The following is a 288,358-nucleotide window of genomic DNA, read 5'->3' as shown; positions in this document are numbered from 1 at the left end:
GGTTGCAAAGATCCATTTATTGCATTTCGGGATCGACGCAAGAGATTCTCAAATACAATGGGATCGAACACATGAATTGTCCTAACCATACAAAAGTTTTTTCCATTGCGCTCTACAAAAAGCAGTTCGGTATCGTTATTATTTAAAGACACAGAGAAGAAATTCGCAAGGTCGATCCTGCACAATTCAATCTTGACAGAACTCATTAAAAAAATACATATATCACGTTACTTCTTCAACAGCATAGATGGTTCTGAAGTGAAACTTGGAATTTTGAAATAATAGATCAGAGAGAAATCATTCTTAAAAACAAATGGTAAAGTCTCGAATCGGGTGGGAGAAAAAAAATTTCTCAGAGGTGAGATAAAAATTCTCTAATGGAAAAAAAAAAAAAAAATAAAAAAAATTTTGGTTAATTTTTATCATGTCTTAGACATGATAAAAATTAATGACCCTCCCTTTTTGTCTGGGAAGGATGTCTCACCCTTTCTAAAAATAGACCATGACTCATCCTTTCTCTAATGGCAATCATTCCATGAATGAATCACGATTTGTTTTTCAAAAGAGTGAGACAACATTCCCAGAAGAAAAGGGAAGAGGGTCGTTAATTTTTATCATGTCTAAGACATGATAAAAATTAACCAAAAGTTTTTTTTTTTTTTTTTTTTTTTTTTTTTTTTTTTTTTGAGTTGTAGAATTTTTCTCAGCTGTGAAAATTTTTTTCCAGCCGACTCAAGACTTTACCATTTATATTTACGAATAGTCTGGATTATTTATTTATTTTCTTTTAAAAAGAAAAATTCTGAGCTAGACCTATCTATTGGCTTAACATTCTGGTCATAGAAACAGTCTAGAATCTCATTTTATTTTTCGAGGCTAATGCACGGGTTCTCCAATCAAAAGGGTTACTATAAAGGGATTGGTTTGAATGCATTTATCTGCAAATGTTGTAGGATTCTGTTGTTGAGAAGGGGGTATATTATTATTATTATGATGATTATGATTGTGGCAGATTCGTTTTCTACATGGAAGTCTAATCTCCTCCGAAGACCTTTTCTGGGGATCGTCGATAGATGGTTTTTCAATAGGAATCGTTTCCCTCGGATCCTCAAGAGATAGAGGGGGGTCCTGTCTTGAGACATGGAGCGGTCTCTCCTCCTCCTCCTCGAGAAGTCTTGAGAAAGGGAGAGGATTTTCGGTTCCCTTATTCTTGAGGGGTCTTGACAAATTGAGAGGTCCCTCCTCTTCGAAAGAGAGAGAAGTTTTGGTTCCCTTATCCTCGAGGGGTTTTGACAAATCGAGAGGTCCCTCATTTTCGAGGGGTCTTGATAAATGGAGAGGTTTTTCATCTTCGAGGGGGTTTGATAAAGGAAGAGGTCCCTCCTTCTCGAGGGGTCTTGATAAATGGAGAGGTTTTTCATCTTCGAGGAGGTTTGACAATGGGAGAGATTTCTCCTTCTCGAGGGGTCTCTCTTCCTCAAGGGGTTTTGAGGAAGGGAGAGGTTTTTCATCCTCGACGGGTTTTGACAAACTGAGAGGAATCTGAACAGGTTTCTCCTCATCCCCATCATTATCGAGGAGGATGAGGATAGGCTTTTGGAAAGGTTTTTTCTTTTTCTTCTGAACAGGCTCCTCTTGATGCTCGGGGAGAGGGATGGGGTAGTTGTTCCACCATTCTATTTTTTCTTGCTCGAGGATTTTTTCAAAAGTCGTGGCCTCTCTATGATGAGACGAAGGAGGAGAGTCCTCGAGAAGAATATAATAGGTATTCTTCCCAGTCTTCTCGATGGAGAGAGGTTCGTGCAAACATTTATGCAACCATTCACTAAAATGAACGAGAATCCCTTTTGTCTTCTCAAGACGATCCATAATCCTATTCATTTGCGAGACGGTTAGAAAGTGGGACGTGTAAAAATATTTGGCTCGTTTCATTAACAAAATTTGTGCATCCAAAGGTGGAATGTCACGAGCCATCAACACGTTTTCGTCGGATAAAAATTCGTCCCGCATCTTTTGATGACTCCCCACGGTATAATAACCCGCACATTTTGAAAAATCGGAGGCTTTCAGGTAAACGACTCCTTGGATGATATAAAAGGAAAGATCAACATATTTATATTTGAAAGGAATACACGAAGTGAGCTGGGGATGCCTCCTCATGATCCGCTTGGACAAAAATACGACTTTGGGGCTCTCCCCTTTTATTTATAGAGAGAAAGAGAGTGTGACCTTCCCTTCCCTCCTCCTCCTCTCTCCCTGCTTCCTCTATCTCTGGACGTCCTTGGATTGGAAAGGTTGACTTTGAAAAAAAAAAGAAGGTCATGGTTGGATAATTTTTTGTTTATTAAATTATTACTTTCACTTCCTCATTCCCACACACATTCATCTTTTTAAGAAAAGAAAAAGAGGTCATGGAGATAAGATTTCTTGGAAAGAAGAGAGAGAGAAACAAAAAAAAACAAATAAAACGGACGTCATAGAGCCTCTATGTGTGTCTGTGTGTGTCTATATAGATATATAAAAAGACGAGAGTACTGGGCGAGATCATTTCTTTTCCATTGGGAGCCATGTCGCTATTAGACGTTTTTCCAACTCAACGGATTTCGAACGGGGAGGATTTGAAGACGCTAAAGCAAATCTCCAACTTGAAAATTTTTTTGGCGTGTCATTGTGCGACATTTATTCCGCATTTACCACCTCATCAAGCGATCGTTTCTTTCAACCAAGATGTCGAATCCTCCAACCTGCTCGTTCAGAATATATACAGAAATTTATTCGAATCGCAACAAACGAAAGAGGAATCTCCCTTCTCTTGGAATCGGATGGATCGAGCTTTAAGACGGCCCATTCAAACAGACCGGCGATATACAGATCCGCGCACGAGTTTTCGGTGGAAGAATATTTTTCTCACGAAACGATATTTTACGTTTGGAGTGAGAACGACGGCTGAGGACGAAGTTCATATTGTTCAAACCACAGCCGCTCCTCTCGCCTATTACGAATCATCGTCCCCCAATCTGAAGGAAAGAAGTTTTAAAGTCAGCGACAGGAGGAAATATAAGAAATATATTCTAAGACCTTTTCTAAACTATGTCGTTCCCCCGAAAACGCAATATCTCATCGTCACAACCCAGAAGAGTCTCTTTCTCGTCGATCGGTGCTCGTACTCGCTTTGGAAACAATTGAAAGAGGAGATTTCTTTCCAATCGCCGATGATGTTTCAAGAAAAAGAAGAAGAAAACCCTCCGCCACCTTTACCCGTCCCTTCCTTAGATGATGAGAGGAGCTGGACCAAACCGTCGTCATGGCCCGAAACAAAATCGACCCGGCAACGGAATGAAATTGAAGTCATCACAATTGAAGATGAGGAGGAAGAAAAAAAATTACCTATTAAAAAACGGTCGACTTACCGGAACCTACCTGGCGTGCAAGATCCGCTTCAGAATCCAGAAGCTTCTTCTTCTACTTCTTCTTCCCCGACTTGTTCAAACAGGCAACCTCTTTCGGACTCCTCACAGACAGAACCTCTTCTAGTATCCTCTTCTTCTTCTTCTTCTCCTCCAACCTGTCCCGACATCGTAGAGGTAGAATGTCAGACGGGTCCACAAGTTCCAACAGGTCTAGAAATCATGGAGGCAGAATCACAGCCGGGTAAACAAGTTCCAACGGGTCCAGAAATCATGGAGGTAGAATCGCAGCCGGGTCCAGACATCCTAGATCCCTCCACTCATCCCAAAGAGACTCCAAGTGTTTCAAGACAGCCTTGTGAGGATCCAGCCCTTCCCGTATGGAATGATTATATGGACATACAAAATTTGGTGCAACAGGAAGGAGAAGAAAATAATCATACGGATGGGTGGGTCAAAGACTGTTTAGATCATTTAACCTCGAATGAAATTGAACTGTTATGGAATTGCATTTCTGAAATCACATCAGAAATGGGATAAAAACCAAAACAAAAAAAACAATTTTTTTTAATAACAAATGGGAGGAGGGTCATGATGTCAATTAAAAAAAAATATTATATAGAGTCCAATCTTGGTGGTTCACTTCAGTTTTCCAGCATGAGGTGATCCACGTTTCCCGAAATATGGATGCCATTCCAAGAGAGATTGTGTAGAGCCTTCACTTCAGCTCTTCTTTTTATATACCAAGAGGAGAGGGTCCCCAAAGGGTTACCCATGTCCAAAGAGAGAAAGTGTAGAGCATTCATTTCAGTTTTTTTTCCAGTTTAGGGGAGGGAGGTCTCAAAATGACACCCCCCCATTTTCAAAGAGAGATGGTGTAGAGCGTTCATTTCTGTTTTTTTCCAAAGTTAGGGAGTTTTCAAATGGTTACCCATTTCAGAGAAAGAGAGAGAGAGAAGGTGTAGAGCGTTCATTTCAGTTTTCCAACATTAGAAGGTCCCAAAATACCTTCTGAATTCAAAGAGAGATCGTGTAGAGCGTTCATTTCCAGTTTTCCAAGATCAGAAGAAGAGGGTCCACTTTTCCCAAAATGGCTTTCCGCATTCAGAGACAGCGAAGTGCAGACTTCAGTTTTCTCCCTTCCCAAGAATAGAGGGTCCCAAAATGGCTTTCCATTTCAAAGAGAGAGGGAGAGGCGTTCATTTCCATTCTCCAAGATAGGGTCGTCTGCTTTTTTCCCAAAATGGCTTCCCAGTTCAAAGAGAGAGAGTGAAAGGGTGTGTAGAGCGGTCATGTTCATTCTCCAAGATAGGGTCGTCAGCTTTTTCTCAAAATGGCATCTCCCCATTCAAAAAGAGATCGTAACCAATTTTTTCCAGTTTTTTCTAAGATGGGGGGGAGAAGAAAACCTAGGATGGAATAACACGACACACAGAGAGAAAGAGAAAAAAAAACGCCATCTTGTCATTATCTGATAGGGTACCGGTGTTCGAATACTTTTGTGACCGACTGTCTGATTATACTGGGAGAACCATAAAATCGGAAAAGCGATGGGTTTCACAGTTAACGAGGCAATTGAAGACAGACTGGGAAAGAGAGATCCTTTTTTTTTAGCTGAGAAGCAGATTACCCTGGAAATCCGTGACTCTGACCATATAATTTCTCCATAGACTCTTTGAACGGTATTCAGGAGACATCCTCCATGAGGAAAAAAAAATCTCCCCTTCCCCTTCTAAATCGACTGGAAAGAGAATGAGGTGGAAGAGATCCATCCACGAGAGATCATACTCTTGAACGTCAGACAAATATGAAGTCGAATAGCTTAAACAAAAAATGCTTGAAATGTCATCGAGTCTCGAAAATCTAGGCCTCTCTCTCTCTCTCTCTGAAGGAAATGAGAAAATGGGAATCTGTGTTTTTCTTCCTCAACGGCTGACATTCATCTGAAGTGACACTCGAAATGCTTAAATGGATAAACGAGAGTCCATTCTTAAAAAAAATGGCGCTGTGTCGTCAATTGGAGAATCGAGTCGGCTGGGAAAATATTTTGAGAGCCAGGAAAAAAAATTTTCTAACTCTGAAAAAAAAAAAACTTTTTGTTAATTTTTATCATGTCTTTAGACATGATAAAAATTAACCACCTTCCCCTTTTGTCTGGGAATGTTGTCTCACCGTTTCTAAAAATAGACCATCACTCATCCTTTCTAAAAAGAATAAAATTCCAAGAATGGGTTCTGGTCTATTTTTAGAAACGGAGAGACAACATTCCCATACAAAAGGAGGGTAGAGTTAATTTTTATCATGTCTTCTAGACATGATAAAAATTAACCAAAAGTTTTTTTTTTTTTTTTTTTTTTTAAGAGTTAGAAATTTTTTTTCCCGGCTCTCAAAATTTTTTCCCAGCCGACTCGATTCTCCATTGACAAGACAGCGCCATTTTTTTTAAGAATAAACTCTCGCTTATCTATTTAAGCATTCCCAGTTTGGCTTTAGATGAGTGTCAGCCGTTGAAGACGAAGCATCCTGTCACTTGGGAGAGACATATTTTGAGGAGTCAACATGTTGTGTGGACCGTTGAGATCGATTTTTCTCTTCCCATTATGTGGACATTGTTGAGCGTTTTGTGAAGCTTTGAAAGAATGGAGGGGTTTTGATGGAGAATATTTCTTTTTATTGAATTTTTAAAAAAAAGATTTAAGATTGACATTTTATAACAGGTTTTACATGGAAAGAAGGTTTTTCTTCTAGTTTGACGATTTCTTTTTCTTGGGAGATGTTTCTATTGGAAAGATGGAAGGAAAGACGATTCCCACATTGAAGAAGGTTCATGAGAAACTCGTACGGATCTTGGTTCTCTTCTCGAGCCGATATATCATACGGAATCCGGGACATGTTTTGCAATCGCTCCAGTTCCTCCTCGTATTTTTGCTTGCTCGCCAATTTCATGCGGGGACGAAACTGGTCCAGAATATACAATCCCTGGGGTTGAGTCACTCGAGAAAAAGCGACATATTGTTGAAATCGATTAAAAGGTCCGTGCATGTAAATTGCGATCGACGGAAAGGTGGCTCCTTGGGCTTTATGAGCCGTGATCGCTTCGGCTAACATCAAAGGAAACTGTTCGCGATAAAATGCGAGTGTTTTTGTTGAACAGGTGTCAATACGAATGGAGACGCGATCGATAGGAGCTAGACTATTCGAAAATTGCAGCCAGACTCGCGTCACAACTCCGTCTTCGTCCTGGTCTATTTGGTGTAGTGTTCCAATTGCTCCATTCATCCATCCTTTGGATCTGTCGAGCGTTTTAGTCAATTGATATCGCGCTCCTCTTTGTAAATGGAGGACGGATTCGAGATTCGCCATCTGAGATCGATGTAAATGTTGACTCCGTTTCATCATCCTCTTCCGCAATTTTTCGCTCTCGGAATAAATCACGTCTCGAGCCAGACACGAACAGTAGGTTCCTCGGGATTGGAGACGTTTCATATTATATTTCTCTGCATCCTTGCTCGAGAAACAGAGAATAATAGCTTCGCGAGGAATTTCGTCGAAACTGCGAACGCGGGACTGGAAAAATGCCACATCGTCCGGTTCTAAAAAGTGATTTCTCGTTAAACGATCGAGTCTCTCCTCGTAATCCAGAGAGAATCGCATACATTCGACTAGTTCATAGTAGAGCGTGGATTGAGGCGTCCACCACCCTTCAGAATAAAAAATGGGCATGTCGCGAATCGGTTGGAGCTGCTGCAAATCTCCGAATTTAATCATATGCACATTCCCAAACGGTTTATCCGGCACATGACACAATTGTCGAAGTTGCTGGTCGAGGCGCGAAAATAAATTGGATCCGATCGTGGAAACGTCATCCAAAATCACCATCCGTAAAGGAGCATACAGGGGTCTGTAATAGTCTAAAGTCTTTTGGGTCAGAGGTCGAACAAAAGTCCCGTTCATTTGAAGACGCAGGGCATGATGCAAAGTATCTCCCGTAATGTAGACCGCTCCTTGAGCACTAAGTGCGAGTTTGAGAACCGAGCACGCTTCGCTAAAAAGAGGCGTTCGAATCAGAGTTTGGTATAAAGCTTGGATCAGGAAAGATTTACTCGTTCCGGCAGATCCTTGCACAATAATATCCAGAGGAGGGGGAGGTTTCGATTCAGGTAACGCGTAATAAGTGTACAAACGGACGAGAACGTAGATCAGGAAATTGTATTGCTCTTTATTACATTGTAGAATACATTTTTGATAGGCTTCTTCGGACCACATATCCTTATACTGCAAATTCGTATAGCTTTCCCACTGCTTGGGAGGAAGATGTTTCTTTCGCGGTTGGGAGTTCTTTTTAAGAACAGCATAACGTTCCCTTTGAAGTATTCGTTCTCGCTCTCGATTAGCTGAATTGCTTGGCCAGCGTCGTTTCTGTTCACGCATTCTTTCCCTAAGACGTTCTCTACTGGATAGGCTCATCGTGACACCACTCAAAAAGGTGAAGTGTGTGTATGAAAATCACTTCCTTTAATTTTTATATATATACTTTTTGAGGAGGAGGGGTGTGTGTGTGAAATGACCTCGTCTCGAAACGAACCAATAGCACTTTGAGAAGACTTGGAACGAGATAGGTTTCTTAGAGAGAGAGGGACACAAAAAATATATAAAAAATCAGAATGATTTATCCGTCAACCTCTAGGCTAAAAGTAAACAAACAAAATTTGAAAAGGTCAAGGTGAACTCACTGAATTCATCTTAGAAATCAGATAGGAAAAAAAAATGAGGGTACCCATGTTTCCTCTTCAACAACATAGACTCATCTAAAACGAAACTCGGAATGCTTACACAAATAAACAAGAATCCATTCTTAAATAAAAATGGGGACGTCTTGTCGATCGAGTCGGGTGGAAAAAATTTCTGTAACTCTGAAAAAAAAAAAAAAAAAAAAAAAAAAAAACTTTTGGTTAATTTTTATCATGTCTTCTAGACATGATAAAAATTAATGAACCCCCTTTTTGTCTGGGAAGGATGTCTCACTCTTTCTAAAAATAGACCATCACTCATCCTTTCTAATAGCAACAATTCCAAGAATGAGTCATGGTTTGTTTTTTCGAATTTTCGAATGGGTGAGACATCCTTCCCAGACAAAAAGAGGGGACAGTTAATTTTTATCATGTCTATAAGACATGATAAAAATTAACCAAAAGTGGTTTTTTTTTTTTTAACTCTGAGAATTTTTTTCAGAGCTCTGAGAATTTTTTTTCTAGTCGACTTGGCTGGACAAGACATCTCCGGATTCTTTCTGGAATGGACTCTATGATCTATTTAAACATTTCGAGTTCCGAGTTTCGCTTCAGTTGAGTGTGAGCCGTTCAAGAAGAAGAAACCATCCTGTGAGTGGAGAGAGAGAACTATTCCTTTTTCCATTCACCCATTGTGTTAAACCGTTCAGATATTTGCTTTTATTAATATTTTTTTTTCCTGACCCACCCGTCTTTAAACAATAGAATAGTTTGAAAGGGTCAACCCATTTTATAGATATCACATCATACCCTCATCTCAACGGGTCTCGAGTGGGAGGAAGGAAGGAGCAGGCGACGAGAACTAAGCATGTCTGTTTATCGAGTAGACGCATCGGGGAAAGAACGATACCCGACCGACCCCCAACATCCTCATTACGAATTATACGTTACGGATCCTGAAGGAAATCCTATCTTGGCTCGAGACGAAAACGGTCATGAGTATTACGCAGTAGATTTAAACGGAAACCAATACATTTTAGCTCCTCGACGGTATGCCCGAACGTCTTTTGGACGAGAATACTACCCGAAATTTCAAAATGGGGACGAGTATTCGCTTTATACGTCTGTTTTATTCCCTTATGCCAAAGACGAATCGGGGCATGAAATGTATCCTAAAAAGGCGGATGGAGTCGAATATTGTTTAACGGCCGGCGATCGAATTCGTTATGCTCGCGATGCTTGGGGAAACGAGTTTTATCCTCGAAGAGCGGATCAGCAAACGGAATACCTCTGTGAAGAAGTGGGGTATGCGAAAAGAGCCGACGGATCCGAAACGTATCCTAAATTTTATATCTACACTTCTGGTTAAGATCTCTCTTTCTCTCTCTCTCTCAAAAGAGAAGAAAATAATAAAGAGTGTGTTACTGCAATGGAGCATTCTGACGCGGAACCTGTTTCGTATTCCATTTGGTGTGTGAAATGCCGAGCCAAGACCGATACGGTCGACGTCCACTATCGCATGTCGAAAAATCGACGGCCGATGGTCACGGGAAAATGTCAGGCGTGTGGAACCAAGAAACAACAGTTTATTACAAATGCTTCCGTTCCACCTGGAATTCAGTTCCTGGATGAGGAGGAAGAAAAAGGAAAATGTTCCGAGTAAGAAGAAACAAGTATATTCAAATCAAAAATTGGAAAAAGATGGATCTTACTATTATCTGCTCTCCTAAAGCGGGTGGTTCAACTTTACAGTTTGGCATACAGACGGATTCGCATAATCCGATTCCAAGACTCGTGAATTTTCCTCAACCGGCAACTCCACCCTTAGATACTTCTTCTTTGAATGAGTTTTCTAGCATTCTGAAAGAATATCTAAACGTCGTGAGAGAATTGATTCTTCCCCTGCAACGAAATGTTGAAGAAAAGAGCTCTGAATGTGGAAGCAAGGACACGGATCCAAAGCCAAATTCGGAGGGAACTCTCTCTTCTTTTTGTCTGGGAAGGATGTCTCACCCTTACTAAAAATAGACCATCACTCACCCTTTTTCAAGGCAATTATTGAGAGAATTATTAAAAGAATGAGTCATGATCTATTTTTAGAAACGGTGAGATAACCTTCCTAGACAAAAAGGAGGGACAGTTAATTTTTATCATGTCCATAAGACATGATAAAAATTAACCAAAAGTTTTTTTTTTTTTTATCACTCAGAAAATATTTTCCAGAGCTCTGAGAATTTTTTTTCCCAGTCGACTCGATGATCCAAACAACAAGACATCCAAAATTGTTTCTAGAAGAAACTCTCGCTTCTCTATTTAAACCCCTCGCGTTTCCAACTTCAGATCCGTGTGTGCTGTGCACTCAACCTAGAATTGCGCTTCTCCTCCCTCCTGGAAAGAGCCTTTTTTTTCCTGAGCTCTTAGCATTTTTTCTCAGCTTCATTTCCATTCTCCAGGTTTCTGTCTCCTCCTTTCCGTTAACACTGCAAAATTTCTAAATTTCTCATCACTCGGAGCTTGGAAATCTGTCATAAAAAAAAACATGACATAGCTCTGCTTTCAAGGAGTCGGTTTAGATTCGTCAGGATCATGGCTGATTTTCCATGACGGCTCTCCAACCGCAATATTAGAGTTTGAAAGGAATAAGGTAAAAAAGTTCGTCCTAGATATCCAACGAAACGTAAAAAGAGCGACGAGGATCTAAAAAAGCTACGACTCTTTCCAGAAGGGGGAGGGAGCAATGGATATTCAGGTGAGTCCACAGCATGGACTGCACGAAAATGAAACGGCTTCCGCAGATAACAGAATGTTCGAGATGTCTCTCGTCGATCAAGTCAGCTGGTAAAATTTTCTAAGAGCTGAGAAAAATGTTCGCATACCTTCACAGAAATTCTTTCCAGGAGGGAGAAGTGTGTATCCAGGTCGAATTCACAGCACAGACTGAACTAAAGTTGGAAACACGAGTGGTTTAAATAGAGAAGGGAGAGTTCCTTCTAGAAACAATTTGGATCTGTCTTGTTTGGATCATTGAGTCGGCTGGGAAAAAATTCTCAGAGCTTTGGAAAAAATTTCTGAGTGATAGATAAAAAAAAAAAAAAAAAAAAAAAAACTTTTTGTTAATTTTTATCATGTCTTCTAGACATGATAAAAATTAACTCTCTCTTCTTTTTGTCTGGGAAGGATGTCTCACCGTTTCGAAAAACAAACCGTGACTCATTCTTGGAATAATTGCCATGAGAAGGATGAGTTTTGGTTTCGTTTTCGAAACGGTGAGACATCCTTCCTTGACAAAAAGAGGGGACAGTTAATTTTTATCATGTCTATAAGACATGATAAAAATTAACAAAAAGTTTTTTTTTTATTATTATTATTCAGAAATTTTTTCTCCCCCTCCAACCAACTCAATGGACTAGACGATGAGTTTTTAAGAATGGACGTTTTGTTATTTATGCAGATATTCCGAGTTTCGCGTCAGGTAAATGCGCGCTCACCTTAGATTGAATTCCCTTCAGACAGGTCCAGAGATTGGATAACCCATCAAGAATTCTTCGACAGGGTTTTGGAAAAAAGAAATCGTCAAGAAGTGAGTATTGATTTTGATATTTTCTTTTGAACCTTGGGTCAGTTTCTAGTACATTCCTATACTAATTCCATTGTATTTAAAAAAAAATAATGTCAGCACGGACTGATCTGACCCGAAACGCTTGCCCATCCAGTTGGCTGCTGGAGGGAAGGGAAAAAAAAAGAAATTTGTTGTGAAGGATATGTCAATTCTTTTCTAAAAATAGATTTCTAAGAAAAGAATGAACCTTTGTTGGAAATCTATTTTTAGAAACATGTCTAGACAACATGTTGACAAGAAAAAAATTCTTTTTTTTTCCTGAGAGTGAAATGATTTTTTTCTTTCCACCCACTTTTCTTATTCTTTGGGAGGAAGGAAGAACTTCCCTTCCCCCCCCCGCCTTTTTTCCTCTAGTATTTATATAGATCCGAGTTTTTCTGCCTACAGGGTTCATTCTCGTTCTTCCTTCTCAACCGAGCAAAACTAAAATGTCGACCGATGCCGTTGCAGTTCTACCTAATCTGGTGGAAATCACGCCCGTCTGTCATCTCGATGTAGCTGATCAATGGGAACCTCTCTCCCGTTTCGAAGAATGGTTTCGGGACCCGGAGCGTATGGAACAAATCGTCCAAGAAACCATGTGCTATTTATCCTGTTACGATGGAAAAATCCTGCATTATTTTTCGTCCATCGAAGTTTTCAAGCACTTTGCTTTCCAATCGATGATGGAGGCAGGAACCTTTCGCTTACACGCTTATCTGCGATGGGAAAATGTGATCGCCGTCGATGCTGGAACCTTTTTAAAACTGTTTTACGTTTCACCCGAGTGGGTTCATATTCTTCAAACCGCAGAAGCTTCTATCCGTCTTTATGGATGGGAAATGGAATCAGAAGCCGACGGGTATCGTATGATTCCCTATCGACCGCGAGCTCGCTCCGTGTATATTATTCACGGACCTCTTTACTACCAACTCCAATTTCATGACAAGACGGTATTTGCCGTAGACGCCCTCTCCAGGAAGAAAATGGAGTCTTTACGAGCGTTGCATCCTGAACAGCATTTTCAATTCCCTGCTCGCGAGGAAGAGAGGAGAAGGAAAAGATCCAGAAGGAGGAGACACCTAAAGAGGTACTAAAAAAGAACTCGGAAGGTAGAAGCATATTTTTTTTTTCATTAACGGAAAAAAAACTCTGGATCATTCTTTGTATATTTCTTGGAAAAAAAGACTAATAGTCATAATAGAGGGAGTTAGGAGGGACCCTATCTATATATAACTCTCTATATAAATCGGAAGCGTCAACAGGACGGTCCACCCAAAACAATCTACCTTATCTTTCTCAGAGCAGAGTGGAAAAAAGGCCAAGATGCGTGGACTCATTGGAAGCAAAAAAATTCGAGTGGTTTAAATAGATAAGTGAGAAAAGATTTTGAGAGGTGTTGTTTTATGGATGGAGCTGGCTGGGAAAAAAAATTGGCAAAGCTCAGAGAAAAATTTCCTAAATTGAAAAAAAAAAAAAAAAAAAAAAAACTTTTTGTTAATTTTTATCATGTCTTATAGACATGATAAAAATTAACTCTCTCTTCTTTTTGTCTGGGAATGATGTCTCACCGTTTCGAAAAATAGACCATCACTCATCATCCTTTCTAAAATAATAGAATTTCAAGAATGGGATATGTTCTATTTTTCGAAACGGTGAGACATCATTCCCAGACAAAAAGAAGAGAGAGTTAATTTTTATCATGTCTATAAGACATGATAAAAATTAACCAAAAGTTTTTTTTTTTTTTTTAAACTCAAAATTTTTTTCCAGAGCGCTGAGAAATTTTTCCCAGTCGACTCACTCATCCAAACAAGACATCTAAAATTGTTTCTAGAAGGAGCTCTCATTTTTTTCTATTTAAGGAACTCGAGTTTCGGCTTCCCATCAGTCTGTACTGTGCATTCAACCTGGATACCCATTCTTTGGAGATAGGGGGGGGGAAACTTTCGCAGTTTTTTTTTTCCTGAAACGCTCTATGGATCAGAGAATCTCACACATATCCTCCTCCGTGGATCGAAATGGACTGACCGCCATATCTGTTTTAGATAACAATTTTGAATTTTCCACCTCCTTCACAAGATTGGACTATCTCAATATTTTTTTTAAAGAAAAACAAAAATTATTTTTTATGATTATTCTACAATTTTTAGTTTTTCCCCCACTCTTTAAGAAGAATAAAAACATAAAGCACATTGAAACAGTTCCGATAAATTTTGAAACTGAAAATCCATCACCTTGTTCTCCACGGGACTAAAATAAGTTTCCCCGGTCTGAAAATCTTCTTGGATTTGAAGAGGTTCTCTCATCACACTCTGAAGCCAGGTCGAAAAGAGGAGAGCGTCTGGACCCAAATCGTTGAGCAGTCTTTCCAGGGAATTGAAGGTGATAAAAGGGGTATAGCGGAGAATCCGGCTGGGGCGGTCCGACGTATCGATCCAGAGATCCGTCGTTAAGGATCGGTAAGGGCGAAAAGGGGCTCGAGAGATCCATTGCTGAATAGTCCGTTGACTTTTCGGACTCATCCAAGTCCCTTGCTGGGAAAGGCAAGTCACGAGTTCCGATCCTCGAAAATAGAGCGTGCCCGACCCCAAGTAAAACGTGAGGGGAATTGTCTTGGCGAAACGGAAACGAATCGCGAGGGAAAAAGACTCTTGCCGTAACCAATCCATGGCATTTGGTTTTCTCTCTCTCTCTCTCTCCTGAGGACGAGATGGAAAAAAAAGAAAAGACAACTTTTCTCTCGGTTTCTTTTATATATAGGAAGAGAGAGGGGGGAGGGTTCTCGAAAAGACTCATGGGAAATTTCTTCTTCTTCTTCTTTTTGGGGTAGGTGGGAGGAACTCGTTTTTTTTTTGGCGGAGAGAATGCGTCGGATGACATCCCGAGACATTTAAAAAAAGAATAGATAGGATGGATTCTTCAAGTGGGAAATGCGGGGTGGTTAAGGGATCTTATTTTAAAGAATATTATTTACTTTTCTTCGAGGGTGAGACGTCTTACCATTAAGTCAGGTAATCCGAGATGATGAGCATTCCTTTTGACATGCCTCATATGTTTTCTAATAGTTATGTAACATAAATTTTCCAGGCTAAGAATACGTGGTTCAACAGCATAATTGAGTAACCGCATATTTTCCTCTTCCAATTTTCCATTTTTTCGCCAGCGTTCTAAAACTGTTTTGGGATCGCAACACCGGACATTGGCACCAGCAAGCAACAACATATCCACAATGAGTTTGCATCGTAATTGACAGGCATAGTGTAAAGGGGTAAAACCAAAAATATCATGTTTGTTCATGTCGCATCCAAGAAGAATCAGTTGCCGAACGATATCATCCATTGAGAACAAAATAGCGAAATGTAAAGCATTTCTTTTCGTTAATCTGTGTTCATAAAAAACGGGTGGTTCCGCGTTTATTATTAATTTTGTGAATATCCATTGATGAAAAATGTTAGAAAAACTCATATTGAATTCAACTCTATTAAATTTACGCGTAGCTTCTTTGATAGATAGGTAGGAGATATCCTTAAATTCTTCACTGGACGGGGTTCTTGAGAAGAGAGGGTAGAACCATGTTGGAGAGCACACACTCATTCTAAAAGGAAACACGGATTGAACTAAAGCGAAACTCGGAATGCTTAAATAGATGAGCGATAGTCCGTTCTTAAAAAATTGGATAGTTTTGTCCATCGAGTTCGCTGGGAAAAATTTCTGAAAGCCAAGAAAAAAATTTTTAAGCCTTGGAAAAAAAAAAAACTTATGGTTAATTTTTATCATGTCTTAAGACATGATAAAAATTAACTCTCTCTTCTTTTTGTCTGAGAATGATGTCTCATCCTTTCGAATATGTTTCTAAAAATAAATTTCCAAGAAAGAAATGAGTCATGTTCTATTTTTAGAAGCATATCGAGACAACAGGTTATCAACATCATTTGAAAAAGAGGGTATAGTTAATTTTTATCATGTCTAAAGACATGATAAAAATAAACAAAAAGTTTTTTTTTTTTTTTTTTTTTTTTTAAGGTTGAAAAATTTTCTGAGAGAAATATTTTTCCCAACGACTTATCTTTTTTACTCCTACCTACTTTCATTCCCCCCTCTCACTCTTTCTCTATATAAACGATTGTAGAAGGAATCGCGGCTCATTTTTTTGAGCAGATAGGTCGAGAACAGATGGCTACGGGAGACTTAATCATGACGTGTGAAGACGATAATGAACCCTGTTTGGACTTGCAACCTTCTTCGCCTTTACATGAATGTGTTTCTTCGGAGAATGAGTATATCACGTCGTGGTCTGATATATCGCCAACTCCTTCTCCTCCACCTGTCCGCCGTAGGATCAAAAAGAAGAAACCTAATCCAATTCGTGATACTCCTTCTCTGAATTTCAATCCGCCGTTATCGCCCATTTCGTCTTCTTCCTCTCATTATTCAGAAATAATGGACCAATCCTCTCCACCACACATGCGTTCTACAATCGAAGAAGATCTTCCCTCCTCATCTCATTCTACTTCTTCTACTAAAAAAAAGAAATATCGAACTGAAATTCATCCGAGTGTCATAGGTGTGCTGGCCATCACGTCTGATGGATACACTCTGACAAACAGTGTCCGGTTTGCCTCTAGATACATGAAAACGTATCGACCGCATACCAAATGGATTCAGCAATTGAATGAGGATCTGCGAAAACTTCATATTCAAAGACTGTATGTCGCGAATGAACATTGTCGAAAAAAAATTTATCAATTGCTCCGTGTTGAATCTGTATGGACAGTAAGCTATAAACCTTCTTGTCGTCCACAGAAATGTGAGTATTGTGGAACGAAATATTGTCATCGATTTATGGCTATGATCGCCCTGCAACAAATAGTGAAATATGGTGTCAATAAATATATTCATTGAAGAACCAAATGAAGTGTCTTTTTTTTATAGATGATGATTAGTATTTTGTCCAACCTCCTCTGTGTTCTATGACAGATGCAATTATTCGTCGAGGCATGGACGCGATTAATGTTTCAAAATAAGTTTCTTCCAAACTATAAAAAGCATCGCGGACCAAGTCCCATAATTCCAATCGGTTTCGAGCTACCCGATTCGCTAATCGACGTTCTAATTCCGCCCAAAAATTTTCGACGGGATTCAAATCAGCTCCTTTAGGAGGCCAGTCTTCGACCATAGGAATTTCATGTTCTCGAATCCATTGTGTGACGCGTAAACTCGTATGGATCGGAGAGAGATCGTGCATGAACAAGAGACGGTGTTCGGTGATCAAAGGGTTTAAAGAAACATCGGGAGGTTGACTATGATCGAGAAGCACCGGCTCTAAAATATTAGAGAGGTAATAGTCGGCATTTAAATGTTGGATCCCGATTCGACGGATTTGGTTGGGAAATTTTCCGCTCATGAACATCCAGACACTGAGATTAAAACGACCGGAACGTTGACGGCCTTCTAACGCAGAAGAAAAATAACGTTCGTCTTGATAACGCAGGACCTGTCGAGGCCGCCATACGCGAATAGGACCGTACCCGATCGAACTGAATACTTTCTCGTCGGAAAATATTGTTGCGTGCGTACGGGTTCGTTATGAAATGAATGCACAAGTCCGATGAAAAATGAACAAAAAAAATTTATTATTATCACAAAATGCTTAAATTTTCTCAAATTATCATGCAGTATTACAATATCTCACAGTAGTTATCTTTTAACTACTCAAATGTCCAATAGAACGCAATTAAAAACAGCTAAAGAACGCTAATCCGCGAATTCGCTACAATCAACAAGAGCAGTTTTCTAAACAACAACAAACTAAGCAACTACTCCAAACTGAGATGTTTTCCTCCTTTTATAAGATTTTAAAATCACGCGCTAGAATTTTCCAGTACTTTCTCGAAATCAAAAAGAGATATTTATTTATTTAATGCACGCGCTCTTGTAATTTCAATTTTACGGCTTAGCTTTCTTTTAATATTCGTCACGCGCTGCACTGCGCGAGAAATAAAATAATTTAATTTCTAATTGAACTAACATTAGCTTTTTAAATACCAAATTCGTAACACTATAATCCGGGACCAATCATCGACCGTACATTCCGCACTTTGAGAAGCAAAGTCGTAGCGTCGTTGACGATGAATCTCCCGCAAATAATCTTTTCGGACGGGGATGCGCGACACTAATCCTTTTTCTTTTAATCGTCGACGAACCGTTTGAGCGGTGCAAGGCACTTGTAATCGACGACCAATATCCGTCGCGGGTAAAAAGGGATCACCCGTCGACATTTCAAAAATACGTTGATCCATTTCTTGGGTCGTGGCTCGAGGTCGGCCGGATTTGTGTTTGGTTTGATAGTTCTCCTCATTTTCCGAGGAGCGGGAGATCCAATATTGAACTGTGGAAGGAGCGACATTCAAGTGTCGAGCAATTTGACGAACCGTTTGCCCTCGTTCATAATACGAACGACGAATTTCCCGTCTTATTTCAATAGGTGTATACGGCATGATAAGAATAATACAAGTAGGATCTTGGTTACCATGTTCCTTGATTTCATTTCAACGTGTCACGGTCCCGATAAAATCGTAGCAGGTGTCAATGGTCAATTGCAGTGCACGGAATGTGATCAAATTCAAGATGCGTATGCTTTTATTTTACAAGCATCCTTTCCTGATGACAGTGATCCGTTCTTATCAGCTCGTCTAGCTCGAGAATATGCGAATTGGACGGGAGATTTGAACGTACCCTGCACATTTCCTCTCATAGGGATTCCTGGTATTTTACCGATCCGTAATGTTTCCGTCACGTTACGTATTTTATTAAACGGGATTCGATTATTACAATGCGTGAATGCCCCTTTTCGATCCCAGGCCGAACCTTTTGAATCGTATGAATCGCTCGAACGGTTCATGATCGAATACATGGACGAATACGCCCAGCATATTGAAAAAATCGCCAATGAAGAGAATCACTCTCAAGTCGATAAAGCGGCTCTGCACGCTCTTTTCACCAACATGAAATCGCTCATGGAAAATGTCCATCAAGACGAGGACCAACCTTTCAATTTCTTAAGTTATTATCACAAAGTCCTAGCTCCCTACGTAAAAATATGTGACGGCGACGATGCTTTGTTCCTTCTACATCCTACTTCCAAGGATGTTGAAAAGGATCCCGCTTATCAATTATGTTTGGAAATGAAAGCCTCGAATCAAATTCGGGCTCGTTATTCTGCTTACACGACCCTATTTGATCTTGTGCACGTCATGATTTATTGCAATTTATGCCGGAACGAACTCAACGTGGTGGCGAATTTCGTGTTTGAGTTTGGAGTTCGCATTTGTCGTCGCCCCTTCTTCTTCAAAGAATCGTTCTTGACCCAGCAATTGCGAAAACTGGTCACTTCTCAAATTACGTACCATCGGAATACAGAATTCTACTACCTCCTTCGAGAGATTCAACAAGGCGGCACGTGCGATGCCTTATCACTAGAATTTATTGAAAAAACGAGTCGAATCGAAACCTTTTTAGCGAAAGTGTTCCTAGGAAAAGCGGATGATCGAATAAAGCAGTTTGCGTTCAAACAAAATTTCCCCTACGTCCTGTTTGTTCCGAAAGAAGACGAAGAGATGACGAAAAAAGCCACCCAAATTGATGAGTACCTCGGATATCTTTTCGGGACCGGGTTTATTATTTCCAAGCTCAAAGGTAAAGGATTAGTGAAAGGTTCGATCGCGACGGGTAAGAAATTTTACCGTCTTGTACAGAAAGTGGCCTTGAAAATACGCGAATTTGAAAAATCCGACGAAGAAATTTTCTGGACGATGGAAATGGTGAAACTGTTCTTATGTTCCGACGGGTATATGGAAAAAGAATTGAGAATGTTACTCAATGTAGCGACGAAGGAATCTCAAGTTCCCTCTCGTCAAGAAATATGTCAAGGAGGAGGAGGAAGAAGAAACGAAGATGGCGAAGAGATGGATATGTCATAATCAAGTAAATCATTGGAAAAAATGGCAGACGCAGAGGAAGAAATCTGTGGAATTTGCCTGAAGGCCTTCAAAGAAACGAAACGCCATAAAGTCTACAATCTCGATTGTGAGCATTCCTTTCATATTAAATGTATAAAGAAATGGATTCGAGAGTATGGTAAAAAGAAATGCCCGACCTGTCGGACTCGTATCAGCCAGGATGATATGCTGTATTTTACCAGCGGAACATTGCAAATGGAACATTTAAGAATAGATTCGGATGAAGAGGAGGAGGAGGAAGAACCAGAGGTGGAAGAACCGCCAAGGCAACGACGAAGACGAAGACCCGAAGAAGAATTAGTCGATCTGGGAGGCCATGGTCTCATTTTTTCAGGGCCTAGTACCAGTCAAACGAGACCCAGAAGACAGAGAAGAGAAGATTTAGTGGGAGATTATGCTTATATGGATACACCTAGACAAAGTTCACCTACCTCAGATGATGAAGAACGGGAAGTCAACCCTTATTTTGGTCGACCGAATGCATTTTGGAGAGAAATGAGACGACAAAGACGAAGTAGAAGGAATTAGATGATTCTTAAAATAAAAATAAATACAGTACCAAAAATGGAAAAGTAAGACTCACGACTGGTGATTTTGTTATCAACAGATCCATCTCCTATACATTGTTATATCAACAGATCTATTTCCAAATGGAAAAGTAAAACCGACCGACTGTTGAAAAATATTTCTCAAAAAAATTTGATAGTAAAAAAAAAAAAAAAAAAAAAAAAAAAAAAAAAACTTTTTGTTAATTTTTATCATGTCTTTTAGACATGATAAAAATTAACTGTACCTTCTTTTTTATTTTGAATGATGTCACCTTTTCTAAAAATAGATTTCTAAGAATGAATCATGCTTTTCTTGGAAATTTATACTTAGAAACATGTCTAGACAACATGTTGACATCATTCCAAACAAAAAGGAGGGTAGAGTTAATTTTTATCATGTCTAAGACATGATAAAAATTAACAAAAAGTTTTTTTTTTTTTTTTTAATACCACATTAGATTTTTTTGAGAAATATTTTCCACCAGTCGGTCGGTTTTACTTTCTTGTTTTGGAGATGTTGATAACGATATATAAGTCGATATATAAGTTTCACTCACTGGGTTCTGATTCATTCGTTTTCGCCTTTGCTTTCACGAGATATCGAGACCGCTTCAGCATTTCGAAGGAAGCCCCTTTGATGTTATACTGTTTCTTCAATCGTCGCTTTAGATTAAATAAATACTGGTAATGAGTTTTTCCAAATAGTTTGGATGGAGGAGCATTAAAAAGAAACTGGAATAACTTTATCTGATTTGGATCCTTATAGACTTCTAAAGATTTAGACGCAAACGCTTTTCGTTTCTCTGGATCATCGTTTAGATATCCCAAGATGTGAATCATCCTCAATTCCGTTTCTAAAAGTAATAAGACTATCAGCGACAGTTCATCTGTTTCATAATTGGAGAGACAGTGATTACGGATTTGATTCATCTGCTCTACTGTAAAAAGTTGGTGTTTTCGACGACGAGGTTTCTTGACCACCACCTCATCTGCAGAAGGTAAGAACCATTTTCGTCGAATAGCATTTAAAGCATTTGAAATATATTTCGCGGAACGTTGTTTCTGATCGATAAGATATTGGTGATATTCTTGAAGTGTTTCGGTATGATTTAGATCTTTATGCATTTGTAAACACCAAGTTTCATATTGATTTTCATAAATAGAGTAGACTAATTTACTAGTTTTTGAGGGAGACATGATGCTTCTTTTATTTTTGGTATAATGAAGAACTCTTACTTATTTATAATTTTTTAATAGGTTTTTGAATCAAAAAAAAATATTTATAATAAGAAGAAGAAACAGTAGAAACAAAATGGCCGAATGTTGTCCAATTTGCTTAGACGAACTCATCGCCGAAGATGTAGAAACCATTTCTACTTTAACGTGCCAACATCAGTTCCACACGAAATGTATTGACATTTGGAGAGAAAAAGCATTGACGTGTCCTGTCTGCCGAGAACCGTTTGAAGATGCCCTGCAGAAATTAACGTCTATGTTTCTCCCTTTGCGACGTTCTTTTTTATATGATGTAATTTACGATTATGAAAACCGCATCAGGTTTTCAGACGATGAGGCTGATTTAGATGATTTACTCATGTATGAATTATTGGGACCTTGGGAAACTTCTGAGGAGGAAGAGGAGGAGGAAACAGAATCAATCGAACCTGAGGAAGAAAAGAGTGAGGAAACTAATTGAGACTGGAAAAAAGAATCGAGACCATAGATGGGTTTGAGTAAATTAGCCGATGACGGATGTAAGGATCGGACTCGAACCGATGGAATGGATTGGGACTGATATTCATCCCATTTCTTTAATCCCATCCGAAGATTTAAAGCCAATGACTTTTTCATATATTCGGAAAGAAGGAATCGCCAGGTTTTGGGACGATACTTTCCAACAATCTCGAGAGCGTTTAACATGCTGAGATAGCATTCTTGAGCTGTCCGACACAGTTTCAAATGAAAGACAACATCCATTTCATTCTCGACTTGCTTCCACCATCTCCCAGTTTGATATTTCCTTGGGTACAGCACTTCATTGTGTGGATATATTTCAGCCTCATCTTCGATTCACGGTTTCATGGTACTGGAAGGAAGGTCGTAGGGATCGCCTAAATGATAATTCAGTAACTGACAATTAGATAAATTGAGATGAAGATGGCTCGTGAAAACAATGAGACGATCGGCATAGGCTTGTTTGACCACCGAGTCTCCAAAATTCGGTTCGATCCAGATGAGAAGATCGCAATGCGTGCCGTCGCATTCGTAAGACGGATCTAACCCGCTGACGAACCAATCGTTGGAATCGTCGAGAAGAATATGGACCGTTTTATGATGTCGAACAAAAAGGGTTTCCAAATGATAGGATAAGAGGGAAGGATGCCTTCCTAAATTACCTAATACAACGGTCACGGGTGCGTCTTGACATTTCTTGAAAAGATCTTGAATGGAACCCATGCTGGTTGTTCCGCATACTTGATTCCCGAGACGAGTCAGAAAAGATCCCATGCTTCTTTATTTTTTTAACGCAGCTCGCATATATTCTTGATCTTTCTGGAATTCCGATTCAGGATAAGGTGGCTTTTGAAGACTGGCATTCACTTCATTATGAAATTGAAACCAGACGTGGGCAAAGTGTTCGCCTAAAAACCGTTCTTTATACGTTTTGAGTTTGGATAAGTAATGATACACACAAATCCCGCATCGGAGAGTTCGATATAAAGATTCTGTCACAAAGTCTCTCCAAAGAGTTTTCGCGAGACGAATATCCTCGTCCTGCTCGTCCTGAATTGAAAACGCTTCGGCCATCCAATGTAAAAGCCGCCAGTAATAAGGACCAAAGACCAACGTGTTGTGGTAATTGATGTGATGAAAATAATCTTCGGCTGAAAAAGGTTGTGGGGATACGGAAATGCCGATCCGGGTCATCAAGTCTCGAATCGCCTGACTTTTCCCCTGGAGTAATTCAATCACCGCTTCGTCTAAAAAGAAAAAGTATTCGCTTTTCCATCGAATACGGTACAGGAGCGTTAAGACGCAGTACGTAGTCAATTTAAAGAGTTGAATCCAACTGTATTCGCCTACCCAAGCTCCAGGTCGTAGAAACGTCCGTCCCCATTTATCTTGGTTCATTAAATTGACCATGAATAATAAATAGGTGACGACGACTTCATCTAATCGTTGTTGGGGCTCTTCTTCTCGGAAAGCGGTCGTAAAGTGGGTGACGTCAATACCCGGAGGAGGAGGTGGAGAAGAAGGGGTTTTGAAGTGTAAAAGTTCATGAATTTTATGAGCCACGAACGGTGAAACACGAGCCTGGCTTTCTTGGAGTTCGTTCGAAACGATCGGTTCATCTTCTAAATAAGTTCGTTTTAAACGTTTAAAGGTTTGAGCATCCATTCTCTTTACTTTAACCACCATTGACGAAAACGGCAATACCAATCTCCCACGTCTTTATTTTGCACCAAACTGCCGAGCAATTCCCCGAAAGTTGTAAAAATCGTCAGCTTGCGAATGTATCCAAAAGCCAGAAAGAGAAAAATGAGTCCGTTGATGAGGAGGAAAAGGAGAAAGAACCAGCTTTGTGTTAAAATGAGACAAAACAGGATCACGAAGGACGTATACGCTCCAGCGACTAAAAGCGTTCCTAATGTTAAGGAATCCATTTGTTTTTTTTCTTCTTCTTCTCTATTCTTGACCTAATGTCTCGTAATAAAGGGTCCGATACGTAATATTCTGGTAAGCATTATAAACGGGATGGTGGATAAAGAGAAATAATAAAATCCATAAGAGGATCGATACCATATTTTTGTTTTCTTTGTTCTGAGTCAGAAGAGAAGAGATAATAATAAAGTAACTCATATTAATTAAAAAAATGGTTCGAAAGGATAAATCCAAATCTGATAAAGCGGAACGAAAATTGCTTCGAATGGAAGCAGCTCCTCCTAATCATGTAGGAGACCCAGTCGTTGACAACCCCCTTAACAATCACCCTCCAAGCAATCCATCTAACCATCCTCCTCCAATCCATGACAATCCTCCTAATAATGATAATGTAGGCAATATTCCCATGGACGTGGATGAGGAAATAATTCGTCGGCATAGGCGAGATCTCCTCAATTACGAAGAATACTACCCCGATCGAATGAAATCAGATAAGCGCTATGCCAAATTGGCTGACGGAAATGAGATTTATGCTAAGAATCGACAAGGAGATGAATTTTATATGCTGGATCCCGATGGAAATATTGTGTTTGCAAAACAAATCTCTCCCATCACCGGTAAAATAACCCCTGTCTATGCCGTCGATCATCTGAACCGTTCTATTTTACCCGTCGACGCCCAAAACCGTCCCGTGTATGGATTTGATAGTGATGGGGAACCCATGTTTCTCATGGAAAACGGAAAAATGGTGTATCTGTTCTACGGAGGAAAAGAATGGTATCCGGAAAATTCTCAGACCGAAGAACAAATCTATGCTTTAGACGAGCACCATCGACCCTATTTTGCCAAAGACGAGCATCAAAAGCCTTACTATGCTCGAAAACTCGATGTCAATCAATTCCCTATCGAATATGCCCCTCTCGATTCCAACGGTCAACGGATCTATATTCCCTTAGAGAACAATAAATTCCAATACCCGTTTAATCTCGTCACAAAACGACCGCTGTTTGAACTCTCTCCGGATCAGGACGAAATGTATTTCCGAAACAATACGCTAGGTGAATATTATCCCGTCAACGAATTCAACGATGAAATTTACGCTCGAGATCGTTTGCACAATGAAATGCCGGCTAGGAACATCGATGGAACCCCTTATTACGCTAAGAGAGCGAGTGGGGACGAATACTATCCCAAGCAACTCAACGGTCTCGAAACGTATATTCGAATTGGAAATAGGGACGAACCGGCCTTAGATGCTTTAGGAGGAGGCATTTATGCGAAAGATGAAAACTTGGACGAATATTATCCGAGAATTTACCACAACGACAATGACAAATAAAGCAAAACGATTACCAAAGGATCTTCGATGGCAAAAGATGAGTATTATGCAGTCGACAATCTTGGAAATCAACGATATAGAAAGGATCGAAGGGAATTTGAAACATATATTACCACTGACGATCCCAGTCTACTGTATGCCCTAGACAAATATAAAGTTCCCCATTATGCTAAAAAACCCGTGTATATCGGTGGAGAAAAAAAATTTGAGAAGTATTATGGAAAAATCAATAACTTGCCCGTCTTTCTAAAGTACCAGGGTCGAGAAATTTATGCCAAAGAGCATTCCGGGGCCGAGATGTATCCCAAAGATTTGTTTGGGAACGACATGATTGCTCGAGATGCCGACGGGCGGTATTATTATGCTAAAGATGAGACAGGAAATGAAAAATATCCCTTGTTGGCCGACGATACGGAACACAAGCCCGAATACATGTCTTACGCCCTCGATAAAAACGGTATTCCGTTCTATCCTATCAATTCTCAGGGTAAACCCATCTATCCTAAAAATGCTACAGGCGATGAATTTTATCAAATCCTTCACCCTTTCACTCAGCAAGTCATCTTTGGAAGAGATACCGATCAGAACCAAGTGTATGCGCGGAAAGCGGATGGAGGCGAAATTTACCCGGATAGCGGTCAATTCGCCATGACGAGGCTGAAAGAATTCTTTTATGCTCATGATAAGAACGGGGTCATTATTTACCCGGTTGATCAACACGGCAACGAACGATATTTAGTGACGGACAAAGGATCGTACGATCAATTGATGAAAGATCCGGCCGTGAAACGATACGCCAAAGATGCAGACAATAATGAAATCTATCCGGAAATTATTCATGCCGATAAGCGCATTACCCAAAAACCTTTAGGAAACCGGTACGCTCAAAATAAATTGGGTGAATATTACTACCCGGTCGATCGATATAATAACGAGTACATTGTCCAGTTCAAGAAAGTGAATGAGGAACAAATCTTTGCGAGTGGATACCCCATCACGTGTGATCAAATCATCATTGTTCCCAATTTAAATGACAAGCCCTGGACGCCTGCGTTTATACGAGACCCTAGAATTGAACCCGAAAATTTGATAGGCTACTTGTACCGATCGCATTCGAAACCGATGGATTATTTGACCAATTTGAGATCTAAACGCGCTTCTCGACACGGGTTCCAACCCTATAAAGTTATATATAATAACTCGGAGGGTAAAGTGGTCGAGAAAGTGGAAAGCGGTCTTCCAGGACAAGAAGATCCAGTGGAAGAGGAAGAGAAAAAGAAGAAAAGAAAGAAGAAAATATATGCCAACCCGATACAGTCTGACGAAAATAATCATCAATCCACCACCAACTGGACAAAAATCATTCTTTCTATGATAGGTATCTTGGTCATACTTGCGTTCCTAATCTGCATTAATATACTGTTTAAAAACTAAAGTCGTGAGAGAAAGAAAAATATCTGAAACAATCCATTCTTATAAAGATTGGGATGTCTTTTCAATCCAGTCGGTTGGAAAAAAATTTTCAAAGCTGAAAAAAAAAAAAAAAAAAAAAAAACTTTTTGTTAATTTTTATCATGTCTTCTAGACATGATAAAAATTAACTATCTACTCTTTTTGTCTAGGAATGATGTCTCACCCTTTCGAAAATTAGACCATGACTCACCCTTTCTAAAAATAAAATTCCAAGAAATAAATGAGTCATGGTGTATTTTTAGAAACATGGTGAGACATCATTGAAAACAAAAGGGGATAGTTAATTTTTATCATGTCTAGAAGACATGATAAAAATTAACAAAAAGTTTTTTTTTTTTTTTTTTTTTCATTACAGAATTTTTTCTTAGCTCTGAGAAATTTTTTCCAGCCGACTGGATTCACAAGTCATCACTATTTTTTTTAGGAATGAACTCTTCCTTATCTATTTAAGCATTTCGAGTTTCGCTTCAAATGTGTACGTGCTGTTGAAGAGGGACCCACCTAGATCCTAGTTGACTCATTCATGGGGAAGGAAAAAAAAAGTATTCTATAACGTGTTGGATAATGTTGGAGGTAAGTCTCTTTCTTTTTCATTTTTTTCTAAAGATTTATGAATGACAAACGGAAAGGTTTCTTTCTTGTACTCTTGAAGGCGATGAAAATAAAACAAAGCTTCTTGGAAAGCACAATATTTGGTCCGACCTATATGTTTCGGACAAAACGATGAATATTCATAGTTCATTGGTATGGGCGCGGTATGAAACGCCTCCTTGTTCTTGGAGACGAAATTGAAATAAATAGGACGGGCCAGTATCTGGTACAAAACATTAATTTTCCAATAATGAGGGCAGTAAATGTTTTTATATCCTGCCGTTAGAGCTACGAGAAACGGTTTTAATTGATCGTACGGCAAATGACCCTCATTCCATGAAAAGCCATGCGTTATATCCGCTAACGGTAAATGAACACTCGATACACTTTGTTTGGCGGAATAGGATAATTCAGACCACGGTATGGGTGGTTCCAGGTAGATAATGCCTTGGGAACGATCATGGGTGATATAAGCCACTTCTTTAATAATATAGTCGGAAAAGTTATCATTATAAGAAAGATTAAGTTCTTTGGCGAGAGGATCACCATTCAATTCGAAACCTTCGAAATTGAGAACGATATAGGATTCCATGTTTTATTTTTATCGGTCATCTTGTTTCAGGAGAACATTGAATCTAAAATCCTCTACGGTTATCACATGAAAATCTCTCAATTTGCCTTTTAGATAGGTGGCTCCAACTAAGTGGATGGATTGAGTTCCATATTTTTTCTTTAATTGTTGGAAACAAATCCGCTCTGATACTTGTACTGCAATAGGTCCTAGACGTATCTTATCCTTGCGAGTGAACAGAGTTATATATTCTATACCCACTCGATGCTGACGAAACTTTTGTAGAAATTGTATTAAGGACCAAGATTGAAGACCCAAGGTCGATTTTAAATCTCTTTCCAAATTAAACGTGGCAGTATGGGAAATAAGAACAATATATCGAAAGGAGGGACCTATTTGTCGATTGAACCGTTCGGTGATTCGCCATGGAAGAAAGGTTGAATGATTCATTTTTTTTTTCAATTTAATTTAATTTTTTTTTCTTCTTCTTCGGTTCGAAGGATTAAACAAGCATGGCAGAGTATTACGATATTTCTGTTTTGAAAACTATTCAATTACCGATTGATCGACTCATCCGATTCGTGATTGGGCAAAATCCTCAACTTGAAAACTATCAAGCGACGTACCGGTTTCTGAATTTATTTTTTGAGATTACGCCTCGACTCGTTCGAGATTTTCAATCACAGGCCGTTGCTCATATCCGTCACGTGTTAGATAATATGTCGCAATATGGACACCTATATCTTTTAATCGATCAGCAGCCCCTGTTTAATGCCCTGGAATGGAATGATGAAGAATTTATTTTATCGAATGAAGAAATCTTAGACCCTATTCGCAAAATGGCCAGTCAGTTTTTTCCTAAAGATTCTGCTCATTACCATGTCACTTGCATCTATCTCTTATATTTTTACGCACTACTCGCGAATCCGAAATATACTTGGATCACAATGGATTATTTAATGCACGGCAATAAATATCATCAATATTTATTAGCTAAACATGCTCATGAAGAAAAGTAAAAATAAAATCATTAGACGAGAAATTTATTTTTGAAAAGATAAAGCAATATAATGGAATTTTATCCGAATCGATATGGTAGCGAATATTACAAATATCGAAAAAAAGATCCAGTCTTTGTGAAAAGTGAATATGGTCATGAAAGGTATGCCATTCACTCCCAAAAGGGGGAAATCTATCCCAACAAAGGTGATCCTTTCGCTAAAACCCGAGACGGCCTTCCATATTATGCCAAAGATCGGAAAGGAAATGAAAAATATCCTCTACAACGTAAAAAATCCCTCGTTATTCAAATTCAAAACGAATTCGTTCTGGCCAAATACGCGGACGGAAAAGAACGATACCCGGTGGATTTCCGAGGGAACGAATATTATTTAGTGAAAAATGAAGAACCTTACGTCCTGAAAGATGCCCAAGGTGAAATCTACTTTGCTAAAACATGTAGTGGAAAAGTCCTCATTCCCTGGAATTATTTTGAACAGTACAAGTATCTTCTCTCAGAACATTATAAACGCACATGCGATGCTGCAGGAAACTGCGTTTATCAATCCACGGTACCCGTTGAAGAAATTCTTAAAAAGTTGTTTCCATGCCTCTGTTTGTGCTTAGCTGAAATACCTACAATGGCTTTTATTCTAGCAGCTACGTTAATGTCAATACCAGGACTGTAAGAACAACGTTCTTATATATAGTCAGTGAGAAGAGAAAGAATGACTCGAAGCTGGCTGAGAAAAAAAAAAAAAAAAAAAAAAAACTTTTTGTTAATTTTTATCATGTCTTTAGACATAATAAAAATTAACTCAACCCCCCTTTTTTCTTTTTGTTGTGAATTATGTCTCACCCTTTCTAAAACTAGATTTCTAAACAAAAGAATGAGTCATATCGTTCTTGGAAATTTATTTTAGAAACATGTTGACACCTGATTCAAACCAAAATAGGGGTGAGGGGTGGTAAAGTTAATTTTTATCATGTCTAAAGACATGATAAAAATTAACAAAAAGTTTTTTTTTTTTTTTTTTTTTTTTTTTTTTTTTTTTTTAAATCTAGAATTTTTTCTCAGCTGTTAAGAAATTTTTCCAACCCGACTCGATCGACCGGACATCACCATGTTTTAAGAATGGACTCTCACTTATATATTTCAGCATTGCGAGTTTCACTTCACATGATTCTGTGTTTTTGAAGAAGAAACATCTTGAAATCTGGCTTTCTTCAGTCAACTTTTGTTTTTTCCAAGTCATTACACAATGAAATGTTGGGAACCTACCTCATGCATATGTAAAAAGGTTAGTAATTCTTGTCTTTTTTCAGATTTTTGATGATAACATTATCGTAATAAATAACTTGTCTTTTATGCTGAGGCAGATCAATGGGTTCATCGTCCACTTTTAAATGTTTCGTGGTTAAGTGTTCTCCCTCTTCTTCGTCATGCTTTCGTTTGAGAGACGAATTCAATTCGGCATTTTCAAACTGAAGGGGTTCTACTATATCCAAAGACGAGAAAATATTATTTTCGGCTGAAAAGGAACTGAAATCCATTTCGGTCCGTTTCAAATGTCCAAATTCATCATTGAAACGCATAATGAGTTCCGTTTCGTGGATGGAGGTGTCGCGCATCGTTTTCAAAAATTGTCGAATGGCCGATTTCAGTTCGTTAAAGGTCGTAACAGAACCGGGAATGATTTGTACATCGGCATACTGTTTGAATTGTGTAAAAATATCGGTCGAAGATAGAAATTCTTTTTTGAATTCTACTAATATTTCAGGTTCGGAACGGTAACGGATCATGCCGTCCTCCATGTTAACATTGTGGGCCAGATGCAGATAAATCATTAAAAAGAAACCTTTATAGGAATCTTCGACGATAGAATCTTTGGTTTCGAGTAAATATTGATCCTGCATCACTTGTTCTGAGGTGAGGGATGGAGCATTTTTCGTAAACACGGCGTCAAAAGGAATTGCTACCACGCGATCATTAAATGCCTCTGTGGCCGTACACACTGGGAACGTATTGGTAGAAGCCATGAGTTTGGCACTGGGAATCGCTCCTACATTTTGCTCGTATAAATTCCGAAAACTGGTGGTCGAATTACCCGTGATTTCTTTCACGAGGTTTTCGTTTAATTTTCCCGACATTTCTTCAACAGTCACTACCCGACAACAAAATAACGAAGAGGCCAGTTCGGGTTGGGCTGATAGTCCTTGACCACTCGTCGTTTGTAAATTGACGGCTCGAATACCATGACTATAGCCTCCAAAGACCTTCGAAATCATTTGAAAGAATTTACTTTTTCCATTGCGCGTGTTGCCTTTCAAAATAAAAAATTTGCGACCGTAATTGGTCGCAATGAGAAGACTGGCCAGGACATCTAAAAGGTACATGAACAGATCGTATTCGAAACACGTATATTTACACATGTGCACATAAAAATGAAGCATGCTGTGAATGAGCGGGTTGGTTTCTAGTTTGTCATGAAACTCGCGCACTTTTTCCCGCAGCGTATCCAGTAAATCGTCCGTGAGGTCGAGAAAACAGCTTTTCAGGTATTGTAGAAAAAATTTCCGGTCGGTTAATAAACGATAAATGGCTATCAAATCCGGATCGTGACGAAATTGCATCAACTCGTGTCGACTAAAATTGATGCCCAGACGTCGATCCGATAGGTAAAATTCCGGAACCGTCCCTCCTACATGACCCGTCAAGAGATTCAGAACCCCATCGTGGGTTCGAATATGCCATTTATGTCGATCCATTTGAATGATTTTACGATCAATGTTGGTTCGACTCAGAATGGACGAGACCACATAATTAATGTTGACCTGTTTCATAATGTCTGTGAAAGGACACATGTTTTTAGTTTTATCGGCAAACTGATTCCGAGCATAGGCCTGAATGGAGGACCAGATGGCATTCATCAGGTTTAGAATTTCTATCTGGTGGGGCACTTCTTGCCAGTACTCGTGGATATTATTCCACATATAGCGTTGAGGTTTCTTGCAGGAATTGTGCATGGTAATGACGAGAATCGGAAAATATCGCTCTTGAATTCGATGAATTTGTTCCACGAGCTGATCTCCAGACACCGAATATAAAATAACGCCTTTCATGGTTTTGATAATAGCTTCCAGTTTATCTTTAAATTTGTAAATTTTAGGATTGAGATTTGAACCACAAAAGAGGATCGTGTCGAGAGTAAAATCTTGGGAAATGATATCTATAATTTTACTGTTGATTTTTTCTACAGAATATATGAGTTCGTGAGATTCTAATATCGTACGCAAATGGGATGCGAGTGTATGGGAGGACATTCGTAAATGTTGACACAAGGCACAAAAGACAGGTAAAAAATAGTAACCTTGATTGTACTGCATAATCGTACGAAGGGGATTGGGATCGGAGTGCAAACTAGGATTGTCTAACTTGAGAGCTTGATTCACCGTCTGGAATACATCGTTTTCGATGACGATAGAATTTTGACTTTCCCGGTACCATCGTTTTAGAGCCCGGTTAATCGATTCAAAGTCTGAAATCACAAACCCGTTAAACTTGATAAAGTAAAACGTTTTTAACCAATGATGACCTTCGGTTCCAAAATCCTTCCCTTTGTAAATATACATCGGGGTTTTTAGTTTATACACAAACGTAGCCACTTTTTCATCGTCGGGTCCAGCTTCCTCATCTTTGCTAATAAGCGTGGGATACGATACTCGATACAAAGGATCGTACAGTGTCACCACAGGCATCATATATTCATAAAGTTGTTTTTGAATATCCATTGGCTGGAGGTGGAGCAGTTTACGAAAAAAGGAATTGGTATTATCCTTGCGACGTTTAAATTTTGATTGAATGCCTAACAATCGCATGCTGAAAGCATTGGGACTGGTCAAATCTAAACGCCAGGTGGTTTGTTCGTCTACATAAATAATCAGCATGGGTTCGTATTTATTCGTATAGGGCTTGGAGGAATTCACAAGCGTCGCATTCGCTAAAACGTCCAACTGGAAAATAAATTCAGATTTTTCGTGATAGAACCGGGGTTGAAGTTGGCTGCAGAATTGAATATAATCATCATGAGCGATCGAGATTTCCGGCAAATGGACATGAATACCACCTCCTGGACGAACAGCCACAATAAAAGTAAAATGCTTAAGGGATAAAAAGTAAAATTTTAAGGTTGAGAGAATAACAGAATCTACATAATCGTAGAGCATAGATGAAGGAAGGGATGCATCGCATTCGGTTTTAATATCAATATCTAGGATAAGGGAATGATGGGTCGTCGAGCAAAGATCCATCGTTAAAAAAAGATTTTCGGCAGACGTTCGAGTATAAAATCGAGAAAATTGTGCGTAGTCTTTTCGGTTACAGTAAAAGATTCCTCCCGACATCTGGTAGAAAATGTAAGCATCGTTGGGCGCATCTTCAACCGAATTAATCCTTGTTAAATAATGGAGGCTCTGCGACATGATTATATATCTTTAACTTGATTAATATTTCTTAAAAAAATACAAGCAATGCTTTGTAAGTAAATATCCTATAAAATCTCCACGTGCTCCTCTAAAGAATAAATAAACTGAGCACTTTTACCTTCATAAAGTCTGTTCCTATATACTGTTGAATTCACGGCACAGAATGATTTAGAGTGAAATTCGTTTCGCACATCTTAAATAGATAAACCAGAGTTCTTTCTAGCCAGAACTCAGAAAAAAATTCTAAAGTAGATAAAAAAAAAAAAAAAAAAACTTTTTGTTAATTTTTATCATGTCTTTAGACATGATAAAAATGAACTACCTTCCCCTTTTGTCTGGGAATGTTGTCTCACACTTTCGGAAAATAGAACATGACTCATCCTTTCTAAAAATAGAACTCCAATAAAAGAATGGGTCAAGGTATATTTTTTAGAGAGTGAGACATCCTTCCCTGACAAAAAGAGGGGACAGTTAATTTTTATCATAATTAACAAAAAGTTTTTTTTTTTTTTTTTTTTTTTTTTTTAATATACATTTTAGATTATCTGGGAAATTTTTCCCAGCCAGCTTTTATTTTTCTAGACATAAACGTCCTTGTTTATGTCCTTGAATGACGTCATTTCTCATGTATATATAAAGCGTGTAAGTTGGCTCTGTTGACTTATTCCTTTCGAGGAAGAAGGCGAGATAAAGTAAGCTCTGTCATGGATAATGAAAAGTACTACAATGTTTCGGATTATGTGGAAGCGTATGGAAATGTTTATAGACAATATTATTTTATAGCTGTTCGTTTCAAACTACCCATCTTCCATGTCGATACTTTGAAACATTTTAGCCCGGGTCTCGTTCGAGCACCTTGCATTCTCGTGGTCAGTGAAAATCGACTCATTTTCCAAGGAGAAAATTTAGACAAAGACTATCCGTTTCCTCATGGGTCTTTAGTCTTTTGCGTGCATGGAACAAAAGAGGATCCTCGTTGGATTAACGTCTCTAGAGATACGACCGATCAGTTTTTACAAAGTTTATTTCCCTCTCGAGATTTTATCAAGGTCTCCTATGAAAATAATACCTTATTTGTTTGCTCGACCATCAATCCGTTTTCCTTGTTCTGGAAAGTACTTCCTCGCAATATGGCTTTTCGCGCCTTAAGCGATCTGAGGATGACCTACATAAAAAGAGAACCTTTCCAGTTAGAGCATTGCATGCGCCTCCGATTTTTCAAACGAAATACGCACGTCTGGGAATCGTGGTCCAACTGGTATCACTATTTACATCCCATGCTCATCCTCCACTTCATACATTTAACGGGACAAGCTGCGAGTGCTCAATTGGCTGCCAAACTTCATAAATTGTTTAAACGCTCCCTTCCACCTTACCTGCATACGGATTCTATTCCATCGGACTTTTATACTTGTGAAATTACTTTTGACGACACGAAATTAACCGGTGTTTGGTTTGTCGTTTTGAATATGTCTTTAGTGATGTATGTTTCGCCCATGATTGCGTCATTCCATCATGAAACGTTCCTCGACGTGAATCGTGAACAATGTAATTATTGGCTACCGTTTTACCGAAATAATGAATTATGGACCCGAGAAGGATTTAAAATATACGTTTCCCACTTTAGAAAGAATCGTCGCTACTTGAAAGAAGTCATGATTTGGTTATCGTCCCGCTCCGAAGAAAAATATCAATATATGTTGCTCGATTTGAACAAAGTAGCCTACCTTTTAATGATTTAAAAAAAGCAAAAAGAAAAGAATGTTACGAGAACTGGTCCGATGTCTTATTCAATACCAGTCCGACCCCACTTTTATATCTTTAAATGTCGTTGATGGTCTCAAACAAAATCTTCGAGACGACGTGATCGATGCTTTTCTCCTGAGTCGACCTTTACTCCATCTCTATCCTCAACTGTATAAAAAGAGTTCGAGCATGATCGATTTCTTGTTTCGCATTTCGGGCTTGCATTTGGAAGAGATTGTTCCGATGGAATCGCAGGACCTGGAAAACAAAATCGCTTCTTTGGAAACTCAATTGGAGGCAGATCGAAAAGCTTTTGAGAAACAAATCGAGACGCTCCAAGAGCACAGGAACGAAATGCGTTATTTTCTAGCGGAAAAAGAACAATATGTGAATACCGCTCGATTCGGAAAAGAGCATTCAGTCGTGGATTTGCAACGACAATTGGAACGCCTTACATGGGAGAAAGAAACCCTGCAGACTGAGTTGGAGCAGCTGAAACGGAATCACGACACCTTACAAACTCAGTAGGAGCAATTGAAACGAGATCACGAAACCTTACAGACACAAATTCGAACGCACGAGTCTGAAAAAATACAATGGCAGAGGCAAATAGTAGAACAACAACAACAACAATTGAATAATAATAATAATAATAATAATAATAATAATAATAATAATAATAATAATATCGAGTTTCCAAACCGTTTGATGAACGAATGGCAAATGCTCCACCAACGCTACGAAACGGGACTTGAAGAATGGATGCAACGAACGGAAAGTTTAATCCGCCCTTTGCAAATGGCTTTACAAGAAACGATCGAGCAACTGAAACTTCCTCCTTCTTCTACGACTACGGTCATTGAAACTTTACCGCTCGAATCGCCTCCTTCTCAGCAGCTCATGATCGAGTCGTCGCGATCTAAATTAGAGCAATTACAAGAAACCCTCGACCAGTTTTTAACATCATATCAATCGGAACAAAAACAGCACGTCCAGCAATTGAACGAGGAACTGAAAGGACAATTGACCCTTTGTCAAAACGAAAAACGGATATTGGAAAAGCAGTTGGAGCAGGGTCAGAAAGAACGAACCGACCTCCTGCAAAAATGGAAAATCGAGTCCGAAACACATTTCCAGGAAGGTATTCAACGCGTTCTTGACACGCTGCAAAAGAAAAATCCTCATATCGAGACGATTCTTCGAGACGAAATGGCTAAACAAATGAAGGAGTTCCACGAAACGCAGTTTATGACGTTTTTACAGACGATCCTTCCCCCCTCATTTTGGAAACCTTTAGGTGCGAACCAAGATTGGAAAACGTTTTTCTTCCAGCAAATTCAAACGTATATCCAGTATTTACAAAATTGGCAAACCCAGCTTTTGAACCAATTAACACTTCTCGGGAATGCTTTAAATCAATCGCTAACGCCCGACAATTTAGCTCATACCATTCTTCACAGTCTCCCTTCTTCCTCTAAAAGTATGATGGAAGACACGACCCTCTTGCAACGACTGCACGATCTTCAACAATCGATTGAGAACCAGAACGAAGCGAAGGAGGTCCTACAACAAATCCAAGCTCAACTCCATCGGGATCGTAGCCAAGAACATAAAAAATTACAGCAGAGTCTAGAACATGAAAAACGGCAACGCGTCGCTTTGGAAAAGAAACTGGAGGTCCTGAAAACGAATTTGGTAACTCTGATACGGACTAAATGGAATGCGTATTTTGGGGCCACGGATTACGATCAGATTCTCTCGGAACTCGAAAAAGTATTCCATTTCAAAGAAAATCTAGAGAGGACCCTCGAAACGCAATTGGCGCAACTGAAAGGTCATTTTCCCGAAATACCGGTCGTTCAATTCGATAATTTGGCGTCGAGCATGATCGAATGGGCTCGACAGGTCGAGAATCACAACGATTGTGAAGTCGAGCTCCGTAAAACCAAAGAACAACTTTTCGAATTGAAACAGAAACTCGATCAAGTCGAAAGTAATTATACGAAATGTAATGAGTACCTCCTCTACGCCAAAACGAAATTAACCACGTTCCTAAAAACGATCCTTCAGAATGACCCTAGTGATCAAAGAGAAGATTGGCCGCAAGCCGTTGTCCATCAACTCCAAAACGTGATTCACGAGCATCGACAATTTCAAGATCTCGTTTATAAACAAATTGTCACGCTTCGAGCCCAGTTTCCGAACATACCGGATCCCATTGAAGAATTGGCGAATTCGGTGATTTTATATTTCGAGCAGGAACGAGACCTATACCGACGGCAGTTGGAGGAACGTCCTCACATTACCGAAGTGAAAGAAACCACTACTGTACCGGCCATTACGTATCCTACGGATCAAGTGGAGGAATTACAGCGGGAAGTGAAAGATTTACAAAACCAACTGGAAGTGTCTCGGTCTCGAAACCAAACTTTAGAAAACCAACTGGCTAAAGCTCTCGTAGCTCCGCAGGATGTAGAAATGTCCTATACTTCGAAATATAAACGAAAGCACGTATCGACGGTCGACGAAGACTATGTAAGAGGTCTGTCATTGGATTTACAAGAGGCCAAACACGCTTTAGATCGATGTCTGGACGAAAAAGCCCACTTGCAAAAGGAATTGGAACACATTAAAACCGAACCAACCCCTTCTCCCTCCGTATCGTCCGATTTCAAAATGCTCAGCGACCTGTTTTATCAATTATACGTGTCCTATTTTCGATTACGATTTGATGTCGTGTACGGAAAAACCGTTTTTTCGTCGGAGGAATATATTAGATCCGTGCTGAATAAATTAGATTTCGTGGATCGAAGCATTCGATCCAATATGACTGTGAAAGAATGGACCGATGTTTTATTGCAATACATCAAGTGGGACGTACAAACTCTGACAGGAGGGTTAGATTGGCAGGGGTCGCATACAGCCTACATTAAAGATGAATTCTTAACCTATTGCATGAATCAAACGATTGAAATCATTGACCGGTACGCGAAAGAATTGAGGAAACAGACCGAGATGTTTAGAAGTCCATAAAATAATAATAAAGGGGAACTATGGAATGTTCAGAGTTAATCGATCGTATTCTTGCGCACCCGATTTTAAAAGCGGGGATTGACAAAATCGTTGAAAATAACCCGAGAACGTTAAACCTCGTGAGCCGAGAATGGAAAAATATATTAGCCAACAATCCTCAGTTTCAAGATTTTCAAGCTAAAGCGATCCCGTTCCAGCATCCCGTAGAAAAAGGTTATATTCAGATTGAAAATATTAAAGATTTCAATCATCATTATAATATTCTCGTAGCGGGGTATTGGGTTCTCTGCGCTACTAATTATAAGAGGAATCTGAATGCCCATTCTTTCATATGTAAACTCTGTCCTCCTCTGGTGGACATTACCAAAGCCGTGGCTGCCGATCATTCCCAAATGCTGATTTCAGAACAATGTCGGTTCTTCATTGAAAAATGTAGACCTTCTCTCTGTAAAGCGTGTCGGCAAATGAGTCAACGAAATGATCTGAATTCTCAGATGTCTCAAAATCAATGGTGTTTACGCAAAACCAAAGTGTTTGATGGAACGACCCTTTTAAACGTGTTTCAAGAAACCCTGGACCAAGAATTTGTGAATAACGATATGTTTATTGGTATTTTAAATATTAAAATTAATTCGCGGTACTTTTACGAAACGGACGCTTTGTATTGTAGAGTAGGAGGCATTTGTAGAGATATGATTCTCTTTCAAGAAGATGCTCTGAATATGATCGAAAAACCCGTGTTTCAGTTAAATATTTTAGAACCTTCTTCGAGAAATATTATTAACGAAACCATTTCCACTACCTTCGATAAAGAGAAAATCAAAACTGAAAAGGTGGATCCAGACCAGGTTCCCATCAAAAGCAAGATCAATCCAGATCTGTGCAAACCATTCAAGAAAGAGAAGTCTAAGAAGGAGGCTGAGGATGTAAAAGGCAATGAGGATCCAGTCTATTTAGGTGAGGTTTCTGCCAGTTCTATGAAGAACAAGTTTAGTGAATTTGCGTATAAACCGTACGCTCTCAGGTCTCGTCGTGATCTGGATTAGAAGTTAAAAAAAAAAAAAAAAAAACTTTTTGTTAATTTTTATTATGTCTTTAGACATGATAAAAATTAACTACCCTCCCCTTTTTGTCTGGGAATGTTGTCTCACTCTTTCGAAAAATAAACCGTGACTCATTCTTGGAATGATTGCCATTAGAAAGGATGAGTTATGGTCTATTTTTAGAAAGTGTGAGACAACATTCCCAGACAAAAAGGGAAGGGGATTGTTAATTTTTATCATGTCTAAAGACATGATAAAAATTAACAAAAAGTTTTTTTTTTTTTTTTTTTTTTTTTTTTTTTTTTCTGATTTTAAAAATTTTTTCCAGCCGACTCGATCAACAAGACCATCATTTTTTTTTCAAGAATGTGTTCTCACTTATCTATTTAAGCCATTCGAGTTTCATTTCAGATCGTTTGATGCTGTAGCCTGTGTACAAGCTTCTACATGATGAAAACAGATTCTGTGTCAAGGTATATTACCATTTTGTTTTTTTTTTTCCTTTTTACATAATAGAAAATTTTCTGTACTGACTTTTTAACCCCCAACCAAATAAATTTTTTTCTCCAAACCTTTTCGCATTTAGCAAGTTAGGAACCGCGTATCAGAAAACTGCATGGCATTTTTCATAATGAGATTATCGGGCAAATCCTTTCTCGTCAATTGTTTATTTAAAGCCGTTTCTTTGGGATACGTGATGCATTTGGATTGATAGAGATACGAAGATCCTGTTTCTTCTCCCATCACAACAATCGGTTCAGGGTGACAAATATCTTCTAACGTATAAAACCCAACCCCTTTCTTGTACGCGACATTCGAAATGACGGTTTCGGGAACGAGGTCTAAATTGGGTAGTTTATGAAAATCGAATAAACAATGCGCCAGCAGGAAATTGTAAAAAGGAGAGAATTCCGTTTTAGGGTCGACAAAGAGACCCCCATTCGCCATGTCGCATACCTTTATCTTGTCAAAAAGCGTCGCTACATTTGAATTATTAATATAGTGGTATAAACCGCAAAGACGTTGCTGAAGCGTGCTTTTGAAATGAACCATCATTTCTTCTTGCATCTTCGTGGTATTGTTCACGCCTAAACCAATTTCGTTCGTGTTGCCAACACTTAAATTCCGTAGCAGTTCGTAATGGAAACGCCGATCAAACACATCCATGGCGTTATTGCGTTTCAAGTCGGTCGGGTCTTGAGAATACAGGTGGTTGATATAGTGCTCGATGCACGGGTTGAGTTTAAATGTGAGATCGTCCAACTGGACGTCGTGTAAATCGGGTCGGAAATGTTTATCCAGGAACTCGCGCGTCGGTAAAATGACAATATTTTTCGGAAACGAGAAATTTTCCTTCACAATCAGGAAAGGTCCAACGACCTTGGTATGCGATTCCGATTCCATTCGATGATAATAAATTTGCAATCCATAAGGATTTCGAAGATGGTTCAGGCAGAGAATATTCCGAAACGCCGAAATATTGTCCGACCCACAAGGAATTTTTCGATTACTAAAAATACAATTGGATTCGTTCATTGTCTTGGTTTCTGAAAATCCGGCAAGGGTCAAGAGACATGCGATTTTTTAACAAGTCTGGAGGCAAAGTCTCTAAACAATTTAAACAATTCGACATTCCTGTCAAACGAGCAGGGGAGGTCGCTAAAGTCGTCGCGAAGAATAAACCCCTTCAAAAAGCTTTTGATAAAGTGTTTAGTAAGAAAGCTCTTCTGACCGCAGGAGGGGTGACGGCCTTCGCGCTCGGTTCTCAATATGTCAACCAATACATTCGGGACAATTCGGGCTGTTTTCTCTACAACGGAGGGGACATGGTTTGTAAACTTAAAGAATTGAGTTGTTGTCAACCCGAATCTGTTCACGGGATCGAATCGTGCACGGGATTTCCTATTCAGCAATGGAATGCGTGTGAAGGGTATGACAACGAGAAAGAGGATACGTGTTGTCGATTATGTGATTGTCAATATCACGATTGTACACCGACGCAAGAATTGAAATGCCGTCGACCCACGGTCGGAGAAGCTTTAACGCATTTCAGTCAAGACGTGACAGGTTCCATCACGAGTGGTATTTTAGATGTTTTGGGTAATATACCGTACCTAAAACCAATCTTGTTGGGAATCGTTCTTGTCATCATCGGCCTTATTATTTGGAAATTCGTATAAGAAAAGATGGATATCGTTACACTTCAATCCTTAAAGACTCCTATCGATCACCTTCTTCATCATAAATATCGTCCTCGACTGAATACCGTGGTACCTCAATATATCAAATTTCATAAATTTCCGCCCTTCACGAGCCTCGTCACGCTCGAACTGGTGCGCGATCCAGAAGTACGGGAAGCGGTGCGAGACTATATTCAAACGCTGTTTCGAGAAAAAGAGAAATACGGCTATTTGTATTTTTTGAGTGAACAAAACCTCGTACTTCCATTTACAATTCAATGGAATACAGAATTGGTCGTGGATCCACTGAACTTTTTTACTATCATTACGGAAATAGATCAGATAGCCGACCAGTTCGCTCAACGGGGAGATATGACGTACGAAATCACTCGCGTTGAAATACTCTATTTTTTAGTGTTGATTGTGAATATTCAACTCAATTGGATCACGGTCGATTATTTGCTACGATGTAATCAGATGTATGATTACTTGATTGCTGCTCCTAATCGAATCTTGACCAATTCCGAAATGGAAAAGAATACAATATGATCTCGAAGTTACGAAATGCTTCTTCTTCAACCCTCCTGAGCGATCTGAAGTAAAACTTGAAATGTTTAAATAGATAAGCGAGAGCCCATTCTAGAAAGAATTTTGAGATGTCTTGCCAATCGAGTCGGCTAGGAAAAATTTCTGAGAGCCCAGAAAAATTTCTGTAGATGAAAAAAAAAAAAAAAAAAACTTTTTGTTAATTTTTATCATGTCTTAAGACATGATAAAAATTAACTCTCTCTTCTTTTTGTCTGGGAAGGATGTCTCACCGTTTGAAAAAACAAACCATAACTCATCCTTTCTCATGGCAATCATTGCAAGAATGAGTCACGGTTTGTTTTTCGAAACGGTGAGACATCCTTCCCAGCCAAAAAGAAGAGAGAGTTAATTTTTATCGTGTCTTAAAGACATGATAAAAATTAACAAAAAGTTTTTTTTTTTTTTTTTTTTTTTTTTTTTAAGCTCTCAGAAATTTTTTCCAGCCGACTCGATTCACAAGACATTTCAAGATGACATCATCGTTTCAAGAATTGTGTATATCAGTGGATAACTTTCGCACTTCTTGTGAGTTGAGTTCCTAGCTGAGCTAAGGAAATCACCATTTCTCAATCTACAGATATTTGTTTCGTTTTTTTTCTCTTTACAACAGAACACATGGAGAGGAAACTGGTCGTTCCATAAATTCAATTCTTAACCGGACAATATCGAGAAATTTTCGAGCTTCCCGACTTAGGCGAATGACGATCGGGGACGATGAATTTCTTGGTACAATGATACCTTCTTCTTCTTCGGTTTCGACCGTTTCGGCCGAAAAGCATATTTTATGTCGAGCCAAAGTTAGAGCCAATTGAAAGAGTTTCAGATTGCCGTACCTGATTTCTGGATCCGTGGAACGATTCTGATGATAAAACTCCAGCCATGATTGAACCAGGTAAGGTAGATGAGCATAGGGTTTAGCAAGTGGAACTGGTTTTTCTTCTTCGATTTTGGTCAGACACCATAAATCATGAGGAATGGAAGCATATCGAACTCGGTGAAGCGCATGCTGACAATCGTATTCGTAACTCTCGAGAAACGTCAATTCGCTCACATCTGTGACGGGATGGAACAGACACGCCGTGTTTCTATTAGCAGGTTGTTTCGGATGAGATTCGAGCATGACATAACTTAAACATAAGAAAGCCTTTTTGTATTCAAACCCGATGATCGTCGAACAGAGTACGACCGGTTGAAGTGGATACGTGGTTTCTGGTTCGTAAAGAATAGGAATACAGTGCACGGTCGTGGGGATGGCTTGATATTCCATGTACCGCTGATACGGTGATCGAACATATAAAATCGTTTCCGGTTCAGAACCGTTGACGACGAGTCCAATGCATTTCCCGTTAGGATTCGATCGAGTAGCATTTTCGAACCCGATTTGAAACGGGTATTCGATCAAGAGTCCGACCTTCTCAAGCGAATTTCTCTGATCGTACGTATTCAAAATATCTTGGACAATATATTGAGGATGGTGCTGATACGTCCATTGTTTTTGAATGAGCGCCGTACTCTTATTGTACTCAATGGGAAACGGGATGGGTTTCTCAGGATTCACGGACGGTAAAAATTCAATAAAGGAAGACGGAAAAGCCGTTCGCGTTTTCAGAGGATCGTAATAAACGTCCGGTCGATCTTTCCATTCGTTGATGAAATTATGGACGAGGTCATTCTCGTGATGGACCTGGTTGGACAAAAAACAAAGACTATACCTTTTCCCTCCGTCATCTTCTGGTAAATGTAATCTGGGCCCGTTATCATCATCAAAGTAATGTCCTCCTGGATACGGTATATCCCATTCGTCTAAATATAGAATTGCATGATTATTTTGGGAGCGGTACACGTTTTCGAACACGGGATTTTGTAAATACCGTTCGATCGTTTTAGGATCTTTCACAAAAAATGGTGTGGCGAAAAGTTTGAAAAGATTGTGGGAGGATTCCGATGAATTCGGGATCGTGGGGAAAATGACCCGTTCGTTTTCTAAAAGAAGGATCCATAATGCATTGCGTTGAAGAAAAACGGTACACGACAAGTCCGACATTTTACAATAGGCGGCTAGGGCGAGAACGAGTGGTTTCTGACTCGGGACGACTTTATCGAAATGAGCGAGTTTTCGAATCACAGAAGGTTGAAGCCGCATATGGGCTAAGGGAAAAAAAATCGTATCTTGAATCACATTGAATCCTCCTAAATGCAAGCCATGAAATTGGCTGTAAAGTGTAGCGTATTTATGAATATTCATTATCCTTTGTTTTTGAGAGGATCGGATTAAAAAAAGAAGAAAATAGACATCTGAGAAAGTATCCGCAAGTGGAAAAGCTTACGATGAGCCGATTTTATAGTTGGCGTAGTATCCGAACTGACATTCGCTAAGGGGTCTAATAAAATCTAAAATCCATGGCTAGAGAATAGATGGGAAAGTCTTTTATGCTTCTGATAAAAACCGCTCGTTGTAAATCCAGAATCCATTGGTTAGAACAGATGCGGGAAATGTATTTGGAATTCTAATAAACAGACCAAACTGCCTTGAGTATCTGCAAGTAAAAAATCTTACGATGAGTCAATTTTATAGTTGAAGTAGAATCTTGGATCCATTAAGGATATTGATAGAACTTGTATGTAAATAGAGAGAAAGGAATGAACAAGATAAAATGAGTTATGAATCATTTCTCCGATCCGTTTTTGGATCTAATTATAAGACATTTATGTCTTTTATTCATACTATTCAGCTTTACTGTTTATTTGTCATTACATTAGTAATTTGTCTGACCATCTACATGATTTATGAAACACAGCAAGATAAACATTAGGAAAACTATGTTCCCCCTTCATGGTATTTGTTTTTCAGACATATATATTATGGATTAAGTTATTTCTTTATCAATAGCGTCAGATCCTGGCACCCATTCAAAAAATCATTAATAATAATTTAATATCATTAATAAAATTTTGAAACCTTCTAGTATAAACCTTTTTATCAAATTTTTAGTAAAATAACAAAGATCCTAAAATCCTTACTTTTTAAATCTAGTGTGTCCCATAGGACAAACCGGTTTGTCCTATGGGACACACTACATTTAAAAGGTAAGGATTTTAGGATCTTTGTTATTTTACGGTCAAGGAAAATTTAAAAGTTTTATGGAATCCTTATATTTTTTTAATCAATTTACTTTTTAGGTACCAAAAAAGGATTAGATTAAAAAATATAAGACGAAGTGAAAAATAATAGATAATAATTAATAATGAAGGGTAGGAGTCAAGATGGATACTGAGGAACCTACAATTTTATCTGAAAGGAAAAGAAAAAGAAAAGCATATTTGAAACATTATTGGTCACTGGAACGAGTAAAAGAAGCAAATCGATGGAGAAAACGAGAAAGGCGAAAAGATCCAAACGTTCGATTCAAAGAAAAAGAATACCAACGAATGAGACGATGGAAATGTTGGGATAACGCTCTTCCTAAACATAGACACAAGCCTGACAATACAGTATTCAAACAATGTCCGTCGATGGAGGAATGTCAAAATATTATTAAACGTATGAATATTTCGGAAGGAACACGAGCTAAGTATGAATTTTATTTTAATGAATTCTATGATTGGTATCAAAAACATGGTGACGGTATAAAATATCATTATAAAAGAGCACTAGAGATATATGAAAAGTATCTGACTGAGGAAAAGAGGAAATCGTATAATAAAATAAAAAATAAAATCGTGTTTTTATACCGTTTGCTCGGTGAAAAAAGGGAGCGCTCGAAACAAATTCATATTAAAAGATGTCAAGGTCCTCTTCTTACATTAAATGATCTCAAAAAACTTAGAAAAATAGTTATAGATCGCTATGAATATGAAGAGATGGCTTTATTTATTCTTGTCATTCTTGAAACTGACTTAAAAGCAAACGAAATTTTAAAACTTCTGAACGAAACAGATCTTCGACGACATTATGCAGAAAAGAAATTGGCATCGTCCAATATATGGGATCAACGTAATCGGTTTTTGTATGAATTTTTGGCTTGGGTTATTGCCGGCCCACTTTTCCCTCGATCATTAGATGGTTGCTTAAGAAAATTAAAACGATTCTTTCGAAAGTATTTTCCGTATCGACCCTTTAATCCTTCCTACACTATCATTAAACGTTCCATGAAAATTGCAAAATATCGTAAATATATACGAGAAGAAGCTAAAAAAGAGATGGAATCAGTAACACAAGAGTCTATTCTTTAAAAAACTTTCAAAAAATATAGGGATCATTGCTTTTATGGATTGAAAAAGATAACCAGATTGGATCTTCAAAAGCACTTCGTAATCTGAAGTAGAATTCAAAACACTTAGATAGGTTCAAAAAAAATAGGATAATCATTTCTTTCTAGTAAAACGAAAAATAATTAAGAAGGAAAAATCTCTTACCTTTATTGGAGCATTTGTCGTAACGTAGAAGCTGCGTTGAAAGATGTTACCTCTTCAGCAGTACAGACTGATCTGTAGGGAATGTCGGATTGTTTAAATAGATAAGTGAGAGTCTGGATAATTAAAAAACCATAAGGATCAAATCGATTGAATTGGTAGAAAAAAAAAATTCTCTCTTTTCGTCCGAAATTAATGTCTTCAATTTTTCGAAATTGTGAGACATCATTTTCAGACGAAAAGAGGGGTAATTTCTAATTGCACCCAATGTAAGATAGAGTCACGGTTTGTTTTTTCAAAAAATTTGAGACATTTTCAGACGTACATTTTTTAATGATCCAGTTCATTACGGATCCCGATAAAACCGAGCTACGTATATTCCTATGCACACACTGAGGTTTTCCTTGAATCATAGCCTTTACTTGTGGAAATTGACACATGCATTCATGTTGATTGAACCCCCTATAGATAAATGTACCATTTTGACAAACGTCTTTCGCCAATTCTCCACAATCCGGTCCATTGTAAAAAGCTGGATCCGTACAGTAACACGACCACTGATAGAATCCATTTTTTTCGGTAAGAATAATCATACCCCCTTTTTCAGTTTGACACGGGTAAGGATTCAGTTTGGGCATACAGAGTCCTCGAACACATTGCATTTCTTCCCCGTTTGTGCAAAGAAAATCACATGTATCCACACACCAGACTTTTTCTCGTCGACAATCTTTAAGCGGTATAGATTCGTTCATGGGGATGGAATCCGATTCTATGACAGAAGTAGGAAAGAAAAATAGAAAGAGACCAAACATCATCAAGAATATATACATTTCAGCCATCTTTTTTTTTTTTTTTTTTTTTTTTTTTTTTTTTTTTTTTTGACAAAAAACAAAGGATAAGGATATGGAAAGACGAGTTGATCAACACGAAGAACGTCGATCTTGTCGTCAAACGGCTCTTCAGTCTAAAATTAATACTTGGCGAGATGCTTGTACGGCATGCTTTAAAATCATGGATGATTGGGCCACGATCGATTTTAAAAAATTCCATTTCATATTTGAACGATGGGTCTCGATTCTCAATCGTATCTTGGAAAATCCAATTCGTCGATTGGACCGTTACGAAATGTCCATGTATTATTGTGAAGAGCCAGGAGGACCCAAAGAGGTTATTCAGTTATATATTAATGAAACCGAAACCGAGGAAGGAAAAATTCCCGTCTACGTTATTTTTAATCTTTTCGAGTTTATTAAAATTCATCGCAATTACTGCTTAAACTATTTTACTTCGAACAAGATGCTGGTAGATCAAAACAGGGGCACGATCAATATGAACACCTATTATGCTAATCAGGTCAATGTAGATCAAACTCGATTTTATCGTAATGAAACGACATGGCAATTATTATTCATTTTTACTTTACATGCCTTGGCTCATTTAGATGTGTTTGATTTATACGATCACGCTTACTATGATACACACCAGCACGTTCGAGATTCAGTTTTCTTCCGATTATATTTCTATGGACAAGTCATTTGGGGAATATAAAGCAAAAAAAAATGTCTTATCCTTCCAAAGTTCCTATTGAGTATGTTCAAAAAGTGTTAGAAGAGAAATTAAATCGAAACGTGTGTCGTTCTGAATTGACAGGGACATGTTCGTTGGGGCACGTTTTATTCGACTTGTCTCATTTACAAAAATTTTTTCCCCGCTATTGTCCAGAAGAGTTTATAAAGTTTCGAGACGATAAATTTATAATCATTCCGGGAAATTACTGGTATGACGCTATGAGTGAAGAACCTCGTGTCCAAGACTATGTAAAACGTTTCTTAAACCGTAATAAAGTAGAAATAAATCCAAATATGCGGCGTCGATCTCAACGTCAACGTTCTAGAAGTCGATCGAGAAGTCGATCTCAAAGTCCAACGAGAGTCCGAACACGATCTCAAAGTCCAACAAGAGTCCGAAGTCGATCTCAAAGTCCAACAAGAGTCCGAAATCGATCCCGAAGTCGCTCTTCGAGTATAGATATACCCATTCGGCATTACTTGGCTCCTCTACCCAAAAAAAGAGGGAGAAAGAGAAAGTCTAAACTCAAAGCTCGTGTTGGCTACGATCAAAAGTTTATAAAAGCCCTCGAGACAAACGAATCAGGTCTGATTCTAAAACCGACTCGAGGAATGGATCGAGATTTAAATTTGCCGGGATCTATTTGTCGGGGTATTCGCCAAGTCTGTCGCTACAAGGATCCTCAAACGAAACGTTACATCAATTTTGTACGTGACGGGAGTGAAGACGATGAGTACGTGCTGCAACTGGAATATTAACAAATGATGGGATTTTCTAACGGATTAAAAGCTAGCGGGACAAGAGCCTTCCAGTGATCCGAATAATATAAATTATAAGGATCGTAATCATATACATAAGACGGTAAAATGGCTTTATCGGTATGATTCTTCCAAGCATAATCATCTCGAAGGGACAATAATACTGATTTAGAAGTGCACGGTGACAATAAACCTTGAATCATGCGCGTTTCCAGTAAAAGAGATGAACGGGGTCCAAAATATTCGGGATCCATAATTTGATGAGTGATCTTGGCCGTTTTATAGTTATACACCCATAGTCGTATGGACTGGGGTAAATATCGAGTACTTTCGTCGTGAGTTAAGTTCAAAAATTCTCGAATGGCAGGAATGTTACTATTCAGATACATTATGAAATTATAAATTTGTTCTTCGAACATCTTGTATTTAAACATATCAAATTCAGCAAGATGGTGACTGGACAGTTTAACACGAAAACATTTTTCCGGATATTGATTTATATTAAAATCTTTAGGATCGATTTGTCGTCGAATAACCAATTTACTACTCTCGTCCGAAGTGATAAATTCCAGTTTATATGGATTGGGTTCTTCTAAATATCTTTGATTCAACTCGAAACATGGGGAGTCAAATCGTTTTACTTTCCCGTCTGATTTATAAACCTCTTTGTAATAAATATCCATGACCACATAACCCAATAAAATGGGATATTTTTTCTGTTTCAATAAATCGAGGACGAGTTGTTTATAATCCATCTTCTTGTTTATCTCGCAGAAAGCCACGTTCGAATGAGTTGACGAATAGGCTCATGGGGCATGAGTTCTTGAAAAGTATCTAAAACATCGGCCAGACTGCGTTGTCGACTTTTACAAATCAGTTGATGCGTTACATCGTTGAAGACGACTTTCTCGGAGAGAATGCATTGACCACGACATTTCTTCTTAAAATAATCCGGATGCATGAGTTTCACGTACCGAATAATGTCTCGAGTCGTTCGTCGTTTCAAGAACCGATGCCATTTCTTCTCGTTTAAAAATTCTCGATGACCGATGTGTTCTCTCTTTTCCACATTCAGAGCTCCAATATCCACGAGCACGGGATGATGGTCCGTGTACACAAAAGAACATAATTTTAAAACGGGAGCCGTTCCTCCGAGTCGATAACAAATACTACACAAGAAAACAATGAACGTGTAAAACGTTTCTGCTAAATATTCCGGTTGAAGAATGCGAGCACTATAAAGTCCAGGATTCATTTCAAAGAGACCTATTGTATATCCCGAACGTTCTCGGAAATGCGTTGCAAAAGGCAACACATACTCCGAACTCAATTGTCGATGAAGAAGGATCAAATCGAAAAAATGTTCGGGCAAGTCACAAGAGCTGCTGGCACTGTAAGATCTCCATTGCATCGAGTGGGAAGTAAACAGGCAGTGGAATCGTCTTTGATTGAAATTATTTAAAATGAGGAAACAGGCATAATCAAAATGCCAAGGACATTTGGAAGGAGCATAATAAACAATTTCTTTCACGTGTTCAATAATAGTATGAGTGGTGGATCGACTCATCTTCTTCTTTCTTTAAAAAAGAAAGATGGTGGTGGTCTGTGTCTTAGATATGGATGAGACGCTTGGATACTTTGAAGGAGAAACATTTCAAATTCGACCCAAAACCAATTTCCTGATCCAGTTTTTACGTCTTTGCAATATCGATATCATTTTGTGGAGTAAAGGTTCGGATGATTATGTCGAGCGAGTGATCAATAGTTCATTGCACGATATTGCACGATATGCGTATCGGATATTTGGCCGCACACAATGTGAAAAGTCGTGCCGAAAGTACAATATTTCAAAATGTTCGGAACATATCAGAGTCTTGTACGATTACGACATTCTTTTAATTGGGGTCGATGATAACGTCAATGAAAATATGGACGAGCGCTATGATTTAAGAATTCACGTGAAGCCGTACAAGCAGATAGATCCCCGTAATCAAGAACTGTATAAAGTCGTGGAAAAAATTACCCAATTTTGTATAGATCATCAACGAGAGTTGTAGATGAAGCGAGATAGGGTTTTTGCTATGTCAGCTGGGAACCCCATTCCGTATAGAGAAGTGAGTACGAGAAAGTTATGTGTATATAGTTCTTGAAGCAATGACGTCATTTTTAAACAAACCAATAGTGAGCCAGTTTTAAAAAATGATGATTGGGAAAAGGTCGGTTGAAAATCTGGCTGGAAAAAATATGTCAGAAAAATTTACAACCATTAAAAAAAAAAAAAAAAAAACTTTTTGTTAATTTTTATCATGTCTTCTAGACATGATAAAAATTAATGACCCCCTTTTTTGTTTTCAATGATGTCTCAGCACCATATTTCTAAAATACACCATGACTCACCATTTCTAAAAATAAAATTCCAAGAAAAGAATGAGTCATAGTTTATTTTTAGAAATGGTAAGACATCATTCAGAGACAAAAGGGTGGTAGTGTTAATTTTTATCATGTCTAAAGACATGATAAAAATTAACAAAAAGTTTTTTTTTTTTTTTTTTTTTTTTTTTTTTACTCTTCAGATATTTTTCTTCCAGCTCTCAGCTCTCACAAAATTTTTTTTTCCACTCGACTTCATCAACCAAACAAGACATTGCAAAATTCTTTCTAGAATGAATTCTCGCTTATCTATTTAAGTCATCCCATTTTTGCTTCAAATCAGTTTGTGCTGCTGAAGAGGTAACATCTAAGGCCAGTAGTCTAATAACCAAGATACTACATTCTACTTTGTTCGAAAAGAAGAAATCTATTGAGTAAGAATGGATTATTCGTTGATTATCAAGAATATTCTTTCTTCTCCCATCCTTGAGAAAGCTATCGACGAATTAAAAGAACGTCAAGGTGCTCTCAACTTAATATGTCCCAACTGGGAAGATGTTTTAAATCACGATCCGCTGTACGAGACACATTGTCAACAAAAAGTTCAATTTTCCAAAGGAACTCGAAAAGATACTGTTCACATCCGAAACATTATTGGTTTACAAAATTGCTATAATGTTCTCGTGGCTGGTTATTGGTATTTGAAACCGGGGGAGAACAATAAAACAGGAACTTCGTTCATGACTCGACTGTGTGCTCCTTTAACTAAAATTGGCGAAAGCATGAAAGAGAATCCGCAACACAAATTTGCGGAGAATTGTCGTTTTTTCATGGACCGGTGCGATCCCGCATTTTGCTCTGCTTGTAAAGGAGCCCAAGATAAATTTCAAATTCATAGAAATATGTGGTGTATACGAAAGAGTCGGATCTTTAATGGAGAGGGTTTAAAAAATACTTTTCAGTGTTCGATTGAAAATATGTTTGGTACGACGACTTCTTTTCTAGGTATTCTAAACCTTCAAATTTCTAACCGGTACACTTTCGGAGAAAATTCGTACAAGGTAGGAGGTTTAGTTCGCGAATTTATCTTATTTAAAGAATCTGTTCTGTTCTCGACCGATCTGGATATTGAAACTCCTCTTTCCCTCCCTGTAGTCGAAGAGATGGAAGAAGGGGAAGAGAAGTGTCCCGAAATTATCGGCATTCCCAATTACTTCAAACCCGTTACTCATTTTTAAATAAGAAGAAAGCATTTAGAAATGGATTTATGGAAAATCCATCGTCGACATTTATTATCCAAACGACGTTACCGATTTTTTGCCAAGATGGCTCAAAAAGAAATGGATCAACTTCCCTATCTCACCCCTCATAATATGTTTATTCATCGAGGTTTATCGGAATCGCTGTTGAGTAACAGTTTTGTAATTACCGATCATATGCTTTCCAGCATTATACACCGAAAAGATAATATTGATCCTCAGTACAGTCAATATTTAAACAAAATCGTTCCTTGCCGCAATTTTAATCAACCTCTCCTCCTTCAGTTAATAGCCACCTCGATCGCGGAAAAGGTGAAAACGGAACAGAAAGAATTACCGATGGACACAAGAGCACTTCCTAAAGACCCAATAGAGGATCCAAACGCTAGGAAAGTAAGTGTTATTAAGGGGGGTCCAGGAACCTCCACGGAGGATGCACTGAATCAAATGTTTGGCGTAAACAAGTAATTTAAAAAATAATGGACGACCCTGTCAAAATGGTGAAGGTTCAACGAAACGATATGGTCTACAGTGTTCGAAAGTATTTATTATCGATCCAGAATCTACAAACCAAATACAAACTTTTGCGATATTTTGAACAAATAGGGGCTCAACGAGATAATGCCGGTCTGGTGCATGAAGATCGAGGCGATAAAATAAAAGTTGTGAACCTCTATTGAAAAAAAGAAGATGACGCTTTGGATATTTCTTCTCGTCTTTTATCTTTACCTGATCATGATCTACCTGTTTCGAAACGAGTCCCAAACGACTACAACCCCTCCTTGGCAACAACTCTATAATCATCTCTCTATGACCTTCACAAACACTCATTTCGTTATCATTTTTTTTATTTTAGAATTCATCAACCTTGTTCCTCCTCCTCCCCTCTCCCTCTCTCTCTCTCTGAGGAGTCTATATAAACGGATCGCCAGCGAGCTCTTGTTCATATCAGACGAGTGTTTTGCCTTGAGAACGGAAAAAAAATACAAAAGCCATGCTGCTCAAACTGGAATATAACGATGACTATTACGTGCACGCGTATGTGGATCTAGGATTCCTGTACTGGAATGCCAAAGATATCTTGACTCTCTTGCCTACGAACGTCTCGCATACGACGAGTGTTCTCCAAGTCTTTTTTCCTAATCGACACCATTTTCTTCGACTAGGCGATTTGGACAACTACTCCAAAGAATGGGGTCAACCGAACCAGATTGTCCTCACTTCGAATGAAGCGGCCTTCGTCGCTTCGAAATCCCTGCATAACAAGTCGCTCTTCCCTTGGATGTGTAAAATATTCATGAGACCTCTGACGAAAATTGAGGAGGACGGGGAAACGTATATCACCCTCCGAGAGACTGTGCAAGACGAACAAGAAAGGAAAAAGAGTCCTCTCTTTTTCATCACTCAATTCGGGATCCATCATCTCCCCAAAATCATCCAGAGACATCAAGCCTTCGTTGAAAAGTATCAGAAAGAGGACGATGGTGATGGTGATGGTGATGATGATGATGATGCGATATGGTCTCCAGTCCCTTAAAGAAGGGGAAACGTTCTCCGCTTTCCCTATTCCATAGACTGGAGAGTTGAATCAGGAGACCAAAAAAATGGGTCTTGGAAGGAATGAGTGCATTTCAAAATGCATTCGATTCCTTCCGAAACCCATTTTTTTGGGCCACTCTCTCCTCCAATATTGGGAGAGAGAGAGAGAGAGAGAGAGAAAAGAAATTTATCATCTCCTGTCCAACCAAAAAGAAACGATGTATTTTTGTTTTTCTGGATGCGGCCGAATTTGTAGATGAATCGTCCAGAAACCGGCCGTCAAGCCCATTTTCAGACTATTTCTATACATATTCGGTCATCAAGATGGTCCGGGGACGACTTTGTTTGGACATCATCTCTATATAGATGGTGAAATTTGTATAGCCATTTCTAAAGAATCTCAGAGAAAACTAAAATCGAGATTGCAAAAAAAGAAATAGCCTCCAGTGAACACAATTCCAACGACAGTGGATAGGAAAAGTGAAGAGTTGAAAGTGAAAGTCGAAAAACGAAATGGGATCGGCTAGGAAAAATTTTTCAAAGCTCAGAAAAAAATTCTGAGATGAAAAAAAAAAAAAAAAAAAAAAAAAAAAAAAACTTTTTGTTACTTTTTATCATGTCTTCTAGACATGATAAAAATTAACTCACCCCCCTTTTGTCTGGGAATGTTGTCTCCCACTTTCTAAAAATAGACCATGACTCATCCTTTTAAATTCCAAGAAAAGACTGGGTTCTGGTCTATTTTTAGAAACGGTGAGACAACATACCCAGACAAAAGGGGGATGAGTTAATTTTTATCATGTCTAGAAGACATGATAAAAATTAACAAAAAGTACTTATAATATATATTATATAATATATATTATATAATATATATATTATATAATATATATATTATATATTTTTTCTTTTTTTTTCTGACTCAGAATTTTTTCTCGGCTCTCAGAAATTTTTCCCAGCCGATCCCATTTTGCTTTTTGACTTTCACTTTCAATTCTTCTCTTTTCTATAAAAGTATTCCACGTTTTTGTTCAGAATAATACGGGCTGTTGAAAAGGCAATATGTCTGGTCATCAAGATGGTCCGGGGATGACTTTGTTTGGACTCCGCCCCCCCCTCCAAGCCCATTTTAAGTATATTTCTATACAAATTCGGTATAAAATTGTCCGGGGACGACTTTGTCCGGAGACGACTCTATCCGAGGACGACTCTGTTTGGACTCAACCATGACGTCATTTTAATATAGTGGAATGTGTATAGAAATAGTCGGAAAAAGGACTCGAATGCCCGTTTTCAGTATATTCCAATACAAAATTGATTGTCCACAACATAAAAAAAGTCTTTTTTTCTTGGATGGAGCTCCATTTGTATTAGAATATACTGAAAACCGACTCGAACGCCCGTTTTCAGTATATTCCAATACAAAATTGGCTGTCCACAACATAAAAAAAAGACATCATTTTTTTCTTGGATGGAGCTCCATTTGTATTGGAATATACTGAAAACCAACGTGAACGCCCGTTTTCAGTATATTCCAATACAAAATTGGCTGTCCACAAAATAAAAAAAAAGACATCATTTTTTTCTTGGATGGAGCTCCATTTGTCTTGAAATATACTGAAAACCAACGTGAACGCCCGTTTTCAGTATATTCCAATACAAAATTGGCTGTCCACAAAATAAAAAAAAAGACATCATTTTTTTCTTGGATCCAGCTCCACTTGTATTGAAATATATTGAAAACCAACGTGAACGCCCGTTTTCAGTATATTCCAATACAAAATTGGCTGTCCACAAAAAATAAAAAAAAAGACATCATTTTTTTCTTGGATCGAGCTCCACTTGTATTGAAATATACTGAAAACCGACTCAAACACCCGTTTTCAGTATATTCCAATACAAATTGGCAGTCCACAAAATAAAAAAAAGACATCATTTCTTTGTTGGATCGAGCTCTATTTGTATTGAAATATACTGAAAACCGACTCAAACACCCGTTTTCAGTATATTCCAATACAAATTGGCAGTCCACAAAATAAAAAAAAGACATCATTTCTTTCTTGGATCGAGCTCTATTTGTATTGAAATATACTGAAAACCGACTCAAACACCCGTTTTCAGTATATTCCAATACAAATTGGCAGTCCACAAAATAAAAAAAAAGACATCATTTCTTTCTTGGATCGAGCTCCATTTGTATAGAAATAGCCTAGAAATCAGTTCGAACGCCCGTTTTCAGTATATTGTAATACAAATGAAATGACATGAAAAATGCAAAAAGAGGAAAAGTAGCCTACCTTGACGGAAATTCTATTCCAAAAGGGGAAAACTTGTATCCAGGTTTGCCCACAGCACGGCCGGAACTCAAGCGAAACTCGATAGGTTGAAATCATCCATTAAATAACATTCTTAAAAAACAGTAAAGTTTTATTCTATTCCAAAAGGGGAAAACTTGTATCCAGGTGAGCCCACAGCACGGCCGGAACTCAAGCGAAACTCGATAGGTTGAAATCGATCCATTAAATAACATTCTTAAAAAAAAGTAAAGTTTTATTCACATCGAGTCGGCTGGGAAAAGTTTCTGAAAAATAAATTACCCCCCTTTTTAGTCTGAAAATTTGAAAATTGATGTCTTCAATTTTTGAAAAATTGAAGACATCAATTTTCAGACTAAAAGGGGGGGTATTTTTTTTTTTTTTTTTTTTTTTTTTTTCAGCCAGAGAAATTTTTCTCCGGCTCTCAGAAATTTTTCCGCACTCGACTGGATGAATAAAACATCCCCGTTTCTTTAAGAATGGGCTCACTGTTAACTATTTCAGCATTCGACGTTTCGCGTCCAGTAATAACTGCCGGGTGTTCAAAAATGCAGGTGCGCCTACTAGGTTTTCTACAGAGAAGCTTGACTGGATGGAGAGAGTGGATGACTTTTTCCAAGATTCTCGACTTTGGACCGTCAAGAGGTAAAGGATCTTTTTGTTTTTTTTTCTTTTAAGAAAATTTATGGATAGATTCATTTCTTTTTGAATGGACCTAGAAAAATAGGACAAAGTTCTTTTCCAAGATTGGATGAGAGAGGGACCCAAAAAAATGGGTCTTGGAAGGCATCGAATGCATTTGCACTCATTCCTTCCAAGACCCATTTTTTTTTGGTCTCCTGATTCGTCTCTCTCTCTCTCTTCTCAGTCCATTTCCATAAATATAGGGAAAGCGGAGAACCTTTCCCTACTTATTTCTAAAAATCTTTTCTTTATTTTTTTTTCTCCTGAGTTTATGTATATATCAATTCAAATACTTTTGAGAACGGTCATCCCAATTCTCTGTCGTCTTTTCGGTTTCATCGTCCCAACACTCAGTGGACATAGTCTCAGTCGATTTTGGAGCATGGGTCGTCCGTTCATTGTCCCAACATTCAGTGGACATAGTCTCAATAGATTTTGGAGCATGAGTCGTCTGTTCATTGTCCCAACACTCAGTGGACATAGTCTTAGTGGATTTTAGAGCATGAGTCGTCCGTTCATTGTCCCAACACTCAGTGGATTTTGTCTTTGGATCCTCTGAAGATATTTTGGGGGTCTCATGAGATTCTTTGGAAGGTTCGTCCCAACAGGCTGCTGGATCGTAATGGGGAATATTTTCAGGTATGTCTCCCCAACCCTCCGTCTTCCTCGAGTTATTGGAGGAAGTTGACGACAAAGAAGAAGAGCCCATCAAGTTTAAAGGCGTATGCTCATCCGGATGTTCCATCACTTGGAAACAGGACAGATTATCCCATTTCTGGATGAGGTTATCGTACGCTTTTGGGGACGGATCCTTCTCTAACTGATCGTAGGCCTTATCAAAAGCTTGCAGAGGATTGTCTGCTTCCTCCTGAATCCTCTCCTCTTTCTCCGTTCCGTCTGGATAGACGTGATTGATATGAAAATCTCCTTCTGTAATATGCCATCGATAGTTGCGCACTTTGTTTTCGGCACAATGGAAATATTTCATCCTTTGATGATGTCGGGCACATTTTTCCCGATACTTCCAAATGATTCCATCTGGAACATAAATTTCCGTCACGGGTTTTTGATAATCCAAGGCTTTAGCAAAGAATTTAGCTTTCTGACATCCCACCACATAAATCGTGGAGAAGCTGTGAGTGAGCGATTGGAGAATGCGTCCTAAATGGTTGTAGGGAATATGACCCTCGTTCCAACGAAGTCCGTGCCGGTTTCTCGTCAGCCAGGCATTCGTCTTTTGGTTTTTTTCATTCAGTTGGTGGAAGGGGTGAGGAGGAGCAAACGTCAACGATCCCACGGTCAAAAAATCTTTTGTCGCATAGCCCAATTCTTTTAAAACGTAGGTAAATTCACCCTTCTTGTGGTTGTAGGACTGGAAACCCTCTAATCGAGCACGATAAAGTTTTCTGAACACGCCATGGCGATGAATACGGTGATGTCTTCCACAAACAGGAGCAAAAAAAAGAATCGAAAAGGTATATATGTATAACAGGGAAGATCTAGAAAGGGAAAAAAAACAATAAAACGTTTTAGAGTCGTCGTCTTGAAAGAGACATTTTTCTTTTCAAAGGGTTAAGAAGTTTCAAAGTTTCAAAGGTCTTTTTAAATGAAGTTATGATTAAACCATATTCATAGGACCAAAGGGACTTACCAGCTCAGTTCACGTCTTCTTCTGTTCTCTGAAGAAATCTCGCGGAGGATACACACTTTTATACTCGCGCGACATCTGTCGGGATCGCGACCCCATCTAAATGTCAGGGTCATTCCAACCTCTTAAAAGGATCGGAATGAAAGAAACACTTTGATAAAAAATATATTTATGAAAAGATATCTGAGGGTCGTGAGAATATTTTCTCTCCCCACCCCCCGCCTATTTCAAAAAAAAAAATAATAAAAAGTCTTTCTTGGATCGCGTCAAGATTACAAAACAACTCACAGGACTTGTTTATCTCGATCTTGTCAGGGTCACCGTTTCACATAAGAAGATGGATGGACCCTGAACTTTAGACATGATAAAAATTAACTCTACCCGCCTTTTGTCTGGAAATAGGGTCTCACCGTTTCTAAAAATAGACCAGATCCCATTCTTGGAATTCAATTCTTTAGGAAAGGAGGAGTGATGGTCTATTTTTAGAAAGTGTGAGACAACATTCCCAGACAAAAGGGGGGGGTAGAGTTAATTTTTATCATGTCTAAGACATGATAAAAATTAACAAAAAGTTTTTTTTTTTTTTTTAAAGCTTAAAAATTTTTCTGAGAGAGCTGAGAAAGATTTTTCCTCCCAATCTTTTTCGACGATGAAAAGGCAAAAACTACTGATCCGATCTCCCTACGCTTTAGGGAAAAAAAACAAAAAAAAATACTTACGAAATATTCATGTGTTGAAATTGGCTCTTCAAATAAGTGACATTTTGTTTCTCATTGGAACTGTTCAACGGCGAGTCCACTCGTCTCATTCTTTGGGGTAGGGGATGAAAGTACAGCGGTTTTTTGAAATCGATGAATTTCCTCTTTAGTCGGCGGAACTGTAAATCTATCCCGTCTTAACTCTTCTAATCTCTTTGAAAGTCTTTCCACTTGCTCTGCTAAGGTTTCCTCGGTACTCATGATCTCTCTTAGTTTAGGGAAGTCTTGACGTATTGGCTAGAGAACAGAGGGTCTTTTTCTCTCTATACATATATCATGTGGGAGCGTGTGATTTATAAATCCTTGTGAAATCTTTCTACGTCTTATGTAACTTGGAAAATTCGTCTTCTTCTCGTCGATTGGGCTGGAGTTATAGAAAAGAAATGGGATTGGAAAGAAATCAACATATTACAAAAAAAAAGGAACTTTTTTTTTCTATTTTTTTTTCTCTAGGGATTTACATACCATTTCATTCATGAACATTCAAGGGTTCTCTCCAAGACCAAATTTTAGAAGAGGACCACAAAGAGTACACTTGAGGATCCTCTTTCAGGTCTAGGTGAGATAAGGTTTGAGACCAATATTCTTGGGTCTCTAAAGCATCCCAACTTAGACATTTATTATTATTATTAGAAAGTTCATCCTCCTCCTCCTCCTCATCGTCGCACGAGTTCTCCTGGGGAGATTCTTCCGCCTCCTCTTCGTCTTCGACAGCTTTGCTTTCGGAGGGGTAACAATGTAATTTCCGGAAAACGTAACTACCCTCCATCAAATGGTATCGAAAATTTCTCACCTTGTTCTCGGCACAATGAATCATCTTTTGGAAATATTGGTGTCGCGTGCATTTCGACTTGTTCCGCCACTCGGTTTTCCCTGGGATGTAAAACTCGTAAACGGATCGCTGGCAGAGCTTGCTGAAAAATTCGGCTTTATCGTATCCATTGACGTAGATCACCTCCACATTTTCGGTCAGCATTTTCAGGATTGTAGGAAGATGCTCGTAGGAAAGACGACCCTCGGTCCATTGCAGGCCGTGTCGATTATTTGTAGTCTGGTTGACCACAGATAAGTCATCGTAATGGACAGGAGGGAGAAAAATCATGGATCCGCATAAGGTTAAATCGCAAGTGATGTAGCCCAGTTGTTTCAAGATGAAACATATATCTCCCGTCTTTGGATCATAACAGTGAAAGTATTCCATGTCCAGAACAATGTAGGAATCTTTGAGAGGTTTGGTACTCAAAATGTCCATCTTCTTCAATTGAGGAAAAAAAGAAAACAAAATTCTCTCTCTCTCTCTCTCGCTGTGTGTCCTGAAGGAAAAAATGGATAGCGTTCTCTCGCCGTCTCCTCTTTTATATATAGAGAGAGAAGGTTGCACGTGACAGGTCGTATGAATTCTGGGAAAGGTCACATTCATATATATATTTGTTTTTTGAATAATATCGTGCGTATCTCAATACACATCCATCATCATAATAATAAAGGTCACCTTGGAAAGAAAAAGAAATAAAAAACATGGAACTCGTGCTCGACTTTGAAGGTTTCTACGATTCTCAAGGAGCCTTTATTGTGAAAGAATTGGCTTACGTCACATTGGACGGTACTTCTCGAGGGGTATTTGTTTTTAAACCCCCGTTTCCATGGCAAATGCTCACCGAGAAAGAAAAACGAACCGCTGTGTGGGCAAGTGATTATTATCACTGCTTGTCGTGGTACGAAGGAGAAATTCCGTACTGTTATTTTCCATGGGTGTTAACGATGTTGACGGAACCTTTTTCCATGATTTGGGTGCGAGGAGAAATGAAACAGCGGTTTTTAGAGAAATGGTTGCAAAGATCCATTTCCATTTATTGCATTTCGGGATCGACGCAAGAGATTCTCAAATACAATGGGATCGAACACATGAATTGTCCTAACCATACAAAAGGTTTTTTCCATTGCGCTCTACAAAAAGCAGTTCGGTATCATTATTATTTAAAGACACAGAGAAGAAATTCGCAAGGTCGATCCTGCACAGTTCAATCTTGACAGAACTCATTAAAAAAAATACATATATCACGTTACTTCTTCAACAGCATAGATGGTTCTGAAGTGAAACTTGGAATTTTGAAATAATAGATCAGAGAGAAATCATTCTTAAAAACAAATGGTAAAGTCTCGAATCGGCTGGGAGAAAAAAAATTTCTCAGAGGTGAGATAAAAATTCTCTAATGAAAAAAAAAAAAAAAAAAAAAAAACTTTTGGTTAATTTTTATCATGTCTTAGACATGATAAAAATTAATGACCCTCCCTTTTTGTCTGGGAAGGATGTCTCACCCTTTCTAAAAATAGACCATGACTCATCCTTTCTCTAATGGCAATCATTCCATGAATGAATCACGATTTGTTTTTCAAAAGAGTGAGACAACATTCCCAGAAGAAAAGGGAAGAGGATCGTTAATTTTTATCATGTCTAAGACATGATAAAAATTAACCAAAAGTTTTTTTTTTTTTTTTTGAGTTGTAGAATTTTTCTCAGCTCTGAAAATTTTTTTCCAGCCGACTCAAGACTTTACCATTTATATTTACGAATAGTCTGGATTATTTATTTATTTTCTTTTAAAAAGAAAAATTCTGAGCTAGACCTATCTATTGGCTTAACATTCTGGTCATAGAAACAGTCTAGAATCTCATTTTATTTTTCGAGGCTAATGCACGGGTTCTCCAATCAAAAGGGTTACTATAAAGGGATTGGTTTGAATGCATTTATCTGCAAATGTTGTAGGATTCTGTTGTTGAGAAGGGGGTATATTATTATTATTATTATTATGATGATTGTGGCAGATTCGTTTTCTACATGGAAGTCTAATCTCCTCCGAAGACCTTTTCTGGGGATCGTCGATAGATGGTTTTTCAATAGGAATCGTTTCCCTCGGATCCTCAAGATATAGAGGGGGGTCCTGTCTTGAGACATGGAGCGGTCTCTCCTCCTCCTCCTCCTCCTCGAGAAGTCTTGAGAAAGGGAGAGGATTTTCGGTTCCCTTATTCTTGAGGGGTCTTGACAAATTGAGAGGTCCCTCCTCTTCGAAAGAGAGAGAAGTTTTGGTTCCCTTATCCTCGAGGGGTTTTGACAAATCGAGAGGTCCCTCATTTTCGAGGGGTCTTGATAAATGGAGAGGTTTTTCATCTTCGAGGGGGTTTGATAAAGGAAGAGGTCCCTCCTTCTCGAGGGGTCTTGATAAATGGAGAGGTTTTTCATCTTCGAGGAGGTTTGACAATGGGAGAGATTTCTCCTTCTCGAGGGGTCTCTCTTCCTCAAGGGGTTTTGAGGAAGGGAGAGGTTTTTCATCCTCGACGGGTTTTGACAAACTGAGAGGAATCTGAACAGGTTTCTCCTCATCCCCATCATTATCGAGGAGGATGAGGATAGGCTTTTGGAAAGGTTTTTTCTTTTTCTTCTGAACAGGCTCCTCTTGATGTTCGGGGAGAGGGATAGGGTAGTTGTTCCCCCATTCTATTTTTTCTTGCTCGAGGATTTTTTCAAAAGTCGTGGCCTCTCTATGATGAGACGAAGGAGGAGAGTCCTCGAGAAGAATATAATAGGTATTCTTCCCAGTCTTCTCGATGGAGAGAGGTTCGTGCAAACATTTATGCAACCATTCACTAAAATGAACGAGAATCCCTTTTGTCTTCTCAAGACGATCCATAATCCTATTCATTTGCGAGACGGTTAGAAAGTGGGACGTGTAAAAATATTTGGCTCGTTTCATTAACAAAATTTGTGCATCCAAAGGTGGAATGTCACGAGCCATCAACACGTTTTCGTCGGATAAAAATTCGTCCCGCATCTTTTGATAACTCCCCACGGTATAATAACCCGCACATTTTGAAAAATCGGAGGCTTTCAGGTAAACGACTCCTTGGATGATATAAAAGGAAAGATCAACATATTTATATTTGAAAGGAATACACGTAGTGAGCTGGGGATGCCTCCTCATGATCCACTTGGACAAAAATACGACTTTGGGGCTCTCCCCTTTTATTTATAGAGAGAAAGAGAGTGTGACCTTCCCTTCCCTCCTCCTCCTCTCTCCCTGCTTCCTCTATCTCTGGACGTCCTTGGATTGGAAAGGTTGACTTTGAAAAAAAAAGAAGGTCATGGTTGGATAATTTTTTGTTTATTAAATTATTACTTTCACTTCCTCATTCCCACACACATTCATCTTTTTAAGAAAAGAAAAAGAGGTCATGGAGATAAGATTTCTTGGAAAGAAGAGAGAGAGAAACAAAAAAAAACAAATAAAACGGACGTCATAGAGCCTCTATGTGTGTCTGTGTGTGTCTATATAGATATATAAAAAGACGAGAGTACTGGGCGAGATCATTTCTTTTCCATTGGGAGCCATGTCGCTATTAGACGTTTTTCCAACTCAACGGATTTCGAACGGGGAGGATTTGAAGACGCTAAAGCAAATCTCCAACTTGAAAATTTTTTTGGCGTGTCATTGTGCGACATTTATTCCGCATTTACCACCTCATCAAGCGATCGTTTCTTTCAACCAAGATGTCGAATCCTCCAACCTGCTCGTTCAGAATATATACAGAAATTTATTCGAATCGCAACAAACGAAAGAGGAATCTCCCTTCTCCTGGAATCGGATGGATCGAGCTTTGAGACGGCCCATTCAAACAGACCGGCGATATACAGATCCGCGCACGAGTTTTCGGTGGAAGAATATTTTTCTCACGAAACGATATTTTACGTTTGGAGTGAGAACGACGGCTGAGGACGAAGTTCATATTGTTCAAACCACAGCCGCTCCTCTCGCCTATTACGAATCATCGTCCCCCAATCTGAAGGAAAGAAGTTTTAAAGTCAGCGACAGGATGAAATATAAGAAATATATTCTAAGACCTTTTCTAAACTATGTCGTTCCCCCGAAAACGCAATATCTCATCGTCACAACCCAGAAGAGTGCTTTCTCGTCGATCGGTGCTCCTACTCGCTTTTGAAACAATTGAAAGAGGAGATTTCTTTCCAATCGCCGATGATGTTTCAAGAAAAAGAAGAAGAAAACCCTCCGCCACCTTTACCCATCCCTTCCTTAGATGATAAGAGGAGCTGGACCAAACCGTCGTCATGGCCCGAAACAAAATCGACCCGGCAACGGAATGAAATTGAAGTCATCACAATTGAAGATGAGGAGGAAGAAAAAAAATTACCTCTTAAAAAACGGTCGACTTACCGGAACCTACCTGGCGTGCAAGATCCCCTTCAGAATCCAGAAGCTTCTTCTTCTTCTTCTTCCCCGACTTGTTCAAACAGGCAACCTCTTTCGGACTCCTCACAGACAGAACCTCTTCTAGTATCCTCTTCTTCTTCTTCTTCTTCTTCTCCTCCTCCAACCTGTCCCGACATCGTAGAGGTAGAATGTCAGACGGGTCCACAAGCTTCAAAAAGTCCCGACATCGTAGAGGTAGAATGTCAGCCGGGTCCACAAGTTCCAACAGGTCCAGAAATCATGGAGGCAGAATCACAGCCGGGTTCACAAGTTCCAACGGGTCCAGAAATCATGGAGGTAGAATTTCAGCCGGGTAAACAAGTTCCAACGGGTCCAGAAATCATGGAGGTAGAATCGCAGCCGGGTCCAGACATCCTAGATCCCTCCACTCATCCCAAAGAGACTCCAAGTGTTTCAAGACAGCCTTGTGAGGATCCAGCCCTTCCCGTATGGAATGATTATATGGACATACAAAATTTGGTGCAACAGGAAGGAGAAGAAAATAATCATACGGATGGGTGGGTCAAAGACTGTTTAGATCATTTAACCTCGAATGAAATTGAACTGTTATGGAATTGCATTTCTGAAATCACATCGGAAATGGGATAAAAACCAAAACAAAAAAAAACAATTTTTTTAATAACAAATGGGAGGAGGGTCATGATGTCAATTAAAAGAAATATTATATAGAGTCCAATCTTGGTGGTTCACTTCAGTTTTCCAGCATGAGGTGATCCACGTTCCCGAAATATGGATCCCATTCCAAGAGAGATTGTGTAGAGCCTTCACTTCAGTTCTTTTTTTTATATACCAAGAGGAGAGGGTCCCCAAAGGGTTACCCATGTCCAAAGAGAGAAAGTGTAGAGCATTCATTTCAGTTTTTATTTCCAGTTTAGGGGAGGGAGGTCTCAAAATGACACCCCCCCATTTTCAAAGAGAGATGGTGTAGAGCGTTCATTTCTGTTTTTTTCCAAAGTTAGGGAGTTTTCAAATGGCTACCCATTTCAGAGAAAGAGAGAGAGAGAAGGTGTAGAGCGTTCATTTCAGTTTTCCAACATTAGAAGGTCCCAAAATACCTTCTGAATTCAAAGAGAGATCGTGTAGAGCGTTCATTTCCAGTTTTCCAAGATCAGAAGAAGAGGGTCCACTTTTCCCAAAATGGCTTTCCGCATTCAGAGACAGCGAAGTGCAGACTTCAGTTTTCTCCCTTCCCAAGAATAGAGGGTCCCAAAATGGCTTTCCATTTCAAAGAGAGAGGGAGAGGCGTTCATTTCCATTCTCCAAGATAGGGTCGTCTGCTTTTTTCCCAAAATGGCTTCCCAATTCAAAGAGAGAGAGTGAAAGGGTGTGTAGATCGGTCATGTTCATTCTCCAAGATAGGGTCGTCAGCTTTTTCTCAAAATGGCATCTCCCCATTCAAAAAGAGATCGTAACCAATTTTTTCCAGTTTTTTCCAAGATGGGGGGGGGAGAAGAAAACCTAGGATGGAATAACACGACACACAGAGAGAAAGAGAAAAAAAAACGCCATCTTGTCATTTTCTGATAGGGTACCGGTGTTCGAATACTTTTGTGACCGACTGTACAAGCAGCCATTTTTAAATTGATGTTAAAATAAATTTATTCTATGGTCTATTAGAAAATAACTATACTGAATCATTTATTGACGACTTCTAAGAGGTCGCTTTCTGAAAGAGACCTGTATTTTTGAGAATATAAACATACGTTGATATTGAACATTACTTTTTTAAGATGCCAGAGCAAATGAACAGAGCTCCAAAAATCCTCTAAAAGCATAGAAGGTCACGTTTTAAAAGGCTGACTACTTTTAATAAAGCCTGTATATTAATGTTCATTATACATTTCTCACATTTTTACTTTCTTTTAAAACAGCGATGCTGTGGTTCAATTGCTTTAGAACTATGTGAAACTAATAAAATGTGTCCTATGTTATAAAAACCTAATTATATTCAGATACACAACTTTTGAACATGTTTGAAATCTGTTATTCTAATCAGAATACTTTGTCTACAGAAAACATTGAATCAATATTAGAAATCAAAAGCTAAGTGAGATTAAAGTAGGAAGAGTCATATCGTCTAACCCATTTTAATTGAAGTAAACAGGTGCTTACTTTATCGTAAAGTGAACACCCGTTTTTCAAACAGCGAATGAAAAGAAAAAAAGAGCCCACCAGAGCTCGAGCGGTAAAATCGCTGAGCACTAATAGTTCGGTCCGGGGTTCAATTCCCGGCTAACGGCCGCACTTCCCGGCTAACGGTTCAATTCCCGGCTAACGGTTGTTATAAAAACTTAATTATATTCAGATACACAATACAATACAATACGCCCTGCACGGGCGTTTTCATTATTATTCCCGTGTGTAACTTGCATATGAGTCAGTTCCCTTTAAAAAATCCTACACGAAGGCCTCCCTCCCCGTAGGCAATAGCCTAGTGTGCTTTGCTGTAACCGAATAAACCGAAACTGGGAAAAAAAAAAGGAATTGGTGGTGGAAGGCAGCTACGGAACGTCGTTTTAGAAGAATGGGCTACATAACCAAATTTCTATCTATACTCTGGTAAACAGTACATTATTTGCTCATCAAAAGCCTAAATTTATCTAATGCTCGGCTTAGTTCTTAAATTGTAATTTTAGCCACATGCCCCAAACAAGACGATGTCTGGTATTTTATTTCATTACTTAGTTATTCATCATTAATTTAAGAATTAATTAAATTTTTATTTGTCTTTAAATTTTTATTGAATTATAATAATAATCATTTAATATTCTAGTTGCTAATTATTTTATTATTGTAATAGTTATTTTATTTATTTTTATTTATTTATTTATTTATTTATTCATCTTTCCTGATGGCCTTCCATAGAGCTCCAGCACTTCTAATTTTAAAAATTAAGTCCTGACTACAACCAATGATTGCGAAAATAAAAGTAACTTATTTAGTGATAATTAAATAAAATAAAAGCCAAGGCTTTTATTTTCGCCTTACTTGGCTTTTATTTTATATTTATATATATGTGTGTGTACTTTACATTTAATTATAAGGACATATATATATGTACTTTACATTTAATTATAATTTATTTGATATATATATACATATTTACGTTTGGTAGTATAACCGATTGCAATAAAAAGGGAGGTGCACATCTAGATGTTATAACGGACCCATATACAAAATTTCAACGTTCTATAACTAACCGTTTTTGAGTTATGCAAAATGCATACATACGTACTTACACATGACGAAAAAAATCCCTTTCAAGTATCAACTTAGAGTCATAATCATTAGTCATAAGTATCAGCTTAGAGTAAATGGGATTACATTTAACAATAAGTTTTTTTGAAAAAAAAAGAGAGAGAGAGAGAGAGAGAGTCCTTCATTGTGTTCGTACGTACAGGCGTCAGCCCAAAAAATAATTCACATGGATTCCGTAATCATCGAAAACGGATATTTCCGTTAAAATACGATACCCAAAAGTTTTCTCGATTACAATAATTACTACCATTTTATTTGATACAAGGAAGTAAAGAACCTATATTAACCTACATATTCTTATATAAACAATACCTAAGTGCAGTATATAAATATTTTAAATCAATAAAATCTGACTATTTCAGCTCAAAAGAAAAAAAAAAAAAGAAAAAAGAAAAAAAAGATAAATCATCTAAATTTTCAAATTACAAACATAAATAGCAATAGTAAAAAGCAAATACAAAATAACGCTTCACGCTATCAAAATTGCTCATATTCTTAAATATCAACAACTAAATAGTATTTCAACTAAAACACATAATGTAAACAAGAGTTTGCCCGATGCCCAAAAAAATTCAAAATTATCTATGAAAAATATGAGCGCATTGTGACGCAACCGTATCATTCGTATTCGCATAGAAACCGCATCATTCGTACTCGAACAAACCGCATCGTACAACAGATGCGAGTAACGAAATGAATTTGTGAGTACCGAATCGGTACTTCGAGTGAACCGATGTACCCGTTACTCAGTAACGAATACATGCGGTTTGCTCCATCTCTAGTAATTATGCTCCAGTGGAAATGTGAACATATAAGCAATTTTTTTTTTTATTATTCATGGACAGTTTGGGGCGACATAAGCGTAATAAATATGGCCGGAAATTTTTGGCAGAGTTCTCATTTGTAAGTTTTATTCCCTAGGTGTGCACAGAAGCATTTAAATTACCTAAGTAATATGCATGTAGTATATTTTTTTAATTTTTACATGATTGGACTAGATGTTTTAAGTACTTTTATCCAAGCAATTCAATTTTTGTGTGAGTTAAGAAATGTATTGCTTATAATTGCTGTTAACGTTATAAGTACTGTAATTTGTTAGTAGTATTACTAAAGTAGATATTTTGAGTATATATAAGAATATTTCATGTTTAATCGAAACTGTTAAAAATATGTATTATTTTTATTGTTATGATTGGTTACTCTTTCCAACACTAATGTAAAATTTGTGTGTATTTTCACTAATTGGACCTTGGATGTACTTGATGTTGTGCATTCTTGCAAGTAGATTAGGTGAGACTTGCAAGAAATCGGTTTAAAAAAGTGTATTCTTTTTATTTTTGTTATACTTTTTTAAAAAATAAAGATAGATTTATCCAAAGCTGTAAATGAAATTGGGAGATATTGGTTAAGAGTCCCTATTGTGAATGAACATGTCTTATTTTATAAGAAAATAAACATTTAAAAAAATGTTTAATGCAAAAGATCCTATTAAATTTTACATTCATAATCTAATATATGCTTAAGATTTATTAAAACTTCCTTTATTTTGGGCATCTATTGACTAATATTTCTCAGAACTTTATCTTTATAAATCATGAATCTATAGTCAAAAAGAAAAATTGGTTAATCTTTGGATTATTGTAACTTGGCGATTTTTGGCGAAAATGTGGCGACCAACTCTGCTACAGCAACCTGCTAGTTTTGTTTCGGACGCCATTTTGTTTTCACGAAGTAAAGGCATTTTTTTTTTCCTCAACATTTTTTCCAACAATCTGCTAGCCGAATTACGCTTATGCTAGAACTTTTATGGAACAAAAGTGCTTAATCATGATGAAGATCAGATGCGAAATTGGGAGAAAGTGCAGAATCGCCCAATGCTTGCTGCGTTTTTAAGAATTGCACGTACATGGTAGCCATGTACACGTCGACCTATTGTCACTTAAAAAAACATCCCAGAATTGCACAAAAATGGCACTGCGCACATTCTTGACTTTATCCATGTACAATGCTAAAGTCCTAGTTAGTAACCTTTATCGCCTTACCAAATGTCGCCAAACTACCTGTTACCATATTCCAAAGATTAGCCGAAAAGTTTGTTATGTGGGCATTTGAATTTCAGTTGTAAAATAATTCAATAAACTCTAACATCATCATTATCAGTCACAAATGTTCTGGAGAATTTTTTTTTCCATTTTTTATTAAAATAACATTTCATCAAACTATAAAAAATCATGACGGTTCACATCATTTACTTTGAGCATATAACTGAATTACTTAATTAAGTGAATTTTATTCGAAAAAAAATATATTTGGTTGATCTTCGGATTATGGTAACTTGGCAATTTTTTGGCGACCAACCCTGCTATAGCAACCTGCTAGTTTTTTTTTTTTTGGACGCCATTTTGTTTTCACGAAGTAAAGGCATTTTTTTTTTTTTTTTACTCAACATTTTTTTCCAACAATCTGCTAGCCGAATTACGCTTATGCTAGAACTTTTATGGATTAAAAGTGCTTAATCAGGACAAAGATTAGGTGCGAAATTATGAGAAAGTGCAGAATCGCCCACTGCTTGCCGCGTTTTTAAGAATTGCACATACACGGTATCCATGTACACATTGACCTATTGTCACTTAAAAAAACATCCCAGAATTGCACAAAAATGGCATTGTGCACACTTTTGACTTTATCCATGTACACTGCTAAAGTCCCAGCTAGTAACCTTTATCACCTTACCAAAATGTCGCCAAACTACCTGTTACCATATTCCAAAGATTAGCCAAATATTTTTGTCAAATTTGCTGATTAAGATTCTGCAAAATCAACTTTGTTTTAATGTCCTTTAAAATTCATAAAGTTTTAATTAGTTTATTTTAAATTGTTTCAATTATGAATTATCATGGTTTCTAGCATTCAGTATAAGGGTTTAATCCTAGTTTCCGGTGCACAAGGGATTTGGTGACTTTATGATGAGCAGTAAACGGGACATATACGATGAGTGGTTAAACGGGTCATTTTGGTGTTGGCGATAATTTTCAAAATCGTGCCAAGGCTGCACTGTATACTAGGATTTTACCCAGTATAAGATTAAAATATTCCCCCCCCCCTGTGCATGGTGTTTTGGTAAAAATTTACAATTGGGTGCTGTTTGGTTTTTTGGCGATTCATTTTAGACAGGAAGGCACAATTTTAAGATGGATGCTACACAAAACTAAAATAAGAAGTCAAAAGAATTGCACAAACTCGGTGTCCATGTAGATATTGATCTATTTTCCCCTAAAAAAAGTCAGAGAATTGCACATACATTGTGCTCTGCCTTAACTTTGTCCGTGTACATACTGATCTATTTTGACTTTAAAAAAATCAGGAAGGAGGGCGCTGTGATCACGTACAATGGAGGCAGGATCTTAGAAGAGCTCCTAAATTTTCAAAGGTGTTTTTAAGAAAATACTTATTTATTTAAGAAAAATTTCGTGAATATCCTCTACATTGTCTCGTTCTCAAAACTGAAAGTTGCTCCTGTGCCTAAAGGTCTTATCTTCCTTGCAATATTTTACAACACCAAGACGGAACATTCAGATAAGTAGAACTTCTTTTCTCTAAGCTAAATCAAATATCTGTCACTAAAGTACCTTTAAATTCATTTATTTATTATGATCATTATTATTATGCTCATTTTATTATGTTCTGGCATTAAATACTTAATAATTGCTTTAAATCATGTGGTTCTTTTTTTTTTTTTTTTGTTTTTGTTTTTTTGGTTACCATCTCTTAAGGATGATCCTTATCCTTATCGTAGCCCTTATGTAGTCTTAGTGTAGTCTGTTAACGCTACCCATTGGGGCCCCTTTGAGGAATTTAGGAATTTCTCGAGAGGGAAAAAACACGATCTTGGGCCTCAATGAATGTATAGATTTGTAGTTTTTGCTCCTTTAATCTATATTTCCTATCTATTTAAATTAAAAGCATATATTAATACAGTGTACCTCAAATTGATAAAATAGTACACATATAATAAATTATGACCATTAACTTAATAAATAAATGAAATGCATATTTTTTTTAAATTTAATTAATATTAAAATAAAAAAACTCTGTAATTTATTTACTTATTTATTTTTGCTGATGTGTTCTCGCCTTGTTTTAGATTTATGATTTTATCTGATGGTGTTTTCTGAGTATATGAATATGTTGGAAACCGCAATAGATGATGTTGCTTAAGTTAATGTATAATTTTGCATGATATTATATGTATCTTGATCTTATGTGTCTTCTGTTACTGTGTCTCAAGGTAGAGGCTAACATATTGTTTCCCATGTTAAAAAATAAAAGTTTAATTAAAAAATTTTTTAAATTTTAGTTTTCCTGTTATAGCACAAGTTAGCTTCTAAACTAGACTTATACTGTTATGTGACTGGACCCCCAATATTTATATTTTATTATTAATTTCCCCCCATCTTCACATCTATTCAGCTTTACAAAACACACTCATTACACACACCTGGAAGACTATTTAATGTAAATGATAACAACTTCCTTTGACTACACTAAAGGACACAAATCGTGTTTTTTTTTTTTTTTTTAAACCTTTTTATAGACCCCTTTTTTTCAAAAAAATTATAAATATAATTTTTTTTTTCCCTCTCCATTACTTTTGGGCCATTTATTTTTTACTTTATTTTGTCCATCTTTTCTTCCTGGCCTTTCGAACTCGTATAAAATATACGAAGTTCCTTTTCACTCTCCTCTGAAATACGAAATGGCCCCCCTTTCTATATACCTTTCCTTCACACCTATGCTTGATTTTTCGCCCATCGGTGCAGAAAGACTTAGCGGGTACAACAAAAGACATCTGTCTACTTTGTCTGTCTGTCTAAAAATCAGGACGCTAAAGCAAAGTTAAAACTATCATGGTGACTAGAAATGTGGTTTCAACGCCAAAACTGAACAAAATTTGTCGCAAATCGAAGGGGCCTCCAATTCTACACTAGAGACTGTGTTTTTTCTCACGACTTTGAAACCTGTTATCATAAATGTTGAGAAATATTATCATAAAAATGTCCATATATGTTAAGGAATATTATACAAATTTTAACGAAATATATTTCCACTTTGAAATGACTTTACACTGCAGACATATTTTTTTAAAATTTATAATGAAAACCAGAGCAACAACAGATTAAAATTCATATGTTTTTAAAGGTCTGTTTCAAATTGATGTATTTTTTCTTGGGCATCTTTTTCATTGTTAATATTCCTTATTAATTTAATTATTGTTTTCATTCTAGTCAGCAGTGGCTGTTAGACAGGCAAGATTTGCTTCGAGAACGTCATCATGATCTACAAATTTTTTCTGAGGAGGAGTATCAGAAAGTTATGATTTTTTTTGCAAACTGTAAGCATATTTTCATTCATGAATTACTGTAAATTGAATTTTTTGAAATTAAGTTTTAGTTCATAGGTATTATTAAGGATTGGGAGCTAGACTAGCTATTACCGGCATATCTCCATGAAATGGCACTTATATTGAAAAAACTGAAAGAAAAAACTGAAGAATTGAAAAAACTGAAAGGCAAGAAATTAAATTATGCCGTCTTTAAAATATTTAAAATTATGTTTATCTCTTTTTGGTTTCAGGGTCATAAATTTTTTAATGCACGCTAATAGATACGTGCCTTAAAATTAACCCTTTGCACTCGAGGCCTTTTTGGCGCAATGCACCAGCAACTCAAGATGTTTTGAAACCTTTTTGGCACATTTCTTACCAGTAATTTAAAATTATTACGCATACAAATTAAGGTATAAAATTTTTATATTTTAACATTTTGTATATCTTTACACCTTTATAAACAAAATTTCAAAAAATTTTTAAAGAAAAATTTATTTTTATTTTTTTCTTCTCTGTAATTTTTCTGTGTATGATATTTCATTTAACAATTCCCAAGACGCATGCTCGGCTTGTTGGGATAAGTATTACAATAATATGTGGTTTGTTGCCCTTTTCATGGGCTCATTTCTCTGAGAACAGACTTAATGATGGATAAGAAAAGGTAAGATTTCAGATAAGAAAACCTTATCTCCATTTAAAGGGGTATCATTTTACACTTCATAAGATTATATCGAAGAAACTAAACTTACAGTTATTGCCACACATCGAGTTTCTGTATCACACCAAGTGGTGAGTGAGAGTCACCTCTCAAGTTGCAGCATCAAATCGCATGGTGAGTGAGAGTTACCTCTCATGTGCAAAGGGCTAATAGAAAAGTATTAATTAAAAAATCTTTCTACCCAAATGAACCAAATCAAATCAAATTATGCAAATTAGACAAAACCACTATATGAGTAATTACAAAATACAAGTTTTTAATAAAATATACATATGTATACTAAAAATTATATTGTTGGTGAAATGACACAGTTAAAAAATAAATTATCAGTACATATTTATATTTATTTAGGTAAAAATATACACTGGTGTGCAAAAATTAAGGACGAGACAGTTTTTTCAATATAACTTTGTACAAAAGCTTTCCAAATCAACACATTTAATACTGTAAGATCCCCAATACGTAAGAACATGAGTAATGTAAGCAGCACTTACTAAAAGAGAAATCAGAGGGGTAAAAAGAAGCTTTATTGAAAAAGTAGCATGGAGCGCAATACGACTGAAGGTTGAAACATCCCTGTGATGGGTGTCCAGCAAGAAACATCCGGTCTTTAATAGGGGATATGATCTCCCCTGACTGCTAGGCAGGTTTCACAGTGTCTCCCCATGCTGAGAATGAGGGTGTCAATGAGTTGTTGAGGCATTGCTGTCCATTCGTCTTGCAGCGCCAATCGAAGCTCCGGAATCGTTACTGGTGGTAAGGTACGAGCTGCCAAGCGTCTGCCTAGAAAATCCCATACATGCTCGATGGGATTGAGATCCGGAGATCGTGCCGGCCAATCCATACGTTCAATATCCTCACTCTCTAAGAGCTGTTCGGCAGCTACTTTGCGATGACATGGTGCATTGTTGTCCATGAAAAGGAACTGCGGACCCATAGCGCCTCTAAAAAGACGCACGTATGGAAGAAGAATCTCGTTACAATAACGGGTCCCGTTGACTGAACCTGCGTTGAAGATGTGAAGGTCTGTATGACTACCAAGCATGATGCCTCCCCAAACGAGAACACCGCCACCTCCATACCTGTCCCTTTCAATGATGTTCGAGGGATGATTGCGGCTTCCCCGCTCTCTCCAGATGACTATGCGATGAGAATCGCTACTCAGACTCAATCTGCTCTCATCTGTAAAGAGTACTTGTCCCCATTCATTGTCTCTCCAATTCCAGTGTTTCTTTCTACCCAAATGAACCAAATCACCACAGAGAACGCCTTCTCCGATGGGCAGGCGTTAGAGGTACACACCATACAGGGCATCGTGCAAACAGACCACCACCGTGCAGTCTTCTGGCCACGGTAAAACGCGATATCGGTCGTCCAGTCGCCTGTGTCGTGTGTCTAGCGATTTTTCCCGCTGTCTGCCACCTGTTTCTTCTGGCCTGTAAGGCAATATACCGATCATCTGTGGGTGTGGTTCCTCGTGGATGACCACTACTAAACCCCCGGATAGCTGTTCCTGTAGTTTGAAATTGTCTCCAAAGTCGTGAAATGATGCTGTGAGCAATTCCGAACTCTGCAGCCTCACTTGTCACACTGCGGCCTTCCTCCAACTTCCCAATGATTCGACCTCGGGTAAAAGCATCCAGATGTCGTCTAACAGATTGATTATTTGCCATTTCTCGCTGAGGCAGCAACTCGGTGTGATATTAACTGCTATATGGCGTGCAATCTCTTTGCCAGAAATACTGATCTTACACCGACAACATGCTTTATACTACTCAGACACTCCCCCATTACGTCTACCTGCATATCTGCGCGTGTGCTACCGTACATCACCTTACTTAATCTCCTGATTGATCTTTCTGTCCACTCGGCCTCTTCGTTCAGCTGATATGCTAATTTTTTGACTTCCTCCTTAATTTTTGCACACCAGTGTATTTCAGGGGTGCTCCTTGATGAAAATTGGTGATTGGCCAAGGCATAATTTCAAGATGACCACTACACAAAACCAAAATAACAAGTCAAAGAATTGCACAAACTTGGTGACCATCTACACATCGATCTATTTTCACTTGAAAAAAAATCAGAGACTCACAAATCTGGCATTGCATACTCCCTTGACTTTGTCTATGTACACAATCAATCTCTTAAAAAATTTTAATCTTAATTAGATCTTAATTTTAATTAATTAGAGTGCACCTTGTTGCCAATTTTGAAAAATCGAGCCTAGAAGTGGGTGACTCTTCACTTTCCCCAAATATTTATAACTACACTAACAGTATTTTCAGATGATTATTAGAGCTGTACCTTCCTCGTTTTCATTGATGTAAATTTATCAAAGAGTAAAAATTAATTCTTTCAGTTCCTTGTGTTTCAACACTCAGTAGATTAGGATTGCACAATTGATCTTTAACTCTGGAGGCTCACAAGTAATTCAAGATTAATTTCAGTTTGCTGAAAGATCTCTCATAGTTGGCACTGAAAATTGCAATAGTCAGTTTCATTTGGGTTACAATACAAAGATTAGGAAAGACGCTATGATCTCCAAACTGCACAATAAAAGGAAGAATTTGTTCTGGTCTTGATATTTTAGTTAGTCCATCTTCTAAGTAACATTCTGAAATTTAAAAATTTCTTTATATAGTGGATCACCATCAACATCGCAGGTCTAAAAATTGCTGAAATTGGGGCATTTTGTTTCTAGAACGTCACTATCAACACTGTAGCACAGTATTTCAGCATCAAGTAAAAAGCCAATCTTTTCATCAGTGTCATGAAAATGCATTAACCTTTCATCCATTTCCATGTAAAGACTATCGGTTTTCCCCTTCATTACTCTTTTAATTTCCTGTTTAATTGTTAATCCGATATCTGTTGACATTTCACCTTCACCGGCAGTTTTTTTTTTTTTTTTTTTGTATTCACGTATTAATGTAACTAACTACCTTGACGAATTTTATGAAAGACAAAAGACCAATTACTTTAATTGAAAAATTATATATTACATACATAGTCTACAATTCAACTATATATTTATTCCAAAACACAGTCAGTAAATCTAGTTGCAATTGGGTGTTTTTTTAATGGTGGAAATTTTGTGGTGATCACTTTAAGAAAGAATTCGAAATTCTATTCCTGTAATGATTTTGCAGCAAAATAATGTATTTCTGCTGAAATTTCACCTTTTCTTCTGTGATAGAAAAATCCTATAAGCACAAATTTTAAAATCGAATTTAAGCAAAAAATAATTTTAATTTTTTCTGTAAAAGTCATTGGAACTTGGAATTCAATGAAAAGAATGCAATCAAAAATGGCAACTAGGTGGTTGCGATTATAGGTAACTATCCTTTTTTTTTTGGGGGGGGGGTCTTGGTTGCTTTTCATTTTCAACCTCTCATTCTTGCTGAAGTCAGACTTCTTGATATTCAGTTACTAAAGCTGCTGTTTCATTGTTAAAATGCTTTCTGAGAGCTTTCAGATCTAAAGCAGTATTGTGGAAATTCATACTTGGATCCTGCAGTCTCTTTTGAACCAGATCAATAGAATTAAGTACTATATTCCAAAATCTTAGTAAAATCAGAACATAATAACATATGTATATCACAACATATGATTATACAGTTGCCCGTTATCTCTTGTATTACTTGTATGGCTCAAAAGAATATAACACTGATAAAATTATCAAAACAAGAGTTTCCTATTATGTGTATAAACCCGCGAGCATGCTCGCCGGGTATCTCATACTCGAGGGGGCATATTCTTTGTCCCTTATCTCAAAATCCCTTTCCTGGACAGAACCTTTTATAGCTGAACTCAAGGTCACATTCATGAAGCTGGGAAATCCGTGGAATGATTCTTCGAATACTTTTTTAGGCATTGTACCATTTGGGTATGTGACACTCGCGCCCTTTTTCGCATCTCTCAGATTTTCACCCTCACTTTCTTAGTTAGTCAGCATGGCGGGGCACCTGAGTTATGATAAAGAAATGGAAAAGGTTGAGAAATATGCTAGAAACCATTTCAACAGATGATGAAACGTTTAGAGAAGAGGAGGAAGAAATAATAGATGAAGAACACAACAGCAATTATAATTCATCAACAGACACTGAATTAGATAGTGAATTAGAAAATCAGTGAAATGATGAAAATTATGTTGGTAAAAGTGGCTTGGTATGGAAGAGAAAGAAATTCCAAAAGAATGTTAGGTCTAGTTCTAAAAGTATTATCTTTAAAATTCTAGGAAATACTGGTTATTCGAAAGTGGAAAATTGCTCAAATCAATGGCGGCAGCAAATCATGCTCCCTTTGGAACTAAAAGAAAAAGTAATTTCAGGAGATTGCAACATTGAACCGCCGTCTAAAAAGATGAAAAACTTTTGCAGAAGATGCGCTGAGTGCCCTAAAAACAAGGACAGAAAGACACGGTTTCTGTGCGAGAAATATAATATCAGTATTTGTATAGAGCATATGTGTTCAGTCTGCTAGAGATGTGAAAAATAATTGTATGTTAAGTACTTCAATTGTTATATTCTTTAAAATATTCTAAAGTTCATTGTTCTTCATGTTAATCCACATTTATACTCATATTTATATTATTAATGTAATTTAAAACATGTTAATTGCTTTCGGGTATGACATACCCAGCGCGCCATCTTGTGTTCGTAATTTTGGTGCGCGTGTCCGCGGGTTAAGTATAACTATTAGTCTAACAACACAGATGCTGCTTCTGTCAGTCTCATAACTGCACGAATTAAAACTTTACAGAAAAACACTGGAAAAAATTTCTTGTAAAATTATATAACATTCCCATATAAAGTTAAACAAGAATCATTGTAAAACTTTATTGTTCAAAGCTAAATTAAAATGTATTAATTTGAATAAGTTACCTTTTTTTATTAACTTGGTTTGGTATTGATGCAAGTGTTCCAAAGATCACCCCCTGCTAGTAGTACTCACTGGCAGGCCCCTGGCGCTGGTCTTATATGCATCATTCATCATGGTTTTGAGATTTTCTAGTATTTTCTGGGGGTATGACTGATTTTCTACGTTTGCACTTCATCTTGTTTTGAGTGACTGAATAACTACAGGCATAATAGTTTTGAGGTTTCCGCAGCATTCTGTCAAGGAGAGAAAAAGTATGTTAAATAGCTTGGATGATTCCAAAAAATGTTACCATTATTGCATCCTGTTTGGCTGTTTTTTTACCAACTAAGTTAAGTGAATGGTTATTGAAGTTTAAAGACACTGCCGAGTTCCCCCCCCCCCACGTATACTTTGCTAAATACCACTTTTGTATCTGGCCGGGACAGCTTTACCATAGCACGGTAATCATCAATCTTGTAGCTCCATTTCGTCCTTCTCTAATTTATTTAAGATGGCTTCAACTAAGCTCTCGGCATATTTTAAGTTTATTTGGATAAAACCAAGAATGGATTCTGCAATACAAACTGTTTTCTTCTCAAAATTGACTTCCACCTACCATACTACTTCTTAAACTTGCTCATGATATGCCTGATCAGAGCTGAATCAAACAGGAGACCAAAGTATTTGTTTTTATGAATATATTTGAACTTATTTTAATGAACAGTGGATGTTATCAGATGGATGATTTTATTCTCTGTGCTAAAGATATAAGTGAAAGGTATGAAGTAGAGACTGGAGAATTTTGCTCATCAGTGACATGTGCTTGCATGACAGGATCAAAGATTGCCAATAGTTTCAGTAAACCAAGAAAATTCCATACATTGGATGCATCATCTAATTAAAGCAATTTGCTGTATTCTAACAAAGCCAGGTTCTATGTCGCAAGAAACTGGACACAAAGAATGATTTGTTTTAAAATATTGCACCATTTCTGCTTTTCCTTCTCAGTCACTATTTGCATTCCCACATTTTATAACTTCTTTGTTCTCACCAAAATTCCTTTTCATTAATTTCACTATGTGAATGCTCACAGTTATGCTTGGAAAGTTCATGTGTTGTCATTCTTTCAGATGCTTTCCACTGGTTAAATCCACTTTCCTGTTTTAAACTTAATTGATGATTTGACCAGAAAAAAAAAAATGAGACAGCATATACAAAATACAAGTTTCTTTGGCGAATAAACTAGCCATGAATAAGTCACTTCCCCACTATTCGCCAGTATCCTTTTAAACCAAGATTTGTTCATTGAGCGGCTGTTTCTTGGCAAAAAAGGCCCTTCACTGTTCTGGAAATACCTGGCACTCAGTTTTATTATTTCTAGTTTCAATGATTCAGAAACAGTTGCTTTTCCAATATCATTGTTCAATTTCAGACCTCCACTATCATGCTGGTTAATTACATTTGGAACTAATGTTCAAGACTTTTCAGAACTAATCAATTCCTTAACTTCATCGAGTGCAATTTTGCTAGATACATTATTGTTCATGAGCTCAGTATTTCATTCAGTGCTACTCCAATGGAATCTACGGATTCACAGATTTGTATCTGCATCTATTGCACCTGTGTTAGGTTGAGTCAACTATTGTGTCTGCGACACGTGTATTGCATATTCTGACTTGTCCAGAAACCTCTTGACACTAATACATTCTTAATTGCCCGTTCAAGCTGAATAGGATTCAGTGATATTACAAACGTAAGAACATTATATATATTATATTACAACATTATTTCTAAATAATTAAATCGATTATAGTGAACCCCACTATGTCAAAAAAAAAAAAAAAAAAAGACAATGGAACGATAAGTGTGCCGGTTATGGATTTACCTGCACAACTGAAAAAGATAGCACACAATGACTGCAATGCATCTTGTGTTCAACATATTTTCAAACAGCAATCTCATACCATCAAAGTTATTAGAGAATTTCAATAATCTGCATGGTGGCGAAAAAGCGCATAGCATGAACAGCATGAAGTCAAAGAAGACTTGGTTTGATACTAGTGGAACTATCCTAAAATTGTGCGGACCAGCAATTCAAAAACCTTTATTAGAAGCGTTATATCAAATGGCATATTTATGTGCCAAAAAAAAAAAAAAAAAAAGCCTCACATGATCGCTGAAGAGTTGATTAAGCCTTCTGCTTTAATTATTGCTAAAACAGTTTTAGATTGATATTATATAATCGCGAATACAAGATCTCAGTAAAGATATTTTAATGCAAGTAATTGAAGACATAAAAATCAGTCCACTAAAAATAAGCATGCAACTGGATGAGTCAACTGATGTTGATAATTGTAGCCAACTTTTGGTATTTCTCAAAAAGGTAATAGAAGAATTTCTATTTTGTGAGACACTGGAGGTGAATACGAGAGAAATTGACGTTTTCAATCACATCAAAGATTTTTTTAACTAAATATCAATTACCAATGAATGTGATTGGTTCGATATGCACTGATAGAGCCCCAGCAATGTTAGGAAAAAATTCAGGATTTTTTTCTCACATGAATTACTGAGACATTTACATATGAATCACAGAGAATTACCGGAAGTTATAATAACGCATTTCATGTTGCATCGTCATGCACTTGCGTCGAAAGCATTGCCAGAAAGTTTAAAACAACATCTAACAACAGCAGTAAATGTAGTAAAATACATCCGAGGGCGAGCGCTTAATCATCGCATTTTTCGTGCATTTTGTGAAGAAATCGGTGCTGATCATACCGAAATATGATGGTTATCTAAGGGTCGCATGCTTAACAGTTTTTTGAATTGTGTGAGGAAATTATTCAATTACTGACTAGTCAAAACTTATTTAGTAAAAGATTTTGAGAGTAATGATACAATGCTGAGGTTGTCCTACTTAGCAGACATATTTAGCCATTTAAATGAATTGAATTTATCAATGCAAGGATTTTGTATAAATATAATAATATCTAGTGAAAAATTATCTTCATTTATCGCAAACTTAGAAAGTTGGATATGTCGAGTAGAAAAGGGGAATTTTGCAAACTTTCCCTTGCTTGATTCTGTTATTGCGAAAAATAAAAAGAATACAATTATACCCGACATTGTAATACATTTGAGATGATTGAGCAAATCATTCAATGGATATTTTCTACCAGATATATTACCAAAACTCAGAGATGGATACTGGATCCATTTCTATTTGACTTGAATTTGATGGATGATAGTGGTCTGAAAAAAGATCAGCTTATTGAATTGCGAGCAAGTGGACATGTTCAAATAGAATTCGAACAATTAGAATTGCAACAATTCTGGTGTTCACAGTTACAACGTTATCCAGAGTTGGCGAACGGAGCATTGCAGTTACTCTTACCCTTTGCTACCACCTATTGTGCAAAATGGGATTTTCATCGCATAAAAACTAAAGCGAGAAATTGCTTAAATGCAAGGGATGACTTACGCGTATGTCTTTCAAGAAAGGAACTCGCTTCGCTAGTATAATAATGAACAAGCAACAACAGACTAGTCATTAATAAAAATATTGTTTTATATTTATATAAAATGTACGTTTTTCAATAAACAATAAATTTCACAAAAAATGTCAGAAAATCAGAAAGAGATTTTGCCAAGAACGTCTTGGAACTTGGAGCTTGTGATCTGAAAGAGGAAGACATAGTTTTAGTAGGCAGTGATGTCAGAAAAAGGTTATTTTGTCTTCTTGGTATAATATTGAAACTGTTTCCTAAGTACAGGTGGTATAAGTCAATGTGGCAGAATCCGAACTCTGAGTGAGGAACTATTTCAAGCAGTTCAAAATCTCTTATTTGTTGGAGATTCATTGGAGTATTCTCCAGTTGTCAGGACTACTGTTCCTTCTAATTGCCTTTGGAAACATCTGCTAATCCTGAATGGGAGCAGGGAGCTTACTGAAACTATGCTCGTGTGTGTATCTCTACATATAATAAAAGAGTCTGTCTGTGTGTGTGTGTCTTTCATTTGCGCTGCGCGTAAGCTGATAGACCCACGGCTATCAAATTTGGTACATAGGTGCATCTAGACAAGAGCCAGTGCACCTCAAAGCGATTTTTTTGAAATACGAATTTGAATTTTTTTAATTTTATATTTTGTGACGAAATCGCATCATTTTGAGACATAATGGGCTATAGGAAAACAAGATTTTACTCTACATACTCCATTTTCATATCGTCATGAAATGTAGGCGCTTAGCTATTTTACGAACTTAAAATAAACTTCGTGTTTCAAAAATCGATTAAATATGAATTTATTTAACAAAATAAGCTTAACACCTTTTCAACGGGAATTTTTCTAAAAAAGTTTATTTTTTAAAATGTACAGTTTATTTTTCTTTGATTTTTGGACACATTAAACTTGCATCCTTGCGACTGCTTTTACAAAAAGAATTTTGGGAAAATGATAATATTTTGTATTTTTAAAAAAATTTTTAATGAAGCTTCCGAGTACACTTCTCACATCTCACATCTTTAAAAATGTGATTTTGGCAACAATTTTCCTTTCTTATTATTGTTGATAGTTTTTTGATGAAAATGCATCATTTTGAATAGTTTCATTCTTTTTAGAAATATGGGTTTGGCAACAATTTTTCATCATATTTCTTATGTCACTGTTTTTAAGAGGTTGGCATATTTTATTGTCATTTTTTTACTTCCTTGTATGAAGTAAAAGGGAAGTATTGTAATTGCGAAAGGTTTCAGGCAGCATATTTCAATGAAAATGTCCATTTTGACCGCTATCGAATGCAATTTAACGATGTTTTTGCGTGATATCTGTACGTAAGGACAGAGTAAAAGACTCGTTTTCTCAAAAAAAATTATAAAACTGCTTTAAAATTAATTCTGAAGAGAATTTTTCGTGGCGTCTGTACGAACATATGTATGTACGTACGCACGTATCTCGCATAACTCAAAAACGAGTAGCCTCAGAACGTTGAAATTTTGTATATAGGACTGCTATAACATGTAGATGTGCACCTCGTATTTTGGTTGCAATCTGCTGCACCAAACGTATATAAATACTATATTTATATACATATATCCACTCTGTTACTCGGCACAGTGATCTCAGTTTCTTTACTCTTATATGTTTATAAATTGTACGTTTTTTGCTTTAAAAATGATTGAATTATGTTGTTCTTATCTTCCAGTTAAGGTTTTTATGCCTTTCGTAATTCTGGAAGCAATATTTGTACAATTATCAACAATTTGAAAGCTGTTTAAGTGAGGTTAAGTTTTAAATATGTTAGCATTTAATTAGTTTATTAAAAACACATTCCGTCAAACATTAATTGTTAAATACTTGCTTTATTCAGAAACATGTAATGTCCTTTCCTTCCACATTATCAATCTCTAAGTTAACAGTTACTTTTCCCAATGTTCTAGCGGCTGGTTTATTCTGGTTCCCAAAGCCAAACAATTCTTCCACATCAGTTTTACAATAAGATTCAGTCTCTTAGCCGCAGACTGTTTCAATAAACACGAACTAGAACCCATATCTATGATTGCAGTAATTTCTTCTCCATTATTGATGCGAGCATACTTTAAATATACAGCTGGTGAAACACCTGAATTCTGGTCCACGGATAAATTATTTTTAACATTTGTCAAGTCTGGATTCTTAGACGTACACCTTTTAAAAAGTATGACCCTTTTCATTACATTTCCTGCAAATAATTTCTTTTTTAGGCTGAGGACAATCCGTCGCTATAGGTCCATAATCATTACAATTGAAGCATTTCGGCTCACCCTTTTCATTGCGGATGTCAGAATTATATTCCCTTTTTCTTTTGTCTGTTTTATAAAATTTATCTCTCAGATTGTATTTATTATCAAAACTGTTTTTAAAACCCACTTTGAAATTACCATCTGTCTGCATGGAATCGTTAACATTTCTTTGTCTTGAATACTGATTATAGGATCCTTCATAAAATTTAGAACCAGATTTGGGCTTAGAATTATGCCTAAAAGTTTTATTTCCTAATTGAAGTACTTTTATCCCTGCCCGAATATTTTCATATTCATTTAGTTTTTCAGCCAACTCTTCAGGATTAATGAATTTAGACCAATCATCAATGAAATGGTCTTGGATAGCAGCGGGGACCCTTTTCTTTAATTGATCAGTAATAATAAGTTGTTTTAAAGAGTCAAAATCTGTTACATTTAATCCAGCAAGCCACTCTTCAAAATAATTTTTTAATTCAACCCGAAGTCCTTCCACGTATTACGCAATGTTTTAATATGATCAACGAACTTTTGTCGAAACTGTTCAGGGCTTAACTTAAATTTTCTCAGTAGCAGTTGTTTAACGTGCTTATAGTCGTTAGCTTTTTCTTCTGATTCACGGACAATTAATTGAGTTATTTCATAAGGCAATAGACCCAACAGCTGAGAAACCCAGTTTTGTTCTTCTAACCCAATACGTCATGCCTGTCTCTCAAATAAAACTAGATAAAAACTTATGTCACCTTCATTCAAATCATACTTATGCATTAATTTACTCATATCACAAATATTACTTCTACTAACATTAGAAGGAACAGAATCATTTACATTACTACTTCTGATTTCCGCTTCTATTTTCAATTTTTCAAGTTCAAATGTTCTTTGCTTATCTTTTTCTTCCATTTCAAATGCATTTTTCATTTATTATTGCTTATCTTTTTCTATAATTTCCATTTCAAATGCTCTTTGCTTTTTCTTTTTCTAAAATTTCTAACTATTCCCTGTCTAAACGATCATTTATAATTCTATCCAGCATTTGTTTAGTAAAGTCTTCGTTATAATTCTTACTATTCAAAATCATATCTCTTAAGCCTACAATTTTAATATCAGAAGGGACATCTACATCAAGTTCCAAAGCAAGTTCTTTTAAATCACATTTTTTGCCTCTTGCCAAATAAGCCATCTTAAATTTTCAAATAATAATACAATAATTATACTTAAGTTCTTTCCGTTTAATACTTACACATAACATAAACAGTTTATAAATTCACGTACCTTTCTACTTTCAGTTTTGGCAAGCTTCCGCATTCAGTTTAGGCTTAGTGTACGTTAAGGCAATACGTTGTTATATCTAGATAATAATTCTAGTTTATCCCACTTCTGAAATGTTAGCATTTAATTAGTTTATTAAAAACACATTCCGTGAAACATTAATTGTTAAATACTTGCTTTATTCAGAAACATTACCGTCAACATTACTGCTCAAAAAACATTACCGTTCAAATTATTATCGTTCTGAAAAAAACTGTTGTTGCCAATCGGGAAAATGCATTTTAAATAAAATTAATACGTTGCGTTTACAAATAACATGGTGGACATATTTGTTTACATTTGAAACAGCAGAATTGTAGATTTGTTGCCAATCTAGAGAGACTAAGCTTTGCAACAACAAAAATAATGACTTCATTTATTATTGCGAATTAAATCATGCTTAATCCTTTCTGGAATTTTTTCGAGGAAATAAGTGTTTAAGATTTACTTAATTTTTTATAATTTGTAATTTAATTTTTAATAATTAGTAATTTTTAATACAGATATTTTGAGCTATTATGTATTTTTGTCTTGTCGCGAAATGAAAACTGAATTAATTGAATGAGAAATACTCAATCATCTGTGAAAAACTGTTTCTTTTTTGTTTTGTTTGCTTAATTTCTTTTTTACATCGTTCTAGCTTTATTATAGTATTTGAAAAGAACATGTGGCAAATTCTTTAAATGATATACATTTTGTGCATTCTGAGTTATAATATGAATGAAATATAATACTGTTAAGTGAACCTAGTGCCAGATTGTCGCTATGTTAAACAAATAAAGTGAATTTTAAAGAATGCCTTTATTCTGTTGTGGTTTATGCGCTGTTGGCGAAGCAGATTTAATTAAATCCAATAAGTTTAAAAGAAATGCAAGAAACAATTGCGTATAATTTAATATTCTGTACAAGGAAGTCGTGGTGTACACATCAGATTTTTTATATATATAATACATTTTTATTGATTTTTTTTTTTTTTTAAAGTTGTTCTGCAGAGGGAGAGAGAGAGGCTACGTGGAATTTTTTGTTTTTTGAGTTTCTTTCATGTTATTTGTTGCTTATTTCACTGTTTGTAAGATATTGAAAAGTTTTGCATGATTTTTTTTTCTTCAACAGAAAGTTGGTTAATTTTTTTATCTGTATTAAATTTAAAAAAAATTTTTTTTTTTTTTTTTTCCGGAAGTTTTTTGCAGAGTAAACTTTTGCTCAGTTTTTAAATTTAACGTTTGGTGTTCCCTTCAGGCATTTTTACGGAACATTTAAAAGCCCGACGAAGGCTGGCAGCATAGCTGCTAGTAGAAGATACAACAAAGATGAGAAGGGTTAAAATTAGCCTTTATTTGTCACAGCGTACAACTATTCCTGCACTTCGGGATACAAAGACCAGCACTTATGGTCTAAAACGTAGAAAATAAGAAGTAAAACTAACTTACATAAATAAAAACTGAGATACTTTACAAAGACTAGTAACGCGAAGATTGGTCATTTAACTCCACGTATGAGCAGAATGCAGGAAACTACAATACGACTTCAAGTATCAGCGAGAATGAATTTTCTGGCCTAATGGCAGACAAGAACTGACTGAAAAGCATGCACGTGGTAAGGTAGCGAGAAGTCTCTAACTTTTCAAACTAACTTTTCTCTAACTCTTTAACAAATCTAATCGCGCTTATTCTGGCCGGAAATGGAAAATAAGAGAGGATAGCAAAATTTTAAAATAAAATAAATGTTAGTAAAACTTTAAAATCCTTACACAGTTATCAGTGAGATTTCCAATTTTCATGACAACTGTAAGAAGTTATTTAAAAGCACAGAGCCTGAGAAAATTTTCTTATCTGGGAAAATAAAGAGTTATTAAAAGTTACTAGATTCAGGATGACAGTTTGAATTACAGATTGCCTGGACTTATAAACTTTTTGTCATTAATTTTTCTATACTATTGTATTTTTATAAACAATTTTATCATTAATTTTAATATACTAATATAGAGTGTTTTACAATTTTACATTTTATTGCTTTGTATTCCATTATTTTACTGGTATTCCTCACCTTTTTTATTTTACAGTTTTGCAAAGTTCAATTGTATTTTCACATAGTACAGTCAAAAGTCGTTAATCCGGACTCGTTGGGACTTCGGTGATTCCGGATTATCGATTTTTCCGGATTATAGATCATCAGTTTAAATCTCGTAAGATGGCATGCAGAAATTCTAAAATTAAAAATATGAAACCGTAATTTATGAAATAAAGAACAATTATGATCTAAAGGGTATCAAAATTTACAAAAAAAAAAAAAAAAAGCTTAATATTTATTTGTTTACTTTATTAAACATTTATTTCAATGTAAGTTGTTTAAGTTGCTTCGTTTTATGTGATAATACTTTCTCTTTAATTCTATAAACAGGCATAATTTCTTGTTCAGTTACAAAGTTCCGCTGTTCAATCCCGTAATTGCTGTGCCGAGAATACCGATTAACTTGTCAATCGAAATTTTTTCGTTTTCACTAACCTCTCGTCACCTTCTTCATGTCTTTATCCATTTTTTGCAGCCACTTTTTGTTTGATGGATATCGAAACATACTTTCGTTTTGTAGATCCTTTGGAAGTTCCAGCATCGGAAATTCTATTTGACATAATCAAAAAATTGCTCTTACAGTCTGCAAAATGTAATAAGCCGGATCCAATTCGAAGATTAAGGAACAACGCAATCATCATCATTAACTGAAATAGATAATTAGAGAATTTGAGCTTATACTGTCCGTTATACATAAAGCGCGCATGCAAAAACGTATTCTGCGCTTGCGCACACGCATATGCGCAGTTGTAAAGGTCTTACGCGCACGCGTAAACGCCTATGCGCATGTGTGAACGTGGCGCATGCGCAGAAAGTTTTTAGCTTTGAGGTCCAGATTATAGATCATTCCGGATTATGGGTGTCCGAATTAATGACTTTTGACTATACTAATATAAATACTAATGTACTATGCTAGCACTTGTGTTTTCATTGTGCAATAATTCTTTTTCATGTTAAGGATGTTTTATGGTAATAGTGATGTATCACTAAAAAAAGAGTTGTTGATTATGTTTAGAATTTGAAAGAAATGAAATAACAAATGTCATCTTTATTAATGATATGCATTATAGTTTTTCTTCAGAGTTTTAATATTTTTAAACTCTTATTATAGTTTATTTTGATTTTTGAATTGTTTTAGATGAAAGAGTCCCTTTTGGAATGCCCAATGTATAGCTGTACTCCACTGTTATGCTAATATAGTAAAAGTGATTTCGTAATCCGTGATTGCCATGTACACCAGATATCTTTTGTTCTGTTCTGTTGTGTATAGGTGCTCAAGTCTCCTCATGTTGATGCATGAAGCCTTCCCCTGCCCAGTTTCTTTAAGTACACAACTATTAGTATCCAGAACTGCATGTGCTTCAGTTGCATGGTGTGAAAAATTACCTCTTCTCTATTTTGTGATTCTTCATCTTTTGAAATCTTTCAGTTTTTCGTGATGTTGTCTTACTGTGTATCAAGTCGTGTTTATATATTGTTAGCACGATCATAATTTATTTTATTGATATATTGATTGAGATTTGCTTTCTAAATACCTCTTTACACATCCTATGAGCCAGATTTCAGTTTTTACTTATCCTATTGACTGTGTAATTAATTAACTCATGCTCCAAATTTCACGTGTGTCTGGTAACTTTTTCTTGCTGTTGCAGTTTCTCTTAACAGAGTTGTAAATATCTGTGTCTTATTTCAATAATTTATTTTTTATATGTATACCATTTATTTTTCTAGAATAAAATCATTATATTTTCATTAGTAACATGTGAATAGAAATAATCTAATTAATAAGCAACCTGTGTCATTATTATTTTAACAAATATTATTTGGCCATACTTTATGTTCTAAGTTATTTAGTACTGATCAGAATGGGGAAGATCAATAGTTTTCAAAATAATGCATGTAGATATCAGCCAGGATGGGACTGAGGGGGCTTCTCCCTCATGATTATGAATCAAAATTGTTTGAAACTTTAAACTTCCCGGCATGGTTCCGCTATGTAGACGATACTTTTACCCTGTTTGAAGGTAATAAAGATGATTTTAATAAAGTTCTTTCAACAATGAATTCTATTGATCCTGCTATTCAGTTCACTTTTGAACTTGAGACTTGCAATTCTCTTCCGTTTTTCGACATTCTGGTCACACGTAACACATCCAACTTCAATACTACAGTTTACCGTAAACCTTCATCGGTTTGCCTTCCACCACACTTTAAATCATGTCATCCGACTAAACAAAAGTTAGCTTCATTTTATTCCTATGTTTTCTGTGCTCTTCAAGTTTGCTCCTCCAAACTAGCCCTTGATGAAGAACTAAATTATTTAAAAGCAATAGCTATTGACAGGGGCTTTTCACCCAACATTATTAATCAAGCAGTTAAAAAATTCTCATCTCAACTCACTAAAAGGCACACTCTTGTTTTAGGAGATTATAAAAATTCTGTTGTCATTCCCTTCTTTCCATCAATTAGCTATAAAGTTGCACATATTTTGCAGAAATTTAACTTTCGGGTTGTTTATTCTCCCATCAATAAAATTCCGAGTTCCATACTTAAGGACCCCATTCCGGATATGAATTCCTGGGGTATTTATAGGATTCCTTGCCAGTGTGGTTTAATTTACATTGGCCAAACTAAGAGAGCCTTAAAATTTCGCGTCAAGGAACATGAGGCATATGTTAGAAAAAAGGAAACACAGAAGTCTTCTGTTGCGCAACATTGTTGGTCCGTAAATCACACTTTCAATTTTTCTGCTGCCAAAATTATTCAAAAAACATCTTCCATTGGAGAACTGGATTTTCTAGAGGCATTTCACATTCATAAAAATCTTTCTGTTCTAGTTAACGATCCTAATTCCAATCCAAATTTGCCTTCGGCCTTTAAAGAAATTATGTTTTAGTTCTGGTTTCACCGACAGATGGCGCCACTTGCTTATTCTTGTCCAGGCTTTCTTATCTTATCTAATCATTTTTTCCTATCTTGTTCATTTGCGGTTTTGCAGCTGAAGATGGTGGTTCGGTAAAACCATCGAAACTAGTCCTGTGGAAATTTTGTAAATATAACGCTGATTTTTGTTGTTTGTCTTCTGAATTAGGTATTTATATGTCAAAGAAAGCAGAAAACTGCTGAATCTTTCATTTGTGGGAATTAGGAAAAGTAAGGGGGGAACAAACAAAATAAAAAAGAAACAACATACAAACATTTATGAATTGGTACATGCCTTCCTAGAGATGCAAATCCTAGAGAAAATGATGCATGAAAACTATGAAGGAGACTAAGTTGCTGAGAAATGGCATGCATTTTAGAAATTTCCAAAAAATGAAGAAAAGAGCAGCAATTTTTAGTAGCATATTATGATAAAAAAACAGTGACCACGTCCCAATACGGAAAAGTTTAAAGCTTAAAATGAGTAAAAAATTCAAATTAACTTTACTGAAAGTTTTATTTTTTATTATGTTTTATCACAGACTTTCTTGTTTGACTGATGTATTGCTTGTTTAAGTATAAAAATAACATCTAATAAATGAAACAGATACTCATTTTTCATTTGAAAAATTGGATTTAAAGCTAATTGAAGAGGTTGGGAAAGGAAGATTTAGATTTGTTGAAAGTATTAAAACTAGCGTGCTTAGCAATACACAAAATGGAATCAGCAATACCTTGGACTTAAAAAATGCATTATATATTAATTTTCCATGGGCAAAACTGGGCATAGATTTATGAGAAATGAATTGGCTAAGATAGCTTTTGTATCTAAAAATTAATTTAGTTAAACTGAAAAATGAAAAATAACACAGAACTGATGTGCAGATTTCTTTTCTAGATTTGTTATAATTTGCAGACATCTCAATGGCAGCATTTTTACACAAGTCTATTGAAAAAACTGAAAAAAGGCATGTTGTCATATGTGGAATTTAGACTCCAACATCCTAGCCACTGAGCTTGAGTCATTAAAACCCTTGTGTCCTAAGTGCTTTTGGATTGTTACTTTACTAATGCCTTGCATCAGAATTGAATAAATGTAGCATTCAATAAACCTGGACATCATAATAATTCTGAAGCCTGCAGAAAGTATTAAAACATGAGTGGTACATAATAGCGCTTACAACATAGATTATGAGTTTCCTGTTCAAAATGTAAGCTTCACACTAAGTAAAATTGTAAACTTTTGCATGAATTAGCCAGTATTACTACTGCAAGGCTGTAAATTCCAGTATAAGTACTGAGTTGCAATGTAGTCTACATATCTACAGTTGAACTTTTGGAATGGTATAAATAATTTATGTTGATTCTCTTCCCCTCCCCAATATTATTTTAAGCTTTTAATGTCATTTCTCTTGTGTTTAATTTTCTGAAATTTGGGTGAATTTCCTTTCTGGGCTAATACACTTCACTTTGAGAGCTTAGCACTTATATAGCTAATCTCAAACCCAGAAAAGCACCTGGATTGGATTCTTATTTCAAATCGTATGATTGAAAACCTCCCCATCAAATCTGTATTTTCAATAGTAGTGTTAATTAAATTTATGTTATTACACTGCTATTTTCGGGAAAGCTGGAAAATGTGCACTAGTAGTGCCTATTCCAAAAACTCACCACTGCTATTCTAACCCTCAGAATTACAGACCTATCAACCTCTTATTCTTGTAACTTAAGATATCTGAGTTTATATTGCCTCGAACGCCTGATTGTTGTTCTCCAGAACCAACATATTCTTATTGATGAATAGTTTGGGTTCCATGAAAAACACTGTACTATGCACCACCTGTTCCGGACTGTGGAGTACATTTACAAAAGCTTCGCAATAAAATGCTTACAGGCGTTTTTTTTTTTTTTTTTTGAAGACATAGCTGAAGGCATTTGAAGGGACTTGGCATATAGGAATTATAATCAAGCTCATATGACTTGATTTTCCAGCTCATTTAATTCATGTCATTAACTCATATCTCAGTAATAGATCTTTTTCAGTACGAGTTGGTTCTGTCATTTCAAAATCCTGTCCAATCCCCAGTGGTGTTCCACAGGGTTCATTATTAAGTCCTTATATTTTTAGTATCTTTATTAATGACATAACAAAATCATCTGGTGTCACTCTCGCATTTTATGCGAATGACACTGCTATCCTCGTTCAACACTCACGACTGGATTTCCTGGTCCCGAAAATTCAGAGTTATCTCTCTAGTCTTGAGCTCTGACGTATTACCTGGAAAATCAAAGTTAATGTCTCTAAATGTGCTGCTCTAAGTTTTTCAAGATCTCCACTCCTGTGCCTTACCATTAATTTCTTCAACGATTAAGTTCCGTGGTGTAATTCTTATAAATACCTTGGTGTAACCCTGGATTCCAAATTAATCTGGCATCTTCGCATTGAGAATGGTAAAAAAAAAAAAAAAGCGAAGACAGTCAGATCCCAACTCAAGAAAGCTCTCGTGAATTAAACAGAAAGCTCTTCTCTTTACTGTAATTATCAAACCTGTGTTTTTGTACGCTTGTACCCTCTGGGGACAGCAGCCAAGACACATATTATGAAACTCTGAACCTTTCAAAGTAAAACCCTGCATTTTACTCTGTCCTTAACGCATCATGGTTTATTGATAATGATTGATTCATTTGGACCTAAACATTAAACCTATTGATGTCTTAATTAAAAAACTTTGTCAGAATTTATTTACCTAAACTGAAGAGATTGATAATCATGCACTGCAGACTCTACGTGCTTACAATTAGGTCATTCCAAGCTCAGTCGTGTGACTACGTTCTGTGATTGAATGGGAGTTCAGCATCTTTCCACTGTCTAAAAAGAGAGGTTCTACCCTCCATTATCAATCCAGCTACGACACCGCACAGGACGGATGCTCTTTTTAAAAGCTGTTGATTCTTCTCACTAAGAAATGCTATCACATCAACCTCAACTGCCACATATGATCCTCAAGCATTATTATCAATCTGTTATATTTATTCATCACATTTTTTCCCGCAGATTAAAATCTGTCTACAGTTTCTTCCCCACAATATAGTATTGCATTGCTAGATTATGATTTTACATCTATGTGACCAAGGAGCCTATTACTCTTAGTCGCTTTTCTATTCATTTTTACCTATATGTTGTGTTTATGTTATGTTTCAAAAATTTAAATTAAATTAAAAAAAAAAAAAAAAAAAACCCTCTTTTCTCCCTCTCAGTGGTTAGCATGTTAGACTTGAGTCCGAAAGATCCCGAGATCAAATCCCGCTAATCGCTGTTAATTTTCTAAAACTTTTAATATTCTTAAAAGTTTTTCTGTCTTCTCCTTAAACTTCCTTAAGTCAAGTTGACTTTCTTAATGACACTTAGGTATCCTTTCCCAAATCTGCTCACTGTTTAAATTTTATGATGTGGAGCTACAGGGTCTTATACCCTAGACACATATACTTAAACTTGGATCCCTTTTCTGGGCTTATTTCTTTGGAATCTGTCTTATTCAAAAAAGAAAATTTTAGTTACTTAAAATATGGGTTATTTGTTTATAAATTGTGCAAGTATTTTAGTGAATGCATTTTATTGCAATATCTTTTCCTTTCTTCTTAGTTATTCAAGCTTTAGGAGAACAGCTAAAAGTAAAACAACAAGTAATTGCAACAGCTACCGTGTATTTTAAAAGATTCTTTGTTAGGTAAGTGTTCTTTTTTCTTTAATCAGACTATTTGGAAATAAATTGTGAATTAATTCTGTGATTTAATGCTAATTTAAAAACCAAATGAGCAAGATAATTTTGACCTGATCCAATTCACTGTAACTTCCATATCAAGCAATATGGCATGACGCTGAGTATATCTGTCCTTAAATTTAAATGTCAAAGAATTGTTGATCACGAGATATTAACAGCTCGCAAATTATCCTCATTTGTTGTGCACTTGACTGAACTTTCAAATATTAAGCAAAGAGAGAAGAGAGAATAGAAAACATTGATAACTAAGACTGTCGCTATATTACTTTCAGAATTTATGTTGATGTTAGTTGCGTTATTTTAAAAAAAGTGTTTGGTATGCTCGAAAGGTACTGTAACACAAAGTCTTTACACTCTATCACTGTATCTGTGTGCCATCTTTGTAAGCAAACCATATAATAAAACGGAAGACCTTTTAAATGTGAACTTGAAACTAGTTTGACAGGAAAAAATAGAGAAAAATCTGCATATTCATAAAGAGAAATATCAGCTAAAATTAACTACAAAATCTAAATAAAAAAATAAGTAACTGTGCAATTTAAATATGAAGGGTTTTGATTCAGAAAGATGGACTTTCTGATAAAATATAGCAACATTTTAAAATTCAGGAAATTACAAAACAGCAATTTGGAGCTGGAATATATAGTTCAATCAAGTTCTCCCTCATTTATTATTTTCTGTGGCATTGCTATAATTCTTAGAATTGATGTCCAGGTGTCTAGTAGGTGAAAGGAGCATTAAGCCTGATACAGATCACAGTACACCAAAACACTTCATAGTTTCAAAACCAATTAAGATTATGCAGACAGACATACAGCAAGCAATAGTCAAGCAAATTTTAGCAGAAGCTTGCCAAACCATGCTTTACTTTAGTAAAGAGCAACAAATAGTAAGTGTGCATTCTGCAAGTGAATTTCATGTGTAAATTTGCAAAGTAATTAGCCCTGATATTATCCTGTTTACCACTGCTGCTAAATTTTTGTTTCTGTTCATCCCTTTTTTTAAGTCCAGGGTGATTTGGTGAAACTTTTGAGTAAGAAACTAAGAATTAATCCACATGTATTACCAATATGTATGAAGCCTTCCATTCATCCAAAATTTTTAACTGTTCTGAGCCAACAGGTAATCCTAAACAGCCAAAGATCATTTGTGTCCCGCATTTTGGCTGAAATTTATATGCCACTTGTAAAAAAAAATTGATTTTACTATGAGTCTCCAAAAATCTATCACCCCTGGAAGGCCAGTTCTATATTCTGGCATTCTACTCGTCCAATTTACAAAATTCAAGTTGCATTTTTCAAGTCTCGAGAGCACAACTTAGACTATATATATTAGATTTATATATATTGTTGTTCTAATACAGTACAAAGTCTTTAATCCAGAATGATCCATAATCTGGACCTCAAAGCTACAAACTTTCTGCGCATGCGTATAATACGTTTATGCATGCGCATAATACGTTTATGCATGCGCCTTTAATGTATTACGGGCAGTATAAGCTAGGCTAAAATTATCTAATTATCTATTTCAGTTAATGTTGCAGATTGCATTTTTCCTTAATCTTCTAATTGGATACGGCTTATTATTTTTTGCAGACTGTTAGAGCAGTTTTATAAAAGTAAGCTTGAACTTTCGATTATGTCAAATAGAATTTCCGATGCTGGAGCTGCCAAAGGATCTACAAAGCGAAAGCATGTTTTGATGTACCGCTTCCGATAGCGAAGAAAGTGACAAAGAGGTTATTGAAAATGAAAAAATTTCAATTCACAAGTTAGTCGGTATTCTCAACACAGCAATTACAGGACTTGAACAGTGAAACTTTGCAACTGAACAAGAAATTATGTCTGTTTATAGAATTAAAGAGAAAGTATTAGCAGAAAAAAAGAAGCAACTTAAACAACTTACATTGAAAGAAATGTTTAATAAAGTAAACAAATAAATATTAGGCCTTTTTTTTGGTAAATTTTGATACCCTTTAGATCATAACTGCTCTTTATTTCATAAATTAAGGTTTCATATTTTTAATTTTATAATTTCTGCATGCCATCTTACCAGATTTAAATTGATGATTGATAATCCGGATTCGCGAAAGTCCGGATTAAAGACTTTGTACTGTATGCATATTTTTACACGAAAACAGACTTTTTCTGAATGGTATGAAATTATGGATTGACCCTCTGGCTGCTCATCCTGCTATTTGTGATTTTTCTGATGTGCACACTTTATTTTTTACTGTTTTATCGCGTTCAGTCGCAGCATTAGTTCCTGGTAAGGACAGCACATATTCCAAAATTTTTAGTGCATTATTCTATGGAACATGGTTTGTTTTAAAATGATGAAATATTTCTAACCATTTGTTCTCTACTATGATTTTTTTTCTGATGCCCAAAATTTAACCTTTCCTTATCAATATATTTTTAATAATGATATTTCATTAAAAGGATCATTTTTGGAAATATTACTATATAGGAAATTTTGATTAATATGATCGAATGATTTTGGTACATCATTCCAATTAAGTTCTTGTTTTAATGTAACCCAATGAAAATTTTCAATATCATTGTAATGTACCGTCCATTCTTCTAAATAATCTATGCTGTTACTATAGAACATTTTATGTGATTCAAGATATCTGCACGATTTATTGCACCTTGTTCTTAGTTAACAGAAGAAAATTATTTTCTAACCGCTATTGACAATTAAATTTTAAATTATTAACTTCATTTTCTACTTCGATACCCGCAATTTTGTCACCTTCAATAAGTTTTATAGCGTTTTGAAAAAGAGCTGCTTGACTGTGTACAAACTCTAGCCATATTTTTTAAGATTCTCTTTCAAAAAATTCTTCTAAAATTCTAGGACATTTATCCTGTGGTAGAAAGTAGGATTTCAAAGCGTCGTATATTTTCAAAATTCTTTCAACAGCTGGCAAGAGAGCTAACCAGCTCGTTTTACTGTATCCACGTATTTTCCGATATTCGACTTCTGCAGTTTCACAAAATTCTTTAAGCATTTCTGCATGCATGGTATATACATAGAAATAAGAATATATTTTAATAACAATATTTTCCACATCTGCAGGCAACAAATCAGCAGCTGTTTGAATGGCGTTATGTATATTATATGCTCAACCAACACCAATAATGTTTTGATCAAGGTTTTTGTTTAATTTATAAAAGATATTATTTGTACCTCTTCTCGCTTTTCCTCCAAAATTTGTGTTCGTTATCTGCACAATATGCAGTCATTTTATGTTTCAAATAGCTTTTTCCAAAATATCAATAATGGAACTGAAAATCATTTCAGAAGCTTCGCTGGGCAAAGAAACGAAATCTAAAACTATAAATTTTTATGTCAGTTTCCAAATCAAAAAATGTAATAATGATTGCAAATAAAAATATATTCTTATAATTAGATGCGTCATAATATATGGATATAAAATTAATTTTTTCTAGATTTTTCTTTAATTCTGAAAATACATATGGGGATATCACATTACACACAATTGCCTCAGATTTTGTTCTGGCATAGGCAAATTTTGTGTTGAATATCTTCTGGGCAATTTGTGATGTACAGTCCATAGGTCTGAAGGAATGATTGTGATTAATGGCATGAAAAGGCATAAGACCTACTGCTAATGGTAATTTCTTTTCTTTGTCTCCATAAGTTCTTTCTCGAAAAAATTTCTGTATTTTGGAGGAAGCTGCAGCAGTATTTAAATATCTTTTGTGTTTCTGTGTTTCCAAGTGCTTTGAAATATCATTCTTTCCGCCGTGCGAAATAGAAAATTCACCATTACATTTCTCACATTTACCATGTAATCGCTTTTGGTTTTTTTAATAAAAGGAAATTAACATCTTAGAGCATCGTTGAATTTGCATCCTCTTTTCTATGTTAAAAATCTAAAAAAAATTTTTAAGTTATATTATGAATTGTTAAATACATATTGCTTAAAAAACAGTTAAGTAGGTACATAATTACATGAACATATTTTATGGTTAGTTTTTATAAATTAAATTAGGTCGATTGTTATAAGGTAACTATAGTTTAAAAATTATTTTAATTTTAATATTTCTTTCTAAATAATAACAATGCTAACTTGTATTATTTTTCCTCTGAATTTACCGTAACATAAGTCGTGTAAGTGTCAGTTTTAAGGCTGGCGCTAGACTTTGCCGCCTCTATAAAATATAAATAATACAAGCAATGTCTGTTAAATTCAAGAAAATATTTGTATTTATGAAATAAATTACTTACCTAAATTATCTGAATTTACTCATTTGTTGACAACACTTGTTAACTAGCACTAGTACGATATGAATCATCTGAGAGACAGTTACAAAATGTTTTCATCATTGCCAATGCCATGCCATTGTTCATTAAGTCCAAGCAATGATGGTCGAATTCTAACTGATCAACAATGTGAACTTGGATGAGCAGTTCTCGACAATCCGCTCTCAACAATTATTTGTTATTATTAAAGTTTAACATAATTAACAAAAATAATACATTACTCATATCCTGGCTACCAAAAACCGTATATTAGGGAGAACCTTCCCATTCTCCCTCCCGTTTTCTAGCTTGTCATGCTTCCAGAAATCAGGACTTTTTTTAAATGTCATGGGTCGCTGGACAAATTTTTAAAAATCGGGATTGTCCCGCCAAAAGCAGGACGTCTGGTCACCTTAGTTAACAGTGTATGGGAGAAAAGGAAAGGTGCTTTATTGAAGAAGAGTTCTCTTGTGCTAGATGAGTTGAGTAGTCATTTGAAAAATTCTGTGAAAGAGAAATGTGATAGGGAAATACAGAGCTTGCTGTTATTCTGGGAGGACTTACTTCACAATTACAACCTCTTGATGTGTCAATAAGTAAACCATTTAAAGTCTGTATGAGAGAGGAATAGTACAAATGGATAAATGGATGAAACCCAATATTAATTTATGCCAAAGGGAGCTTTAAAACGACCTACAATCAAACAAGTATGTCAGTGGATAAAACAGTCGGGCGTCTAAAATGGCAGAAGGTATTATTGCTTAATTTTTCAAGAAGTGTGGCATAACGCTCTCAGTGACAGTGAAGACCATCTTATATATGAAGAGGACAATGAAGACAATAAGAAGAAAGTTCAGATGAAGATTTTCAAGGATTTTTAAAGGTCAGCCCGGTTTTATAAACTAAGAATTTTTTTTGTTTCGCTTTGCAATCTAATAATAAAAATGGTAAAATATTATTTTTTAAAAAAATTGCATAAAAATTAAGATGCATCTTGTAGTCCGTAAAATACGGTACATCTAAATTAGGATTTTAAGCACGTGATAAAAATATGCTATATAGAAAAATGATTTTAGATTTTTTCTTTAAAGAGTGTTCTTAGATTTATTAAATAAAAATTATGCCCTCACTTCACTGACTATCGAATCCAGAATGCATAACATTTGAATTTCCATAATTTGACTGATTAATTTGATCTCTACCGGATTGGATGTTTGTATCACAATTTGACTTTTAAATAAGTGATTATTCCAAATCTTATGTTTACATAAAAATATATTGTGCATTGGGAAAGTATCCATTAGTGGCCCTTTCAAATATAAGCAACAGTTTATTTAAAAATATATTATGCAGTTAATGCCACAAAATATTTTTGGACATGAAACATCTTCAGAATAATTTTTATTAATTGCATTTGTTAAATACAGGAAGAGAGAAAATTGTTACATTCTAGTTAATTTGGCGGCTGTTAAACAAGATATCATGTTTAGAAATTGTTTTCCATATTATTTGAAGTAATGAAAAGTATTAAATATATATGTTATCCTTGTCCTATGAAAACAAGCAATATTTTAATTTCTTTCAGAAAATGTTCCCAAACTTCACTTAGGAATTAATAGATAATTTAATAATAGTATATTATTTCTTGATCTTTTGATGGTAAGAATTGCTGATGTCCTCTAGACTACAATTTACTAAAAATGAGTTGGCAACCCTGAAAGAATCCTGTATTATTATTATTATTATTATTATTATTATTTTTGTTTGTTTGTTTCATCCTCATAAACTGGCTTTTTATTTCTATTTAAGGCAATCTAAAAAATTCTCTTTTATACCCAAACATAATGAAAATGAGTGTAAATGCAGCCTACAAACTGCAATGAACACTATGCACCTTCCTGGTTTTGTTGAACAATTTATCAAGAAATTGTATAGGCAAACTGCATTTATTTATGTAAAATTATTGCTTATACGAGTATGAAATAGTAGCAGATATACTGAAACATTTTCTTTCTATCCCATCAGTTTTCAAAATATTTGTTATGAACTTGGCATAACCCTGTCCATCTGTAAATAGATAAGGATGGACAAATCAAATGTCACCACAGTAGATACATCAGGTATGTATACTGTCCTGATGTGCAGTGAATATACAAAGACAAAATCAACATATTAGTTTGACATCTAAAATTTTGTCAATAAAAATTGCCGAGCATTTAAAAAAAATTACAGATTCTGTGCGAACTAGTACACCAACAAAAGTAGCATAGTATTTTCAGTTAAATACTCCTCAGAGTATCTTAACTTAATAACTGAATGAGCAAAGACAAAATCATCATAAAGTGCAGGCATAAAAGCAGTCTTAAAATTAAGAGAGTGCTAGAAATTGCCACTAAACTATGCTGGTCGAAATTGCCATTAGACCACGTTGCAACTGGGACCTCTCTTTCATATATCTCGAAGTCCATATATCTATACCATATATCTCGAAGTCAATTATGAAAACTATTGCAACCCTGCTTAAAAAAATAAAAGACGGGAACTTGATCTAGGCATTCATTCCAACTCCTGATGATGCAATTGGGTTCATCTGTGTAAACTCTTATTATACTAATGTTTCTGTGTTGTTTTAGCATGTTGACATAAAACATTTTATTTCATTTTTAACTTCATCCTAACCACATGTATCTTTTAATTCTTCAAAATATGTTGGTAACTGTATCTAAGATAGTTAATATAAAAGAATGAAATTCATAAATGAATAGATATATATTCATTTATGAATTTTATTCAATGCAGAAAGATATAGATTCCAGATATAGCTATGTATTATTTTTTATTTCTGTTTGGAGAATCAGTTATCTTAGCATTTGAGAGACAGCGGTTTGAAATTTTGAAAAATTGCAAAATAACACTGCGTTAGTGAACATAATTAAATACATCTCTATCTGCCAGTCTGTGTTATTTTATTATCTTAATTATTTTAGCTGTATGTATTTTTAACATGAGTAGGTTTGTATATATTGCAGAGTTGCAACTCTCCGGATTTTCAACCACTCTCCCGCCAACCCGATTAACAATATATTTCTCCCGACTTTTTCTTATTCTTAAAATTTTTATAGACTTTGTTAATATGAACCAAAAAAAAAAAAAAAAGTGATTTTGGACGTCTGAAATTTTCTCTAGATTATATCTAAAACAATTATTAATTGCGAATTAGATAACTTCTGCTTCGTGAGTGAGAGCATATACGTATACAGAAACATCGTTCTCCAGTTCTCTAATGGGCATCGTGCTCCACTGCATGTCATCTGGCATATATTAGCCAATAATGACAAAGCAAGCTGTTATTTGATATTCTTTAGTTATTTCGGTCATTTTGTCCTGAGTTGTGTGAGTACAAGTGCCTTCGGGAAATAGTTTTAGAAAGTATCATCTTTTGTTATGTCTGCGAGAAAGGTGAAATACTCGTGTACGTTTCAAAAATCGTACACAGTTGACTTTCCTTCCATTATTTCCTTCCATAATTTTTTCAGACTGAAGAAAATGTAATCAATTTGCGATGTGTACCGCCTGTCATTGTGATTTTTCGATTTTGGATGGTGGAAGGGCAGATGTTCTCAAACATGTCCATACACAAAAATGCAATTACAACATGAGTTGTTTTGAAAAAAACGAAAAATTAAATTTTTCTTTGGAAACAAAGGACCAAAAAGATATTAATGCAAAATGTCTGTTCTGCCTTTTTACTGGAGCACAACCTGACACTGAATACATCAGATCACGCTGCAGCTTGATTTAGAAAAATGTTTCCCGATAGTGAAATCGCTAAGAAATACTCAAGTTCAAGAACCAAAACAGGTGAAATTGTTATTCCAATTATGGATTTGAAAAAGAAATCTTCAGTTATTAATTGCATTAAAACAGCTCCGTTCTGCCTCTCTACGGATGGAGGCAATAATACCGTTTCAAAATTGTATCCAATTGTTGTTTCTTTTTTTAATCCAGAGTTTTCAGAAATTGAGTGCAGTTTACTTTCTGTCCCCACTTTAGAAGGACATCTGACAGGCTTTATTATAGCACAGCTAATTATTAAAACTGTAAAAGAAAATGCAGTCCCTCTTAGCACTTGGTGTTGATAATGCATCAGTATTGGTAGGCTTGGGAAGACTGGTGTTGCAAACATCTTAAGAAAGGAAAATTCAGATTTGCAGATTATGAGGTGCACCTGTCACCTCTTAAATTTAGCAGTTGAAAAAGGGGCAGCTTCTTTACCAATATGTTATCAATATGTTTGGATGAACACATTGTTGATATTTATTATTATCTTGAAAGGAGTTCTAAAAGGAAGGAAAAATTGAAACAGTTCCAACAGCTGCATAACAGCAATTTACAATTAGAAAACTTGGATGAAGTTATAAAATCAGCTAGGATTGACACCCAGTGGAATTTAATTGGAAAACTGAAAAATGCTGATGGAATTTTAAAATATAGTGAACTGCCTAGAATTATGTAGGCTATTTTGACAGCTCCTCATAGTAATGCAGAGTGTGAGAGGATTTTCAGACAGACAGATTTTTTTTTCATTGTTGAGAAAACGAGGACTAAATTTAGATCTAATATTAGTGATGTCACATTAGAAAACTTTTATTAGCAAAAGCAGGACTACGTGGCATTTGCTATGAACAAAATTATAAAGTTTCTTTCTTAAAGAAAGCAAAATCTGCCACTGTTTATAACATTTGTACAAAAACTGATTAAAGTAATTTCCTCCCCCCTCCTTCTCTTAAACGATACAAGTAAACAAATGTTTTTTATGTGTAAGGTATTTTTGTGTTGCTTGCAATTATGAATTAGTTACCATTTAAAGTTAATTCATTATTAAAAACTATATTTTCATCATTTAAAAAGTCTGTTTAACATTGTAAAAAATCTCCTGATTTTTGAGTGTCATAGGTTGGCAAGTATGATATTGTCATCAGGAATAACCAGGATTAAAAGTTAAAAGATCTTCCTTGTAAACTTTGTGATACAGTATAAAGTCTGTAATCCAGACGTCCATAATCCGGAATGATCTATAATCCAAACCTCAAAGCTACAAACATTATACGCATGCATAAGTGCATTAATTTGTTTATGCATGCGCATTTAATGTATAATGGACGGTATAAGCTAGGCTAAAATTATCTAAGGTATTTCAGTTAATGTTGCAGATTGCGCTGTTCCTTAATCTTCTAATTGGATCCGGCTTATTAATTTTTTCAGACTGTTAGAACAATTTTATAAAAATTAAGCTTGAACTTTCGATTATGTCAAAAAGAATTTCCAATTCTGGAGCTGTCAAAGGATCTACAAAGCGAAAGCATGTTTCGATGTCCGTTAAACAAAAAGTGGAATTGCTGCAAAAAATGGATAAAGGCCTATACGTCTAATAAAGTAAACAAAGAAATATTAAGCTTTTTTTTTGTAAATTTTGATACCCTATAGATCATAATTGTTCTTTATTTCATAAAATGCGATTTAATATTTTTAATTGATTAATTTCTGTATGCCATCTTACCAGATTTAAATTGATGATCTATAATCTGGAAAAACCCCTAATCCAAGTGCCGACAACTCCAGATTACGGACTTTGTACTGTATAAATAATCAACAACAGAATCAGGCACGTAATCACATCATCTTTCGATTCTTATCTGCTGATCATTGGCTAAATATGGTTTCTCAAAACGCGTTTTTCTCAAAACTATGTTTTTAAAGTCGGTTGTCAAGATTTCTCAAGACTGCTCCACCGATCTCGATGAAATTTTAAACAGTTCTTCGAGATATAATTTACAAGGACTTGGATGAAGGATTTTTTTTTCAATTACAACTATTTTTTCTTTTTTTCCGAAAATGCCACGAAATTTTTATCGAATTTTGCATTTTTATGTAAAAACCGCTGTCAAACATTTAATTTAATTTTTTTTTACCCCTTCATCCAATTTCTAGTTTGAAGCCTTGACTAAAACACAGATTTTTTTTTTTTTTTTCACTTCAGATGATCCTGCTAGGAGTAATGCTGTCAACGCGAATGCACCTTTTTTCCAAGGGCTCGCCGGGAATGACGTCACAATGGCGGAGTTTTTAATATTTTTTTCAAACATTTCAGAAATTGTTTATTAAATATGTTCCTTTAAGATAATAAAAAAATGAATTAAATATTTCATTTATTATGTGAAAAAATCTTGAAAATACGCCGTTTTTACTCAGATGAAACCCATGTAACCCCTTAAGAATAACTCATTTGTTATTCACGTAAACCCAGACCCAGTGCCAGGGCTCATATGGCCACATTCAATCACAGAATTTAGGACCCACAGAGACTACATCAGGCGGTAAGACATCTAGCACCTGCCCTCAATAAGTCTTAAATATATGGTGGGAATTTATTTAATCAGAATGCTGATAAGCCTTAAGCATGTGCAAGAAATAGATATAAAATAAATAACTAATGCAATTCAGGCTTAATTGTCTCAGTGCACGATAGAAGCAAAATAAAATTTAACGGAACATGATAGCCATAAATTTTAAAGGTTTTCATGTATCGCAAAACAACGGTGAAATTTTCCATTTAACAAATTTTGTAAAGAAAGGTGGAGAAGAGGTAATAAATCAGGATAATGGAAAAGATGTTTTTATATCATGAATGGCGAAATCTGTAGTATGGTTCTAGATCCAGAAAATACCGCTACCGGTAGTGAAGAAAGTGACAGAGAAGTTGCTGAAAATCAGAAAATTTCTATTGACAAGTTATTCGGAATTCTCGAAACAGCAGTTACAGGACTTCAACAATATAACTGGACAAGAGATTACATTTATTGAAATTTATTGAAAGAATTTAAGAGAAAGTATTAGCACAAAAAACAAAGTAGCTTAAAACAAGTTATATTGAAAGAAATGTTTAGTAAGGTAAACAAATAAATATTAAGCTTTTTTTTTAATAAATTTTGAACTCCTTTAGATCATAAATACTTTATTATTTCATAAATCATGATTTCATATTTTTAATTTTATAATTTTACATGCCATCTTACTAGATTTAAACTGATGATGAGTCTGAATTTCGGACTTTGTACTGTACAATGAAGGAGTTTTGGATATCATTTCTAAATTTAATGTAAGACAGCCAGTGAAGTTCTTGCAAGTAACATATATTGATAGAGTTTCTGTCTTTAAGTAACTGAGCTGAAAACAATATTGCAGATAGTAAATTCTTACAAGTATTATTAATACAAATGTCATTTGTTTTGCTGATTTTATTGTATATTTTTTACATATTAGGCAGCTTCCCAAAACTTTCTTCACCAGTTGGCAACCTTTAGGAATCCAAAGCTTCTATTGTGGTTGTGCTAAGGTCACAGTGACTTCTGTATGTAGAATGTTATGTTCTGGCTTAGCAATTAATTTAGTAAATTTCAAGTCTTTAGTATGAAGACTATGTATTTTTTGTCAGTTGTATATTCAGTTTCTTCTTATATTCCTTTAATTTGAAGAAACTGGTTTTCATCCCAAAATGGTGCCAAGCTGAATGTGCTGGAGTTCAGTGAAGTAAACTTGCCAGATTGAAGTGTCCTAATTTTAAATGTAAAGAAATTCATCTGAACTTTGTGAGTACAAAATATTTCACGATCTTAAATTTCAGAAGCACTTAATTGGCCACTGTTAGCAAATTCATTTCTTGCTCTTGCAGTGGAGCATTGGATCCATGCTACATTTCTGAAAATTTTCAACATATTGAATTTCTTAATACCTAATACTAGTTGTTCATCTCTTTTCACTGTAATATTCTAAACAAGATATCTTAAAGTATGGTGCTGTAATTGTTTATCATTCATTTTGACAAAATTATGTTTAACTGGCCAATTTATGCATTGTTTATGCACTATTTAATTTGTAATCATTCTGGGCTAAACTACCAAATTGAGTTACTTTATGTCAGAGAATTTACTTTTAAACCACTGGATAATAAGTCTGTGAGATTTTTCTTTCTACTACAATATTTCCAATTACTGGGAGTCATCATGGCTTGAATTTCAGCTACTTAAGGGAGACAAGAAGTTACTAGTTCTTAGAAGATCCTTTGTTCTTAGAAGATCCTAGTTTAATACAGTTTGTGAATCTATCCTGAGTATCTCTGTTGATAGATATGATTAAATAATTTACCTAGATACTTTGCAGTTCTGACTGCTATAACTGCTTTCATATTTTCTAAGTGAGGTAATGTACAATTTTAAGAGGAGCTGCTCTTTAATAAAATGAAACTTATTTATATATATCTAAAATATACTACACTTCCATATGCATTATTATTTGCTTCACAGAATGTATGTCAAGAAATATTACTATTTAGTTTATCACCATTTTGAAAGGATTTTCTATCAAGCAGTAATCCTTGTAAATAAGTTTTTTTTCATTAGCCATTTCTTAAATTCAATCTTAGCATAATTTGGGAAGTGTTTGCCCATCAAGACTTTTTACCCATACTTGTGATTGCAAGATTTTAATTCTAATTCCTGATGGGGGTATAAATCCAATTGGACCATAGATCTGTAACTTACACAGCTGTTTTAATATACAAGGTGAGTCTAAAGTATTTTTAAAAAGTAAAAGGGGTGATAGTGCCTAATAAGATGAGCAATAATTACAGTGGAACATAAGGTTGCATTCCATTCTGAGAGGCAGAAAGGAGTAAAGTCAAAACATATCGAGTATGAACAAGTCATCAGCTCTGATGTCTTTTTGTATGGGCCCACATAATGTATCTCTTAACCAAGATGGCATGGTCACTAGCACACTGGCATCCAATTCAGAGGTTGCAGGTTGAAATCACGATGTAAGTATGGATGTTCGAAGTGGTTTGGAATCAACTTTAAGTGGTGGGTTCCAGTCTACATAGACCTTGTGTGCTGACATCATTGTAGTGCAGTAGACCAAACAAACCGTAGGCAAATTTTGATAACATCATCTGAAAATTTCATGAAGGCAGCGGCAGAACATGCGTACAAGAAATTGGCAGATGTGCACCTCACATACAGTGAAACAAAAGGGAATGGATGTGGAGCACGAAAGTTACATAAGTAGCAGTTTTCAATGCCTTATATTCCGAGTCATCTACCTCCGGCAGTGTTGATCATTGACTACAAGAAACTGGTTCACTTGACATCTCAAACAGCAATGCAGGATATTCGCAAAATGTATGAAAACCAGAAATGGAAGAACGATTCTTGATGAGAATTGCAGCAGCTTCTTCCGTGCATATAGAAATGGTGGCATACAAAATGGTGTTTCTCAGAAACTGGTCTGGTATATTTTATGCAAGGAATGCATTTGTGTACCTCACTAAAAAGTGTGCTGTTTATGCAAGATTATTATCCTGATGAAGCAGACTCTGTGCAATGGATGCTCAGGAAAAAAAAAGAACAATTCACAATTTCCAACATTAGTATTATTTAGTGATGAGGCAACATTCAACAGAGAAGGCATTTTCAATGTGCACAATCAAATACTTGGTCTGACAGCAATCCCCACTGCACTACCCCACCCCTTGTAAACACCAACAGAAATTTTTCATGAGCATCTAGGCAGGTATCCTTGATGATTATGCAGTGCAACATACTTATAGTCTTGGAACAAGTGCTTCTGCTAGTGGTAAAGAATTCAACTCACATGAAGGAAACTCAGGATCAAAATTCAAGGTCATTATCAACTTCAAGGGCAAGCAAAACTTGTGTAGTCTTGCACTTCTCATTGGTGCTAATAGATGGTGACATGAGTGGGCATCCCCCCAGCTGATTGCTACACTTCTGTATTTGTTCCCTGACATAAATCATCAACATATAAAAATGAATTCAATGTTTCAAAACTTTCAGGTTTTTTTTACTGGTATATTTTTAATATGGTAGTTTATTGTAGCTGCTAGGATAAATGGACTAGAAATAACCCAAATATTAAATTTGTCATGTTCATAAATTTGAATGATGCACAACAGTCATTTTGAAATCAAAGTAATTTCAAATATCTACATCTTCTTTTGGTGGTACTTGTTGTGATATTCGAAATTTAAGAATGACATCTGATATGTTAGGATTAAAATTAGGTCCAACCTCTAACAAATCATTTAAGAATTTGAAATTTTGTCCTTTACCTGATGCATCGGAAACATTTCTAACATGAGAAGTTTGTTTATGAGGCCTTTTCACTATAATATACAGGGTGCATCAAAAAATTTATACACCATTTGAACTGTCATAAAAAATTTAGTTTCCAACTGACAAGGTTAACTTTTTGGTAAAAGTAGGGCAACAGTCCAATACGAAAAATAAGTATACTGTGATTAAGTAAATATTCAAAATGGTGGTCTTAAGCATCGATACATTTCTGAGTACAAGTCACGACTGATTACATACTTTGCACCAAAGTGTTCAATGGGATTTCTGGGCACATTATTTGAATCTCATCCCAAAGTGTGTCAAGGCTACGTGATCTAAGATGATACACTTTTTCTGTGACTGCACCACATAAAATAATCGAACAGCGTAAGGTCTGGAGAGCACGCAGGAAACTCGATTGGTTCCCTGCATCCTTTCCACTGGCCAGGTATTCTTGCATATTCCTGTGATAGTGCAAAGGGGCGCCACCTTGTTGGTAATAAAACATGGCATTACTGTATATTACAGAATATCAGGAAAATGGAATTAGCAAGATTTGTTAGGTACTTTTGCTCCAATTACATAACCTTCGAAACGGAAAGGTCCAATTATTACCCTCGGAGGCAAACCACATGACACATTTTCACCAGGCAGATTCATAGCCTTTTTAACAGTAATGTGAAGATTATCTTCAATCCAGTACACATAATTATGTCTTTTGACAATTCCATTAATTTTAAATTGAGCTTCATCTGGCGAAACAATGTTACCCATAAATCCTGGTTTACATGTAACCATCTTCTGAACCCATTCACAAAATTGGACCTGAACACCATCAATATGTGTCGTAAACCATGTCATCTTGACACATTTTGGGATGAGATTCAAGCAATGTGCACAGAAATCCCATTGGACATTTTGGTGCAAAGTGCGGAATCAGTCCTGACTTGTACTCAGAAATATATTGATGCTGAGGATTACCATTTGAACATTTACTTTAAAACACCACCTGAAAGTACACTTATTTTTCAAATTGGAGTATAGCCTTACTATTCTGAGAAATTTAACTTTGAAATTTGTACGTTTGAAAATAAATTTTCTATGAGAGTTCAAAGTGTGTATACATTTTTCTGATGCACCATGTATAATAACCTGATTCAAGTTTTTTGTTTTGATAAACTTCAACATTTCCATCTTTAAGCTGTTCCTCAATAATTTTTGTATATGCCTGATGTGCTTCTATATCCTTACTTAATCTATCTCTTTAAATGTCAAAATGTTTCTTTGCAATTTGAATATTATGATTTAATTCAGCAGGATTAGGTTTACAGAGTAATTTAGTATGATATCTACTGGTTTAAGGGATAAAGTTTTCTCAGATTTATCAATTGTTTATCTTTCACAGGCAACCTTATGCTTTCTTCAGAAATACCAGTTCCCAAAACACTCTTAGATCATTCATTATTGCTTACTTCATAGTGGCAATATTATTTAAACAAACTTTCTTATTTTTAAATTCTAAACCTGTAATTATCCATCCAAAGAAAATTTTTATTGCGCTCAAATGTTTATTGATAATGAATTTTTCATCTAAGATAAAGTTCTAGAACATATTAGCCCCTATTAAAATTTCAGTTTTCAAATAATCTCCATAGCATGAATCAGTGAGCAGTAAATCATATATGGGCATATACTTTGAAACTTGATTATCTGGAGAGGAAATTATGGCACCAGATATGCATGGAATAATGAGGGTTTGGATTTTTGTTGAGCATTGCACACTTGATTTGATTTCAAATTCAAAGACTGGATATTTTTTCTGTAATGCTTGTTACATTCCAAAAAAGTAAACCAAAATATCTCATAACAAGCAGCTTTCAGTTTAATATTTGCCATGTGCTGAGTATATAAAAATGTTGCCTTTTTTTTTTTTTTTATAGTGCCTTGCTACTCTAGAATTAAATTCTAAATTTTCAACAATTGTGCATGTTTGTAAATAAACATTTTTTGAAATGTCATACCTGCATACCACTGAGAAATTGAACTTGACCTTTGCCACCATTGAGTACTTTGACACAAAGAGATGCTTTAGTTGTCAGGAATTGGGCAATCACAGGACGTCTGTAGGATGAGGACATACTGCAGATTCTGCTCAGGTTCTCATAATACAAGAAACTGCCAGGCTTTCTGTCCCTGCTGCATCAACTATTCTGACTTCAACTACAGGACAGGCAGCAACGTTCTCACAAATCACCTTACCTATTCAACCATCTGCCACAGCTATAGAGGACATGTTGAACGTACCAGAAGAAATACCCAGTATGACTAATGATGCATTCAATTCCAATGCCATAGAAGAATCTCACACAGTAAGGAAGGATGCTATTAATGAATTTCATAAAATTAACCATGGACCAATCCGATGTCTACAAATAAACTACAGTGAGCACAAGCAACTGCCACTCAAGCAATCCAATCTGCAGTAGAAAATCATATTGATATCATCTTGGCTCAGGAACCATACTGCAAAGAAGGCTCCACCACACGCTTCCATCTATCCTGGCCAAAATACCATTGAAGATATCCTACCCAAGGTACCTCACCCAGAGCAGGTATTATTTTCTGCCACACAAAGTGGACTTTGATAGTACTTTCCGCTAATAGGGACTACTGTATCATTCTCTTAGAATTTGCCAACAAGTACCTTATTCTCTCCTCAGTCTACTCACCACCTACAGAAGACGTTTTTTCAACAGCTCCTCCTACATAGCTACCCTACTGCAGCATAACCAGGCCTCAAAATTAAGTGGAGATTTCAATGCCCACGATGTATATTGGGAATACCTCTGTAATGACTCCAAAGGCATCGATTTAGAAGATTTTATCACCAGCAAAAACTTCTCTCTCTTGAATCAAGCCAACTTGCCTCCCACTTTCAACAGTTGCCATCGGATTTGTTGGGCCAGATTTAACCCTTTTCATCGCGGTGGTCACCAGTCATACACAACTGGACGGTACAAGATGCTATCAGTGCGTCTGACCACAAGTATATTACCTTTGCTATTGACACCCTATGTAAATTTCCATCATCAGACATTATAAATTGTGAAAAAGTAAAATAGCTCCACTAAAAAGTAAGCTTCGTTTACTCCTAGCCTCTAAACTTCATGATTGTACCAACAATCATGCTTTGGACACATACGCAGATCATCATCTGCTACAAGACATCCAAACTACATGCAAGAAAGCTCTCCTGACTAGGAACACAAAATGTATTACTTCGTTTAATTGGTGGATAAAAGTGTTACGGTCAATGTGACAATGCTGCTGCACACTTCACTGGAAAACCCGTCAGAGGCTCAGTTTTGTGAGTATAAGTGTGATAATCCTGAGGTACCCCTAGCTATTCAGGGGATTATCTTCTTGGTGAGATGGGTGTCATGATTATGGAGCCCCAGTGATCTATCCTCTCTCTCCTGTCTCCTCTTGGCTGGAACTGTTCCCCTTCTCTTCTCTCTTGTGGTTTTCCTCTTTGGAGGTTGGGGCTCGTCATGAGAAACTGCAACAGCCCTTGTCTTTAAGTTTCAAATGGCGAGAAAAACGGCCATGCGTTTTCCATGCATTCACACCTGTCCTGCTGGAAAGGAGGATCTTGGTAGTTGAGGGGCAAGGTACTGTCTCCACCACGCTGCTTTGGCCTTTGCTTCAGCTGAGCGGGAGGCACCTTGTTGTCATGATGGGTGTCAATCTGCTGGTCACTAGTCCTTGTGTCAGTGGCTTGAGAGTAAGTTCTCGGGAAAGCCAACTGTGGGGCTTCAGTTTGCATATAGACCTTGTTAACCCTGGCGCAGGATTCTGCATCCATCCCCTTGTTGGGGTCGCTGGGTTCGAATCAAATTTTCTTTCAATATGGCTACAATAAAACAACCTAGTTCCTCAGAAAATGTAATAAATTCAAATAAAAAGATAAAAACTAGTGAAAATAGCAATTTAAATGCAAATATACCTTCTCCTTGTTTTCTAGTACAGTGCAAAGTCTTTAATCCAGACGTCCATAATCCAGAATGATCTATAATCCGGACCTCAGCACATTATGCGTTTACGTATGCGCGTTTAATGCATGTGTCCGCTACGCATGCGTGTAAAGAGGAGATACTGTTTATAGAGAGAGACTGTTTATAGAAGAGAGATGTCTTAAAGGAATATACATAAATTTATTACATATTAAGTGTTTTTATCGTTAAATTAAAAACTTTTAATGAACTTTACTGATTTTGATCAACCAGGACCCTTCTCAAGATCACATGACTTCTCCTCTGACTGCCTCCACGCCAGCGTAGCACAAGACGAAGAACATCTTTCGCTCTTATTTTACATACTCATGAACTCGCATTTTGAACTTTCGCCTCATGCGACGATGTACTAGAAGTACATCTTTGATTTCTTTTAAAGCCAAGTAAATGTTTAAATGGTTATAATTTTCAGGATACTGGTTAGAACTCTTCGTAGTTAATGCCAGCTGTAATGATAAGATCCAAGATCCATAGAAGAGAGAATTAAAGAGAAAGTATGAGCACAAAAAACGAAGCAACATAAACAACTTGCATTGAAAGAAATGTTTAATAAAGTAAAAAAATAAATATTAAGCTTTTTTTTTTTGTAAATTTTGATACCCTTTAGATCATAATTGCTCCTTATTTCATAAATTACGGTTTCATATTTTTAATTTTATAATTTCTGCATGCCATCTTACCAGATTTAAATTGATATCCGGAAAAACCCCTAATCCGGAATCGCCGAAGTCCCAACGAGTCCAGATTAAAGACGTTTTACTGTAGTAAACAATGCACCAGGCGAACTACAAAAACTCTCACCTTTTTATTATTAATAATAATAAATATTAAATGTCTCTGGTCAGCTGACTTATTAATCGAAACCACTACTCCTACCCAGCCTGTAACTCTTATCGGATTGAAGTAACTGTTTCAGCAAACAAAACTCTAAACTTCTACCGGGGAGTAATCTCAGAGATCGGTCTTCTTTCAGTTTCAGAAGAGGAGGATGTAACTGAGCTCTCGGATCTGTGCTGCTAGGCACACCAAGTTGTGTAAAGAGGGTAATTTGATTGATACAAAACACGTAATCCTTACTCACAGTTAGTCAGATCTGCCGAAACGTGTTAAGGCTGGTTTTCTTCACTGCCCAGTTAACACCCTGTATTCCCAACCCCATGTGATGTTTCCAGTGCCAGGGTTTTGACCACTCAAAGATATCATACTATGGAAAACTATCATGTGTGTGCTGCTCTCTCGAAGGTCACAACAGTGATACTTGCACTGCTTTGCCACTGTGTGTTAACTGCAAAGGGGAACATACAGCTTTCTCATGATCTTGTCCCAAGTGAAAAATAGAGAAGAAAGTGCAGGCTGTCTGAGTTAAAAAAACATCTCATATGCTGAAGCTAGAATACTGGTTTCCGATACCCAGCTCCATCGAAATGTCACTTCTGCTAATGCAATGAAATCTGGCCAGTCAGTGGTTACTCCTCATTCCAGAAAAAAAAAAAAAAAAAGCCATCGACAATCATTCCAAAAATAATTACAATATCTAGTACTAGCTGGGAACAAACAAATCATAAAAAAAAAACAAGGAATTTAAAAAAAAAAATCTGAAATGTTTCAGATTTTAAATTACGTCTAGAGGGGCGTTTTTTTAACGTTTTGAGTGTTACCTTATTTATTAAATATCATGTTCTTTGCACTTAAACCATAAAATTCAGTTCAAGAGCAATATCACAAAATAATGTTAAATTAAGCATATCTTTAGAATTTCCGATATACACAGTCTCGCGAGCTGGAGATAAAAGTATTTTTTTTCTGTATAACGTTGCCATTTCTCGCTTTTAAAGCATTCAGTTTGTAAATCAAAAATTCGTTAAAGTTTTACAAAATATAAAATCTATAATAAAACAAATTCCAAATTTGGGGTTTCAGATGCCCATATTCGCAGTAGGATTTCGTCATTCAAAATTCGATGGCTCTATGTACCATTGTTTTATCACAATGCGAGAAATAGACAATCATTTAAGCAGATTTTTCATTATTTAATTTCTTCAAATATAATGCAGGACTCTAACATTTTGTGGCAACAGTTTGAAAAGTGAACCGACGTTTATGAGTCCGACGCAAAATCGCAAAACGAAAACAATAGTCCTTCAGGGACAAAGCCCCTTTGGACTAAAAAAAAAAAAAAAGAAAAAAAAAAAAGAATATGAAATAGGAAAACAGCTAAAATCTCATTCAAGGAGCACAGGCTCATTAAAACAGCACGTGTTCTGAGGATTTCATTTCTGATATGCAAATAAATAGAAGTGGAAATGGATATTCCAAAACACCTTCTGTCCCACAAAACAAAAAAGCAGCATACACATAGTAAAAGTTCATAATGGCTACTCTGTTGTTGTGGAACTGTTGAGGATTGAAAAAAAAGTCTTGTAAGTCTTGAAGATCTAATCAAAATTCATCATCCAGTCTGCTTTGCAACACAAGAGAACTTTGATTATAATTCTGTATAGAAACTGATCGTCTGACCATTTTGTCAGCCTAAGTAAATTATAACCTATTTCACTATAACTGTGTAAAATACAATGGTACTTACGTATTAATGCAACCAGGCCAAAATTCGTATAAATCGCCAAATTTGGCGACCCTATTTACGACAACCCTACGTATTATAAGTAGTTTTTCGTAAAGAAATTATTTTTCTTACTGGTTAGATTGAATGCCCTGAAATACTTTAACTATGGGTACTTGGGATCTGCCTGTGAGTGAAAAAGATGCTGTTCAATTGTTGCAGGGATATGGAATTATACCGAACGAACGTACTTGTAAAAATTCTCATAAAATGAAACTTTATTTTGGAAAGCAAATCTTCTGGAAATGTAACGTCGAAGAGTGCAATCAACATTCGAGTGTGAGAACCGGAAATTGGTTTGAAGGTAGCCGAATTTCATTTGTGACAGCGGCGCGCTTTATTTATTGTTGGTGTAAAGAGTTAACCTCAATTAAATTTTGTGCAGAAGAGATGGGAATTGCTGACAAAACTGTTATAGATTGGAATAATTACATGCGGGAGATATGTGCCCTTGAAATGGATGAAAAAGAAAGAAAGCCAATAGGCGGCGAAGGACTTATTCAAATTCGAAACCGGAAGGGTTTAATTGCTATTTTAAATTTTAAAACAAAATAATATAAAAACTGTATTAAAAATTATCTGTAATTAATAAATGTACATTTTCTTTCTATTCATACTTTTTTACTCAAACTTACAAATCGCGCCAACCTAGTTGCGATAATACGTAAGTACCAATACAATTTTAAGTATTAATGCTCCTAAAACAATCTCTCGAGAAAATGTTTAAAAAATATAAAAAGAAAGAGTTGTTCTCTATTTGAATAAAAGGTATTGGCTCTAATTTTGTTAAAAGAAAAGAAATGATGTTAACAAGTTTTTGTATTTGTTCTGTGTTTAGTATCATGCTTTGTTATTAATTTACTTAATTTTCTTTTATACATTTTAATTTAGAATTTCATAGCTTATAATTTTAAGTAATGATGGATCGCTTATTAGTTATTTATTTCTTAGCACCACTAAAATGATTAAGACTATGTAAATGGAAATAATCTCTTTAATTAAGTTAATGACCTATTAAATGTTTAATTCCATTAAATATAAATTCCTTTCAGTTTTACAAAGCAAAAACAAGAGTGGTCCTTAAAAGGATTGTTTTTATAAGTCATTCAGCCATAGGAATATCAGACAGCACAGAAAAAAAAAAAAAAAAAAACTACATTTCTTAATATATCTCCACCATGCTTTTGCAATGAATTTCAATAGCTTCATATAAAATATTTATTAGTTTTATAACTAATTAGATTCAATAACATATGTCTGAAGTATTTATTCTCCATTTTTGTTTCTAATGTTCTTTTTTATGGACAGGAATAGCTTGAAATGTATTGATCCACTCTTGATGGCCCCAACTTGCATATTCTTAGCATCTAAAGTAGAAGTAAGTTTATTGTAATTAACTGCACATTAAACAAATTTTTATGTAATATACTTATTTTGCATTGCAAATGTTCATACTGGTGTTGTGTAAATTGCTAAAGATATGGGCAAGCTATAAAGCATAGTAAATGAGATATATTTTTATTCCTTTAAAAAATACTCAGAAAAATTGCCTGTCTTTGTAAGTCGAAATAAAGCTGTATTTAGAATAAACAAACCGTATGAACAAAAATTCATTATAAAGATTTTAATGAATTATTTGAATCATAAGAATTGAATGAACTGAATTATCTACATTAGTGATAGCCAGTAAAAATGGATTGAAGTTCCTTAAATCATTAAGGCTACTATCAGAAATTTAAATTAATAAAATTTGTATTAACTAGTATTGGTAAATGTTCACAAGACAATGTGCTACATCTTCAAAATGGACAACCCGGAATTATATGAACTGAATTACCTACATTAGTGAAAGCCCGTAAAAATGGAATGAAGGTCCTTAAATCATAAAGGCTAATATCAGAAATTAAGATTAATAAAATTTATACTAACTAGTGTTGGTAAATATTAACAAGGCAGTGTGCTTTGTCTTGAAACTAGGCAACCCATAACATCATCAAAATGTATTTACTGGGCCTGCTGCTTCTTATAACTCACTGGTTAATCAATTTAGCTGCTTATTACATTTATATTTTCAGGAACCAAAACAAATGTGTACTAATTAATAGAAAAACTGCCATTAATTAAACTCATCTCCATTGCTTTATAAAACTTAGATGGACAGAAGATTGATTCTTCCATGCCAAAATATTCAACTTGTATTTACGAAAACATTTCTTAGTTCATCCATTTAATGTATTGCAGCTTTACCATTTATTATAAAATGGGTTGACCAGAATTTTTAAATTTGGCAAATTTTGGTACAGTAAAAGCTCGACTATCCGGAAAACTTGGGAATTGCTAAATTCTGGGTGCATGAAAATTCCGAATAATTGAGCGTATGAGAAATGGAATTCACGTTAGAAAATCCAAATCAATGAGAAAAATTTCAGTTCTAAAATTATAAAAACAGTCATCTTATTTGTTGTTAACTTGAATATTAAAAGCCTGCATTAAAATTGTACAGGTTTCTGAAAAAATAAATGCATTTCATTTTCTGGCCAACATATTTCGATTATTATGAGATGGCAACATACAGTCAAAAGTCTTTAATCCGGACTCGTCGGGATTCCGGATTATAGATCATCAATTTAAATCTGGTAAGATGGCATGCAGCAATTATAAAATTAAAAATATGAAACTGTAATTTATGAAACAAAGAGCAATTATGATCTAAAAGGTATCAAAATTTACAAAAAAAAAGCTTAATATTTATTTGTTTACTTTATTAAACATTTCTTTCAACGCGTGCATGTGTAAAGGATACATTACGCATAATCAAAATTAGAAAATTGCAACCAGAAAACTATTTGATGGGTATTCGTGATGTTTATAATGATGAGGAATTTGATTTAAATCATATCGAAGATGGAGTACATCGAGATGAAATACTACATTTAATAAAGAATTATAAGCCGAATAAAATAAAAACATCTGCCCTGAAGATAAGGATAGTGCTGACAGATCAACTTCCAGTTCATTACACTTTGCGACCCCCCCCCCCCCCCCGCAGAGCAGCGTGAAATTGATAAACAGATTTCGGAATGGTTAGAGAAACAGAGGATATGCCTTTATCCATTTTTTGCAGCAATTCCACTTTTTGATGGACATTGAAACATGCTTCATAGATCCTTTGGCAGCTCCAGAATCGGAAATTCTTTTTGACATAATCGAAAGTTCAAGCTTACTTTTATAAAATTGCTCTAACAGCCTGCAAAAAATAATAAGTTGGATCCAATTTGAAGATTAAGAAACAACACAATCTGAAACATTAACCGAAATAGATAACTTGATAATTTTAGCCTACCTTATACCGTCCGTTATACATTAAACGTGCATGCGTAAATGCATATGCGCATGCAGAAAGGTATTATGCACATGCGTTAATGCTATCTATGCATGCGCAGAAAGTTTGTAGCTTTGAGGGCCGGATTATGGACATCCGAATTAAAGACTTTTGACTGTATCATGCACAGAAAGTTTGTAGCTTTGAGGTCCGGATTATGGGTGTCCGAATTAACGACTTTTGACTGTATATATACAGTCAAAATTATTTTTACCTTTACTCAACTTGGGTTTATTCTTACACTTAGGAGATGTTTTATTACTACTAGATACAGCTGAGGAAACAGAAGAAGCAGGCGAGGGTGATCTGGAAAAATTACCTTTCATTCTACAGTATTTTTGAATATGACCTGGATGGCCACATTTATAACACTTGAGCCCTTTAATCTGCTTAAATTTGTGTTCACAGTGAGTACTTTGGACTTCTATAGTCTTATTGGAATTTTCCCTATCTATCTCTCTTAAGTTAAGACGCGTTTCCTCTGCTAGTATTTCAAGTTGAACATTTTTAAATATGAACTTTTCATCTGGCCACCTCAAAACATTCTGAACTACTTGATCAAATTTATCTGGAAGGAACCTAAGAAACTGGAAACATATATATACGTTTCTTACAGCCTGATTAATATCAGCTAATTGTTCAGTTATGCATTTTAATCTAGAAGAAAAGAAACTAATACTTTCATTTGGCTTAATTTTACAATTTAAGAACTCTGAAAACAGGGACATATGTCTTGATTGATAATCTGGCTGAAAGTATTTGGCAAGCGTATTCCATGCCACTACCGGGTCATCAATTTCACTTATCAAGCTTCTATATTCAGGGCTTACATTCATATAAATTAAAGATAATGCCAATCGACTTATATTTTGATAGTCAGCAATAATTTCTTTTGTAATACCCTTAACATCATTTAAATCAGGACGTTTTTCAGTACCTTTAACCAAAAGCCATGCATTTTTCTCATTTAAGACAAACTTCATATCTTTAGACCATGTAAAATAATTACATGCATCAAGTTTAGCAATGTTGTGCATGTAACTAACAGTAGCCATATTTGAATTTTAACAAAAACTGCCCCCCCAATCTCTTAAGTCCTAAATTAACTTTAAACTTCAAAAGTCTGCACTAAAAATAACTCAGGGGCTGTGGCCCATAATCAAAATGATCCTAAAGCAAAGTTTTAAAAAAAAATTAAACATTTAGCAATAGTAGCAATAAAAGCTCCCTGAGATAATATGTTGTGCAGACATTGAAGACAATAAAAGGTTTCGAACTTAACCAATTTATTAACAATATAATAAAGAATAAAAACACAGAAAATAAATTTAAACAATATCAGAGTCTTAGGAAAAATATAATATAACCATCATTCATCAAATATTTTTACCTGGTCTCCAAAAACACTGGCGGCTAAATCGCAGAATAGGTTGCATCAGTCGGTGCTGTGTTTACTTCTCTTATGCTTGGACACGCCTTTTTATGACGTAATATTGGTTACGCCTCTTCTTCAAAACAAGTTATAAGTATGCTATAGCTTCGTATTTAAAGAAAACTTAAATTATATTTTAACTGAGTTGAAATGGTAGGTTTAAAATGTTCTGTGCGAGATTTTTTAAATTATAAATCTACTTTTGTGTGTTTTGTGGTATTGTTAGCATTTAACGCATCGAATTATCTCTCACAAATGTATTATTAAGATACCAAACGATTGAAAATGATCATTAGCAAACGATTGAGAATATTGAATGCATGAATTAAAAATTATAACCGTAACTTCTGAAAATACAGAAAAGAATTCTTTTGCTTAAAGAATGTTTTGATTATTCATGAGTGTGTCTAATTTGGTGCTTACTGCAGAATGGATGAGTATCTGAATCTGGATTTCTTTTATCAGTTGGAGCGAAGAGATAAAAAATGCGTTATTGAGTGGTGTATGGAGAAAGGTTTGATTGCAATATCGTATAAGTGCCTGATTTGTGGAACAAATATGAAACTAGTAGAGCGAAAAAACCGTATAGATGGTTTTGAGTGGATGTGCAGAGTTACTGGAGACGAATGTTGGCATCAAATTTCAAGGTCAGTTCGAAAGAAATCCTGGTTTGCGAAGAGTAAATTGAGCATGTGTGATGTTTTGTGAGTTACCTATATGTGGTTGAGTAAGTGCGGGAATGATTTTATATGAACGGAATTACATATTGCGAAAAATATGGTGACAGATTGGAAAAGTTTTTGTAGAGAAGTATGCATGGAGTTATGTTTGAAGGAGAATGTTGTTGGGTGGGGAAGGTGTCATTGTCGAAATCGATGAAAGCAAGTTTGGCAAGCAAAAGTATCATAGAGGGAAAAGAGTCGAAGGAAAATGGGTTTTTGGTTTGGTTGACAGAGGAACAGATAAATGCGTCTTTAGAGTTGTTGAAAACAGAGGTGCCGAAACATTGCTAGAAATCATTAAAGAGAATGTTCTACCAGGATCGATTATTATATTCGATTGTTGGAAAGCGTACGACTGTTTCGAGTTCGAAGGGTATGCACACCTGAAAGTCAATCATAGCTTGAGTTTTAAAGATCCAGAAACAGGTGCGCATACCAATAGTATTGAAGGAACTTGGGCGGCAATCAAAAGAAGTTTCTGTGGCTCTAGTAAGGCAAAAGGACAGTTTGATTCCTATCTTACGGAATATATTTGGAGAAGGAAACACAAGAAATCTGACGCCAGCCAACTGATGCGTATATTTCTCAGTGAGATCACAGCCATATATTCTACAAAAGGAGAGGACTGAAGGTAAGTTTCATTTATTATTATTGACTTAAGTAAAATATTGGGTGCTTTTCTAATATGGCAGTTTGGATGTTTGATAGTTGCATTATTCTGGCAGCTTTATTTTTGTTTTGTATAATTTTTCTGGACACATTTTTTGCAACTCGAATCAATGGAGTTGGTTCCGCACGAGTTTCTGCAATTCTCTGATTTCTTTAAGTGAAAGTTAATTTCTGAGTATATGAGCAATGGAGAATTTATTTAATGTCTGATTTTTTTTTAAGTAAAATAGATCGATGTTCACATGGGCAAAGCCAATGTGGTGCGCAATGCCGAGTTTGTGCAATTCTGGGATTTTTTTTAAGTGAAAATAGATCGATGTGCACATGGGCAAAGCCAATGTGGTGCGCAATGCCGAGTTTGTGCAATTCTGGGATGTTTTTTTAAGTGAAAATAGATCGATGTGCACATGGGCAAATCCAATGTGGTGCGCAATGCCGAGTTTGTGCAATTCTGGGATGTTTTTTTAAGTGAAAATAGATCGATGTGCACATGGGCAAAGCCAATGTGGTGCGCAGTGCCGAGTTTGAGCAATTCTCTGATTTTTCTTTAAGTGAAAATAGATAAATGAGCACATGGACACCGAGTTTGTGGAATTCTTTGATGTTTTTCGAGCGAATACTGATCGTTGTGTAAAAGGGAAAACGAGGTTGTGTGTGATGTCGAGGAGTAATGTAACTTTATTTATGTGCAATGTTTAACATATCATTTGTGTATTTTAAATTTGTATTGTTGTTTTAATTGTGAATTATATTTAAGACATAATTTTTTATGTAAATTGTATTTTTAATTTTTTGTTTTTTGATATGTTTATAACGCTTTCCGACTTACGATATATATGGATAGTTCGACGATCGACTCAACAGTGGCAAAACTGTAAACTTTAACCCTTGAAGTAACGTTTACCTCATATTTTAATACATAGTGTTTGGTATCGTAATTGCATTTGATAACATGAGTTCATTGATAATATGTGTGTGTGTGCATATGTGAAGCATTGCTTAGTGTTCCAAGTTTGTAGTATTTATTTTATTATATTATTTTCTTTGAGAGATCTTCTGAGAAATTGCAATAAAAAATATTCTTTTTTTATTAATGTAAAGTTTAAAATTTTTAGAAATAATGAAAATTGTCTAATTATTGGTATGTAAGGAATTATGTCGTTACGTAGCAAGAAGGTAATTTGTAAAAATGATAAAATTGAAATGTTCCACAATATGAATTTAAATTAAAAAAAATAGTTTATTTGTATAAATAAAAAAAAATTAATAAAAAAAAATAATAATTTAATAAAAATCTTTGAAAATATTGAAGCTATGCAACTATTAGAGACTGCGACGTTGTTTATCGTTTTAATAATTGGTAGAATTCGCTCACTGTATCATGGTAATTTTAAATATAAACAATTTATTATACTTATTATCAGTAACGCCTAAGCTTAAATGTTATAAATGTAAATTAAAAGTAAAGAATTTGATATTAATTTACAATAATAAACAATTTATTATTGTTATTTTTAAGAGAAAATAGAAAGTGCACATAGTGTAAATGCGAGACTACATTGTGACGTCATAAGCTGAGTCCCACCCATTTAATGACGTCACGAAGCTCTTCCTACTGAACTTTGTTGATGCAGCCTATTCTGCGCTTTTACCAACACTGGCATTCAATACAAACAAAAAGGTCCTAAGCAGTAATTATGCAGCCTAAAAATGAAGTTGGCTACACATTCAAAAAGTCCATGATCAATGGTCGAGAAAACACCTGAAATTTAAATCAAGTTCTTGAAAGCACTCAAAACCGGCCTAACTCCGTTTGCATTAGAGTCAAAAGTCGTTAATTCGGACACCCATAATCCGGAATGATCTATAATCCGGACCTCAAAGCTAAAAACTTTCTGCGCATGCACCGCGTTGGCACATGCACACAGGCGTTTTACGCGTGCGCGTAAGACCTTGACTACTGCGCATATGCGTGTGCACAAGTGCAGAATACGTTTAATGTATAACGGACGGCGTAAGCTAAAATGATCTAATTATCTATTTCAGTTAATGTTAATGATTGCGTTGTTCCTTAATCTTCGAATTGGATCCCGCTTATTATTTTTTGCAGACTGTAAGAGCAATTTTATAAAAGTAAACTTGAACTTTCGATTATGTCAAATAGAATTTCCGATGGTGGAACTTCCAAAGGATCTACAAAATGAAAGTATGTTTCGATGTCCAACAAACAAAAAGTGGAATTACTGCAAAAAATGGATAAAGACATGAAGAATGTGACAGAGAGGTTAGTGAAAACGAAAAAATTTCGATTGATAAGTTAGTCGGTATTCTCGGCACAGCAATTAACGAGACTTGAACAGCGGAACTTTGTAACTGAACAAGAAATTATGTCTTTTTATAGAATTAAAGAGAAAGTATTATCACATAAAATGAAGCAACTTAAACAACTTACACTGAGAGAAATGTTTAGTAAAGTAAACAAATAAATATTAAGCTTTTTTTTTTCTGTAAATTTTGATACCCTTTAGATCATAATTGTTCTTTATTTCATAAATTACGGTTTCATATTTTTAATTTTAGAATTTCTGCATGCCATCTTACGAGATTTAAACTGATGATCTATAATCCGGAAAAATCGATAATCCGGAATCGCTGAAGTCCCGACGAGTCCGGATTAACGACTTTTGACTGTAGTTGAACATGAGGAATCGCCGGTCACGTATTTTAAATGCTGCCTTCATTGAAGAACATGGATGCAGCCCACGGCAGTCTCTCACATGGTAGCCTCTGGAACCAAGGAACTTTATTCAGGAACAGTCATCTTGTGAACAGGAACCAAGGAACTTTATTCACCGGACTGCATGCATCCTTCTGAAGGGGCTGGAAACCGCTCACTCAAGTGCCAGGAAAGCAGGAACTAGAAGGAGGGCTGAGCTTGGATCTTGGATCATATCTTTACTGCTGGCTTTAGCTACTAGGAGCTCTTAGCAGTATATTATCATTTTACCATAGGCCATAAAGTTAAAAATTTAAGAGGTGTATTTAAAATACACCATGCCCGAAGGCGAGATCAATAAATGAGAGAACTCATAAAATAAGTTTTGCTAAATTGCAAATCATGGCATAGCATGGGTGATTATATAATAAATGGTGGCGAGAAGCGAAATGAAAGTCTAAGCTTCTGCGTGAGTCAAGAAGAGCAGAAACACGTGATCAGTGTCCAGCATTTAGATTGGTCGAGGAGTCAGAGTTCGAAAAATGAAGTTTTTGTAGTTTTTGGCAATAAATAAAGTTCGAACATAGTAAAAGCAACATCCATTTGTGAATTTAAGAGTCTTTTGTCTTTTGAAACACTTGAAAATCTTCTAAACTTGCGATATAATCATTAAATGAATAGGAAACTTTAAAAGGTGAAAATGAGGTCATGTAGCTCACTAGGGCTAATGAGTGAGAGTAAGCACTTGGTGTTACCACGAACTTTGATTTTAAAACACACGATACGAAATAGTAAAAATAAAAAGTAAAAATCTTGGTTAAATAAGTAGTAAAACGAAGAATTCATCGATGAAAAATAAAGTCCTAATTTTGCAAAGTTCATCTTTCTTGAATAGTAACTGCAATAGGAATAGTAATTTTTTTTTTTTTTTTTTTTATACATTATATACACTACCACCACTTAGAATTGTGGTGGATCGTTCGAGGTCTTTTCATTATGTTCTCAATAGTAGGGTCATAGTCTGTAAGCGATTTAATAGCTTCATAGGGAGAATTTCTCATATCTTCAAAGAAGTTGTGTGCAGAAATTAGGATTTGGTCGTGAATTGGATTGATATCCAGGTCTTTGTGAATTTGAGAATTTCGCACGAACCAGGGTGCGTTCACTATGCTACGTAAGATTTTGTTTTGAAGAACATTTAATTTTTGTTTGTCTATTTTCGGGCAGTAGCCCAGGCTGGAACTGCATAGAGGATTATTGGTCGAATAAGTGAGATGTAGATATTTTTCTTGGTACGGAGGTTTAACTTAGAGTTTCTTCCAATTAATGAGTAGAGAGCAATGAAAGCAGCATTAGCCTTATTTGTAACATATTGAATATGATCTTTGAAATTTAGGGTTTTGTCAATATAGACACCTAAATGTTTATAGGAGTTGGCAACAGGAATATCTTGGTTATTGAGTCGGATATTTATATTCACTGGGATTTTTTTTCTGTATCTGCGAAAGACAACTACGCAGCATTTATGAGTATTTAGTTTGATTTTCCAGTCTTGACAAAATTTGTTAATAATGTTGACTTGGAGCTGAAGTTTCTCTAAAGCATTATTTGGACTTCGTGAACTGGTGAGGATGACTGTGTCATCGGCATATTTGAGTATATTAGAATGAAAAGGTAGAGGCATATCATTTATGAATATTGTAAAAAGCTTCGGTCCTAAAACACTGCCTTGAGCTACTCCACTGTAAATCACTTTTTTTGAAGAGATTGCTTCACCACAGCGCACTTGAAAAGTACGATGTTTAAAATAAGAATGCATAAGCTTAATAAAGCTGTTTGGTAAAAGGAAGTTAGATAGCTTATGAAGTAAGCCAGCATGCCACACTCGATCGAAAGCTTTTTCGAAATCGAGGAAGCATGCCGCTACTCCGTTCTTTTTTGTAAATTCTTGGGCACTAAATTCAACTAAATTTAATATTTGATGTGTGGTATTGTGGCCTTTGTGGAATCCAAATTGATGCTTGTCTATTAGATTAAGGCGTTCTAGATGATTGGTGAGCCGAGCACTAAGTACTCGTTCGAAAACTTTTCTAAGCGCTGGCAGAAGACTGATGGGTCTGTAATTTTTTGCTAGCTTTGGATCTTTTCCTGGTTTGGGGATTGTAACAATGATCGAATGTTTCCACTGCGATGGAAAGTAGCTGAGTCTAATACAAGCATTAAAAATATTTGTAATTAAGACTATGCATCTTCTAGGTAAAGCTTGCAACGCTTCATTAGAAATCATGTCATATCCTTTAGCTTTGCGCTTCTTTAATTTTTTAATAATTTGCTCAACTTCGTTTGGAGATGCAGGCGTAAAAAAATTAATGCTGGGACTGTTGAGGATGCTATTGACAGAGTAATTAATATCTTTTTCGTGATCAGAATTTTTATTTTTATGTTGTTTAAAAATGTTTTCTAATTCTTTTGCATGAATTTCAGCAATGGAGTCTTCGAAGTGGTGAAATTTGCCCATGTGATACAGGGGGTGAATTTGATTGGATGAAAGATTTCTGAGTGATTTAGCTACTTTCCAAACAGAGTTTGGGTAAAGAACCATGTTTTTTAGGAAATTATCCCACGAATTTGATCGATGGGTGGCGATGTCTTCCGAGCCAGAGCGACGCGAGATACTTATAGCAGAAGTAGGCATGATGTCATCTCACGGCAACCAATCAGCTGTCGGCACGAATCGGCTTTCCAGATGACATAACATCACGTTTCGTTTTTGCATCTCATTTAGGTTGAAACAGTCCGTTCTCAACGCAAACAGTGGCATTAAGAAAAAGAAGTAGAAGTAACTAATATATTACTTTAAAATAAGAACTAAACTAAATAAACATTTCAAGGAGGAGAGATGATGCAGTAAAAGGTTTACAATAAGTTATATTTTCCAACAAAATGGATAAAGGCATATCCTTTGTTTATCTAAACTTTAACGTTTGTTTATCTAAATTTTGTTTATCTTTAATGCTGCGGTGCCCAATGAATTGGAAGTTGATCTGTCAGCACTATCCTTATCTTCAGGGCAGATGTTTTTATTTTATTTGGCTTATAATTCCTTACTAAATGTAGTATTTCATCTCGATGTACTCCGTCTTTGATATAATTTAAATCAAATTCCTCGTCATTATACAATGTACGTCCAGAAAGTAAGATCCGTTTGGTAATAAAAGTAAATTGTGTACAGTTACAGAAAAGTTATTTATTGCACAAAATTCAACAACTCTTAAACTACTTTTCCACATAACTGCCGAAATATTGCAGTCATTTGTCATAGCGTGGCACAAGTTTTTGTATACCTTCTTCATAGAAATTTGCCACCTGTGTCTTCAACCAGTTGGAAACAGTTTCTTTCAGCTTGTCAACATTGTTCAAGTGTTGACTGCCAAGCAAAGACTTAAGATGTAAGAATAGATGAAAGTCGCTAGGAGCGAGGTCAGGGCTGTACGGAGGATGGTCAAACACGTCCCAGCCAAATCTCCGTAGGAGGTTTTTCGTCACATTTGCAGTGTGTGGTCGTGCGTTGTCGTGAAGAAAAACAACACTTTTTGACAGCAATCCTCGGCGCTTATTCTGTATTGCGCGGCGCAATTTCCGAAGTGTCTCGCAGTAAGCATCTGCTCTGATTGTTTGACCACGCGGTAAGAAATCAATGAGTAAGATGCCTTTCCAGTCCCAGAACACTGTGCACATCATTTTTCGAGGTGTCAAGATTTGCTTCGGCGTAACCTTTGCTGGGGATGAAGTGTGCCTCCATTCCATTGATTGCCGCTTACTTTCAGGGGTGTCGTAAGAAACGCAAGTTTCATCTCCTGTGACTATCTGTGTCAGAAATTCTTCGCCGCTTTCAGCATAACGGGTCAAAAACTGAAGTGCACTACCCATCTGTTTTGTTTTGTGTTGCTCAGTAAGAATCTTTGGTACCCAACGTGAGCAAAGTTTACGAAATTTCAGTTTTTCGGTAACAATTTCATGCATTAGTGATCGTGAAATTTGGGGAAATTGCATAGCGAGAGCACTAATTGTAAACCTTCGGTTTTCATGGATCTTGTCCTCAATCGCGTGAACCAGTTCTTCTGTAACCAAAGATGGACATCCATTTCGTTCTTCATCGTGCACATCACTACGTCCGTCATTGAACTTTCGGACCCATCTTCTCACCATTGAATCACTCATCGCTTTTGGTCCGTAAACATCGCAAATTTGCCGATAAATTTCACTAGGTTTCACTTTCCTCGCATTCAGAAAACGAATCACAGATCTGATTTCACAAGCGGCGGGATTTTCAATCAACACCGACATTGTAAACAAGCACAACAAAGCGTACGTGATTGACAGCGATCTCCAAATGGCGCGCATTTCTTCTCCTTGATACAGAGCGTCTACTGCGCATGTGCGGAACTGCGATCGCAGAGCTGCAGCGGAGATAAATTGAAACGGAACTTACTTTCTGGACGTGCCTCGTAATTTGCTTCCGATAGCGAAGAAAGTGACAGATGTTATTGAAAACGAAAAAATTTCGATTGACAAATTAGTCTGTATTCTCGACACAACAATTATAGGACATACCCTTTAGATCATAATTGTTCTTTATTTCATAAATTATGGTTTCATATTTTTAATTTTATAATTTCTGCATGCCATCTTACCAGATTTAAACTGATGATCTATAATCCGGAAAAATCGATAATCCGGAATCGCCGAAGTCCCGACGAGTCCGGATTAACGACTTTTGACTGTATTGCAAGCTTCCTTTCACATCCTTCTTTCAACTTTGTTCAAACAGCAATTCATTCTTTTCTAATACTTTGATATTGTTATTTTCACATCATTTTATGCTCAGAAAAGAAGACAGAAACAAATGTGGGGAATTTGTTATTGAATTAAATTTCGATTTTATTCAACAGTAGCTAAAATTTAGTTTGAGTTGATAGTGTTAGACATGATTTTTACTTAAAAAGAGGACAAGTATTTGTATGATTAAATTGTAGTCGTTAGTTTAAAATATTTTTAATCATTAACTCTTTTTCTGGTTGTTAATCTAAACTTTCAGATTGCAAGTTAATTTCGTTTTAATTATTTTCGAGAAGTACTGCTCACTTTCAGAAGCAGTTTTATTAGGAGATGTTTGTTGTAATAGATACATATATTTGTTTTCCATTTTTATTATGTGTAATTTCACATTATTTTAACATTACATAAATAAAGGCTACATCAGTATTTATTAATTCAACAAAATTTAAAATATTTTAGTTTTAAAAAAAGTTCGAATATCAGTTCGAATAACAGCTAGTCTGATTTTTTTTTTTTTTTTTTTTTTTTTTAATCTACTTTTCATGCATACTGAAGCATGCCGATACTTTTTCATTCAGAATGACTCTTTTCAGCATATATGAAATTCAAATTATAAATCTTTGACATGGCAGCCAATCTTAAGTATCAAATTTTGTTCATAAATGAATGAACATAAATGAAATGAATGAACAGTGTCATATGACATTCTTTGAATTGAGTTAAAAGATCATTCATTACCCAAAAGCTCTTGAGGATTCTTATTTTTGTGTCAAGTATACTGTTTTATTTTGTAAGATTCTGTACTGTGTAATTTAAAGTTACAGTTGAATGCTAAGAATCTTAAGAACTGATAAGCGAATAATCACTTGAGTTCGTGGTACAGGAAACAACAAGTAAGAAGGGTGAATTAACCCTTTATTATTCCAATAAGGTGTAACAGAACTCTGACTTGGAGTTGTACAATAAAGCCAACACTTGGGCTTGAACTTAAGAGACTAAGAATTAAACAAAACTAATCTTAACTAAAAAGATATAGCTGAAGCTATCAAAAATCTAACAGAGTTGGCCCCTTAAAGCTGATTAACAGCAAAGCTATCAAGGCCCTAAAGTACGCCTGAACGTAATAATAGCTTAAGAGAGAGTAGCCTAAAAGGTGGACGTGTGCTAGCCAGAATCTCTGGTTCTCTCTGACTAAGACAGTAGAACTTCGCGGTTAAATACTGCTCTTCCTCAATTTGCATTCACACGTGATTCTAAAACTACGGAAGTTGTAAGTTGAAATTCAGAAATGATAGGAAAGGAAGTTTAATTCAAAATTTAACTCTTAGATAAATTAATATAATCCTTACAGGGTTCCCAGCCAAACTTTAAATAGTCGTCAGTTAAGATCTCTATATGAACTTGTTTAAGACTTTAAAGCCTAAAAAACTTTTTAATGTTAAACTATAATCCTTCTAGCTCTTGCAATAACTAGATTTCACTTTAAACTTTTGTTCTTAGGGCCAACTTTACAACAATTCTAAAGCTAGACTAAAACTAGATTTTGGCAAAATTTTACAAATTTTCAATTTGGAACACATAATCATCTGCTTCTTTCTTTTGTTTAATCCAACAAACATTCTTGGTCCTTCCAACTCATCTGGAAAGAAATCATCTTTTCCAAAAATTTACAATTACTACTTTACTGCATCGCTTGGCCCTCACTCAATTTTCGTTCATACTTAAACTTCTGTTTCCCCCATGCTCTCCAGGAATTGTTCTGAAATGTTTTTACGGCACTTATGTTGTGTTACCGCGAGCAAAACTGCCACTAAACAACATCTAACATTGTTAAACTTGACATACTAGATCTCACAAGACTCCCTATACAAAAACATTTTCCTAATGTATTAGGCGAGAGCTTAAATTTAACTGGACAGCATAACATTAAACACACATATATATTCTAAAACATTCAATTCTTTCACAAATTCATTTGTACGGTGACCATATCTTTTGTAAAAGTTTAAACTTATAACACTTTAACACAGATATTTGCACATCACTTTAAACTCACTTTCACACACACTTTTAAATTCACTTTACATCAAAAGTTATAGTTGCTTGATTACAATTTGCCATCTTTACACAAAATCTTAACTTTAAGTTAATAGATTTCTGTATTCAAAGAGTCTTTCTGACTAAAAGATATTCACAATTGGATTCTCTCAACTTGCGAGTTGTTAACAAAAATATTTACTGCTAGTAGCTTCTCGCCAAATTGTGAACATAAAATTCTATGATTACGAGCTATTTACAAATAAGTTCTCGCTATTTGCAATTTAACTTTTCTTTTAAAATTTTTAGCAACTTAGAACAAAATGACAAAAATTGAATTTTTTTCTATGTAAAATAAGCAAAGAAATTTTTCACTTATCTTTTCTCTTTCTGTACTCCTCCATTCTAATGAAACAGAGTGCTCAAACGTCAGATGTTTTAGGACCTCCAGCCTTCTTCTGCGACTTTAATGATCTGTACCGTTTCCCTCATTCTTTTTTCTCTTTTGACAAACCTTCGGTTTTTGCGGGAGGGCTGCGGGTTTAGAAACTGGAGTTTCCTCTTGAGCTCTGGTGGGGCCATTCGCCCTTCTGGGTCTTTCAATTAACACTTGGATCTTTTAACTTGTTGGTCAGGCACAGCTGTATCAACTGGACCTTTATCTTTTTTCCTCCTCAATTTTGGACCTCCTCGGGCCTCCCTAGTAATCGTTGCTGCTGGAAAACATGGCTTGCGTCTTGTTGATTTTGCACGTCATTGAATTTGCTGCTTCACTGGAACCTCCTCAGCAGACGTCGTCCTCTTCGCCAGTGGTACTGGTTTCAGTACTATGTTGTACCTGGTACGAGAGTAACGGGTACAGACAAATACCCAGTACAAAATACCCATTACTCAAGTAACCGTTACTTTGAAAAGTACCGAAAACCGATTTCAAGTACCGAGTACCCAAGTAACGATTTGGAGTACCGAAGTAACGAAATACCGGAGTAACGGTTTGCTGTACCGGAGTACCCTAGTAACAGTTTGCTGTACCAGAGTACCCTAGTAACGATTTGGAGTACCGAAGTACCTCGAAATACGCAGCTAACGATTTTGCGCACTAAAGGAACTCTGCCACGTCACCACGTGTTTGATTTTATCTGTACGGAGTAAGATTTTGAATATCAGAAAACATGTCAACTACGGAAGTGTCTGAGGAGCAGGAGAGCGCGGCGGGTTGTTTCTGGTGTTGCGTTTGTGTAGATTGTCTTTGATGGCCAGTTGTCTTTGATGGGTTGGGAGGATTGGCGCGGGAAGTGGATGGATGGAAACATTTTCGCTTTCGGTTGTGTCTTGTGTGCAGGTGCAGCAAAATCGATGGGTGCTCTATCAATTTCGTGAAAGGGGTTGTCCATAAATGATGTAACGCTTGGAGGGGGGTTAGTGAAATTGTGACAGTTTGTGTCAAGGCGGGGGAGGGGGTAACAAGAAGTGTGACATCATATTTTGATTAAAATAAAAATGTATAAAATCAGCAGATTGAATTTGAAGTTATTTTTAAATTACCAAAATTTGAAGGTATTTCCTTAATTGGGGCAAAAGCAACTTTCATGGGATTTTTTTTTTTTTTTTTTACTTACATTCCTTTCTTTCCAAAAAAAAAAAAAAAAAAAAAAAAAAGGCATTCAGAGTAGGTTTTGAGAATAGGGTATCAGCAGAAATTGTTATTTTATTGCTATTGTGTATTAATTATGTTTTTTGCTGTAAACTTTTCTCTTATTTCATACAAAATAAGTGCACGAATCATTATTATTGTTATATTTACAGATGTCATTAAAACATATAGTTTAAATTTAAAAATAAAGTCTGAAATATGATCTATAACATAGTGCTACGTTTTTGAACTGCAAGTATAAGTTTACGTAATATTGCATGACATGTGACAAAGGGGGGGCGAGAGGATATGTTGAAGTGTGACACTTTGTGACAAAGAGGGGGAGGGGGATCCAAAATGTTGCAGTAAAGTGTGACATCATTTATGGACAGCCCCAAATGAGCATATTTGCGTACTTGAAAAACATCGGAAGATTTTCTTTGTATGATATTGAAGGAAGGGAGAGTACACTATGTTTTTTTCGGCTGTGTTGTGTTGTTGGAGGGAAACAAAGGAAAAAAAATCGGAAAATAGAAATTTTGATGCAACACTTTTAAATTACATTTAGGTTTATTTTGAGTTAAATTTGTACCTTTGGAGATTTGGCACCGTACAATAAACAACAAAATGATTAGAAATATTTTTAAAAACAAAAAATATGATTTTAAAACATGCATAAACATATATATTTGATTTAAACATTTTGAATTACCAAAAGCACTAGAAAATGAGGTATGTTTTGAAAAGTGAGATAATGTAATATATTTGGATGTACTACAGTAATAAGTAAATTTCAGCAAAATGGTTAAAAATATTTTTTAAAACGCACAATGTGATTTTAAAAGGCACATTCAATATAACAATTTTGAATTGAAGATTATCAAAAAACACTAGATACCACTGCACTAGAAAATAAGATAGCAAAGGGTTTAAAACTGTGAGAGCACAATACCTGGATGCAGTAACTGCTGTAAACACAAATATGCAACAGAATGATAAAAAATATTTTTAAAACTCAAATTACAGACAAAGCGCATTCGACATAAGAATTTTGAGTGAAAGATTATTAAAAACACTAGGAAATAAGGCAGCATGTCTTTAAAACTATGAGAACGTAATATCTGGATGCTGTAACAGCAAAAAGCAACAAAAATATTTGTAAAATTGCATTATATGAATTCAATAAGTACATTCGATATAAAAATTTAAATTAAAGACGATTTAAACACTAGAAAATAAGATAGCATGCTTTCAACTATATGAGAACTTGACATATGTGAGTACAGCTAAGTAAATAATAGAACTGTAGAACTTTATATTATATTAATAATCTAAATACAATTTCAAAATAATATTTTTTTTTTAAGAAATTGACATTTGAATGAAGTAATATTTCATTTAATTAAAACAAATAAAACTTTGATAGGCTGTGCAAAACGTTTTAAAAGTATCAAATTTTTTAACTTTATGGAAATTTTAGGCATTTAATTCCTTCTATTTTTTTTATAAAGACCACTTAAAATATGTAACGAAAAATTAAGCATAAAAAAATTGACTCCTAGAAACAGTTTTGAAAATAATGCAGCGAAAAAAAACATAGAAATAAACGTTTTAAGCTGAACTTAGGTTGGAATTTTAAGAAGGTCAACAAATGAAAGAAAATTAGTTGTTTCAACTTCTGTCCACTCAAACGGTTTCGCCGATCATTCAGTATTAATCCAGCTTTAGAGCCCTTTCGCATGGCACTGAAGTAGCCACAAGGCCTAATTTTTTCCGTGATAATTCATACAAATCAGGAAATACATTTTTATTCTTTTCCCACCACTCCAGTGGATCAGATTTCCTGGAAAGAATGGGCTCTTGCAGGTATCTTTTCACTCTGCCGCAGCTTTGTCGATCACCGCGTCTGCTGTGGGAGCTGATGAAGTTCGAGAATCTTTAACTTTACTCTCAAACTCGAACCAAACCAATGATTCGTCTATCTCTTCATCATCTCCTTCCACATCCTCTACAAGATTATGGGTAGTTTGTGCAACTACCGATAACTCACAGATAATATCACTTTCAATTTTTTTGGCGACATCACATTTGAGCTCCATTTTTTTATTCGGGGGTCAAGGAAAGCGGCTTGAGCAATGTCTTCTCTTGAATCGATAGTTGTAAATCTATTACACAATTCATGTTGTAGTACTAGTACCACATGTTGTACTTGTTCATTAACACTTTTACTAAGCAGATTTTCACAGATTTTTTGTTGAAGTCTGCCGATTAACACAGGTGCCATAGATGCTGACAAGTATTTTTCCGAACTCAACTCGCAAGTCACCTTTTCAAAAGGTTTCAAAGCGTCACAAAGATGTTGGACACTTTCTCATTCTGCACATCAAGAGTCTCTGGGGGGGTCGTTCATCAAACCCATTGTAGAACGAATAGCGTCTTTCAGTTCAAGGAAATGTTTTACCATATAAAACGTGCTGTTCCAACGAGTCTTCACATCTAAGATGACTTTTAAGTCTTTTCTCTCCTCGCTAGAGAACAGATTTTTTTGCAGCGATATTACTTCTCCTGTAGACTATCACAATATCCCTAATTTTCGTTAGAAGGTCATTAACCTCGTTTAGAGAATTTGTGACAGCCAAACTGAGAGAGTGTGCAATGCATCCTAAATGTTTTAACTTTAGTTCGCTGTCGACAGCGTTAATCATATTTTTGGCATTGTCAGTCACTATTAAAGACACTTTTTCCATCGGAAAATATGGTTGGCAAATGTGTATGATAATTTCTGCAATATTTTTGGCTGAATCAGTACCGTTTTCCTTTGCATGTGTTCGTCAATAAAATGGCCTGTCACGGCCATGTAACTTTAAGCCTTTTGGTTGCTCCAACAGTCTACAGTCAAACAGATATTTTGTACAGCACTAAGAACGTTTTTTAAACTTTTCTTTTTTTCTTCATAAGCAGCAGGAAGCAAGGATTTAGAAACCGTTTTCCGTGAAGGAATAGGTTGGATTCAAAGCCTTTGTTCTCAGAATCCCTCATTTTCCACGATACTTATTGGTTGTAAATCCTTATATACCATTTTGATCAGTGCACGATCGATTACTTTTTTTTATGTACATCCATCGTATTTCTCTGGACAAACTGCATTATGCTGGACTGGGATTTTTGTGAAAATACACGAACAATATCACAAGCATTGTTGTCTACCGTAAGTTGTGTAGTCTGCTGGGATGTGCATGGTTGCCCACCATCTGCAGGGTTAGTGACGACAGAACGGGCTGGAGCGGCATCAATATCATCAACATCTTGATTCGGCAAAGCGCGTTTCTTGTGCAGATTTACACAAAGATGCTTCCTTTGCAAATGTTTTTTTTTTTTTTTAATTTTCTGTTGAACCACCTTTGATGGATAAAAGGTCTTTACAAATGTCACACATAACGTTTTCGTCTTCATTAGTATAGGAAAAGTGCTGCCAAACCAAACTGAATTTCCTTTTTTTACTAGACATTTTGTAATTCGATTTTTTTTTTTTTTTTTTTTTTTTTTTTCTGAGGCGTAAGAAACGTAAGAAACTGATAGAGACTAAGCAATTCTATAACGTACCGATACTTACCAGTAAGAGACAAAAATGAATCGTATGTGAAAAGTGATGAAGTTGGGAGATGGTCATCACCATCGTCAAATAAGCATAAAAAAATTCTATTAACGACTTCCGCTGTTCACTCCAGCTGCAAATTCTAAAATCAGCACTACTCTGTGAAAAGGGTAAGTGCAATATCGCCTAATGATTCTATTAATCAGGCATGAAAGAACAAAAAATGCAAAGGAAAAAAAGGGAGGGACATGTATGTTTACATAAACATGTCCGGATAATTTACGGTGTTCCATTCGATAGTTTTCCCAGAGGGAGGGGAAAAAAAAAAAAAAAAAGATTCGGATTGCCAAGTCAAAGTTCACCTCTCTTCCTATCGGAGGAGCGTTGTCACGTCCTGGGGGGTAAAGCAGGCGTTGACAATCCTGCATTAGGCACATGACCTGGGTTTAGTTTTTGGCGAGATGAAAATCTGTTTTTAGAAGGGGGAAGAATTATCATAAGTGGGTCAGTTATCTTTGTTCTTTCATTAGAAAAGTTTAAAATTGCGTCTGTATTTTATATTGATTGGCTTAGTGATCCACTAGATGCTGTGACATTTTCTGAAGTAGGTACAGCGGGATAAAAAAGGGTCATATCTATTTAAAAAGGATCATATGATTTACGTTGCCCTATTAAGCAAGCAAACAAAAACTATTTTTCATGATTTATGCTAAAAATATGTTGAGGAAAAGGAAGTAATCTAGTTGGTAGTTGATTCCATTCACCCATCCAACAACAGCAACTTACCAAATCAATCGTTTCAGATCCACGCAGTTTTTCTCCTACAAACGATGAAAAATTAAAACATGCACAATTCGGATTGCAAATCATCTAGCGCTCCCCCCTGACTATACCGACTCCAATCACAAGCGAGCAATGCCGGCGACAGTGACTCTAACTGCTACTATTCCCCTCCTCACACACACAACAAACAGCCTTTCGAAAAATTTCCACTATTTCACACTCGTCCTCCCGCGCACACAAAGGCAATTAATTATACTACCTCAAACTCTAGTCTCCATGACAAACGGAACTCAAGTTCCCCCCTTTCACATTTGCCATTCCATGCCCTATTTCAAGGTCATTGATAAACACAAAGAGCGCATATCACCATTTCGCAAATACAACCAGATACTACTGTCCTCGTACCAAAACCGAAGTGAACTGAACCCTCATCGATCCTCCAGTAACGAATACCGAGAAGAGAAGCATATTTTCGTTACAAAGTAGCGAATACCGAAAAGCACCCGTTTCGGTACAGAAGTAACGAATACCGAAAAGTACCCAATTTGGTACAGAAGTAACGAATACCGAAAAGTACCCGTTTCGGTACAGAAGTAACGAATACTGAAAAGTACCCGTTTCGGTACTGAAGTAACGAATACCGAAAAGTACCGACTCATCACTAGTTTTAACACAGATTAGCTTTCTAATATTCGGAATGGCTTAAATAAAAGTAATCAAATAGTCAAAATAATTTCTTTTTTTTTTTTTCCCCCCCCCCCAATACATTATACAGTACGGAGTTTGGGAGATTCTCTCCTTTCTCCGCAAAATCTCTAATATTGAAGCAGCAGACTTTTTTTTTGTCACTGTCCAGTCTGGATTGAATAGGACTAAAAGTTTTTGCGGTCTACCCAACCTAAGCGAAGATTGATTCGATTCCGGAAATTTAACGCAGTCTGTTGAAAATTAGAATCAGAAACACCGCAGATTAGTAAGTCTCTTTTTTTTTTCCTTTATTTAGTTCTTTATTCTCCGAATAACGGCATCTGTTGATTTCGATTGCGTAACATCACATGTGGAAGAATTACGCCGCACGTATTGCGCAATGACGTTTGCGGTATTTTGCAGAGATAATTAATTTTGATGTTCAGTCTGAGATTTGTTTATGAACACTTAAAAGAATCTTATGTGCTTTCTAAGCGGAATATTTCTCAGTTCCGTTGGTCTATTTTTATATGAATCACACATCGAAATGTCAAAATCATTTATTTAGCCGAGAAATCTAAAGAAAGGCTACAATCTCCCTCACTCCTCTTTTTCCACTTACTATCCGGAATATTCGGCAATTTCCGAGTATGCGGGTTAGTTTAACTTTTACTGTTAAAGGATGACTGATTTCAGAAATGGCCTCTTTTTTACTTAAATTACTTTGCTTGGAATATATGTTAAGGGAAAACTGCTATGTAATGAAAATTTAGAAAATGTTCAGAATTTTGATTCAAGTTAAATTATTTAAATATTAATACGAGTGGAAAAATAAATTGTATTTATTATTAGGTGCCAAATGAATACAATTACTAATATGGCTTATTATTATTTATTTTCTATATTTTGAACTGAAATTTCATCATTAAATCTTGTAATATAGTTTAGTTCTGTATAGTTTTTTTTTCCCTCTCATTGTAAACTAATTCTGTAAATTGAACTGTCATTTAAAATTTAAAAAAAAAATTAATTGTTTTCCATGGTTGAGGTAATGCCCATTCTGGTAATAAATATTGCATTGTTCATATTTTAAATTACAAGTCTAATTTTTCTTTTAAGGTTATACAGTTGTGTATAATGTAATTAGACAAGTGCTTATTTTTTTAACTAAAATGTGGCTACGAACCCTGTGAGAAAGTGGTCTTCATGTTTTTTAAATATCCGGCTGAGCTGTAATTAACATCATTTATTAATTGGCACAACTTAACATATGCCTTAACTACTCTTTGTAATTGCGGAAATGGTTTTCCGAATTCCAGAGATGACCAGCCATTGGGGAGTCATGCAATTCTTCTAAAATATTTAACCGTAGATTCGCTGGGATCACTGGCCAATATTCCTAACTTTCCTTTATTAATTTTGTATAGAATAAGAGTTTGTCAATTATTTCATAATGCTTCACCCTATTGCTAATAGCTGTTAAATCTGTATGTTCAAAATTTTGGGGAGTCTTCAAGATATGCGTAAATGTCAGTATCCTTTCTTAATTCTTCAACTATGGATACATGGGACTCAATAACTTTTGAAGTGAGCATAGCACACTTAACTGTATTCCCCCTCCTCATCGATTTTGATTCTTGAAAGGGCATCGGCAACTAAATTTTCTTTTCCAGGCATGTGTTTTATAATTAAATTCTTATAGTTTTAATGTCCACCGTATCAGGCGAGGTGATAAATTTTTCCCCAAATACAAGCGACCGACTGCCACATGGTCCGAGTATACTGTTATTGAAGAACTTTTGAAGTAGATGGGAAATTTCTGAATCGCTAATAAAACAGCGAGCGTTTCTCACTCTCTTGCCGAATAGTTCTTTTGCATAGAATTCAGAGATTTTTAAAAGGAAGCTATCGGCTGCCCTTTTTGGGAAAGCACAGCACCAACTGTGTAATCGAATGCATTCGCAGCAATCTCTTGATCTTGTTCCCCTTCTGGGAAATTGAGGACTGGGGCATTAATTAGGGCATATTTTAGTTGTTCAAAAGTCGTCTTTGCCTCGGCTGTCCAACAAAATCTAGTTTTCATTCTTTTGAGCACTAAAAGAGGCTCAACAATTTTGGCGAAGTCTTTTTGAACATTCTGTAATAGGAACATAAGCCCAAAAATGAAGATAATTTCTTAGCCATGTTTGGGGGAGGGTAACTTTTAATGGCTAATATTTTGGATTTATCAGTCTCGATGCCCTTATTCGAAATCTTGTACTCAAGGTACCGCAACTCCTTGGCAGCGAACTTACATTATCTTGCATTTATTTTGAAACCAACCTCATTAAGCAAGTCAAAAACTTCTTCCAGGTGTTTAATATGTTCATCTATCGTTTTGCTGGTGACTATTATATCATCAAGATAAATTATTGTACTTTTACCCGGAACTGGCCTTAAAATGATATCCATGGCCTTTTTGAAAAATAGCCGGCGTTCTGCTTAAACCAAACGGCCTTCCTTAGGAAGGCATGGATGCCTGACTTTGTAATAAACGCAGTCTTTTCAACATCTTGGGGTTTTACTTCTATTTGAAAATAACCAGACGTTAAGTCTAAGGTTGTCATAAATTTAGTAAAGCAAATTTTTCTGACAATTTCATCAATTATTGGTAGGGGATATGTAAGATACTTCGCTATACTATTAAGTTTGCGATAATCAACTGCAAACCTGTATGCGTCCGGGTGCTCGGGCAGTAGCCCATTTTTCTTTCTGCAGAGGACCACCGGACTTGCGTATGGACTAGTGCTTGGCACAATAACTTTATTAGGTAACATCTTTTCTATGTGATGTTCCAGAATATGTTCTTTGACCCTATCATAGCGATAAGGCTTCGATCTGACTGGAGGGGCGTTACCGTATCAATATCATGTGTCACCACTTGGCAGAAACTGGAAATTTAATTCTTTATTTTATTATCATAAAATAAAGAATTAAATTTTCTTACCAAGTTTTCCATTCTGTCCTTCTCTTCAGGTTTCAGGTGGTTGAGGCTTTTTTCGGGCATAGACCCTTCCTCTTCTTCCACGAGGTCCATTTCCACCTGTAATGTAGAAGTTTGTAAATTAAGATTCACGCGAGCTGCACGTAAAAAATCGACCGTCAATATTACGGATGTTAGCAAATTTTTTTACCACTAAAAAATTAACTTTTAACACCTCATTTTTAATTTGTACATGCAGTGCGGTTTTCCACAAACATTCGCATTGTTTGCCTTGGGCAGTAATTACCTTTTGTCCTGTGGTATTAAATAGTGTATAATGACGAAAATTTTTCTTAAAGAAGTCTTCTGAGAGAAAGGAACACTGAGCCCCGGTGTCCAGGAGGGTAGGGGTTGGTATGTTATTTACAAGAATATGTATCTCCGAAATGGCTAGATTTTGCACCACCACCGAGTTCAAACGAATTTCTGAGCTTTTCGTTCCTATCGGTGATGGAGCCCCCTTCTCAATCATCAGTGTTCGTTTAAATTCTGCTTTTACGTCCCTTCTTTTCTCTGACCTTTATAATTGAAACTCTTAGATTTACCCGAGCTTTTGTTATCGGACTTTCTACCTTTTCCTGTCTGCCGAAATGCATTCTGCAAAACTTGCAGTTTCTTCTCTGCGGACTTCACTGCAAGCTGGGAGAGGTTTTCTAATGTTTGCAAGTTACGAACTTCAAGGAAATCTTGAGCTGATGGTAGTAGACGTTGTGGAATCACTTCGATAAGTTCACTATCGGGCATCTTCCCATATAATAAATTGAAGATGTTAATTTTCTGTAAAATAAACTCCGCCAACTCATCGAAATTGCTTTGATATTTGCTAAACAATTCTGACTAGCTTTGCACTGCCTTTCACAACTGGAAATGCTTAATGCTTTTGATAATGCAGATTTGAAGTTTTCCCAATTGTATGATTCCGAACCTGTCTCCCCCAACAAGAACTTGCCAATTCCTTTATACCAGCTGAGAGCTTGGCTCTTGAGGTTCATTGTGGCTATGGTAACTTTTTGTAGATGGTTTTACAGGATGCAAAGTGAAATGCAGGTCCAGCTGCTCAAGGGAGATCATTACTGAACCTTTTCTGTCAAACGTTGTTGCTGGTTTTGTTGCATTGTTTCTACAATAAATCCGAATCCTTCCATTAGATTCATTGACGTCTGAGAGACCTGAAAGGTCAGAGGGGTCAACGTAAACCTCCCGCTCTTTAATGACATGGTCCGTTGAAAATTTTTTGGATGCCAAATGTAAGATTCTGTACTGTGTATTTTATAATTCTTCACATTCAACAGTAATTAGATGGTTATCAAGTTACTGTTGAATGTGAAGCAGAGCGCCGGCTATTTATTAAGAACTGATAAGTGAATAATCTCTTGAGTTTGTGGTACAGGAAACAACAAGTAAGAACGGTGAAATAACCTTTTATTATTCCAATAAGGTGTAACAGAACTCTGTCTTGGAGTTGTACAATAAAGCCGACACTTGGGCTTGAACTTAAGAGACTAAGAACTAAACTAATCTTAACTAAAAAGATATAGCTGAAGCTATCAAAAGTCTAACAGAGTTGGCCCCTTAAACCTGATTAACTGTGAAGCTATTAAGGGCCTAAAGTATGGCCGAGCATAATAATAGTGTAAGGGAGAGTAGCCTAAAAAGGCAGACACATGCTAGCCAGAATCTCTGGTTCTCTGTGACTAAGACAGTAAAACTTCGCTTTTAAATACCGCTCTTCCTCAATTTGCATTCACATGTGATTCTAAAACTACGTTCTGGACGGAAGTTGTAAATTAAAATTCAGAAATGATAGGAAAGGAAGTTTAACTTAAAATTTAACTGTTAGATAAATTAATATAATCCCTACAATTTCTTAAATTTGACTTGTTAAGTTTAATATTTTTCCTTCACATCAATGTAATGAAGCCTAAATTCAACTCTTGAGTACTCTGTTACTCAAAATCATTTTCATTGCCTTGGAATCTGGCCTGTCTCAAATCTGTCAAAGAAATTCTTGTTGTAATTTTGGAGGGGGAGATGAAAAACAATTCACACTTTCGAGGTAATCTTTAATTTTTTAAATTAGATGGTTATCAATTTGTAGAATGAGGAGCACAACTTTAGATACATATTTAAAGTACAGAAAACTTCTCATACAGCACTTGAGAGACATAATAACTTTGATCCAATTTTTCTTTGAAACATGCATTTAATTGCCGATAATAACTGTGCACAAAATCATCACATCTCGAATGATACATTTTTGAGAACTAATAGGTATTTTTCCACTGGAGCCAGCTGCATAGGTTTTAATTATTCTGTTGACTCTCTGTGATGCTGTGGCTTTCGAGGGAAAGATTAATACCAATTCACTATTCAGTCATGGCCAAGAAGACTGTAGCTTTGTTGATGTATGGTGCACAAATCATGACTGGCTTGATGGTTAGAACCTCATTTTTATTTTTCACAGGAATAATTATTCAGAAATATATTTTTGTCTAAAGTTTGCACTCACTAAGGATGCTAAACATGCCCTACAATTTCCATATATGCAGTTTGCTTTTCAGATAATAAAGAAGATAAAGAGAGAAATGTGGTTTACTTAGGCAGCAACAAAGAAGGAAAAAGCATTGCGTGTTCACTTCAGTCCTATTTATTGCCCAAATGTAATTGTGTTAATCTTGAGCAGTGATTGGGCTAAAGATGTTGCAGTATAGAGAGGTTATGGGGAAAGAATGATATAATATGTGGTAGAGTGGCGCAAAAGGTGTAGAGCTATCTTTGAAGCGGGGATGTATTTATTTAAAATTTATGAAAACGCAGAAAGCTCAAGCAACATGAATATTTAAGAATTTTAGAAAAACATTTTCCACCAGAAAATTTAGTAAATGAAAATTGGTGTATTGAGAATACGGCAAAGCACACTAGTGCTACCTGCCTAAGGGAAGGGATGCCTTCGTGGAAGACTTTCTAAGGAAAACTGACTCGTACACGTTACGCATGGGGAAAACCACGAAAACACATATGCAGCCAGCCCGTTCACGGTATTCGAACCTCGGACTGAACTACCAGTGTTCAGCGATTTTTCCGCTCGGCCGCTGGTGGGTTTAGTAAACGAAAAAAATTTGTAATGCCATTTTAGAGCTTGTAATATTATTACCGCATATACACTGGTTATCAAAAATTAAGGAAAAATCACAAAAATCACGATTCCTGAAAAAGTTACATGTAGAACTTTATGAAACTTACCCACAATATACAACACATAGTGCGGTATCAAATAACATAAAAATAAATTACCAGACAATTATGGTAATATAGAAATTAGCACATGTAATAAAATGAACAAATCGAAGGTGTCAGTTTACTATAGGAAAAGTACCTTCAATATGGAATATGGTCGCCTTTAGAAGGAATACAGCACATACAGCGATGCGTGATGTTTTCAGTTATGTGGTCTATCAGTTCCATAGGAAGCGAGAGCCATTGCTCTTGCAAAGCAGTTGCAAGCACGGCAAGGGTCTGAGGGGGGCAGATTGAGAGCTGTTAGATGTCTCTCTAAAGAATCCCAAATGTGCTCGATAGGATTCAAATCCAGGGAACGAGCTGGCCTCTCCATGCATATAATTGTTTACTGTTGAAGATAATCATTTACGATGCGAGCCCTGTGTGATCTTGCGTTATCGTCCTGTAACAGGAAAGCATCACCTATTGTCCCGGCATGTGGGCGCACATAAGCATCAAGGATGTCATCTCTATAAACTGGAGTATTCACGATTTCTGGTGGAAAGACATGGAGGTCTGTGCGTCCACCCAAAGAGATGCCAACCCAAACACGGGCACTGCCTCTTCTGTATGCGTCTCTTTAACGGATGTTTGATGGATGATAACGGATTCTAGGTTCTCTCCATATCAAATAACGCCTACTATTGCTTTCTAGACTAAAGCTAGACTCATCCGTAAAGAGAACAGCTCTCCACCGATCAGGCGTCCAGTAGACTTGTTGTCGTGCTTACTGCAAATGTTCCTTCCTATCGCGTGACTTGAGCGGCACGGAATGGCTGGTTGCCTTGTGTGCAGACCACCTTCCTGAAGCGTTCTACGCACAGTTGATGTTGACACCAACCTTCTGGTGGCTGCAGCAAGGGAGGATCTAAGAAGAGTTGGAGTAGCTTTTCTATTCCTGCGTGCACATAATGTCAAATATTGGTCATTGGCACTCGTTGTAGCAGTTCTCCGTCCTTGGCTGAACCTCCTAGATGCCGAATCTGTGGTTTGAAATCGCCTCCAAAGTCTATTAACCACAGAAGGACTCACATTTAGCCATCTAGCTACTTCTGTTTGACTTTATCCTGCCTCTTGTCTCTGAATGCTTCTCCATCGTAGTTCTGCAGGCAAATGATGCCTGGAGGTCATTGTTACGAATTGGCTATTTCAGATTTCTGATGTCACTATCACAGTGAAATATGTGGGCTTGCTCTCAAACATGGACTTTCATTCTCCTCGCTGATGACGTATTCTGAGTGCAGCGCCACTAATTTGCATATTGCAGTTTTATTCATCTACTCTTATTTGGCAACATATTCAAATTTTACACGGTTTGGCTTATTTTTGTGATTTTTTCTTAATTTATGATAACCAGTGTATATACATTGTTACCAAACAGTATTACTTAGTGCCAGTATTGGATAAGCATGACATTATAATGCAATCATAAGAAGTGCATTATGGTTTAATGTAAATCCGATTAATTCTTGATAAGCTAGTTTAATTTTTGTAAGGATAGAAGTTAAATTTTTCCTTCAACGTTTGAAAATAAATTTGTCAAATTTGGAAAAAAACTGAGTATTTTCAAAATTAAAGGATCAGGGTGTTTGGAAAAAAAAAAAAAAAAAAAAAAAGCTATGCGAGTTTGAAAATGGATAAACTCTGGTGATGTAGCGTGAAGAATTATGATAAGTGATTTATGATTTTTATATGCTATATTCATAATTTGTGTCTCTTTATTATGTAACTAAAGAGTGAGATGATTGTTTAAATTTTGACTGGAATGATTGGTGACATCTGTGCCAACTTAAGTTCAGCGTGATTTTTTTATTCGAAGTATGTCACTTTTGATGATTGAAGTGCCTTTTTTTCATGAAATCTTACATAATAATGTAGGCCTTCGATATTCAAGTTGGTAACAAATAAGATAATTGCTTTAATAATTTAAATGTGAAAATTTTTGCCATTGATATGGCTTTTCTAACATGAATTCCATTTTTTTTTATGCTCTACTGTCCAGAATTATTTTCCAAGCTTTTGGATTGTAGAGCTTTTATTGTTTGTGTGTATATATATATATATATATATTATGTCTTATATACAAGATTAAAATATATAACTCAAAATTACTAACTTTAATTTAGCAGTAGTCCTTTTAATTCCTGATGTCCATTAAGTCAATCAGAATGATTTCATTTTGTAATATGTATATATAGGCTTATTATTTCCTTATGTATTTTTTTTTGTGCTATGTTCTGAAAATTTAAAAAATATTTACATAATTTTCCCTTTCTCTTTTGTACATAGTTTTTCTGTATCAGGGCTGGTTTATTGGTAAATTGTATTCTGTTGATTATTTTTATTTTTATTCAGCGTATTCAATTTGTATTTGCATTTCATCCATTTTGCCTTGCATTTATTATTTGAAATTTATCCTGTGCAGATTCTTCATTAAGCTACACAGACATGGCAAGTGTTCTTAGATACTCTTCTGTTATCAGTACTGGATTTAGAAGTATATGTATGTATTTATATGTGTGAACACACACAGATACATATGTTTGTACATATATGCATGCATACATGAACACATACATCCCCTACATGCGTACATTTCTGGCCCTGGTCCAGATAACAGAACAGTACCTATTCTTACGCTTAAGTAACTTTCCAAGCGTGTGATTTCACATTACTTGTATTATTTGCATTCCAGCTCATTGTAGCTGTATCTACTGCTTATATGTGTTAAATTTTTCGAAATCCATGTTTTTTGTTCACCTCCAACATACCTCTTGAAAACTGTGGTCAAGACTCATTCATGTCAGGTGCTCCTGGGACTTTACAAGATAACTAAGTTAATAGTTGCAGGCAAATAATGCCAGCTTGTGCATTTCAAAACTTCATAATATCATGTTTAAAACTGTTTTTAGTGATAATAAAAACAGTTTTAAAAACAGTTACATTTGTGCAGATATTTCAAATTTGTGCAGTTTTTTTTATATATATATAAACTGGTTGATCTGTACATGGAGAGCAAATCCAAGTTACGCTGTGATGCCAATAATTCTGCAATTGTCTTATATTTTTTTAAGTTAAAACAGATTGCTGTACACATGGCCGGGGGAGGGGAGAAGAAAGTCGCGTGTTTTGTATTATTTACTGTTTTATAGTCAAATGTATCATGTTCATTCGATTTCTAATTTAGTAAATTTGTTACTGTTTTATGTTATTTTCAGTATATCATTGTAAATATTTCTTGTTGTTTTATGTAATTTTTCGTATTCTGCCATTTTTTTAAATGGCTGCTGTGTTTCACGTGTTAGTTTGGTGAAAGATTATTTACCAATGATCGGTCACTTTGCGGAAGTGTGTGTATATATATATATATAATTAATATATATTAATTATATGTCTATACATACTTGTGCTCAGAAATTGTGTAATTGAGCAAGTAAGGTATTTATCCTATCTGAGAGTTGATAACCTATTCATCTGAAGCCTATTGTTGTTCTGTCTTGAAATAAAAAAATGAGATGAAGTTGCACTTCATTTTATATCTAACACTAGCACTATGCAGAAAATAATGCTCTAAAGTGCTGGTGTGCTCATAATAATAATTTACACATTTGCTGTACTGTATGTATTGATGACACTGAATTATTAATTTGGGATATAATTTTGTTTTCGGTATAGAGTTTTGATTTATTTGAGATTTTGACTGCAATTTTTTTAATGTAAATATATTTTGCAGATTTCAGAAGCATTAAGCATAAAATTTTTAAAATTTAGAAAAACCTCATAAAAAAATCAAAGGGTTTTTATCATTTTTACTGTCTCCCTAACTGACAACATAGTCGTTAGTTCAATTTTTTGTCATTAACCTTTAACTACCGTGACTTAAATTGTCGCATAACTACTGTGAGCGATCTCTCAGACCACTTTTGCTAAAAATAAAATAAGATATTGTTTTATTTTTCTTATTTGAATAATTGTTATTTAATTTCATATATTTAACTTTTTTATGAAGATATAAAGCAATTTTTATACTTAAATCAGTTTATTAAATTTTAAAATATATACTATGATAATAATTCTTTCACTTACGTATCTGGATGGAAGAAGTAAATTTTAAAATTCAACTTTTTTATTTTATATTAAAATTAGCGATAAGAATGCTTAAGAATTATAATTAGAGCTGCATTTTATACATACTTTTCTACTGCATTGTAGACACACTGGTTCTTTGCATGCTATACATTTGTGAGCTGTTTTCGTTTTTTTGCTTGGTGGACAAATATAGCACGTTCCTTTTTTATCTAATTTATCGTCTTCGATCGCAATGTTTCCTTCATCATTTATTCTAAAAACTCTTCTTATTGTAAGTGTAAGTTTTTTAGGTAAAAATGATGAAGTTACCCTCCATTTTACATGAGACTGCACCAACTGAATTGCTAATGAAATCTTTTTGTTTCATTTTCGGAGCCAATTGGATAAGATTGAAATAATACGAATGCGTTTATTGCACAGATATCCAAGTTTCTGAAGAATATTGCCATAGGCCAACGTCAGGTTCGACGAGCAGTTAAATAGATTGAACGAAGAATAATATTATGACTACGAGTGTGAACACCCTTGTTGGGCTCTTGAATAGACCATTTTAATTCATTTTTTCCAATAAAAAAAAATCTCTTGTAGAAGGAGAACATGGATTTTCATTTTCATCAGCAGATATTTCTGAATTTGTGTTGTGGTCGCTCGCAATAATTTTATCATGAGAACTTTCATCAGAGAACTATAAATTAGATCAGTTTCTAACTATTTATTCAATTTGGCCTTGGATAATATATATAGAACGTTTCCTGCACACATTTGAAGCCATTTCAAGAATATTTATAAAAAAGCGAAATGTGTAACAATGAAAAGTGTATTGGCCGAAATTTGAATTGTATCTGCTGTGATCGGTCCCACAGACTGCAGTGGGGGGTGATTTTAAAAAATAAAAGAAGAAATAAAAGTAGCCAAATGCAACTTGGTATGTGACCTTGGGCAACTGGTTTAGGAAGGTACTAAGAATGGCAATACCCATTAATTATTCTAATGGGGTGGAAGCATTTAATGGAAAATGTTGCACGGTCTGGGAGACCGCTCACAGCAGTTAAAGGTTAAGATGAAAATTAAAATTTGTGATTTTCCTGATACATGTCCTTATTATTGCTTAAAATTTTATACAGAAGTTTTAATTAATCAAAATTGTCGGTGACTCAAATATTTTGTAGTGAGAAACAATTTAATTAATATTTTGTAGATAAAATATTTGCTGAATTTTTTATCTAACATTATCTTTTTAAGTAACCCTTTATATTTTATCTATGAACAGGAATTCGGAGTAATATCAAATAGTCGATTAATTTCAACCTGCCAGACTGTTGGTAAGTTATTTGGTTAATTTTAATAAATCAGAAGAATATATTCATTACTTTCTTTTTTTAATTAATTTTGCTTTGCAGTGAAAAACAAGTTTGCGTATGCATATCCCCAAGAATTCCCTTATCGAATGACTCATGTTTTGGAGTGTGAATTTTATCTCCTAGAGATGATGGTTAGTTCTTATTGAGTTATGTCTTTTATTTCTTTAAAAAAATAAGCGAGAGACATTGTTAAAAATTTTTGTTATGCATTTACTCATTTATATTTCAGGATTGTTGTTTAGTGTTATATCATCCATACAGGCCTTTAGTGTATTATGTTCAAGATATTGGACAAGAAGAAGCACTTCTTCCTATGGCATGGTAATTTACATCTGAAATTTCGTATTACTTATAAATTTTGCTCGGAAAACCGTGACTAAATAAATCAAAATATAATAATAGGAATAATAATCAAAATAAAGGGGAAAATGGTATTAATTCTTTAATTAAAGAACACCAAATTTTATATTTATGTACTTTTTACAGAAAATTTTATGATTCTGAGCAGATCAAGTGTATGATTATGGAGGATTAGCGTTCAGTCACCAGTATTATAAACTGAATGCTTTAAACATTATAAACAGTCATAATGGGAATTATATGCAGTACAAGTCCAGTATGCAAAATTAACTAAAATCCAAACCTCCAGACAACCCACAACCTTTCTTTATGTGTGCATGTGTGCTTTATGCATGCACATTTGATATTTTTTTCATAACAAAATGTGGAGAGTCACGATCAAGGTCGGATTTAGCCTTTGAATCACTATGTACAGAAGTAAAAGGTTGCACCACTATGGAACTACAATGTAAGCATTCGTATATATATAAAGTAAGAAATTTGGAACCAATTTTCATAAAGACCAAAAATTGAAATTCTTAAGTAATAATTTTCAAATAGTCCTATAAATGCAATAAAAAATTCAATAGATGTTAAAACCAAAACTTTTCAAACAAGCAATTAAAAAATAAATGAAAAAAAAAAAAAAAAAAAAAAAAAAAAAAAAAAAAAAAAAAAAAAAACATAATAGAAGAGGAGTTCAATCAACCTCAGTGTCACTTTGTCAGGAGGAGGAACACTGAAATGAATTGAAATATCTCCTCCACCAAAATCCTTGCTCTTCTGTATCCAGAATTAGCCAATGAACTATTTCAATGTATTTTAATTATTATAGTTTTTTTAAAAATTGTTTTGAAGAATAAAAAGACATCTTCCATATACGTGACAAACATTTATTTAAGCTATGAAGACGTTGAACAGCAGAGTAAAAACATGATATTACACAGCGCTTAGCACTTCTCACTTACATGCGATACTCACCATTGACTTTGGCAATGTTTGTTATTATTGTTAAGTGGTTTATTTAGTACATACTTCCTTGGTACATACCTACCTTTATTTAGTACCTACCTACCTACCTAAATAACATGACCTTCCTTGTTCATGCATAAAAGCCTTCTTTGTTTGTTTGTCATATGTAACCAGAGTGCAATTTCCAAAGATTTAAAAGCATTTTATGTGTTATTTATAAATCTACAAAATATTATATTACTTTATAGGAAAGTCATCAATGATAGTCTACGGACAGATGTATGTCTACTTTATCCACCTCATCAAATTGCACTAGGTGATTATTTAAATATTTTTATAATGTTATAAGCTGTAAAAGATATTTTATAATGTGCTATTAAAAATTGCTTCATAACTTCTTATGTATTTTACATAGCATGCCTACATATGGCTTGTGTTATACTTGGAAAGGATTGCAAGCAGTGGTTTGCAGAGCTAAATGTTGACATGGAAAAGGTATTTTGCTTTTCGTTAAATGCTGATGAGTTCAAGTGTATAACTGACATGACTAAAGAGTGTATAACTATTTACATGGCAATATTTGATTTATTTTATATATAAAATAATAATTGGTATAGTGATGGAAGCAAGAAATGCATATTAACCTAAGTCATTGAAAAATTAAAACATCTATTTCATGTACATGTAGAAAGGAAAGAAACTATAATTTCATTTTATCCATGGTAATTAATTCTAAATAACTGTAGAGCTTGAATGGTCTAAATTATTATATAAATTGAATTCATCAGAGTTTAAAAATATATATTATTTCATACATTATATTATTATTTAACACTAGAACGGCGGGAACATCTTACCTAATAGAACAGCAGTAAGGGGTCATTTTGACCCTTCGATGCAAAAACTTAAATAACAACGGTAAAACAATTTTAATTGCCGTACATTGGCACAAATATGCACTTTATATGTATTTCATATAATTTATATTTAATATCACATGATAATTTTTTGACTTGTCAAAATACTGTAAATGTACCAAGTACATGGTGATCAATTGGATTATACTACAGTTACTCAAATAACTCATTAATTTGATGTAAGAATTTATTTCAAATAAATGGTTTCACAAATTTTAAAACTAATGTTAACTAAAATAAAACACAATTTATATAATAATATTTTTTATGTACTTACTCGTAGGATGATTCACTCTCTAAATCCAGAAATGAGAAATGTTCTCTGGGTTTCAGTTATATCATTATGTGTGTAGTTCAATGGAATATGTAAAGCATTTTGTTTCAATTCTTTTTAATGTTTAAAATATGAGATTACATACACATGTATTAAGAATTAATGCATTTGATACAAAAATAATTTTTAACAACTTTTCCAGTGCATTTTCCGCACACAACTTTGGAACAAGATGCACAATATTCTTGAGATTTGTTTCCATTGCATCTCTGTACTTGACATTCTCTTTATATCCATTTTCTTTTCATGTGTTTTTTCTGAAGACTCGGGAAGGATCTTTGGGAGTTTTGAAGCCATATGTACCACTCTTAACTCCTCTCCTAATTTCAGTAGAAAATCTCTCCTGTTAATAGTGTTTCCTGTTACACTTTTATAAATTATCCAGGCGTATTAAGCTGCGTGATCCAAAATATTGAAAAAGACATGTACAGGCCGTCGTTTAGAAGCCGATTTAACTGAATATTTTCGACACATCTGATCACGAAAATTCACATCATACTTTGTTGCGCTGTAAAATGCTATTGGATCAGGCAACTTCTTGAGACTGTCTTCAGTTTTTACAGCAGAATGCTATGAGCTCAGTAGAAAAACACTTTTGTTTCTTTTGCCTTGATATGTGGTAAGTGTGATATTACCATGTTCCACTATTGTCGATGAATAAAGATTACTACGCATATTTTTCAAAGATATAGGAATTTCTCTTCTGTTCTTTTTCATTGTGCTGACCATAGTTGTATTTTTTTATTTTAGCATTTCTGCTAATTTAATGCTAGTAAAATAGTTATCCGTGGTAATATTTCTCCCTTTGTGTAGATGTGGCTCCGTTAATTTTCAGACAACATTTTCAGACAAACATAATTGAGGATTTGCTGTTTCATCTTTTCCTAGATAAGGAAATCCATTCAAGAGGTATTTAGTATCAACGTCGACAGATTACTAAAATTTTATTCCAAATTTGTCAGGTTTATTAGGCATATATTGTGTAAATCTACACCTAGCTTTAGATGCGAATAATTGTTCATCAACTGTAATATTTTGTCCTGGCCAGTAGCACGTTTTGCAGTTTTTAATAAATTTGTTCCATATGTCTGATATAAGAGCAAATTTATCTGTCTGTAATCGAGTAGATCTTGTTGTCTTTTCATCGAACCTTAAAAATCGTTTTATTTCTTTGAATCTGTCTCTTGATATAGTTTTTTTGCAAAATGGTATTCCCCACGCTTCGGACCACAAGGAATATAAATCTAAGCAGTTGCTCCTATTACTCCTCCAACATACAATATAGCGACAAAAGCATCTAACTCAGCCAGGGATAACTTCCAGTCTTTATTTCCAAGTTGCCGATGAGCTTCGGATTCTGTACATTTCTTTATATGCAGCAAGATATCATCATCAATAAAAAGCTTGAAAGTACTAGACACTTTGTTCTCAGAAACACGACTCTTTGCAAAAGATGTTGGTCCTGCTGTTTCTTTTAGAACATTATAAGCAGGAACGCGGCCACAGACTGAATTTTTGGAATTTATTTCATTCCATATAGTGTTATCAGGAGCTGTAAAACGTTTTCCTAATACCCTGATCCGTGTTTGCCCATTTATTTCTGCTGAGTTCTTTGTTTACTTTGGTGTCCTTGGTTTCACTGATAGTTTGTGTTTAGAATTCATCTTCAGTTTCTACAGAAAAATTATCAATTTCACCTCCATCAGACTCATTTTCAGATAGCTCCTGCAACAATTTTTTAATTTCTTCATCCGTAAGACCTCTTTTCCGCTTATTAGACATATTTTGTAAAAGTTGAAAAAAGTGGAAAAATATTAGACTATCATAAATTGATAGGGAATATACTTTACCATATGATTCTCACAGCGTAAAGGAAAGGTGGTAATGAACTTTATGGCAGAATTCATATGTACCAAAATGCTGATTTGGGATTACCAAGAAAACATCTGTCCTAACTGTTATCACCTGAAGTAAGCTGAACTAAAAAACGGGAAAATACATCTATAAAATAAACTATTTCTGAAAAGAAATGTAAGCATGAAAAACCCTGCATCTACTTTCCTTGCAGTATTTTCTTCAAACGAATTGATAATTGCAAACAAAGGAACAGCAACTTATGTAGACATTACAAAGTAGTGAGACCACCCAGGTTTTTATCCCTCTGGGAGATAATATGAATGCAATCGAAAAATCCTTATCAGAGAATGTTTTTCATGGGTTATTTGACAATGCGTCGAGCAGAAAGAGGGATAAAAGTAAAGAGGTCAAAATGACCCCCGTCCGCCGTTCTGGGAATACATGCCAATATTTCAAAAACTAACAGACCTAGAATGTTGATTTTTTTTTTTTTTTACAAATATTTGTTATCTATTTAGGAAAAGTCAAAAAATTCCAAACGATTTCTTCCAATAAAACAAAAGTAATCAATGGTCAAAAGTGTTCAAGGGTCAAAATGACCCCTATCACCATTCTAGTTTTAAAGTGTGGTTTAATTAAAATAAATAAAATCTAGATTAGTTTTACTTTTGCAACAATCTATTGTATTTCTTTTTCAATGCCATGCTTGCATTCTTTTTAGAACAATCTGATTATTGTGCTAAACTGTGGTTCACAAAGTTCATAAAAAATTTAACATGATTCAAAATGTGAAAAAAAAATGACTGTGAACATACTGATGGTCTAACTACAATCTTAAAACTGCAAATATGTTCAGTCTAGTATCAGCTGCTCTCTTTTAACCAGTTTTATGATGTAATGCTTGTCTAAACATTTTAATAGCTTATCCTTTTCTCTCACTTCCATCCTTCCTTTCTTCTGACCATTTCTTTATATAGAAATAAATTGTCTTGACTTTTTCTCAGTTATCTCATCAAGCTTATCTTGATCATGTAAATTCTTGTAGCCTTCATTCTTCTTGTCATCTTACAGCTACTTCTTGTATTCTTCTCTTTCGAGTTAAAATCTTAAATAGTAGAAATGATTTCATTAAGGAATAATGTTATTTTTTTTTTCTTTTGCAAAATCTTATTTATTATCTTATATGCACATTATATGTCAGAGATGATTGCTTTTAAAGTTAAGTTTTAATTCAGAGTTGGGCATTAATCAGTTACAATGTAATAACAAGTGTATGTAATTCAGTTACTATGTAATTGCAATGACAATATAAATATAATTGCCATTAAATTAAATTAATTAGTGCTTACAGTTTATTACACTTTAAAAGGGGCAGCAATGTGAATGATTTCATTTTAAATTTCTAGCTAACTTTTACTTTCCCTCTTAAACGTTAAATGATTAGGAATGCTTTCTTAGAATTCGCAACAAAAATTTTAATTCAAAACTAGAGTTCGATGTCGGAAGTTTTTCTAGTAGTGTCTCTGGCATTTTGTGTTGACATTATGCTTAGCAGTTATACAGATTTTTGCTAACTCCGGTATGAAGTGTTGAATGTATTGACAAAAAGAAATTGGAACAGAACTTTCATTCCATATGCAAAAAAAAAAAAAAAAAAAAAAAAGATTTTATAAATGATATTCTTAGGTCAAAAGATTGCATTTAGTTTTCTATTTTGTAAATGATACTCCAAGGCCAAAAGAATACATTTAGTGCTGTTTGCATTGAGAATAACTGGTTCATTATTCAATTAAGCCCATAATCCACTGCACTGGGGGGGGCAAAATTTAGAGGAGGCAAAAGCTTTAGAATTTAGAAGAGCACTGAGGAACAAAATTAAGGGATAGCAAAATCTTTAGAATTTGGAGAAAGCACTGACATGTAAAATTTAAGGTTGGTAAAATTTTTAGAGTTTAGGTAGGTGTTAGGAAGCAGAATTTGGGACCCACAGAGACTGCACCAGGCCACAAAATGTCTAGCACCAGCCCTGGAGAAGCATTAAGTATATGTAGGAATTTATTTATTTGGTACTCGGATAAACCTTAAGGATGTGCAGGAAGCAATTATAAGTATAATAAATAACTAATATAATTGAGGCTTAATTTTGTCAGTGTGCGATGTAAAACAAGCATAAAAATGCAGGTAAAATGTAATGGAACAACATGTCTTTAGTCATCAATTCTTATGAAACATCACTAACAGCATATAGCAAGTGCAAGCTCAGCATTATGATGATAGCAAATAACTGCGAATTTGAAGGTTTTTCAGTTATCACAAACAAAATGCAAAATTTTCCAATTAATGGAATTTGCGAAGAAATGTAGAGAAGTGGTAATAAATGAAGATATAATAGTTTTTGCCATGAAATTGTTGATTATCAATCAACTAAAGGATGCCGAAATGGTATTGTCGTACATCCAGAAAATATCACTACCGATTGTAAAGAAAGTGGCAGAGAGGTTGTTGAGAACCAAAAAACTTCGATTGATAATTTAGTGGGTGTTCTTGACACTGTGTTACAGGACTTGAACAATGCAACCTTGTAACTGAACAAGAAATTATGCCTACCTGCAGAATTAAAGAAAAAATATTAGAACAAAAAACAAAGCAAATTAAACAACTTGCATTGAAAGAAATAATAGAGCAAACAAATAAAATATCAAGCTATTTTTGGAGAAGAGTAAGTTTTGATTTTTTTGATAAATGCTTCACTATTTCATATTTTTAATTTTCTGATCTCTGCTTGGCATCTTATTAAATTTAGACTTATGATCTAATGTATGAAAAAATGCCAAGGCTGGAATTTTCAAAGTCCCAGTGCATTTTGTACTATTACACGTAGTTTAAAATGACCCCCTCCCTTCCAGATCCATCCTTAATAAAAATTTGCAGCTGAATAATCCTTGAACTGATTATTGAAAATTTAAAAAAAGAAGGGAGAGTTAAGTAATTGTCTTGTATAACCTTTTTAAAACTGAATAATTCAAGGTGTAGGATTTTATATTAACTAACTAGTTATTATATGATTTGGCCCTGTAATTACTTCTTTACATAGTTTTCATCAGAATACAAATTAGTTATTATGTGTTTAAGACATACTAGCCAGCATTAAAAGCATGCTGTTAATTATTTGAGCCACCTTAAGTAGACTATTTCATGTTTAAACTCTGGCTACATTACTTTAATTTGAACTTCTTCTTCTATTATTTTAAATAAAAGCAAGTTTCAGAGTTTCATCTGTAGTACAAGTAGTGCCTTTTTTTAATTTGAAGTTCAATAAAAAGATTATTTTGACTTTCCTAAGACTTCTTAATTCAGACTAGAAAAATAACTCGCTTTTTATTGTAGTAGGATCTGAAGGAAGAACTCTATAAAGATATTTTTAAAAATTAGCATAAATATATAAAAAATAAAGATTTTCAGTGCGTTTTTAACTACAAATATTAAAAATAAATGCATTTTTATTCTTGTGTTAATTTTTTGATGCAACTAAAATGTTTGTGTGTAATTTTAAAAATATTCTTCTGTCCTATTCTCTTCCATCACATTTGAATAAGTGCAGACTAAAGAGTAGTTCCAGTCACATTCCCATGACTGTAAAAAGCCATCTTTTATTATACCATTCGGTACTACTAGTGATTTTTTCTGAATTGAATCTTTTCTTTTCTAGCATCATTTTTATTTTAAATAAGATGAGCCTGTTGTAAGGAGTTATATCTAGTTAAGTAAAGAGATGGAAAGTCAGTTTTGTTACTGGATGCCAAAAATTGCTACATAGAATGCAATGGTGGCAGAAATTTGTCAACTGCTCTTTTTATATTCAGTTCCTTTGATGAAATATGCTGACATGTGCAATAAAGTAATTTGGCAATCTCACAGATATTATAGATTTTTTTGGTAATGATCTGCAGGATGATTTCACAGTCTTTTTTAGCATTCTGTGGACTTACTTTGAGAGACATTTGAAAGATTAAACCATTGATAGGTTACCATTTGAACAGAAGCGTTTTCACTGAAAGTGTCTTTGTGAGTCTGTGTATAACTTTTATGAAGTTTGTTACAAAATTTACTGGGCACTTCTCATTCTTCCATATTGTTTATTTCCATGCATTATAAAACTACAAAACATACTTAATGTAGCTTTAAAAAAATTCTCAGGAAAAGAAAAATTGCCCAAAGTGAATATGATATAGCTGGTCTAACTTTAAAAAAATGTATGCAAGCTCTTATTAGTTGAGTAAATAAATACATGATTTTCATATTTTTCTCATTAAATTTTTGGGTGCACGTCATATTTAATAAAAAATATTTAATATTTAATTTTAAAAAATTCGTAAAAAATAAGCTTCCAGTGCAAATGTATATCTTGAACTATCAAAGTCTGGGTTCTGTGATTGCTTTGAACAGGCTTTCATTTTGTAAAAGTTGACAAAAATTGTACTCATTAAAAATGGCTGTATTGTTTTAAGTGTAATCAATGTATTAACTCAGGGTTCGTACGGTCCTTAAGAGTCCGTAAAAATCCTTAGATTTTTTTACCTTAAAAGTCCTTAATTTTGGCCAAAATTAGCAGAAGGTCCTTAATTTAATCATCTGAAATTTCTGTCTGTTTTTACGACTGTCATTTTGAGTGTGAATTAGCATTTTGGAGGAATACTTTTGGCGATTCACTGCCGTAAATATGGTTATCTTTTGAATGGGTTCATGAGTTATAATTTATTTCTATTTCTAATATAAATGATGGGATACTCGAGTTTTTCAGCAAGAAGTGAAACATTTCGAAATTAATTTTTTCTAATAAAGAGCTCTTAAATAACTTTTCGCTTTTGGAGATGTGAATTCTTTTATTAAACGGTTCTAAATTTCGCGACTTTCCAACATTTTGGCAATTTTAAGATTAGTTTCTATAGAAACTTTTTAATTCCGGGATCTGACAATTTTTCGACGATTTGTTTTTAAAACAGCATGACATTGATAAATTTCATTAAAATAATATGTATTGAAATTATATTTAAAAATAAAATTAAAATAAAACATTTTTATATTTTGCTGTTATATTATAAAGTTTCATTTTGGCAACTTATTATAGAATATTTTGAATCTGAAAAATAAACAAGGTATAATACTATAAAGCACAATTTACAAAACAGCTCTTAGCAAAAGCAAAATTAGCTGTGTAATTAATTAAAAATGTCTTGTTTTTAATTTTTTTTCATAGTAAGAGTTTTTATCATGTAATTGTTTTAGAATATTCAAAATTCTCAGAATGTGCATCGGTTTTCTCTATAAAATTAATTTTATACGTCTCCCTCCTTTTTTTTCCAAAATATTTCTGTCTTTTTTCTGTTACAGAATTGTTAGGGATAATTTTTCTTTAGGATTTTAGACATTGCAACTTGGAAAGTTTAGAATTATTTGAAGGCAAGATTTATAGACCAGTGATTCTAGAAGATTCAAGAAATATGTGACAAAATGAAAAATGTCTCCATGGTATGAATGCGTAATGGATGTATTTTACAGAAAGTTTGCAATGAATTTCTTACTTTTTGGAGAATGTCTAGAAGAAAAACGAGAATGTAATATTTGAATGTTTTACTTCTGATACTAGAATCTTAATATGTTTATCATACCTTTATTTTCTCTACTTTTCACTAGACACAAGCATGGAAAATATCAAAAATGCTTCTAATCTTATCACATATGCAGGCATTATAGAATGGGATTTTTTTATTAATAAAGAAATTGAAAACTTACAATTTAAAAGATTCATCTAATATGTCTTAATGCATCATACACATAGCTGGCACTAGGCATTTTCCCACCTGATGCAATCTCTGTGGATCTGAAATTCTGCTGCCTAGTACCTTTCTAAATTCTGCTTCCAATCCCTGCTATATATTCTAAATTCTTTGTTAGCATCAGAACATGCCTTTATGTTCTAAGTTCTTTTTCAGTCTTTTGTTATGAATCATGCTGATTATGATCTTATTTTTCATTTTAACGTATGGCATTTGACATAAAATCTACCTGCTTTTTTACTAAACCTCTAGACTGACCAAGTCTGCGACAAAATGAAATATAAAAAAAAATCAACACACGGCTAACTGTTGGTAAAATGCAAATGTCACTTATCTTCTTTCAAATATGATCAACTGTGTCAACAAGTGTAAAATATTTAATGCCACTTGATAAATTGCATAAAGTTTATTTTATTCTAAAACGTATTAACAGTTAATTAATTCATGTTTAATAATAATGCATACTACTTAGGGATCTACAAGGATTGGGGCAAAAGTCATGGCAACTATTTTTTTCTTTTAGATATGTGAACGGATCACAAAATGTATATGTGTCGTGTGGAAGTTCTGTAGGCATAGTGTGTATGCAGAACAACAGATGGCTGTGTGGTAGCGGGGGCTCTGAAATCAGTTGGTTGGTGAGTGTTGTGCGAGGTGGAAGTAACCGTGTTGAGCAGCGCGCTTACATCAAAATTGCTGTTCTCCGCGGGAGAAATGCGATGGGATGTTACAGTGAATTAGTAGAAACCCTTGGGAATAATGCCCTACCATATTGTACAGTAGCACGGTGGGTAGGAATGTTTCAGCAAGGACGTGTGTCAACCAGTGATAGCAACGTTCGGGAGGATCGGTGAGTGTGCAGACCGACTTGGCACATGCCTTCATCGAGCACCTCATAGGTGAAGACAGATGATGGATGTTACTGGAATTGGAGAGGGTAAGTGGCATCGAGAAACGTACCGTCCAGAAGATATTGCATAATGAGCTACGCAAAATAGCTTCGTGGTGGGTACCGCATTCACTGACGGAAGTTCAAAGGTGGGTACACTATGCAATATACTCCGACCACTTTGCACACTGGCAACAGGACGGCGATCAATTCTTGTCACGAATAATCGCCATCGATGAATATTGGGCAGGGCATACGAACCAGAACTGAAACGTCAGTCCGTGGAGTGACGACATCCTGGATCACCAAGGCAGCAGAAGGTCCGTCAGAATCCTTCCCCAGTCAAATTGATGGTGACTGTTGCATATGACATCAGAGATGTCATTGTTTGCCACTTTGTTCCTCATGGCAGGACAGTGCAATAATTCTGCACGACAATGCAAGACGACGTAAAGCTGAGTGCGTACGGCAGCTATTCTAACATTGAAGATGGTAAGAATTAAATCACCCTCCGTACTCTCCTGACCTTCTTTCCTCTGACCTTGATCTCATTCACAAAATTAAGGAACCAATGCGTGGTAGGTGGTTTGCAACACGAGAGGACATTGCAAATGCTGTGCGTCAACAGAGGACCCAATTCACACATATTGCGGCAAATGTTGAGGCTGATGGTATTCAGCGCCTCCCACATCATTCGCAGCATTTGATGACAGTAGCAGGGGACTGACTACATCGAGGGTCTTTAGGCCATGTTAACTTTATGTGTATTGTGTTATCATTCTTTTGCACGGTGAAGGCCATATTGCCCTGTATACTACCGTAATAAATTCGTGTGTTAGATATTTCAGTGCTATTCATTGTCCACACATGTTGTTGAGACCTTGTCCTTTCATCTTTATATGTCAAGTTTTCCAACTGGACTGCTATCTTCAAGAAAAAAAAATAGCTGCCATGACTTTTGCCCCAACCTACGTATTTTATTTTTAGGATGGTATTACAAAAGGGAAATTCAGGCATAGATAATATTTTCAATTGAATTTATTCAGTTCCTATTTGCTCATAGGTCTTTAATTGTTTTCATTAATGGCCCTTTAAAGTACTTAATTTTCGTGTGCAGAAATGTGTACGAACCATGTCAACTGTATTTCACAAATAAATTTATGCGAAAGTACTGTGTTAATAAACAAGGATAGCACCAAATCATGGAAATATCAGGATTTTCAAAGTTAGTTCAGTAACTGACTTAGCAGAAAGGATAAACTGAGGTGATTGTCTATTTTGTGTGTCTGTAACATGAATTGTTAAGTTATTGGGGTATTTAGATGTATAGCATCAAGCCATCACAATATATTGTTATCTGGAATTGGAAGGAAATTGAAAATGACAACAATTTGTTTTTTATTCAGAAAGGAATTTTGAAATACTGCAAGGATACAGCTTTAGATAGTTCATTTAATTTTTGACTGTTTGGTATAGAAGAGTATTTGATGTTTCTGGAAAATAATAAAGTCATGAACCTGCGATTTTTCTATCTGAAATCTTATACAAATTGTTTTTCTGAAGAGGCCATCTGCCTATGCTATTCTGTATAAATATTATCACAAACTTTGGTATTCTGTAAATATTTTAAAGGCTGTTTTTGTAGGGGGGAGGAATATCATCTCTTAAAAAATCATTGCAAGTGCACAATTTAAAGCAATTTTGTAAGAGGTTGCTATATCCAACATAATTGCTAAATGTGACTTAAAAATCATGGGTTAGGTTATAATTTTCCTATGATATTTTTTAAATAATTACTTATTTTAAAATTAAAGTTAATAAATATTTTATCATGATATTTAGAATACTGTCTATTAAAAACCTGTTTTAATACAAGAAATATTTTCAGATTTTGGAAATAACAAGACAGATTCTTTCTCTGTATGATGCTTGGAAGCAATTCGATGAAAAGAAAGAAGTTCCTGCTCTTTTAGCCAAAGTTCCCAAACCTAAAACTCAGCCTACCAGGTAAAAATACTACATCAGAGATGCCAACTATTCCAATAATTTTTCAGATAAAAAGAAATTATTCTACTACTTCCAGTCACTTTCTTCCAATTTGTATAGATGTATGTGTTGTTATAAGGCTTCCATTCTACATGTTACAAAATCAATGTCTTTAAATCTTTTCAATGAAGTATGTATTAAACTATAATATGACAACTGCAACATTTTTTTACAAAAATTCACCTGCTGGAAATAGTTTTATGTGTCTCAAGACCTTAAACCTGTACACAGTAGTGTATGCTGCACATTAATGAAATATTTGATTTTTAAATTAATATTTGAGAAGCACCTTATTAAGAATATTAACTCATATTTTGGACTGACCTATAGAAATGCATTAAGTAATCCTTCAGTTGTCAGATATGTTAATATAGTTGAATAGTGACAAAAATATTACTGATAACTATAATATTGTGACTTATTATCTTAGCTTAATATCTTAGATATTTTATTATTACTGTTTAAAAGATCATAATGACCATTTAAATCATAATTTCTAAATTATTGCCTAATACTTTAAAATTAAAACATATTCTTAATAAAATATGTATGAGAAAAATGCAATAATTTTTTAGGCATATACTTAGCAGTAATATGATTTATTGCTTATATATAGTTTTATTTTGTATCAAACATTTACTTTAAGACAGATACCTTCTTCCTGTGTCTTCTGTATATGCTGTAATTTCTGTACAAAAGGAAAATAAACTTCTAAAATAGTTCACAAATAAGTGAAAATGAATATTAATTAAAAAATTCTTTAAAATGAATAGTATTAAAGAATAAAATAGCCTTTAGAATTTTACATTAGCCAAAATTCAACTTTTTATTGATATTGGTTTTAAAGAAAAGCTCTTGGCTTTATTTTTTATTTATTTATTTTTTTTAAATAAAGTAAGTGTTAGAGTTTTGCATAGTTTTAAATTTTAAGTATGCTTGCTTTTGTACTAGATATTCATTAGAGTATGTTTGGATACTCCCAAAAGTATACTTTTCACTAGTAAGTATGGAAAAAAAGGGGGGTCAATGAGACAGTTAAAATTTGATGACATAAATACAAATCTTCATAGGTTATCTCATGGCATATATTATATTGAAATAATTCCATGTATCCCTAGAATATAATAAGTTTTTTTAATTATTTCATTTTTAAATTAGCTGATCCTAGAATAAAGACTTGCTGTCAACAACCACATTTTTGTATTTTAAATAGGTTAAAGCAAGTTTATATGTTTTAGCAACATTAAAGTTAAAGCGTATTCTTAATAAGTATATGTGTAATAAACAAAACATTATATTGGTAATGTATTTTTCATTAATAAATTTTTTCCTTTCATAGCAATTTAAAACTAATATGATTATCTTTTTTATTTGTATTTTTCAAAAGACAAAATTCAAATTTTTCAATCAGAAATAATACTAAATGAAATTTAAATGATTTTCAGTATAGACTAGAAGAGAAACACGCTAATGTGACAATCAAAACCGTGAAAAACAACCTTATATTTAGCGTAGGTATAATGAAACACTCAATCGATTTCGAGGGCAGCTAAAGGTCCCTCCTCATCAGGAGAAAGAAATACATAGAAAGAAGAAAATAGGAATCACAGAAACACGTGGTGCTTATCAGCACTGCACATCGTTATAACTAGATTTTTAATCAGAGTTGCACTGGCCGCCTACTTTTACTGAGCCAGGCTGTCTGATCAAGCATAAAGAAATATTAGCGAAGTTAAAATAGGGAGCGAGGGCCAAATGCACATTACGCTCAAAATCTGAACTTCAAATAATGGAAAGCAACCACTGAACGGATTTTTATACCCTCTGGTAGTACCAAGTGCGAGGAGGTAACGCCATCTATCGGCAAAAATAATTGAATTAAGACAGTAGAATTTTAAAGGCATTAGGAAGGACTGGATTGGACTTCAAATCATTAACTAAACTTTCTAAATCTTTGTGAATGTGAAAAGCCTCAAGAAAATCCAATTCGCCTATGGAAGAAGCCTTTTGGATGATTTTTGCAGACCCAAAATCAAAATTATGGTTAAAAGTCCAGCTATGATACGCTATTGAAGACTTGTTAATTTCCCCTTTTTTGACATAAGATTCATGTTCCTTGATACGAAACTTCAACGCTCTTTTTGTTTGGCCAATATATCTTAAACCACACTGACATGATATACTATAAATTCCCCAAGAATTCAAGACAGAAACGCAATCTTTTAGAATCGAAGGGTGAATTTTATTAATAGGGGAGAAACCGACTTGAAAATTGAATTTCTGGAGAATCCGTGCAATTTTATAGCTAACAGAAGGATAAAATGGAAGCACGACAAGGTCATTGATATTATTTCTAACAGTGGAATGTCTTCTTTGATGGGAATCTGAAAATTTTTTGACGGCTTTATCAATAATCACGGGAGAAAATCCACGGTCAATCGCAACTGCTCTCAAATAATTAAGTTCATTGGTAAGCAAAGATTCAGAGGAACAAACTTTTAGCGCGCGGAAAACATAATAGTAAAAAGAAGCCATTTTTTGCTTAACAGGGTGGCATGACTTGGCATGGGGTGGTAAACAAACTGCAAAGGGTTTACGGTACACAGTGGTGCTAAAATCGGTTTCATTACTCGATATTCTTATAATCCGCAATGAAACCGATTTTAGCACCACTGTGTACCGTAAACCCTTTGCAGTTTGTTTACCACCCCATGCCAAGTCATGCCACCCTGTTAAGCAAAAAATGGCTTCTTTTTACTATTATGTTTTCCGCGCGCTAAAAGTTTGTTCCTCTGAATCTTTGCTTACCAATGAACTTAATTATTTGAGAGCAGTTGCGATTGACCGTGGATTTTCTCCCGTGATTATTGATAAAGCCGTCAAAAAATTTTCAGATTCCCATCAAAGAAGACATTCCACTGTTAGAAATAATATCAATGACCTTGTCGTGCTTCCATTTTATCCTTCTGTTAGCTATAAAATTGCACGGATTCTCCAGAAATTCAATTTTCAAGTCGGTTTCTCCCCTATTAATAAAATTCACCCTTCGATTCTAAAAGATTGCGTTTCTGTCTTGAATTCTTGGAGAATTTATAGTATATCATGTCAGTGTGGTTTAAGATATATTGGCCAAACAAAAAGAGCGTTGAAGTTTCGTATCAAGGAACATGAATCTTATGTCAAAAAAGGGGAAATTAACAAGTCTTCAATAGCGTATCATAGCTGGACTTTTAACCATAATTTTGATTTTGGGTCTGCAAAAATCATCCAAAAGGCTTCTTCCATAGGCGAATTGGATTTTCTTGAGGCTTTTCACATTCACAAAGATTTAGAAAGTTTAGTTAATGATTTGAAGTCCAATCCAGTCCTTCCTAATGCCTTTAAAATTCTACTGTCTTAATTCAATTATTTTTGCCGATAGATGGCGTTACCTCCTCGCACTTGGTACTACCAGAGGGTATAAAAATCCGTTCAGTGGTTGCTTTCCATTATTTGAAGTTCAGATTTTGAGCGTAATGTGCATTTGCCCCTCGCTCCCTATTTTAACTTCGCTAATATTTCTTTATGCTTGATCAGACAGCCTGGCTCAGTAAAAGTAGGCGGCCAGTGCAACTCTGATTAAAAATCTAGTTATAACGATGTGCAGTGCTGATAAGCACCACGTGTTTCTGTGATTCCTATTTTCTTCTTTCTATGTATTTCTTTCTCCTGATGAGGAGGGACCTTTAGCTGCCCTCGAAATCGATTGAGTGTTTCATTATACCTACGCTAAATATAAGGTTGTTTTTCACGGTTTTGAATTTTCAGTATGTTAAATGATTAGTATTGCTTTGTATTGTAGATATGAATATTTTTAATCAGTAATTTAAGTTACAAATGTCATATTCAATTTACATCTGGTCCTTGCTTATCTCTCAGAATTAATGTTGTTTAATTAATAAACTCGTAGATTAAAAAAGCAAACAAAATTTTGAACTGTATATATAAAGTAGATTTCTGTTTCGTAATAATCAGTATATGCGATTTTATTCATAATGATTTGCAAAATATTCAGATTTAGGGGAAAGAAAAAAAAAATTTCAAGTGCTAAAATATTGTAAAAAGTGAAGAAAAATGTTTTATAAAAACTTATTAGGGAGAGAGAATATGCTGAAGTATTTAGAATTAATCTCGGGGAAATATACAAATTTATTTCATAGTAATAATCAAAACCATGTACTTTTAAATACTTCTGTTGAATTAAGTTTTCAGTAATAAAATATTTTATTACAGTACAAAGTCCGAAAGTTGGACATCCAATATTCGTAATGGTATAATATTAGAGGAAAAGTGGTTTTTTTTTTTTTTTTTTTTTTTTTTTTTTTTTTTTTAACTACACAATCTTGGAATGGAGAACATAATACTCATGAAAACCAGGAGTGCCTTAAAAACATTTTTGTTCTCCTGACTTACTGAAATTTGTGCATGTCATTCCAAACCTCTGTGGGCTAAGAAACCACCCCATTGCCAATGGTTGAAGGTTAGCATTTTTTTATGTGTCTTAAACAATAAGTAAACTCCACAATATATTTCTTTGAAGTGCAGTGTTGCTTAGTACTCATTTTCTATGACTAGCATAGCAGTGGAAAAGGGAGAAAGAATAAGATTCCAGGGAACTTTAGTTAACCTAGCAAAATGCACTCTTCCTTAACTTTCCAATTCAATAAAGCTTATTGATTTTTGCGAGCTAGTTTTACCACAGCTATCTTATCAAAATTAAAGTTTGAAATTTTCATTATGTCAAAAAAGCTTTTCCAATGTTTGAAGTGCAGCAGGCTTTGCAAATCAAAAGCATGTTTTGATGTGAGTAGAGTAAAAAAATACCTAAAGTCTTAAAATATACGAACCATCTCAAAATTATATGCAAATTATGCTTTGGAAAGGCAACAGGAAAAAGAAATTTTTGAAGATGCTGTTAATGCTCTTGCAATAAAAAACAGAAAAATCATTAAAATTATGCTAAATCAAAAAAATTATGCTAAAAATTACAATCATAACAAAGTAGTAATTGAATGTGTGAGGCCATGTCACACAAATGTTGGGTCCAATACTAATGGCTCAAGCCAAAATATTCCACGAGGAACTAAGTTTTAATCACCATGGTATAAGGCAGTGGCAGAATAATTTGCTGATGACTTCATTGAACTCATAAATAGTGAAAATTTATCTCCAAAACAAATTTATAATGTTGATGAAATTGTTCTTTTCTGGAAACATGCATCTCAAAACTCTGCAGGAAAAATTGCAACTGATGTCACAGATTTCAAAGCAAGACTAACAATTTGGACATGTATTAATGCTGCATGAATGTGCAAATGTAAACTTTATGTAATTGGAAAAATACCTTGTCTCAGGCATTTAAAGGAGTAAAGATTTTCCCCATCACCTGTTATTCAAATAAAAGAGCCTGATAACACTAACATTAATGAATTGTAGATTTGAAAATCACTTCATACACAAAGGGGCAACATTTCAATGGCCTATCAGATGATACAAAATTGTCCTAATTTCAGGGTTGCCACGCTACCTGAAAAATCGGGAAAAGTCAAAAAATTCGAAAATTGGCCAAACACGTCAGGAAAAAGTCGTTTAATTTCATATGGCGATCGCATAAAAAGCGAATTTTGCGCCAGTGTTGGAAGCGATCACTTTCTTGATGAATTGTGTATTGCGTTAGCATCATTCGGGCAGCTGGCATAGAGCCAATTTTCATAGCTCCAATTATTAGATTGTCTTTTAGAAAGGCAAAGCAAGTTTCCAGCAACTTTTGGTTTCCAGTAACCTGAGAGAATCGCATGCACATATGCAGTGCATATTGAACTAAAGAAAATTGGTTTAATCCTGGTATTTGGAGCACACGGGATTTGGCAACATTATGAGGAGCAGTAAACTTATCATTCTGGTATTGGCAACAATTTTTAAAGTCATGCCAAGATCATAGCCTATACTGCAGTTTTACTGCAAAATTTTTTAAACCTTTTTTTTTTTCCTTTTTTAATAAATACCTTATTTATCGTTTTGCAGTAAAAGGAAGAAAAAAAAAACTAGTAATCAGTCAGCTAGGCTAACCATTTAATATAACTATATTCGTTAAAATATCTTGATTATTGTAATTCAATTTTTATTTTAAAATTTAAGTAATTAAGTTTTTTTTAATGTTATTCGTACCATTTAATGTTTCATCCTTTAAATTTATTTATTATTGGTTAATAATACTTTCAAATTTCAGGCAGTTTTCTCTGGCATAATCCTGAAACTAATTCTAGCAGTATGATGACATACTATCACAAAATTTAATGGACATATTTTTTGTTATGCATGCAGCTAAATAAATATAAAATGCCTGAATTTATTTAAAAAAATCATTAAATAGATTTAGCTGCAAAATATTTGCAAAAAAGACATTTTTCAATCCAGATTGGCAGATTCTAATCTCAATCTTCAGTGGAGAAAACAACTAGTATAGTTATAATAGTAATGCTTTGGAGATAATATGTGTGTGTGTGTGTGTGTGTGTGTCAAATGTAATTGGCTAATTTTTGTGTTTTCAAGTGGTACTATAATTAATTTACCTTTCAGCACAGCCAACGTGCACTACGCAGATAGACTGGAATTTTCTTAAAACACACCTCGAAAAGTCAGGGAAGTTCATTCATTCTCTTGTTTGAGTGGCAACTCTGTAATTATAAATACAGTCAAAAGTCGTTAATCCGGACTCGTCGGGACTTCGGCGATTCCAGATTATCGATTTTTCTGGATTATAGATCATCACTTTAAATCTGGTAAGATGGCATGCAGAAATTATAAAATTAAAAATATGAAACCGTAATTTATGAAATAAAGAACAATTATGATCTAAAGGGTATCAAAATTTACAAAAAAAAAAAAAAAAAAAAAAAGCTTAATATTTATTTGTTTATTTTATTAAACATTTCTTTCAATGTAAGTTGTTTAAGCTGCTTCATTTTTTATGTGATAATACATTCTCTTTAATACTATAAACAGACATAATTTCTTGTTCAGTTACAAAGTTTCGCTGTTCAAGTCCTACAATTGCTGTGTCTACTGACTAATTTGTCAATCGAAATTTTTTCGTTTTCAATAACCTCTGTCACTTTCTTTGCTATCGGAAGCGAATTATAATGATGAGGAATTTGATTTAAGTCATATCAAAGACAGAGTACATCGAGATGAAATACTACATTTAGTAAGGAATTATAAGCCAAATAAAATAAAAACATCTGCCCTAAAGATAAGGATAGTGCTGACAGATCAACTTCCAATTCATTGCGCGCCGCGGCGTTAAAGATAAACAAAGTTTAGATAAAAAAACGTTAAAGTTTAGATAAACAAAGGATATGCCTTTATCCATTTTATGCAGCAATTCCACTTTTTGTTTAATGAACTTTGAAACATACTTTCGTTTTGTAGATCCTTCACATATTAATAAATATATATCAGAAATTCTATTTGACATAATCGAAAAGTTCAAGCTTACTTTTATAAAATTGCTCTAACAGTCTGCAAAAAATAATAAGCCGGATCCAATTCGAAGATTAAGGAACAACGCAATCTGCAACATTAACTGAAATAGATAATTAGAGCTTAGCTTATACCGTCCATTATACATTCAACGCGCACTCGTAAACGTATTTTGCGCATGCGCACAAGCATATTCACAGCTGTAAAGGTCTTACACGCATGCGTCAACGCTACGCATGCGCAGAAAGTTTGTAGCTTTGAGGTCCGGATTATGGGTGTCCGAATTAACGACATTTGACTGTTATTTCACAGAAAATTTTAGTAAAAATATTTCCATCTTTCTTTCCTCCATATTATACATCTATCATTCTGCTAATGGCTTTTAGAATTCTGCATGTGCTGAAATGGGAATATAAAGTACCCTTTTTAAAATCTGTGTTAGATTTTCTAAATAATGGCAGAACTATTAAAAAATCTTTGGAATATTTTGACACAAAATTTGCTGTTTGGGGCATTCATTGCAAGGAGGTTGTGTTTGCAAATATTTTTAAAAATGCTTGGCATAAGTTATGCTCAGCTGCCATATTTCTTGGTGATGATTATGTTAGCCTCAAATTTGATTTCATATGTCTCAAGCAAAAGGCAAAATCATCCAGGAAATTGTTAAGAAGTAATTAATACATGAAGATAATATAACAGAAGTTTTCTATTATGATGACAGTTTTCCTGTCATCTAGTATGGTTTTAAATGTAGAAAATATTGTTACGAGTAATGTAGAATGAAAAGATTTGATTGATAATCTAAATCTTTTCATTATGATCAAATGAGAATTCTTAACATGGCATTTACAGGAGTTTAACAATGAAATTTTGTAACAGCTTAAGGATTTGTGTCTGTCTCTAAAATTAAAGAGGAAGTATTAACACAAAAAACTTAACAGCTTAAGTATCTTATGTGGAAAGAAATGAGATTTCATTATAAATTTTGTTTAAGATCATAAATGTTTTATTATTTCAGAAATAACTGTTTCATATTTCTTATTTTAAAATTTCTACATATCATACTAAACTGATGATCTAAACTATAGAAATGTTTCAGATTGCCAAAATCCTCATTATTTTGGACTTTGTACTGTAAGAATTTTTAAAGCATTAATATTTATTTAAAACAATTTTTTTTTTCTTTCATGGGTTATTAGGAATAACTAGCAACAGAAGGAGAGGTACGAAGGCATTTGTTATAGGGAGTCAAAATTAATTTCTATAAGACACACCTTTTAATATAACAGTTAGCTTTCCATAATAGCCTTCGTAATAATACCATACCAATGAAAATTGTGCATTTAATCAAGTAAAGTACCCTTTTAAAATCTGTACTAGATTTTCTGAATAGTAGCAGAACTATTAAAAAAATCTTTGGAATATTTTAACACAAAATTACTATGTAATTAAATTATCAATTAAAAATCAAATTATTATAGTATTGTATTATGAAAATCTTACTGGAATGTTTTTATTGGCCATGTACATTGTATTGTGGATGAAACATTGCACTAATGCTACTAATGTTTTTTTTTTTTTTTTTTTTTTTTTTTGTTTTTGTTTGTTTGATGATAGCAAATCTTGTGTGACAAATTTGGATTGAGAATGTATCATATTTCAAATACCACTCATGTTTCTTTTCCAAAAATGATTTGATTAAATTTAAAACCAGTAATTTTTAAATATTCTTAAGTACTATGTTAATGCAATATGTTCTTATAAAATAAGTGAAAAGAACAAAATTTAACACTTTATATTTATTTATATTTATTTTAGAGCTATTGAGGCATGAAAACTAAATTCCCTACATATTATTATCAGGTTATTTTTATATATTTAACTCTCTTTTGTAATCATGTACCAAATTATTTAATTAAGTTAATTATTACCGAGTTATTTCATAACATGAATAGCAATACAAAAATTGAATTGTACTAGTCTTTTTAAAATTAATAAAAGAAATAATACAAAGCAGTGCTTGCAAATGAAATTTACATTACATAGTATATGCTTAAGTTGTTATTAAAAAATATAAATAATGAGAAAGGTCACAGACACTGTAGAGAAAAATAAAATTACTTACAAGTTGTTCTCTCTTTGATTGAGAGCTCTGTGTTACTGCTCATTTCTTTTATTAAATGTTTTGTTATGTGTAGCCAGTTGCTTTTTCTTTCTCAGTGTTTTCACTTTTGTGCTGTCTTCAAATTGTTATGATATCCTGAAATATTGTAATTAATTTTTTTCCAGCGCATCTTATTGTAAAAAGAATTTTTTATGTTTTCAAGAAATTCATTTTAATTGGAATTTATTTGACCTGAATTTGGTCAATTTTACTTGGTGATTGTAATCCAAGTATCATTTTTTAATTTATTAGTGTCTTTATGTTAGTGTTCAATTTTGTGTATATTTGCACCGATAATTTTATTTAATTTTTACCTCTTGATAATGTGTTTATTTGCACTTGATTCTTTCTACAATTTTGGAGAAAGAAACTTATTGTAATTTTTGTGTTGAATTTTGTGTGCATCTTCTGTAGTATTGAATTTTGTGTACATCTTCTTTCTAATCTCTTGAGAATGTGTTTTTTTGTGTGTGTATTCTACACCTTAGTGAGTTCTAATTCTCTGAAAGAAAAAGTGTAACTATCTGTATTTGTAATTTTTATTAGTAAAGGGTGTAAAACCAGGATTAAGTCACTTAACTGTACCTCATTTTTTTTTTCACCCTTAAGTACATGATTAGTCTCTTTTGCTTCTCGCTTTTCAGTTGGTGAAATTGGCATCCCTGCAGTGTGCAAGGAATATCTGCATCAGTATAGCCTTAATATGGTGCTTTTTTGTAGTCACTTTATTTCCAAATGTTCTGTGATACAAAAACTGAGATTTTCTGAAGCTGTGCCATATTTGTAAACAATAAAGTATTATTTACACTAGTGTGTCATTCTGTTTCAGAATTCTTTCTAACTTCTTGTGCACAGCATGCACATTTAACTGGCTTATATTCTGTTGTTGTAACAGACATAAGTATGATTTTTCTCACTCCAAACAGTTGATTCATAACAGTTTTCCTCTTTCCTAAAACATATGAAAATTCTATCCTCAAGACAAAATGGATTAATATAAAAAATACCTGATATACTATTACTTGAGTTGTATATTAAATCAGTCATGCTCTTTTATTAGAATTCATGTATATTTGCCAAAAATTTTACTACAAGAAAAAATAAGGAATGTGCATTTACACATCATCTACTCATGTACTGTGTATTACTGGCCAAGGATATGAACATGCCATTTAAATTGTACATTAAATTATTATTGTCTTGTTGGAGGACTTAATAAACTATATGCAGTTATGCTGCTGAAGAAGAAGCTTCCATATTTAAACTTTCAAAATTAGCCCTGCAAATGTTTGAATATTATGCTTATTTTTGCTGCTGTATCTCCTCCAATAATTGTTATTCAGCATGTTATTTTAACTCAAATTACCATCAGATGTTAGTTTTTTAATATATGGGATTGCAAATGATGTAACTTTTACTTACAAAGAGAGAAATTTAGCATGGCTAAAAATTAATTACTTTGTTGTATGTTTTATGTGGCAGAGTAGAAAAATATGTTCACAGTGTCATTTCAGGGTCCCTCCCTGCACTCTCTTTCCTCCATGGGAGAAACAAAAAGTTTATGAGATGTTTTACAGATTTTCTGAAAGTTGAGGCCGTGGCCTGGACTTTTCACTCAGAACATGTGAACAGTATTCCAGAAAGGAAATGTAAAAAATAATCACTGAGTAAAAAGCATATAGTAAGGAAATTAAATATGTAGGATCCAATAAAAGCAAAAAACATCTGTTACTTGGAAGTAAAAATCATTATATAGAAAAAACATCAAACATTAGGAAAATTGAGCATTTTTATGCCATTAATATTTCTCCCACCATGATTCAAAACACAAGTTTAAAAAAAACATGGCATGCAAAATTAAGCAGATACACTACATAAAAAGGTGATAATTAAAATTACAAATATACGATGGTTGGTGCAAAAGTCATGACAACTATTTTTTTCTTGTAGATATGTGAATGGATCACAAAATGTATATGTTTCGCATGGAAGTTCTGCAGGCATAGTGTGTATGCAGAAGCACAGATGGCTCTGTGGTAGCGAGGGCTCTGAAATCAGTCAGTTGGTGAGTAGCATGCAAGATGGAAGTAACCCGTGTTGAACAGCATGCTTACATCAAAATAGCCGTTCTCCCAGGGAGAAATGCGATGGAATGTCACAGTGAATTAGTATTAGCACTTGGGATTAATGCCCTACAATATCGTACAGTAGCATGGTGGGTAGAAAAGTTTCAGCAAGGACGTGTGTCAGCCAGTGATGCGCAACATTCGGGACGACCGGTGAGTGTGCGAACCAACTTAGCACGTGCCGTCATCGAGCACCTCGTGGATGAAGACAGACGATGGACATTACTAGAGTTAAAGAGGGCAAGTGGCATCGAGAAACACACCGTCCACAGGATATTGCATAATGAGCTATCGTCAGAATCCTTCTCCAGTCAAATTGATGGTGATTGTCGCGTATGACGTCAGGGCTGTCCTTGTTTGCCACTTTGTTCCTCATGGCAGAACAGTGACCGCAAAGTACTACAGGGACTTCCTGGTGCGACAGATACGACGTGGCGTTCGGGATAAATGTCCTGATCTTGTGGACAGTGCAATAATTCTGCACAACAATGCAAGACCACATAAAACAGAGTGTGTACGGCAGCTACTCCGACGTTGGGGATGGGAAGAATTGGAGCATGCACCGTACTCTCCTGATCTTTCACCCTGTGGCTTTGATCACATTCCCAAGATTAAGGAACCAATATGTGGTGGGCGGTTTGCAACACGGGAGGACATTGCTAATGCTGTGCGCCAACAGATGACCCAATTCACACATATTGCGGCAAATGCTGAGGCTGATGGTATTCAGCGCCTCCCACATCATCGGCAGCATGTGGTGATAGTAACTGGGGACTACATTGAAGGTCTTTAGGCCCAGGTTTGTCATGTCAACTTTATGTGTATTGTGTTATCCTTCTTTTGCACGGTGAAGGCTATATTGCTCTGTATACTACAGTAATAAATTCATGTGTTACGATATTTCAGTGCTATTCATTGTCCACACATGTAGTTAAGACCTTGTCCTTTCCTCTGTATATGTTACATTTTGCAACTGGACTAGTATCTTCAAGGAAAAAAAAAAAAAAAATAGTTGCCATGACTTTTGCCCCAACCTACGTAAAAAAATAATAAAATGTGAAATTAGTAAATTATGTATAAATATTCTAATGAAAACAAAACACTAGATGTAGCATTTTGAGTTTTATGTGAAGGCAATCTTAAACCAAAGTTTACCATTTGTAACCTTGTTTTTAAGTGTCGTTTTTTTTTTTTTTTTTTTTTTTTTTTAGTTAGTGATTAAGAAATTCAGAGGAATTCCTAATGTGCTAATGAATTATATTAGCCTTCTGAGTGGCACAATTTTTTTTTTATTTCTTTCTTTCATGAAGAATTGTATTTAAACAGCTTCTATTAGCTAAATTTGTGTATTTTTGTAATCTCTGTTTTCATGCACTTCCATTTATTAAGATGATGAAAAAGAAATGATATATGATAAAGAAAATTTAAAATGTATTATAAGCTAATATATGCCAAGGAACAAAAATTGACTGCATAATGGCTATCATGCAATTAGGGGATTAAATATAGAAACTGAGATGTTAAATTGGCAATAAAATATATAACATAATTAAAAAGTTATTTGTGGGCAAAAGAGAAAAATGTTAGTTTTAGAAACATTAAAAATGCAATTAATGGATTGCATGGGACAGTCTTGCATTTCAGTGCAATGTCTCACTTCTATGATAAGTCCTGGAAGGTGTTTCAGATTTTATAAACACAGATGGCAAGAATTTTGTTGTGCAATTCCATATGGGCATGAAATGCATTTGTGATCCAAAATATATTTAATAATTATATAATTATGTTTCCTAGATATATGTTTTAAGGAACTCGGAAGGTGCACATAAAAGATGATTTTTTAAAAAAATATCCCTATTTCTAGATCAACACATTTCATACTAGGGAAACAGTGAAGTTAAATCATCTAAAGAATTTTAAGTGGATCACCATTTGAAAATATTGTAGAATATAAACATGAGGAGGAAAGCTTGACTTATTTTGGCAAAGGACAATCATCTGATAGCAAAATTATTAAATGAAATAATGTATAGAAAATACTTGAAAAATTAAACATTTGTCTGTAGATGAAACAGAAAATGAATAAAATGGAATTAGATTCTTTTTTTTCTGTAATCAGAACAATTTGGTTCCTTTCAAATTTGTAACATTATAGTTCGACCGCCTCATCCACGACCATGAGCGCAAACACCTATGCGCCATTCAGACCCAATTATTCTCAAAATAGGATGGAAGGATGGGGACTTTCTTTCCCTCCAGCATAGCTTTCTCCAGAGAAGAGAAGACCTTTCACGTCGCAGCAAGTAATACCCGCCTTCTTTGGGCAAGTCTATGTGTTTTGGCGGAATGCCAACCAGGGTTGCGCTTGAGACGATTGAACTATGATAACTGAACTCTGCTTACTGAGAACAAACTGCACCAACACATGTTTCAGTAATAAATACAGTGAAGCCTGTCATGATGAACACCTCTAAATGTGGGCAGTATATCCGAGAACATTCATATTATAACCAGTAGTCATGTTCACCAAAGCAACCACGTTCACAGAAGATCAAAATCATTTTGGTAGTTTTTTGCATAATATAAAAATTAAATTTTAAGAATCTAGCTGCTTATACTCTATCCTGTTTTTGACTGCAATTTGAGTAATGGATTTTAAGAGTTTAGTTTCTATTCTGCATTTAAGTAAGAAAATACAATTATAAAATCTATAAATCTGTGATAAGTACTCTTACTCATTATAAGAAATATTAAATGAAGGCAAATAATGTTCTGTTTACATGACAGAACTAACATCCAGTTTTTATCAGTTAAAAAAAAAAAATTCCTTTCTCTAATTCTGGTGAAATTTAGTGCAAAGCTTCAGAGTATGGGATAAAACTGCTTTCATGTTGTGCTAGAAAGCAGGAAACATTTACAATAAAGTAATATATTTTGTATACCTTTGCAAATGCCATTGAAGTGACTGGTTTGTTTATGGAGCAAGTGCAGTCTTGGGGGGGGGATCATTTTTTAGATTTCAGATCAGTTAAAAATGTATTGCATTCTTGAATGGTTTCTGATACAGAAATAATATTCAAATTAAAGTTGTGTTTCTAATCATATGCACATGATACACAATTAATAAGAAATTATGAACAAGTTTAAACTCAATTTAGCTTAAGACAGTGTGTTCATTATCCCTGCATGAATGTTCTTTAAGTAACACATCGTTCAATAAGTCCTGGGACTAAATAAGAAAACAACATCCATTTCACAAAATTCACGTTTATTCATCAACATAATGACCATCAAGAGCTATGCAATCATTCCAACTCTTTTCTAACTTTTCGATGCCATACTTGTAAAATGATTTGTCCACAAAATAAGCTTCAGTGCAGTGATGACTTCATCATTCGAGCCAGATCTTTTTCCTTGGAGCATCTTTTTGAGATCAGCAAACAGCCAGTAGTCACTGAAGGCTAGATCTAGAGCGTATGGTGGATGGGTAAGCAGAGTGAAGCCCAACTCGTTCAATGTAACCAGTGTTTGCATTGACTTGGCATTGGGTATTGTCTTCATGGAAGTTTTTTTTTTTTTTTTTCTGATTTCGTCCTTCAGACACACCAATAAATCACTGTAATAGGTGCTATTGATAGATTTTCCTTTTTTAAGGTAGTTAATGTAAATCATACCTTGAGCATCCCAAAACACTGACGCCAGCTAACTGTTGCTTTTTTGGATGTTTCGGACGGCTTTCACCGACTGCATGCCACTCAGCTCCCACTTTGACTCCAGAATGAAATAGTGGCTCCATGTTTCATCTATTGTCACATACCGATGCAGGAAATCCTGTTTATTGTGAATAAACAGTGACAAACAGCTTTGTGAATCGTCGACTCGTTGTTGCTTTTGTTTCACTGTGAGCACACACGTTACCCATTTGGAAAATACTTTCTTCATGCCCAACTTTTTATGTAAAATCGTACACACAATTCCACTTGATATGTATAACATCTCAGCAATCTCACGAACTTTCACTTTGCTGTCATTCATCACGATTTTTCAACACTTGTTTCACATTTTTCGGAGTGACTGCTTCATGTGGCCTACCCGAGCATGCCGCATCATTTGTATCCATGCGACCACGCTTGCAATTAACATACCAATGGCAAATGGTTGTTTACAATGGAGCAGAGTCTGGATAACATTTTTGAAGCCATTGCTGAGCTTGCATGGTATTTTTGCCCATTAAATAACAATGTTTGATCAACACTCGAAATTTTTTTTTTTTTTTTTTTTTTCCCATTTTGTCCACAAATGCACAGGTACTGTTGCTTTCACCACAGTAGCTTCACTGTTTCTGGTCCGAATGCCGTGAAAATTAGACGTGTCATTTGAAGGTTAGTTTTTTCGAACAACATTACTAGCACCATCTGTCGATTAGTCCTGGGACTTATTGAACGATGTGTTAAGCATACATTGGTTTATTATATGGTTTAGTGTACATTCTAAGACAAGAACTCACATTTTCTACTGATGAATTATCATTTTAAAATATATTACGACAAGTATTTCAGAACATTTTGGGAGATGTTCACTCAAAAAACTCCTAACTTAATTTGTTTCATACTGAATTCTATTATAACTTTGTCTTTTTTGTTATCAAACACACATAGGCATTTTCATCAGATGATTCTCATTATGAAATATTTAACTTTTTTAGAATGCTGAAAAACTGCAACCTGAACACTTCAGTGTACAGTACATAACATCAAAAAAGAGCTTCCCGTAATGTTTTTTTTTAATAAAATGTTTGAAACAAATCATATAAGCAGTTTGCTTCTCAATAAAAATAATATCTATGAAACTAAGAAGACTAACAACTGTGAAACTAAATCCATATAATTAGAAATTATATAAAATACTCTTAAATTGACACCCTGGAACTATGTTTAAAACACAAATAAAAGTTTAGGAGTTTTTGCAGATTGCCCTTATGCTTAATCTGTTTGATAGTTTCATCATGTTTGTTATCTTTTATTGGTTTCATCTAGGTTGCTTTACTGAGAATTGTCATTCAGATGTACAGAAGATTGAAAGGAAGGTCTCTTGGAACATGGCTGGGTGGTGATTTCAAGTGCTTCTCTAATTTTTAGATTAAATTTATGCCAATTTTTGGCCTTGTCCCATTGAGTTATTAAGGTTGGTTGCTGGCAAAGTATTTGACTGAAAATGGGTTATTTTCATGGATGAACTGGTTGGCAAAGAGCATGAAGATATCTTTTTTTAAGTTTGGCAATTCTTATTGACAGTTTTCTGAATTTCGAGTCCCTGTGCTTGTATCTTCATTGCGAATCAGGATAGTATATATACCAGAAGTATCTCTTGAGGTGACATTTGTTTTATTTGATCAATAGCAATTTTCAGATGGGATGGGGCTGGGTGTTGGCAAGTTTATGATCAAATCTTTTTAACATAGAGCAGATGCATGGGGTGATACGAGGGCTATCCAGAAAGTAGATTACGTTTTGGAATAAAAAAATAAACAAAGTATAGGAAACAAATTTTATTATATACAGATGAAAGCCACACTCAAATACTACTTTTCTACATAGTCACCATACAAATTAAGGCATTTATCGTAGCGATGTACGAGCTTGGAAATTCCTTCGTCGAAAAATTCGGCCGCCTGCGCCTTCAACCACTTCGTTACCTCTTCTTGCCTTCCATCTTGCACAAAACTTGTGGTAACTAAGCTTTTCGCTGATGATTTCGTGCAACAAACTTCGCGAAATTTGTGGAAAACTCAAAGAAAGTTCCGTTATTGTGAAATTTCGATTTTCACGGACTTTAGCATCGACTTTTTCGAGAAGTTCGGCGGTCACTATGCTGGGTCTCCCACTTCGATCTTCGTCGTGAACATTGGTTCGGCCATTTTGAAATCTTATGACCCACTGACGCACTCCACCTTCAGTGATAATGTTGTCCCCATACACTTCACGAAGCTGCCGATAGATTTCTATCGGTTTACAGTTTTTTGCAGTCAGAAACCTTATTACTGAGCGCACCTCGCGGGATTTTCAATTAACGCAGACATTTCAAACCGTCACAGTATCTGAACGGAGCACAGCACGAACCTCTCACTAGCACGGCTAGATGCAGACTGAGCTGCGCAACGCTCTGACCCCAAGATGGCCGCGCTAGCCCCGCCCCTAGCGGACACAGACGGAAACGTAATCTACTTCCTGGATGGCCCTCGTATAATAAGAGGGAAAAGTTCACATAAATTTACTATTATTTGATATAACATTCAATAACATCAGTAATAATTGTAATTTTTGAGAAATTTGTGAAGAAGCTTGTTTATTGGTTCTGTTGGTGCATTAAAAAAAATTTTTTTACAAAATCGGGAGGAAATCTATTGTTTTCAGCAATTTGTAGCAAGTAATTAATTTCATACAGGCTAGTTCTGGGCTGCAGATAATGTTTCAACACATCAAAACCAACTGGTTAATGGTTTCAATGGTTTTATACTTGTGCTGAAACCAACTGCTTAATGGTTTCAATGGTTTTATGCTTGTGCTTTCTGATGCTGTCTTAATACCTATCTACACAGATTTTATGGAAGCTGAATCAATAATTCAATAGTAATGAATCAGAATTAATAAATATGTAGAAAACATGCCACCTCATTCATGATTACTTGCTGTTTTGCGTGTATCACCTCTTGATTTGCAGATTGTTTTGTGTGTATCTCTCATCTTTTTTAATCTTCTTGTCAGTCGTAGAGATGATGGGCATCCTGCTCCCTCTTAATGCATCATGTTTGTTTCATCACATTCAAAATTCTCAGTCTACTCATACAGGCTTCTCTGTGATAGAGCAGTGTATTGTGTTGAAAGCATTCAATGAATTTCGACCCCTGACAGATATTTCAAGCAGAGAAAATTTTTGAATTACTTTTGTATTGATGATCGATTTATTGTTGTACTGAATGGTGTAGTTATTTATTTTTATTGCAGAATTTCTAAGTAAATCCTTTTACAAAAAATGTATCTAAAGAAATGATACTTATTAAAATATTTCTTCAGCGGACTGCATGCCACTTTAAAGCAAGCAGTCTTCCTTCAAAATGTTAAGCTTGTTTTTTAATAATAAGGAAAATGAACTTGTTTCAGAAAAATATTTTAGATGGTAGTATTCCAAAAATTTAATATATTCTGGTCCAAATATTTTGAATTAAAAATTTAAAAAATTTACTAGAGATAAAATAAATTTATTTCCTAATCAATATTTTTAAAGTATCAAATGAGTAGAAAGTACAGTTTATAGAATTTTCAGACAATTATATTTTATTCATATACTCAAATACCATATATAGGAGGGGCATATACATTATTGCCTTTGTATCTGTAGATAGTACAGGTCAAAGACTGATATTAAATGAGTTAATTTGAACCACAAATGGACTATCCATGAAAGTAATTTTTAACAAGTCACATAAAACATGAAATTTTATAAGGAGAAGGAAATGTAAAATATAAAAATTAAGACAGCTTATCTCAACATAGAATAATTAATAGAAAAAAATAATCTCAAATTTTCAAAAGCCACTTAGGTTTTAAATTCCTCTGCAATATATTATGTTTGTATTTTAATTATTTCACCACAATAAAAAAAAAAACTTAATATACTAACAATGACTATGATTTAACACAACTTTCTGACAAAGAATAATAACATTTTATACGAAGAATTTATCGAATTTCTGTGTTATATGTATTTGCAGTTTTATATAATATTTTCTCCTTGAAACTCAACTTTAAAAATTATGTGCATAAATGTTTTCTTATGTCAGCATAAGAAAGTTAACCACTTAAAATTAATCATACTACTAAAACTACACAACAAAGCTGTTAAGTGAAGGTTTTTAAAAGATTGCAAAGGTAAATTGTTTTGCTTATCAAATAAATTGCTTTTAATGAATAAATGTTATTATAACACTGCTAGCATTGGCTTTTCATAGTAGAATTTATAACTTCATTTAACTATATTTAAATCATGTTTAATGAAACACATTTTATTTAAAAATGGGCTCATTGAATTCTGTGCATCTTACTTTTTGTGACAAAAGAATTTTGCACTTCCTTAATGTATATTTTGATTTATCAGCATGTAATTGTTAGATGGCTAGGTTTCTCATATCTTAATTTTTGGCATTCATGTAAAAGATGTACTTTTATGAGTATTTATGAACAAATATTAACAATACCAACCACTAAAACAAAAAATGAAATAAAATATTCTTTGATAAGTACAACTGTTTAGTTCTGCACAAAAAATGAAAAGTTTTACTACTGTGAGATAATGCTCAAATACTATGGTGATTTAGAATATAATTGTGTTTGTTAAAATTTAATTTTTAAATTGTTTGCATCTTTTGAAAATAATACAAATTTTTGCATCCTGTTGACAAATGCTACAGAGATACAGATTTGTACTTTTTGTTTTCAAAGTATTAAAATTAAGTATAAATATTAGTACCAGTACTATGAATTTTTATCAAAAAAATTAAAACGGCTGTTTAAGGAACATGATTGGAATAATACAGCTTTTTGCAAACAGTCGCGAAGTCTTTGGTAAAAAATTATTAAGCTGATCTTAGGAACAATGAAACATTGTCTGCTTTCAGTATTTAGCACAATTTAAAAGAACTTTGAAGAAAAATTTAAACAGAAAGCATAAAATAAAATTGTGTATAATAACGTTCAAAATAAATTTAGTAATATTGCATGACAACAGATGTCATACATTGCCAATAAAATAAATGCAGAATGCATTTCTGTTATGCCTCTAATCTATGCTCAGAATTAAAGTAGTACTATTTCAGTGTCATTGTAATATTTAAAAACGACTAGTTTTCTTTTAGTTTATTTACTTTACATGAAAGTTCTAGTATATAACGGGTTTGATCCCTGGGCTGGGCTAGATTGACTTGGCCTTTCATACCTTAAGTGGGTCGATAAAATGAGTACTAAGTTTGCTTGAGGAGTAAACACCGGGGGACCTGCGACAAGCTGACCACTTGCCCAGGGCATATGCTGATGCAGTCCGGGGCCCAAAGGTCAAGAAAGCAGAAAAAGGGCACTGCAGGCCGTGGCCCACTAAAGCTGTTACACCACTTTATTTTATTTTCCTTTGTATTTATTACTTTTTTTTTAATCTTCTTTTTGAAACTGGTAAGTAAATGTAACATTTTTATTTATACTAGCTAGTAAGTGTAATAGCTGGCCAGACAGTATAAGCAGTTAGTGACATTGACTACCATACCAAAAGGCCAAGTTTGAATTCTAGAAAAGGCATTGATGTTTGTAAATGTATAATGTCTGTGTGACATGTGGGCACTCTAAATATATGACAAGTTGAAAACCTATTCGAGTGGTTTGGTAGTGGGAGACCCTGAGACTTATTTCCCGGAGTGCTGTGCTTCATAATTAGGTTGGAACTGGGCAGTATATTTGTCCAATATTTGGTGGTATATATTTTGGTATCTGTCTGTTTATCACCACAAAATTTTGGGGTGGAACTGGGCACTATATAGTATATAATGATGATGATTTGATGGTATACAATGATGTATAGGTCATAATATTTGTCACCTAAATAGTGTTCAAAGCTGATGCTAACAACAATCTTTCACTTCTTGCCATAATAAAATATGTGGGCTTGTTCTGTTTAGGTCAGACAAGTGGGATTAGCCATAACAAGTGTAATGTTTATTAACATTAAAATTACCATTCTTTTAAAAAATTAATATTGTACTTTTCTACTATGGAGATCACCAGAAAAGTCTATGTCACTTGTTATTTCAAGAACCCTTTTCTAGCATTAAAAGGCCTTTAAGTTGTGTCAGAAATTTGACATTTTTTGTTAACTAGGATTAAAAATGGTTCAACTGTTGGCCTTGTTTATATATTTTCCAGCACTGACTGTTAATTTTGCTATAAGTTTATGTTTTACTTCTATATTACTTTATTTTATTTATATTATATTTAATTTATATCTATATGTTTATATGCGAGGACGATTTTTCATGTTATGCTGTGACGAAATCCATCTATAGAAACACTTGATCCTGCATCTGATACAAGAATTCATGTTTTTAACATTGCTCCTAACATTAAAAGAACTTTCGAAGACTGAAACACATCAAAGTCACTGAAAACTAAAATTTTAAATTTTTTATATTATTTGTTTACTTTAATTAGTTTTATATGTCATTTTTTGTAAATTTAAAAATTGTAAAAGTGTTTCTTTTATAGGTAATAATTTAAAAATTAGAACAAATGTTTAGTTTCTCTAATAAGTCTGTGTTATCATTTATTATATCTAGAAACCAAAATTTGTTCTAATGTTGTGTAATGAAAAAAGTTTGAAATATACTGCAATAACATACACTATAACAATTTAATTTTAAAAATACAGTCAGTTCTGGTCAGTAAACCTCCAATAAATTCAGCAGCTATTTATTTATAACAAGAAAAAAAGTCAAAAAAGTGGATTGTTTTTATTGCTTATTTAGGAAAGTATGTCATTTAATTTGGATATTAACTTGATTAAGAAAATACTTTATCTAGAAAAGTTATAACTTTCAAAAAGTAAATAAAAAGGTAATCTCAATTTTTTAATGGGGGGGGGGGAAGGGAGAACATCTTCAAGCTTTGGCATATGTTCCTCCACAATCAAATCAAAACTATATCAATTTCTGATAGAAATCATTATTATGAGGAGTATAAGAAAAAACGAGTAAAAGAAAAAGATGAAGAGAAATTTTTTAAAGTTTCATAAGCTTACATTCTGTGCTTGAAATACTTGTACAGTTAATTGTAATTTTTTCCTGCTTAACACATGAAAAAAAAAGTTATACACAAGCCTCAAGGTTTTTCCTGTGAACACAATATTATTCAGCTTGACACTTTTTAGTTAATACATTACATTTGGCGTACATAGACATACATGCATAACATTGATGAGAAATTAACTAGGTATAGGTATTGCAATGTTAATGGTGTATACAGCTTCATAAAAATATATGAATTCTCTGTTATATAAATTCCGAAATAAGAATACATATACTTATTCTAGTAATCGGTTATATATTGATTCACTGCTACTTGCAATTGACAGACTTCTCCTAATGTGGATTTTTGTAGGCCAGAAGTAAAAAAACACAAAGCTGTCAGAATGCATGAACATTACAGTCAGTATTTGCTGTGGAAATCTTTCTTCTCATGACATGATCATTCATTGCAACCCATTTTAGTGTTTTGGTAAAATACTGTTTTATTTTGCAGCTTTTCAGACAAAGACTTTCAGAATGTATGATACTTTTGGCTTTCAAGAATTTTATACTTCACCGAAAAAGCAGTTGAAAATCTCTGAAGGAAAATTCTGTTTCTTCGCAGTGATGTCATTTTAGCCACTCGTAAGGTGAAATAAATAGGTTATCACATTTGATGCTTCAGTGCACAGCTGCAACTAGTGTCCCTTAACTGAAAAATACCTTCAGTTTCAATAAAATTAGGGCAGTGTAAATTAAAATAATAGCTAGCTTTTTAAATCATACTATAATTTTGTATTTGCATTCTACATCTGCATATCTATTCATTACATAAATAAAATAAGGGGATAAGTTTTTGGATTTAAAAAAAGACATAATAAGTGGGGTGAATTTAATGGCAATATTTTAGATTCACTCCAAGTTTAGATATTTTCCATAATCTTGAAATAAGTTCAAAATTAAACATTTTATTTGTGATACAATCAGTTTTAGATTTCAAGACAGAAAACTGCTTCTTTCATTGTATTTTAAAAACATGAATGTTACTCTGAAGCCTTTAGAATTAGAATTACAAAATATTGAAGATAATGTCAATCATTTTATTTCCTGTATCTTGATCTTAGATATAGATTTCCAGTTGTAAAGTTTCTCAAAATAAACTTCAAGAATGTAGGAAAGGTTGATCCTGTAGAACAATTTTTTTTTTTTTTTTTTTTTAATGAAATAAAAGTTTTAATCTATTAAGCTGTTTATCTGTTTTAATCATTATGCTTTTAAATATTCTGTCTGCAGGTAAAAAAAAAAAATTGCTCAAGATTAGCTTAATAAAAATAAAATGACTAGCAGCCTCCAATGTAATATTAAATGCTGTTTCTCTCAAGACAAAAATATTGATTCCTAAAATGAGCATTTTTGTTTTATAGCTGCTTCCTAAATTTGCACAGAAGTGTACATTTTAAGTTAATAACAAACATGGAAGAAAATATTCATTCTTAAATGAATAATGAAGGTAAAAATTATGCTGATTAGAATTTGTATATAAAAAGTTATATTTTGTCTTCCAGAACTCTCTCTCCCTACCAAGGATTAAAATTAAACTGCCGCTTTATAAGGTATTTTCTCCTTTCTTTACGCATGCCTTCATTGTGCAACTGGAAACATGTTAGATGCATATTCGTGAGGTCAGAAGTTTGAATCCCATGAGGGCATTGTGTATTTCTTCAGTTTCCTGATTTAGAAAAATTCTTCAAAATAAATAAATAAAATAATAAAAAAAAATGGCACCAGAACTAAATGGTGGTGGACAATAATTTATCACCATTAGGATTTGGCAATTGGATCTCCTAATTTCCAGTCACCCTTTAAAAGGGAGAGTATATATAAGGTATTTTTTCTCTCCTTTCCATAGAACTTCATGGTGTAATTGGAGGCACGCTCAGCATATATTCCGGAGCTTTGTATGTATTTGAATACCAGTGAGGGCACTGTGGAATTCTTTGATTTCCTTCCTTTCAAAAATTCTAATTAAAAAAGACTTTACAAATTGTGTCCAAACTAAAAGGTGCTGGATGATAATTCTTCACCACCAGGATTTGCCGACTGAGTCACCTCATCCCCAACTGCCCTTTAAAAGGGACAGTATGTTATAAGATATTTTTCCACCCTTTCCACGTATTGGAAGCACATACTGCATGTATTTGGAAGGTCCAGAGTTCAAATCCCAGTGAGGGCAGTATGAATTTCTTCAGTTTTCTGACACAGGTATAATCTAATGGATCTAAAGTTATAAGTTATTAAAATTGCATTATCACAAAGAAAAATCAGCGAGGAATTTGTAGGACATGTAAAACATGGTAAGATATGCAAATGATTATAAACACAATGCATGTGTGCATCATAAGCACAAGTAATGCCATTTAAAAGTAATGTAAAGGAAGAATAGGAAAGAGGTGTTTTGTTCCAGAATCACATTTGCTCATCAGTTGTTTGCATAGAAAATCAATAAACTGAAATACGAACAAATATATATAAGTCTAAATGCGATAAAACAGATTTTAGGTAGTAGAAACTTTTACTATTCACTGCACTGCATGTGTTTTCCCACTCATCTTGTGGATATTTGCATTTCCACATATGAATTTGTTTGTTGAAAGATTTGGTAGTAGGAATTAGTTAATATGTTACAAGGGATTTCTTTTAACAACTATAAACAATATTTTGCAGACTTTTTTTGCCAGGACTCAAAAATATCTATGGCTGAAAAGGTTTACATATATTAATTGCAACAAATACGTCTTTAAGATGTTATTGAAGTCAGAAAGAGCAGATATTTGCTGTGTTTGATTGCAATAAAGAAGTTTTAATGAAAGTTCTATCAATTAATGAGTTTAATAGATCCTGCCATTCAGTTTATATTTAATATTAAAGACATCCAATTCTTTTCTGTCCATCAACGTTTTTCCTTATAGTAGATTAATTTAAAGTTTACCATCAGTCTTCCTCCATATGCTAAATTTTATTCTGCTAAGAAAAAGTTAACTCCTTTTTTATTTTACTATTTCACATTTAAGTTTTCCCATCTATTTCTTCTTATAATCAACTATTCAAAGTTGTTTTAACTGGTAGAAACTTTTTGCTTTATATTGATTAAAATTTAAAATATTTTAATTTATGATAAGAAAAAAAGTTCTTCTACTTCAGATAATTATAATACGAGTTATTCCCTTCTTTCCTTTGATTAGTGATAAAATTACATATATTTAACTTCAGAGTTGTTTTTTCATGTTTGTAGTTCCTACATTAGCAGTTCAGTTCTTAAAAAGCATGTTCCACATATGAATTTCTAGGATATTTACTCCAGTCCTTTTTAGTTTGGCTTACAGTATGTCAATCATATTAGACAAGCTTCAGAATTTATGCAAAGAACAAATCAACCATAGCCCATCACTGTTATTGATGGGTTTCCTTCCCTTCATTTCTCAATTTCTGCTATCAAAATTACTCAAATTTCTGTTGGATTAAATTTTTGGAGGCTTTTCTATATCAATAAAAATTTCTCGTTTGCATCAATATGTGGCATTGTATTGGACTGATTATTATAGCTAAACGCTTATTAAAGATTTTTGATAGAATCTGGCTAATATTCATTTTACCCATAGGAGAACCTGTAATTCAAATTATATTAATTTAAGCAATTTATTTAATTAGCATATTAATTTGGGTGACGAACTAGTTTTTAAATTATTTAAATTTGATCCCTGACTTTGTTGTAATATTTTTCTCTCCTCAAAGTATATATTTTATTCACTTGTAAATAGCTTGTAGAGACATTGGGTAAATTTTGGAAGCAGGCAAGATGAAAAATAGGCAACGCCTTCACCAGGAACCGAACATCGGACCTCTGGAATACGCGCTCAGCGTGCAGACCACCACACCATGAAGGCATGCTAAGAAGGCGGGAGAAATACCTTTTAAGCTGAAGAACGCATATTTAAAACCTTCAATATACATTCTCCTAGAATTTGCATACTAGTTCTTATTGCAAACAGAAACCTTTTCCTAACCATAATTTAAGTAAGAAAACTTATTCATTTAGAAGGTTTTGTCTAATGAAAATATATTCAAGATTTTTTTAGATAATGCAATTTTTATAGCATTATAATATGTTTAATTTTTTTAATGCATTTATATTCTTATTTTTTAAACAATCTTTGAATTTTCATGTTTCTATTCATACATTTTGTATTACAAAATATATTTTTAATTTATATATACATTTTAGCAAAGAAATTTGGCCTTTCATTTATGAAACAGTGTTGCATAGATGTACTCCCTTTAATATTTTTATTAAAAAAGTGGGGTTTTCCTCCTATAATATTAAAAAGCACTTACTTTATTTGTATTGTGGTTAAGCAATATGTGGAAACAATATACAGTACAAAGTCTTTAATCCAGACGTCCATAATCCGGACTTCAAAGCTACAAACTTTCTGAGCATGCGCATATGCGTTTACGCATGTCCATAATACATTTACGCATGCGCGTTTATAGTATAACGGACGGTATAACTAAAATTATCTAATTATCTATTTCAGTTAATGTTGCAGATTGCGTTGTTCCTTAATCTTCTAATTGGATCCGGCTTATTATTTTTTGCAGACTGTTAAAGCAATTTTATAAAAAGTAAGCTTGAACTTTCGATTATGTCAAAAAGAATTTTCGATTCTGCCAAAGGATCTACAAAGTGAAAGCATGTTTCGATGTCCATCAAACAAAAAGTGGAATTGCTGCAAAAAAATGGATAAAGGCATAAGAAAGTGACAGAGAGGTTAGTGAAAACGAAAAAATTTCGATTGACAAGTTAGTCGGTATTCTCGGCACAGCAATTACATGACTTGAACAGCGGAACTTTGTAACTGAACAAGACATTATGTCTGTTTATAGAATTAAAGAGAATATATTATCACGTAAAAAACGAAGCAACTTAAACAACTTACATTGAAAGAAATGTTTAATAAAGTAAACAAATAAATATTAAGCTTTTTTTTGTAAATTTTGATACCCTTTAGATCATAATTGCTCTTTATTTCATAAATTGTGGTTTCATATTTTTAATTGTATAATTTCTGCATGCCATCTTACCAGATTTAAATTGATGATCTATAATCTGGAAAAACCCCTAATCCGGAATTGCCGAAGTCTCCGGATTAAAGACTTTGTACCGTATTCTACTTTAAGAATTTAGTGATAGGAAATTCCAACCAAATCCTTTTCCCTCCCACTACTACGTAATAAAGAATGGCACATTATGCTAACTATAGTTCATTAACATATAGTCAAGTATGCTGTTTTGATGTGTCCAAGTTCTATAGCTCTTTCAGTATAGTGGTCGGTGATGCTGACTGTCATACCAATGAGCCCGGGTTCGAATCCCAGAGAAGGTATGAATTTTTCTAAGCGTCTGTGTGACAAGGGGGCACTTGTAATATACGAAGAGCCAAAAGTCGTCTCGAGGTTGGGTATAGGGGAGGAGAAGTGGGAGATCCTTGGACCCTCAGGGTTTCTCCCTCAAAATTGGGATGGAATTGCAAAGTTAGTGTAGTGGGGCTATACTACACTTTTAACTTTTTATCAATTCCTACATTCACAATTTTGAAACATGAAAATTTAATGTTTGAAAGCAACAAAACCTTTTAAATACAGAAATAACAAATTTGTTTGAAAAATGTGCACAATTTTTTAGGAATTATTTGTGAATATTTGATCAAGAAATGCATATTAAAACCTCAAAAGTTATGTTTATCATAGTCTCATAGCACATTTAAAACAGTTATCTATAAAATAACATAATTTTCTTCTCTGCAATCTCAGTTGTCTTCCAGTCGAGAAGTTATAATTGCAGATAGCTTGACCTCGGTTTGTTTCATAGATTTTCCCACATGTAACATGAAACAGCCAGTTTCTCTTTCACAATGCCACCCCTCCTACAACATACACTGGTGAAATAAATTAAGAGAATTTACATATTTGATCTAGGATCTCCAGAACTACTGAACAGATTTTAATAAAATTTGGTGTGAACATAGGTTGATATAATACAAACAAAATAAACATTCAACAGTTATAATAGAGACACATGCTCGTGTGTAATAAATCCTCATGGGAGTCTGAAGGTTTGAAGCAACATTGCAGAAAACACAAAAGAAATGGGTTAATAGGGCGTATGGTCTCCTCTTACAGCCATACAGGCAGCGTGATGTCATACTAGAAATAAGGCAGTTTATCAGTTCTTGTGGCAATTAGTCCCACTCATTCAGCAACGCTGTTTTCAGTTCCTGGATGGTTTTTGGAGGGGGCCTGCGAGGTGCAGCTGCCCTCCCCAGAGCGTCCCAGACATGCTCTATAGGGTTGAGGTCTGGAGACCTGGCTGGCCAATCCATCCGGCAAATATCCTCACTCTGGAGAAATTTGTCAACCAGAAGAGCTCTATGTGGACTCGCGTTTTCGTCCTGCAAGATGAACTCGGGGCCCACTGCACCCTGGAAAAGGTGAACATAGGGCTCCAAGACCTCATCCCTATACCTCACACCAGTCACAGAGCCTCTGTCAAAGACGTGGAGAGTGTGCGGCCATCCAACATGATGCTGGCTCAGACCATTACATCGCCACCGCCATAATTGTTGATTTCGCGAAGATTGGAGGGTAGGTAGCGGGTTTCTGCCTCTCTCCATATGAAAGTACGGCAAGAATCAGTGTTTAGGCTAAAACGGGACTCGCCGGTGAACAGAACAGTCGCCCATGGCACCGTACTCCAATCACTATTCTAATTGGACTCTCCTGTCTGTAGACGTGAGTGGGGAAAAAACAGTTGGTCTTCTCGCAAACAACCAACTCTGCATATGTGGACTTGCGATTGGCGTGCCTCTAGCCTCCCCACAATTCACCACCTCATTCCATCATTTAAACGTTGGTGGTTACTCATTTTTACTGTTCCGATGTTAATTTAACGATTGCTGCAAAACACCACCAAGAAACTCGTTGAGGTGTGCTAGCGAATGCAATTCGTGTTACCCTCCACACGCTTATAAAGCCCGTTTTTCGACTGGCTTTCCCTACACACACGTGTACACTTATGTATTTGCTGTACAAGATTTGCATTTTTACCTAGAAGCAGTGGTTTTTCCTTCAGTTCAGTTCTTTTCATTCAATTCGATAAAATATACAAATTCTCTTAATTTATTTCACCAGTGTATATGACTAATGGTGAATTTCTGGTGTCCAACCCACATATATAGCTCTTCCAATTTGATGTTTTGCATTCTCTTAATTTGTTTCAAGAAAAAAATTTATTTAACTCTGCCAAAGAGGGAAAAAAAAAAAAAATAATAATAATAATCACATATACCCCCCTCCAAGTAGATGAAAATATATGTCTTTATTCAAAATGATATATTAAAACAATAATTTTTGTATTATTATTTGTAGCTATAGTTTAGGAGTGTCAAGAGAAATGCGTAATCATAAACATCATTCTGGAAGCCTATGAGATTTTAACCAAAATTAATTAGCAAATTAATAATAATAAAACTTACTCCTCTGTTTAGTGTATCCAATAATCATTGCTAACATATTCTAATAACCATTTACAAATAAAGAAAAGCTATTAAAATTAAAAATATTTTTTTAATTGCAGCTTTCAGGTGAAAGAAAATTACATGCTTCCACCCTTTCTATTTAAGTCATACATTATTGAAACAAAGTTACCAAAATACTTTGAAGTAAACTGCATAAGAAAACCTCACATTTATAGCATTAAAGTGTACTTATTTTCTTTAGTTTAAATGTATTGTCATTTGAATTGTAACCTAATTAATATGTGTGATGAACATATTATATTTTCAGTATCTAAGAGAAAAAGCTGTGAGGTAATGAAAGAAAGAATATTTATTGGAAATTTATATATGTTAAGTTTTAAATACTTAACATAATGCTGATACTTTTATGCTCATGAATACTGTGTATTTTTTATGGGGTGTAAAATTTTGCACAGAACTCATTTTCCCCATCATTCTCAATAATTAATTAATATGCTAGATGAAATTTCTTCTTTGATTGAAATTTAAATCAGATATCAAATTCATGCACTGTATATTTAAAATACTGTTTTTGAAGGTAAGGGAAGCAATAATATTTTGTTATATTCTCCTTTAGTATCCCTCTAATATATCTTAAAATAATATTTTTATATTTATAAATATTAATTAAAAATTCAATTTTCAAATACCATTTTATTTTACATTACATTTTGAGAATAATATTTTACTAATTAGATATACAGGGTGATCAGCGAATAAGCCCTGATTTCAAAATTAAATATCTCTACAACAAAGATCGATATAATTATGCAGTAAACTGTATGTTTATTAGCAAAACTGTAAAAATGGTGTGCAAAAGTTTATAAAATTTAGTTATGAAAATCGTTAACAGATGGCGCTCTAATTGCAATGACCTATCAACAGCCTTTAAAATGTGCTTCGAAGTCGAAAGTGATCAGTACAACTGTTGGCTAGTAAAAAGAGCTCAGCGCAGAAAGTGAAATAATGTATTCCATTCAACAGCTTGTATTTTGGTTTTGGAATTTTACCGATTAGAACACAGTCTTACGGCAACACATCGTAGTTTTCAAAACCGATTCAATGTTCCAGTTGGACCTGATGCGAAAACCATTCGCATGCTCTTCACGAAATTGTAATGGACTGGCAGCGTGGCTGATGATCGAAAGAGAAATGTTTGGCCTAAGCAAACTGTAGTCACTCCTGAAAATGCAGCCTAAGTTTCTGGATTTGTTCAGCAAAATCCTATGAAAAGCATCCGACGGATTGCATCAGAGACAGGTTTGAAGTACACGAGAACACAAAAAATATTTAAAAATAGCCTACGGCTGTTTCCATACAAAATCCAAAGTCATCAGATCATACCCATGAAAGCTGTGCAACAAAGGGTTGACTTTGCGAATCAGATTCTAACAACAATCGACAACGAGAGATTTGATGTGAGCTGCATCTGGTTCACAGATGAGGCACATTTTCATTTGAATGGAATCGTTAATAAACAAAACTGGAAATTTTGGCGTACCGAAAATCCTCATTTGTGTGAAGAAAAAACACTGCATTCGTGGCATGGGCTGCGATACATGCCAGAGGCATTATCGGATCCTTTTTCGTACGAGAAACGATAACTACTGAACGTTACGTTACAAGTTTGGAACAATTTGTCAGCACTCAACTAGCGTTGAAGGATCGACCAAGTGTCGACTGGTTCCTGCAAGATGGGGGTGCGACCACATCGAATAAATAAAGTTTTTCACTTACTTCATGAATATTTTGGGAATAGAGTAATTGCGTTAGATTATCCTCAATTTACTGACACAGGAATAGCTTGGCCTCCATATTCTCCTGATCTGAGTATTTGTGACTTCTTTCTGTGGGACGCAAAGACACTGTCTATCGAAACAATCCTGCTACTCTAGATAAGCTTGAATCGTTTATTGGTGTTGCATGTGATTCCATTTCCGTCGAGACATTGCAAGACATTATCTCAAATTTCATCGTTCGTTTGCGCCACCTCATTGTTTTGAATGGTGAATATTTTGAAAAAATTGTATTTTGATTGCAAAGGCTGCTTCACTTTATTTTTTTAATTAATTTTGTTTTGACTCCTTTCAGAGAAAGAGTTTACAGCGCAGAGCGCCATCTGTTAACGATTTTTGTAACTAAATTTTCTAAACTTTTGTACACCATTTTTACAGTTTTGCTAATAAATGTACAGTTTACTGCATAATTCTATCGATTTTTGTTGTAGAGATATTTAATTTTGAAATCAAGGCTTATTCGCTGATCACCCTGTAACAAGAAACAGACCACTTCATAGTAAAATTTTGTCCTGAAAAAAAGATGATATAGAAAATATTGCTTAAATTATAGACTAAAAGTTTAGCACTTAATTCAACAATAATAACTTTACAACTAAAATTATTACTAATAACATAATCAGTGTTAGGAGTTATTTAAAAAAATAGCAATAACTTTTCATTTTTACAAACAACTTGATGTTAAATCAATTTTCTGTATTCATATATTTAAAACAATATGTGAAGACACATGCAGAAGTACAATTGGAGAAATTCCTTTAGCCCAAAAAATATCAGCAATTCTATGAGGTATCAATTCAATAAGTGACAGTAGATATCTTAGGATATTTAATACTAATATATCTTAAAATAATATTTTTATTTATAAATATTAATTAAAAATTCAATTTAAAATACCATTTTATTTTGCATTACATTTTGAGGATAATATTTTACTAATTAGACATAACAAGAAATAAACCACTTCTCCTAGTGAAATTTCATCGTAACAAAAGGATGATATAGAAAATATTGCTTAAATATTTAGTTTAGATTAAAAGTTTAACACTAAATTCAACAATAATAACTTAACAACTAAAATTATTACAGTACAATAATCATAATCTAGACGTCCACTATCCGGAATCATCTATAATCCGGACCTCAAAGCCATAAACTTTTTTTTTTTTTTTTGTATGTTTTACGCATGCACGTTTAATGTATAACGGATGGTATAAGCTAGGCTAAAATTATCTTTACTGATTGTAATTAAAATGTCACTGAGCCTCGGGTATAAAATGATTTTCAAACCAATCATTCATCAACGCTTGTGTCATACGTGCTCTTTTTTATTTGCGCAATATATAACGGGGAAAATCGTTACTCCTTTAAATGCTTGAGGTCGTGCATATTTTCCAATTACGAAAAGCATTTGCGCATGCTAAAATTGTTAGTATCGCTGTGTAAGTCATTTCAGTTAATGTTGCAGATTGCGCTGTTCCTTAATCTTCTAATTGGATTTGTCTTATTATATTTTGCAGACTGATAGAGCAATTTTATCAAAATTAAGCTTGAACGTTCAGTTATGTCAAAAAGAGTTTCCAATTCTGGAGCTGCCAAAGGATCTACAAAGCGAAAGCATGTTTCGATGTCCATCAAACAAAAAGTGGAATTGCTGCAAAAAATGGATAAAGGCATATCTGTCTCAAAAATATGCGAGGAGTATGACATTGGAAAGTCAACTGTATATGACATAGGCAAAAAGAAAAAGAAACTTTTTGAATTTTTTGTGGATTCCGACACCCCACTTGCAATGAATAACAGAAAAAGGGTTCGTTATGCTAAAAGTGACGACCATGACAAAGTGATGATTGAATGGGTCAGACAGCATCGCAGTGAGGGTGTGCCATTGACGGGTCCAATGCTAATGGCTCAAGCTAAAATATTTCATGAAGAAATGAACTTAAACACTGAATGCACATATTTAACAGATTGGTTAACCAAATTTAAAAATCGTCTTGGTATAAGACAATTAAAAATTTAGGTGAAAAAGGCTTCAGCTGAACAATTTGCAAATGAATTCATTGAACTCATTACTAGTGAACATTACTAGTGAATCTCAACAAATTTACAACGCTGATGAAACTGGTCTTTTCTGGCAATATACTATACTGTGAAATACCTTGGCAGCCTCTACAGAAAAGGCTCCAGCTGGTGTCAAAGATTCCACAGCGATACTAACAATTTTAGCATGCGCAAATGCTTTTCGTAATTGGAAAATATGCACGACCTCAAGCATTTAAAGGAGTAATGATTTTCCCCGTTATATATTGCGCAAATAAAAAAGAGCACGTATGACACAAGCGTTGATGAATGATTGGTTTGAAAATCATTTTAAACCCGAGGCTCAGTGACATTTTAATTCGGTTGGTTTACCTGATGACTCAAAAATAGTCCTGATTGTTAACAACTGTTCGGCACACACTTCACTTAAACTTTAAGTGAAAGATAATGTATCCGTATTATTCTACCCTCCAAATTGTACGTCTAATCATTCAGCCTATGGATATGGAAATTGTGCATGCGCTGAAATGCAAATATAAAGTAGCATTTTAAAAATCTATGTTAAATTTCTTAAACAATAGCAAGACTAGTCAAGACTTTTTGAAATTTTTTAGCATAAAATCTGCTGTGTGGTGCATCGCAAGATTGTGGGAGGATGTGTCTCCAAATATGTTAAAAAATGCTTGGCATAATTTATGGCCAGCTACCATATTTCATGGTGGCTGGCCATAAATAGGACGATGAAGATGATAGCCACGAATTTGTAGGTTTTCGGACATCACAAACTAAAGGTGAAATTTTCCAGTTATTGGATTTTGTAAAGAAATGTGGAGAAGCGGTAATAAATGAAGATAATATAACAGAAATTTTTCATTGCGACGATAATGCCCAATCATCAATCAAATAACGGACGGCAAAATCTGTAGTATAGTTCTAGATCCAGAAAATATCGCTTTCAATAGTGAAGAAAGTGACAGAGAGGTTATTGAAAACGAAAAAATTTCGATTGACAAGTTAGTTGGTATTCTCAACACAGCAGTTACAGGACTTGAACAGTGGAACTTTGTAACTGAACAAGAAATTATGTCTGTTTATAGAATTAAAGAGAAAGTATTAGCACAAAAAATGAAGCAACTTAAACAACTTACATTGAAAGAAATAAACAAATAAATATTAAGGTGTTTTTTTTTTTTTTTTTTTTTTTTTTTTTTTTGTTAATTTTGATACCTTTTAGATCATAACTGCTCTTTATTTCATAAATTACGGTTTCATATTTTTTAATTGTATAATTTCTGCATGCCATCTTACCAGATTTAAATTGATGATCTATAATCCGGAAAAGCCCCTAATCTGGAATCGCTGAAGTCCCGACGAGTCCGGATTACGGACTTTGTACTGTACTAATAACATTAAACGACAATATACAGATACTATGCCTCAATAACAGGCCATCGATAAATTTTGGATGCATAATATACATAATGTTCCTATACATTTTGGAACCACAAATGCTTGACGTAATTCATGCCTTGAATATCTGGAGGCCACGGTTTTAAATGGCATTCTTCTTCATGTTCCTCAAACAACTCTTTATCAGCTCTGGCAATATGGCATGGTTAATTTCATTATAATAATAACCATAAGTTGCTGACATAAATGAATGAACTTGTCCCACAGTTATGTTCACATGCCTGACACAATAGTATCAAATCTTCCCCATCAGTACATGCTCACTGAGCAATGCATTTGCCATAATCTCCAATCGTAATTAGCATATATGCATGCAGTCATTCTTCCTGATGCATTTGAAATCTGAATCTGTCAAATAATTTTTTTTAGCATTAATCTGCAGTCCAGGTTCAACAAACTTGTGTCCCATTAATATACTATCATTGATGACTTGCAACAAGTATTGTGGATATATAGCTGTTATTGGTTATAATGTAGTTAATTTGTTAGATTGTGGCACTATGAACATTATGTGGGATACTGTACACTGCATTTACATGCTCCTTCAGTATCTAACATTAATGATGTGAAGTCGATACATGTTTCACTTGCTTATTCTTGGACAATATACAGATTATATATGCAATCCATAAGCCACGTTGCTCTAGAGATACTGTTCTAGGATGTCATGCAATCACCTGTTTTTCTTTTATCAAATTCAAAAATTTTAATTCTTCCTATTTGGGCAGCTGAACACACTATTAACACAAGACCACTTTTGAAATTAATTCTAAATTTGTTACTTTATAGTTTTCTATACCCATTGCCAGTTTGCTGTTTATAAAAATCAGAGTGATGAGATAATGCATTAATCAAAATAAGCTTTAAAACTCATGTAATTTTGCTGCAAATATCAAATATTTAACATTCCATTCTACTATAAAAATAAATATGTCAAAGGTTTTGAAGAAAGAAAACAATTAAAATTCTATGTATATAGTGTGATCCAAATGTTTCAGCCTGTTTTTTTAATTGATTATGATGACTCACACAATGGTATTCGTCAAAGGAAGGGATACTCTATGAGAGGACTTTTAAGGGAAACTGGCTGGTATCCACATTATACATGGGGAAAACAATAAAAGTGCCCATTCACCGGGATTGAAACCCCGGATTGACCTACCAGTGTTCAGCAACTTTACTATTCAGTTGCTGGTGAGGTAGAAAATTTGTGGGAATAAATTTCTCATGCACATGTAACAGCAGCACTGAATAAGTAATGTTGAAAATTTTGTTAATGTAACCATTTTAGTTTTCTTATGACAATTATTTGAATACAAAGTGCTTTGCAAGTATTCCTAAAATGTTTAAAATTGAGCATTGTGTAGTCAATTTCTAACTGAATAAGGTTTAAATCCTAATGAAATGAAAAAATTTTGAGACTCTTACATCAGAAAATATTACTGTCATCAGAGGAAAACTGCTGAGTGACAAGATGTTAAAAACCAAAAAAAAAAAAAAAAAAAAGAGCAGCATAAATGTATCCTAATAAAACAGCAATTTTGCACATTCTACAGAAGAAATTTAACATGAACAAAGATGCATGATGGGTGCCTACACTTCAGTCAGGAATTCAAAAACAGTAACATGCTCATAAGTTTAAGATAGGCTTTGCAGCTTCACAGTACAAAAATCAGAGAAAGCTTTTTTAAGGCTATGTAAAGATGAAACCATGGTTCTATATAATGATTCTATTCAAAAAGGGTATGTGTGGATTGGAAAAAAACTAGATGAAGTACCACGAAGAAAAGATAATAATCAATAAAAAAAAGTTTATGGCAACACTGTGGGATTTTCATGTGGGTGTTATGAAAAACTTTAAAGCAAGGAACATGATAATGAATAATATAGAAACTTTTACAAAAACGGCATAATGGAATTCAAAAGTACACAATGTTGAGTCTATGAGTCATTTCCTCCATGTAAATATAATGATGCTCCATAGATATGCCGATTGCCAGAGAAGCAGTAAAGAAACATGAGTTTCAGGTCAGCCTCGCATTTCTGGTATAATCCAGATCTAGCTCCAAGTGACTATGACTTTTCCAGCTATAATCCAGATCTAGGCCCATTTGACTAGGATGTGTTCTCTAAACTCTAATCAGAGGAGATATAAAATAGTTTGCTAATAAATCTTCAAATTACTTTTCTTTTTAATTCAAATTTAAATTCTAACTTTTAATAGAAGGTGTTAAGAGTTTTTGAAATACAAGGGGACTGTACTGAATAATAATAATAAATAAATAAATAAACCCTCTCTTTAAGATGCTTTGAATAACCAGAAAATTATATGGATCTTAGTTTCTATATCATATTTAAAAATGCCTCCTCTTCCCCCCCCCCTTCTGATCATTTTTAAATGCTGCCAGCATAAGAAATGCCAAAAGGTAAGCCAAAAATTTCCTATTCTGTCTATAAATGTCTACGAACATGTTAAAATTCTTCATTTCATTCAACATGCATATGACCCTCTCCCTCCAAAAAAGAAGACCATATTTTAGTTTGTTGTCATTCAGATATTCCAGTTATGGTTTTAATTTAATACAGATACATTGCTTTTAATTGTGAGCATAAAAATAATTTTATGAAATATAGGAAAGGTATGATAAAAATAGAAGTTTTGAAAGGGCAAGTGACAATGATGAGCCAATTTAATGGTTACCTGATTCAAAGATTTTTTTTTTTTTTTTTTTTTTTTTCATGGATGATTTCTTGTAGAATATAGTATGTTATATTCATATCCTGTGAAATTTGACAGTTGCAGTCCTTTCTTCATTTGTAACTAAATCGCCTAAATTTGTTAAAAATTTCTTTACTAGGAAAAGTAAAAAAAGAAAAAGATAAGGTGTTGTCATAATGGTGTTTATGATTAATGCATTTGGTCTTCTGGAAAGTTGTATGGTTTTCCATATTGAAATACATTTTCTTCTAATTATTTTGTTACCGCTGAAAAGAATTGACCTTGATTGAAAATGGATGTTTAAATATGCTTCTTTCTACTCCTGTTGCTTAATTCTAGCATGTGTTTATAGTATAATTTGTTTTCCAATGTACTGTGAAAAATGGAGAAACAAAAGTTTATTTTTTTCCTGTTATATGGTTTTATTAAAAAAGGGGGGACAGATTGCTTGTAAAATTTGTACTCATTTGAAAAAAGTGCTGTTTTTGATGACATAATTCAAAAGTGGTTTGAAAAGTTTAACCATGAAGGTAATGCCTGCTCTGAACGACTACTCTCTGTAAATAAAAACCTATTTACAGAAGCTCACCCTGGAAATCTACATTATAGAGTTCAGGAAGTATCAGGCAGAGTAAATATTTCAAACAGTACACAATCATTTTAAGAAGTTAGTGCATGTAAGCTGATACACTGTTTGGGTACCCCATACTTTAACAGAGGAAAATATGTTCAAGTTTCAACATGTGATTCTTTGCTAAAAAGATATTCAGGAACTCTCTTCCCCCCCCCCCAATGGCTCATCATTGCAGCTGTGAAGTAGATACTGTGTATAATAATGTTACATGGAAAAGATCAAGCTATAAGGCAAAAGAAACTCTAGTAACATCGAGAGGGGGGACTGCATTTCAAAAAATAATTCTTTATGCATGTGGGACTACAGTAATTTGTATACTACTTTTTCCAACCAAATCAGGTTATAAATTCAGAAAAATGGTGTTCTCAAATGGCAGTTTTAAAATTAGATATTGAAGCTAAGCACCAAGAGCTGGCCAATTGTTGAAGCATTCATTGTCTTATGACAATGCTCAGCCTCGCATTTCGATGAATGTCAGACAAAGTTTTAATGAACATGGCTGAGATTTTTCATATCACATCATATATTCATTAGACCTTGAACTCCCTTTGGGATTTTAATCTCTTCAGATTACTTCAAAATTCTCTAAATGGCCTGAAGTTCATTCGGAGATTGTGAAGCAGCACTAACTTCCTTACAAATAAACCAAATAATTTTTTTTCCCAAGGAATTTTTCATCTGTCAGAAAAACAACAAAAAGTCATAGAACAAAATGGTGCTTAAGTGATTCAATGAAATTATGTTTTTGTACTGTTTAATTTGCATTTATCATTTAAATTTTAAAAAAAACCACAGAACTTTCCAAATGACACTAAATTGTTCGGCACACAATAAAAGCATATTGAATTTTATTTGTGATATTTAGGTTAACCCTTCTGCATTAACTATGTATATTCAAGTTGGGATTTATAGTATATTTATCTGCTTGCCTTTATTTTCCTAATACATTGAATTATAATCCTGTATTTACTTTTTATAGGCCACCCTCTCAAGGACCTGGTGGAACATCCAGTGATCCAAATAATCCAGTAACCTGCCAGCCTTCAACAGTGCGAGGATAGCTTGCAGCAGAAGCTATTCATTGTAATTGTAAATATGTATATAATTTTATGAAGGGAAAGCTGCAAGTGCAATGAAAAGTTAAAATCACCGGTGTAAAGATACCCAATTTTAAATGGCATCTTCTAATATTATGTTTAAGTTTGTCTAAAATTTTTTTTTATATTTGTTTTATAGCAATAAAAAAAGATTTTAAAGGTAAATTTTAAAAATGGCTGATTTTGTTTTAGTAATTGCAAGGTAATAAATAATACATATAATATATATAAAAAATGTTTTTTAAATCCACAGTTTTGCCATAATTGTATATTCAGTACACTTTTTACATATAATAATTTTAATTTATAACAATTATCAACACTTCATTGATTTTCTTCAGTGTTAATTAAATATACATCATGCATTATTCTGTATTCATGAATCATGCATTAAAAGAGATTTTGTATTTTTTTCTTAATTGAAAGTGTTGAGATAGTTCAGTTTATTTGATGCTCTCTAGAATTATTATTAGGACACTACATATGCAGTTGAAGTTGCTTAAAATGGCAAAAACACGCTTCCTTCGGGGGGGGGGAATTCCTCATTACATTATATACAAAATTATACTTTTTTAATTTTGTATAGTTTGATAACTAAGATACACTTCATCATCAATGTCCCCCCTCCCACATACATAAAAGAACATGTTTATTATTTATCTCTGCAATTTGATATCCAAGTAATAATAATAATAATGCTACACATAATATGGCATAAAAGATATTGCCATATGGATTTCTAAAATTCACTCATTTCCTGAAGTGAATGTTCATGAAGTATAAAAAGTATGTCTAAAAAAATTGCAGTATTTTTTCTGACAGGACATTTAAAAAACATTGCAGTGTTTTTTTCTTTCACTTAAGAACAGGGCAAACATACATGCATGCACACGCACATATATATATATAAAGTTAAGACAGGATTAACCCAGAGCAAGTTTCCCCAATGCTCTTTCGAACTCTGCTGCCTCAAACTTCCAGTGAATCATCAAATTCGTTTCTGGTGTGTGATTTAACGGCATATTCAAAAAGTGCTTTGAAAATCATCGAGTATCTGTAAGTTCAGAAATTGAATGTGTTTAGAAGAAATATATGTAAACGCAACATATTAATTTTATTTAAAATGTATTTTCCCGATTGGCAACAACAGTTTTTTTAGAACGATAATATTTTGAACTGTAAGTTTTTGAGCAGTAATGTTGACGGTAATGTTTCTGAATAAAGCAAGTATTTAACAATTAATGTTTGACGGAATGTGTTTTTAATAAAGGAACTAATTAATTGCTGACATATAGTTATTGGTTCTCGCTCGCTTTGAATATTCACAATGTTTATTCATTTCCAATCATCGAGTAAAAAGAAAATTAAACATCCAAAGTGCTTTGAAGGTCAGCACCCTCAACAGCAAAATGTGAAATACTAAATAGTATTTTGTGCTCTTTTGCTTGTTTAGTGCTTTATTCAGCAAATTCTCATGCTCAAAGAATGCAGTATTTTCAAAAGGCATCAAATGTGATAGTGAAGTGGTATTAAGTTCCAAAATGAGTAAATTACGTTTTAAAGAAAAAGAGGGGAAAAAAAACTTTGAATTTACAAGTTATTGTATTATGATTTATTGATGGTAATATTTTGCTTAAATCATTTTAAAATCAAAGTTAATAATTAAAAAAATATTATGATTTATTTAAAAAGTAGTTTTGTATTTCTGAATTGGAAAAGGAAAAATTACTGAATTTGATAAAAATTAGGTAAGGAATTTGAACGTTTTACTTAAGGTTCCTAATGTGAATAAGATTTTTGTACTATTGTTTAAGTTTCTTTGAATTTATATTTTTTAATTTTTACTGTATATTAAGAATGAAATTATTGTTTGAAATTTTTGAGTTGTAGGTATTTCTTTTATGTTTTCAAGATAAACGTTGAAGGCTCTCACCTTATGAAAAAATATTTTTTTTTATTAAATCTAAGTACAGTGGTACCTTGATATCCGAGTGCCCTACCCATACCTGCCAACCTCTAAAGATAAAAATTCAGAAGATTTCTTCCCCAAATTCAGATTTCTCCAAAATTCAGAAGAACACGAAGAATTAATATTGTGCTTTGATATTAAAAAAATAACAACTTATACAAATAGAAAAAAGAAAATTGTACTTACATTAGTAAATCTCAATTAAGTAGTAACTAAAAAATTTATTAGGAAACATAAAACAAGAACTTAATGTTACACAAAAAAATTATTGCAATGAATTTAGAGTGCATTTTTTGGCTTTAGCCAAATATTCTTTGGAAAATTTCCTGTCATAACAATTAGTTTCCTCATAACATTTAGCAATTAAAATGTTTTCTAGAGTTTTTAGTAAATTGAAGAACGAAACATAGTTTTGTTTTTCTTCATAACACTGAAGACTCTCTCGCACTCAGCATTACTGTGTGGAATTACGAAAATAGCACATAAAACTCTTGCTAGTCTATCATATTTTGGTGTTCCATCAGATCTTTTTGTTCTTTTTAAGGTACCAATGAGGACATCAAGTCTATCTTCTCCAGAACTGGCAAAGTCTTTAAAAACTATGCAGCAGAAAATTGGTTCTGTAGTTCATCTAAAGCATCATTATGGCATTCATTTTCTTTAATTGTTAACAAAAATGGAAATTTATCAATAAAAAAACGAGTCTTTTCAAAAGATGAATTTTCAATTTGTTTCAAATTTGCCACTTCAGCATTTAAAAGAACTTCATTTTGCAAAGGAAACTTCCGTACAATGTAATTACAGGCTGAGGAAAAGTACTTTCTAACACATTGAAAAAATTCTTTTTTCTCATGATCTTTCAAAGAATTTACAAGTTCCCTGGTTTGATTTCCAATTATAAGATCATTGTCATCCTTTTGATTTGCCAAACTATTATAGGCAACACGAATCAACACACTGTTTTTCACAACGGACGGTTTTACAAACTTAGTATAAAGTTCTTTCAAAAGATCATTAAGAATTTGGATAAGCAGGGGAGATTTTGGCGAAGCTGATTGTAGAAGGGTATTTAACTTTCAAAAATCTTAATGGTACTTAACACAAAACTACAATATGCTTTGTTAAAATCCGAAGAAAGAAGATAGAAAATCTTTTCCTCCCGGCTAATAGAAGACTGTTTCTTCTTCCCTTCAACTTCTTTAACAAAGTTGACCTTTGAGGAGTCTTCTAAGCATTTTCTTTTTAAAAGGTTTGATTCTGTGTGTTGGCTTTTCCCTTTTAAAGCATTTTGATTAGAAGCAAAGTTGGTTTTCGGAATCTTATATGCCGAAAAATTTGATGGGATCTGTGGTTTCGTTTTGGTCTCTTCGTGGAAATATTTTAGCAATGCATCCCACTGTTCAATAAACCTTTCTAGCGCTCTGCCTAAGGATAACCATCTTGTGCATACATGTTTCAGAATTTTTCTCGTTTCACCAGAGCACAGTTCTTTAGGTTTTCTTTCCTTTTTACACTTTTTTCCAGATAGAAAAACACATCAATCAGAAGCTGGTCAATATTTAATGGTAAAGCAGCTGCAGCTTTTTCTGCTGCCAAATTAATTAAGTGGCATGGGCATCCAATAACAATTAATTCATTTTGTTCTTTTTTGAGGAAAGAGGCTACACCCTTTTTGTCACCCACCATGACATGAGCATTATCTGCACCAAATGAAATGCAGTTTGATATTGGGATGTTAAGTTGTTTCAACTCATTAATTACCAAGGAGGCAATATTCTCCCCCGTAGCGTCTCCATTTAACAATGGAAGATGTAAAAGATGAGTTTTCATTTCATTAGAAACATCACAGAAATATGTGACAACGATGGGGTAAAGCTTCCAATCGCTGTCGTTGCTGCCATTGATTGACACCGAAAATGCTGAATTCTGGAATGCAGCTATCGTTTTACTTTGTGCATCGCAAGCAATTTTGTTCACAATAGAAGATGTTTTTGTGCGAGCACAGCATATTTCTGAGCAATCTTGGAGTCGGGAAACATCCGTCTGAAAAGTTGATCGGCAGCGCTTAGCGGCACGTTGTGTTCGATGAGGAATGCAGTAAACAAACACTCTGCCAAAATGACATTGGCATCCGAATTCGTAGCCGAATTTGGAAAAAAAAAAAAAAAAAAAAAATCATCCACTTTCTTCGACGTTGTCGAAGCCGAAGCATTAACTTCCTGCTTTTTAGACTTAACATACTTCACAATGTCGCTTCTTCCACCGTGACTTATTATGAAGTCACACACGCACACGTTGCAAAATGCATAGTTATTTCCTTTGAAGGATTCTTTAATTGTTGGAAATTCGGCTTTGTAGGCAGGCCGAAAATATTGAGAATACGGTTTTTTTGAACTCATTTCGTAACAACAACGTATTAAGAAAATTCGTAGCACGTGCAAACAAAAAAAAAAAAAAAAGAAAGAAAGAATGCGACAATCCATGCTCGCTGAGTCCGAGCTGAGTAATTCCCTTGCTGCTGAAGCGAACGCGAAAAAAAATAATCTGGCACCCACAAAGAAAAGAGTGGGAGAAACAAGTTCAGCGCATTGGATTGGCTGGTTAAGCGGCGATTTGGGAGAAACCGCAGGTTACTGGATTTGAAGTATCGGTAGCTGGCGGTAAAACACGATGCAATTGGCAAAAATCGCTGAATTGGCGAAAAATTCTAAATTTCGACAAAAATCACTAAAAACACTTGAAAAAGGAAAAAAATCATAAAAAATGGATTACGATCGTAAAATCGCAAAGACAAATGCATTTTCGTAAAAGCTGGCAGGTATGCCTACCTAATATACGAGTGTTTTGAGATACGAGCCGCCGAGCGAGCGATATTTTACTTAGAGATGAGAGCAGGATTTGAGATACAAGTTCTGGAAGGACCACTTTAACATTGTGATATGCCTAAGAATTATGTATCAGGCCTGGCTGGGTGTTACAACGAGGACCTTAACCTCTGCATGGAAGAAGCTGTGGCCTGAGGCTGTAGCTGAAAGGGCCTTCGAAAGATTGGAGCCTGAAGTGTCAGTGGTAGAGGAGATTGTTTCTCTGGAAAAATCCATGGGTCTGGAGGTGGATGAGAGAGAAGTGAACGAATTCATCGAGGAACAGTCTCAGGAGCTGACAACCGAGGAGTTACACAATCTAAATTCGCAGCAGCATATGGTGGTTCAACGAAAAATTAGTTTTGAAGAGGAGTCAGAGATGAAGGAGGTTATCCCTACAAGAGATATAAAGGAGATCTTGGGAATGTGGGAGAAAGTTGTAGAGTTTGTGGATAAAAATCACCCCGAAAAAGTTGCAACTGGTCATGCATCGGAGTTGTTCAACGAAACTTGCCCAACTATGTTTTTATAGAATATGTATTTATTATTTATAAATAAATGTTTCTTCTTGTAAATACATTTTTCTCATTCAAAAACAACTGAGGTGGTGTTTTGGGAGCTGGAATGGATTAATGGCATTTCAATTAATTTCAATAGAAAAAATTGCTTTGAGATACGAGCAATTTGACATACGAGCAAGGTTAAGGAACGAATTAAACTCGTATGTCAAGGTACCGCTGTATTTTTTATTTTTTCATAAAATAGAGTGTGTTTTTAATTTTTATAATGGAATGACAGCAGTTCGAAAAAGGCCAGTTGCCCCTATCGAAGGAATGGAGGTCTTTCCTACAGTAACTGCTAATTTGGCAAATCTTTTGGCCACTGGTGAAGAATAAACACCAGTTTGTTCAACTGATAAACCAATATGATGGAAATGCTAGTATTTAGAGAAAGTTCTGGAGTCTTCAAGTTTTGAAAAGAATAAGTAAATTTTAAATGTCTTAATTTGTTGTCTTTATGAATGATGTGTTACAAAATTTTTATATTTTAAAATGTCTTCCTTAAAAACATAATTATGAAAATTCTGATAAATAACATGAAAGTTGGCATCTTAATCTGTAATATAACCGAAATATTTTTATCAACAAAAATTGTAAAGACATTTATTTGAACATTTACTTTGTGAAAAAATTTGAACTTTTACCGTGTGGAACTATTAAGAACTTTACAAAATTTCATTGGACATTCTTACCTCAGAACTCTAAAATATGCTATTGTTTTAAAAGAGTACAGTGTCTAAAATTACTATTGAATTCAAAATTTTATGACGATAATTTTTGTTAAGTTAATATGTTTTGTATTTTCAAAATTATATCTTTTACATTTTGCTGCTCTAATGCTTCTTCTTCCACCCTGCTCACCTAAACTTTCTTTTGAAGGGGGGGATATGTAAGATATAACAAAATATGATAGCTGTTTCAAAAAAAAAAAAAAAAAAAAAAAATGGCGAGCTCAAAATTAACATTCTGAATTTGATAATCTGCCCCTAAATTCATCTTTTCCACAGGTTCCAGATTTTTCTATCTTATGCAACATTTTAATGCAGATGCCTCTTGTCCAATCAAATTAATTGTAAACCAAAACTCTGAACTGAAACTTTCCCACTTCCAACCTTCTTCCTCTGAAAGTACTATAACTCTTCCCCCTTTTCTACATAAGCTCTCCTGCTGCCAAGATGTTTTTAATGCATGCTGCTGCCGCTTACTTGCTTAAAATGACTCCGTACTTTAAAATGCAACTTCTGTATTCAAATTATAATTAGGAAACATCTTGTCTGAAAAAGGATGCTTTGATATGCGTAAAAAAAAATAAAGATTGTGATTTTTCAAGATACGTTGTGCTAAATTGCGCCATCATGCTTTCCACTCTGCCACCTTCAAACCACTACGGTCTTCTTGGTCATCTACGCAATATCAAAAATTGTTAAAGTTACAGTGCCTTCATCTACGTATTTTGAAATCATTATATATATATATATATATATATAATTCATGAAAGTGTTTTATTATTTATGCACAGCTTGCATCTTTCTCATCATTTTAATTTTCTGTAGTTGAAAAATGATTAATTTTTGTATCTGTGGTACCACTATATGTTAAAATAATGTGATACTTAAGCCTAAAACATTTAAAATTGTCCATACAATTAAGTTTATAGAAATAATCTAAAAAGGAGAGTACATAATGTAATCCTTTACAAAATTTAATGTATAATTCAATTAAAAAATTTGTATAAGTGTAGACAACTTTTTTTGTTTCTTTAATCCCTTAACTAACCCTTTCTCATTTTCCATGCAAAAATTATCCATTTTTTTACTATGTACTTTTAATTAGTGCAACAAGACACAAAAGATTTTGCAAATATTTTTTACATTTTTAATAGTTTTATGATTAAATGGTAAATAGTTATCGAATAAACTAATGAGTTTTTGTTAAGAATGAATACAAATAATAATAATAATAATAATAATAATTTTGGAATAATTCTGAATTTTTGCAATAAGATTTATCTGTATAGGAAAAATGTACAAAAATTTTAGTTTAAATTATAGATAGTGTGTTAGACTTTGAAGCATGGCACTAAACTATAAGGGAGCTTACAATCTGAGCAACCATAGCATGTTTCTACAGTATTTATAGACAAAGTCTTAAAAGGGCGAATCTACAAGTTCTAATATGTGCGCTTTTTGCCAAATTGCAAAATAGGCTGAATTACTAACCTAACACGCTTGAAAGAAATAAAAATAACCTCGCACACAGGTGTATAAGTGACTGGGTGCCGAGACAAAAGAGGCGTAGCATAAAACTTGCATATTCTTATAACAAAACATTATGAAAGTCACCAGCATAACTGTAAAACACATTGCAAATTTATTCAGAATAAATAAATAAAAATCATGAACCATGAAAATGTTGCTATGAATTTTTTTTTTACATTCATTATACTATTTGCATTATCATTTCTAAAGAAGAAAGAGAGTCAGGGGGGAGAAAGAATAGTTAGAGTAAAACAAAAAGAGATTTATAAATAAAGTTGAATAACAGTAAATAAAGATTTATAAATAAAGTTGAATAACAGTTGAATATATTTAATTCATCTCTATTTACATATAATTCAGCATATACAGAGAAGTGCCCTTAATAAATATGCCTACTGTGTTGTAGAAGCTTTCTCTCCATCTTTAACTTGTGGCTTAACATTTGTAATTAGAGGAGGAGTAGGACTAGGACTAGAAGAATTACTGGCAGATGTGGAAATTTCTTTCTGAGGGCTACTTCTCTGGGCACTGAAACGTCTCATTCCTGGCCTATAGATCTCTAAAGACGGTCGATCCTACAAGAGTTAAGTACAAATTTAATAATCACACAGAGAGAAAATTAGATGCAAAACATTATCAAATAAAAGCAGTAAAATAAAATACTTATGCCATGCACTATATTTCAGTAATTATTTAGAAACACACTGATTACTAACAAAATGAGCTAGAAGACATTTTAAACTAGTAAGAGCAAACTATTAGTGCATACAAACTTATCGGCTTCTAAACTTAAGCCAAGGAGAAAAATGTCATAAATTTCATTTTTGCTGTTATCAAGCAAATACAACAGTAAATTACTATAAAAATCTACATATACTGAATGACAAAGATATTAAGACATTTTTTTTTCTAGCAAACTGTTGGTCCTCTTCTACCATAAATAATGACATAACGAACTCTAAAATAAAAGTCTCACTATATACTGAAATGTTATCAAAGGAACTGTCAACTTATTTAGTTGCAACATTAATAGTTTCACTTTAGCAGTTTGTTCAGGACTGATGGATATGTTTCGTTCAGTATTACCCTATCTGAAATTAATGAGGCTTGGGGGGTCTTTGAGGCCACTGGATTTATCAGAATTCAAATAATTATCCTTCCAGTCAAATGCCTGATAAATAGTGACCTAGGTGACATGACATACTATTACTTTATCCATCCAACTAAAGATGTATGAAAGACCACAAAAGAATATAGATGATTAAAAATTCTGCAGAAAACATCATTTAAAAACTTCTCCAAATACACTAAGAAGCTGATATGTGCCATGTGAAGATTTTACTATAAAAAAAACAATAATGAAATGTTAATAGATTACATACCTAAGGTGGAAATCTTATTAGAATGAATAGCTTGTACTAAGATACATGTTCCTGAAGAAAGTATATGTACGGTGATGTTTTATTGCCATTAGACTCTATCTGAAGGTCATCAGAAGGAATCACAAAACTTCAGTTTACACTTAAAACCAACTTTATTTACCATTAAAAAAAGGAAATTGCATTTTGCAAGAGGCTAAATATTTAAACATTAACACACAAAAGTCAACATTGGCAATGAAGAGGTAAAAAAAAAGTGAGAAGAATGTAGATATTATTGGTGAAAAAGTTTCAGTTTTTATCCTTGCACTATGGGCGAGCACATATATAGTACAGCAAAGATGAATGCTGCCACTCCCTGCAATAAGAATTTCTGCCATACATTTATAGCACATAGATATGGTAATAATAATAGATCACTTATTGTGCAATAAAATTTCACAGAGTTGGCAAGAGTCATAAGAGTGGCCAAAAAACATAACTGGATTTCTCATAATTGTTGTTTTAGTATTCAGAATATACATTGTTGTTTCAAATCTGAGCATTAATGGCACCACATTTTTAAGGCTAGTTCCCATCTTATACAGTTAAAATTAATGAACCATGAAAAAGATTAATAATTTTAAAAATTTTGAATAAGAAATTTTAAACTTTCCCTAACATATGAGTCATCGCAAAATTTCAGCTTTAGAGAAGTTCAGACGATTATATCTTCACTAACGCTTTCTGACTATTTGCCCTTACCCCAATGAAAAGTTTCTAACCCACTGGAACCTTTATAAATTGGTAAGAAAGATTTGTTTGGCTAATTTTATGTCTTATGAGTTTTATTCTGTTCATAAAGAAGCATTTTATATGAAAAATAAAATTTTACATGCATTGAAATAATAAAAATCTCTATGTCCAATATTTTATTTTTACAGCCATTAGATACTGTTTAGTTAAATATAAAGCATGTAAATCCACGTGTGTATCATACACAAGTACTAAAACACATGTATAGTATGCATACGCAGGATTGGCTATTGTGCATATGCCATGGAAGTAAGAATAAAACTAGCTCTACTACTTCTTAACTGCATGGTGTATATTCGAAAATACACCAAAGCAGAGTGATTCTACTGAATGTTGAATTTATTTCGAATGTTCTACTGAATATTTACCCATCTATTTCAAATTTTAATATAACCAGTATTATATTTACAATATTTAATTATTTGACTTAGAATGGGAGCAGAGTTCTGAAATATCATTAATAATTATCATAAATTTTCAAACTATTACTAATGAAAAGGTTGCTCATGATAATTACTTAATGAAAAGTTATTCCATTTTAGTACAACTGTCAACATGGAGGCAACTGTAAACGCAATGCATTAATTTTATTTTAAATGTATTTTTCTGAGTGGCAACAACAGGTTTTTTTTGGGGGGGGGTGGTAATGTTTGACGGCAATGTTTCTGAAAAAAAAAAAAAAAGCAAGTATCTAACAATTAATGTTTGACGGAAATGTTTTTCAATAAAGTAAGTGAATGCTAACATTTCAGAAGTGGGATTAACTAGAATTATTACCTAGGATTTAACAATGTATTGCCTTAATATATGTTAAGCCTAAACTGAATGCGGAAGCTCGCCAAAACTGAAGGTAGAAAGGTACGTGCATTTATAAACTGTTTATGTTATGTTTAAGCATTAAATGGAAAGAACTTAAGTATAATTACTGTATCATTATTTGAAAATTGAAGTCTAAGATGGCTTATTTGGTAAGGGGCAAGAAATGTGACTTAACTTGCTTTGGAACTTAATGTAGATGCCCCTTCTGATATTAAAATTGTAGGCTTAAGGGATATGATTTTGAATAGTAAGAACTATAACGAAGAATTTACTAAACAAATAAAACATAGAATTATAAATGATCATTTAGACAGGAAAAAGTTAGAAATTTTAGAAAAGCAAAAAACATTTGGACTCGAAAAGGAAAAGATGAAAATTTTAGAAAAAGATAAGCATAGAGCATTTGGACTTGAAAAATTGAAAATAGAACCGGAAATCAGAAATAATAATGTAAATGATTCCGTTTCTTCTAGTGTTAGTAAGAGTAGTTTTTGTGATAAGAGTAAATTAATGCATATGTATGATTTGAATGAATGTGATATAAGTTTTTATTTAGTCTTATTTGAGAGACAGGCACGATGTATTGGGTTAGTAGAACAAAATTGGGTTTCTCAGCTGTTGGGTCTATTGCCTTATGAAATAACTCAATTGCCCGTGAATCAGAAGAAAAAGCTAACAACTATAAGAATGTTAAACAACTATTATTGAGAAAATTTAAGTTAAGCCCTGAACAGTTTCGGCAAAAGTTCCTTAATCATATTAAAACATTACGTAATACGTGGAGGGACTTCACGTTTGAATTATAAAATTATTTTGAAGAGTGGCTTGCTGGATTAAATGTAACAGATTTTGACTCTTTAAAACAACTTACTATTACGAATCAATTAAAGAAAAGGGTCCTCGCTGCTATACAAGATAATTTCATTGATGATTGGTCTAAATTCATTAATCCTGACGAGTTGGCTGAAAAACTAGATGAATACGAAAATATTCGGGCAGGGATAAAAGTACTTCAAGTAGAAAACAAAACTTATAGGCATAATCCTAAGCCTAAATTTGGTTCTAAATTTTCTGAGGGATCCTATAATCAGTATTCAAGACCCAGAAATGTTAACGATTCTATGCAGACAGATGGTAATTTCAAAGTGGGTTTTAAAAATGGTTTTGATAATAAATACAATTTGAGAGATAAATTTTATAAAATAGACGAGAGGAAAAGGGAATATAAGTCTGGCATCCGCAATGAAAAGGGTGAGCCAAAACGCTTCAATTGTAATGATTATATTATATAGCGACGGATTGTCCTCAACCTAAAAAAGAAATTATTTACAGGAAATGTAATGAAAAGGGTCATACTTTTAAAAAGTGTATGTCTTAAAGTTCAGACTTGACAAATGTTAAAAATAATTTATCCGTGAACCAGAACTCAGGTGTTTCACCAACTGTATATTTAAAGTATGCTTGCATCAATAATGGAGAAATTATTGCAATCATAGATACAGGTTCTAGTTTGTGTCTATTGAAACACTCTGTGGCTAGGAAACCGAATCTTACTATAAAACCTGATGTGGAGGAATTGTTTGGCTTTGGAAACCAAAGTAAAGCAGCCGCTAAAACATTGGGAAAAGTAACTGTTAATTTAGAGATTGATAATGTGGAAGGAAAGGACATTAGAGTTCTAATTGTAGGAGATGAAACGCAACCATGCGACTTATTAGTTGGTCGAACATGGACTGATTTACCACATATTGCATATGCCAAGATAGGTAATACCTTGCACATACGCTATGCTAATGCTTCAATGATTGTCCATTTTCACAGTTGCAAAATGATATTAAAACACTGCAAATTAAACTGAAGGCTTCCCAAGAAACTGAAATCAAAAGAAATACAGTTAATTTCGTGAAAGTTAAAACTTCTGAAGTAAATAACGGTTATGTTTTAATAAGTGGATCGGAGGACTATAATGGAACGTTTGAAAATCCAAATACTGTAAAAGTCTCTAATTCCAAAGGTAAAAAGTCACTGAAAAGGAAAAGGACTTCAAAGAAAATCGTTAAACAGAATACAAGTGAAGAAAATAAATATCCTAAAGAAGAAACTAGAAGTGATGATATCAATGATATTAAAGAATGTAAGAAAAAAAATTATAAGCAAAAGCTTAAGAAATATAGCACGAATTGTAAAATTACACCACTTAAGAAAGAGATTAATACAGGGAAAGAAAAAAGTTCAGAAAAAGAAACTGTAGTATATAATTTTGCTAGTGAAGAAACAAAATTAAAATGAAAGAAGATTGTTGAGAAACAAAATAAAAGACAAACGAAGAAAGATATTGCAAAAGGAAATAAACCTTGGGAAGATGTAAATCCATCAGTAAAGCAATCTAAGATAAATGAGGGAATAGACAGATCTCCTAGAAAAGCAATTACTGGTAAAAGACAGTATCTAAAAAGGAAACATTTTTATAAGTTAAAGAAAGAATTGAAGATATGCAAATGAAAATGAAAGCAAATTATGACATGAAGAAAAGCAATCCTTTAATATTCGAACGAGGAGAAATAGTAGTTATGAGAAGAGTACCTAAATCAACTGGAGAATCAACCAAAACACAACAAAAGTATCGAGGACCTTTGGTAGTTACAAAAGTTTTATCAAGTGATACTTATAGAGTGACTCAATTAGAAGAGAAGGTGAAAGGGCGTTTCTTTAGTACGACAGCTCATGTAAGCCAATTAAAGTCATGGCAGTGTCAAGCTGAATCAGAGGAGGATGATGATGATGGTGATGGCATTAGTGTTGCTGGGGATAACAATAACAACGTGCTGCATATTACTAAAACTAGGACATGGAAAAAGAAAATGACGGTGAATCTATATAACAGTTAAAGATTTTCGAACTATCAATTTTAATATTACAGTTTTAATTTTTTAAGTATAAGTTCTTAATGTTCCAAGGTCATAACTAAATCAGGATGCCCAAACACAAACGCAATGCATTAATTTTATTTTAAATGTAGCGGTGATGTTTGACGGCAATGTTTCTGAATAAAGCAAGTATCTAACAATTAATGTTTGAACAGTAATGTTTGACGGAAATGTTTTTGAATAAAGTAAGTAAATGCTAACACAACTATCAAAATTTAAAAAATACAACCAGATATTGTTTCATGTGCAATAAATAATCAAAATAATTTTTCCTAAATGCAATACAGTACAAAGTCTGAAATCTGGACTTGTCGGGACTTCGGCCATTCCGGATTTGGGATTTTTCTGGACATTAGATCATCATTTTAAATCTGGTAAGATGGCATGCAGAAATTATACAATTAAATATATAAAATCGTAATTTATGAAATAAAGAACAATTATGATCTAAAGGATATCAAAATTTAAAATAAAAAGCTTAATATTTATTTGTTTACTTTATTAAACATTTCTTTCAATGTCAGTTGTTTAAGTTGCTTCCACAAAAAATGCAAAAAGTTCCCTTTTCTTTTTATGTCATATACAACGGACTTTCGAATGCTGTACTCCTCGCATAATTTTGAGACAGATATGCCTTCATCCATTTTTTGAAGCAATTCCACTTTCTGTTTAATAGACATCGAAACATGGTTTTGCTTTGTAGATCCTTTGGCAGCTCCAGAATTGGAAAATCTTTTCGACGACTTCAAAAGTTCAAGCTTAGTTTTTATAAAATTGCCATAATAATAACAGTCTGCAAGAAATAATAAGCTGGATCAAATTAGATTAGGGAGCAGAGCAGTCTTGTACACTAAATGAAATGCTTTAGAATCAGTCAAGATAATTTTAGTCTAGCTTAATAGCATCCGTTATACCTTACTGGCTGTGTATCACAAGATTGGCGACGAAAGCCAAGTTGTTTCGCTAAATTTTGTCTTTCTCCTATTGTGTACTGAATTAAGCCTGAATTGTATTATTTTAGTTATTTACTATACCTATGTTTATTTCTTGCACATGTTTAAAACTAATCTGAATCCTGAATAAATAAACTCCCACATATACTAAGGCTTTACCTACGGCAGGTGCTAGATAGTGCCTGGTGCAATCTCTACGGGTCTTAAATTCAGCTACAAAGCGCCTTTCTAAGTTCTAACTTTTCTCCGCCCCTAAACTTTGGATCCCAGTGCTTTCCCTAAATCATAAAAAACTTGCTTCGGTGCTTCTCCAAATTTCATCTTCCCTAAATTCTGCCGCCACTCCTGGGTTTATGGTGAATAACATATTAGTTATTCTTAATTAAAATATCACTAAAGGTAATCTTTTGGCCTATGGGTGTCATTAACAAAATCTATTTTAATATATGAAAAGAAATTTTTGTTGAATGTTTTTTGTCAACATTTCTTAGAACTTTTAAAAATCTATAATCATCGCCAAGTGTAATGTCAGCATAAAAGGTTGCCATACTCGTTATTCAATTCCTAATATAAAAAAAAAATTTAGACATTGCTGCATGAATTATTACTGAAGCTGTCATGTATTGACAAGCATGCGGTGATGAAAGCAAAATCTAATAAATAATGACTCACTAGGTCGGCGTCATGGATATAAAATAGGTAAATGTTTCGGCTTAAGATATATGTCAAGCAGATACTAAGCAACGGAGCCAAATTATTAATCTCACAAATTTATCTTACATGATTGTTTTTCAATAACGAAGTATTTTATTTAGTGTGTAAATGAAATTAAGAATCGGAATTTTTAAGTGAAAATCTCCACATGTTTTATTATGGAAGGAAAAATCAAATGTACATGCGTAAAGCATATTTAAAAAAAAAAGTCTGTGGCTTAAGGTCCGGATTTTAGATCATTCCGGATAATGGACGTCCGGATTTTGGACTTGTACTGTATAAACTACGGATTAAACACATATCAAAGTACTTCTTTGCCACTCTCATGGCTGATGCCACAAATCATTTTTGGAATCGAAAATATATGCTTGGAGAAATTAACGTGCTTTGTTTATCAGATTACTAGACCTTTGGTATAGCAGTACTCTTTCTATTGTTTCTCGAGGTTTGAAAACTAAGAAAGCTATATAAATTCGCATTCTATGATCATTGTCAATCTATGACATTTTCTAATTATTATACTTCAAGTCTAATTCATAAAAATTATTATACAGCCTAATTAGTAAATTCTAAATTATTCCATGATTTTTCTTATGAACTGTTTTAACTCTAAATCCCCATTCAATGACCTCTCTTTACATTGTCTATTTCAGCAAATCATAATGCAAAAGTACATAATTTAATAAAAACTATCTACATAATTTAATAAATGCAGAGATGGCTAAACCTCATATAATTAGGATCTGCATATCAGAAATATTCAAGAACTACTTATACATTTTCCAAGAATCGCAAATAAATATTTATATCACTTTAAAATTATACTTAACACGTTTGCTGATGAGTGACATTTTCAAAAATAATTCCACCATGCCAACAAATTTTAATTAGTTAATTGTAAAATAAAAATACAAAACATGTATTTATGAGGAAGATATTGAATTTGGATAATTTTTAATTGCTTTATTAATTATATGAGTTATATTGTAATCGGTTTTTGCAATAAAATGTTTTATAACAGCGCCAACTATGAGTATACTCGTAGTTGGCAGTTGTTTATAACAAAGAATGGTTATTTTTACAATTCTTGTAACAAACATTATTATAAATTGCTTGATTACTTTTACAGTTCCTATGTTATTTACTTTATAATTACTTATATTAATTACAAGAAATCTCTTGAATTGCACCAAATTGTTGTGTTTTTTCCTAATCCCCAAAAGCCAGATACCTTCAAAGAACAGAAAATACCATGAGTTTGATTGTATGTGTCGTAGGTAAAACAAAAATGTTCTATGAATTAACTCATGCTGACGACTAAACACAAACTTCGACCTATGAGATAACTCGTAGTTGGCGAATATGTTAATAGAAGCTAATAATAAGAATTTCTCATGTTTAAATTAGCATATTTATTTTTAAACAAAGAAATCAATTGAAGAAAAAATTGTTGTTCAGTATTTAAGAAAGTGCATTGCTATAGTATATAAAATTTATATGGTATATTTAGGAAGTGAACTTTAATCACACACAACAGGCATTTTCTCCTAATTTTAATTTTTCCCCCATTATAATTGTCAAGTGATTTTAACAGACGTCAACTGAAAACGCAATGATCTTTGCATTAATGGGAAAAAAAAATTTTTCATTTCATGTAAAGAATAGCATGGTACTTTGAAACACAGCGATTTTTTACTCTTAACATGTCAACACTTTGCTAGGCAGACAAAAGATACACAGGCCTGTGCATATTGCAAAGTCTGAAAAGTGAAAAACATTTTAAAAGATGTTAATTTGTGTTTCAATTGAAGCAGGGCCTTGTGCTTCTGAAACTTGAGAAGTTATTACAATTTTTAGAACAGAGAGGGAGAATTAAAGGGTCACTGTTAGTTTAAATTACAATTTTGATTTACATATTTTTTATCTTACAAAAGGGAAATTGTGCAAGATAAAAAATATGAAAGTAAACTTCTAATTTTAATTCACTGTAACCTCTTTTAGTTTTATTTAATTTAGGGACTTCCTTTCTCTGTCGTAGAAATAGTGCAAGTCTAAAACTGCATCATTCAAATTAACCATGCAATCTTATATAACGCTTAATGCAAATGCCTTTTGACCAATCACTAAATTGTAAACCAAAACTTAAAACTGAAACTTTTGTCTCCCTTCCTTCTTCCTTTGCATTACTACTGTAACACTCTCCCCCTTCTGGCTTATGCTTCATCCTGTTAAGATGCTGCAATCATCTATGTGCTGCAATGATCACTTATATCACAATAGTATCAGAACTGTTCTAAAAGCAGGCACGACTGGAGTGCAAAGTGAATTGTGGCCACAAAATGTGAATGTAAATAAATGTGGAATTGGTTTCGGCTGGACCATTCGTCTTCAAAATGGATGGACGCTCTAAGCACCAACTATCTACGCCATCAGCATTTCTGTACTTCTATGTCTCAGTGTTCTTCAATCAATGCTCCCAAATTTGTGCTTTATTATTACATATACATATATAGTAAGACCTCACTTAATGCAAAAGATGCATTTCAATGTGTTCCAACACTGATCGAATTAATGCTAAATGAGATCTTCTTAACGTGTAAATAATGGAAATAAGTAGAATAGAGAATAAGAAAAAACCTATCGTTTTGTGTGTGTGTGTGTAAAATTTATTGTTAAATACCTTTTTATAACATTTAATTATACACTTATTTATTGCTAGTATCAATTTCTATTCATGAAACATACATGAAAATGAAAAAAAAAATTAGCTTGAGTAAAGAAGCTATGCTTGTGATGAAGGAAGGTTCTTCCTCAATATTTTCTGTTCTTCGATAGCAATATATCACATTAATGGCACTCCATTGAACTTCTACCAAATTTAAATTATTTTATATAAACTGATCCATAATTTCTGTTAAATGGGTTAACGTTTTTTTTTTTTTTTTAATTCAATGAAAGTTTGTTTTGCTCCTGTTTTTTAAAAATGCTAATTTCATCATTTTCACGTACTGGTTCTACTAATTCTTTAAGATACTGCATATTTATATTACCCAGCTCTGTTTCATTAGCTAGCTTGAGAGTAGCCTCGACAACAACAAAAGATTTTCTTGTGTCAACATCCTTAGCTCCAGCCATACATTTTTCCATACTCGTTTGAAATAATTCTCAGCCACCTCATTCCAGGAAGGATTGTTGTAGTCTACATCCCTGATACTGTAGTTTTTCCAAAAACCTCTGATGGATTGTTTATCCTCTTCATTGATTTTACCAATAAGTTGTCTGAATATCTGGAAAAACTAATCCACCAATACCAATACCACATGTGATTCAGAGAATTTCCAATACAGTCAAATACTGAAAATCCGCCGACCTGAAATCCGCATTGCCTCTCAGAATATAAACATTCCGTTTATAGGTTCCGGAAACCGCAACATTGAGTACGAAATATCGAAGAAAAAAATACTTACCGAATAATGACGTCATAATTACTGAATGATAATGAGTCAAATCAGAAATACCAAATTATTGATATAAAAAAGTTTAAAAAAATAAGATAAAATAAATAAGATAAGTTTTTTTCCCCCTCTAATCTGCATCGAGGTAAAAAAGCAGAAGATTCACTCAACTCTTTGTTCAAGTTCCCGATTCACGTTGTATTTTCTGAGCTTTGTTATTTCATTTCACGAGATTGTTTAGTGCTGCCTTTTTTTTTATTCGGACATTTTGTGGATAAATTAGGAATATTTTTAATTTCTGCCCTTTTTAATACAGTCACAGATAAGAAAAGTACTCGTGATTTTACTGCTTCCAACATTGAAAAACGTAAACACGTTGCATCGACGGTAATGCAAAAAGTGCAAATTCTGCAAAAGATGGAAGCAGGTGCTACTCCTTGATTTATAGCATAATGGTATGGAACTGTGACACGATTGTGTACGATATACGGAAAAATAACAAAAAGCTGTTGAAATTTTACAGCAACAGTGATTCTAACACCGAAATCTGAAACCGGAAATCTTTGCACGAGGCGAAATCGGCAAATCTCAATGCTGTGTACATATAATACAATGAATAATATAATCATTTTATATATGTAATAATAATTTAATGCATATAATAAATTATTGCAATAATGTATATAATAATTTAATTAAATGTATCTAATACGCCTTATTCATTTTGCACTTTTAGTCTGAATATTATGCTTTATCTTTTCTGTCTTGAAATCCACAAAATCCTAAAACCCGCACAACCTCTGGTCCTAAGCTTTGCGGATTTCTGGAAATACTGAAACAGTGTTAAGTGAGGTCTTTCTGAATATACATATTTAGACTAATAATTTGTGTTGGAACTAGTATCAACAACCGTAAAATTAAACAAAATTTGAAAGTTAAAATTACCTTATTCCTAATCCTTCTTTCAACCCTAGGATCTTTGTTTTGCTCCTGATAATCAACTCCACCACTATCACTCTTGGAATTCTCATTTGTTTCCATAGTATCATCTCCTGTAACACTTTTAGATGAATTGGTGTAAGACTTATAAGCAATTTCATCTTTGTCTTTGCAGCTGCCTAACGACTCCACATTTCCAGGACAACTATTATCTCTTTTATCCTTTGGAGACCACTGGTTATAAGATGAAGAAAGTGCCTCTTCTTTTTCTTCATGAGTATTTTTTACAGAAGTACTCTCTTCCTGAGATGACAAATTTGTTTCTTTAATCTCATATTCCTTTTGTTTTTTAGGAGATAAATCTAATTCTGACGGTTTTTTCCCTACAAACAACCTGAACAAAAACACATATTAGTGCATGTAATAATATACATTATTCTCAGCAATACTGTTAAATTAACTTCTAACATTTTTAATATACACTATTTAAGGAATACCCATTAACGAATTAGTGAATTGAATAAATTTGAATAAAAATTCTCAAAATCTTATTCTCATTTCATGTCAGTTTTCAAAGATTGTAAAAATATGTCTTGTAACTTTAAACAGATAATGTTTCAGCACTGAAAATATTATTTTACGAATTTTAAGACCAGAAATTTTAAACATATAGCCTTGAATAATTCCAATGACTTTTGCTAATCAAAATAAAATGGTAGATCTAAATATTAAAACTCAATCTGATCATAAACTGCAAAAGTTTCTATACTAGAAAACACTGCAGCATGAACAAAATTATTAGGAAAATATTTTTATTTTTTTAAATTAAAATATAAAACAAAACAGAAAATAAGGCTTTTTATGTTTCTTTTTTAAATGCAACTTTAAAATCTTAGTAAATAAACACCTACATAAATATATTCTCTAATTTATATGCAGTCATATTACATTAGAACTAACTTCAAGGAACTGAAAGTTTGGCTTGCTAAAACTAATGAAGAAAAAGATGGAGGATTATTTAAAAAAAAAAAAAAGTACGAAATTTTCCGGATGAATCATAAATCATTGTTAGGTTCAAACCCCCCCCCCAAAAAAAAGAAAAGAAAGAGAGAATAATGATTATAATTTAAAAACATAAAGATTTAATAACAATAATTATTACACATAATTATTTAATTTATTTTCTGATCTATTTCATTTTCCACATGCATTAGTAATTTAGCATAAGAATACTTAACATAAGAATCATAGTTATATCCTTCTTTTGAATTATATATCTTCCTCTAAAATAAGCATTTATAATTACAAATCATCACTTCATAATGCAGCATTATCTCGGAAGATGTTTATTGTGTGTCTTGGTTTTCCAAAAATTTTATGTCACACCTGCCTCAAATACTCTTTGGTTAGAACATAGAGAAAAGTGTGGCTTAAGATAAAAGAACAGTAACATAAAGGTGCTTGTTGCTATCCTAATAGCCTAAACATACATGACTTTAAGGGTTAGAAACATTTACATTAAAGAACTTGAAGAAATTCTACAAAAAAATATGAAAAACATAAAAATGATTAAATCAAAAATATTCACAAACTTTTGCTATATGCCATTTGCATTCATTCAGAGGTTTGCAACAGCCATATAACATAACATTAACTCATTCGTGTTCAGCGATCTAGTGACAGATTGCAACAAAAAATAACTATTTCAAATGGCAAATTTGAAATTTTAGATTTTTATTAAAACATTTTTCAACTTTGCGTGAACACAGAAAAAGTTGCTGATCTTCTTTAGTAGTTTCAGTGCTGAAAATAACTCTAGAAATCTTCGTGAAATGTATACTCTGCATTCAGATACATAAGATAAATCTTTTACATTGTTAATTTTCAGTATCTTTATTAAAAGAGAATTTTTTTTCTACAGATACCTGTCCATGCAAAAAGAATCCAAAATCACTTTTGCAGTCCTCCTTATTTTTGAATCGGGAAAAATCACAAAACTATATCAAGAGAATTGCGATTATGAGTATGGCCCCTATTATATCAATAGTACTACGAGCCTTCTTACAGTCAAAAGTCGTTAATTCGGACACCCATAATCCGGACCTCAAAGCTAAAAACTTTCTGCGCATGCGCCGCGTTGGCACATGCACACAGGCGTTTTACACGTGCGCATAAGACCTTGACTACTGCGCATATGCGTGTGCGCAAGTGCAGAATACGTTTTCGCCTGCGTGTTTAATGTATAACGGACAGTGTAAGCTCTAATTATCTATTTCAGTTAATGTTATTGCGTTGTAATTGTATTAATGATTGCGTTGTTCCTCGATCTTCGAATTGGATCCCGCTTATTATTTTTTGCAGACTGTAAGAGCAATTTTATAAAAGTAAACTTGAAGTTTCGATTATGTCAAATAGAATTTCCGATGCTGGAACTTCCAAAGGATCTACAAAACGAAAGTATGTTTCGATGTCCAACAAACAAAAAATGGATAAAGACATGAAGAATGTGACAGAGAGGTTAGTGAAAACGAAAAAATTTCGATTGACAAGTTAGTCGGTATTCTCGGCACAGCAATTAACGGGACTTGAACAGCAGAACTTTGTAACTGAACAAGAAATTATGTCTGTTTATAGAATTAAAGAGAAAGTATTATCACATAAAACGAAGCAACTTACATTGAAAGAAATGTTTAATAAAGTAAACAAACAAATATTAAGCTTTTTTTTTTTGTAAAATTTGATACTTTTTAGATCATAATTGTTCTTTATTTCATAAATTATGGTTTCATATTTTTAATTTTAGAATTTCTGCATGCCATCTTACGAGATTTAAACGGATGATCTATAATCCGGAAAAATCGATAATCCGGAATCGCCGAAGTCCCGACGAGTCCGGATTAACGACTTTTGACTGTATTAGTAAATTGCACTGAAGGAGTAATTCTACTTGGATCTTTTCACAAACCATGGCCAAATGATCTACAGTATATTATAGTCTACCTGATACAAGAAGAGTTCTGTCCGAGTAGAGTAGCCACAATTACCATGATAATTCTTACCACCGTTTAAATAATGGATATTGTTAAATAATTAAAAATACTGTAAAAATTTCAGATAATTCAGTTTTACTGAAGATTCTCTAACAAATATGAGAAACCCATAATAATCTTACTGCAAAACAAACACCAGGAATACACTTTTCATTCCTTCATAGACTTCTGCTCTTTTAATCATTCAAATATCAATCAACTTAGTAAAAGAAAAATGAGAAGATTTTTTAAAACAATTTAGAAAAAAAAGCAAAAAATGACTTTTACAGAGAAAGCATATCTGAATATTTTGAAAGAATTACAGAGGAAAAAACAGTTCTAAAAAATTAGATAAATGAAATCATGTTTTATGTAATTACAATACTAGCATTTTTGCTTTTGCTAAAAAAATTCAGAAATTCTGTTTCATACTATTTATTACCTTGTTTAACTTTCAGAATCAAGATATTCCAAAATCGCAAATATGAAAGGCAAAGACATTTTAAAACATGCCAGATGGCAATAAAAATAACTTGATAATATTTTTATAAAAAAAAAATAACATTTTAATATGCTGCTGTTATTTTTACGACATCATGATAACATTCTTATATTTGTTAAAATAACCATCATGAAATTCACAAATAACCAAATCTAAGTTTCTGCTGACAAATTGTCTCAAAATTGGCAATATTTTGATTAATCTCCAAACATAGCAATGCACAACAAAAGAATTCCTACTCAGCAAATAAATTTAAAATTACGCAAAATGTTACACTAAGACACATCATGAATAGCTGATGGTTAATTTGTAATAATGCAAAACACAAGGAACTCAAACTACCAAAAATTAAACACTACACAGGAAATTTAGCCAGAAGATTCTTTTATATCTATAAAACTAACAATGAGTGCATTCTACTCTAGATTATGACTATAATAAACTAAATAACAACGAAAGACCTGGCACATTATTAAGAGTACTAAATTAGTTTGTTTTTGAGGCTTTGACTTGAATCTATTTTATTTCTATTTTAAATTAATTAACATTTTTGACTCAATTGTATTTTTAATTTGTCTCTTACTATTTTCTTTCCATTGCCTAAATAATCTCACTTATCTGTTAGAAATATTTTTCTGCAGTTAATCCCTCCCTCTATTTATGCTCACTCATTCTAAATTAATATGGCTCTGAAAACCCTCCACCTCCAATTTGCCTGCAAATAGACTAACTGCATTTATACCTTATCTTCAAATCTCCTAGCTCCTTCAAGTCACCTGACCTGTAGCTCCTTTACTTTCCAATAAATTGATACCACCCTTAATCCCTCAATTCTGAAAGCTTTCAATCACATTTGTTTGTCATCTCGTATGTGCTCCACATCAATAGTGTCATGTATCTGGCTGCAGTCAGCCAATCAGTTGCCTTCCATCTCAGCGAGAATCAAGCAGATGAGACAGACAGAGTGAGTGGCAGACGAGACTTATCTGCAGAACTTGCAGTAGGGTGTTTATACCTGAGTTCAAATTTCAAGTTTAGCCAGCATGGCTGAGACAAAACTGGAAATGCAAAAACAGAAGCAACTTAAGGTTGATGCCGTTGAACTGTCAAATATAAATCTTTTTTATAGCTCAATTGCGAATCAGGATGATGAAAGTCTAAATAAGTATTTGAAGTTGAATAAATTTATTACCATTAATAAATTCTTTTAAGGATGCAGAACTAGGGGAGAATAATTTCTTTTTACAGGATGAATTATTATTTCATAAAGAAAAAATTTGTGGTGAAAACATACAAGCCAGAGAATTATCGAAATAAAGTCCTTCAATTAACTCATAATTCCATATCTGGAAATCATTTAGGCATGCGAAAAAACAAAAGAAAAAATTAATCTATTATTTTATTGGGCGAACATATCCAAAAATATAGAAAATTATTGTAGAACATGCAAAAAATATCAATTAAAAAGACCGGAAAGACAATCGGACAAAATTACAATTACTCCTATTGTTCACGTGCCATGTCCATTTCATACAGTAAATATAGATATTATTGGTGAAATTTCACAGCCTTCAGTAAGGAAACATAAATATTGCCTATGTTTAAATAATTAGATAATTAGATAATTATTCAAAATGGTCGGAAGTCATACCTTTAAAAAATCATTTTAATTTTTATGAGAACCAGTATTCTAGAAATAATTTGTAGTGATCAAGACACTAATTTTACCTCACAGTTAACTCACAAATTTGAAGAAAGATTAGGAACTCATCCTCGTTTTCCGTCACCTGGTTACCCTGCATCAAACGGTTCCGTAAAAAAGTGGAATCATGTATTTAAACAAATGTTATATTATGCAATTCGCACACATCCTGTTAACTGGGACAAACACATACCTTATCTACTTTTTGCACATCATGAAGTTCCAAACTGCACTACAGGTTTATCTCCATTTAAAGCTCATGTACCGTTGTGAAGCTAGAGGTCCCTTAGCTGTGTTAAAATCATCATGGTTCGGTGAAATACCATTACCTCTTGATCTAAGTAATTCAGCAGTTGATTATCTACAAGAATTTAGAGAAAGCAGCTGATCTTGCTTCTTTATCTGCCGCGGACAAACAAGAAGTTTATGCGTATTATTTTAACCGATGCAAAAGTATAAAAGAATTTTTAAATGGTTATCTAGTATACTTACTTATACGAGACTCTTACAGCAAGCTATATGCTAGGTGGACAGGTCCAGGTGAAATTGTTGAAAGGGTTAATCCTCATTATTTTAAGGTTAAATTACAAATGTGGCATGGTCGTGTTAACAAAATAAGAAAATTTTATGTTCAAGCACAAACTGCAGGAGTAATATTTGAAGATGATTCTAAGCTTGGGGAAATTCATCCGACTCCAAATAAAGTGGATTGTGCAGCAACTGAAAGTGGCATCGAGGTGGATATTAGTCATTTAGAGGACAATAAAGAAAAGGAATTACACGAGCTTTTACTCAAGGACATTGCATTATTTTCTTGTAAAATCTAAATAGCAGTGTTAGTGAATATAAAATTTGTTTGTTACCTAGAGCTGAAAGGAAAAAAAAACATATATTTATCAAAGCATTTAATTTCAGTTTCACACTGGTCATATAAATTCCTAAGATTTTCTATATCCCTTACATTTCTAACAGGGGGAAAAAAGGATTACCAGTTATTCATGTGAGCATTTATTACCAAATATTTTCTCCCAAACCTGTAATTAACAATTCTATAACTGAATTGTAGTTCTCATTTGTAAGCAAAAGTCCGGAAATGGCATTATAAGTTACCCCATCTAGTAATGACTTTAAGTAACTGAACTTATTTACTTTCGATAATGAGTCATTGTTACGGATAGCTGCCTCGAATTGACTCCAAAATTCCTGCCAATTGATAGAATCACCAAAAAATTTAGAGATAGTCAATTTTGGAAGGCAAATAAATTTATTATTTTCAAGTTTGGAATCTATAGCAGTTTCATTAGGAATGTTCATACTTTCCTTATCCGAATTTTCGAGTTTGTGTAATTCCCTCAATTTTTTTCTTGCTCTAAATTGCCACAGATGGATTTTTTTCTTGATATTCTAGAGCGGAAGAAACTTCAAGTTCAAATTCATTCTCTGCGACCTTCAAATCCCTTTCTATTTGAGTGTTTAAATCACTCAGAGTTTTTGCTTTTTTGTTTAATACGTCTAAAGTTTCTTCTATTACATTTATACTAACGTCATCTTTGCTTAATTCCGTCTCAATTTTCTTTAGTACCTTGGACACTGCAGTCCTTAATACTTTGTGTTTCAATTTAAGCTTAGCGACAGGATCTTCCATAATTACGTTAAAATAGAAAACTTATCCTACCTGTTTGCAGGCTTCGCACACTTCACACCATGCTAATCCATATTTACGAATCCATATTTTCAAATATTAGCCGGCTTCCCGGCCGATGCACCAAAAAATGTTTATGTACGCACTAATGTACATTAATCGAATCAAGGAATGTTGCTGCCTACGCATTTAACTATGAATCTAATGACGTATCTAAATGCCACATCTAAATTTCTGCAAGCGGTGGTTCAGCTATAATTCTATGATCAAATACTAAATCTAGTTTTAAAGGATTTATTAAATACTAAACAATTAATCTAATCTAGAATCTAGAATCAAATCTAATGTTACATCTCATGAGCAGCGTTCTACCTGCGTCATAACAATCGAAAGTCAAGTTCTCACTGTTGCCATTCTGAGGCAGAGAAAAGTTTATTTCTAATCAAACCGGAACATCGGCAGAGTGAAAGTTTCTAGTCAAACCGGAACACACATCGCATTATTTTCTTGTAAAATACAAATAGCAGTGTTAGTGAACATAAAATTTGTTTGTTACCTAGAGCTGAAAGGAAAAAAAACCATACATGTATAAGATACCAGAATCTTTGAAACCTGGAGTAAATAAATAGATTGAAGAATTAAGAGAATTTGGGTATCATTGAGGCAAGTGAAGCTGAAATAACATACCCAGTTGTATGTAGTGCCAAGAAAGATGCAAGTATGCACTTATGTATTGACTTCAGATTGTTGAACCAAATAGCCAAGCCTGTTGATTTTCTAATGCAGAAGACTAATCTAATCAATAAAATTGGACACACGAATAATTATCACTTGTTTAGACGTTTTGAAAGGTTACTGGGCAATACCTTTAGCAGAAGAAAGTCATGATTTAACATCATTCAAGACACATCTTTCGCAATACCGTTGAAAAGCAATGTCTCTCGGATCAAAAACGCAGCTTATACTTTTCAGCAAGTGATGAATGGTGCCTTAAGGAAACATAATGCTTTTTGCAAAGCCTATATCGATGATATAGCTATTTTTCACCACACTAGAATTCGCATCTAAAACATTTAGATGCTGTGCTAACTACATTAAGTGATCTCAGATTTACAGTGAACATAAAGAAATGTGTTTTTGCATGTTCAGAGATGAAGTATTTAGGACATATAATAGGAGCTGGAAGACATCAACCCGATCCTAAAAAATTACAAGCCATCAAAATTATATGGTTTAAAGTCAAAATTATAAGAATTTATTTAAGTTCTAAAATGAAGACTGCCCTAAAGAGTGCATTAGGCTTGTTTAACTATTATCGTGATTACATAAAGAATTACGTAGAAATACCTTGCCCATTGACGGAACTTACGAAAAAGAAAATTCCTGAGATAATTTCATAGACTGATATTGAGGAATCAGCATTTCAAGATCTAAAACGTCGACTGTGTTAAGCACCAAAATTTTACATGCCAGGCCCAAAAAAAAAAACCTTACACCATACGGTGTGATGCTAATTCATATGGTGTTGGTGCATACTTGTTACAACAAGACAGCAGAGTCAATTTGCATCTTATCATCTTTGCCAGTCAAACACAAAAACTCAGCAGAATTGGTCAACTATTGAACGTGAGGCTTATGTGGTGTGGTCATTAAAAAAGTTCAAGTGTTGGCTGTTTTGATTGAATATCCAGTTTTTCATTTAATGTTTTATTATGATATTGTGTTCTGAAATAGTATTGCATATATGTCTTATTACAGGACTCCGGTATGGTATCAAGGCATCCATTGATCTGCTGTGAAATAAATGTTTATTGTACTTATTTCAAAGTAGATTATTATGTCATATATACATGACATATATTTTAAATTTATCTGGCACTTAAAAAAAAAGTATAATGAGATATCATGCAAATATTGGTATTACATTTGTAAAAGTATTTATATATAGTCATTTAATTGCTTAATTGTTTATTTCAATATGAGAAGATTTAAATATTATAAGTGTATTAATTATTAAGTACTGGGTTATGGAGTATACAGTGTTTAAGTTTGTGAACTCATTTGCTGGTTCAATTTTCAGATTCTGCTTCATTTTGGCATAGCACAATCTTACGGGGGGTTGTCATGTATCTGGCAGCGCTCAGCCAATCAGCTGCCTCCCATCACAAGGAGAATCTAGCAGGTGAGACAGACAGAATGGGTGGCAGAAAAAGCACAACAAATATGAATAACTTTGATAAGAATGCTATACTTATCAAAGTTATGGTTTTGAATTTTCCTATGTGGTACACAGCGAATAGGATATAGCCCATGAGCTTACATAGGTGACTTCATCACCTGACCAAAAAGGAAAAAAGCTATTTTTTCACAATAAAGAGGTCAGATTTAAATAGTAACCCAAATTTCTGACATAAGTATATGCTTTAAAACAAATCTGGAGACAAATCGGCAACTAGTATAAATTTTAGTGCCTTTGGAAAAAATGCAAAATTCATAAAAAATTAATTTTGCACATAAGATCTTAAAATTAACACAGTTTTTCTAAAAATTATGAAAAAATTCATCAAAATTAATAGATATGCTTTAAATTTTGCTAGAAGCTATAATCTGACAGAAAAAATTGTCTTAACAGTTAACCACCATAGTCAATCCTTACCTTATTTTATTTTATTAACTTATTTTTATTTGAATGGTAATTTTTTTCTTCTACAAGAATGCTCTAGATCAGCGATTCTCAACTGGTGGTACGCAAAATAAAAAGGTGGTAACGCAAAGAAACAAAGTATTTTTAACTATTAAATTCAAAAATCTTGTGTAAAGAAAAAGAACAACTGATAGAAATTTTCTGCGACTGAACTCTAACTGAAGATTTCAAAAATAACACACTTTTTAAGTTTAAGCTGAACTGAAAAAAGAATTTAAAGACATTTCAAATAAAGCTATTAAACTTTTATTCCCTTTTCGCATAACCTATTTGTGTGAACAACGGTTTTCTTCCATGTTGTATTTGGGGGGGGGGAAAATACAGAACAAAATTTTAAAAAGATCGTAATTTACGGTTAAAGGTAAGTGAAATATGTCCAAAAATAAAGAAATTGATCTCTCTTAAACAGGCCCAAATTTCACAATAAATTTTAGAATTAAAGTATTGTAACTTGAATTTGATAATTAAAATGGTAACCAATTTTTAATTCAATATTTTTACGTGTGCATATTTAATACAAATAGCCAAGAGGCTGTGCAAATAGTAAAATATATATTTCTAAACAATATTGATTAATTGATTATATTATCTCCTAAGTTTAATTAAAGTAGAATTATTTTAAAAGAGTGAATCCATACTAGTAAGTTATATTTTGAAAGATGTTGTGAAGTAACTTGAAAGTAATGTTAAAAATGTTTTAACGTGGACTGGAATTAAATCGTCATGAAGAACAAAATTTCAATTGTAAAAGGAAAAATTAAATTAAAAGCATAGTATTTCTATTGAGAGACTGAAAAATAATCATTGTAAAATGTAGTGGTGGTACTGAAAGTTTCTCAATTTTTGTTTAGATGGTTCGCGTTAATCAAAAGGTTGAGAAGAGCTGCTCTACATGATCTTCATTGTTTCTAGTAATGATAAAGTAGATGAACTCTCTACAAAAATAAGTGGCTCACTCCAAATTTATATATTTTAATTCATCCAGCAGAGTTTTTTCACATTATCTTCACCCTTTTTGAAATGCTCTATTCATGCCTTTGGTCTTTAGTCGTAAAGAATTTCCCAACAACAGTGAATGGAAGTACAAGCTTTATGAAGTTCAAACTTTGACCTTCTTAATGGTTATGTTTTCATCACAATAGCTCAAAACATATCCGTAAGGTTAAAATCAAAATTAAGGAAACTTTTTTTCATTGCAAAATAAGATGGCACTTTGTTGACAACATTAATTTTGAAAGAACTGAAAAAAAGAATGCGTGGAAAACCAGAAATTTGAAACTTTTGCTCCAGGATGACCATCTTATTCTTTCAACATCAATTTGCAATGGCTTCGTTATGTACTACGTGGTTTGAATTCTACATTCATCCAAAATGCTAATTCCCTCACCAAAAAGCAATCACAGAAAAGCGATGAAAATGTCAGATGAGAAAAATTCAGGATCGTTTGCAAATTTTCATCAAAATTAAGGCCTTTAAGGACCAAAAATACTTTCCACAAACCTAAGGGCAGGACTTTTAAGGATTGTACGAGCCCTATCTATAGAAATTATAGCCGTTAAGAATCTGTCAGAATTTTGGGTTTAATAACAGAAATTATCCTTTAACCATTTTTAAAAAAGCGTGGTTTACTTGATAGGGATAACATAAAACTTTGAGATAATCATAAGAGGATTTCACTAACTTATAATCTGTTTTGTCACGCCGACTTCTATCTTTATCTCGAGAATATCCCAATCTTTCAGGCGCTTTTTGCCTTTCTTTTGGGCGAATTCTTTCCCACTCTTTTTTCGGTCTTTCTTTATCTTTGATGATCTTGGAGGAGATAAAATATTCTTTAGTTTTCTTGGGAACAGGATGTTCTTTTTGATCTTTTTCTCTCTCTGGGTTTTTCAGCACCTGAAAAAATTTGTAATTATTAATCAATGATTTTAATAATACAAATCAGTTTTTCCTAGCATAAGGTACAATTACAACAAGAAACTACGAGGGCTATCCAGAAAGTAGATTACGTTTTGGAATAAAAAAATAAACAAAGTATAGGAAACAAATTTTATTATATACAGATGAAAGCCACACTCAAATACTACTTTTCTACATAGTCACCATACAAATTAAGGCATTTATCGTAGCGATGTACGAGCTTGGAAATTCCTTCGTCGAAAAATTCGGCCGCCTGCGCCTTCAACCACTTCGTTACCTCTTCTTGCCTTCCATCTTGCACAAAACTTGTGGTAACCAAGCTTTTCGCTGATGATTTCGTGCAACAAACTTCGCGAAATTTGTGGAAAACTCAAAGAAAGTTCCGTTATTGTGAAATTTCGATTTTCACGGACTTTAGCATCGACTTTTTCGAGAAGTTCGGCGGTCACTATGCTGGGTCTCCCACTTCGATCTTCGTCGTGAACATTGGTTCGGCCATTTTGAAATCTTATGACCCACTGACGCACTCCACCTTCAGTGATAATGTTGTCCCCATACACTTCACGAAGCTGCCGATAGATTTCTATCGGTTTACAGTTTTTTGCAGTCAGAAACCTTATTACTGAGCGCACCTCGCGGGATTTTCAATTAACGCAGACATTTCAAACCGTCACAGTATCTGAACGGAGCACAGCACGAACCTCTCACTAGCACGGCTAGATGCAGACTGAGCTGCGCAACGCTCTGACCCCAAGATGGCCGCGCTAGCCCCGGCCCTAGCGGACACAGACGGAAACGTAATCTACTTCCTGGATGGCCCTCGTATTTAGAATGCTATAGCTTAATTTACACTCTATTTTAGACAACATTTCATTCCAATGATAGCAGTCAAACATATTATTTCAAGGAGTCCAATATTCCAACACATTAATATTCCTTCACTGAAAATTTCAAAATTCACAAAACATATATCTCAGAAAGAAAGAATAGAAAAAAATACCTTTGATTATTGGAATTTTCGGATAAATGAATGTTTTGCACTAATGAAATATATTGAAAATTATTTTTAACTATTCTCCATAAATCCAATTTAATCCAATTTATTTAATATAAAATATTTGTTACGTCAACTATTTTTCAAATCAAAGTTTAATTTTTTTCCCCTTAACGTTTCTTTTTTGATATCTTAAATGGTATTTCCTCATTAAAGCCTGCCACATGTTTTCTGTGGTATGTTTGTAAGGATAATTGCCGGGTGAATTCGCATTCGTAAGCATGTAAGGATCCTAAGTTTTACTAACGTTTATTTTATTTTAAATCTTTACTATCACTTCTTATTTTCTACTTCCGGCCAGAATTAAAAGCTTTTAACTTATTTATGCAAATTTGTCTTGCTAACGCCAAGTACTTAAGTTGTGGCTTTTTGCCAAGCAAGAGAGAGGAAGGAGTTATTAGAAGCAGGTCACTTGCCATAGTAGTTTTACTCGGTTGCTGGTTGTCTTCAAGGCCAGAGGTTTAATCCTCGTGATAATTTTAAACGTATCGTAGTGTTAGCAGTTCTCTGTACTACATATGGCTTTTTGTTAATATACCACCAATCTTGGAGTTAGGCACTTGTTTATTAATCCAAAGTTAGTTTAGTTAGAGTTTTAGTTAATAATTTTTTATATTCTTACGTTCAGACCACAAGTGGTTGGTCTCTGTATTCCAAAGTTCCGGAAATCATTGTAAAGAGAGAAAAATAAAGGGTTTCGTATACCCTTCCTGTGTGTATTGTCTACTTAAGGAGGAACACCAGTCCTGATAGTGGCACCCAACGAAGAAGAATAACCATGGCCGAGTTTCAAGAAGAACCTGTGGTGCCTGCAGAAGCGGCTCATAATCCAGAAATGCCAGCTGCCGCCCTGGAAGGATTTGGGTACATCGTACACACCATGCGCGCATCGATGAAACCAGAAGCAACATTTAATGGAAACTCACCGGTAACCAGTTTTTTGGGAAAATTGGATGACCACTTCATACTGTATCTAGTACATGAGTTCCAGAAAGTCACCTTAGCTACCAGCGCTTTGAGGGGCCAAGCGCTTAATTGGTTCAAATGTATAGGCAGAAGCCTCTTGGGTCAAGCGGGAAGTCACACCTATACTTACGAAAATTTTAAGACTGGCTTAGTAAAAGCCTTCCCTGTCGTAAGAGATCGTGCAAGATTAGAAACGGAACTCTTCAGCATATACCAACAATGAATAGAAAATCTTTCCACCTTTATTTTAAGAAAAATTCACGTCTTTAAACTCTTGTATGGAAACCATCCGGATCCTGAGATAATCCAAGTGATTTTGCCGAGGTTACTTCCCCAAGTACAAGACTTTATTGAATTAAGGAATCCGACAACACTGGAAAAGTTATTTGAGCTAGCAATCCAGTTTGAAAGTAGAAGAACGGCGGACATTGAAAGAAGATGCCAGTATGAGCAACGAAGCCAATTTGGTGCGCCAAGGCCACAGCAAAGTCAAGAAAACGGCTACGGAAGCAAAGTGAATCAGTGGGCAAGGAAACCCGAGTATCCAAAAACAACCGGCGAACGTCGACAGTTCAATAGTAAGCCAGAAAAAAAGTCTGAAGGCCAGCGGAAAAAGAAGGAAGGCATGGAAAGGAAGAAACAAAATTTAAACTAGAACGAAGTTCTGCTGACGGGAGGGTGCGGAAATCCGAAGGCCAAGAAAACTCCTCTTCCTTCAAGTTAAATACAGTTATGGTGAAAAATTTGACTCTTCCAAAGATTGAAGTTTTGGTGAATAACATCCCAGCCACCGCACTCCTGGATACAGGCGCGCAGTGTTCCTGTGTGGCAGAAGATTTTTTAGGAAGTATTTCCGTAAATACCGCATATATAATTCAGATAATATGACAGTGTTAGCTGCGCAGGGAGAAAGATGCAAGTGCATAGGTAAATTACCGTTATACATTCGTATCAAGGACGAGCAAGTAAAGATTATGTTTTTTATCGTAAAGAATTTACAAGCACATGTCATTTTAGGGATAGATTTTCTTTCAGAGGCAGAAGCAACGCTGGATTTTAACGAAGCGTCCCTTAAGCTGACGATGAAACCAGTTCGAGAAGAAAAAACAGAACCACCGACGTTAAACCTCGACCACCTGCCTAAGGAAGAGCAACAAAAAATTCGACAAGTGGTAAGTGAATTTGCTTCGTTATTTAGTGATATTCCCGGATTTACTCAAGTTACTAACCATAGTATCGACACCAGAGATTCACTGCCAGTTCGCCACAAACCATATCGATATGATAAGAATAAAGAAAAAATTATAGAGTGGCACATTCCAGATATGTTACGTAAAAAGATCATAACGCCCATCTCAAGTAGTTATGCTAGCCCGATTGTGTTATGTAAGAAAAATAATGACTATCCGGTAACACATCCGAAAAGGTGGCGTTTTGCAATTGACTATCGTAAATTAAACTCCATGACTAAATATCCGGTATATCCGTTACCTATTATTGAAGAAATTCTAAGGAATATAACTTTTACCAAATATATGACTACTTTAGACTTAACGACTGGTTATTTTCAAATAGGGGTTAAACCGGAAGATGTGCCTAAGACTGCTTTTATAACCAAGTCTGGCACTTACGCATTCTTGCGTATGCTGTTTGGCCTTTCAGGGGTTCTTGGAAAGACCACATTTATCTATTTAGACGATATCATTATTACTAGTGATAATCTGGACCAACATGTACAGGATTTAAGACAGGTGTTTTCATTATTAAATGAGGCTACTCTAAAAGTTAATGTCGAAAAGTGCAAATTTGCAGCCCCTGAATTAAAATACTTAGGTTACAAAATATCTCAGAAAGGAATCGAGACAGACGAATCAAAAATAATCACTGTGCAAAAGTATCCGCTGCCAAATACGGCGAAGAAGCTCTCTTCTTTTCTAGGATATTGTTCATATTATAGGTCCTTTACAAAAGATTTTGCAGCTATTGCTGAACCATTGTTAAAATTAAAAAGGAAAAAGGCAAGATTCACGTGGACGGCCGAAGCCAATAGTGCTTTCGAAAAATAAAAGCAAGCATTAACGCAAGCCCCTGTTTTGAAATTTCCTGAAAATGATGAGAATTTAGAAATTTCAGTGGATGCTTCGGATTATGCGGTAGGAGCGGTACTTTCGCAAAATCAGCAGCCCGTGGCATTTTTTAGTCGAACTTTAAATCAAACACAAAGAAATTATTCCGCGACTGAGAGAGAGGCACTTGCAGTTCTGTTAGCAGTGCAAAGGTTCCGAGTCTATTTTGGAAAAGGCGCCAATAACAGTGTATTCTGATCATGCGGCGGTAACTAGATTGTACTCAGGGAAAAACTTATCCCCGAGGTTAATAAGATGGGCACTCAAGTTACAGAAGTATAATCTGGTAATCAAACACACCCCCGGAAAGGAAAATATCGTAGCAGATGCCCTATCCAGAATAAAAATAGATGAAGAAGGTAATACTGTAAAGGTGGCAATGCTCACAGCATGTACGATACATTCTCGAGAAACTGTAATAACCGAACTAGGTAAGGATCCTGAATTTAAAAACATTTATGAGTATTTAAAGGATCCTGAAAATTTTAGCCACCAAGATACTGTGGCAATAAGAAATAGGGCGGCCCATTACGAACTAATAGATGGTCTATTATTTTATACAAAAACTACAAATTCCAACAACAAATTTCGACCTGTTATCCCAGCTAGTCTTAGATTAAATATCCTGCAGGAGTTGCACGACTGCTCTTTAGCTTCTCATGCTGGTATTCGAAAAACTATCCAACGCATATGCGAAGCAGTTTATTTTCCTGAACTGCAAAAGTTAACAAGGGCGTATGTCCAGTCCTGCCCAACATGTAAAACAGTTAATTATATTAATTTCCGCCCAGCCGGGTTTCTAAATAGCATTAAATCCAAATTTCCAAATGAAATAATTGGCATCGATTTATTGGGCCCTTTCCCAAAAAGTCAGTTAAATAAAAGTCGGTATATCCTTGTTATGGTTGATCATTTTAGTAAGTGGACCGAAATTGTTCCCTTAAAACGAGCCTCCACGAAATTAGTTACTGATTCTATTTTAAATAAATATATTTTAAAATACGGGGCACCCCTAAAAGTTATATCGGATAATGGTCCTCAATTTGTAAGTAATATATTTGAAGACATGTGCCAAAAACTGGGCATACGTCATTTAAAAATGGTCCCGTATCGGCCGCAATCAAATATAGCGGAACGGGTCAATAGAAATATAGTGAAAATTATCCGTAGTTATGTTAAAAATCTTCATAAAAGCTGGGATAACTATGTCAATGAATTAGCTTTCGCCCTTAGGACCGCAAAACATGATACGACAGGCAAAACTCCTACTGAGTTATTTTTAGGCAGAAAGATTATAACGCCGTTAGATAAATTATTTTATGTTCAACAAAGAGCCCCAGAATTTAAAATGGGCGATATAGAAAAATTAATGAAAGAAGCAAAAAAGAACACTGAAGTAGCACAGAAAAAGCAGAAACTTTATTATGATATGAAACGACGGGGAGTAACTTATAAAGTAGTAGATGAAGTGTTAAAAATTAAGCATTCACTTTCTTCAGCACCAGAAGATAAAACTGCCAAATTTTATCCACGATTTGAAGGACCATATGTCATAGAAAAAATAACTCAGGCTGTAGTGGTGTTAAAAGCCAGGAATGGGGAAACATGCACCGCAAACGTTGACCAGATAAAACCATTCTATAATCATAATAAAATGCCAATATTTAAAGATCTTTTGCAGGATCCGGCACGGCAGGCACAAGCTCCAGAGGTGGAACAACGACAATCACAAGGGCAAGCCATTAGGAGGCAGGAGCAAATGAAAAGAAAGTTTCCCCGTTGGAAAACTGAAGGTAACAAGAAAAAGAAGCCGTTCCGCCGACCAGAAAAGAGAGGGCACGACCACTCCCAGAATGAAGAAGGGAGAAGTACGACGAATGCAAAGAAAGCCAGGAGAAATGATGGCAACTATAACCCGGCTTCAAAACGGAAGATCTACCCATCGGATAGGAGTCTACGCAGCAAATGTCGACGAATTGATGAAGGAACACCAGCTGCAGAGGCAAAGAAACAAGAAAAATTTGAACAGCCAGCAACGAGATCCAGGCAACAACAAGAGAGAAGTGTCCCGGTTCCGCCAAGACCAGCTGCCATCAAACGGCCGAGACCACAGGCAAAGGCTAAAAAGAAGGTCTTCAAGGGTGACCGCACTGGAAGAAAAAGAAAGCTCATAGAGGAAGGAACCGAAGGGCGAACCCGCACAAGAAGGAAGATAAACCAAACCGTAGCCTTCGTTACCTTCCAGGACTGGGCAGAAAAAAGAATGTCTGAATATCACAAAGATAAGTAAAACTTTATGTTACTTTGAAACCTTAATTTTTCATTCTTACTACAAGTGGCAGAATTCAAAAAGTTTTACCTCATGTGAGGCCTACCTTTATCGCCAAAAAGGCGAGAAATGAGTTGTTACCTATTTTGGTACTATGTTTTTCAATTATTCGCGAGTAAAACTAAAATTAATGTATAATAGGAATGTGTAAATACTTGAATACTGTAAAAGCATTGATAAATCTTTGAGAAAGTACCTTAAGAAAATTGTAAAAAAAAAAAAAAAAATTATTGTATAAAATTTTATTTAAAAGATTCTGGCAAGAAAGAAGTTTTAGTCTGAAAGACTTTTGAAATGTAGTATTTCAATGTAGAAGAATTGGCACTTGCTTGGAAAAGAATAGAAGTTAACAATGTACTACTAATGTATGTTTTAAAATGCGTAAAATTAACTGCATGTTAATATGTCCTTATATACAATGTGAACTGTTATTTTAAACGTTAAGAAATACTGTGATATGTTAAAAGTGAAAGTAATGCCAAAAATTTTAACTTATTCATGTGACTGTAAAAAGAGCAAATTATTGTGAATATGTGTTAAAGGTTGAATGAATGTAGTTAGGCTCTCTGACGCTACACTTCAGAGTTAGCCACTTTTCAGAATAGTACCTCAGCGTTTAGAGATGAATATATAAGGTGTGTTCTGAGGTCTTGTTATGTTGAATTTTAACACGTTAGTGTTTTGATTGCAGGCGGTAGTGTTGAACACTTGTACATAGACACGTTCGTGTTTGGTGTTTTCCTTTACAACACATGTCAGAGAGCACGGGGAGATAATTAAATAATGTCATGAATGAAATAAGAATGTTAAAACAGAAATATATGTATTCATGTTACTTGCCATTTGATTGTGTAACATTTCATTAAACTAGTCTGGAAGGAACCAGATTTCAACTAAGAACTCCTGTTTAGATGCAGTACAGATGAAAAATCTTGTCCATGGAGTTAATAATGTAAAAACGATTTTTTTAAATTTCTAGTTTCTAGTGAGAAATGTTTGTAAAAGATTGGCCTCGCATTAGATTCTAGAGCTAAAAGTTTTCAACAAGGTCGTTTTAGACCTCTTTCAAACTAATTAACTCTGGCAGGAAGTATGTAAGGATCCTAAGTTTTACTAATGTTTATTTTATTTTAAATCTTTACTATCACTTCTTATTTTCTACTTCCGGCCAGAATTAAAAGCTTTTAACTTATTTATGCAAATTTGTCTTGCTAACGCCAAGTACTTAAGTTGTGGCTTTTTGCCAAGCAAGAGAGAGGAAGGAGTTATTAGAAGCAGGCCGCTTGCCATAGTAGTTTTACTCGGTTGCTGGTTGTCTTCAAGGCCAGAGGTTTAATCCTCGTGATAATTTTAAACGTATCGTAGTGTTAGCAGTTCTCTGTACTACATACGGCTTTTTGTTAATATACGCCCAATCTTGGAGTTAGTCACTTGTTTATTAATCCAAAGTTAGTTTAGTTAGAGTTTTAGTTAATATTTTTTTATATTCTTACGTTCAGACCACTAGTGGTTGGTCTCTGTATTCCGAAGTTCCGGAAATCATTGTAAAGAGAGAAAAATAAAGGGTTTCGTATACCCTTCCTGTGTGTATTGTCTACTTCACAATTTATTGAACATAGCTTCAGTAAGCTCCCTGTTCCGAATCAGGACAGTTAATGTTTCCAAAGCAAGTAAGGAGGAACACCAATCCTGATATGTTGACTTATTTCTTCCCATTCACCTTTGGCTCAATACTAGACAAAACAAAGCAAATATGCATGTGTGTGTGAGAATAAGCATTCATCAAAAAAAAGTTTTTAAAATTCAGTAGCATTCATTGATTTTAATGTTAGGACAAGGAATTGTCACTTCCTCCTCATGTAATTATTCCAATCAACCACTGTGTTATGATTTATTAGAAGCAAGCTCTGGTTTCGAAAACTCAGGAGATAACTCCTGATATCATAAGTAAATAAAACGGCAGTAACGACAGGAATATAGGAATGCTGAATTCAATAAACCACATGTGTTCACACATCTTTTTCTTTCTGACATGAACAAAGGCTGCATGACCATTTTGACTTCCAGTCACATAATTTCATGAAGTAATTATTCAAGCAAAACATTTATCTTTCTTTATAAAGAATATAAAGAATATATCTTTCTTGAAGAAAAAAAACAGCCCCTTGTCATCTCTTGGTAAATCAGGAATTGTAAAATTTATTCCAGTTAAACGAAAATCTTTGCGTGCGAACATTAGCTATAAAGACAATTTTACCAGAAAAGAAGCTAAATTAAATTACTGATACCTGGCACAGAAAAAAAAAAAAAAAAAAAAAAAGCATCAAGTAAAATGGCTTGTGAAAAATGGATTTATGAAATGAAAATTTTGAAATTTATGGAATGAAAAGTGGTTTATTTTGAGCACAAATAGTCATGGGTAGACCCAGGTGCATCCCCTACATCGACAGCAAGATTGAATTGCTTTCTGTGTTTGCTGGAATCAGAGGGGTGTGGTCCATTATGAGCGTTTGAAACCTAGAGAAATGGTTAATACTAAAGGTTACCAATGACAATTGATCGATTTGAACTATTTGCTGCTTGAAAAAAGGCCAGAATTCTGAAAGAGGCAATACAAACTTATTTTTCTTCATGACAATGCTCCATCACATATGGCAAAGCTGGTTCACGTTGGAAGCACTCAACTGGGAAGTTCTACCCCATGCGGCTTACTCATCAGAATTGGCTCCCTCCGATTATCACTTGTTTGCATCGATGGGTCACACACTTGCTGAGCAAGTGATGTGAAAAAATGTGTCAGTGAATGATTTGCAGCAAAATGGGAAGATTTTTATTGGTGTGGTATTCACAAATTGCCCCAAAGTTGGGAAAAATGTATAACAAGTGATGGAGCATACTTTAAATAAAGCACTTTTTATCATTCTTCTGAATTATCGCATTTCATAATTGTACACCTGGTAGATTATATATCTCAGTACATAATCATTGTTTTCCATGCAGTCATCATAATGTGTATAAAATAAACACAAGTCTTTTCTCCTTTTCTTCAATGAAACAAATCATCTCTTTGAAACAGTATGTGTGCCTACAGTTATATCACTTTGAAAACAGTATCTGTATCTATAATTTTATATTCTAACATTTTTAATTTTTGAAAATGATTATTTACAAGTTATAATCACATATATACACTACCCGACATTGAAAATGCAGCACCTAGAAACCAGCAAGAGATGAAACTCGACAAACAGAGAGATAGCATGCATAATACAGACTCTACTGCCAGCTCAGTAGGTTGTAGGACCACCTTGGACGGCGATACACGAAGCAACACATCTAGGTACAGAGTCAATGAGACTATGAATGGTGTCCTGAGGAAAGGAGAGCCATTTCCTGTCAACTCTCAACTACCACTCTCAATCACACATAAATACAAAAATACATATATATATATATGCACATAGATATACTTTGTTTGTACAATATACTTTGTTCACAAGTACATTCACACAAAATAAATAAAAATGCTTTGTTGAAGCATGCATATAAAATTAAAAGAAAACCTTAAACCATATCTTAAGACACTTAGTTTTCATTAATTAAAGTAATCGCAATAACTAAGTTCAGAGGTCAAACAAGTAACTGCAAAACATTCAATATTAATATAATTAGATGATAAATATCTTATTAGAGTTCCATAATCAGAATAATTCAAAGCACTATTTCATTCAATCAGAAACAACAAAATCATACTGAATGAATGATTCAGTCTTAAGTAAATTAATAGTTTAACACAAAAACTATTTGACAATTAATTCATAGTGCATTAGGAATATGATAAAATAAAAATTTCAAAATTTAATTCATGTATCTCTTGCAATAAGCACAAATTTAATATTGGGAAAAATTCTAGTATAAATTATTTCAATTGCTGGGGAGTAACTATAGCATCAATCTGCTTTTTATACTTCTGGGAATAGTATATCCTAGCTATCACCTATAATGCAGCGTCAGATTAAAAATGAGTGTCACCATGGAAGCGACAAGTAAATGGAAGTGACAATATTTATCTGCTGTATTGGGTTCCAAACTCATCACTTCTAGGCATGTAATTTACATGGCTTCGTGATTATACTGTTGAAATTTGAAAGTACACAACTTGCTATTCTACTTACTACATACATCAATGTAGCTGTAAAATAGTTGCAAAAGCGAAGCATATGTTTCCAGTGATGTTATCATTTTTGAAGACTTCAATTATTGTTTATTATGGATAACTCGCAAATACCACATTCTACTTTCAAGTAAATGAGTGAAGAAAATAAACTAGAATCAAATAAAAATAAAAATAAAATTAATCACCTGCACTATAGGTTCTATCGGCTTGAAATTTTCTGTTACTGGTGATTCTTCAATGTCGTCTGCCACCTCTTTTTCAGATAAATTTTCCTTTTCTTTAAATTTTTCTTTAATTCTTTCTTTGTCCTTTTCAGCTTTTCGCCTTCGCCTTTCTTCTTCTCGTATTCGTTTTTTCTCCATTTCTTTTCTCTTTCGCTCTTCCCGTTTCTCTTCCCTAATTTTCTGTCAAGTAAAATTAAAAAAATAATCCAATATATGCTTAGACCAGCAAGAAATTTCTCAACAACAGTTTTCCAGACAAAAAGTTAAAAGAAACTTTTTTAATTCCAAAAATTTAATATTACAAACTTAGAAACTCGAAACCCCAATTTACAAGAAAGGGGGAAAAACTGAATGAAAGGAAATAGTAGGAAGGGATAATTTACCCCCCCCCCAAAAAAGTAGTTACATTTATAACAAACAACAAGTGACAATTTGAAAATTGATCTAGATATAGAACATTTAAATTAGGAAAACTTAAAATACATTGAAGAATATAGGAATTTATATAATTTTTAATATTACAGAAAACACTTTAAAATAAAAACTGTGGTATGCCTGAAACAATACAAAATATACTATTGGCCATTAAAATTGTTACACCAGGAATGAAATTTACTTGTTATATATTATATATACAGTATAGTGGCAGGAAGACATGATTATATTTGCTGGTGGTCTGACGTACACAGCATGCAGAATTTAGTAAGCAAACCTGCCACCTCCGGCAGCACTTATGACTGTAATCCTGCTAGGCATTGAATCATATTGAGCTCGGGTGACAGATATGCCTATTTCATTTCATGCTGCTTCAACTCTATGCCAAAATTCATGAACTGTAGTAGCTGGAAAGTGCTAGCATGCTATCAGCAATTCATGACCAGATGTTTTCAAAAAGTGAGATCTGGAGAATGCATTGGTTAAGGCAACAACTAAAAACACTCTATATCGAGGAAGGACAGCACAGACAACATGTGGTTGTGCAATATCTTGCTGAAAGATGAAATGTAGGCGCCACAGACATCGCCACAGTGACAAGCCTTAAGAAATCAGAAATGTAGCATCAGCTATCCATGTTCACAGATATGCAAACAAGATGTAACCAGGATGTGTACCCAATGGCCCTCCATACCAGATGCTGATATAAATATATTTTTCTTATACAAAGCATAACACAACCTTTAAAGTTCAAATGTGGTTTCCAAATGAGAAATCCGCTGTGCAATCTTTCCATTTATACACACAATGTAGATGGCATTTTTCATACCTGTTTGGTGCAAATGCATTGGAATACTTATCATTAGCATGTCTCAGCAAATAGTAAATGTAATTCATATAAATTTGATGTCTCTTACATGTCACTTTTATGTTCTTACAATTTGGATGCCTAACAGCATATTATTTTTCTCATGGAAAGCAATTTCATGCATTATATATATACACATACAATTTGACAATAATTTTTTATGTACTATTCTACCTTTTCTATGTATATACTATCATTTTTATTTTATTTTAAAGGGTTAAAAGTTTTTGATGCATACCATACAAATTTTAAACTTCTATGTTTATTAGAAGTATTTAATAGTTTTTTCACAGTTATATTAAAAATAAACATTTCCAAATTTCAGTTTACAATATTTTATACTTCTTTTCCTAGGAGATAATTATAAATGTAAAATTAATAATTAAATTTATACACACACATACAAATATATATGATTTTATATAATTTCCTCTATACAGTACGTTTTTTAAATAAAAAAAAATGCATAGTCCACAAGATTCTTGCCAATAAATCAGATTGACTGAAGAAAGAAATATAATTGCTGAATATTCAAAAGCAAATTGATTACATTCTGAATATCCTACCACAATTTGCAGATGAATAGAGCAGAGATTTCTTCTTATCCATTATCAATCACAAACATCAAGCTCAAACTGAATGAGCTGATTTTCATACTGAAGTAAATCAATAACTTTACTACAATATTTTGATGATGTTCATAGTGTAATATGATGTTCACTTAATGACACTCATAATACATTAGAAAAAACAGCTGCAATGATCGAGTAGAAAAAAACTGTAGTTAAAAATAAGTCGCAATGATCCACTGCGACTTTTTTGCAAAGCACAAAAATTACTTCAGGTGCTTCAATTCTAAATAACAGTCATCTCTGCAAAATGGTTTTATCTTCATACATTTGTATTTTATCAAGATTTTTGTTTTCAGTCAAATGAATCAGTTTCAATTAACATTTTGAAGCAACTTATTTGTTTAATCAAGTTAAACCACACAAGGACTATGTTCTTTCTTATATCTCAGACCAGATAAGATCTTTCTCACGAATTTTGTCTCACATTCATACAATGCATGGAGAAAACCATAAAAATGCCCATACAGCAATTAATTCACTGGAATTCAAACCTGATGGTCTTATCCACTCAGCTACTGCATGAAGCAGTAGCTCCACTCAGCTGGCTGAAGCAGACTAATTACTTACAAAATGATTTTAAGTATCTTACATATCAAACATAGATTTCATATAACATTCATTTTCAGCATAAAGATTTCTCCCTATCATATATTTCAGCATATGATTTAGGAACTTCTGATTTATGGCAGCAACATAAAAATCATGGAGTACAATGTGTAAATAAAAAGTATAGTACTGAGCATAACAATTGCAACTGCCTTCTTTAACATATAAAATACAATCATATTAGTACCCATGCATACTTTTTTATTTGCTAAATTTTTCTTTAGCCTCTTCCTTCAAAAATAATATACCCAGATAATTTTCCTCTCCCAATTCACAAAGAACAAAACTAATAAAAAAGGGGAATTTTTTCTGAACACAATATTTATAATACACACAAACAAGCTATTAACTGGTATTATGGTCATAGGTATAATTAGCTACTGACTGGTACTGGTACACAAACGAGCTATTGCTATATTAAGCACTGAGATCACATACACAAAACACTTTTAATTTCCAAATCCAAATGCATCTCAGATGACAGAAAAAAGAGAATTATACCACAAAGATAAACAAATATCATTGTAAGTGTTTTGACTTTATTAAATGTTAATATAAATCTCAAATTTTAATATTTTTCCTTTATTTAAAAAATAATATAAAAATTACTTGTTGTTCCATTTTTCGAGCTTTCAAGTATTCAATTAGAGGAGTTGTCATTTTAGGAACACCATTATTAGCTAAAAATAAGGGAAAATATATATATAAAATTATTTTAAATGAAATAATATGCATACATTTATAGCTAGATCCAAATGCTTACATTACAAATTGCAAATACTAAACATTTATTTTAAAATAAATACTTATTTAAATCTTTATTCTTTAGTTTTATATGTATACATACATGTGATGATATAATTTTGTTTCTCGCAGTAATTTGATATATGATAAGTGCTTGACTAGAGAAGGGAATTTTTTGCAGTCATGAGTGGATTGAGGTTAGAAGATCACTGAAAACATCAATTACATAGTAGAAGATGTGGAGAACTTTTGAACAGTCACAAAATCACATGGCAATACAAATATCTCACTACTTCATGATTGCCTTATGGCATGGCACATAACAATGGGGCCACTTTGCACCCCACAATTTTGATGATGACACATAACATTTTTAACAGATGCAACAAAGCAAGAGATATCCTTCATTTAGCAAGCATAGGCAAAGAAAGAGAAAGGGTAGTTGGACTGTAACAGCATTTATAGTAAAATTTTTCGTTAATCTGATTAGCTAAAATTTCTACGCAATGCAGAAAATTTCTACGCAATGAAGATGCCATAAAGCAGAATTAGTTTTCAGATATGACACAGTTTCAAGAAAGTTATTCTAAAAAGGTAATTAAAAATGAGAAATTAAGAAGTTTTTTAACTTATAATTTTGATTTACATATTTTATATCTTACATACTCCCCTACTTCAAAAAGGAAAGGTCTTGGTGAGAAAAAGACTTTTGAGAAGAAAGCATTAATGTGTTAGTAAAGGAAGAGAAATTTTGTAGAATAATCACAGCTTCAATGATAAAACAAATAAATTGCTTCAAGATGTAATTTAGAAATACTGGAAAAAAACATTATTCTGTAAATTAAATTTATAATTCAATTTTAAAATTCTTCAGGAATTGTAGCTTGAAGGTCACATAATAAATTTTAATAGTTTTTCGAAAGTCTTTCCAAGAAACTCAATATAATAATATAATAATGTTATAATATGTTATAATCAATATAAAATCAAAATATTTCAAGCATATACCCATAAAATTCCAGTAAAATTAGTACTATTTACAAATCATACGTTCTTATTAAAATAATATACCCAAATCAAACAAAATCATATGCTTTTATTACTTAAAACAAAATCATATGTTCTTATTGCAGAGCAATGTATTAATTAATATACAAAAACAAACAAAATGCAATCTTTGATGAAAAATAGAAAGTCCTCTACAAGCCAATCAGCATAACAACTTGTTGATGGCTGTGCGATGCTCAAATTCAATCATACATGAAAACCACTGATTATTATAAAAAGTAACTGGCTTTTAGCACTGCAGATAAAAAAAAAAATAAATAAAATAAAATAAAAAAAAAATCAAAGTTTTTATTTGCTACTTACGGCCATAAAAATTAATTAAAAATTTGGTTTTTCATACAATATTAAAAGCCAGTTACTTTTATAAAATTTTTTTTAAAAAAAGGAGACTTTGAGGTCTTATTGTATTTAAGCATCTAACAGCCATCAACAAGTTGTCACGCTGATTCACTTGTTGAGGAACTGCCCATTTCAATCATAGTTTATTTTATTATTCTGTTCTATTGTAGTTGTTCATATTCCACTTTAATCCTTACATTGCTCTGCAATAAGAGTGTCTGTTGTTTTAAAATATGTAAGCAAATATTAACTTTAATGTAAGTTCCATGGATGTCTAAAAGGAATATCTTGATTTTATATTGATTACATACACTTTATGAAAGATTTTCTCAAGACTAAAAAATTTTTATGTGATCTTTATGCCACCTCAAGAACGTTACAAATTTATCTTCAAAACTAGACTCTAAATTTAATTCACAGATTATGTAATATTTTATTACATTTTTTTAATTGCTTTTAACATGTTTTTAAATCGTTAGATTTCTAAATTAATCTTGCAGTAAATCATTTGTTTAATCAACAGAATTGTGAATATTATACAAAATTTTCTTCTCTGCTATCACCAAGCCTTTTTCTTCTTGAAGGAACGGAATATGTAAAATTTTTTTAAAAATTTAACTTTATATTATACTTTAAATTAGCTCTTAATTCTCTTAATTTCCCTTTTTAATTTGAAAACAGCTCATATCTGGAAATTAATTCTGTAACCTCTACATTGCACATAATTCCTCGGCCAATCAGATTAAAGCAAAACTTCTAATATAAATAGCTACTAACTGCATAGTCGCTCTCTCTTTTCTTTATTTAGCCTTCCTGCTGACAACGTCTCGCTTAGCCTCTGCTAGCTATTCTTCATTATCTATGATATAATGGCTTATCTTAAATTATGAGGCACATTTAGCCCCCCTTATCTTCTACCAGTTATGAAGATATGTGCTAAAAAATTCGTCATTCAAAAATAAATTATGTTTAACTATCAAGGTGGGTCGTGCTTCATCCAAAATTCCAGAACGTAAAGCTAACAAAACTTCTTTCAACAAAAGTGAAAGAAAAATCAAAGAGCTAACTGAGAAAAGTACCTCACCTTCAGAAAAACACCCTAATGTTTTCTTAGTTGATAACCAAACCTCCCCTTCAAAAAAAGAAAGAAAGAAAAAGAAAAAGAAAAGAAAGGAAAAAAAGAAGGGTGGAAAAAAAGAAAAAAAAAACAGGAAACGAGACACAAATGTGCACCCACCTTTCTATTCTGAAAGAGCTCACTGAAGAAAATATTCTGTGAAACCAAAATACTGTTGTTGGTCTGGTCCTGATATTTCAATGATCCCGCTATGGGCACACCAGATGTTCATTTCCGATTTAAGGCAAGATTTCAAAGTAAAAATTTAAAACTAATACAGAATAAAGAGAATAGCATACAACACCAAGAAAACAGCATAGAAATTTCTTTTTAAACAATTCTTTTTATATCCTTAAAAAAAAATTGAAAAATGAGGGTTTTTAAAAACCAAACATGGCTAAAATGTATGGACTAGTAGTTTCTGTTGTGTCGCCATCTAGTATAAATAAAGAAAGTAACCTATGAAAAAGTAGTAACCGATAATAAAGCCTTTTCCATTTCAATTTTTCTGTGTGTACAGAGGGAATTTTTTGGGTATGCCTAAATGTCAGAAAGGATTAAATGAGCCGATTTTTTTCTGCAGTTTATTGTTACCATCGTTTTGAGTCAAATTGGGCAGCAGAAAATAACCTTGAAATTCCTATTTTAAAGTAACGGACTATAGTCAATATTAGTTCCTCTGCCCAATGGAAAATATGTTACAAATGCTGTTAAAATGCTATGTTATTACAACAGTATTCTGAAACCAGTGAATAAGCTGTTAAGAAGTATGTTTTTCCTTCGCCTGCAAATTTTCACATCTGACTTCCAAATACTTTCATTGATATACATGTAATTTTATTTTATTTATGGCTATTTTGACATATTCAGATATGAGGGAAAATGTATCTTTCTTGGAAGAAAGAAATAACATTTTCATTACTTCTCGGTAATTCAAACATTTCTTTAAAAAAATAAAATAAATAAAATTAAATAGCATACTACCATGTGGAATATTTAAGTGCTCTTCTTGTGATGACAGAATTATGAATGATCATAATTTATAGCTAACATTTATAGGGAAAAGGAAACTACAATAATATATTATTGATTGAGCTCTTTTTGTCACAAACAAATTATATATGATCATCATTAGAACTGCAGGCTACTTGAAAATGGTTTGCATTGATTCTTCATCGATAATCTTGGTGCCTTCAATAAGATAGTACCAAAAGTACCATACAATGCCATGTGTAGTTATAAGTGATATCAGTATGATAAAAATGATGCAATAAAATCTATACAGAGAAAACAGCCTAAAATGAGCATATATATTTATGCATTACAATTAAATCAGTCATAGGAAAATACCTGCCACATTTGGGTTGTGGTTTCTCAATAATGTTCTTGCTCTACTCACTTAGTGTAATTACAAACCATTTATTTGTTTTAATTTTCAAAATGGAAGGGCGGCGTGGCATGGTAAACTGCGGATAGCTAAAATTAGAAAATACAGGGCAGAACAGTATTACAAAATATAATCCTTATGAGAAAAGTACCTTTCAGCTCTTTTTCTCTTGATTCTATTTCTTCCAGATAAACTTCAGCAGAAGGAAGTGTTATTTCATCTGGATTCTTCAAGCTCTCCAAGAATTTCAAATAATCAGGATCTAAACAAAATTTTAATATTTATGTATTTTCACTGCTTAATATTTTAAGGCTATATAATAAACGTAGTTTCATGATAAAATTCAAGCATCAGAATAAACTTCCTCTGCAAAATTTATTTACAAAAGTGACCACAAACCTTTATACAGTACTTTTCCATTATGCACCTGCCACACATTTTGGCAGGTTTTTTTAATTATAAATAGTTTCTAATTACAAGAATAGTTTAATAGATACACAAACACACTCATAATGATGGCGTTTCGCTTCTCTTTCACAGGCGCTAAAACGTGTGGCAGGTGCATAATCGAAAAGTACTCTTTATACATTAGCAAGAATATCGTGTTTTCCCCTAAAAATTCTAAGACTAAAAGATTGAAAATCCCAACAAATGCAAAATATGGTCTGTCTTTTATTTTTTGAATGCAAAAAATATGTAACTGGCTGATATAGTCAAAAGTCTTTGATGCGGACTCGTCGGGACTTCGGCGATTCCAGATTAACGATTTTTCCGGATTATAGATCATCAGTTTAAATCTGGTAAGATGGCATGCAGAAATTATAAAATTAAAAATATGAAACCGTAATTTATAAAATAATGAGCAATTATGATCTAAAAGGTATCAAAATGTACAAAAAAAAAGAAGCTTAATATTTATTTGTTTACTTTATTAAACATTTCTTTCAACGCGCGCATGCGTACCTTATGCATAGCCGAAATTAGAAAATTGCAACCAGAAAACTATTTGATTTGTATTCGTGATATTTATAATGACTAGGAATTTGATTTAAATCATATCAAAGACGGAGGACATCAAGATTAAATACTACATTTAGTAAGGAATTATAAGCCGAATAAAATAAAAACGTCTGCCCTGAAGATAATGATAGTGGTGACAGATCAACTTCCAGTTCATGTCCCCCCCCCCGCGCAGAGCAGCGTGAAATTGATAAACAGATTTCGGAACGGTTAGTTAAACAAAGGATATACCTTTATCCATTTTTTGTAGCAATTTGTTTTTTGTTTGACGGACATCGAAACATACTTTCGTTCTGTAGATCCTTTGGGAGCTCCAGCATCGAAAATTCTATTTGACATAATCAAAAGTTCAAGTTTACTTTTATAAAATTGCTCTTACAGTCTGCAAAAAATAATAAGCCGGATTCAATTCGAAGATTAAGGAACAACGCAATCATCAACATTAACTGAAATAGATAATTAGATAATTTTAGCTTATACCGTCCGTTATACATTAAACGCGCACGCGAAAACGTATTCTGCGCTTGCGCAGACACATATGCGCAGTCGTAAATGTCTTGCGCGCACGCGTAAAACACCTATGAGCATGCGTCAACGCGGCGCATGCGCAGAAAGATTTTAGCTTTGAGGTCCAGATTATGGGTGTCCGAATTAACGACTTTTGACTGTACCATATTTATTCATGCATTTTCTCCTTTGTTTTACTAATTTTACTCTTTGAAAGTTCAGAAAAGGAATTTATGTAATGTTTAAGATTTCTGAGGAGAAGAGTTGATGACACACTTTACCAGAATAAAAAGTGCTGGTGGACAAATGCACCAATATCAATGTAGTTCATATTTTAAAAAGTTTAGCTTTCAATTATTATTTTATTACACATAATCACAAGTTATTCAACTGTCCTTGCAAACAAGAAAAGGTAATTAAGTTTTTCTTATTTTCTTACAAAAATTGTAATAGAACCTTTGTATTGAACCATTTGTTAGTGGATTCTGACACTGTTTATCAATAGTAGTTGACCGATCACAAAGCATTTAAATTTGTGTAAGGCTTGTTTTTGTGGTGAATACATTTAACAATATCAATAAATTTTTCCAACATGGATGACAATGGAAATAATGCACTCATCGAAACTGCAAGCTGCCTTTAACTAGTGTCATGAAGACAAAAATATGATACTTTGAAGAGATATGATCTGCTTGTAGAAAGATGATAATATTGTCGTAAATTTCAGTAAATATTTGAGTCCATTTGATTCTGTAACATTAAACAGATCCAAATATTTACAAAAATTTACAGCCATTTGATATAACAATTTGCTGCCCATCTGATGCTACAATTTTGATTTTGTAACATCAAAATTGACTCAAATATTTACCATTTTAATTTTGCCCCTAGAACTGTGCGATTAGTGGAATATACACACTTGGTCTTGTAATTCCTTTACGTAAAGCCTTTGGTGCACATTACTGGCAAATATTGTGTTACCAAGTGATGTTGCAACCATTGATGTAACAGTTATTGAGGTCTCTCATCAATTCTGCTTGGCTACTACAGCAATACACCAATCTTCAGAAAAGGCGGCAATTCTCGGTTAACCATGCACAGATCTGAGGATAACTGCTTGACTTGTTTGGAACTGTTCCCATATTCAAGAAAGTATCAAATGATCAATGCCAAAGAAAGGAGCAGCTTTTTTGATTGAATGTTCTACTGAATGCATCTGACAGCATGACAGAGCTCACTACTTGCCATTGTCTTTGTTCAGACATAGAAACATTAATATTATCAAAAATTAGTCTGTGAAAGTTAAAAACATTTTGTACCAGCATTTAAATGAACCTCCTTGAACTATTCAGAATACTGATGTCTTCAGATTGCCCAATTAGCATATGTTCGAACAGTCAGTCATGATTGATTAGAATATTTGCATACTGCCATCTACATCTGCAGCAATTTTCAACTACTCAAAATTAGGTATGCTTTCGAAATTTGCTTATTGGCATTTTATGCTGCTTAACTTTTGGAAGACAGTATATAAAATCCATTTAACTGAGTCTTCAGGGATAAGCTGTTTGTGTTCTTAAATTACTTGAACCATCAGCAATAAATACTATACACCCCAATTTTTACTTACACAAAATTCAAATCAGTACAGAACTCAGATAAGACTACTCAGCAAACTGTTTTTCAATACAAAGATGTCGTATATGAAAACGAAATAACTTCTTAACAATCTTATCTAAGTGATCAGGTTCATTTCTAGATATAAGGGATTTACAAATTAAAAGAACTGTAGATACTTGTGTAGCATGTAAAATTCACAATCAGCTATATTCAGGGTTCGTACACATTTCTTACATGAAAATTAAGGACTTTTAAGGACATCAAAGAAAAAATTAAGGACCTATCAGCAAACAAAAAGAATAAAGCAATTATCCATACAACCGACTTCATGCTTGTAATTTCACTTTAAGAAACTAACAGAAGTGTGTATTATGCACTATTATTAAATTCACTTTAATACTTACCATAAAACAATTTTGAAAATTAAACTAACTCCCTACAAGTTATGATGTAGATAACATTAAATTAGGAACATAATTTCTTTAAAAACATGTATAAGTGTATTTTACACTAATAACAGACACTATTTTAGAGATTTACATGATTATTATTAACTTATTTGATATTTATTTAAACACAGTCAACTACTATTATAATCACAATGTAAGAATATTTTGCAGATTAAAATAACTGATTTGTAAACATACAATTTATTTCCTTGGTTTTTTGAAAGATACTAGAATAATAAACTGTACAATAAAAGATACAAAACATTTGTGCTTTTTTTAAACCTGAAATATTTTCAGCTATTTTAACATCTAATTTATTTATGTCTATTTCCTTTTCTTTAACTATTCTTCTAAGTTCATTTGCTTTGATAAACAAATCAATGTTCATGCTGGTCTCAGCTTCATCTGCTAAAGCATCTACTTCTTCATTAATATCTTTAAGTCCCTTTGAAGAAATTTTTTCTTCTGCTTCATATAATCAACTTCTTCCTCAATGATATTTCGTTTCCTCTTTGAATTTTCAGATTTAGTTAAAGATTTTTGTTCTTCTAAATACTGCATATATTTAGACCTTGCAGAAGCTGCTGCTGATCTCATTTCTTTATTAATTTCGATATTAAGAACACCTCCAGAAAATTTTATGTAATCAAATACTGTGCATTGAAAAATGTATGAGGAGTCACTTAAATTTTCAATTTCAATTGCTTTATTTACAGAGAAGCCCCTTTCCACAGAGGCCTGTCCATGTGACAAGATAAGAATCATTTTCACTATTTTCCATACTTTTGAATATTGAAAATCATGAAAATAAGAAGTGAGAAATGTGTCAAGAGAAAGATTTTGAGGATCAAAAGTAGAAAATTCATGTTAATTTGTCTTAAGTACTTTGTCTAGAAACTCTCCAAACTGCAGCAGAATTTCATCCCAATCATCTTGTAAAACACGTTTATTCTGCATTAATACCGTTAGAACTATTTTCATTTTGTTCTGGGCTTTTTCTGGACTTTTAACCATCAATCGCGGGTCTATACAAGATGCATTTCGAATAAGAGAATAATTTATTGGACATTTAGACATTAAGTGTTGTACTATTGTTAAGACACATTGTTGACCTTGTTTCAATGCAAAACTTTCAGCTTGTGAAATGTCCTTCTTGCGGCATTTATCATTCATTAACTGCTCAGCAATGAATCCCAAATAAACTTTACTTTTATCATTATAACAAATAAAGATTTAAACTTTATAAACATTATAAAGATTTTCTGCTTTAGTTATTTTTAAATATTCTAGTTTCAAAATTTTAAAGTGCTGAAGACAATCATTTACAAGTTTTAAGTTATCTTCAGCAAAAAACTTTCACTTTAATAATATTCAAGGAAAGGCAATAATATTTTCGACAGAGAGAGAAAAAAATTTAATTTTATAAGGAATGTTTTATCTTTAGTTGCCTCCAAAATATTTGAGAAGGATTTCGATGAATTTTTTTTTAAATTTCCCCATTTTAACTTCTTTAATGTACAGTAGCAAGTCATCTCATATTTCAAAGGCTCTTTCAACTGCTGGGACATTTTGCAACCATCGGTAAAAGCAGAACTTCACAGGTAGCTTTTTTAAGCCAGATATACTTAAAAAATCTTCTCGTCTTGCAGGAGAATCTTTAAAAATCCAATATAAGGAGGATAAGAATGATGGAATGTCCCAGCCAGTGGATGACATCCTATGCTTGAAAGCATTGTTAAGAATGTGTAAACCACATGTCCCTAATGTCAAGCATTGAATGTTATATTCCTTTGTCAAGTCCTGTTGCAATAAATCATAAAATTTCCAGTTTACCGCAGGACCATTCATCGATATTTGTAAGAGTTTTGATAAGTCTAGTTTTTCAACACATTCATAAAATTTGGATAAAATAATTTCACTTTTTGCATGCCCTATAAATGCAGAAGTAAGGTACTGAGTTCTGACCTTATTTTCATGATGCCAGTACCTCACATAAATATCTAGTTGCTTCTTTTGATTTGTCAGATTAAGAGTCTCATCAAATAGTAATGTAAAAAACTCAGCATTTTTACAACGCTTTAGTAACAAAGTTCTAAAATAAGGGCCAAGACCAAAATAACAGATATAAGCACATTTCTTTTCACCACATGAAAACTATTTTGCAATGGAACTATCCAGGAACATTTTAGTGAATAAAGGCCCAATATCGTCGCACGATTTAAAAGAATAGTGGCTTTTGATGCACTTAAAAGCCCACAATATTTCTGCATCTGTAACTTCAGATTTGAAAAGAAAAGAATTTATTTTATTATTTTCTACACTTATTGATGTTGAATTAGCAGTTACATCTTTTCCTGAAGTAGATGGTTCTTCTAACTTGACAAAATTCATGATACTGTTAGAAGAAACTCTGCAGTTGAGAAGGAAAAGATGTTTTGCAGCTAAAAGGGGCATTACGTGCAAGGCATTAGTAAAATTAAGTATCGCATATATATGTATATAATGTATATATATAATAAGAAATATATATATATAATAAGAAATGTATACTGAAAATATACATTTTTTACTATATATACAGTACAAATTTCGAGATCCGGACATCCAATATCTGGAATGATCTAAAATCCGGACCTCAAAGCCACCACCAACCAATTTTTAGGGCTTTTTTGGAGGGAAGGGGTATGCTTTACGAATGCGCATTAGATTTTTTCCCTCATCATAAAAAAACATGCCGGAAATCCCGATTCTTAATCTCAGTTTGGTGCTAAATAAAATATCTCATTATTGAAGAAACAATTATTTTAGCATAAATTTGTGTGATTAGTAACTTGACTCCATAGCTGCGTATCTGCTTGGCATAATCTCAAACTGAAACATTTGTTAATTTTACAGCAACTAATATTTTATATCCTTGATGCCGAAATCGCGAATCATTATTTATTGTATTTTGCTTTCATCACCGCATGTTTATCAACAAATGACAACTTGAGTGATGACTCATGCAGCGACGCCAAATAACAGAATTTTATCAGATAACAGATTTAAGTTTAATGCGCTAAAATGTTGACAAGGGGAGATTTAACAGAAATTTCTTTCCTTATGCTGAAAATAGATTTTGTTAATGATACTCATAGGACAAACGATTATATTTAGTGTTATTTTAATTAAGAATAACTGATTTGTTATTCACATAAAGCCAGAACCAGCGACAGAGCTCGCATGGCCGCACCAGGCGGCAGAATTTAGGGAAGTTAAACAGAAGTTTTTCATTGCGATGACAATGCCCCAATCATCAAGGAATTAACGGAAGGCGAAATCTGTAGTATGGTTCTAAATCCAGAAAATACAGCTACCGATAGTGAAGAAAGTAACAGAGAGGTCAATGAACGAAAAAAATTTTGATTGACAAGTTATTCGGAATTCTCGACACAGCAATTACAAGACTTGAACAATGGAACTTAATAACTCAACAAGAAATTATATGTCTATAGTATTAGTCTAAAGTATCAGCAGAGAAAACAAATCAAACAACTCACATTGAAAGAAATTTTTAATAAAGTAAACATATAAATATTAAGCTCTTTTCTTTTGTAAATTTTGATACCCTTTAAATCATAAATGCTTCATTATTTCATAAATCCCGATTTCATATTTTCAATTTTATAATTTCTACGTGTCATCTAAGTAGATTTAAAATGATCTAATATCCGGAAAAATCTCAAATCTGGGATCGCCGAAGTCCCGACCTCGGACTTTGTACTGTAAAAATATATATATATATATATATACAGTCAAAAGTCGTTAATCCGGACTCGTCGGGACTTCGGCGATTCCGGATTATCGATTTTTCCGGATTATAGATCATCAGTTTAAATCTCGTAAGATGGCATGCAGAAATTCTAAAATTAAAAATATGAAACCGTAATTTATGAAATAAAGAACAATTATGATCTAAAGGGTATCAAAATTTACAAAAAAAAAAAAAAAAAAAAGCTTAATATTTATTTGTTTACTTTATTAAATATTTCTTTCAATGTAAGTTGTTTAAGTTGCTTCATTTTATGTGATAATACTTTCTCTTTAATTCCATAAACAGACATAATTTCTTGTTCAGTTACAAAGTTCCGCTTTTCAAGTCTCGTAATTGCTGTGTCGAGAATACTGACTAACTTGTCAATCGAAATTTTTTCGTTTTCACTAACCTCTCTGTCACCTTCTTCATGTCTTATCCATTTTTTGCAGCAATTCCACTTTTTGTTTGACGGACATCGAAACATACTTTCGTTTTGTAGATCCTTTGGGAGCTCCAGCATCGAAAATTCTATTTGACATAATCGAAAGTTCAAGTTTACTTTTATAAAATTGCTCTTAAGGTCTGCAAAAAATAATAAGCCGGATCCAATTCGAGGATTAAGGAACAACGCAATCATCAACATTAACTGAAATAGATAATTAGATAATTTTAGCTTATACCGTCCGTTATACATTAAACGCGGACGTGAAAATGTATTCTGCGCTTGTGCACACGCATATACGCAGTCGTAAATGTCTTATGCGCACGCTTAAACGCCTATGCGCATGTGTCAACGCGGCACATGCGCAAAAAGTTTTTAGCTTTGAGGTCCGGATTATGGGTGTCCGAATTAACGACTTTTGACTGTATATATATATATATATATATACGGAATGTATATTTTCAGTTAAACTTCTACCCAATAACTTTTTAGTAATTCATGAAAGTTAATTTTGCATCTAGTTAATTCAGGAAAATTAGTTTCAATTAGTTGTTTTCAGCTTTAAAAATATTAAAAAATTTTTAATTAGTTGTTTTCAACTAATAATTGTATCGCCATTAGCAAAAATAATGCATTACTATCAACAGCACACGATTAAACCAAATACTTAACTGTCTATTGAAGCTTCAAAACGTATTTCCGAACTTCACTTTTTCTCGGCTAATGTTACCGAATTTGCCCTTGGCGACCTAAAATCGAAATGGAGCCAACAGATTTCCCGCAAAATCGATAACAGACCCTCTGCAGAAATAAACTCATAATCCCGATATACCATACATATAGTATGTGAAAAAGAGAATAAACTCCATAGAAGGTAAAAAAAAATTAATTTATGGCTTAATTGAAACAAACACAGAAATTAAGCTATGCAAAACCGTGTAAAAACAAATTGAAATGATAAAATGAAACTTAATTTTCATGTGAATTTTCAGCACTGACTCTCCCATTATAGAAATTTCAATTTGTTTCAAACAAAGACCACATTTAGCTTTATAAGGTTTGTAATCCATCAATATCCAGTCTTTGTAGTCAGCTTGATGAAGCCACAGTTTATTGAAAATGCACTTTCCAGGCATCTCGTTCCTATTGGCGTCGGAAGGGTTGTGGCCTTCCAGGTTGGGATTGCTCTAATTTTGGCAAATATTTTCAGAATCCCCCCCCCTTTTTTTCTCGAGCACCTTCATCATCACTTTCGCCTCCTAACTTCCGACTTAACGCTTTCGTCACAATCTGCCTAAACTTATGGATAACACCTGTTTCAAAAGATTGGGTGAATAGCCAATCAGACACCAATATTTTCGTTAGGGTAGCTAATTTTTTTTTTTTTTTTTTTTTTTTTTTTTTTTTATCGTTTGCAACGCAAATCCGCCAACAGATTGGTTAAGAGCCGTGCAATTTTAATTCCATATTCATGAGAAATCACAATTCACACATAGAATGGCAATCATTAGAAATGATAAGAAATGTCAAATGAGCAAAATTAAGGACCGTTTATTCATTTTGGCCAAAAATTAAGGACTTTTAAGGACCAAAAATCATTTTTGAAAAAATTAAGGACTTTTAAGGACCGTATGAACCCTGTATATTACAATCTAATCGCAACAATGGAATGCATTGTGTCATGTAGAATCATCAGTTCTTTCTGCTTTGAGAAATAAAATAATAAATATTTGCACATTTCTTAATGTTATATAAAAATATTACAGTTGTTTATTTCTAAATATGTAAATTATCATGCAAGTACAGACATATTCAATGAATATCACAAGCAAACAATCTATACTACAAATATTTCGATGAAAATTTAACAGCTATCGTTTCTGCAAACAATTCACTTCCAGATATGGATTACCTCCTGCCCACGGTTGCCACTGCCCAAGGTTGCCAAACCTGCTTAAGATTTTTTCTCTTCCTTGGGGATAGCTTAAGAACATTAAAATAGATTACACATTTCTATGCAGTATGCACATTTCAAGAATAGAAACTCTGGAACACCAGACAAAATTACATAAATTCCTATCAGCATACTTTAAAAAGAAATTAATAATATCCATTGCAGAAATATGTACAGTACAAAGTCTGTAATCTGGACATTCATTATCCGGAATGATCTATAATCCGGACTTCAAATCCACAAACTTTTCTTTTGTATCCTTTACGCATACGTGTAATGCATTTATGCATGAGCGTTAATATATAATGGACGGTATAAGCTAGGCTAAGATTATCGTTACTGATTCAAAGGCATTTCAGTTAATGTTGCAGATTAAACTGTTCCTTAATCTTCTAAATGGATCTGCCTTATTATTTTTTGCAGACTGTTAGAGCAATTTTATAAAAATTAAGCTTGAACTTTCGATTATGTCAAAAAGCGTTTCCAATTCTGGAGCTGCCAAAGGATCTACAAAGCGAAAGCATGTTTTGATGTTCATCAAACAAAAAGTGGAATTGCTGCAAAAAATGGATAAATTTGAAGACTTGAACAGTGGAGCTTTGTAACTGAACAAGGAATTATGTCTGTTTATATAATTAAAAAAAAGTATTAGCGCAGAAAAATGAAGCAACTTACTTACATTGAAAGAAATGTTTAATAAAGTAAACAAATAAATATTAAGCTTTTTTTATATAAATTTTAATACCCTTTAGATCATAACTGCTGTTCATTTCATAAGTTACGGTTTCATATTTTTAATTGTAAAATTTCTGCATGCCATTTTACCAGATTTAAATTGATGATCTATAATCCAGAAAAAACCCTAATCCGGAATCGCCGAAATTCCCACGAGTCTGGATTATGGACTTTGTACTGTATAATGAAATAAAAAGCTTATAAAAATGTCATAATCTGACAGCTGAGTATTGTACCCCCGCCATGGTTCATTTCAGCAAATATTATGATACAGTCAAAAGTCGTTAATCTGGACTCGTCGGGACTTCAGCGATTCCGGATTATCGATTTTTCCGGATTATAGATCATCAGTTTAAATCTGGTAAAATGGCATGCAGAAATTATAAAATTAAAAATATGAAACCGTAATTTACGAAATAAAGAACAATTATGATCTAAAGGGTATCAAAATTTACAAAAAAAAGCTTAATATTTATTTGTTTACTTTATTAAACATTTCTTTCAATGTAAGTTGTTTAAGTTGCTTCGTTTTTTACGTGATAATACATTCTCTTTAATTCTATTTAAAGAATTTGTTAACAGACATAATTTCTTGTTCAGTTACAAAGTTCCGCTGTTCAAGTCCTATAATTGCTGTGTCTACCGACTAATTTGTCAATCGAAATTTTTTTGTTTTCAATAACCTCTGTCACTTTCTTCGCTATCGGAAGCGAATTATAATGACGAGGAATTTGATTTAAATCATATCAAAGACGGAGTACATCAAGATGAAATACTACATTTAGTAAGGAATTATAACCCAAATAAAATAAAAACATCTGCCCTGAAGATAAGGACAGTGCTGACTGATCAACTTCCAATTCATTGCGCGCCGCGGCGTTAAAGATAAACAAAGTTTAGATAAACAAATGTTAAAGTTTAGATAAACAAAGGATATGCCTTTATCCATTTTTTGCAGCAATTCCACTTTTTGTTTAATGGACTCCGAAAGATACTTTCACTTTGTATATCATTTACATATTAGTAAATATATATCGGAAATTCTATTTGACATAATCGAAAGTTCAAGCTTACTTTTAAAAAATTGCTCTAACAGTCTGCAAAAAATAATAATCCGGATCCAATTCAAAGATTAAGGAACAACGCAATCTGCAACATTAACTGAAATAGAAAATTAGATAATTTTAGCTTAGCTTATCCCGTCCGTTATACATTAAACGCGCATTCGTAAACGTATTTTGCGCATGCAAATTTGCAGCGGTAAACAGAGTCGTAGCTAGGGTTTTCAGCGCCCAGGGACAACTGAAGATTTCGCGCCCCTTACTGCTTACCAAGGATGGAAAACATTTAATTCTAAAATGTCGTAACGTCAGTTTGGCGCCCCTTGGATTCTGCGCCCGGGTACAGATGCCCCCCTTGCCCCCCTCTAGCTACGCCCCTGGCGGTAAAGGTCTTACGCGCATGTGTCAACGCGACGCATGCGCAGAAAGTTTGTAGCTTTGAGGTCCGGATTATGGGAGTCCGAATTAACGACTTTTGACTGTATGAACTTTTATTAAAATGTAAAATAATTAACATAAATTATAATTTTGTTTCATTATATTTTAAAAAGTAACTCATATAATAACAAACTCAATCTAATCAAAGATATTTATTACCATTTGTTATTGTTCCACACTTAGCATCCCTTTTTTTGCTTCGCTTTTTAGGAATTTTCTGAAATGGAGCAAATTCAACAATAGCTGGATATTCATTACCTAGAATAAGAATTGAAATATAGTATATATCTTTCATTAGAATAGAAATAGCACATGAATATTCTAATATATAGTGATAAATATATGTTTGATCTTACCTTTACTATCCAAGAAAACATAGCCATCAAATTTATCTTTAAAGGTAAATATATCTTCTGGTATAAGAAAATTTATATAAGCCCTGGAAAAAGCATGTGGTCCCAGTCTGAAAAATGGTACATACAGAGTTCATGTTTGTTATACTTTCACACTACCTTATCAAATTTCAAAAATGAATAATTTCTAACTACACTTTCCAACACAACAACAACTACACTTTCCAACTACACACTCTACTTTAGATATGTTAACAGCAACACGAAAAAATCCCTCTGATAAATTATGTATCATTTGTCTACTATATAAGCACCAAATTAAAAACCAACTGCAGCCAAAACTATGTTATAATTATTTGTTTATTTTCATTAGTGCATTCTTTCAGATCTTCAGTTTTTTACCATGCTGTATGATAATTCTCTGCTAAATAATTCAGATGTCCAGTGATTTCTTTTCAAAGAACAATTTGTAAATTACCATCTCTGCAATTGTAGTTAATTTACACTCATAGACAAAAAAAAAAAAAAAAAAAAGACGCAGCTAGAAGTAAATTGGACCCAAATTGATATTCATACAGGTTTCGATGGAAGATGAAAAATTTTACATTTCGGCGGCCAATGAATGAACGGTTGCCGCTACAGCACATCTGATCTGCGCAACTGGCAGGATATTTAAGAGGAGAAATTACGATTCCAGGTCAAAAATTCTTCACAAATTTCATTCTGTGTACTCTGGTAGACAGTAACTATGCCTCACATACAGGTGTGCAAAGGATATGCGCAGATTTCAGAATTTGAGAGAGGTCGTGTAGTTCGGCTCAAAGAAGCCAGTTGGTCTTATCGGTGAATAGCTCGACATTTAAGCAGGAGCGATGCCACTATTAGACGATGTTGGCAGGAATGGGTGAAACACGGCCGCACACAGCGTCAAGAAGGAAGCGGTAGGCCTAGAGAAACGACAGAACGTGAAGACCGAGCAATCGTCAGAGCAACACTCACAGCCCCAGATGCATCATTATCATCGATTGTATGTATAACTAGTGCTTCAGTGACCGCAAGGACCATTCATAGAAAGGGGGCTGAGGTCATGATGTCCCTTGCGCCGACTAACATTGGCCTCCGTGCGACATCAAGCCTGCTTGCAGTGGTGTCGAGTTCATTCGCACTGGAATGTCACTGGAGTAGAATAGTCTTCAGTGATGAGTCCCTGCTTTGAACTGAGCCTCGATGACCAGCGAAGGCAAGTCTGGAGATGCCCCAGACAGCAGTGTGACACCAACCTGACTGTCTTCTGGCAGACAAGCCGTCAACCAGGAGTGATGATCCGGGGTGCCATTTCATTTCATAGTAGGACCCCTTTGGTTATCATTACATCAACGAAGTTCTAAGGCCCGTCGTGATGCCCTTCATGTCATGTCACCCTGGGCTTACATTTCAGCAAGATAATGCCCGCACCCACACTGCACGTTTCTACTGCTTGCCTTAGTGCTTGCCGAACATTACCTTGGCCAGCAAGGTCACCAGATCTCTCTCCTATTGAGCACGTTTGGAGTGTTATGGGCAGGGCCCTCCAATCAGCTCGGGATGTTGACAATCTAACACGCCAGTTGGACAGAATTTGGCACGATATCCCTCATGAGGACATCTGCAACCTCTATCAATCAATGCCAAGCCGAATTAATGCTTGTATAAGAGCCAGAGCTGTGCAAACGTGTTATTGACTTTTTCACTTTGCAAAGCTCTATCACTTCAATAAATCATCCAATTTTTCTCAAACTGTAATCTATACACGTACATCACTTCTACCGATTTTCGTCCCATTCGGATAACTCCTTCTTCATGCGTCCCCCCCCCTTTTTTTTTTGTTCAAGAGTGTATTTTAAAACATATGATGGTTGCATGAAGTATTAAATGCTGTATGTAAAGCAATATCTTAGCTAACACAAAAAATGCATTAAAATTTAATTGATGAGGTATGCACAATGAGAGACTAGCAACAATAAAAGAAAATGATAATAAAATATAGTGATGCTGCATTATATATCTACAATGAACACTGAGCCAAAAAAAAAAAAAAAAAATAGAAAGGACAGTTATATATCTTTCATTCTACTAGGCCGATTGACAAAATTCAAATTGCATTTTTCATGTCTTGAAAGTTCGACTTAGGACATATATTAGATTTATATATAGCATTATTCTAACAGGTATTTTGACACAAAATCGGACTTTTTCCAAAATAACATGCCAATTTTTTTTCCATATTTCAATTCTACAACTCGAATTATGCCTAGCTTTAAATTTTGTAAAATTTGGTGTGAAATTTACAGAGAAATTCAAAAATTTATCTTGGCGAAATTTTTTCAGTTTAGTCAAGAATAATTCACTCGGCGAACTTCTTAATATATAGCAACCAATTTTCCTTTCCCTTCTATTATGCAGAAACGGAAAAAAACGCACCTCGTTCCTACCATTTCACATTGCGTCTGAGCGGAAAAAATGTCATATCGTTTCTCCTTCCAAATAATTTTAGCAGAGTGTTTAAGCCTCATCTGATGTTTTATCACTTTCAACAAATATGCCAAATTTCAAATCGCGCCAATAAATAAATTCACATGTATCTTCAAAAATTTTGAATAAAAAATTGTAATTTTTTGCAGGTATACTTAGAAATACGTCCACTTTACGATGATGGTAAAAATTTTATCGATTACATTTGAAAATTTTGTTTGAAAAATTTATAAAAATTATTTTAAAATACAAATTTTAAAAATAAATCATAAAAAATGGGTGAATTTTAATTTGGAATGAACCTGAATTTCGAAATGTGAAAGGAAGAATCAAATAAGCTTAATAAAAAAAAAAAAAAAAAGAGATTAATAAATATATACCAAACTCAATTAACATAGGGGAGCTAAAATTTTGAGAGCTAATTTTTTAAAAACTAATTGTGCAATTTTTACAAAACTTTGTAGTTTGGCATAATTTGAGTTGCAGAATCGAAATATGGAAAAAAATGCATATGTTATTTCAGAAAAAGTCTGATATTGTGTCAAAATACCTATATTAGAACAATGCTATATAAAAATCTAATACATATCCTAAATCACGCTTTCGAGACATGAAAAACGCAAGTTGAATTTCGTCAATCAGCACAATAGAACGGGATGTATAGAAATGTCCTTTTTTTTAGTCGAAAGGGGCCTTTGTTCTAAGGCCAACTCTTACCTGTTCCCGAAGGATTATTTTTTTCGAATTGCGATTTTGCGCTGAAAACTTTAAAAAGGCTGTATCACTTTTCAAATCGTTGCCATCAAATACTATCGCCCTGTATTATATTTGAAGAAATTAAATAATGAAGAATCTGCAATAATGAAGAAACTGTCCCCCCCCCTTTTTTTGTGCAGTGTACTTCTGTGTCTATTATAAGCAGTCATAACCTTTTTTTATCTTTATATAAGGCTCGCACTTTATATCAGATGTAATACTAACAATTAATTTTAAAAATATCAAATTCTAATAAAAAAATAGAGAACACGAACAATTGTGCATGGGAAAAAAAAAACTTTTAAATAAAAAATTCTGCTAAAATTCAAAAAATAAACCCCCAAAACATTATGCAAGGCCTTTAAAAACCCCATAATATTCCTTTGAGATACTGATCATCAAGAGCAGGCTTTTAAAAATTCAAAAGTTAAGCAACTTTTAAATCCTCATATTCATTGTTTGATGAAAAATGCTTATATAGAGGCTGGCATTTCCTCCACACAGAAAAAATTTGCTTGTTCATTTGCAGTCCAAGCACACAGCCATTTCTTTAAATTTCAACACCTAGATCTTTACAAGTATTGATCTTTTTGGAAGGAGGTAATAAAACATATAATTTATCAAGGCATATTTCAAAAAGATTAATTTTATTAAAGTTCCTATTGAATCTTCTAGCATCCATGTAAATGATGAATATGCAAAACACCAAAATACAATATTAGGAGAAATTTGTTAAAAAAATCCACATAAATTTTAATTTCAATCATACAGTCATGTATACATTCAGTGGAAGTATTTTTTAACTCCAAACAAAAGGAAACAAGAGATTCGCATGATTAGACACAAATTTAAAGAATGGTTTGCCCGAGCTGTCATACCTGATCAGAAGTATGAAGGTAAAGGATGTTGACATTTTGTCTAAATTCTTGGCAAATGATGTATGTGCATCAAACCATACAAAGATAATAAATTCATGTGTGCACTCCGCTATAGGTCACAGTGATCGAACTGTTAGGAGGTGTGATACGACAGGCTCTGATATTGCAAAAGCAATAATTCATTCAGTTATGGCTCCATTTGATATTTGAAGAATTATAACTTCACAGTCAGTGTCAACAGATTTTAGTGCATTTACCATGAAAGCCTCTCAATTTCAGGAAGGCTGATGTGCCACTGATCCTTTTGCTCCTCTGATATCATTTCAACTGTAACAAATCACAGGCCATACAGTATAACCGAAAAATTAAAACAGCATGATTAATTCAGCCTGCAAACTGTTTTAGATACGGCAGAAACTCAGAATTCTCTTAAACTCTTAACTAGACTTGAAGCTAAAAAGGTCATCACAGAATGAGAACAATAACCTATAACAACTGTTTCTGTGTCTGTTGTAATGCATTATTTCTTATAGACTTATATTTAATGATTTTAGTTCTATATGCAATAAGTAACTCACAACCTTAACAAACACAACCACAACAGTTACCACATGGAATCATGCCATCATCCCAGTGGTGACCAAAGACTAACAACTACATTTAATGAACTAAATTATCAGCAACTATTCTGATAGCTAAGTGACAATTCTTTCTACAAAACTTCAGAATCACCTGCATCTTAAAACAATTGCTGAGTCACCTACACCTTCAATTGCACAGCAATAAAATTTCTTGCTACTCAGAAGCACTTTTTATACAGCTTGACATTATGCAGCAGATAATAAAGGAAATCCACAGCAAGTGTTAAATCTATCTTCTTCAACCAATTTCCCAAACGGGCAACCGAAAATCCTTCATGCCGGATCAAGGCCACTTCAGTCTTTTCTAGATAATCTGGGAAAAAAAACAAAAATCCATTTTCGCTAAAGGTGTTATACGATGCAAAACCATCTAATTTTTACTTCCAGAAGTATTTGACTCTGTGAAAAACATTGTATATTTAGTGATATGTGTGTACTTGACCTTCTGCTTTATATTCAACTGGGCATTTTCAAAAATTTTCTGCAAGTGGCTCCTTTTCAGCATACCAAACAGACGAAAAGAGAACAAAGAAGTATTTTATTTCTTTGCTTCCCCACACTTTACCTTGACTGCAGATCAACACAGCCAAACAGCTAAACGATTGAAGGCCACTGATCTTTTTCACTCAAGGGTGATGTAGTTGGCATTACCAGCAATAACACAAAACTTTCGCATTTGCAGCAAATTTAGACACATCAACATAGCACATATCTCAGATATTATCTAACACCTCCTGAAACCTTTTTAAATATCTAACTTTAAAAAACAGACTTATTGTGAAGTTTTAAGATTCCGAAGTACAGTGAATCATTAACCTTTAATCAGATTTACATTTAGGTGAGACAAAAAAAAAAAAAAAAAAAAAAAAGCCTAATTTCCTTTTTGAAACAAATGAAAACATTATCATCAAACAAAATACATGATGATTTCCTAAAAAAAAAATGTGAATACAATGACTTCCTTTCAATATGAAAGAAGTTTTATTGGCTTCTGATGCAGATTTATCATTTTGAGGCCAGGCCTTTCACAGCTGTAAAAGCCTTGAAAGGATGGGGTATCCTGAACCGAATGCTTTCCTTCCTTTAAGAAATCACCTCCTATTTGCAACAAAGATCTTTGTGTGTATTTTTATGGATTCTCGGAGGAGTGCATTTATGCCACAAAAGGTTAGGAAACATAGGGATTAGTGACCAGACTTCAAGATGCTTTTCGTGATTAAGGGAAATTTTCATATTGCAGTTGTTCCGCAATGAGACTACTGGCCGCTACGCAGAAGGAAATGTGTAAACTACCGATGCAGAAAATGTCATTTTTCATATTATATACGTTTCTTTTGTTTATATAAATATTTTGTTTGAATTTTAAATTACATTACAAAATTACCTGTCTTTAGGAAGTGTTTAAAATAATTATTTTTCTCATATCTTGATATTAATGTTATGTCACAAAATTATTTCAACTATTTCATTATTTCATGGACAATTTAAAAATTTAACTAGTCTTCCTCTCAGTCTTTTTTTTTTTTTTTTTTTTTTTTTCACTCTTAAATTTCCTTATAATTTTGAATTGGTTTTGGTATACATTATCAAATTTCGCTATATCGTTGAACTTTTTTCCATAGAAGGAATAATTCAAAAATAAACGTTTAATGATAAAGAAATGATTAAAAACTAAAGTTCAGTATAACTGTTAAAATTATGCTCTATAGGCATAATGAAATTTTAATTTTATATAACTGTTAAAAATCTGCTTGATAATGTACTATTTAAGGAGAAAACTTTCAGCAAATTAGAATATACATGGTTTAATAAAAAATTATTTTATTTTATTGTAGATTGTTAGTATTGCAATGTCCAATTACATAAGTGCTCCCAATTTACATTCAGTTCTTTTCCAAAATATCTGCAGAATAAAACAGAAACTGCAAAACTGTTTTCTACAATAATACTTTTTTTAAATAGAAAAAAGGGATTATTTAATCATGTACTATTTTATACCATTTACTGAAAATTAGTAGGTAATTTATTTTAGGTATTAATAACAGAATGAATTTAAGTCATTGAAAATGTCAACTTATTTAGTATGAAAAACCATAATTCAAGACATCACATTCCCACGCAAATTCCATTTGTGTTTTTATACTAAATTCTTAGTCTCAATGAGGGAAGGGGTTCCCTCGGGTATCAAAATTAAGGTAATTCCTTAATACAGAGAGTTTTTCAAATTTAAGGGAAAATAGTTTGTTATATATAGTTTCTGAAAACCTGTGGGGAAAATGTTACACAATAGTTAGTTGCTGCCTTCAATACCATATTATAAGAGGGGTGTTCAGAAAGTATTGAGACTGAATTTATTATGCAAAACAGGTTTTGAGTCAATCTCCTTTGAAATATGCTCCACTAGCAGTAGCACACATTTGGGCCAATGATGTTTCCAGTCCTCGAAACATTTCTGGAATTTCGTCTTTGAGATGGCATGGAGCTGCTGCGTAGAATTCTGTTTTATGGTTTCAATGTCCTGAAACCAGTGTCCTTTTAAGATCTTGATCTTGGGAAAGAGGAAGAAATCTGAAGGTGACATGTCCGGCGAGTAGGGAGGATGTGCTACTTGGATTGTTCCATGTTTTGCCAGGAACTGCTGCACAAGATTGCTGGTGTGCGCTGGGGCTCCGTCATGATGAAGCATCCAGCGAGAGGATGCCCACAACACCGGTTGTTTTCTGCGAACAGCTTCTCTTAATCTCCTCATGACATCCAAGTAGAATTCCTTGTACAATGTCTGGCCCTGGGGAGCGTACTCATGATGAACAATTCCATCTGCATCGAAAAACACAAGCAACATGACTTTGATCTGACTTCACACCTGCCGTGCTTTCTTTGGCCGAGGACACTCGGGGCTTTTCCATTGTGATGACTGCTGCTTTGTTTTGGGACATATCCGTAAATCCACGACTCATCCCCAGTGATGACGAGCTTCATGAACTCCGGATCGTTGCTTGCACTTTGAAACAAATCAGATGAGATTGCAAGTCATTGGAATTACTGATCCTCAGTGATGAGATGCGGCACAAGCTTTGCAGACACTCGATGCATGTTCAAGTCCTTTCTCAAAATTTCATCACATGATCCTATGGAAACGCCACACTCCTGTGCAATTTAATCAGTTAAGAGAAAAAGGTTCAGAAATTTAGATGGGCAACGTGTTATCTTAGAACAATGAATTGTATGTTACATAAGAGACTTTACATACTGTTTATATTCTCGGAGCTCAATGGACAGTGATATTTCACAAATGCTACTCTAATCCATTTTGAACATCTTACTTCAAAATTGTTTGACTGTGAAATCGAGATACTGATACAAAGGTAGCTTTTAAAATGTGCCATCTGGAATTTAATGGTTAGAGATGAGCCCCATGGAGAAACACAATGAAGAAATTCATCTTTTCTACAAAGATAAAAGCTTTCAAACTGACTGACTAGTTTTAATGTACTTACGATTTCCAGGTTTCAGACTGAAATTGTAAAAGTATTTTTGTTTCTTTGACACAAAATTTATATTTATATTCTTGTGATTTGTTTGAACAACAGTACCATCACAGTAGACTTCAGTGTGTGAAAGTCACTTAAGCATGAACAGATATATATGGAAATAAAGACAAATAGAACTGTTAAGAATGAACTGATACAAATCTAAGGGAAAAACTGCTTGTACCTGTATACAGTTATGTGGGAATTTATATTTGTTATCGTTTTAAAAATGGATCATTTTCATTACATTTCTTTAGCAAATCACAGCTGTTAATGTGTTGTGTTAAATGCGTTTCTTTCAGTTCGTGAGGAACCCATGTATCGAGTTTTTGAACATAGCCAAGTTGTTTTAAGTAATTTTCAATGCATGTATGTGATACACGAAGCTTCTCTGCAATCTCACATGTTGTACTGTTACGATCTGAATCGATTATTGCTTTGATTAGGTTGTCATCAACTTCAACTGGACGACCAGAGCATTTTTCATCTTTGAGTGAAAAATCACCAAAACGAAATTTGACAAACCAATTTTGACACTGCCGTTCTTTTAAGGCTTCGTCACCATAAACAGCATATAACTTTTTATGAGCTTGCGATGCATTCTTCCCTTTGCGGAAATAAAAAGCAAAATATGACGAAAATGTTTCTTTCAAGTTTCCATTTTTCAGCGAACGGCAAACGAAAACTACGCAACCGATCAAAAAGCTTTTTTTACTGATTGACAGCTGAATTGCCAACTATCAAATAACAAAATGTGTTTAACATTTGTACTACGTCTGCAACCCTAAAAATTCAACTGAAGCCATCTACGAGTGAAATCCGAAATTACTTAGTTGCAAACCCAATATATACACACACATACTACATGTACACACACAGACACATACAGTCAATTGTCGGGATTCTGGATTATAGATCATCAGTTTAAATCTGGTAAGATGGCATGCAGAAATGATAAAATTAAAAATATGAAACCATAATTTATGAAATAAAGAGCAATTATGATCTAAAAGGTATCAAATTTTACAAAAAAAAAAAGCTTAATATTTATTTGCTTACTTTATTAAACATTTCTTTCAACGCGCTCATGTGTAAAGCCTACATTACGCATAGTTGAAATTAGAAAATTGCAACCAGAAAACTATTTTAATCTAAAAATTCGTGATATTTATAATGACGAGGAATTTGATTTAAATCATATCAAAGATGGAGTACATCGAGATGAAATACTGCATTTAGTAAGAAATTATAAGCCGAATAAAATAAAAACATCTGCCCTGAAGATAAGGATAGTGCTGACAGATCAACTTCCAGTTCATTGCGCGCCACGACGGTTCGTTCCCCCCCTCCCCCCTGCAGAGCAGTGTGAAATTGATAAACAGATTTCGGAATGGTTAGAAAAGCAAAGGATATGCCTTTATCCATTTTTTGCAGCAATCCCACTTTTTGTTTGATGGACATTGAAACATGCTTTCGCTTTGTAGATCTTTTGGCATCTCAAGAATCGGAAATTCTTTTTAACATAATCGAAAGTTCAAGCTTACTTTTATAAAATTTCTCTAACAGTCTGCAAAAAATAATAAGCCGAATCCAATTAGAAGATTAAGGAACAACACAATCTGCAACATGAACTAAAATAGATAATTAGATAATTTTAGCTTAGCTTATACCATCCGTTATACATTAAACGCGCATGCGTAAACGTATTATGCGCATGCGTTAACGTATTACACGCATGCGTAAACGCATTTTGTGTTTACGCATGAGCAGAAAGTTTGTAGCTTTGAGATCCAGATTATAGATCATTCCGGATTATGGACGTTCGGATTAAAGACTTTTGACTGTACAACACACACAGTGAAACCTTGAGATACGACCACCTCTATATATGAGAAATTCGAGATACGAGGAAAAAATTTGTCTCAAATACGAGCATTGACTCGAGTAATGAGCAATAAGCCAGGCTGTTGCTGTGTGGTGATATTTCCTGATCCCACTCAACTCGGGGAATACCCTTGTCAGATCACTTAATGTTCTTTGATCTACGTGTCTGTGCGCTTGTAAGTCAATTGTTTATTACATTTAACATGAAAATAATTATTTCTTTCTCTTTAATTCTATGAACAGATATAATTTCTTGTTCAGTTACTAAGTTCCACTGTTCAAGTCCTGTAATTGCTGTGTCGAGAATACTAACTTGTCAATCAAAATTTTTTTTTGTTTTCAATAACCTCTCAGTCATTTTCTTCACTATCGGAAGCAGTATTTTCTGGATCTAGAACCATACATCAAAACATTCGCTTTGTAGATCCTTTGGCAGCTCCAGAATTGGAAACTCTTTTTGACATAATCCAAAGTTCAAGCTTAATTTTCATAAAGATGCTCTAACAGTCTGCAAAAAATAATAATACGGATCCAATTAGAAGATTAAGGAACAGCGCAATCTGCAACATTAACTGAAATGCCTAAGAATCAGTAAAGATAATTTTAGCCTAGCTTATACCGTCTGTTATACATTAAACATGCATGCATAAAGCATACAAAAAAAAAAAGTTTGTGGCTTTGAGGTCCAGATTATAGATCATTCTGGATAAGGAACGTCCTGATTATGGAATTTGTACTGTAGTAGGCAGTCTCCAGGTAATACAGTAATACCTCACCTTATGCTACCTGCCTGAACTTCAGTTTATATAATTGCTTATTTTTCCCTCACACTTTGTACACCCCACTTCAAAAATAATTTCCCATGTATTTACAAGTGCTGTATTTGCAATGACGGGTAGGGACAAATTTCATATACTGAATAATGCATGAAAGATGTTTCTTTGCTTTCCAAAGACCAAGGAAGGGTTCATATACGAGGCACTTAGACTTGGAGCATTTATCCCCACATCATCAAAGATTACCATTATCATCAAAAAGAGAGTTCCGCAAAGAAGTAAAGATTTGGTGTCTAAATGTTAAAAAATAACAAATGGTAAACTGCCTTTGATAGTGAAAAAAAAAAAAAAAAAAAAAACCCCGAAGGACTTAATTTAGTAAATTTTGAGATATAAAAAGGGGCAGAATCAATTTTGAAGGGGTTACACATCATGAATTTTGAAAAGCTTCGAAATTTCCTTGATTGAAATTGTCTTGTGTTGTTAACAGCACAAGAGCGGAAACACTCGTGAAACAGCTTTCACCTTGCATGTGCTTCGGGTCTGGGAGAGGGGGGAAGCGGGAACTCGTTAAATGAGTTAGATTTAAAGAAACATGACTAGAACTGCTTCTGAGGAAAAACTTTACAATAAATAAATTAATAGCTTTAAGTGTTATGACAAATTAAAAAAGTAAAATAAAATAAATAGCATAAAATTCTCTTAAAGCGATTAAGTTTAATTAAAGTATCAGTGCACGAGAACCCTTTAGAGGAGGGAATAAAAAGTGCTTAATATTAGTTAACAACTGCTTAGCGATTGAAGGAAGTAAGATTGCCTGTTTAACAGGACAGAGAGAGAATGAGCCTGAGCGAAGCTGAAAGAACAGCGAATTTGCTCAGGTGGAGGGGGTTGAACGAGAAGAGTGATAACTTCGAGGCCCCTCGTCTCTATACCAACGCCTCTTGGGAAATGGTTAACACATTATATGCGGTTTCCAAAGTAGCTCTGAGTCTTTTACGTGATGATGCAATTCTCGGATCATAGATAGGCAGAGTATGGGGTATGGGGTTTTCGATCGAAGGAATCTTTTTTTAAAAGTTAACCGAAAGTCGCTGTATAAAGCAATTTAAAGGGAGAATTTTAGCTGCATTATGAATATTCTCATTTGTAATAAACCAAGGAGCTTTGTAAATTTGCCATAGAATAATATTTTGCAATGTCTGGATATGTTTCCTGTTAGTAATTGCTGCTGCACCCTACATGAGACTAGCATAAGTCAGAATTGGCCTTATCATTGCTGCTGCACCCTATACGAGACTAGCATAAGTCAGAATTGGCCTTATCATTGCTGCTGAACCCTATATGAGACTAGCATAAGTCAGAATTGGCCTTATCATTGATTTATACAGCAAGATCTTGTTTTTCGTGGACAGGTCGCTTTTTCTAGTGAAAATTGCAGTAATTGGGTTTTGACAACTTTCGCATTTGAAACCATTTTTCGAATATGATGTTGCCAAGTTTTGCCTGATACTTATATAAGCAGGAACCCAGGGAATTGTTTCTCTGAAGAATTGCAAGTTAGGTAAGTTGGGGGGGAGTTTGGATAAATAAAGTGGCAGCACATTTTGCAACATTAATTTTGATCTTTCACTGTCCAAGCCATAGCTCTAGGCTTGAACGATAACTCTGCAGTGCAGAAATTAACGTGAAGGTATTGGAATGTTGAATTATGATGGCTGTATCGTCTGCATATAAGGCTAGATCAATATTAGGTGACTTAGGAATAACATTTACATATATGTTGAACATCTGAGGTGAAATTAAACTCCCTTGAAGGACCCCAAGCACAGATGTCTTTGCTTTCAGATACAAACAACTAGCTTCTAAGTAGATCATTAGACCAAGGACAATTACATCACATGAACATCAAAACTGTCCAGGTTTATTACACCAGATGGTGATTTGTACATATATAAGACAAAATAATCAACTTTTGTACATTATTCAGTTTTTTAGATGTCATAAGAATCATTCAAGAAAAAACTTGAATGGAGTCTGAAAAAAAAACTGTTTATTTCTTTTTAAAGTAAGATTAAAATAATATCAGCAACAGTTCAGATCCTTCATATTGTTGCGTTTTTTATTCTTCTGACACCAGTTGTTGCGTTATTTTCTTCCTTCACGTTCATATGGGGTTCGTGAGGATTTGGAGTGAATAATGACAATACTACTTGATGAAGTATCGAAGCACACTTTATTGGCCAATATTGTCAGAACAGCTCCAAAACACGTTTTACAGTCGTCGATGAACTACTATAAACACACTGACATGATCAGCAACACAGCCTTCAGGTTATCAGGCTATCACGGTGGAGACAGCTTCACTGCAAAGCACCAGAGTACACCTCACGACTCTGCTTGGTCGTTCTCGGAACTCCACGTACTCTCGAGACTCTCCAGGCTACAACTCGTGATGCACTTGATGACACACAGAGTACAGCTCCTGACTCTTCGGTTCAGTTGCTCCCAGAGCTCAACACACTCTCTCAATGATGCACTAAAAGACTCTCTCGATGCACTCGACGACCCACTCGGCATGTCAGATGATGGCATGGAGATGATGTCAACTCGATCATCTCCGCACGGACTAATTAGATGAGAGACACGCTGTCTCGCACTCTATGCGGAGGTACTCTCTATACTATCTCGTACTTTATGAGGCACACTGACTCGCCCTCTAACTGACTGCGGACCAGCAGGGTTTATATAGCTTTCGGCTTGTGTTCCAGAACATTCTGGGCTAAACCGGTAAGAATTCGTTCCAGAAGGTTCTCCAACCGTCCTTGGGATATCGCCAATTTTGTCGCCAAATGAGCGGTTTCTCGCCGAATGTGGCAACCATGAAACTGATTTGCGGGGAAGCCATCTCACCACGCGTGTACATTTCGTAACAATATGTAATCAAAGAATTTGTAAGTTTTACCAGCCAGTTAGATTCTGAAGATGACGATGATAACATGAGTTAGAAATTATGATTATACATAGCAAAATGGTGGTAATCAATAAGTAGTAATGAGTGAATCAATAGTAATGAGTGAAAACATGACTACTGAAGAAGCTTACACCTTAAACAAAGATCCACCAGTAAAAGATATGACAATTACAAGCTTGACAGTGTCACTTCAGTTGAAAAATGATTAAACCTCTGACTGCTCAATTTGTAAACTAAACTTGCTTCAAAAATGTCCCCCCCCCCCATATTTTGAATCTATATGTATTGGAGAATTGAAAAATGCATTTTTACTTTCTACAAAATATTTTTTACATAGATTTTTATCATGAGAAACTAAGTTGTCAGAAAAACCAATTTCAGATGTTATCACCAAAAAAAATGGTTTTAATAATTTTCAATTGAATTACAGTTAATTTCTATTTATAGCATAATATAAAAAAGTAATATGTATAAAATTTAAGAAAATATAAAGCACTGAGGGAAAAATACTTTAGAAATGCAGTTTAGTATGATAGAGATCAAAACAGGGTTCAAGGCAAAGTCCAACTTCACAGTCTTTGCACCAGTTTCGTGTTTCTTTTCAAATCCTTTTCCCATTTGCATCTTTTCTTGAACAGCAAACAGCACACTGTCTTCTAGGCTCTCTTTTTATGGGGTTAGGTGGTATGTGGCTTGCAAAATGACGAGCTGCCAATCTCAAAAGGTTCGGAGTAGAACTCAGTCTTCTAGGACAACTGCTTTTATCTCTATCAGAATACTTTTGGATACTTTCTTCAACCATTCATATTTCAAAAGCTTTATATTTTGTGTTGAGTTTTGCTTTTTGTAAAGTACATAGGCATTCCACAACGATTGATCTAAAAACTGCCTGAAAATTTTGACATAATACTTCCCTTGTTGTTTTCGGAGCGTAGGGTAGTAGGACATTTCTTGGTCATAAATCGACGATGCCCATTGTGTTATTATAGTCACAAACGACAACTGGTTTCATAAGAGTCTTTTTAGATTTGCATGTCACCAAATAAGAACTTGCATCATGAATAGTACTCATAAAGCAGACACTTTTCTTGTCCTGACACTTCAGGGCCATAACTTTACCTCTTTGGTAAGCAACAATTTCAGACTTGGGGACTTTCTCTTTTGAAAAATTGACAGGGAGATTTTTTCTGTTTTTATTCACTGTCCAATACGTGTCCCGCTTTTCTGTAATTCAGATGTCTGCAAGCTGTGGAGACATATAAAAATTATCAATAGTGACACAGTAACTCTTTCCCAGGAATCGATCCATCAAGTATAAAACAATTTTGGTGGATACTGGATATTGTCTGTATTTCGGATTATACACTGTTCCATCACCTGTGTATATGAGGAAATCTGAAATGTATCCACTTTCTGCTTCACAAAGAACGAAAAACTTCAAACCAAATCTTGCTCTTTTTTTGGCAATAAACATTTTCCATTTGAGCCTGCCTTTGAATCACATCAAATTCTCATTTGAACTAAAATTTTTCCTTTGTATATAGACTTCTCGAAATTTGCATTGAAGATGTTCCATTATTTCATAAATTCTATTCGATTTCGGCCATGGGCGTCAGTCTTTATCAAATTCCTCATTATTAGTAAAATGAAGAAACTTCATGAGCAATAAAAACATGTTTCTTCCAATTACTTTTGCAAAAATTGGTGTGGATAATATTTGGTGCTTAGACCAAAAATGCTCTTGTTCTGGCTTCTTTATGACTCCTTGAAGTAACAAAACTGAAAAAAATAGTCTTAGTTCTTCAATTTTAACAAACATGTATATACGTAAAAAGCAAATTTAAAGTTAAAATAATTTAAAATGTGCGAACATATAAAAGATTTAATTTTCGAACTAATCTACAATATCATTTAAATTCATATAGCATAAGTAAATCAAGTGCAAAACCAAACCATGAAAATAAATTCACCAATTTAGCAATTAATCTAAAATTTTTTTTTAAAAAATGCATAATGACTGTTGAGCAGGCAGGAGACAGACTTATCAAGGGGAAGTTGCTCCCAAACTAACTCTACAATCATTCAATTCGTGTTTTGTCATTCATGCAGGCAGGGGTAAAAGCAAAAACCAAAAGTAAATACATAGTGAAGAATGTCCAAAAGGAAATACCAATAAAGTGGTACGTAGAGAAATTAGCAATTAAAATAAAAGTCTAAAAGGAAAATACCAATAATGAAGTATTATGAGAATTAAGCAAAGTAAAGTAATTTTTTTGAAAAATTTAATTTAAAAAAAAAATTTTTAATTTAAATTTAATACTAGACTTAACATTGCTTAATTCTCATAATAAGCAATGTAAAGTAATTTTTCTGAAAAATTTAATTTAAATTTTTTTAAATTTAAATTTAATACTAGACTTTACATTGCTTAATTCTCATAATACTTCATTATTGGTATTTTCCTTTTAGACCTTTATTTTAATTGCTAATTTCTCAAGTACCACTTTATTGGTATTTCTTTTTGGACATTCTTCACTATGTATTTGCTTTTGGTTTTGACTTTTACCCTTGCCTGCATGAATGACGAAACACGAATTGAATGATTGTAGAGTTAGGTTTGGGGGCAACTTCCCCTTGATAAGTCTGTCTCCTGCCTGCTCAACAGTCATTGACTTATGCATTTTTTAAAAAATTTTTTAGATTAATTGCTAAATTGGTGAATTTATTTTCATGGTTTGGTTTTGCACTTGATTTACTTATGCAATCTGAATTTAAATGATATTGTAGATTAGTTCGAAAACTAAATCTTTTATATGTTTGCACATTTTTAATTATTTTAACTTTAAATTTGCTTTTTACGTATATACATGTTTGTTAAAATTTAAATTTCATTCCTTGCAGCAATGACGCAAAGAATTAATTAAATTTGTATTTAAATTCAATTTATTCTTAGTTCTTCAACATTCGTGTCTGTCCCCTTTTTTCCAGTGTGATCCTTCTTTACAAAATGTTTTATGGATATATTGTTCAGCGTATCTATTGGTTTCTTGGACTATCATTCGTAATATCTGATCAGCAAAAAAAAGTTTAAAATAATTCAATATACTTGCATTGTTAACTATATTCAGAGTAATTCCCGGATTTCCATAAAAAGCAACTGGAGGAGGAGGAATATTCTTCATATCAATTTTGCACCAATGCCTAATGCTTTGCAAGTTTACTGAATCATGATCAGAGTCATTGCTGTTTGAGGAGCAGTCAGAAAAATCAATATCACTATCGCTATCAAAACTAAAATCGCTTTCAGATACTGATAAGACATCAGAAATATATTCTCTGTTACTCGCTAAACAATTTCTAGCAGACATTTCTGTAAGAAAAAGGCAGCAAAAAGTGAAGTTTGAGCGGTAATACCACGTGCTTTCAGATGCCACAATTCAGTGGCCAAATAATGACATCTGTTAGCTAAAACGTAAACTAAACGTCTAATACTGTATATAATTTATTCCATGGTTAAACGGGGAAAAACAGGATGCGCTCCTCAATAAAGGAAGAAAAACATATGCCCACGGAAATCACAGGATGAGCAGATTTTGCTACATTTGAATTGCCCTTGGAAATCACAGGATGAGCAGCCAGAGGGTTAAACATTTTGACTCTAGTGTAGAATTGAATGCTCCTTCGATTAGCAACAATTTTTTTTTAAATTTTGGTGATGAAACCTCATTTCTGGTTACCATGTTAGTTTTAACTTTGTTTTAGCTTCCTGATTTTTTTTTTAATGAAAATAGATTGATGTGTACATGGGCAAACTTAAGGCAGTGCGCAATGCCTAGTTTGTGCAATTCTGGGATGTTTTTTCAAGTTAAAACATATCGATGTGTACATGGACACAGAACTTGTGTAATTCTTTGACTTATTTTGGTTTTCTATAGCAGCCATTTTGAAATTGTGCCCTCCTGGCGCCGATCTTGGCGTCAAAAAAGAATCGCAAAAACAAAAGGGGGGACACCCAATTGTAAACTTTCACCAAAATTGTAAACACTAACCATAATGAGGAATGAATTCTAGCTACAAGTAATAGAAAAATTATTAAGTTTGTTATGAAGAAGTTTTACATGATAAAAAGTCACTAAGTTCTCAGAAGTTTGTTAAATTTTATGAAGACATCAACATAAAAATAACTCGATTTTTTGCAGCTGGAGAACAAAGCTGGAAATGTTCTAGCCAGTTTTTTTGTCACTAATTTTGCACATCAAAATGTCATGAAATTATTGAAAGTCATTAAAAATACTTTACACTAGAATGTAATTAATTTTAATACTTTAAATTATTAAAAAAAAATTCATTGCACAGTAGTTATACAGTCTTAGGTCCTAAATTACTATTAAATTCATAATCATCATTTAATCATTATTTCTTTATAACTTTTAATTTAGTTCATCTTTATAATTTGTAGCAGGGCTCGTATATTTTTTTCCAAGCAAAAAAAAAAAAAAAAAAAAATCAAGGATTGCCTAAAAATTACTTAAAGATTTCAGCCATACTGAAAAAAGAAAAAAAAAGGGAGGAATGTTAGAAACTGAAAAATCAAGGTACTTGCGTATTATTGCAACCAGGTTGGAGCTATTTGTAAGTTTGAGTAAAAAAGTATGAATAGAAAGAAAATGTACATTTATTAATTACAGATAATTTTTAATACAGTTTTTTATATTATTTTGTTTTAAAATATAAAATAGCAATTAAACCCTTCCGGTTTCGAATTTGAATAAGTTGCAGAATTATTTTTTCGGCGGAAATCTTTTGGCTATTGCTTTTAGCACTGATTGAAAACCGTATTCGCCATAACTATGTACACGTCGACTTACTTTTACTTAAAAAAAATCCCAGAATTGCACAAAAATGGCATTGCGCACACTCTTGACTTTATTCATGTACACTGCTACTTTCTCATAAATTACAAAAATTTGCACGAAAATGCATGAAAATTTTGTGAATCTCCACATGCTCTTTTTCAAAAACTACGTATAACACGTAGGGTTGCCGTAAGTAGGGTCACCAAATTTGGCAATTTATGCAAATTTTGGCCTGGTTGCGTTAATACGTAAGTACCAAAATCAAACATAAATCATTATTGTTCTGTTCTGTACTATTATTTCTATACCAGTACCTTACTTAAAATGCAATATCTAATGTATAATAGATTTATTGGTACTGTTCTGTTATCAGGACCAGGTTCAGAAATGTATGTATGTATACATGTACATAATACATAAGTATAAATGTATATACATATAAATATATATAATATATAAATACAAATGCACGTGTGTGTATACATATAAACATATACACCCATACATACAAGTTCGGAACTACTCTGATATGTGCCCTCAAGTCGCCAAATTTCTCGCCAAATATTTTTGGCGAGAAACTTCACACTGCTATATTACTATCTAAATTTTTTGTCTACATTTTGAACTTTTAGCCTAAAATGTCTCCAAAAACGCGGTTTTTGCACATGCAAAAACGTTTTGAACACACAATTTAGCTAAAAATCCGAAACAAAAACAAAAAATTTAGATAGCAAAAACGTAAAGTTTCTAACCAAAAATATTTGACAAGAATCCATGTACACAGCGACATGTTTTAAGTTAAAAAAACATCTACGAATTGCACAATGTAGGCAACGAACGAATCTACAAACTACGCACACCTCGCTTTAATAAAATAACATAACAACAATAAATTTCAAAGAATACCATGTACACAGCATCCTGTTTAAACTTAAAAATTCTACGAATTGCACAATTTAGGCAAGGAAGGAATCTACGATCTACGCACTCCTCGCTTTAATAAAATAACATAACAACAATAAATTTCAAATAATACCATGTACACAGCATTCTGTTTCAACTTTAAAAAACATCTACGAATTGTACAGTCTAGACACTAAACAACAAAATAAACTAAAATAAATTTCAAACAATTTAAAAAAACAACAATAACGACAGAAATTCATACTAAAGAACCAATGAACATAACATTCTACAAAATAAGAACAAGAATAAAATAAAATGCACTTACCATGAATTAATGCGTTTTCGAATAGCAGAAATATAAATTTCATACCGCCTTTATCATGCCGCCACGTAATCACTATCGTATTTACATGACAGCCAGACACACTATCCAGAAAATTTATACTATGGTTCACAAATAAATAAAATCACAAATCCCTACTTCTATCATGCACTGCCATTAAACATAATCTTCCAGACCCTCTTTCCACACTTCCAAATACCCACTACCCCTCAACAGGATAGCCACAATCGTATTTCCTTTTGCCGAACTTCAATTCAACAACTACCATTTTATCTTTCCCTTCCATCTTCTCAGACACAGAGGCGAACCAACGAGCTCCAGCGAAAGATTTTTCAACGTCAACAGGGTTGCCATAGAACATGCAATCGCGCCCAAAACCAGCGCAGAACACATATCGCCACATTTGGTGAAATTAGGGCGTATATTAGAGTTGTACCACAAGTTCAAACACACATTCATACATTTCTGAATCCAGTCCCTATAACAGAACAATACCAATAAATCTATTATACATTAGATATTGCATTTTAAATAAGGTACTGGTATAGAAATAATTAACTTACGTAAATTTCCTTTAGGAAAAGATTATAAATCACAAATATACTTAATAAAACACATTTTAAAAATCAACAATAATTAAGTTTACATTTCCAATACATCAGAATATTTATGTGACTTATGATATAAAGTCCTCTTCAAAAACTCCTGGTTAATCTTTGGATTATGATAACTCAGCGATTTTTTGGCGACCAACCCTGCTACAGCAACCTGCTAGTTTTCGTTTGAATGCCATTTTGTTTTCACAAAGTAAAGGCATGCTTTTTTTTTTTCTCAGCATTTTTTTCCAACAATCCGCTAGCCGAATTATGCATATGCTAGAGCTTTTATGGAACAAAAGTACTTAATCATCACGAAGATTAGGTGCGAAATTGGGAGAAAGGCAGAATCGCGAACTGCTTGCTGGGTTTTTAAGAATTGCACAATAACCATGTACACGTCGACCTATTTTCACTTAAAAAAACATACCAGAATTGCACAAAAGTGGCATTGTGCACACTCTTTCTGACTTTATCCATGTACACTGCTAAACTCCTAGCTAGTAACCTTTATCGCCTTACCAAAATGTCGCCAAACTACCTGTTACCATATTCCAAAGATTAGCCAAACTCTTCTCAGACTGATATTTGGACATAGAACTTGGCCAAAGTAAAAGTATATTTACGGAACATTCAACTACTCAGGTTACCATAAATGAAACAACTTGGCGATAAACAAAACAACTAGGCAATAAATGAAACAACTTCGCTATAATACAAGGGGTACCCTTCAGTCGGTTTAATCCTAGTATCCGGTGCACACGGGATTTGGCTGCTTTTGGTGACTTTATGATGAGCAGTAAAAACGGGACATAAACGATGAGTAGTAAACGCGTCATTCAAAGAATATATATAGTTATATATAGTATATATTATGTATTTGGCTCTAGCGTAGAACTGGGTGCCCCTTCGATTAGCGACAATTTTTTGTAAAATTTTGGCGATGAAATCGTATTTCTGGTTACCATGATAGTGTAACTTTGCTTTAGCATCCTGATCTTTTTAAAATAAAAATAGATTGATGTGTACATGGACAAATTTAAACAGTGCGCAATGCCTAGTTTGTGCAATTCTGGGATGTTTTTTTAAGTGAAAACAGATCGATGTGTACATGGACACACAGTTTATGCAATTCTTTGACTTTTTATTTTGGTTTTGTGTAGCGGCCATCTTGAAATTGTGCCTTCCTGACGCCGATCTTGCCGTCAAAAAAGAATCTCCAAAAAACAAGGGGCACCCAATTGTAAACTTTTACCATGTATTTACACACATAGTGTATAGTATATAGACGTTCTTTGGATCATTTTTGGTGTTGGCGATAATTTTCAAAATCGCGCCAAGGCTGCACCGTATACTAGGATTTTACCCTTCAGTCTACTCTAATCCATGTAAGTTGATGAAAAAACAATGGCGAAACATTTTGATTTGTATATTATTCTTTCATGAAGATATAATTTTCGCAAACAATTTGTCAAGAACGTTTTTTAGTGACTCGATTTCTGAAAGAGGGCTGAAACAGCGTCTCCTCTGAATTACATCAACGGACATGGTAGGACATGTCAGTTGCTACATGTCCGTTGATATAAAGGAGATCTGAAAACTCAAGTTTAATTTATCAAAATTATTAACAAAACTAATATATAAAAATACCGCATATCAGCTTTCACAAAATACATATAATCATGCTCAGGAAGAGGTGCGATCTGTTCTATAAACTGTTCCTGGATCATAGTTGGTGGAAGACGTCTGATCACAACCTAAATTCAAACAAAAAATGAATAATAAAAATAATAGGTATGCACAAAAAAAATAATTCACAACATTTGGCAAATAACCAGCATTGTTTAAATGAGAAAAATACAGAAATACCTTTGTTTGAAATGTTTTATCGCGTTTCATTTTGGATTTAAAATTCTCACTCGCATAATGTTTATCTCTTTGCGCGTATTCCTTGTTTTTGCAATCTTGTGCCATCTTTATTTACTAAATTCTCAAATTCTAAGTTTAGTTGTTTGCAATCTGAATAACACAAATTCATCGTTGTGAGAAAAGTAATTTTACGATTTGCACGGAGAGAAAATTTTGGTGTAGCACAAGGGTGCCTGGGTCCAAGACCCTACCTCATATCGAATAATAGTATAGTTTACGAATGGCTTGTCACAAGGTTGTACATAATAAGTTCAAGAAATGTATATATAACCCCGTGTTTACATGGCATACTTAATTGTTTTAAATAATTTTAAGAGAGTCTAAAGTTGATCGATAATTAAATTAATAATCAGGTAGGTCGTGCAAAGATCTCAGGAGTTGTGAAAAGCAATCTGCAAATTTACGAAATTAGCCTTCGCGCTGGTGATAACTTGTGAAATAACACACATGTGTGTATATATACCACTTATTAAGCAAGTGTGAACCCAGCGGTGCGATATGAAAATCAGCGAAGATAATACATATGCATGATATAAATACCAAAAACTATTAAATAAATAAGTGAAGTTACTACAAATACAAAAGTCAATTAAGGTATACAGGTACATTAATCTGGTAAGTTGCCAAGTATGGCCACTGGTCTTTTACTATACGAAGGGTCGTTTACATCAGAATCATATATCCTGCTGGCAGGTTTATTAATTCGCGTTTGATCATTAAAGAATTTAAGAGCAGTGCAACAAGAGAATGACTTAAGCTGCTCTATGCGAAATTCCTCATGTAATTTTAGATTTCTCACGTACCACGGAGAATCAGTAATCTGCCGCAGTGCACAATTCTGGGCAGTTTGTAGCTTTTTCTGGCAGATTTGCAAGAGTACGC

The 288,358-nt window shown here is 34.1% G+C and overlaps 2 protein-coding genes across 7 annotated transcripts; one reads left to right on the top strand and one right to left on the bottom strand.

Annotated features, from left to right (window-relative positions):
* The first annotated feature begins 68,553 nt into the window (after window positions 1-68,553).
* On the top strand, window positions 68,554-203,492 carry CycC (cyclin C). 6 transcript variants are annotated; one of them, XR_015041752.1, is made up of 12 exons: window positions 68,562-68,774; window positions 73,157-73,263; window positions 94,562-94,646; window positions 117,164-117,233; window positions 150,011-150,062; window positions 150,141-150,232; window positions 150,331-150,422; window positions 151,661-151,728; window positions 151,828-151,907; window positions 163,135-163,253; window positions 186,440-186,575; window positions 203,201-203,492. XR_015041752.1 is itself a non-coding variant. In XM_085819095.1 (11 exons), exons 1-11 carry the CDS (start codon window positions 68,605-68,607, stop codon window positions 175,076-175,078), a joined length of 1,086 nt encoding a protein of 361 aa, XP_085675221.1. In that variant the 5' UTR covers window positions 68,554-68,604; the 3' UTR covers window positions 175,079-175,217. The 6 variants fall into 6 exon arrangements, 5 of the variants coding, with proteins under 5 accessions (XP_085675221.1, XP_085675223.1, XP_085675224.1 ...); XM_085819095.1 differs by lacking the exons at window positions 186,440-186,575; window positions 203,201-203,492 and adding an exon at window positions 174,928-175,217 and having other exon boundaries at window positions 68,554-68,774; XM_085819097.1 differs by lacking the exons at window positions 186,440-186,575; window positions 203,201-203,492 and adding an exon at window positions 176,968-177,188.
* A 7,791-nt stretch (window positions 203,493-211,283) lies between these two features.
* Window positions 211,284-287,573, bottom strand: LOC118194043 (uncharacterized). The gene is made up of 10 exons (XM_085819094.1): window positions 287,417-287,573; window positions 287,198-287,304; window positions 264,900-265,006; window positions 264,703-264,801; window positions 252,673-252,783; window positions 248,476-248,546; window positions 245,287-245,505; window positions 234,211-234,425; window positions 222,957-223,344; window positions 211,284-211,544 (listed from the first exon to the last, which is right to left on the bottom strand). Exons 1-10 carry the CDS (start codon window positions 287,519-287,521, stop codon window positions 211,362-211,364), a joined length of 1,605 nt encoding a protein of 534 aa, XP_085675220.1. The 5' UTR covers window positions 287,522-287,573; the 3' UTR covers window positions 211,284-211,361.
* Window positions 287,574-288,358: the final 785 nt, after the last annotated feature.

Source organism: Stegodyphus dumicola, chromosome 6, assembly GCF_044657685.1.
Source record: "Stegodyphus dumicola isolate Sdum_Otavi_A_Nest chromosome 6, ASM4465768v1".
Classification (NCBI taxonomy): domain Eukaryota; kingdom Metazoa; phylum Arthropoda; class Arachnida; order Araneae; family Eresidae; genus Stegodyphus; species Stegodyphus dumicola.
Note: the sequence above shows the minus strand (reverse complement) of the source record. Positions and strands in the feature narration are given on the sequence as shown.

Coding starts and splice junctions, on each gene's coding strand:
- LOC118194043 (XM_085819094.1), bottom strand. CDS start 287,521: ATGGCACAAGATTGCAAAAACAAGGAATACGCGCAAAGAGATAAACAT. Junction 265,007..287,197: donor TTTGTGAAAGCTGATATGCG/GTATTTTTATAT, acceptor ACCATTTTTCAG/ACTGGGACCACATGCTTTTT. Junction 264,802..264,899: donor TGTTTTCTTGGATAGTAAAG/GTAAGATCAAAC, acceptor TTCTTATTCTAG/GTAATGAATATCCAGCTATT.
- CycC (XM_085819095.1), top strand. CDS start 68,605: ATGTACCCGTTACTCAGTAACGAATACATGCGGTTTGCTCCATCTCTA. Junction 94,647..117,163: donor TTTAAAAGATTCTTTGTTAG/GTAAGTGTTCTT, acceptor TTTTATGGACAG/GAATAGCTTGAAATGTATTG. Junction 163,254..174,927: donor CCTAAAACTCAGCCTACCAG/GTAAAAATACTA, acceptor TTTTTCTTGTAG/ATATGTGAATGGATCACAAA.